This window comes from Micrasema longulum, unplaced genomic scaffold (assembly GCF_059751315.1).
Source record: "Micrasema longulum isolate JH-2025_06_02 unplaced genomic scaffold, ASM5975131v1 h1tg001128l, whole genome shotgun sequence".
Classification (NCBI taxonomy): domain Eukaryota; kingdom Metazoa; phylum Arthropoda; class Insecta; order Trichoptera; family Brachycentridae; genus Micrasema; species Micrasema longulum.
This window is the reverse complement of record NW_028278316.1, coordinates 1-224,031: the sequence shown is the minus strand read 5'-3', so window position 1 is coordinate 224,031 and position 224,031 is coordinate 1. Positions and strand designations below refer to the sequence as shown.

Below are 224,031 nucleotides of genomic sequence, written 5' to 3'. Positions count from 1 at the left end.
CCTTGGTGGGGACCCATTTCCAGTCCCGTACGTCTGTGAGCTCGTCAATCTCGCCCAGCCTGTTTGCGACGAACGTGCTGTACCGCAGTGGGTCGGTTCGCAGCCAACACAGGACCGTGCTCGAGTCCGTCCAGAACACGGTTTGGGTGATGAGAGCTCGACTCTCTTTTTTTATGGTGGCGGCCATCCTTGCCGCTAGTAGCGCTGCCTGGAGTTCTAGTCTAGGCACTGACAGAGGCTTTAGGGGGGCCACCTTGCACTTCGCCATTGCGAAACTTGTGGTATCGGCCCCCACAAAGTATGCCACTGTGCAGCATGCCTGCTCTGACGCGTCGCAGAACACGTGCAGTGTCACGGGTTCTTTCTGCCCTTGCAGCGAGCATCTCGGTATTGTACAGCCGTTCGCTGCCAGCAGGTCGCGCCATTCCAACCACTTTTCGGCGTGGTCCGGTTGCAGCGGTTGGTCCCAACCTGTGTTTGTCCTCCAGATGGCTTGCAGCAATATCTTCGCCCGTATCGTGAGGCACGCAATGAAGCCTACTGGGTCGAAGATACTCATGGCGGCGCTCAACATGCCGCGCTTGGTGGGTCGCTCCGGGATGGCTGCACTTTCGGCTCCGTGCCGAAATATAAATAGGTCGCTCTTGGGATCCCATACGATCCCGAGGACCCGCTCCGTCATTACTTCTTCCCCTATGGTGACTGCTGTATTGGCCCGGTCGTCGGCCTTTACTTCTTCCAGGACATCTGGTTTGTTTGAAGCCCACCCGGTGAGCCGGAACCCGCCATTGCCGAGTACGAGGGTAACATCTCGTACCAGGCTTGCAGCTGTTTCTTCGCTGTCTGTGGCGTCTAGGTAGTCATCCATGTACATATTGTGCTCGATCGCCTCCGCTGCGGCGGGAAATTCTTTCGCGTGTGCTCGGGCGACTGTGTTTCGCACGAATTGCGCGCTGCTGGGTGAGCACTTCGCTCCAAACATCATGGACGCGAAGACAAACGTGTCGGGCTCCTGCCCGTCCTGCGTCCGCCATAGGAACCGCTGCGATTGCTGGTCGGCTTCCCGGATTCTTATCCGCAGGAACATCTCCCGTATGTCGGCCGCGATGGCTACTCGTCCCTCTCTGAAGCGGATCACGTTTCCGAGGAGGGATGAAAGCAGGTCAGGTCCCGTCAGTAGATGGTCGTTCAACGCCGTCCTCTGGAACTGGGCGGCGGCGTCGAACACGACCCTTATCTTGCCAGGCTTGTTGGGGTTTGTCACCGCGAAGTGGGGCAGGTACCATTTGCGCGAATGGTGGGCGTCTACCTCCTCGCGGCTTAGTTTGACGGCGTATCCCTTTTCAATGTAGTCCGCCATCTTGGCGCGATATGCGATCGCCAGTATCGGATCCTTCCGTAGTTTATTTTCCAGGGAGTGCAGCCGCTTCATGGCTGCTTGCCGGTTGCAGGGCAAAGAATCTCCGTCTTTCGCCCACACTAAACCGGTCTCCCATCGTCCGGATGGTAGTTGTGTGGTTGAGCTGCTCATGAGCTCCGCCGCTCGCACATCTGCGGCGCGGCAACGTTCCAGGGTGGTTACACCTAGCGAGTCAACGGCGAAGCTCTTCTTTACCAGTTCCGCTAAGTCCCTTTCACCCTGGCCGTCTGGGGGTAATTCAAAGGCGGGGTGCACAGCCCCGCCGTAGGTGACGGCTCCTAGGGCCGTCTCGATGGTTAGCCGCCCGTCCTCTTGTAGGACTGGCGGGCCTGTAGATACCATTAGGGTGGCGTAATCAAGACCGATTAACATCTTCGGCTTGATGCCTGGCCCGTGTGTCTTGGTGCTCTTTCGGTTGCGGTGCGGCAGATCCATGACCCGCACCGTCTGTGCCTGGACACCAAATTCTCTGTTTCCTTTAACGAGGATTACGGATACACGCTGTGATTGTAGCGTGTCCGTGTTCCCACTGGCACCGATGAGTCTCAACTCCTCGCAGGCCCCGGTGGCGCCCACTGCACGGGCGACATCCTCCTCGAGGAGAGTTACCGATGAACCCTCGTCTAGTAGTGCGTGGATCTCCATTGACCCACGCGGGCCCTTCAAGGTTACTGGCACTACCTTGAAGGTCACTGGGACTTCCGTTCGCCTTGTCAATAAGACTTGCTCGTTCGGCGTACTGTCCACTCTCTCGCGGTGTAGTGACCGATGATGCCGCCCGTGGCACTCGTCGCACTTCGCCGCTTCACAGGTGGTCGTTTTGTGTCCCGGTTCTAGGCATCCGTAGCACACGAACTTGGCACGCACAATTGTCCACCTCTCCTCTACCGTTTTCCGGAGAAACTTCCGGCATTGTCCGAATGCGTGTCCACTCATGTCGCAGAACAGGCATTTTTTGTCCTGAGTGAGAAACACGTGCCTTTCTTGGGTACGCCTTTTCTCCACTCGGGCGGGTTCCGTGCTGATCCCGATGCAACCCGCATTCGGTATTGCACCGGTCAGTCTCGCTAGCCACAGTGCCAGATCCCTGGGGGTAGCTTTTCTCACGGTATCCGCTCGTGACATAATCCACATCATCCTCTCGACTCGTGGCAGCTTCTGAGTCATCTCGGACAGAAGCTTCGGGGAGGAGAGGTGGCTTCCATCGAGGCCCTCTACGGTCGATACGACGTTTCTTATCGCGACCGCGTAGTCCGTCAGGGCCTCCAGGGATGCGTTGTCGGCCAGTTTAGGGAGTTTTCTTATCCGCTCCAGTACTCTGTCCACGACGATCTCCGGGTGTCCAAAGGCGGCCTCTAACATCTTCACAATGTCCGGCACATTTCGGGGATCTACCAGCAAAGACGACACTGTGGCCTTGGCCCGTCCTGTGAGGGCTCGTTGCAGACGGAGAATGTTCTCCGCGTTTGTAAGGGAGCACATCTGTGTCGATTGATCAAATTGCGCCTTAAATATTCGCCATTCTAGCGGGTCGCCGGAGAATTGCGGTAGATCCCTAGCGCCGGTTTGCCTCGCCATGAACGTGTGCCACTCCGGCGGCTGTCTGTATTTTGTCACAGGCTCGCCGGTGGCACCCGGCGGCATGTATTCCGTGGGTAGCCCCTCTTGTACCCACGCGCTCACCGGGTCACGAAACTCGTAGCCCCCCAGTGGTATAGTACGTGCCGCTACGGGCTCGCCTGGCCCGGCGGCGTAGCGTACGTCGGCGTCCTCCCTTCGGCTGTGTGCAGGTGGCGCCTCATTGTCCCGATGCCGCTCATTGTAGCGGCCTTGTAAATGTGCGTTTGTCGCTCCGGCGTAGGCCGGCTCAGCGGCGTAGCGTGTGTTGGCGGGCTCCTTCATCCTGGAGTCCGTCTCTGCGACCGGGTGCCTCCGTGGCACCCCGTCTCTCACCCGGCCGCTGTCGTAGTGGCTCGGCGGAAATGTGTACGCCGCTCCGGTGTCCTCCGGATCAGCGGCGTAGCGTGTGTTGGCGGCCTCCTTCGTCCTGGAGTCCGCCTCTGCGACCGGGTGCCTCCGTGGCACCCCGTCTCTCACCCGGCCGCTGTCGTAGTGGCTCGGCGGAAGTGTGTACGCCGCTCCGGTGTCCTCCGGATCAGCGGCGTAGCGTGCGGTGGCGGCCTCCCTTGCTCTGAAGGCTGCTTCCGTGTCGGCGACAGGGCGCTTCCATGCGGCCCCGTCTCTCACCCGGCCGCTGTCGTAGTGGCTCGGTGGATGGATGTACGCCGCTCCGGTGTCCTCCGGATCAGCGGCGTAGCGTGTGGTGTGGCGTGCGGCGGCGGCCTCCCTTGTGCTGAAGGCTGCTTCCGCGTCGGTGACAGGGCGCTTCCAAGCGGCCCCGTCTCTCGCCCGGCTGCTGTCGTAGTGGCTCGGCTGCTGGATGTACGCCGCTCCGGTATCCTCCGGATCAGCGGCGTAGCGTGCGGCGTGGCGTGCGGCGGCAGCCTCCCTCGTACTGAGGGCTGCGTCGGTCCTAGACGCGTCTGACGTCAGCGGCAGCGGCTTGTGAGCCGGTTCCGACGTCCCGTGCGATGTGAGGTCCCTCTCGATGGTGGGCGTGAGGGGGGTTGCCATGTCTCGTCTGGCGTCCTCTCTCGCGTTGGCGGCCTTCAGCGCGGCGATGATCTCGTTGAGGCTGCTCACCTGCCTCTCGTGATGCGCCTCGCGTTCCTCCATCTGTCGGCGAAATGTCGCCGATGAGATGGACCGCTCCGAGGGTGCGGATCCCTCGTCCGAGTCCTTTTGTTCCTCCAGAAGTCCTTGATGAGGCTCCTCCTGGCAGTCGTGTGAAGGCCCTGGCTGGGGCTCCTCCTGATGTGCTCGTACAGACCCCGGTTGGGGCTCCTGAAGCTCCTCTTCGTGCTCCGTGCCGGCGTCTCGACGCGTTCCCGAACGCGTCGACACAGGCGATCTGTTGACCGGCATGCTGTAGGTGTGTTGTAGACTGGAGACCACTGGCGACGATCCTTAGCTCCGAAGGACCAAATGTAACGTACGCGTTACCACGATGAAAGTTTCGCCGGTTCGTCACCCGCGTCTGCCGCAGTCAAGCTTCCCGGCGTAAGTGGGAAGCCGCCCTCCCAGACAGAGCCAAAGACAAAGTCGGAAGGTAGGAGCACAGCTGCGCCGACCGCAAGTCAACCTCAATAGCCCTGAAAAGGACTTTCCACCCGGTCCAAGTGGTGCAGAGAGGCGAAGGCAGTCAGCAGGCAGAGCGGAGCGAAGAGCGAAGTGCAGGAAGGCGAACAGGACGGAGAACGGAATAAAACACGTGTGAACTGTTCAGAGTTAGGAACTCAACTGATTTAATATCTCCAATTGACCGCCTTATAAAGCGGTGCGCGTCGGGCTCCGTGAGTCGGCCATCCCACCCGCGCCGGCTGCCTCGGAGTGGTGGGGGTAATCTTTCCCCGCCACTCGCTACATGCCGCCGGCCGCAGGTGGCGTAAATACGGGCGCTCAATGCCCGTACGGGCCATTTCGTCGGCAGCCGCGACGCGCGCAACATGACATTTACATAATATATTTTTGTACATTTTATTCATTTTAACCTAGCTATTTTTCCCCGGTAATACTGAGGCCAGGCTCGAAAGTGACCATTTTATCTTTATTGAGAGCCCAGCCATCAGTTCTATACATTTACCGGGGATCCTTTCTAATTAATGTATTATTTTAATTTATTCGATTTTACGCGTCCGGAACAACCGCGTTTCCTCTTAATATTACTCGTATTACCTAAAATATTATGTATTCATTAGTTTTTTGTAATAAAAACGTGCATAAAATAATGCTTTAAAATATAATTAGATAGGTACTGTACAGTACATAAACATTTTTAAAAAAACATTGCTATGTGTGCCTATAGAACGTTTTCAAATAAAATATTCTAGTGTGCCTACTACAGTACTAACACAAACGAAATTTGTATGTTTACTCGATTCACCGACTGCATTCGAACGCACTGTATGTGATATATTAAAATATACTGTGAGTGAATAAAAACAATGTAACAGCACAAAATATTATATCAATAATAAGAACCGCAAAATCCCACCAAGGCTTGACCTTGTTTGTTCTAATCAGTATGCCAGATAATTATATTTTTCATTATGCAGGATGTTCATTAAACCCTGTCACATCCGAAACCACGATGGTCAGTATGAGCAAGAAAACATATTGGCGCATTAAAATAAATTTTTAGAACGAATAAAAATTTTAAAAAATAAATATAAAAAAAGCAAATGGTTGCTTATCTCTGCAGGGGAGAAACGAGAAGGGGGAGGGGGGAGTCTGACACCGCCGATTGCGTGGCCACGCCCCCCTCGCTTCTCCCCTGCAGAAGTAAGCGACCATTTGTTTTTTTTAAATATTTTAGTTAATATTTTTTAAAATATGCTAATATGTCTTCTTGCCCATACTGATCATCGTGGTTTTGGATGTGACGGGGTTTAAAGAACACCTGTATAATAATTTATTTCTAGAGGATAATGAAAACGTGAGTATAATACGAGTACATCCAGAATCCTGGACGAGTGCATTCGATTCGTTGGCTACCGATAAAGAAAATCGGGTGGAGGTAAGTCCGCCTATTTATATAATGATTGGTGCGTTCGCCTACCATTAATTATCTCCTGGGTTCGATTCCTGGCAGGGCGGACGTCAGGGGCGAATATAAGCGATTATGCGCAGCTTACCTTTATATTCAAAATATTTATAATGGTCAACAATATTTTGAGTTTGTCCGAATGTTTGTAGGACTGGATTTAACTTCCTGGGGAGCTGTTAATATTACATATTACAACAGAGATGAATAACATTTTAGAGAAGATAATATAGAAGGTCTTTTATATTCCCTTCTCTGAAATGTTCTTCATCTCTGTTGTAATATGTTAATATAAACAGCTCCCCAGGGAGTTAAATCCATTTCTACAAAAATTTTGACAAACTCCAAAATATTGTTGATAAATCCACCTGATCCATGAAGAAGTATATAATTTGAAAAAATAAGATTTTCCGGCGTTGCCTAGTATGTAGGTGAAATAATTAAATTAGACGAATTTGACCCGCATAAATAAAGTTTTCAGCTCTTTAACTTCACAAACATCAACAGATGAAAGAATTGAAGAAATATAGATTTTTAAATATGGGCAGAACGGTGAATGTTACACAGTGTGTAAAGTGGCCACTTAAATCAGCCAAATCATGTAATAAGCCCTGTAGATGCCTAGACTTCTATATTACCTTCTCTAAAATGTTCTTCATCTCTGTTGTAATATGTAACTACATTTATAGAAGAACAAATAAAATAACTGTTAATTATTTTTAATTACTGCCACCGTTTGTATTTTCTTCAAAAATAATTTTAAATATCTAAAAAACGCGTCTGGCGTCCAGCCCGTTAAACGAAGGAACTAGCCGATTACCTCGGCTTAGTTCTCCATATAACAATGTACGCAATATTATAGATTTTAGATCAAGCTGCGATTATTTTATTTTATTTTATTTGGGAAATCAACAGTTCTACATACATATTTATAGTAAACAAACAGATTTAGGGTATAAACTCAGAACTAATAACAGATTTCCACAAAGTATACAAAGTTAGCAAAGAAAATATATTACATATTAAATAAATACATATAAGTGTATACATATACAAACGTTATTTTCAAGTACTCGTAAATATTTTTCAATAATCAAAGAATTTTTAAATATTTTTTTAAGAACAGTAAGTTACTGTAAATTGGGCGGGATTAGGACAAGAATGCTTGAAGAGAGGATAAGGAAGGGAAGGTAAATGTACATATATTTATTATTATAATGTCTACTAAGTTACATAATGCATTTTTAGTTTAAATTTTAAATCTGACAGAGTGATATTTGTGTAATCTATATCTTTAAATTTTGTATTGTACACTGAAAAAGTCCCACGAAAAAAATCATTTTTAACATACCATGTTTTACTTATTGGTACATGAAACAGATGGTACCGTCTACAAATCCTGACTGGCACATGTATTGATTTGAAACTAAGTAGTTCTGTACAGTCAACTATTCCTGTCATAATTTTGTGAAGCAGTAGTTGGTCCGCACACACTCTGCGGTATTGTAGAGAAGTGATTCCACGGTAGGTGGAGGCAGTGAGAGTTAATACATAAGAAATACCGGTTTTGTATTTTAGGTACTTTATAAATTTGTTTGAAATATTTTCTATTTTTGTTATATATATGGCATACTGGGGATTCCATATCTGAGATGCGTATTCCAAATGGCTTCTGACAAACGTATAATATAATGAAATTAGGGCCTTTGGATTGTCAAAGTGTTTACTCATTCGAAATATGAAACCTAACATGCCCAATGCTTTGGAGGTAATTTTATTGATATGCTATTCAAATAGTAGTTTTCCCAAGATTCCAAGATCTTTAATTAGATCCCAGGATCTTTAATTTCGTGCTATCTCATTAGTACATTATTGTGTAGTTTGTAATCAAAGTTAGGATTTTTCTTTTCCTAGTGAATGTAACACAGACACATTTATTAATATTCAAAAACAGTTTATTTTCATTACAATAATAGTCAGTTAGACGAATAAGATCGTCTTGAATCATGAGGCAATCTTCTCGAGATTCAACTTTAGCGTATATGTTCATATCATCGGCATAAAAAATCATCGGCGGCCTCCGTGGTGTAGTGGTCAAGACGCTTGACTCACAGACAGAAGGTTCCGGGTTCGATTCCCGGTGAGAACACAAAAATTAAATGTGATTTTTCTCAAGCCTGGGTGTTCTGTGATGTAATTCACCGCTGTATTTGGGCCTCCTCGCCTGTTGTGGTGCAAAAAAAAAAAAGAAATTTTGAATAACGAAAGCAAACATCAATGCTGAAATAAACTTGCAGATTTCAAATATTATTAGAAAATTCCTGGTGCACACGACGAATGTTCAAATAAAATGATGCTGTTTTCATTCCTTATTTCCGTAGGCTTCTCTTCATTTAGTTTCACCGCTATCTGCATCAAGGAATAATGAGATTTTGCCGGTTTTTAAAATGGCAGTCAGGTTTACCAGATTCAACTCGAATCGATGAATGCATTCCCTCAACGAAAACACATAGCTACCGACAACCAGAACCAGCAACACTAATGTACTCGTATATCAGAAAAAGGGAAAACCCATCCTACGACCTACGACACACGGCGCGGCGGCGACTTGGCGACTTCACGCGTGCCGATTGCAATATACTTGTAATTAACATTACGTACAATCAGAATACAACGCAGTCAATTCAATAATCTTCAATCAATAAAGATGCGTGTTAATATTCTTTATTCATTTGTAGCAAGATATTAATTGGATTCATAGCGCATATTTTAATATGATGATGATTTAGCGTGCACAGTAACATGAAAAATCACCACGTGTTGTAACGCTTGGACTTAAGAGCGTTGAGCTTAGAAATACAGATAGACATGATTTTTTGGATTCTGAGTCATATTTTATTAAATAACATTTTTAAGATTTTGAAGATTCTGCAGAAAAAAATAATAAAAATGACTTGATTGAAAAAATATTCCTGTTTACGCATTAACGTTGTAGTCTAAAAAACAAAATGGCATATGATTAGATAATGATGTAGGTGGAAGATTTTATTACGGAATATAACTGTCAATAGTCTGAATTTTATTTATATAAATAAGATATAGGTGGACAAGATATAAACAAAAACATCAATCTCTGAAAATTTCATAAATAAACTTAATATCTAAATAGGACTTCCTAAGCGTGGATCGTAAGTATACTAAATAAGTAGAAAATTAAGAAAAACATGTGTTAAAATAAAAAACACACTATTATCTTCCATGTTCAAAAGGTTTTTTTTTCTAAAAACTCAATCACACCAGTACAAAATAGCAAGAAAAACTTGTCCGTAAAATGAATGCGCCTAGATTTAAAACGTGTACCTTTGATAACGCTCGGATTTCAACTGACTCCTGGACAAGGGACGAGAGTGGGGGAATTTAAATGTCTGCCGTTAGATGAACCGGCTACTAGCCTAGAACAAAAGGTTGAACGAGGTTTTTGACGAACTTTCTTATTATCTGCTGTGACCGGTTTTTCTGTCTAAATACTCGTTAGTGACTTTTTCTTTTTTTTTTGTTTACTGCTCCAGGAATCAAACCCAGTTACGTTAGTCCTACGCACTAATCAATATACCACGAGATGGACAGTGGATATTTAATCGAAACATACTAAAATGATTTTCTTTTCGTCTTGTAAAGTCTCAAAAAAATATCGATGTGTAAAACGCGAGTTGCCTCATCCCTAATTATACAATTTCACTATCGTTATATATAAAATTTCCCAGGCTCGATGGGGCTGAAAATAACGACGTACTGTGCGTGCCTAAATACAAGAAATCGAACAGAAATGGTAACATTCATTGCACCATCTAATACCGGCTTAAGTATTATGTCGCTGTGAATCACGGTTCGTGTACATATTATGTGATACGAGTTAACGACTTTCTTAATGGAGTGTCATTTTCCTCGTAATGATAGGTTTTTACTTCGGTATTTGGAAAACATTTCGATTAAAATGTTAATGTTTTGTTATGACGCGAAGTTGACAAAATAACAAATATTCAAACAAAATGATAAACACCAAGGACGGATTCAAATACCTGCGTAAGTTCGCAGTCGGCCAGCGCGAAGTAGAGAATAAGATAGAGTAATAATAATCATTTTGAAAGCAATTAGAAAGTAGTATCAATAAATAAAATATTATTATGTTCATTGTAGTATCACGGCTATAAATAAGAATTTGGTTTGTTTCGATTATTACTGGGATGTCTAACGCGTCAGGTATCTCCACCCGACATGTCTGCTATCTACTGCTCCCCACTTCGAGTGGATTCCGAAACATCCCGAACGGATATCGCGTCGGATAATATGCAACCTGGAGCTCAATCACAGATAACTATCGACATGCTAAAAAACGTGCTAAGTATTTGAGCGATCACCACGAACAATCATGAACACGCTGAAGTTAAAGCGGTCGCGTTGCAAAACGCCATAGATAAGTTCCGTATCCGTAGTCCGTGGTCAAACGTCAAATCAAAAAAGTCAACACGCGTGTAATCTCGTGCCGGTTTGTTATTTCGTTTTCAAGTTACAAACAATTACTATGGCGACTGCTTTTCTTAACATTTGGCTTGCCGACCGCCGGCTAAATGCATCGAGAAAAATTGAAAGAAGGCGTGTGCGAGATTCAACCAATCCTCTTGAACTGACCGAAGTTGAATTTCGTTTTGTAACGCGACCGCGATAACTTCAGCGTGTTCATGATTGTTCGTGGTGATTGCTCAAATACTTAGCACGTTTTTTAGCATGTCGATAGTTATCTGTGATTGAGCTCCTGGACAGAGGACATTACATAATTATTTTACTAAAAAAAAACTAGAAGAAAATATACTAATAACACGCAGTAATTAGAGAGCATAAGAATAATAATAATAACATCATTATCCATAATAATACTACCAAAAGATAATATTAAAAGTAGATACAGTTGCAAATTTAAAACATATTACGATAAAGTAAAAAAATATAAAAGATTCGTGTCAGTCGGTTAAAGAAATGGGTAAAATATTTGCATTTGGTAAAATAACGCACACTCCGAGTTGACACAGACAAGATCCGAAAACCATGCCCGTAAGTGGTGGCCACTGTACCTTCAGCCTAAGCCGAGCCAGCGAGCAGTAGCGTACAGTATAAGTGTAGCCAGTCCAATAAGCATCGCAAGTTAGCCCGAGATTCGTGCCCTGCGGACGTCCCATAGTAGGTTCTCACACATGAATCACATATACACCTAAAAGACACATCCATCCCAAAAAATCGTCGTTGATTTTCAAAAGAATCAACATTCTAACAAAAATAATGGTTTAATATTTAACCAAATCAAAGAATAACGTTACTCTAAACGAGGTCCACGTTCATAATGTGCTTGGTAAAAGGTGCTGGTGGGCTGGAAACTCCCCGCTCCCGCGTCTTTCACCCGATGAACCCTTGGCGGTAGTGCTGTTCATGCTGCTTTGATGCGTGTGGTCAATATTTCGATTTCTGGTATAATACATTTATAGCATTTTATACAAATAAGAACTATAAACCAATAGTACTGAGCGGCCGAAAAACAATAATTTATTTATCACGCAAAACAAGAGAAAAGGCAGCGGGAACAAAAAACTAAAATTACGCCTGACTAAAAAAATATACAAAATTTACCTTTTTCGTAAAAAAAATATACAAAATTCTAAGTACGATTTTGCCTTTGGTCCTCGTGAATGAATCCGTGAAGGCGTATGTACGAGGGGCGTTCAATATATTCTCGGTATGGGTAGGAAGGAAAGACTTAAAATAATATTTTTTTGTTTCTCAATATAGTCACCCTTAATATCTATCTATGCACTTCTTACTTCTAGCAATCAATTTATTTAAACCCTAAAAAAAATAAGATTCCGGTTTGTTATCAAAATGCTCATTAATCACCGCTTTTAACGAGTCATCGTCGTCAGATCGTTTTCTACGAATGTGTTTCTTTAGATTTGGAAACAGAAAAAATCACTCGGTGTCAGGCCTGGACCATACGGCGGGTGATTGATTTCTGCAAAACCGCATTCACGAACTGCAGCCTAAGCAACTTAGCCTCGTTCACCATTGTCGGTGCATTGTCGTGGAGGAGCAGGATCCCTCTGGCCAATTTCCCCGACTTTTCTCTTTGATCACCTCCCTCGATTGATAAGGGATGCTAAAATAGTATCCTTCGGTGATGTTGAAGCCCTTTTCCTTGTTATCTATAAGCAAAATTCCCTGGGAATCACAGAATACTGTAGCCATGACCTTCCCTGCGGATCGTGTCACTTTGAACTTCTTTGGGTGCTATGTACCTTTTCGGTGCCACTGCATGGACTCCTGCTTACTCTCAGAATCATAATGATAAACCCAGGTTTCATACCCAGTAACAATTTTGTCAATAGTTTCTTTAGAATTTTCGCCAGAGAGCAGGGAGAGAGAGAGAGAAGAATGTACTGCAGAACGATGCTCCCTATTTTATTTGCAATACTGTTAGATTCGCATTATATGTTGAATTGGATTCTACAGAAAATGATGACATTGCTTTCTTCGGTCATCACACTATTTCAGGTGGAATGTTTGAGCGCGTGTGTGTCACCGATTATGGACTAAGAACCCTATAGTTGTTATCTTGCATGTTCCGTTTAATTGAAGTTTTCTTTGCACTTCGGTCGGTACGGCAATGTTTCTAATATTCCTGATTGTTGAATATTTCCAGAGCTACGTGGGGAGAATCGAGCTGCTCGGCGGAGAGACGGAGATCCTGCAGCAGATCCTGCGCGGGGGCGTGCTGCGCTATCGCGTCCAGTTCCCGCTCTTCAGTCCGCTGCCGCGCGTCACCGCCATCGTCTTTAACGGGGACCTCCTCTGCCAGGGGCCGCCGGGTAACAATAACATATGTATCTACCGAGTGACTGCAAAGCCGTGTCATTTAACGTCTCGATACGTACGCTCTTGAAGATAGTAAAACAGACGGAAAAAATATAATAACTAATTATTTTTTATAGTGATAACTTTTTTACGCCTAGACATACGAGTATGTTAATAGAGCAGAATCTAGCGACATTATTTTTTGCATCTGGCTACTCGTTTCCGAAATTGACTGTTACGTCAGAATTTAATTCGACTTCAAAATTTACTTATTTCTCTCTTATATTTTCAATAGGCTTTTAAGAAAAAAGAGCCAGCATTAAAACGATAAAAAATTTTAGTAAATCGTAGTTAAAGAAAAATTGCTAGGTGGATTTTTTTTGTCACTTTTAATGCGTAGATAAACGTATCGAGGGGTTCTAGACCCGTCGGTATAAACCGATGTACTTATATCAACACTTGATGGTGGGGGGATCGGTAGTGTATCTTAGCAGCCGGTCGGGAGACTTTTATCTTCAACTATGACGTCATATTAAAGCTTTGTCATTTCAGTGCGTAGATATATGTACCGTGACGTACGCTTCCCCTTGTTTCATATCGATGTACCTATCCAAATCTCGCAGGTGGTCGGTAGTGTCTCTTTGTAATCGCTAGAGAGAATTTATCTTCAACTATACTACTATCTTACCATCATAATCGAGGCCCTGAGGCCGAGTTACGGTGCATGACATGTATTCTCGTCGGGCTCATGCATCCTGAGATGACATGCCCATGATGACAAATATGTTTATTTGTGAATTTTGTATCTAATTGTCGATTCCAAATTATACGCCATTATGTCCATAGTTCGTATGTCGTTTTGGCCATGTCGATAGCTATCGCCGTTTTTTATTACTAACGTGAAATAGGAATTTAGATAGAGCGGGGTACGAATCTCGAATCTTTAGTTTGTGAGTCCATAACACTACCACTAGATCACAACCCGGTTCTTATTTTAGGTGATCAAATATTCTGCTTTTTTAAAAAACTTAATAACTATTTAACAAGATTTGAGAGTTGTGTTAACGGTTAAATTACGGCTTAATCTAAAAATAAATATGGCCAAAGAACATTAGACCACATCATACCTTTAATGTTTAATATGTTGCCAAATGATTTTTAAAAATAAAATGTTATATATGTTGCGTAACGGGCTTCCCAGAGATCTATTTCGTACTGATTTACATATTATTATCTTTCTTTTACACTTTGATTTTATTTGTGTATTTTTCATATTTTATTATTTTTTAGCAATGAAGACTTCCTGAACTTTCATTGGTTTTTCATTTCACTATTAAACTAAGCCAATTCACTATTAAACTAAGCCAAAATTTTTTTTTATGTATCGTATTATCGGCATTATGTTTTTTTTAAGTTTTGTATTTTTTATATTACTTCGCGTGTGACGCCTCAAGTTTTCTTCCCTTTCTTTTCGATGAGTTCTGCTGATTCGACAGTTGACTTACCGTAAACCGTAAACATATCACAACTCACTTATCATTGGTTGAATCGGAAGAACTAGTGATGTCATGCAGAGTTGTTTGTTTTTATTAAAATGTTTTTTTCTTTCATACATTTTTTAGAAACTTCGGCGTATAATTTAATGATCCAATTTTTACCGCGCTTAAGAATACACGGGGTGGGTACTCGTATTAGAAGCCGACTCAGAAATATCCATTGAAGGAGTTACCGAGATATTTGCGAAAAACTTTGAGAAAAGAATTGTGAGATTTCTAATAATAAATTTTGTATACTTCTAGCATAATTTGCTTCACTAACTTTTTAGATATATTTTTTTAAAGGAATAACCCGCTAAGCCTTTATTTAGAGGCTTGTCAGCACGTGGGATAGGGGGGATACGGAAGAAGGTAATGAAAAATACACCGCAACACCAGACCAATTGAGAAAAAATCTTTCTTGGATTTTTTTACTTGTAACTGGCGGGAATCGAACCCGCGACGCCAGTTTCCCAGTTGGCCGTCTTACCAACTGCGCCAACGGAGAATGCTAAGTTTGCGGTATTAAGAAATACAACTGAAATCTTTATTGCAAGATTTAGAGACGGCTTTAAATTACGCTATTATTAAGGTAGGTAGGTTTTTATGCATAGTTTATTTAGGCATCAATAACTCATTTTCCGTTTTCGGTGGATATTTATAACACCCTCACATTTGTATACCCATGCTGAGGCTGAGCTTCCTCTTTGTATTACTATTGTATTATTTTCATTATTGCTTATTTTACACTTTGCACATTGTGCCCGTTTTCCATAGATTTTAAAGTAAAATGCTAATACTTAAGTTTAAGCACCCGATGACCGATGACGAACTGCTTTATGGGACTTGCATAAAATATATTTTGTTTGTTAAATGAAGTTTACATAAATATGCTTTTTTTAAACATACTTCTGAGATTTCTGTGTTAATTTCGGACTCGCCGCGTGTGAATGGCGGACAGTGAGTGAAATAATGAATTAATTGCGCAAATATTATATCTACCTAAATAATTTCAGAAAAACCTAAATCTTCGACTTAATTTGACGATTTAAACAAATATTCCGAATAATAATGCTCATTATCAAATGAGCAACTTTGCGTGTATGGAAAATAAAACCGGTCGACCAATATCAACTTTCGCAAGATTGCTTTTCCCGGTACACGGGTTTTAAATTCGCTAATTTACGAACACATTTTAGTCGTCAATGTAATTAACGTTGTATTTTTTCCGGGTTTTCATATCCAATTATATTTTATTTTAATATTGGAATCTGATGGACTTTATATTTAACATTAGTTTTGTGTAGGTACCACTGGTATAGAAAGTACCTACTGGCACCATCTATCAGGCCCATCTGTCACATACGAACAATGCAAAAGACCCGGTTTTTGGTATGATTATCTGCTTATACGGGGCGAATTGCTATCCCAGTAATTTAATCCCCTTAAGCTAAAACTGTAAGAACGGATACTTAAACGAATGTTTAAATCGATAAAAATTGAGACTTCAATGAGGAAGTTCAGTGTTTTTTTTTTCTAATTATAACCAAGCCAAAAAAATTGTCTATTGTATTATCGGCGCTATGATTTTTTAATGTTTTGTATTTCTGAAACTACTCCGCGTGTGACGTCTCAGGTTCTCTTTCGCTTTTTCTCAGTCAGTTCTGCCTATTGGTCCGTTGACGTACCTACCGCAAACTGGAAATATTTCACAACTGTCTTATCATTGGTTGATTCATATGATTTATGACGTTGTTTAAAGTAGTTCGTTTTCATGATAACATTTTTTACACACATTTTCAAGAAACTTTGCAGTACAATTTAATGCTCTAATTTTTACCGCGCGTAAGAAAACATTTTTTTCCCGTAAGGCTGAACTTCCTCATTGAATAGTTCGAAAGATGTATTGACCTTTTTTTACTTACTACCCTGTGTGGCACGCGCAACGCGGCGAGACAGAAATAACAGGTATTATTATTAGAAAAATAAATTTACCTCTAAATTATTTTTCAAGATAATGTTTTTAAATTCCTTTGAACACATTATTTAATTTTTGATTACAATTCGTTATTTCGGTATTTATTATTTGTTGACAAAATTTAAATGACGGAGATATTTTTAGATTACGTCTAGGAAACCAGTGCTATAAATTGGTTTGTACTTTGCACGTACAACGTTTTAATGACGTCACCCACCGCTACATGATGGCCCCTAGATGGCGGCATTGCTTTCTAGAAGGATCACTTGGTTTTTGTGAGAAAAACACAATATTTATTATTGAATGCGATATAATAATATTTAAATCTGTCTACATTTTGAACACTTTTGTAAAATTTTGACAGAGAAAACGTAGAAATAATTCAATATGTCTGGTTATTTGTTTACGCAAAAGGTAAAATTAAAATGAACTATGTTCGACCTAATCGTTTCTAAAAGATTATTTAGAATTTGAATTTCGCAGAAACGGATAACAAGTATTTATTTAATTATTTATTTCGACGGCTTACGCCTTTAACATAGTATAAAATAATATTTAAAAACAATAATAATAAAACAAAACACCTGAACACAGTATAAAAAATAAAGATACATAAACTAAAATCAGCAGAAAATAAGGAAATAATAAAGAAAAATTAAATGAGAAATTTTTACATAGGTATGCAGCAAATTAACAATAAATAAAGGGTTTAAATAAAAAAGTATTGAAGTAACAGAGGCGATGTATCATGGCATAAACCGAAAACAAGTATAACACTTAGTACATTTTTATAATTTAGAAAAGAATTGATTAACAAGTAATGATTTTAATTGGTATAAAGATAAATGAAATAAATCTAAGTTTCCATGTTTGTTTGCTAACACGTGAAACCGTGGAATAAGTGAGTATTTGGCATAGTTTGAACTGTGCAAATCAACAGCAAAAGAAGTATTTTTTCTCGTCCCACACTGTCTCACACAAAAATGCACACAATTTAAAAGTTCGGGAATGTCAAGAACATTATTAAATAACTTGAAAAGCGGCTCTAAATCTGAAATTTCCCTTCTATCACTAAAACATATTAATTTTAACTGCTTCATTAAACCTTTTTAGTTGAGCTTTTTAATTGGAATGTTTAATTTGAAATTTATAAATCTTACAACTTTGTGTTGGACCTTCTCCACACTGTTTATATGGGTAACATAATGAGGAGACCAAACTGCGGACCCATATTCTAACTGGTTTCTTACTATGTCATGTATAATATTTTTAATGCATCAACAGACTTAAACTCTCTTGTTATTCTGATAACAAATCCTAGGGTTTTTGTGACTCTATTAACCATCTTATTAATACAGGGAACAAAATTTAATTTATCATCAAAGATGACGCCTAGATCATTTATTTTCTTTACAAGAGTTAATGTCGTATTACTGATGCTATATTGAAAAGCCATTGGATTTTTAATTCGAGAAAACCGCATTACATGACACTTATCCACGTTAAGAAAAAGAGAATTTCTTTTGCACCAGGCCTTAAGATTATCCAAATTTCTTTGAATAATCGAACAGTCAAAAGGAGTTTGAATAAGTCTGAAGATCATGAGATCATCAGCGAATTGGAGTATTTTGACATCGTGGAATATATTAACAATATCGTTAATGAATAAAAGAAATAAAATAGGGCCCAAATGAGATCCCTGTGGAACACCGCTCTTGGCAATAAATGAAGAAGGATTAGGACCTTTAATTTTAACACAAAGAACTCGATCAGATAGATAGCTGTCTATCCAGCTTTAAAAAATACCAGCAATCCCCATAGCCTTTAGCTTCTCAAGAAGAATTTGATGGGAAACTCAGTCAAAAGCCGTACTGAAGTCAGTGTAGATGGAATCGATCTGGAATCCACTTGTCTCATGCCTTTGACAATAAAGTTTTTGTAAATTAATAAATTGGATATTGTTGACCTACCTTGAACAAACCCATGTTGGGGAGTTGATATCACTTTAGATAATTCAGGATGGATAACTTCTAACACAAGTGACTCAAAAAGTTTTAGTAATGCAGGTAAAATAGAAATTGAACGATAGTTTAATACATCGCCTCTGTCGCCCTTCTTAAAAATAGGAGTAAGGTAGGATTTGTTCCAAGACTTTGGAAAGCGTCCTGATGATAGCGAACTATCAAACAATTTAGAAAGGGGAACAATTAGAGCATCTACACATTTAACCATGAAAATATTAGGAATATTGTCTGGACCTGGGGACTTCTTACAATCAAGTTTCAGAATTCTTCGTTTGTATTCACTATTAAATTGTTTAATAAAATAAAGTCTACCTGCAATAAGTACGTTAACATTTTAAAATGGCCACCAAAAAACGTCTAAGAACTAAGATTTAATATATGTAAGCTTCTCTTTTAATGAATATTGATTTTTCTTGAATTAATTAAGATATGAATACATGTACTATCGACATTTAGGTACTAAATTACTACGGCGATCATAATTTGAGTGTATTTAATACCTGTTTTGATTTGACTTTTTACGTAAAATGAAACATATTTATTATTTTAATGCATACCCACTTAAAAATTCCTGTCGAATATCGAATCGTCATGACAGCTAGAATGAAAATAGCTTCTCATTATTTACGACTTACGATACATCTATCTGCATAATATTACGGCAACAGAAATCCTAGTCTTTTTTGTCAACAATGTTTTTGGTACATCCAAATCTTTGTAGGGAAATTATGGATTTTTCCGTGACGGGAACGATGAACAAAGATGAAGCTGTTGAGATTATGGAAGTCTAGGCATTTACAGCGCTCGTGATCTATCATTAGCTGGTTTATACCTATACTCAAAACAAAATAAATTATATTTAATATGAAGAAGACATTAGTTTTATAATCATTTTATCATAGAATTAAGAAGAGTCCAGAAGGAGCGTGGAATCATATTTGAATTCATCGAACTGTGTCCAAAATCCCCCCACTATGCCCCACTTTCACCGCGCGCATTCGTAATGTTGCATGACGGGAAAAAATATAATCATAACACAACTGTAATGTAAAAAAAAAAGCAATCTGTTAATTTCTCTAAAATTTTATTGTGCACGCGGAAATATTGATTGACACAACAGAGTAGATAAGTAAAGGGTCATTTAATAAGAGGTATTGAATTAATGAACTTTGAACTTAAAATATAAAACAAATTTTATTTGACATAAAACGGATATTTTTTTATCATGTCAAATAATATTTAATGTTTTAAAGATGATGTCGGTCAAATGTCCACCACGGAGATGTTTAATCTGAGGTCCAATTTTCATTAGTTCTCTCATTAGATGAGCAAAGTAGGGTAAAAAAAATTTACTATCATGGCAACACTAACGAAATGTCCCTTTTGATTTATTCGACAATCTGTGTAAACTCATTTATGAGTAGTTTAGTCGCCTTCTGTTTGATGCTCGTATCTGGTTTCTGGACTATTCTTAATTCTATGAATTTTATAGCAATATAATTTATAAGATATTATGGACAGAAAGAAGAACGATTTTGTCCATACACAAAAAACTACAAATAAACACAAAGATATCGACTTATGATAAAATTACGTACACGAAGTATTCTACGTTTCTTCGGCGTTTCTCGAGACGAGAATGTACGAGCCTCGAGAGGACTGTCATGCTGGGCAGCGTGTTTGGAAGAAGACTGAGGGTTTGATTCCCTATGAGATGGACCGGCCCGATCAGGCTAAGGAGTCTGGCAATTCTTCCCTCGCGGAGGCGGTCCACCTTTCTGGAGATAGAGAGGCGCGGAGAAGTTCGGTGCATGTTTCAACCTTTGGAGAACACGACCCTCGGTCACGAGTCACGAGAAACCTGACTGCAGAAGAATATAAGGAAAACTGGCAGGGGTCTATGTAATGGCTCGAAATGCAGACCTAAGGACGTAAACGGTGTACGTACTTAGGTCACGCGCGCCCCAGCGCGGTGGATGGGCAAAATACTAATAGTAAAATGCTTATTTGTTTGAAAACAAAAGCCATTTGGTGTCGATAATAAGGAAGTACCAAATAATGTTGCAAAATCTATTTACCCTGACCCTGACGGGCCACAGCCCACAGCAGACACACCGCGACCGGTGTGAAAACCAATTATCTCAAAACGGATATAAAACTCTTACAAAGGAATTCTACTTAAACGAATCAAAGATCTTTAATTATAAAAAAGCTTATCGAATTTCGTAGTCTCAGTCCGGGATGGGACGGATCACCTTTAGCACATCTGGCATTGTTTATTGCTATCGTTAATATTATTATTACTATCAATAAATTTCGTTCAAAAAACGACCACCTATTTTTTTATTGGATCTACATGCGTTTTAACTATTGGCCATTTTAACACCACAGCAAAAATCCACCCGGCCCGTTAAATAACACACGGTGGAATCGACCTTAATCGTATTATATTATTTGTTTATTGGTACGTAAACGCACCAACCGGTACACCATGAGGCCGACTTATCTCTTCGTGAATTACTTTGTCGAAATTTTCTAAAAGCTAAAGAAAAAAAATATGATTAAGTATGCGCGCACCCAAACTTAGTAAAGTTGGGCTGAGCAGATTGGCAGAATACATGTGAAATGGGCCATAAAATAATCAAAATACTTATTAAAAATTAGATATAAGTTAATATTAGGACATTTATTTATTATGTTTGTACTATTTTAAGACAAAATAAAAAAAATGTATTTTATTGGGTAAACAGTGTAAGTTAGTTCATAACATCTTAGAACTAATATAAACTTTTAATAACGTTACAATTTTTTTATCAAAATTTCTCAAAAACATATTTTTTCAAATTAATTTGAAATAAGTATTTTGATCTTTTCTATCTTCTTTATTTCTTTGGGTAACTCATTGTACAGCTTCAATCCCTTGTACAATGAGTTTTGAGATTCTGTTTTTCTCCTCATTGGTAATCTTATATTTTTTTATCCCTTGTTTCATATGTATGACATTGTTGGTTAAATTTTACAATTGTTTTTATTTTATTCATCCCTTTAATTATTTTATGCATAAACATTGCTACATTATATTTCATTTGCTGCTTTACTGTGAGCAAGCCAATTTCTTTATGCATTCTTTCTGCATTAAAATAGATTTTTTTTTTGAGTATAATCCTCATCGCCTTATTTTGAAGAATTTGTATATTTTTAATTTCTCCTTCATTACATAAAAAAAGAATAGAAGAACAGTAATTTATGTGTGGATATAATGATAGTTTATATATAGGAACACTACTTTTTACATCAATTTCATTTCGCAATCTTCCCATAAATTAAATTAAAAAAAAAAAAAAAATTGTTACATATTGGGAATGTGTTTTGAAATTTATGATTTTTTACAGTTTTGTATTTCTGAAATAACTCCGCGTGTGACGTCAGAGGTTGTTTTTATTTATTTAACTTTTTGTACATAATGTTATTTGTACATTGGCGGGCTTATTGCCAAATGGCAATTTCTTCCAACCAACCAATAAAATAAAAGTTTTATTTTTATAATTCAAGTTACAGAACATATTCAATAGAAAAAAAAAAGAAAAAAAGTTAAAAATATATAAAAATAGAAATAAATGTATTTGTTTATAAATTACCTTAAATCAAAACTATTACTCAATGGGAAAAAGGAAAAAGCGGAAAGAGGAAAAAGTTCTATGACAGTTCTTCCGATTGTTTCGTTTACGGTGACCAAACCGGATATCCTTCAACGATCTCATATCATTGGATGGTTCATATTAACCAGTGACGTCATTCAAAGTAGTGCGTTTTTAATAAAATATAGATTATTATTTTTTTCGTATATTTTCAAGAAATTTTGCCGTACATTTTAATTTAATGCTCTAATTTTTACCGCGCGCTAAAAAACATTTTTTGTATCCAATTTCCCGTAGGGCTGAAGTTCCACATTGTCGCGTCGCTTAGCTTACAATAATTTTACAGAAATATTTCATTTTAATACATTTAAATGTATACTTTAGTTGATCTTTCAATAAAACAAGCAGTTTTTTCGTCGTCATGAGACGAAATAATTTTTTTATTGAAAAATAACCAAAATGGTAAGTCATAGTACTCGGTATTGTCAGCAAAACAACGAAATCTCTGTTTTGGTCTGGGTTGGTATTCTGAACGCTTTCGTGAGCGCAGATAACGCTTGCTTGGCGCGTATTTAGCACGTAAATACGCGCTAAGCGTTCTCTACGCTCGCGAAAGCGTTCAGAAAACCAACCCAGACCAAAACGGAGATTTCGTTGTTAAGCTGATAATCCCGTGTACATATGACTAATCATTTTGGTTTAATTGTCTAAAACAGTGGTTCTGAACCTTTTTGAAGTCAGGGAGCACTTTTGACGGTAAGGAAAATTCGCGGTTCACCAAAACTGAAGATTAAAAAAACATACAAAGATAACTTTTATTAAAAATAAAACTGATTATTTAATTACAGACAAGTAAAAAATTACATTAATTAAAAAAATACATAAAAACATAAATACTCCAATGAAACCTTTTGCGGTGAAAATGATTTAATGTGACACCTGATATTGCCGGCTTTTACAAATTTCAGCGATATTCGGTCTAGTATTTTATATAGCCACTCTCATACCTTCATACAAATTGCTAAGTCTTTCGCGTTTCTTCGTTTTAATATTGGTTAATGTCGAGAAACCTAGCTCACACAAATATGAAATTGAAAATTGTAATAAAATTTTCAGTGCCCTTGTGGAGAGAGCTAAGTATTCGTCTTGAACAAAAATCCAAAATTCATCCAGAATTAAATCTGAAAGTTTTTTCAAGAGTACCGACGATCTGTTGAATTGTTTTTCTTTTTGATACAAAAAATCACAATTCAAAAAACGGCCATTGTCCAGCGGATATGACGCGATTCTAGTAAAAATGTACTTATTTTAGTTTCACCAAATTGTATTTTGCGTAAAACCTCATATTTTAAAATCATTAGAGGTTTGTATGTCATTTCAGAAACGAATTCGAGCAATTATGTACAAATGTACATATTATATCAATACACGAATGCTAAAAGTTTTACAAAACTTGCAGTCGGTGTAGTTTATTATCTTCCATAAGTCATGCAGAAACAACTAATACCATATAATATTTGTAATTAAATGCACACACATTAATCACTTATAGGTACGCACTTTTCGTATTTCGATTTTGTACCCTTTTATCTTGTTTCCAGACCGCGCGGCCTTCGTGACTTCTATCAACTTGGATCACACGCTGTCCACTGGGAATCGGCGAGTTCCGACACTTCCCACCAACAGTTTCGGGCATTCCGGTGAAGGTTTCGCTCACGGGCTGAACGGGTTCAATCGGCCCGGGAACAGCTACAGTCAGCCGGGAGAAAACTACGCTCACCCCGGAGGCGGCTACTCCCGGCCGGGAGACGTCTACACCCGGCCGACCGGCGGGTACAACCCGCCCAGCTACGTTCACCCCGTCACGGCCCCGCCGGGAAACAGCTATCCGGGATACGAGGTCACCGGAGAAGAGCCGAGAAACCCCTACGATGGAAACAACCCGATCATCGTGAATGTTGACGGCGGTACAGGGTTTTATAATAACGAAACTGTCGCGCTCAAGCCTACCGGAGATGGCCAGAACTTTTTCGTCGTGTATAACAAAAGACCGAACCCGGATGATTTTGCACGACCGGTAAAAATCGATAACAACAAAAATAATGTTCCGGAGAGGACTACTCAACGAACACCAGAGTAAGTTTAGATTATTTGGATGATATAACCAGTTTATTTGACGTAGACGATGGTTCGTTGTCACTTATATTGTTGGTACTTTCTTGTCTTCAGGACGACAAAGTGCGGAGTGCCGAGCCAGGTGTCCAACCCCCTGATTGTGGGGGGTGAAGCGACCTCCAGAGGAGAGTGGCCGTGGCTGGTGGCCATCTTTGTTAAAAAGGTTTCGTCCTTGGAGTTCGTCTGCGCTGGCTCTATCGTTTCCAACAGACATATCGTGACAGGTAATTGTTTTTTTTTTCTTTTTTAAATTGACAAGTGCCAGCTTTGACGTACGGTACGAGGAAAAAACCCAAAAGAGCTTTTCTCTCGTATTATATATTTTATTTTATTCAGAAAACATTTAGTCATACATAATAAGTATTAAAAACAACAATTTTTTAACATAAAAAGACCAATTAAGTTTTTGTAAATTCTGCAAAAGATATAAACATTATATGTGACAAAAAAAAAAAAAAAAAGAATTTTATGTAAGAAAAGAATAATTGTTAACATTTGCGTTTTCCATGGAGGTAATCAATTAAAATAAATAAAAATACCGAATGTACACTCCGAGCCATCCACGCACACACATGAACGCACGTATAAAACATACACAAACATATACATTACATGCGGCACATATACATAGCATAAACCACTCAAAATGGACATTCAGCAACTATCCCAAATAATCGACCCCATTAAAAAAAATTCTGTACAAATGCAACGTGCAGTTAAAAATGTCTACATAAATACTGAGTCCATTATAATTTCTATATTATCGTAATTTTGAAATTACTCTACCGGTGACGTCACAAGTTCTAGTCGGTGAGTTCTGCTGATTGGTGAGTTGGAAACAGGAAATCTATCATAACACTATAGTTGGTTGATTCTAAAGAACCTGTGACGTAGTTTAAAGTAGTTCATTTTTATCATTTTATAATTGATACTGAAACTCAATCATCAACATTAATTACTTTAATCCGCTAGCTTATCTCTGAAACAGGAATAAGAAAAAGTGGTTATTCAATATATGGTTTATACCCTTGTAGCGGCACACTGCGTCCACTCAAAGGGGAACCGTCCCGTCAAGGTCCACGAGATGGTGGTGAAGGCTGGTGTGTTCAACTTGCAGGACTGGACAGACGAGAATGCTCGCACTCTCTCCGTGTCTAAGGTCTTCCTCCATCCAGACTTCAACGGTACTCAGGTTAGTTACACAATATGGTGGTGAAGGTTGAGTGTTCCTCACTTCCTCTTCATCCATACATCTGATCATTCACTCGTGCCAATTATTCCGACTTTTGACATGTCTATCTTAAAGTATTTATTGGATTTTCTTCACTTTCTTTTTATTAATACTATTATTAGTGTGTCAGTACCGGGTGAAGTGAAAATATCAGTCTATTGTGAACTGCTGATTTCTTCTCCCGTAACAGACATTATCGTTATGGAGCATTCGTACTAAACTGTTTTTCATTATCTTCGCAGGTGCTGAATAAAGACATATCCATCCTTGTCCTGAGCAGAGCGCTCACCTACAATCAGTACATCACTGCTGTTTGCCTGTGGGAGGGAGATGTAGACCTCAGTAGGGTTGTAGGACAGAAGGGAGTGGTGAGTAGTTGTAAGCTAGACCTACATAGATACGAGGCCAGCTGCCGAGACGTAGATGCGAGGACTAACAACCGTCTTGTGTTGCAGGTGGTCGGATGGGGAAGGGATGAGAATGGGCTGCGCGCTACTCCGGAGCCGCGCCGAGCTGATGTGACGATAGTCGCTACTGACACATGCCGCGCCTCGCGACCGGAGTTTCAAGTGCTCACAAATGAGAACACGCTCTGCGCTGGTAATGCCCACTCTTTTCCCAATTACGCCTATTCGATATAAGCATTTTTCATTTTTGACAATTTTAGCTCAATCTGGTCACACGAGGACAATAAAATAGACAAGACAATATTATCCTCTCCCATCTCCGGGAACAACACGCATGAGCCACGCATGCGACTATTGTCCTACTGTTTTGACTATGTGCGTTCACTCAAGAACAATAGTTCCGATGCTGGGACAAGACAATATTGCCTTGACCTCTTGTGAATGCTTCTAAAGTTTTCGTTTTTTGTTCTTTATATTTAAGGGATTTTTATGTGCATAAATTATATTTAGACGTTCTTGAAGTAAAGCTAATTTTTCTCCCATTGCTTTACCGTTTAATAAATTTGTGGCAACGCCAACGCTTTGAAATTGTGTGTTTTGGGCAGATAAAAACAAAGATAGTTTGGAATTCTTGAAAAAGAGTTTTGTAAAATTTAATTCAGATGGAAGAATTTGTTCAATCTTGAAACACGTTTCTTTCTGTCCGATTATTCTGATTTTGGGGTCTTACTGGCCAAGTCCCACACAACTGTCAGCAGCCAGCACTCAGGCTCACAGATATATTTTTTTATTTTCAGGGGACAGAGACGGCTCGGGGCCCTGCAACGGGGACTCCGGGGGCGGCATGTTCCTCAGCAAGGGCGGGCGCTGGATGCTCCGCGGGATAGTGTCCAATAGCCTGAGTGACCCTGACTCCACCAACACGTGCAACCTGCACGAGTACATCATCTTCAGTGACGCCGCCAAATACCTCTCGTGGATCCGCTCTGTTATCGCCACCAACTAGATGCCTCCTCTCCTAAGACTAATTCTTCTCTTCTAGATTAAAAAACTTTTCAAAGATGGTTGAAATTTTATTTTAGGTTATTAATAGTTATTAAGAGTAATTTTTAATGTTTATGTAAATAATCATGTGTAATTTTTATTTAAATAAATAAAAAAAACAAAACAATTGTAGATTTCAGGGTTTTAATATTTTGAATACTGCCATGTCTAATTCCATCCGTATTTGTGTATTTGCGTATTTATATGCACTGTATTACCTAATCATTATATCGTTATCATCATTCCCCTTTCCGCACCCATAGGGCACTGCATGTGTAAACCAAATTCAGCATATTTTGATCACCTGTCACATGCAGGTACTTCTACGCTTCAAGTGTCATTCCAGGAACAATAAAATGTTTCAGTTGAAACCATATTTCACGTTCACCCTGCTAGGAATCGTACCCAGGACCTCAAGAGCGGTAGGCGAAAGCGCTAATCACTACACGAGGCGGACTTGATTTCCTTATTCAGAAATTTTACCTAAGAGCAGCTATCGAGTGGAAAGCTTCTGGGCCTATTTCACACACAGAAACCTATTCATTATCAGCCTGGGCGCAACAAAATTATTTTAGATTTATTTATTTTATTGGGTAAACAAACAGTATGTACAACACATATTTACAATTTCTTTGTACATTAGTGTAGGACACCCATGCACACATCAAAATTAAATTATGTTAAATATAACAAATGTAAAAGATAAGAAATGGAAAAGATGTATACAATAATAAAATATCTGCTTCTCTTAATATTTCTATGACTTTTGACTTAAATTTATATAAATTATGAAAAATATTAGCCTCGGTAAATCTATCGTTATATGGCTTGCATATTCTAGGTATTATAGATTGTTTAAAATTGACTCATTGTCTGTTTAAAACAGAGGATTTTGTCTTGTCAGTCTAGATGGCACGCGGAATGGAAGTCTTTTAATTAGATTAGGGGAATCAATTTTGCTGTTTAATTATTTGTAAAAAAATAGCTGGTCTAATATTATTCTTCGATTTTAAAGAGAGATTATTCTATGGTACTGCATACTTTCGGTATAGTTAGAGAACAATGTTTTGAGTATGTCCAAGTACACAGTGAGGAAGTCCAGTGTCCAGTGTGAGAAGTGGCCAGTCAATGATAGATCAAAAGCCCTGTAAATGCCTAGACTTCCATATTTCCTTCTCGAAAATGTTTTCCCTTTGTTGCAACAATTATAGTTAGATAAGTTAAAGGTTACCCGGTAGTCGACCTGTTTAGATAATTTTCATTGGACCCTCTCTAGTCTATTGATACTAACATTCTAGTATATACATATATCCATTCATCTCACACGAAGGCATGTCACGTCTCGTTATAAAAGTCCATTAGAGAATGAAGGCACAAAAGTAATGAAGAACTTAAGCCCAACAGGAAATTGGATACAATAAATGTTTTCAAATAATAATCTTCTTCAAGCTGTGCTGGGGAGCATAACTCTTATGTGATTAGGTACCTGTAACCACGAAGCTTAATTTACAAGTATAGCATGCCTGCTCTGTTGAGACAATGCTTCCTCTGGTACAGAGGTACAGTACCTACATTTAATAGTAGAGTTATAATAGATAATATTTTGCGCCTTGTTGCTTCAAATGTAAAATACTTTCTCAATATATCAGGACATAAAAGATATTAGTAAAATTATTATAATCCATTTGTTTATCAATAATAACCAAGACTGGTATTCCAAACGCTTTTGCGATCGTATTATCTCGTGTATTTACATACAAAATACACAATAAAAAATGTTTTCTCGTGCCGCAAGAGTGGTTTAGAATAGCACACTAGATAACCCCTAAGTCGCTCCCGCTTTGCCAGTGGCATATTATACTGCCATCTGTACTTTTCAATAGTCATGTAGAGGTTGTAGGTAAAGCAGGTCTCTATTTCTGTCGATTTTAGTGTTTCTGTCAGCCGCTGGCCGCTGACGGCGCTACTTAATAATGCCGGAAACAACACATATGTTTCCCAGCCTGTTCAGCGGTCAGCCATCTTTCGAAGGAAAATCATTTGTTTCGTGTGTTCAAAGTAAATTTCACAATTATAATTAATGTCAGAGCCACAGTCTTCGCTTTTATTAAAAAAGCAGTTGGCAGGTAAGTGAATGATCTAAAGAATTATAATTTTACTTCCCAAAACGATCTAGACTGACAACGACGGGAGAACCGCGAGTGACCCGAGAAGAAGGGTCGGTTCTAATTGTCCGCTTTCGTTTCTAGGACCGAAATAACGCGACAAAGAAAACGTGGTTTTTATCCAAACATTAAATTTGCATTTTAGTATTTTTGGAATATGTTGTATAGGCGCGGGTTTTTACTAAAATCAATATTTCAGTGCGTGCCCGCTCGGAATGTTTTCGGATTTCAACATGTCTTACGTGGGTTTATCTCGCGTAATAACGCAATATTTATGGCTGCGGTGGAAACAGTAAAAAATACGCTATTCATCGTCAAATGCGACCGAAAAATATTTTTCGTAAACCTTTGTTTAAAATTGTCGACAAACAAAATGGCATCGATTCGGCCGTCGCGCCGCGGAGTGTTTGTGTACCGACGGAATTTATTCACCGATTTCCGAATTCAATTGTAATAATTAATGTGCTGTATTTGGTTTTTTCCACTTCAGAATTGAATAAGAACCCCGTGGAAGGCTTCTCGGCCGGGCTGGTGGATGATAATGACATATACAGATGGGAGGTTCTCATCATCGGGCCTCCGGACACGCTGTAGTGAGTAGCATCCTTTTATTTTTGTGGATATTATTTATTTTTGGATACATGACTTTCCGTACATTTTCTCAGTGCGACTTCCTAATATTTCATGTTTTCAGAGGGTATTATTTTCAATTACATCTAGTTGTATATTGCTTTGTCTGTTTTCATAAAATCTCCAGTAACCATAAGCTGAAAACATATTTTTTACAGGTGAATTTTGAAACATAATTAATGTGAAAATAAACATAATCGCGATAAAGAATTGTAAATTAACAGTTTTTGCATGTTTTGTCAGTTTAAACCTTTTGATTATTGTTATAATATTTTTATTCTAGCCAAATTAGGCGAATAGTGCAATACCCAACCGGTCATATCAATAAGTACACGATTAGTATAGGTACCTACCTGCATAAAGAAAATATACAAATAAAACGTTAACTAAAGAGGATACCATATTTCAAGATAATAATAGCTCTAAAAGTAATTTTTAATTAGGTATATAACACATAAAACTACACAAAGATTCCACTGTGATCCATTTAAATTGTGATTTTATTTCGTAACAATAATTCTTCATGCCCTGAAAAATGCCGGAATGTTCCACTGAATTAAAAATGAATTGTTTTAATTAAAATTGTAAAAATGCTGCTTTTTGTAGAATGTCCCACCGGCAGACGTGTTCTGGATTGGCGTAGTTAAAATGGGTGACTTTTCCGAAAGCTTAACTTCCTTCCCGGTTCTTGGCAATCGTCCATGGACATGTGAACACGCGGCTTTAGATTATTATAAGGAGACGGCGCGCTTCGGTGACGAAAGAAACATTATTCATCGAGAACTTCTGTTGGAAAATCGTTGTTTACAAATAATATTTCCACTTGAGATTTCTCGCAATCGGGCATGTATAAAAACAACCGAAGGCGCTTACTTTTCAATGGATGTTTTTCCTTAATTCTCTTTTCCAAGAAAGTAAAGTAGTCTTTACAATTCAATATTGTCCTGTCCCAGCATCGGACTTATTGTCTTCATGTAAATGCGCACAGATAGGACAATAGGACATGAGCCACTTGCTCAGTGTGAATGTGTCGTTTCTTTTTATTGTTTAGTTTGTCTTCCGACAATTCCTATTCATCTCGGTATAAAAGAAATAATAATTTTTGCGAACTCGCTCGTAGCACACTCGGCACCTATTCATTTTCAGTGTTCCCTGTGTGAACTACGGACGAATCGTTGTATTATCCTGTCCTGCGCGATTGAGGCTGTTCACGGAACTGGGACAAGACAGTATTTTACTGTCTATTGTCTTGATGTAAACTCAGCTTAAACAAAAAAATATATTTGCATTCTTATGCTCGTTAAGAACCATGCTAGAAAATATAAATCAAGTTGTGGTAAAGTGGGGATGAAATCTCTCCATCTCCGATTTAAAGTCTGCGACAATACGATCACCTACATATATCAATTTTATGAACATAATGACTCCCCGCATTGGGAGTTCTCTACAATTTATTACTAAAATAAATGTACAAGGTTGTTTGTATTCTGCTTGCCTAGCTTATTAGATAGATTTTAAAATCAGAAATCGAATCCGGGGCACTGGAAATTGACTTTGTACACCATCGAGAGTTGTAGGAGGTATTTCGCGTCGGTGCAGAAGTGACACAACCCACTGATGGGTATAAATTGACTTAAACATTAGAAAGGGTCCATGCCATGCGTTTTATAAACTAGAAGTGATTGGACTCACTTTTTACCATTCATTAATAACTGGCACCGCTCACGCCATTACCAGTTTGTTCAGGGCTGAACTTTGAATGTGATTATCTCGGTTTCACATGTTTGTGGGTTTACACCACATCTGCGCTGATCGCCTCATATTGTGTAGTAATAATTATCCCGGTATTTCAGCGAGGGGGGCTTCTTCAAGGCGCACTTGCAGTTCCCCAAGGAGTACCCCCTGAGGCCGCCGAGGATGAAGTTTGTAACCGAGATCTGGCACCCGAACAGTGAGTATCGAACTCTAAACCGACCAAAACTATCTCAATGATAAGTTCCTTATATAGTCAGCCCCTGTTGAAATACGCACGGATCTCTGGGAAGACAGTTTCAGTTTTTCAATATTATTCAACCACAAAACTGACTATGAGATCTGCTTTACGATGTAATTTTTACTGTTATTTATAGTTTTTGTGTTATATTGTCACCACTATCATTTTTTAGGAGTTGATATTTAAAATGTTTCTTTTCATTTTTAATTGTGATGTTACTTGCCTCTTATTTTTTCTCAAATATTGTTTGAAACAGTGTATTGTGTATTCTTTTAGTTTTTGACATTATATAAATTGGGCGATACAATTAACAAGACGCCCGTCTTGTGGCAAAACGATGCATCTCAAAAAAGCTCAGACTGAGATGTGTTATAGCATTTTCAGAACTTTTGTATAACAGTACTGATCAAGTCGCAAATTGGCTAGGAAGCCTCGTAAAAAATAATCTTAAACATGCAAATATATGGCAAAACTATGCATCTATACAGATAAAAAGGTTAATTAATAAAAAAAACTTTATACACCTCCTGCAAAGTAATATATTTGGAAATAGGAGCATTTTACACAGGCCAGGTCGAAATGTAAGTATCGAGCTGTAAATGCAGGCTACGATTTTCATCCAACTAAATAAATAATATAATATTGCTTGCGTCATCGTATCGGGAGGGCTGTAGCTAATGCGTAATGTTTGCCGACAGTCGAGAAGAACGGAGACGTGTGTATCTCCATTCTGCACGAGCCCGGAGATGACAAGTGGGGATACGAGAAGGCGTCGGAGCGTTGGCTGCCCGTCCACACAGTGGAGACCATCCTCATCAGCGTCATCTCCATGCTCGCCGACCCCAACGACGAGAGCCCCGCCAATGTCGACGCGGCCGTGAGTACCTCCCTCTATATGCACCGGGGTGGCCAACTTTTGTTTATTGTACATTATTGTCACTTTGACTCTAACTAGGGTTAATAACCCCGTTCTAAAACATAAAAATAATATTAAAAAGGCGGCTACATAGACATAGATATAGTAAAAAAAACATTAAGAACATAAAAATTTGCTCAACGAACCTCCGATCTTTTGAACGCGCACGGCCTTTGCCACTAACTAACCACAACAGCAGAAACATGACAGGGTGTCACGTGGGTCTAAACTCAAGCGATTGATTGCAGAAAACATTGAACATGGCAGCCTTTGAAATGTTCCCATGTTCAATGTTTAGATAGGCGAGGAGTGTATGTTGAAGAGGATAAAAGTTTAGTACAGTTTTATTTGCAACAAATCACATATTTCACACCAGTCTCGTTATTTAATTGTTGCAAAACGTCCGCTCGCCAGTTGTCAAAGAAGAAAGGAAAGAGCATATTATAGAGAGAAGGTTTTTACTGTGAACATTTTTCATAGTCAAAAGATGGATTACAGCAATTTTACAGCGTAACAGGAAGTGTTAAATTTTTTAATTTTTTTAAAGAAAATATTTGCATTCTTATGATTTATTCAAAAATTTGTATTTTGGGGCCACTCAACGAGTTATAATTCACTATTAGAAAGTGGGAATCAAGTTAGGATAAAGTTGGTAACCTCGGACTCCCGATCTGCGAGTCCGCAACACTAGCCGCGGTACCGCAACCCGATTCAACTCATTACACCGTGTGATAGATCACTCATCAATCAGCGTTTCATTATCTGCATCCAGTGGTGCATAGGTCACTGCATTGGAGCAATTGGACTTTAGAAGTTAAGGTGATTAGTCTTAAGCTTCCGGTTCCAGTTTAGGGACTATGAATTATTGCTTTGTAAGAAAAAATTATTCATGTTGACCCTTCCAAGATTCGAACTTTACCAGTACTATGTTTTTCAACTTGACCGTACATTTAATTTAAAAATCTATTTTGCTACGCATGCGATGTAAGTACATATATAGGTAAATAAAAAACTGTCTCTCCGTAAGCTTAATTTTTGTTCTTCGTCTTCTCGCGATTGACAATCTTAGTCGCTACGATCGATCGGTTGGCCGCCGAAGGTACACCGCCCGGTACCATCTTCCCCACTCATGTCTCTCTTTCTCTCACCCTGTTGCAGAAGGAATGGAGGGAGCGGTATGCGGATTTCAAGAAGAAAGTCGCTCGCTGTGTTCGGAAAAGCCAAGAAGACTGTTTCTAAGGAGTGGTGTGTGTGCGCGGACTATATTGAAATTAACTCGGAGAACAAGTGATACGCATATATAAATATATAAAATGAAAAATAATTAACGAAACGAAGACAGTCTCCGACGCTAGTGTAAATTGTTGAAGTGGAAGTTGTAAATTATTTATTCTCCCGCGCTTGTCTGCCCCCCCCTCCCCGCTGTCCTCCTCTCTCTCTCCCCCTGTTCACCACTGTATCTGCTAGAAATGTATAAAGATTGTGCAAGTGTGGAATTATGAATGGATGCCGCTTTTATTTGATAACTAAAATATAGACCTAGGTTTACAATGTTAAGATAATGTACCGCTCCTTTTATTTGTCTGTCCCCATATTGTTCGTGGCCACATTTGTGATATTAAGTGTATTCTTAGAAAATCGCATTTAAAGAAAATGTTTCATTCTCAGACTCGATCATGTTTTTTAACATCCTATACGGACTGCATTATTTATATAAGTAAATTTTTTGTAAACATTTTTGAATTTTATTATTGGCTTACCTCCTCACCTCGTTTCCCCCCACCGCCGACCGACTAATCAAGCTCGTAATAACAATCCAATTTCATTGCTATAAATATGTAATATAGTGACAAACAATATAAATATAATTGGCAAATTTGCATCTAATACATATTATGATTTTTTTAAATATTGACACACAATAATGTTTATTTCATCAATTATTATTCGTTCCATGGCTAAGAAAAATAGTTCCTATCACTTTTAAGTTCGCCTTCGTCAACTTAAAATCATTAAAGGCACTACGCAGTTCGTATGTATTCACACATCTTCGCAATCGGAATCTGTGGCCAACATGGCGTGGTGCTGCCCCCAGCGCGACGGATCCATCGTGGCCTCGAGGCAGCGCTGGAACACCGCCCGCGTCCTCCGGACCCGGGTGCAGCTGGTCGGGGATCCGGGGATGGCGGACTCCTCCGGATCCTCTCGATTCGGTGCCGGCTGTTCCGCGTGAGCGGTTGTCTCGTCGGGCATTTCGATAAAGTTAAACAGGTGAGAATCTTCGTCCAAACACTTGGACAAATCTTCTTTATCTAAATGCGGCTTCTTAGCGGCGCTGGAATCGCGAAATCCATTAGTACTACTCCTCTTGGAGGTGTTTCTCTTCGCTTGTGTCGTAGAGGCCGTCTGCTGCGTCACGGAATCCGGAGACTCGGTGGCCATCACAAAATCGGCTTCAAACGTGGAATTATTGTCTATGGTAAATATGGCGGGTTTTCCCGTTATCTCAAACTGGAGAGAAATGGGCAAGTTAACAGCCTCGGCGAAGGACAGCACTGCGCGGAATTCCTTCATGGAAAATGTAATATTGGTGTCCACTCCCACCGAGTAATAGTCAAACTCCACCGGCTTCAAGGAAATTTGCGTGCGGATGATTTTGGATAAATCCGTCTGGTCCGCGTAGTTCCTGAGGAGGAAGGTCTGGGGATTCACTTCCACGGTCACCTTGTCCTCGGAAGTTTGGAAGTTACTCACCGCGTCCGACAGCACTCGGTGTTGGGCGGATAGCCTGTAAATAATATTTCACTGCATTACGGTAGTGTCTGCAAGTGAGGATGAATTCTTTATTATTTTAGAAGAAAAGTACATAAGAATCTATACTGTTTGTACCCTAATTTGTACATACTTTTTGTATCAGCAGTCAGATGTTTGCCCATGAAACATTTACAGGGTTAAATTTACGCAAAATATTGAAAACTAGGTATGTTGTTTGCGAAAGACAGTAAGTATTAATACAGACAAATAAATATCAAATGGTGATTATGCCAACTCAGTGTCCTTAGCAAGAAATCCAATATATCGATGAGATGGGTAAATTTATTAGAAGAATGGGAAGTTTTGACAATAAGTCCCGATATATCTTGCAGTTTGTCACCGGTAATTCATGAAATAGTCTTTACTTTTAATAACAAAGTGCGTACAGTAACGTAACAAGAGCGATCATTTTTAAAGATGTTTGTGATAATAAAAACAACCAAAGTAGACCTGTAAATCAAATATTGGAAAGAGGAAACAAACTACAAAGGAAATAAAATTGAGAAAGCGAGGTAGGTTTTTCGAGGAGAAAAAATTAAATCATGATGCACATTTTTGAGGAGGGAATATGAAAGTCTGAGCATTTATTTACAGGGCTTATAATCTGGTATTGCCGGTTTAAGTTATCACTGCAACCATTCTTCCCGAGTTTAAAGTCCATATTTCTTAAATTCTTCATTAGACGTCCTATTCCCCTCTCAAAATCTACATCTCTGTCAACTCTGTCATTCAAATGAGGAACTTCAGCCCTACGGGAAATTGTACACTAAAAATAATTTCTTATGCTCGGTAAAAATTAGAGCGTTAAATAGTAAGGCTGTTTCTTGAAAATGTAAAATGTAAGGGAAAAAATAAAATATTTTAATAAAAACAGACTACTTTGAACGACGTCACTAGTTCATATGAATTAACCAATGATAGTAGAGTTGTGAAAGATTTCCGGTTTAAACGAAGAGAAGAGTAATTTCAGAAATACAAAACTTTAAAAAAATCATAGCGCTATTAACAATACGATGCATCAAAATTTTGGCTTAGTTTAATAGTCTATTTAATTTTATTAAACTCCCCAGGGAGCTCCAGAGATTAAATTTAGTACACTGGTTTACAGTTATTTAGATGAAATATTGTCGAATACACAATTATTTTGTGATGGGAAATGACATACAACCCCCGTATGCCAAAAAATAAACGTACATATACATATAGCATTACGATGTAACAACTATACGACACTTGAATGCAGCCATTCTTGTGGTTTTCTTCAAAAATCTATTTTTTTTGATAATTCTAAATATGACACACGTCAGCATTGCTTTAAAGGGTGAAAAGAAAGACAAAAAGGAAATAAAGAAAATATGGAGAATATGCAATATGGTATTTTAGTTTATAGAATGTCAGGAGTGTGGAAATTCTGCTTTTTTGTGTTATAACTTTGCGAACTACTTATCTGTACTTCAGGCAGACGGATGCAAATCCAAACGTCAAATGTTCGACACAAGCCTAAAGAATCTATTTTCTCTAAGTGATTTCTAATAATTTATAACATTAATTTGTATATTCAATATCTAATACATTGGTTTATTCATTATAAGACTTACATTTCTTCAAAATCAATAGACGTGATCATAAACTGGATACGAAAATCGAAATGTTATTTTCTGGATTTGAATCCTTCTGCCTTTGAGGTACATATATATTATGTGGGTAGGTAATGTAAAGAAGACTGACCTGTTAGGTAACATGTCCTTGGAGTATTCCGCCCCCATCTGACGACAGTCCAGGATGGAGAGGAAATGCGTCCTGATGATGGCGTGCTTACAGCGTAACGTAAACACCAACTTGCAGTTGGAAGGGTCCAACTTTATTTCACATACCTCTACCTGCACAATACAATCCTAATAATAGTATATGGGTACACATTCTGTTAAAGGTATGCTAAGAATACTTAAAATAAATCAACGTAAGATATATACATAATTAGGACACATTATTTTTAATGTTAAGTTTGATATTTGATATAAGGCTTTCCAATTAATGAATAAAAAATATAAATATTTACACAAATTAGTTTCTCATAGGTAACTTTATGTTTATTTATTTGAAGCATTTTTTACGTGCCTTTAACAGATTATGTGTACAAAAAATAATCATATTTATACTGCAGTATTTTTTAGAAGATAAGATAGACACACATCAGTGCATCAGCAAAGACTGCCTGCCTATAACGAATAGTAATAATAAAGTTAAACGTTAGTTTTGAATATTATGTGAGTTAGAATCTTCCAGAAAGAAAGAAAAAAAAATCACTGATTATAAATTTGTTTAAACCACTTTAACGTATAACTCAAAAGTTAAAGTGGTGATACAAATGTATAAACAAATATGTAGTTCAAAATGTCATATACCACAAAGTGAAAAATGTTTTTGATGTTAAAAAAAATAATATGCAAAATCCATTAAATGATTTTTCTTTTTCGAGAGTATTTTTATTTCTCATTAAGATTACACAACTTTGTTTCAAAAAATAAATTTAAATATTTGTTCATAATAAAATTGCATATTTTTCCTTTTGTTATCAATAAAAAATAAGTAAAAAATCCATCTTCAAAAGGTACATTGTTTATATTATCTCCTTTTTTTTTAAATGCCGCTTAATGGATATTGCAGACGCAATGACGATATAATAACATTTACAAGATCAACGGTGAAGAATACCCAGGGCCCAAAATGGATTTTCAAAAACGAAAATGTGAATATTTATATAAAAATTTGCAGTATCTTTGTTGGTAACATCTAAATGAACATGTTAAGAAAATATATTCACATTTTCGCACGGAAAATTAGATTTATTTTATCAATTTAAGGTAACTCAGTTAATTTCCCATAGGTAAGTATTTAAAAAGTTTCAATCATAATTAAACGATTCCATTATGGATTTTGTGGCCAAATCTAAGAAAAAAACTAACTACGTACACAAAAAAAACTTAAATTAGAGGAATTGACCGGAGAATATGAGGGCTTTTTGCCTGTATCTTTTATTGTTTTCTTTCTTTAGTTGCATAAAATAATTTCTACTAATAAGAAAGAAAAGATGTTTAGTAATTAATTCTTGATGAAATTTAAACATTCTGTTCTACGAGAGATGTTTTTAGCACTTGCGCTTGTGCTTAAGCACGCACGCTAATTATTTTTAATGTACCGACGTCCTCTTCTGTACCCTACTTTTTGCAGAACAAAACGTGTTGTGCGTCGAACAGTTGGTTGTGAAGTCAGCTCTTTGCCTGTTTCACAAAACTAAAACTAGTGAACGAAGAACCAGATACACGAGATGTGCTCTAGCTGAAAATTATGTAACCCCAGCTGCAAGAACGAAGACGATATAGTCTTATCGCACTGAGAGTGTTTAGTCAGTTAAATAGTTCTTTGAAAACCACAAACAGCTTAAACACGTTTAAAGTCAATATAACCAAGCGGATTGCTGCACAGGACTACAAAAAAAGTTACATACTCCAGGCTATGCAGTGAATCCAACATAAAGATGTTTCTAATTTCTCCCTGATGTTTGTACACCTTTATTATTACTATATTCCATTGCAAACTAGCAAATTCACAATTTGTTAGCCTTCAAACACACTGTTGTCTAGTTGGGTGACAAATTGTGAATTGCAAATGTAAAAGAAATCTGTGCATATGTGAATTGTTAACTGTTTTTTTTATTAATTCTTTAAGGTTCTCTTGTCTTTAAGATATATAAATATGTATATCTGTAAAAATCAATCAATAAATAAAATAAATTCCATCTTGGCACACTTTCATCTTCAGGTAAGTCTTTCTCAGACTCCCCAGTTATCTGCATCCACCAACATTTACGTGGTAATCATCTTTTTGACTATATTAGATATTTTTTCAATAAATATGAAGCTCTTGAGAATACGGAAGCCTAGGCATTTACAGAGCTTATGATCCGTCATCAGATGGGTTTAGTAATCACTTTACACACTGCAACTTTCAAAACTCTGCCTATAGGTATTAGATATTCTGCCTATATAGGCACATATTCATGTATGACATTTATCAATTTTCAATGCAAGGTTTTAAATATTACATTTGCGTGCGTGTTGCCCATTATTAAAAAGAAAGTAGAAAAAAAACTAGCGACAAATGTTGTCGTAAAGGGGTAAGTGTTTTTATCTTACGCTGTCCGTTCACTTGGCATGCCTGACAAATTAAAAATAATGTTTGACCTGCTTGTCCATATGAGTGGGAGACTTGAACACTCCGAGAGCGGACTTCATGCTGATCTTGCAAAGCGCCGGCTCCGTGCTGCGGTGGTCGGGGCTGTAGAACGTGAAGAAAGCACGCGAGAACGTCACGCTGCAGTACACCGATTCCGAGCTGTTGATGCTCTTCAGCACCAAACCCTGCGGAGTTGGCTCCACGTACAGCTCATCCCCGATGCGGGCCATGGAGTGGATGGCCCTACCCAGGACTAAAAATGAGACATTAATTTCAAAGCATTGAAATAAAGTAAATACAATGTACATTCACTCGGTTCTGATGCTGCAAAACATAATTTTTTTATACCATAACGATAAAGTCTTTATAAAAAATCAACAACCGTAAACATTAAAAATGAGCAAGAAAAAAAAATCAAACGAATAAAACAGATACAATAAACTAGGGAGATTGATTTTAACATTAATAAACACATATCTCTTTCTGGAGGGTGGTAGAATAAGTACTCTAACCCTTCCCTTACTCTGCTGAAAAAATCGACACATTCCTGTGCTGTGTAGTCAATTCAAACGCAAAAATGAATTATATGAATTCAGAAGTAAAAAATAATTAAAATACAATCACAAAAAACATTTGCTAAAGCTCACAACGTGAGCGAGGTGTTCACCCTTAAGGAAGCCCTGTAGCAGAAGAGACTTTGTGAGAAATTAAGTAATAAGAGAACAGACGTAGCAAATTCCGCTGACAACTGTCATCAAGCGGAGGTGATACAGTTGGCTGGGCCATGTGCTGCGGATGCCTCCTGAGAGCCTTAACCACGCTTGCCTGATTATAGGGCATCAGGTTCTCGACGTCCTGGACGTGCACTGCTGACTGTTAGTCAGCAGTTTATGTCAGAACTACGGGATGAGAACCTGACTTGGGAGGACGCAAAGGAGTCGGCAGCCGATAGAGATGCATGAAAGCTTTGTGGATACCATATGGTCCGACTAGGGAGCGGACGTGGAATGATGATGTAGCAGTGGTGCAGGCTACTTTTCTACTGGCCTGCGTGACACGTGAAATTGTCTCTCTCGCTTGCGAATATATTTATAGCACCGAGAGTGAGACGAAAAGAGGGTTTGAGACTATTATAATACGGTGCTTATGTGCTTCATCACCGCGACAATGCGACATATAGGTAATTTTTTTATTATGTTGGTGATTTATCTCCGATATCTGATATCGTCACGCTTTTTCTGTGCCCAATAAGTATAAATTTTAACATAGAACGCTCATTTTATTTATAGAAAGTTATTAGGTGCAATGTGTATTAGCTACACATCTCAGAGAAGGGAGAGTTAAGCATAATGTAAGTACATTTTGAGTTTTTAGAAGAAAACTAACTTGTAATTGTATTAATTGAATATTTGCATAGCATTCTTTTTATAAATAGTTTCATCTGAAATCACTTGTAAGTTATTATTTTTATATTCTTACTGGGAAAAAATAATAATAAAAAAATAATCACAGCAGTGTTAATATAGAGTAGAAACCGTACAAACTTTTGACATTTAATCCTGGTATAATACACTTCATTTTTCAAGTAAGTTGATACTTCACTTCCATTATTTTATTTGTGAAATTGTGCTAAAACTTAAAATTATTTCAAATCTCTCTCCACCAGTAGTGTTTGCAATTTTAAAGTTTTTGACATTTTCATTTGACATTTGAAAATGTCTATGGCTTTCAAACTCATAGAAAAATAGCAACACTAATCTATATTTTTTTTTAGACCTTTTCAAAATGGGCTAAAATATAAATCTGGAAATAGATGTAAATGCAGAAATATAAATGAAATACTAATTTGAATCATATTTAATGTATTATGGTAGGCATGTTTATAAATGTACCGCTAAATATTTAAGACATAAAAAAACAACCATTAGCAAGATGAATTTTCCCTAGAAAAAAAAATGAATTTCACAAAACATAGGTGATAATCAGAATTATTTATAAAGTAAGTTAGTATTTTGTTTCAGGGTTTAAAAAAATTGAGGACGTAATTCTATTGGCCAAAAGACAAATTGATTGTTGCAATATTATTAACCGCATTCTCGTCCATTCGTTATGAAACTCGGTTCCATTTAGACGTGGCGATCCTACCCAATTATAATTAACTTCGATCTCGGTGTGTTTGTTGCCAAACAAGTCTTGAGTGTTAGAGGGTCACTTAAACCAGCCGATAACAGGTAACAACACATACAAATGTTTAGAATCCCATTTTCCCTTCACGGGTATTTTTAAATTTTGAAGAGTTCGATCTCATATTTTTGTACTGAAACATTTGAAGGCAATATTAGAGACAAATTGTAAAGTAAATTTGTCGGATGATATTATCATATTGTTTTTTTGGTAAAATGCCTCAAATTTTTTTTTTTTTCGTCTATGCTAAAATCAGTAATTTTTTGCAGAGTATAAGCAAAATTTGGAATTATATTAGTCTATGGTGTGTTGTGCTTCTCGATTCTCAATGTTTCGATGTTGACGTTCTTTGTTGATATTTACATGGAATTTCACAAAATATGGGGACGTTAATACCCGGTTTAGATACTTTAACCATACGGGAACCCATTTTTAAAGATGTTAAATACTATTTATCCGGGGAGGTTCCCGAAAAGGTAATTTGACAATGTTCCTAACATGACAGGTTATAATCGAATGTTTTATTTATTCTCGAAGAAATTCAACTTCTCCATGACGTATCTAATAAATTTCCGCAATTATTTCAGATAGCCGAGTTGCTGAGAGCCGGGGGGGGCGAACAAACCAAGTACTTTTCGGATTTCGTGTCTCACTTGATCTGCGGGGCCAACTTCCCCGACACCGACCTGACGGACGCTAACGATCTGTACGAGATCCCCGCGGCCACCTTCCACTGGGTCATCGCTTGCGTCCGGCTCCAGCGCCTCGTCAGCACCAAACCATACAATCCCTCCCGGCAGCAGCTCTTCTCGGGAGTGGTGGCGTGCGTAGCGCGCGTCAGTCCGCGCGACGCGCGCAGCCTGTGCGCGCTGCTCGCGTACCACGGCGGGCGCGCGCGCCTCGCGCTGGACGCGCGCTGCACGCACCTCGTGAGCGGCGCCGCGGCCGGCTCCCGCTACGCGGCCGGACTGGCGGCCGAGCGTCTCAGGCTCGTGACCCCCGACTGGGTGACAGAGAGCGTCAAGGCCAAGATCCAGTGCGCGCACGACGCCTACCACCCGCGCTTGCTCAAGGCCGCGCCGGCGCCGTGCGTCGAAAGCCGCATCGGCTCCATCACGGGCTTCGACTTCGAGGAGGGCATCGCCAAATCCGAGGTGCCGACGCAAAGTATGGCCGACAACAAGGACTTGGAGAGCACTCAGGCCTTGCTGGACAAGCTGAGGATGCGCTACAGCCACCCGGCGCCCCCCGCCCCCCCGCCCGCCCCCCCGGTGCCGACTCCGCCACCCCGAGGCGCCACCAAGCCCCCGCAGTACGCCCAGCCCCCCGTCGGGGCGCAGCCGCTTACGGCAGCGCAGATCCAGAATCAGCGTATCCTGCAACAGCACCAGCTCCGAATGCAGATTCAGATGCAGAACAAAGCGCACGCCGCTAATGCGCCTCCGCAGACTCTCGGGTTGAGCGCTAACATCAATCAGATGATGAACCACGGACATACTTTGCAGCAGAAACCCGCACAGGGACCCCAACAGAACCTTATCCTAAACCAAAAGCAGATTCACGGAGGTCTGATTAACCAGCAGCAGCAAGGCACTCAGGGAGGTCAGAATCAAGGACTGACTCAACAGAGTAATACCCCCACCAGTCAGGGGACAACCATTCAGCAACCCGTACACGGTATCGCGCAGCTTCAGGGACAAGCTCACACCGCCGGGCAGAGAATTCTCGCAGGACAGCAATCACCTTTGTTAAGTCAGCAGAGTGTTCCCACTTCGCTGCAGCAGTCTCTGAGCGGAACGATCAGTCAACAACACCAAGGCGTCAATGTCCGAACCGGCTCTCCCAATGTTACCCTCCAGCAGCAGTTGCACCAGCCGGGTGGTATGACCATGCAAAACTGGCGGCAGCAATTAGTCCAGAACTCGTCGCAGAATCCCAGTTCGCAGATGGTGCGCGGGGGTATGTTACAACAGAGAACTCAACTCCCCCAAAGTCAGATGCTTCTCCAGCAACAGATGCTACAAAATCAAAATCTTATAAATAGTCATCAACAACAAACTGGACAGCATAATGCGAGTACTCAGCAAAATCTCATTCAGCAATCTGGCTCTGTTCAGAAGCAGCTTCACCAGGGAGGGCAGCAGCAAGTGCCCACGAGTCAACAGCCGATTATAATTAACCAGCAGCAAATCAACTTCAGCGGGCATCCGCAGATTCTAGTACAAGGAGGTCAGCACATGGCCCTTCAAAGTGGACAAATAGCTTCGCAGAGGAATCATCCTCAACCGGGCCAGCAGGTCGTCTCTCAGGAGGGCCAGCAGATCATATCTCAAGGCCAGGGCATGGTTCAGTCGCAAGGACTTCCTCCGGGCGCTCAGCAGATCATGCAGAGCGGGCAACAAATGATTCAGGGCCAAACTCGACATATCATTACTCATCAAGGTGGTAAACAAATAATTACTCAGGGTGGGCAGCAGATGATTTCTCAAGGGGGTACACAGCTCATGTCTCAAGCTGGCCAGCAAATACTGTCCCAGAGCCCTATGTCCCAAGCGACCCAAATTATTTCTCAGGGAGGCCAACAGATTCTCTCTCAGGCCAATCAACAAGTACTATCTCAAGGTGGACAGCAGCTGCTAACCCAAAGTGGGCAGCAAGTTATTTCTCAGGGCGGGCCTCAAGGGGTTCAACAAATACTGTCACAGAGTGGACAACAGCTCCTCACTCAAGGCGGGCAGCAGATTGTAGCCCAAAGTTCGCAGCACATATTGCCATCCCAAGGAACGCAGCAGATAATATCTCAAGGTCAAGGGCAGCAACAGATCTTGTCTCAGGGCGGACAGCAGATCTTATCGCAGGGAGGACAGCAAATCTTGTCTCAGACCAGCAAACCATTACTATCCCAGAGTGGGCAACAGATTCTGTCGCAGAGTGGACAACAACAGATATTGTCTCAAGGCGGACAGCAACAGATACTATCCCAAAGTGGACAGCAACAGATACTATCCCAAAGCGGACAGCAACAGTTACTATCCCAAGGAGGACAGCAACAGATACTATCCCAAGGAGGACAGCAACAGATACTATCCCAAGGAGGACAGCAACAGATATTATCCCAAGGAGGACAGCAACAGATACTATCACAAGGACAGCAGCAGTTGCTATCACAGGGAGGACAGCAGCAGATACTGTCACAAGGAGGACAGCAACAAATATTAACTCAAGGAGGTCAGCAGCAGATACTCTCTCAAGGAGGACAGCAACAAATATTGACCCAAGGAGGGCAGCGGCAGATACTGTCTCAAGGAGGACAGCAGCAGCTACTCTCGCAGGGAGAACAGCAACAGATATTGTCACAAGGAGGACAGCAACAGATATTATCTCAAGAAGGGCAGCAACAAATATTGACACAAGGTCAGCAGCAGATACTGTCTCAAGGAGGACAGCAGCAGATACTGTCTCAAGGAGGACAGCAACAGTTATTGTCGCAAGGGGGGCAGCAACAAATCTTGTCCCAAGAACGACAACAGTTATTATCTCAAGGGGGCCCACAACAGATACTGTCCCAGGGAGGACAGCAACAGTTGTTATCTCAAGGAGGACAGCAGATCTTGTCGCAAAGTGGACAACGGATTCTATCTCAAAGTGGACAGCAGATTTTATCCCAAGGAGGAAAACAGATTCTCTCTCAAGGTGGACAACAGATTTTATCTCAAAGCGGTCAGTCGACCTTGTCACAAGGCGGCCAGCTGATTTTGGCATCCGGCGGGCAACAGATTTTGTCTCAAGGTCAACACATCTTATCACAGGGTAAACAAATATTGTCCCAGGGAGGGAAGCAGATATTATCTCAACAGATCCTGGCCCAGGGCGGACAGCAACTCTTGCCGCAGGGCGGACAGCAAATACTGTCTCAGGGAGGCCAGCAGGTCATGTCCCAAGGCGGGCAGCAGATTCTGACCCAAGGAGGCCAGCAGATAATGTCTCAGGCCGGGCAGCAGATCATAGCGCAGGGCGGCCAGCAGATCATAACTCAAGGCGGACAGCAGATCATAACGCAGGGGGGCCAGCAGATCATAACGCAGGGCGGGAAGCAGATCATCACGCAGGGCGGGCAGCAGATCATATCCCAGGGGGGGCAGCAGGTTCTGGCGCAGGGGAGGCAGCAGATGGTGGACTGGCAGCAGCAGCACCAGTTCCTGCAGCAGAGGCAGCAGCAGCAACTCATAGCGGGACAACCGGCGCCCGGTCCCAGAGTAAGTAGCCATCTCTCATTGCATACAACATCGGTCACAGTAGAGCGCCCACCCCCTTCCTGTAACTGTTCTTATCCACCAGTGTCTAGATTTAACGAAAATTTCACGTTTATTTACAATCAAACAAACTAAAGAAGTAACAAAACAACCTTCACTGTGTGCGCTCTTGTCAATTTGGAATCAATCAAATACACACGGTACATTCACCTTATTTATTTATTATTCATTTTATTTACTGTTGTAGTCAGCATTACTTTACGGCCTTTAGTTAGTGAATAGAAAGTACAAACAGATGTGCAGGTTAAATGAATATAAATAAAAACTATAAAAAATGTTTACATAGTAGGGCCTGCCATCCAACAATATGTGTTCACTAAATTGTAGTATAATAAATCGACGACGGTTTAAACTATATGAATAATAAATATACTATCTCTCTTCAATCCGTGCCTCATGTCTGAGGATGGTGATTACGCCTGACTCCAGGCATGGCTCGTCTGTGGACAGTCTCCCTCCATCTGGAACGGTCTTGTGCTCTTATATAGGCATTCGTCAGTGATAATTCTGATAACTCAGTGACTGTACCGCTCCATCTTGTCGGTTGACGTCCACGCGACCTTGTCCCTTCGACACTTCCCAGGAGAATAGTTTTCTCCAAACTATCAGAATCTCCCCTGGAAATATGTCCAGTTCCTGGAGAATAGATGCATTCGTACGTCTGGCCGTCCACGGAATATACCATATATTATTAAAATAAAAGAAATATGGACGAAACAAGGAGATAGTGGGAAGGAAAGAAGGAAATTGCCAAGGAGTGGTGAAGGATGATTGAAGGAAAGCAGGAGTGGAAAATTGCATTTGATTTAATGATTAAGAGCAAGAAAAGAGACAAGACGTCTATTCTCTGTTATTCTGAATCAAGCCTATTAGTTCTCTTCTGTACATATTAAACGGGGTGTTAAATATATCAATACTATTATACTTACTTAAACATATCCAGTAAAGTTAATTGCACTATTGAATTTAAATTACAAACTCCTTTACTTTTTACTTTCTGAATACGATCTGGATATTTGGCAGTCCGGATGACTGGAGTCAGGATAAACGGTGTTGTACCGCACTACAGAGGGTGCATTTTAAATCATAACGAAAATGTATAATTTTTTATGATTTCTTACAAAATCAGTAAAACGTTACTTATTTTCACTAGTTTAAATAATGCTCGCCTCATTTTCAATGTTAATGATCTCTATCCCACATGCGAGTTCTAACATGCGGTAACCTTTCAGCAGGTGTGGAGCGCCGGGCGGCAGCTGATCCACCTGGACGCGCAGACGCACGCGCAGCTGCAGCAGATGGACCCGCAGCAGCGCGCGCAGTTCGTGGCGCAGCTGCAGAAGCGGCGCCAGCTGCAGGGCCAGCGCGTGCTGCGCGGCGCGGCGCAGCCCGTGCTGCAGTGGCTGCCGGCCGAGGGCGGCGCGGCGCGCCAGCAGTACGCGCAGCTGCAGCGCCAGCAGCACTTCCAGGGCCTGCAGCGGCTGCAGGCGCAGAAGCAGGCTGCGCAGGTATGTCCTCGGTTGCGTGAAATTGAATGAAAGATTCACGTACATTGTTCTGAAATTTAATAGATAATATAAATAATGATTCAATTAAATAAAACACTGAATGAATTAACCGTGCCACGAATTTATATTATGCGGGTATTTGAAAGCCTTAGAGAGCAAAAATTTAACTGAACCGAAGCCGACACGGGACACGGAGATTCTTTTGAGTTTCGATCGTGTCAATGTCGAGCAGTTCTAACTGGAAGCTCTATCATTCCCAATGCCACCCCGATCCCGAGAAAAACTTCCTGGAATAAATTACCGAGCCTAGTTGTCCATTCCGTTTCGGTACTGGGAAGAGCGTACCAGTAAAGACTGCCTGCCTATTGCAAATTATGATAATCTATTGTTTTTCTCTATTTAAAGCAGGCCGTGTTGTCCACACCTAGTATTAAAAAGGCCCATTTTTGTTTGTGACTTCTTCCAGTATTTACTTTCATCTGCTAATTCCTTCTTCTTAATTTGACGCCGGTAAGCTTAAGAGATTGTAATTTAAAGAGTTCGAAAGATGTTTGACCTTTTTTACTGATTAGTCATTTTATTATTCTATGTCCCTACCCACCGGCCGGCAGCTGTGAGCGGGTCTATAAATTAATAAACTGGCGTAAGACAGAAAGTACATTCTAATCTCGAATGCAGTGGATAACTTCAGTGCTATAACAGTAGAATGTACTTTGTCCAGATTTCTATACTTGTAATTTGGAGATGTTTGATTAATCAACAAGATGAACTGTATCGAGTTATTTATTTCTATACTCATAACTGCATCACCTAGTATTGACACAATCGCTTGTTTTAGGGGGCAACAGCAGCCGTAGTGGGTCCAGGCCCCCGAGTGGAGCCCCCGTCCCCCGAGGCCGGGGCGCCGCCCCCTGTGCCCCCGGCCGGAGAGCAGCAAGGTGGTAATTCTGCATTTTTATCAGTGACTATTATTATTTTGTTTTTTTCAAAGTTTACAGTACAAGTACCTTTTACATTACACATATTTTCAAATATATATTATGGTATGTGTGTATATGGCGGTGTCTATAGTAAAGTATTTTAGCTTTTAGCTCGCTTGAATTTAATCATATAATATGGTCTCCTAGTTATAATATTTATATAACGCGGATTGAATCGGTCAAAGTAAATTTTTAAATCGTTAATATTTAGAATTGGATAAAATACTTTCATAATTAACTATTATGATCGTCTAGAGTACTTTCATATCTACAGTTGAAAATTCAGAAGGATTTTGGCTGGTTTGATATTCTTGCACAAATTAATATCTAACTGTATAGATGCCCATGATATTCTTACTCAGATAAACCTAAATGTACCTCACCGTAACCTGCGTACCGATGCTGTCCTGTCCTGTAATGACCCGCTTGGCATCTATTTTAAGATGCTCGTTAGCGAGTGGGGAAGCGAGGATATGGAAAAAAAAAATTGAAATTCAGCACCTAGACCAGTTGCAAAAAAATCTTTCTCACGATCGAATTTGCGATGCCAGTTGCACGGACGTTAGCTGTCGACAAATACTGAAATAAAAACTTAATACGAGCGATTGTGTTTGTTTTGGCAGTCCTGCAGGCGCCGCCGCTGGTGGTGAACGCGCGCACTAAGACAGCGCTGGCCAACATGCTCAGCAGCCGCCTGCACGGGGCGCAGCCCGGCCTGCCCCCCGATGTCCCCGAGCCCTCGGCTGCCGGCACCCTCAGGTATGCACTGCTCTCGATGGAAGATTTTAGCCTGCACATAGAACATAATCTGTAGTTATGAACACATTGGAACAATTGTTTTGTCAGGCTGATGACTGCGGCGCACAACGCCCCCCCGCGCGCCCCCGCAGAGGTCCCCGGTCTGCAGCAGCGTCGCCCCCCACCGCCGCCCCCCGCCTCTCCTCACCAGGTATGTTATCGTTTTAAGTAAAAGTTGGAGAGGCATTATGCAGACCGAGTGAAGTCGTGAACGGTGTTCCACAAGGATCTGTCCTGGGACCGTTACTTGTCATTCCATATAAAAGATTTAGGTCTATTTATGGAATCAGGAATAAGCATTTTTGCTGATGAAATATAACAGAACGACTTACAGGCCTATCCACAATGAGGAACTTCAGCCCTACGGGAAATTGGATACAAAACTGATTCCTTACATGCGGTTAAAAATTAGAGCATTAAAATAATTAAAAATATAAACGGCAAAGTTTCTTGTTAAAATGTTTTAATAAAAACGAACACTATTTCATATGAATCAACCGATGATATGAGAGTTGTGGAAGATTTCCGGTTTACTTGGCGTCTACCTTCGTAGAATCTCCCCTCGCTTTACTATTGTGTGTATGTTCAGTTCCGAGCGGCGAGCGCGGCGGGCGTGGCAAGCAGCCCGCTGGGAGCGGCGCCGCGCGCGCAGTTCTACGGCCACAATCCCAACCTGAAGCTGCCGCCCAACTACTTCCTGCTGGGCTGCATCTTCCACGCCGTGGAGTACGGCGACGGGCTGGCCGCCGGCTGGGAGAAGGCCGTGTGGAGCCACGGCGGCGAGGTGGAGAAGGGCTACTGCGCGCGCGTCACGCACGTGCTGGCCGAGACGCAGCGGCACGGCGTGGTCATGCAGGCGCTGCGCGACGCCAAGCGCTGCGTCACGGCCTTCTGGCTGTCGGACACCATGCTGCGGCGCCAGGTCAGCCCGCCCTGGCAGGCGCTGCACCTGCCGCTCATGTACGCCGCGCACGAGCGCCCCGCCGCGCGCCACCGCGCCTCGCTGTCCGGCTTCTGCGGAGAGGAGCGGCCCCGCCTCAAACTCATGCTGCAGCACGCCGGCGCCAAGGTCATTATTATTATTATTTATTATATTCATTTTAATTCAGCGGCCTAAAACTGATACGCTTCTTGTCTTGTTGTAAAAATTAGTTGTTGGCGTAGCCCAGTTTTTAAGTTATTGAGACCAGCTCTTGTGGCAGCTTATTCCAACCATCAACGACCCTATTGCCCGGGGAATGCTTCTATGCTTTTAGGTTGAATCTGGTTTTCTCCAGTCTGAGACTGTGAACTCGAAGTCGAGCATCTTGTTTTAGTATCTCGATATTTTTATGTTTTTTCATTATGTATTTTTGTATATTTAATTTAGTACGTACTATTATTTGGCATATTATTTATTACTCCTATTTCTTATATTTCTTACTATTGTATTAGTATTGAGTATTGAGTGAGTTTCTAGAAAACATATCTTAATTATCATTTCAATTATGTTTATTAAAACATGTATTAACATTCATTCTTTTTCTGTTGATTTCAATGATACTCTCGTTTTGTTTTTTTTTAATACTACTATATTTTACTATTATTTTGTTTATTTAAATGATACCATTATTTTGTATATTTGACTATGTGTGAATCTTAATTTGTATAATTTATATTTTTAAAATTATTTCTGATTATTTTTTTTGCATTGTATTCTTTGGAATTTTCTTATTTATACTTTTTTTTCTAGATTGTCATTCTATCGCATCACATGTCATTATAATTTAATCTAATTAATTTGACTATGTATTTTTATTGTTATTTATTATGGCTTGACACGGGCTTAGCCTAAAAAGCCTTAATAAGTTCATTCATATTTAAACTAGTGTAATTTTGAATGAATAAATAAATAAAAGGTTTGAACATGGAATCCAAATTTGAGCAGCTGTAGTGAATGTCGTGTATTTTGTATTATGTCTCTGTCAAGTTTATCTGTTCTCGCCGTTCCTGTAGCGCTGTGAGACCGATAGTTTCCAGTCTCCGCACATACGGAAGCTATTTCAGGCTCGGCGACAGCTTTGTGGCTCGTCTTTAAACTCTTTCCAACAAGTTGACATCCCCAACAGAATAGGGATTCCAGAGCTGAAACCTGTACTCGAGAGTTTGTCTGATATAGGATTTGTATATTTGGTGTTACATGTGTGTATATTCCCACTATCCAGAGTCACCTATTTAATGCTCTGCATACCAAATGTCTTGCGGGTGTTTACTAACCTGTTTCCCCTCCAGGTGACGTCGTACATGTCGCGCGACAACACCGTGCTGGTGTGCCGCCGGCCCGAGGGGACCAAGTACGCGCGCGCCCGCGACTGGGGCATCCCCGTGGTGTCTGCGCAGTGGGCCACCGACCTCCTGCTCGGCAACATGAGTGCGCTGTCCCAGGTACGCCGGCATAATATATATCGCTGCGCATTTTGTTTTACACTCCGCAAGGGCTGTATAAAAGATAATACGCAGGAACATTGTAAGGATCTTGTTGATACTACGGTATTCTTAGGCGTAACAATAATTTTGACGTTTTACTAAATTGTGACATGCGGTCGACGCATGTTTAGGAAGAACAAAGTCTTTACGTCAATAAATTACGATGCCGAAAGTTAAAAAATTTGACAATAGAAATATTATTTGAAGTTATAAACTTAATTTGGCAAGAAGATAGTTTAAACATTTACCATAAAAGTGTGAAACAGTTTTGCTGCGATGTAAATGAAAGCTGAAATTCTGTGGTGCCATACAAAAAAGGGATACCATTTAAACAGAATTTTCTAATATTTAGGGGAAAATTCATTGTATGCGTAAAATGCATGCGTATGTATGTATGTTATAAAATTATGCATTCAATTTTTTTTCACGTTTGTAAGGTTAAGTACCTACATAAAATTATTCAAACTGTGGTATTGACTGAAAAAATACAAAATATTCTTAATGAAATCATAGGTAAATATGAATAATCCCCAATTACGATCGTTTTTCCAATATTTCTGCAGCTTTTCATTTCCTCACTTTAGCGTTTTCCTCAGTTGAACACCCTTTTTGCTGCTCCCTAAAACAGGGGTTTTACTGTAGTTGTAGTTTATTGGCGTATAAGTGTATGTATGTAGAAATCACATGAAGAATACACCAAACTAAACTTTGTTTCCCCTTCAGGCTATATTTCCAAAGTGTTTTCCCCGACGCTTGCAGATGCAGCTAACTTCTGTTGTCATCAAACTATTGTCGAGACTACCCGAATCTTTACCGGCTACGAGAAGTTACCTTCATACGTTTGAAATAAGGAACGATAGCTTTCGCCCATGTGATAATATCTCCTCACGAAGTGTCGAGCATCTGTTATTTACTCAGAGTAATAATTCTTTAGAGAAGCCCTTAAGCTCTATTGCATAGAACAAAAGCGTTCCAAATGTTTGATTCGGTATTAGTTTGGTTTTTAGTTTAACAACAAACGTGTAACAGACGGTTTCGGTTTACGCTCGCAATTCTCAACCCAAGTACCTACGGTCCGTTGTATTGCTGTAATCTGTAGCTTACTTCGTGGTCAATAATCATAGAATGGTTTTTCTCCGATGGGCGACTATTAGGTTATTCCTCTAAGGTCATTTCAATGGCCGTTTTCAGCTTGCAATGCCGTAATCTTGAAGCAGAATGCAGTAAAGATGGAATATCCCTTACAGATGTTCACATTAGTGATTGGACAGGATCATGGATCGATTTTCCCTTTTCTAAGAGAACCAATTGCAATTTTTCCAGAGTACCATAGCCTTGTACATGACATCTACAGTTAACAGGCGAGGTTATCTACATAATATAAACTACAGGCGTCCAAACTATGTAGATACATAATAACAACACTCCGCTTTAACCCCGTGTACCCGTTGCAGATCGAGAACGCCAAGTATCAGCAATTCAATGTGGCGAGCCCGTTCCGGATGGACTACACCCTCGTTCCACACCTGATGAGTAAGGAATATTGTTATTATTACGAAGCGCTTGAACTGTCCTTTTTCGGATCTGAAATAGGTCGATGTTCATTCATTAATAACTACTAAAACTAAAAGCAACAAACCCACATACGACCTTCCGCCTGCGCAGTTATGCCCATACTGAAGTAAAATCACTGCGCTCTGTCTAATTTTCTGGAATATGGAACTGCATAAGTCTGTCGATACCTTCGAGGCTCGGTACTGAATTCACAAGTCCATGCGCAAATTGAGATCTTTAGAAGCAAATCAGTGTTATTAAGTAAATTATAAATAAATAATTTATCCGCTAACATCCGCCTTTTGCGAAGGCAAGGTAAGTTTAGATTACTGAAGCTAGAGAATTTATATTGCATGAATTTAAGAAATTTATTTTGTACTTTATCTATCAAGTTTTTGTATCGAGGATTCCAGATACAGGAGGACTTCAGACTAATGAAGTATACAGTACCGTGGCGGTGTTTGAATTTTTTATTTTTGGGTAAACAATTGATTTCAATTAATTTCCGATAATATACGTACTATTTTAACTGTCCGTAAAGCGAACAAAATGACATGCGCAGTGTTGTCAGCTGAAGGACAATATAGGTGTAATGAAATACAGAAATGTTTGATGAACTATACACGTGTGTGGTGTTCCAGATGCGTGGAAGATGCCCATCAACATCACGCAGGAGTCCCACGAGCGCGTGCGGCGCGGCGCTCTGCCCGCGCCCCCCGGGCCGCGACGCGCCGTCAAACGGCCCCGCGCGCCTTCGCCTCCTGCGCCGCCGTCGCCGCCCGCCTCGCCGCGCCCCGCTCACCTGCCGCCCCCCCGAGTGCTCTTCTCCGCCATCAAGGACACCGAGCCCTACGCGCAGATCGTCAGGCGAGTGTCCGCTTACTGTTTCTACAGCAGTGATTGTCAAGTTTTCAATGTCCGGGTTCACACGAGGACAATACAAGAGGCGGGACAATATTGTCTTGTCCGGGTTCTCGCTAGATCATTTCAATATGTATTCATTCCATTAAAAAAATATGTGGTACTTACCCCCATCTATTGACGGCATTATGAGTTAGCTGACTGTTATGTATGCTTCGTGGTGCTTGTTCGAGATGCAAAGCATGCGCAACACTCGGCTACCTGACCGACCTTCATTTGTTTATTTGTTTATATACGTATAGCAAAAACAGCGGAGATAGTAATGGTAGAGTCGGTTGCAGGAAGCTGGGCGGCTGCGTGGTTACGCAGGCGTCGGAGGCCACCCATCTGGTGATGGGGCGCCTGGTGCGCACGTGCAAGCTGCTAGGCGCGCTCGTGACCGTCTCGCACGTGCTCACGCCCGCCTGGCTGCGGCGCAGTCAGCGCCTCGGCCGCTTCGCGCGCGAGGAGCCCTTCGCGCTGCGCGACGCGACCTGGGAGCGGCACCACGGCTGCGCGCTGCCCGCGCTGCTGGCGCTGGGCGATCGCCGGCGCCGCCTGCTGGCCGGGCGCGCCTTCTACGTCACGCCGGGCGTGCGTCCCGCGCGCCGCGCGCTGGCGCAGCTCATCGAGCTGGGCGGCGGCCGCGTGGAGCGAGCGCGCCGCTCGCTGGCCTCCGTGCGCGAGATGCCGCCCGCGAGCTACCTCGTGCTGGCCGCGCCCGAGGACCTGCACCTCGTGTGCTACCTGCTGCCGGCGCGCGTTGTCTGCAGCGCGGAGCTGGTGCTGTCGGCGCTCACCAAGCAGCGCCTCGACGTCGCTGAGCACCTCGTCCAGGTCGAGTGACCCGAGCTCGACGACGCTATCACTCTCGCTTCCGACTGATCAATCTGTATTGCATTTACTATGTTTATCAATTAGGTGTAGTAATTTATTTCCCAATATTTTATTTATATAAAAACTCATCTATGACTTTGCGTCATTTATCAGGGGCCATATGAATTCCATGCGAAAAGAAAGTTAATGATGCGATGAAATCATCGACCCATTTTTGTATCTCTTAAATTGTTAGAACATTTGTACCTGTTGAGGCGTTTTGCATCGATCTGAACCAGCGGTCGTCAGAAGAAAGCAAGGTCTGGGCTAAAATCCGGACACTTTAAAACTTCCTAACCAAGCGGCACCGTGTCCTCAATGTATCGACGAATGGATGTGTGGCTTGATGATTGATTGGAGCAATTCGGCTGGCCGTCTTCCACGACCTGTGAATCGTTCGATCCCGTCGCTTCAATTGAACAGTTGACCACTGTAGCGATTTCTGTTTGGTTGTCGATCAGAGAGAAATTATTGCCCTTAAAATGTTTCTACCAAACTTTTATCGGTTCAGACACCTTATTTTAATTTTTTCCTTTAAATTTGTACAAAATACAGTGTCGGATATGCTCTTTAGTTAGTGCTGTTTTCGCGTACTGGATTTGTAAGTATTAGGTGTCTGTCTGTAAATATCTTCCCACAAAAAAAATATTGGAAAATTCCTCGCTACACCTATTAAGTTCTATTTGTATTTTGCAAACCGAGAATATGCTCTCGGAAGGCGTACTGTCACACAAAATGCAAACAGAACCGTAAACATGTATTTTTTATTTAATATATTGTTCGGTGCATCAAGATACCTCGAGTATAAAACCATGCTATTTTTTTTTATTTGTATGACCATGAGTTTTTGTAACGTCTCGCTTATTTTTGTGAACGCTGACTATACACACGCTTATCCTTGCCGTACACAAGCGGCTCGTTGCATTCCGAGAGAGATAGGCGTTCCGTGACGGTGATCCCCTCTCTGCCCCTACATTAATTACCGCGGAGTAGTTCCGTGACATCTCACGGTGTGGCATTTACGAGTGCCACGCGCGGAGAAGAGGTTAAGAATCGAAAGATTGCGAACCATTCTGAAAATTGTCGGTACTTTTCATAATTAAGCTCTATATTCTACCAATATTACGATTGGATAATTAAAGCGCCTTGAGATTTTCTATTGCTTTGTATATTTTATTTATAACACCAATTACTTTTGTAACGTAACTGTTCCTTGTGGCATCCGATAATTACATTTAATTCATTTCAATATATTTGATATTTTAGTTATTAATAATAGGGAAGGAATTATTATGCCGAGGTATTATACAATTCGCAGTGTATCTCGTTATTTTTTTGTTAATGAAAACGAGATGATCAGTCTAACGCTCCGGGTGTCAGTCCAGAGACTACGAAATATTGCAATAAAAATTATAAAAACATTGAATATGTGTAAATATTTCATGTTGAATTTGCCGGGAATCGATCCCGGGATCTCATGGATGGTGTGTAACGTAGCTAAATTATAATTGTGAATTTTTCTAGTTGATTATAAAATTTGCTTTTAAAAATGCCGTTATTTAAAAAGATAACTCTTAATTCCCACAATTGATCACTATTACTTCATTACAATAAATACGTCAAATATATGTACTCAAACCTTAAAGAGTAATCATATTCCTCCTGCTAATGACTCACCCATACAAACAAAAATCATTTTATGATTATCAACTACGAAGTAAGCTACGGTTTACAGCGATACAACGGGCCATATGTACTCGGGTGAGCGCAAACCGAAACCGTCCGTTACACTTTGTTGCTAAACTAAAAATCAAACCAAAAATTTAGAACGCTTTTTCTCTATTTAAAAGTAAAGGGCTTATTTTTAAGCAGGAGCAAATTATTACTCTAAAATTAAAACCATATCGTCGATTAAAAGGCTAAATGATTTTGCTGGATTTTTTTCGTAGAATCCATTTATACGGACACATTGTAAGTTGATGGTTTGACGTAAACTTTATTCAAATAACAACTGGGATATTTTTGTTGCTGACTGTTTTTTATAGGAACACAATATCTCCTACCATATTACCTCATGTCTCATGTATTTCGCCGTCTTTTTAAAACCGTCTAAATGTGACACGATTTTGATGGCTGTAGCTGGCATAACCGCGAACATGTTAAATGAAAAATGAACATAACTTTTATTTATTTCTAATCGTTTCCGAAGCAATGTAGATAAGAGGTGTTATGTTAGGGCTATGTAGATTTTTATGCATATCTAAAGATTTGTAAAAACAAATCCAATTTTGTGATACAAATCTGTTGATTTTATGAAAGTCACGCATGAGGGTTTTTTATGTGAATGCGACCCAGCTTAAAACTGAGAAAAGTCAATCACTTAGCCATTTTATCGTCGATATATTGCGACACTTCTCTGTGTCACTCGTACTGGCAATATTTCTTTACACATATGTGTATACACGTATTTATTGTAATGAATTGTTTAACTCTTACGAAGAGAGATTTATACGAGGGTTGCTACTTAAGTTTTGAGATAGACAAGTAAAAACAAATATTTATAATCGAAAATGGCTTTATTGTTTTTCAAAATATTCTCCTTGAAGATCAACACACTTTTGCATGCGTTTGAACCATTTTTCGAAGCTCTTTTTCTAGTCTGGTACCTTTGGTAGTTTTGAGGTACCTTCCAAACATGCGATTTAAACGTATCAACCGCTTCTTCAGGCATCGAAAAACGTTGACCTCGCAATTTATTTTTGATAAGCAGGAATAAGAAAAAATCATTGGGTGCCAAATCAGGATTGTTAGGCTGATGACCTATCAATTCGATGTTTTGAATGCTCAAAAATTCACTTGTTTGATGTGTGACAGCTTGCATTGTCGTGGTGGAGAATGATTCGTCTTCCGCAATTGGTTTCCCTTATTTTTCCCAACACTTCTGGCAAACAAACGATGGTGTACCATTCAGAATTGACCGTTCTACGTTGCTCTAATGGAACGGTGGCTTCAAAGTGCTTCGTGTGCGAACAACTTTTGTTGGATTTGGCTCGTCTTGAAAGACCCGGGTTTATATGCATAGATCCATGATTCGTCGCCTGTCACGATCTTGTATCACGAATTTTTTAAACATTTTTAGCGATTGTCAAATTATGCGGTATCCAACGCGAACAAATCTTTTTGATGACCAAATGTTAGTGCAATATTGAATGCATGCGAGTGGAACTAATGCCCGAGCATGTCTCAATCTCACAGTGTGTCACATGACGATCTTGCAATATCAGTTCACGCAAAGTGTGGATTTTTTCTGGCACAACAGCCGATTTTAGACGACCTTCACAAAATTCGTCCTGTAACGAAGTGCAACCACGGTTGAATTCAGAAAAGCAGCTAAACACGGTGCTCGTATGATAAAACGTTCAGAGTACGTTTACCGTTTGAAATGGCAAACTTTACGATGGCACATCTCGAAGCTCGAGTAGCAACCCCCGTCTTTACGAGCGGTGTTCCCGTTATTCTCCCCCTGTATCGTTTTCAGGAAGCGGTAACTGTAAATACAAAACACGCGTTTCCTCAATTTCTAATGCATTTAAAATAGAATATATTTTTGTGTTGCCTGTTGAAGATATTTGTGACTATGAAAAGTGCGTCAAGTGTCCCAGATTCCGTTCTGCGGATAGTCGGTGTTGTGCTATAGAATACTTTAATTATTGTACAGTTAAATTAGAAATTGTATGTATAATATTTTTGACACGTTTTTATTTTGAAATTTTGGTAAAATATACTCGCATTTGTTTTGAACGTTAAGAAATTTTAGCTTCGTTTAATTTATGTTATTTTTCGCTTAAATTTTGTTACCAATGTGAATAGACATTCTGTAAATATTTATTATAATCCTCCCGAGTGCTGTAACGACGTTTCCTTTTCTCGGTTACTTAAATATTATATTGTCCCGTTGTTAGTGTGAAATAGTTTTGTAAATTATAAATTACTATTAATATTTTTGAATAAGTAGATGTGTTTTCTATAAAAATGGCTGTCTATAAAAAGAATACAGATATTTTATACATTTCACGTGTTTTTATTTAATATATATCGTCGTATCCATTGCAAAATGAAATGCAACCCACGAGACATGCATTTATAACTATTTAAAAAAATAAATTATATGTTAAATAAATCACAAAAAGAGTATTTGTATGTAGGTGTACATACATATATTGAATATTTTCTAAAATAACTATTTTTTTTGCCATTTTGCAGTGGAAACAACAATATGATATTTTCAGAACTAAGATTGCGATATAATTAACAAATATAAATAATAAATAAAAAGATAAATTCATTTTGAATAGTATAATATCCAAAGCTTTAGGTACATATTTATATAATATTATTTTTATACATTTTAAACCTAACTTACAAATAAAATTAATAGTAACATTATAAACATCGTTAACTATACAGCGACATGATGGAGGAATATAACCCAACTTTCCGCGGCTCCCGTTGCACCGTAACAAGACTTATCAAATATAGAACGTGTTGTATACATGAGATGTACTACGTTACTCGAGGGATTCGACCAACTCATCGGACTGACTTAATGTGCGCACAAATATGGAGATGGGAATTCGTAGAGAAAGCCAGAAGAAGCATTGAAAATATTTTTATACTTTTTCCAATTGTTCCGTCAAAAACTATTTACCGCACTTAAAAGTACTAAATTTTCTTAAATTAAAACATTTTGTTTTGTTTGTATCTAGAACAGGAAGTATTTATTATCTGTAAGACATGGAACTCCATTTCAACTGTTGATACGCAATGCAATCTGTTTGGGGATTAAATTATTAATACATGCCGACAGAAGTTGAAGAGAGTAGATTTTACATTTAGAAAAGACAAAACAAACTGAAAAATGTTATTTTGAATTTGAAGCATCTGATTTTCACAAAAATTAATAGTGTTAAAAGATACTAAATATTTCGAATCCTTTTACTCAGTTATTAAAAGGTAATATTAGAAAATAATATAGTAATATTTACGGAAAATTGTACGTTAACTCTTCAGCTTGGGTGTTCATGAAATTTAAGATTTATTTACTCACGTATCCCTAAGATTGTCTTCTTTTTTCTGCTTATATTGGTAGCCGGCATGACACAGAAAAGTTTGTTTTTTATTTTGACAGTTTGGGTCTGACTGGTTTGTTTGTTTCGGAGCAAATTCCTGTCTTCTTTTTAAATGATATTTCAGGAAAGTTTAAAATATATTTTGATGAAATCAAACTAATTGATTGAATAAACGTATCGGACTAATTGTAAAACTCGAAAGTCCCAAACTAGCTTTTATTCAGGAGAGAGTAAAAACAGTTTTTACTTCAGTAGCGAAGTTTTTAAAAAATATTTTAAGGAATACATAAGATTATAGAAAATGTCAATATGTATATAATTTTTAACCATTTGCGGACATCCAAGTTTCACATGTTAGGGTGATATGTAAGAAATTACAAAAGTTTCATGAACTTTGTGGATGTATTATCAGTTTGAGAAACCGTGTTTATAAAAAAAATATGTATGTATGTATGTATAAAAGATAAAAATAATTTTAAATTCATTAAAAAATAACATGTTTCAAATAATTTCTTTAGTACATATGAAATACAAAATATTTTTTCGTCTATGTCGGGTAAAAATCTAGCTGAGACCGATAAACTTATACATATTATGTAACAAGTACAAGTAGTTTCACCATTTGACAAATAATGATGTCATTTTTCAATATATTGAGACCTTTCTACTAAAACAGTAAAGGAACATTCTATTGTATGGAACGACAGCTGGGCATCAAATTGAAATTGATAAGAAAAATATTTGTAAATTTTGCATACAAAAACCATTAAAAATAATATACATAACATAAATCATAAACTAAGACTTGATTGACATTTAAAAATAACTAAAATTTTACAGTAAAAAGTCTGTGGGAACATTTTAAATTATTAATGAGATTTTTAGCAGTAATACTAGGAGTACCTATTGTATTAAGAAAATATTTTTTTAATTGCTATTTGTTGTAGTTGTTTTTGAGTTGTTCGATTCAGTTAGTTTCATTTTCCAAAGTTTAATGATGTAACAGAGGATCCAGGTTACTGTTTGTCACAGAGGATTAAAAATTTAATGTGGTCAAACTAAATATCTGTACCTCAGAGGCAGACGGATGCAAATCCAAACATCAAATGTTCAACAATAGCCTAAATAATCTACTTTCCGTTTTCTAACAGTTCAGAACATAAATTTGTATGTTCGGTATTTTAATACATTGGTTTTTTCATTATAAGACTTGCATTTCTTCAAAATCAATGGACATGATTATAAACTGGATACGACAATTGAAGTGTCATCTCTTCAAATTCTGGATTTGCATCCGTCTGCCTCTGAGGCACAGATATATCAACACAAAAGTTTAAAAACGATGAGCTTTGCATACCGTAATTTTGAATTACAATATTTTGATACAAGACAAATTGTAGTTCTCATTCAGATGGAGCGATCTGGAATTATCTTATGCAGAAAACTAACAACAAGAAAAACAAAATATTGTCAATTAACTAAAAAAATAATAACTCGAACACTAAATTTGTATTCATTTGAAATAAATTAGTTGAAACTTTAGAAGAAGTTGATCGCACACAAACAACGAGGAAGTTCAGTGGTTTGTTATTATTTGTCAATAGACTGTCGAACCGAGCCAAGAAATATTTTATTTTCATGTATCGTATTTCATTGCAATGATTTTTTAAGGTTTTGTAATTTTGAAAATCCCCACCGTAATTCCAGCACCCGTGATATCGTGAGTTCAAGCCGGTGAGTGTTTCTGACATTAAAAAGTTAAACCCCGTACGATTCTAAAAACAAATTATTTGCACCCGCTTAACGCTGAAAACATAGCTACCCCAGAAACCGAAAATCTGTAGCCGGCTGCCACAACTGATTGATTATTGTAAACAAGTAGTTTATAATTTTTTTGTACATTTTTGAGAATCTTCGCCGTTCGATTGCTCTAATTTTTACGGCGTGTGAGAAAACATTATTTATATCCAATTTTCCGTAGCGCTGAATTTCCTCATTGCCGTGATGCGGACATGTAACGGAGACGTGTGTCAGCTCCTCGGCATTAAACAGACTTGAGAATGGCCTCGTAGGCCTGGTAGACGAGGGGGGCGACCTCCACGCTGCGAGACTTGAGGCTGAGGGTGGCGTCGGGGTTGCCGGGCTGCAGCTTCAGCTCCAGCAGCACCCAGATGCTGTTGGTCAGCTTGAGCGCCTGGTACAGCATGTCCTGGCCCTCGACGTTGCGCTTGGCGATGGTGAACACGTTGTGCCGCGCCATGCGCGCCGCCACGGCGTCCGCAGAGGCCGTCACCCCGCGCAGGCCGTACTGCAGCTCGTTGGCGGCGGGGATCTCCTTCCACGTGGCCAGGAACACGCGCTTGTCCACCTGGCCGTCCTCCGTGAAGTACACCCAAGGCGGCTGCACGAGGCACGCGAAGTAGAACACGTCCACGTTGTTCTTGATGGCCACCTGCGACAAACGGACCATCAAACACATTTAGTCATTTTACTGTGGGTAGTTTTCCAAATAATAAAATAATAATGAATGACATTACTGTCCCATCTTTCTATATACTCGAGTATGCAACACCTGTACACTGTATTTATGGCAAGTAATAATAATAATCATCGGTATAGTTAAAGACACAATTTAAATTCTGATAAAATACATTCTTTTAAATAAAATTAAAAATGGCATCTCGCACTTGTCCACATCTTTTATGATTTCTTAAAATAATATCATCACTCTAACTTGTAAAACTCGCAAGTCTACAAAACGGCGTTTTCTGTTAGGACTTCAAATAATCTATTCGTGTGTTCTATAAAAAAACCTGCAATTCGCTACTGAAGTAAAAACTGTTCTTGATCTCCCATGAAAAAAAGTAAGTTTGGGAGTTGCAGTTTTACAACGACGATGTGCAGCTTGAGCGATGTAAATTCATTATAAAGTTTACGAAGGAAATAAGTCACCTGGAGATTGTTGAGTGGCTCCATACGCTGTACGGGCCCCGTGACCGCCAGGGGAACGCTGATCTCCTTACTCTGGGATGGTTGCAGCGCTCCCACGTTGAGTCCTCCGACGGGCACTAAGCCGAAACTGAAACACGACATTCTGTTTTAGGGCAGTCTCGAAGAAGCCTGTTTAGGCAAGAGGGTCCGTCAGTCCAGTTTGAAAGCAAGTCATAAAAGATGGACAATGTCGGGTTAGACTTAACAACAGCCGCAACTACCTAAAAGATAATTAAAAGATTAATTATTAGATTTAACGAAAAGTACTGAACAATCGAGGACAAAAATATATAGTTTTCTTCGATATATGTACCTAGTTTCAACCGACTTTTAAAAACAATCATTATGCTGCCGATATTTGGCTCTGACTAAATGAACTTGCTGAACACAGATAGAAGATAATTTGTAACACATCTTTGGACCTTCATCAGCAGCTACCTTCACATCTACAGTAGCTGCGGCTTTTATCTCGGACTCGTACCTGTTCTTGTTGAGTTGTATAGCGAAGGCTGTCATGGGCTGCATGGCTTTGTTGGTGAGCTGCAGCTCCATGCACGGCTGGCCGCCGCGCCGCGAGAAGGAGCCCCACAGCTCCAGGCCCTTGCCCTTGTCCGCCGGCAGCCAGCACACGCGCGGGGCCACGGTGGGCTCCGGGCCCCCGTCCGCAGCGCGCGCTCCGCCCCCGAAGATGTCCGACAGCAGGCCGGAATTGCCGCCCGCGGGTTCCGATATCCCGCCCAACTAGAACGAGAGACTTTCTTTCACCTAACTCGAAACAGACAAAACCGCATTTTTCCCTTGCTATCTGCATTTCAGATTTACTAAAAATTACATTGCCCTCGACAATTTGAAAAAGAGATAGCAAATCAAATTTCTGGGTAACTTTACTATAGCTACGATATTTTTTGTCAGGGTTATTATTTGAGCACTATAAAATTGAAAGAAATATTTTTTCTAATAGCTCTATATTTTACAAATGGGGTGTCATTTCACACACATTTTAAGTAAGATAATCAATCTTATCCTTCAAGTGCCACTCCAAGGCTGGTGTTCCAAACACTCTCGTGGCCGAATTATCTCGTGTATTTACATACAAAATACACAAGAAAAACTGTTTTCTCGTGCCACGAGAGTGGTTCAGGATAGCACCCCAGGGACTACAAAATAGTGCAGTTAAAAAATATTTTGTCAACCATGACGGGAATTGAACCCGAGATCTATCGTATGGTAGGCAAATGAGCTTATAATTATTTGGTCTTATATAATTTTCAGAACCGTGTTTGATTTCTAACTAAATTGAAGGATGGATTACCAGTACATCCAGACCTCCCCCGAGGAGGTCGATGGTGGAGGAGGGTGCGGGCGCTGTGGGGGCGGGGCCGGGAGGAGGGCCTCCGATGTCCATGGACAGCAGGTCTCCGATCAGAGACTCCTGAAACCAGCACAACGCCATTGGCAACATTTTTTCACGAGACGAAAGCAGCTGTTTTGCAAATTCATCGATAACTAAAATATTATTCCATACTATCTGCTAAAATATCCGCTTCTATTACTGAATAAAAAATTCCAAATAATCGCTTTTTTTTTTCAATTCGTTCTGTGTGTATATTCATAGTACTGAATAGATTTTCTATGATAGTGGTTTTATTATTTCAGAAAAAAGATTTTTTTAATTCAATTAATAGTACGTACATTCATTTTTGCATTAGATTAATTTGTTATTCGGACATGCGATTTCACATCTACATTCGTACATTAAAACCCTAAAATTAAGTTTTTTAAGGAACTGACAAAAAAAAATGTAAATGTAGTGAGAAAAATTAATTCAGCAAATTATTTAAAAATAAATAAATTATGCAGCAATGTTTGAACCAATTTTTTATTGCAACCATTTGAATATCATATTCATACGGCGAAAATAAATGTTCGTAAAACACAATAAACTGTTTGCGAAATTGCAATAAAAAAAACACAAAAATGACGGCAATAATTTCAATTATCAATTTAACTGAATGTGAGAGACTAACTTCAGACTCTTGTGTTGTCAGTTTTCAGCGGGGATTTCATTTTTTTCTGACCAATAAGTTGGTATAACAATTAGAGACTAACTTCAGACTTTTGAATCTTGGGTTGTCAAAAACACGAAAATGGCGCCGATAAATGTTCGCAAAATAAATTAAATTGTCTTGAAAATTATTTCTATAAAAAAGTTGGACTCTCGAGCTATCAGTTTTCAGTACGGATTGAAAATATCTCCCATGTAAATTGTGAGAAAATAACGTAAAGCTGGGTTTTTAATGTACTAAAACATTCAAAATTCAATGGGACTACAAAAATTGTGTGAAAATTGCGAGAAAACAAATTGCGGGGACATAATTTCGGGATTTCTATTGTCCCGTATTCTGTATTGTCCCGTACTGAGTATAAATGTTTTAAATTTCAAGGTAATAAAGGCAGGTGTTTCTCACATCACGGAAGAGGTTTACAGTATTAACCTGGTTAGGTATGACCGTAGCGGCTCTCTCCGAGTGGTGCTCGTCCGCGGACCCTTGGCGCGCGGGCAGCGACTTGCGGACTCCGGCCCCGCGACCTGGGGGAAGGACAGACACTATAAACACGGGCGAAGTCTCGATCGAAGGTTCGCACGAGAAGTGAACACAATTTCGGGCTTCCTAAGATGGGGCAGACTTGCAACAACCTGTTTTGCAAAGGTTTCAAAGTATTCTACGTGTTGCCAGAAAGTCTGGGGGAAGCTAGAAACGTCTTCACTTCAATCAAGATACTAATGACCGTTTAATATGTAACACATACTAGTTTGTAAAAACACATAACTTTGATAGCTCCATAAATAAAATAAATAATGGGTTGAGGTTTAGGTCTCGCTCTCGATAATACATGAATATTCCGGAGCGAGAGACAATTTCGCGTGTCACACATGTGACCAGAAAAGTTTTTAGTACTTCTCCTAGAAGCCAGTTAGTAGAGGTCCAACTTTTGTCAGGGACGGTTCATTTGCCCACACTGGGAGCATGGCTAATAGTTTTTTCACTTTTTAGTAATTATATAAAAAATATTATCACTTTTGACTCCAACTATAAATAATTTAATCAATTGCATATGAATATTACATTTTTTTATTTAAAATATAAATTTTTTTTCTTGTGTAATGACTACATCACCATTCCATGTCCGTTCCCTAGTTGGAGCATTTGGTGTACATAAAGATCCTCTAGGCATCTCTGTAGACTGCCAGCTCCTGCGCATCCTCGCAAGTCAGGTTCGCGTCCCGCAGTTCTGACACGAATAGCCGACGAACACTCAGCAGTTGACATCTAGGACGTTGAGAACCTGATGTCTCGTAAAGTAGGCAAGCGTGGTTAGGGCTCTCAGGAGGTATCTGCAGTATACAGCCCAGCCAACGAGTGGCCTCCGCGAGATGACAGTTGTCACCGGAATTGGATGCATCCCTTCTCCTATTTTTTCATTCCTTACAAAGACAAACTACCACACAACCAATATTCTTCAGAGACATCTATTCTCAAAACTCAGTATATTATGTGCCCAGTGAGGTGCCACGATCCGCATCCGTAGAGAAGAACAGGTGTTATGCAGGCGTTATATAGGCGGCATTTGGTTTTCACCAAGTAAATATCAGACAGCCTTCATACTGTTGAATGCGGAGCCTGCTATTCCTAGCCGCACTCAACTAAACTTTACAGGTTTTACTGTCGCTCTCTCTGTGAATTCGAAGGGATCGTATCAGAGAGTTATTATTATCGGCACTCATGACCGCATCGCATACAGACCTTCCACAAAGGCGGTGGGGGGCTTGTGGTACACGGAGGCGAGGGAGCTGATGTGGCAGATGAGTTCGTCCAGCAGAGTGGGCTCCAGCAGGTCCGTCTCTTCACTGATGAGCGGCTTGTCAGCCAGCACCACCTCTTTAGCCGCCGCGGGGTCTGTGGACAGCAGGCGCCAGTAGATGAACCCCCGGTCTCTGAAACAATACAGGTCCAATCATCAACGTTGACCAAAGAATGCAGATTTGCATATTTTCCTGTAGATTTGATTCCGTAAGGAAGTAATGGCACATGGAGTAACTACAGAATAATATAATATAATTAGGATAGGGCATACTGACATTTAGGTGTTATTAAAAGCACTAGCTAATGTTATCACAAAATTGAAAATCATTTTGAAGTGGCTACTTTTCATCACAGAAGGCAATTTCAAATACGAAAGAGAAATACTTTAATCGGAATTCAGCGTTGAACGTGGAGTAAAGTTTCAGTGCTACTTATATATTAAATTTGATCATGTGATGTCTGAAATGACGTAATGAAAACAAGTATTGACATGTTAGTAGATCAAAATTCACCATACCGAGGAAGCTAAAGGTAGTAGAAAAGTTAAGTATACCATCTCAATATGTGCCGATGAAGACGGCGTTTGTAATCGCAGCCCTTGTAGACAGTATTGAGGCACATACCTGAGGTCGGGGTTGTCGGAGTCCTGTGTGGCCAGGCTGAGGACCTGCTGCACCAGCTCCTGGGTGTCGGCCGGTCGCTTGAGGAACAGCTTCACCACGGCTGTCAGAAGCTGGAGTTGCACCTGGAGAAGAAACATCAGACTGATAGAAAAGAAAAGTACTTTGGCTGCTGCGAGTCTTTTTCTAATTTCCGCTGGATCCTTATTGTTCTCTATTAGACCGGAGCCCGGGTAGGTGAACTTGCTCACTATTGCGCAACTTATGACCTCGAATAAAGAAAATACGAATACACAAACAAAAATGTGCAAGAGGAAATTACCTGAGGGTTCTCGTCCTCGAAGCCCTGGAGGAACGAGTCGAGCAGCTCGTCAGCGTTGTCGATGCGCTCGGCGTACTCGCCGATGATCCACACCATGGAGGCGCGCGCCTCCGGCTCGTCCAGCGTGTCCAAGTTCTCACAAAGCGTGCTGATGATGCTCTCGTACTTGTTGGGATACTTGCGGAAGATGTCCTTGATGACCACGATGGCCTCCTGCACCACGAAGTTCACCTTGGTCTGGATGAGGTCCAGCAGGGTGGACACGCAGCGCTCGGCCGATGGCTCCACCTGATCGCGGACAAACACGTTTGTATTGATGTTATTAAATTTATATAAAATGCCATAAACGGAAATGGATTGTTGTTACTGAATTTAAAAGTGAATTAACCCTTTTAGATAATTTATATAGCGCCATTTTTGTTAAAATTAAAAGCATAAAGCGCATTGACATAAGTTTTTACCTAAGACTAGATAGAATGCACAGCTTGATATATCTTTTTATTTTCAAATAATGAAGTCATATTTTGCTATTGCAGGCAATATAATTTAATCACATTATTAGTTTTATAAATTATGGAAAATAGATTATTTAACAGTAAAATTTTCAGGTTTACATACATGTATTTCAAAACATCCCATCCTTTGCTTGTAACACGATGATACAGCACCGTTTGCGAAGGAATTTTTCAACACAACCTTTAAAGAGTTAACAACTTTTGCTACTGTTTGTGTATTTGCAATTTGTTAGTGAGGAAGAATGACAATATGCAACACAAGTCCTCCGTATGATTCGCCAAACTCACAGTGAAAGGAGCGTTGAAAACAGTCAAATTGAAATGAAAATCGTGGTTGATGAAATTGAGCTTAAAAAAATAAAGTCACCATATTTTTTTAGCGAGAGTGAAACTGATAGGAACACCCTCGGTCTTTAAAACGGTTTTCGGGTATGTGAGGGACACATTGACTGAGAATATCATCGAGGGAAAATGCACACAATAATACTTGAGAACAGATGGGAGAATGCTTACCTTGATGGCGCATCTGCCGATGGCCCGAACGGCTTTGCGGACGAAGTCGACGTCCACCTCGGTTGCGTACTCCTTCAGTTCGCCAAGAACTTGCGCGATGTTGCTCTGCGCCGCCAGCCGGATCATAATGTCCAGCTTCTCCAACTTTACGTATATCGGATCGTTGTATTTTACGAAGAAGACCTAAGAAAGAACGAGACACTTCAATATGCCATACAATCCACTACATATTTATTTGTTTACGAACAATATTTTATGACAATGAGGAAGTTCAGTGGTTTTTCGCGATTTTTTTATTTGTTAATAGACTTTCAAAGTAACCCAAAAAAATAAATATATATTTTTAAATCTCCTTTCAAACTTCGAATTTACACCACCCATGATGTCACAAGTTCAGGCCGGTGAGTGTTTCTGACATTTTAAAGATGTGAACCTTGTAAACGTCGAAAAACATGGCTATCCCGGAAACCGAGAATCTGTCGCCGGTTGCAACAACAAAATTAACAATGCTATACTTGATTGGTAACTATATCCATTTTGAATTGGGTTATGGTCCCGTGGCTAGTGTCCCAGACTCACGGATCAAAGGTTCGTGGTTTGAATACCACTCTACCCCAACTTGATTCACATTCATTTGCTAATTACACATGAAATGTGATTGCATCCTGTTTCTTTAAGATCCTAGCAGTATTTCTACACTTTAAAAGGACATAACACGGCATAGTTGAATTCAAATCAGGAGTTGCGTACTGAGCGACGTCTACAAAGAAACTAATGGGTCAAAACGTAAACCTACTCATTTATGAGTAGTTGAGTCGCCTTCTGTTTGATGTGCGTATGCGGTTTCTGAAATATTCTTAATTCTATGTAAAATACGTTTGTTTGAAATATTTTTAAATTTGAGAATAAACAAAGAAGACAGTTTTAAACACTAAGTTTATAATTAATTTATGTACATCTATATTATTTATGTTACAAAACTCACAACGAAAGAACAAAAACATAACATAAGCTTTACATTTGTAGAGCAGTTGATTCAATATTGGTTTGGGCGAATGGGACAATCCATTTTACTTCTACCTAGCTCCACTATCCATTTTTTTATGGCTTTTTTGAACATTTTCTCGTTACTTCTTATTGTTTTAATATATAGTGGAAGTGGGTTATAGATTTTAATTGAATAATACTCAAAATCCCTTTGTCCGAAAGTGGTATTAGTTTGTATTTGTTAAAGTTGTCTTTGTGTTGAGGATCTAGTGATTATATTATTTGTATGTGATGTTATACTGTGACTGTTCCCAGATTAGCATTTTCTACAGATTTAATTATGGTGACTCCATCATATATTGATTTCCCATACATTTTAAAGGTATCACATAGATAATGAATAGATGAGAGTGGGGTGGTAATACCTTCATCTCGTGCTTGAGGATGTCGGGCCTCTTCTGCACGATGAGGTTGATGTTCCTGAGGGCCACGTACTGCACCTCGGGCTCCGCACTGAGCAGCGTCACCAGAGGGGGGGCGAGCTTCTTGGACAGCCCGGCGCAGAAGTCCGTGTCTCCCGCCAGGATCTCCATCAACTTCATCAGAACCTGACGACACCAATAACACGTTAATAGGTGTTGGCATTTTTAGATCAATACGAAATAGTAAACAGGTATTTTCAGGAAAATGAGTTTTTATGTAATAAGGACTAGCACATTGTGAAAAAATCTCAAATTCATATTTTTGATTTGGCGATTTGGCTCTTAAATTAGGCGCAATTACCTTGAAGAGCAGTAATTTCATTAAATGTTGTGATATAACTAGTAAACAGCGCACTAAATTTGGTGAGCGCGCATTTGCGGTCGCAGGCCCTATGGCATGGAATGCTCTCCCAGCAGGGGTGCGAGGCTGTGAAAGTGAAGTGATGTTTCGGAAAAAACTTAAAACCCACTTGTTCTCTAAATCATTTGAATAAATCCGTAGCACGTGACAACAAAATAAATTATTTTAATCAAATTACAAATTTAAAGCTTCAATTAAATTAACTTAACAGTAGAATCACCATGTAAAGCGCCCTTGAGGTATTTTATTACGAAAATGGCGCTATATAAGTTATCCACAATAAATAAATAAATAAAAGACGATAGTTTAGTTTTTTACATTTGAGCTCTGTAACAATACTCAAGTTAACACTCTTTTTGTTAACACACAAATTTTGAAAATTTACTAAAAATCAGTGTTCAGTTTGCTAAAAATATAGAGCTCTTCGTGACAAGTTTGGTGACAACATTATTTCCAGAAATGGTCCGGTTAATAACAGGCCTTCACGATCCAGCGATGGAAGCAAACCAACAACTCTTCAAGCATTGGAAGCCAATATAACTAACATCATTTTGGAAACAACGCCGGATTCGTAAGGAAAAGGTGGCCAAAAATTGGACTTACAGACCGTGCTAGTAACTAACTGCTAACTGCTAGTCCGAAAGACATTATTTGGATATTATTTTCAAAAATTAAATGTGTGTTTTCATTGGATTCAGCACAATTAAAACAAACTGATTTGAACTAATATTCACTTCTTTTATTTAGATTTTAAAGTGGTTTCAATCTTAAATCTTACCACCTGATATTTATTCAAATTACAATAGGATCTAAATATAAATTTTATATTTGAAGCAATAACTTTGCAACAAAGTCATTTTTATTTATTTTATGATACATAATTGGATCACTTTACTATCACCTCTCGCGTCTATCTTCTCGATCTCGGAATGAGTATACCTACTTGGATACAATACTTACATGAAAAACAAAGTACACACCAATTGCCGCTCCATAAAGGCAAATAAGCAGTGTCTACCCTACTAGATTATCATAAAAAAACATAAATAATATCAAAATTCAGAACAATAGATCGTAATTCTGTTACTCCCCGGTACCGACCGGCGCACCGCCATTGGCCAGCGTTGTCGAAGCCACAAACGCCTGCTTTACTTACTTTATTATATGGCAGTTCAGAAACCCGACAATATACTCATTTCTTATTATTATTCTAAATGTTATTAAATATTCGTATATAACTGTAGGAATGAGTAGTTGAGGGTTTGGTTGGAGTTCCTACCCCAGTTAGAGATTGACAAGGAGACACGAGGTTGCTGTTTGATGCGTATTCATTACATGGCGAATATTGTGACTGAATTATGTCGGACGAGTGTTACATCGATGATGGGTTGAAGAGACTGCACTTGAACTACATGCTGGAACTGAGTGACGTCGTCGAGCTGCCGACTAACTGAACGGACTGACTGATGTTGGCTGCGTCCTGTGGTCTCTTTATAAACCATATTCCTTTGTAGTTCATTTCTTCATAGTAGGGACGATGTGAATGTACTGCAGGGCGACGATCCCGTTTTTATGTGCAATATTGCTAGAGTTACAATATAAGTTGTATTGGATTCGATAGAAAATGATGACATTGCATCGTCGGTCATTGGTCTACTTCGGGTGAACTAATTTAACACGTGTGTGTCATCGACTATAGACTATGAAGCCTACATAACCACTTACCGACTTTTCTATGTTTATTGGTTTCGAGACATACCCGCCTCTTAGTCGGGACACCAATTAAACCAACATGCAAAACCCACTATACACCTTCACCATAGTATGTTGTTATATAATATAAGGTTATGAAGATGTTTGATGTTGCGGGAGAAATAGTTGAAAAAAGAGGGAGGGATGAAGGGAGGGGTGTGAGTTTAGTAGGTATGGAACGAAGAGACAGGTACGTATCGAAACCGGCAGACATCGAAAAGTCGACAAGTGGTTATATATAAATATTTAATAACATTTAGTAAAATGTTTGACTAGAAAGTTAATGCTTAAAATATTAATGATTTGTTATTTATTATTATCTACCTTGACGGCCGACAACACCACGGCCGCGTTGGCGTGGGCCAGGCGCGGGGTGATGCGCTCGCAGATGCTCTGCGCCTCGCGGGCGTCGGCGGGCGAGTAGTTGCTGAGCGAGTCCAGGATGAACACCTGCCCCCACTCGGTGCACTCGTTCAGGGCCGTCAGCAGCTTGTTGATGGTCGGAGCGTTCATCTCTGCGACAACATTATTCATTCAATGCGAATGACAGAATAGATAAGATTAACTAATATCAGGGACCGTATTACAATGGGAGGTTAATAGAGTCCCATTAATTGAACTAACCTAGCGTTCTGTTAATATATTACTAAGGATTTAAATCGACCAAAAATATCGCTGGAGTATCAGAAAAACTATCATTATTTAGAATAAAAATAGCAATAATTTAAAACAACGGCTCTTGGTCCATTTTAATGAATTTATCGTAATTAAATATTTTCCCTAAAAAAACAAGTTACGTGGTAATGCAATATCACTGACGATATAGAAAATAGGATTATATGATAGGAGAAAAAATCCCACGTAAGTTTAATCTGTGCGTGGGAGTTGCATCGAAAGAAATAAATTAAAGTGATGTTGAAATTAAATTTTTGTTATGTTTTGAAACATGCAAAACTAAACCGGTCCGTTTTGCCTGTATTGGAAAAAAACTTAACAATTCTTTCACATGAACGCAATATTTTTTGAAGCAACTGGACCTCAGTAAATAGGAAAATATCACATACTACGAATACCGATAAAAAGATACGAAATGGATTTAGAACAATTAGTTGTATTTTCAAAATTAATACGGATATTTTGGAGAAATGTTTTCATACATTACTTAAAAAAAGAAATTAGGAAAAAACATGTCACTGAAAAAATGCGACATGTTTGGCATTGATAATTATGACATCAAGATTAGTGAGGATGTTCTATAAAATTTTGAACAATTATGAATAGGTTCAAAATTAACATGAATCGTGACGTAATAGAGGCGTGGCCAGTGCAACGACCGATTTGCGGGAATTCAAAATTACAAACTTAAAAATATTTTTTATGCTACGAATAAGCACCAAAAAAAATATTTTTTACTCAACAGTATTTCATAGACCCTCATTACTTAAAAAAAGTGTACAAAACTGAAAAAAAAAAACACCGGTTTAAATCATAAAATATGTACAACTAATTCTGTTGCACGTTTCCGGTGATAGATTTAGATTGTGAGTATACTGACCCACCAGGGGGTGCCCACTGACACTGGCCTCGTTGATCTCCGACAGGGCTGCGACGGCATTAGCCACCACCATGGGGTTGGAGTCGCTCAGCAAGTCCTTCAGTTGCTCCAGGAAGCCCTGTAACATTCATCATGTATAACATGCAAATAATACGTAGATTCATTTATATCTTTGGCTGTTTATTTTTTAAACATAACTATTTAAGGGTTAAATAAAAGCTTCATCCTATTAGCACATTCTGATGGCAAGTACGTCATGTATTTATTTAGATAGTTGTACAAATAAAAATTGAACACCTAGTTATACCTTAACTAATAAACAGTATACAGTAAAATCCCTGTTTTGCGTTTTTCAAGGGAGCAGCAAAAAAAAGTGTTAAACTGAGGAAATTAAAAACTGCAGAAAAATTGTAAAAATGGTCATAATTGGGGATTATTTATATTTACCTACGATTTCATTAAAAAAAAAACATGTTAAATTTTTTTTATGTAGGTACTTAACTTTAAATATATGAATTTGCATAAAATGCATTTGTATGATTTTTCCCTAAATATTATGAAATTTTATTTACATGGTATCACTTTTTTTTTAATATGGTACCACAGAAATTCAACAGTCATTTACATCGCTGCAAAACTGTTTCACACTTTTATGATAACTGTTTAAACAATCTTCTTTCCAAATTGTGTTTATAACTTCAAATAATATTTCTATTACCAAATTTTTAACTTTCTGCATCGTAATTTATTGATGTAAAGACTTTATTCATCATGCGTCAACCGCATGTCTTAATTTAGTAAAATGTCAAAACTAGACACTTAAACAAAATGGTCAATTACACTGAACCTACTTTGAATTTAGTTTGAGAACAATTTACACATTTTTTATTTACCTTGATTTTATTCACCATTTTGGGCAAACGCGGCGGCGCGCGGCTTTGCGTCTTTTGACAGATCTAATGAGTTTTGAAAAATTTGCAACGCAAAACCGGGGGTTATGAAAAACGTAAAAAACGTTTATTGGGGGGGATATTTTAATGAGAATGTACGGAAAAAAATGGGACCTAAACATTTCGGCGAAAAAAGCGGGAAAACTTTAAATTGAGGAATGTAAAAACGAGGTTTCACTGTGAATATAAAAATAATTTCAAAAACAAAACATTGTTGTAAAATCCAGACGCTTTGCGATCACACTCTATCTACCTACATGGATGTTTGTTTTCAACGACCATCATCGCTATCCCATCAAACTATGCGATAGACTCAGTCTAATCTCTTTTGGCAATTCATTAAACACCTCGAGTCCTTTGTGATACAGATTGTTTTGAGTTGCCTGGATTTTTGTTTTGGGGAGTCTGAAACCTTCACCTCTGGATTAAGAATACAGTTCTGCGTGTGAAATAGAACCGGAATTCCGGACGAGTGCTTTCGACTCCGTAACTGCTCTCGGGTAAAAGATGAGATGACGAAAAAGAAAATTGGACTAATTTCTGTATTCACATTTGAATTTGTTTTTGGTATTTACCGTATCGAGTATCGTACCTGGTCTTCCACCATACTGGAGGAGATGTCGTACAGCTTGGCCACGCACACGGCGGCCGTCTTCCTCACGTAGGGGTCCTCGTCGCGCAGGCACTTGCGCAGCGGCTCGCACAGGTACTCCGTGATCTTGTCCACGCGGATGCAGCCCATGGTGCGCACCGCCAGCGCGCGGATCAGCGGATTCGGGTCTTCGCAGTCCTGCGCACGCCATAACAAACACACGCTCGGACACGGGCCGTCGCACGCATGACACGCGACACCGGCATCGTGCCACCGTGCGACATTACCACATTACTCGGCTCCACCGCCGATAATTTACAACAATTTTGCATATATTTTATCAATGTAGTAAATAAGATGCGTGTTTTAGCATTGCCAACCTTTTAGAGTGGTCGTGTAAAGTCGTCAAAGCTAAATATACGCAACTTATTTATATGATCCAATTTAAATGTCAAAACTCTATATTATATTGTTTACCAATTATATTATTTAAAGTATTTAATAAAAAGTATCGGTCTGTTTTTCTAATTGTGGCACTTTAAAACAATATAAATATAATTATTCATTGAAAATGATTGAACTGTTACTCAAATTTGAACAGATTTTTTTACAATCATCGTAAATACAACATCATATTAAAACAACTGTTTGAAAAGAGGTACTTTAATTTTTCTAAACATATTAAATGAACACTGAGTTAATTTCAAAAGGAAAATAATCAAAATCTTTCAAGAACAGGTTATCAATAGAATTAATGGTTTATTTTGTAAATCATAAAAAAATTCTGATGATTTAGCTATTTAAACTTCTTTCTTGTGTACTAAACAAAGAGATGTTTGGAAATACATTGTTTAATAAATATAATTTTAATTGAGTTTAAGAAGTTGAGGATAATAAATAGTCAGAAAGAGAAGATTTCTAGTATTAAGTAAGTATATCTAGGTACATTAAGATCGACAACGAACATGGGAGAGTGAGGTTAGTCGGGTTAGGTTAGTTTGGGTCGGCGCGTCGAGCCCCAGAGCGGTCTGGAGTGTCGCCCGATACAGAGGGGCTCCCACTATCGCTGTTGGTGTCAGATCAGTGATCAGTGAGTGTTACCTTCACTAGCTGGGAGGTTGGCAAGTCCTTTGCGCCCATTTTCAATAAAGAGGTAAAAAAGATAAAAAAACACGAATCACAACACAGAAAGTGTGCTCTGCATAAACAGGTGACAACATTAGATGAACAATGGAACAAGGAAGCCGGGTCGAAATGATGGGACTAGCGACAAGCGACAAGTTAATGTTCTACCATTCTTTACAATGTCAATTTAAGAGAGTTAAAAGAGTTACAAAACTTTACAAAGCTCTTTCTTTTGTCTAATTTCAGAATATCAAGCGTTTGTACAACAATTGTTTCATGATGTTTTGTAGAGATTATTATTTTTATTGCGCCTAATGTAATCTTAATGAATTTGCAAAAACTACATATTATTTTGAGAAGTGTGTAAATACTAATTGAGATAGTAAAATATGTTTCATAGCATTACATACTTCAAGAATTGCGACTCGGTCTACTGAGAAATAACTTGGTCAGAGATATGAAAGCCATCCGTCAAAATTTTCATTAATATATTCTAAATTAAATTTAAAAGTTTCTTTGAATACTTTTTTTTTTTTTTAATGAGTTTCAAAATCCAGATTGAGATGCAAATTTATGAGGATGATATTATTGTAAAATGCAAAGAAAAAGTGCGAAAGAAAAATATTGTGTGCTATTAAAAATTAGGACTTATAAAAAATCGAACTCAAGAAAAAACATTTAAGTTAAAATCATTCAAAATATTGTGTGAAAAGAAACATGAAGAAATAATAATTGTCTGATGATTTGATCTATGAATTTAAAGAATCAATATAATTTTGCTGATAAAATGTATGGACATTACAATTTTTATAAAAATTTCCCATAATACAGAAGAATTGAGATATATTTTTTAAGTAAAAAATTACTGAGTTTTTCTACTGACATTTCTTGGTGGAACTGCATTTTAATTATATATAATAAAAATACTTTACAGTTTTATTCCACTTTTATTTATAATTATTTTTTTACCAGTGACCGGGTTTCGTCATGACCGACATAGTCAGACTGGTGTCGGTCACGACGAAACCCGGTCACTGGTAAAAAAAAATAAATTATAAAATAATTATAAATAAAAGTGGAATAAAACTATTTAGTATTTTTATTATTATAAAAAATTACTGTTGAATCGTGTTGAAAAATGTAGATTTTCTTCTGGATTGTCAATACTCAATTTTATTTTGACGATTTTTCAATTTCATCTGATTTCTTTTTTATGGGGCATTTTCAAAATCTTGCTTTTGAACTGCTGGTGAAATAATGATACTTATTTTATAAATAACATGCACAGAGTTTAATTTGAGAAGCAGCTTAGCCTGGATTAGTGACACATTACCAATATTGAAGTGGATTCGAACCAACAACATATGAATAGCATTATTTAACAATTATTGTCAGTTTGTGATGCGAGCGTCAGAGAATCTCGAACAATTAAAACATCTAAAATATCTCTCGCATAGTGTTATGTTCAATATAATTATACTGTCCAAAATTATTTCTAAATAGGTACAACGTTTTTATTGTATGTTTAAAAGCGAGATTTAGAAAAATATCATGAGGTTATCACTGCTAATAGCATCACAAAAAGACAAAGTTATGACATCTTACAAATAGAGAAACATATTATAATGGTAGGAGCTCCTTCCACACTGAGAATTGAGGCTTATTAAAAAAAAAAAAAACATGAGGATAATCAATTGGTAGCTGGTAAATGTCTAAACAAAATATGGAGACATGTGGAATTACGGCACAAATCTGTCTGATATTTAAAGTATAATCATGGATAAGTATGGCAGTGTACATAGAGAAACATAATAAAAAAGTGAGCTTGTCTCGCTATACATATGTCCGATAGATTCTGTTACAGGGAGCTCCAAGAAAAGATTACTGGAAGACTTTCAACAAAATCAATTAAAAAACTGAGACAGTTAACAAGTGAAACAATATGCTAATTATATGAGCCCAGGTGACAGATACGAGTAAAGGTAATTTGAATTTATAACTGACACAGAAGTTTGAGAACAAACTCAGTAAATTCTCATAGCGAATGTGCTTGGAATATTTCAAGAAAGTCTTCCGAAGACATCCAAATAGCCTCTTTTTCACGCTTGCGGTATCTCATCGATCAGGATAACCATTGACAGCCTTCCAATGAAACATAAATGTAGGAGATGTGGGAAGAAGTGAAGAGTGTCCACATGGTCCGTGTGTGCGAACGTCGATAACATAATATCCCCGATACCGGGCCGTTTTGTGATATGACTAACCGGGTGTGTGGAGGGAGCCCTACCGGGCGGCGAGGGGCGGGGGGAGCTCACCTTGACGAAGGTGTTGACGGCCAGGATGGCCATATCGGGCTGCGACTTGGCGTAGTTCATGAGGTACAGGTACACCAGCTTCTTGAGCTCCAGGTTGTCGGTCTGCATGCAGTTCACCACGTCAGGGAACAGCGCCGACACGTCCTTCCCCACAGTCATAGACGCGATCACCTGAAGGAGATATCCAAATTCATTTTTATTGGACCGAAATAACATTACAAATAAAACAAAATATTCAAGGCGTTTAATTGGGACAACATATCAGGCCAGGAACCCTCGAGCGATGGTTCAATATTATGAAGGCATAATACTCTTCAATAGCGAGAGTATTTATCTCTTGATTCACTGATGTGAAAGGTGTCCATTTCCAAAATAACCACATTCAGTTGCCTGACTGCTTTTCCGATCATAACAAGGAGGCGAAACAGTCTACGCCTACTCTGTCGGAGATATCCATCGGGAACATAAAAATTTATACTCTCCAAAATGTGTGAGTTCTCGATATAACCTCTTATCAACATGAACTAATGGGTTAGTGTCAATTCCTTCTAAGTTAAAATCCGTTTGTCTCCAGCATTCCCGAGAAAAATGCAGTGGGATAAAGCCACGGACACCTTTCACATTACTGAAATAAATTCGGAGAGGATAGCTTCTTTTTACTCTAATTACTGGGTATTTTTATTTTACCATTTTTCCACATTCAACTTTGTATTGCTATTTTTTTTCATGGCATGTATGCCTTGAATACATTTTTTGATAATGTACATAAACGTACTAAATAAATAAATTGAAAATAACTACCATACTGATACTGAATAATGTTGATGATGCTGGTCAATTGATAAATGCTTTTGTCATGTCTAGAATCAATTGCACGTTCGCCATACAATTACACGAGCAAACGATGACTTTCGGCTGCAGTTTTCTTTGCAAAAAAGTGACTCAGCAAAACTTCCCGTAAATGCTGTTTTTTTTGCCAATTTTCAAAATTTTCCAAGGTTGAAAAAAATATGATAGCACAAGCAAATCAAACACTGTTGACTGATTTTGAAAGCTTATGAATAGAGCTTTAAAATGACATGTCTGTCGATGATTTGCTACACAAGTGTTGACATCTAGTGTCAAATTCCGGTTTTTAAGCTATAGATCTAATAAATATATATTTTTATTGATAAATATTTATTAGACCTACTTTCTGTAAAGAATCAACTTATCTACACATTCTGGACATCGGGGTATAAAAAAAAGTTCTCTTAGAAGATTTGATAAATAGCAAATTTCGACATCTGGTGACACGGTTAGTCAGCCTCGTGGTGTAATGGTCAGCGCGTTTGCCTACAATGCAAGAGGTCTCGGGTTCGATTCCCGACGTGGTTGGTATAAAATATTTATTTAAAAGGGTGTTTTCACACTACAATATTACATAGTCCCTGGACTGGTACCTGAAATGTAAGATTGATCATCTTACTTTCATGTAACAAAAATGATTAAGATACGCTGCGATTGGTGTACCAATGCAGTGCCCTGTGCACCATTATGTGCGGAAAGGGAATGATGATGGTGAGAATCAATTATTGTAATGGTATCTACTAGAGGTGCCACGAATATTCGGCTACTATTTGGAATTCGGCTGAATACTGGCGCACTATTTGGCCGAATATCAAATTAAGAAAGAAAAAAAAATGAACATATTACTAAAAATGTATCTATTTTAAACACAAATTATTGGGTTTAATAATTTAAATCCATCAGTGGTAAGTTGTGATGAATGAAAACCATTTTTTCAGCAATTGTTGGTAGTGAACGATTGCACATTTCCTCATAAAAAATACTTTGTGAGATCTTGTTGTTACACAGAAAACACACAGCCAGTTTATTATTTTCACTACAAATCTCATAGTATACCCGAATAGGCGATTTTTCATTAAATGGTTGCATGATGTATAATGAACAAATGATTGCTAGTTACCAATATGGACTATTAGTAACACAATGTGATGTAATACTGAAATAAATACGCCCGCCCTGTCACCTCCGCACGCACCGCAATGTGACAGGTCACTTGTGAAATGTGCCCATTTTTTGCAAAGCATTAGAGAGAGCGTAGCCGAATACCGAGTATTCGGCCGGATCACTATTTGCGGCATCTCTGGTATCAATGAATAAAATAAAATGTTCAACTGTTCGCCCTCTTTTAAAATATGCCTCCGTGGTCTGGTCTCCATTCTATGTGAATCGCATAAATCACATTGAATCAGTCCAACATTGCTTGCTTCGAAAAGTAACGTGAATGCTTGGACTAGATAGAGGTAATTATCCTTATGCTGATATAGAGTCAATGTTCAATATTTCTAGTCTACAAAAACATCGAACTTATATTCATTCCATATATACGTTTGGCATACTAAATGGTAAAATCGATGTTCCATCATTACTGGGACAAGTAAAATTCCATATTCCGACTTGTAGGTTGAGAAGCAATGAAGTACTGTTCATCGATCAGCATAGAACAAACTATGGCCGATGACCCGTCTTTGTCGTATTGTTAACTCGAGACAAGATCTGGACTTTTTTGGTTTAAGTTTACAGCGATTTAAACGAGCACTAAATAAATAGTCCAGATCTTGTCTGGATGTCCCTTATGTTTGTCAATGCTTCTTTACTTTTTTTTTAAAAATGTTTTTGACTATTCTTTTGTTTTAATATTAAAACCCTATAAATTGTATAAATGGACAATGTCCATTAATAAATAAATAAGCATCATTCCACTAGGCCGGGAATTACACTGACTACGCGTATCACAAAGGGTGGAATACAAACTGTGTTGGCTTCTGTATAAGTCACTGCACAATGCTGATTCCGAATATCTAAAAAGAACTATGAACTCCAGGTGAACTAGCTGACAGACGTCTTGCGTTTAGATCAGCTACATCTACTGCGATAGGAAAAGTCATTATACCTCGCCAATGGTCGGCTATCCGCATTTCCTCAATCAACCCATTCGTCGAAGCCTCTGTTGCGTCACCGCTCACAGCCCGCGTCGCACCCCAGCATACTGATTACATTGAAATAAGTTGCGAGAGGATTACCTTCTTAACAGCTTCCTTCTTCTTCTCTTTTTTGTCATTGTTCAGTTCCGATTTCAGCTCGAAAATCTCACCCTTTTTGGTGGTTGTGAAGTATTTAGAGTCCGTCATTTTGATGCTACGTCAAAAGTCGGGCGAGGTTATTAACGGCTAGTGAAAATCTGCAAACAAAATTATAGGTGTCAAACACTACTCCGCCATGACACATCACCTAATCGATCTGCCAATTCAAAGAAATTTGCTAATTTTCAGTGAAAGCGCGAGGAGCAGTATATGAAATGAACAAAAATTAAGTCGACTGAGAAAGTTTTGAAATGATTTCATTTACAAATGAGATAATTGCACTACTTTACCTAATTAAAAGCCGACAATTTCTTATCAACACCGCCTACTAAATATGAGATGAATATTTTTTTCGTATTTGACATTTCGTGGTTGTTGAATATGTATCCAACAATTTTCTGTCAAAATTGACAATTTTTAAAGTTCGAGATATAAGTACTATACTTTTTTTTTAAAGTTACAACACTAAAAATCTAATAATATTGCCAGATAAATCATTTTTGAGCTCGATTTTCCAAAATGAAACTAATATCCACAATAGGGAAACATCACTTTTTAAAAACATTTTTAAAGTAATAAAGGTCTAAAAAGACTGTCCAGTAAAAAAAATAGTAACACGCTCCCAATACGTCATGATTCATGTTTATTTGTTCGTGGCCATGAAATTTTTTTCTAGAAAATATCACGAATCTTGACAACCAATGCCAAACACGTTGCATTTTTATATGAACGTATTTTTATTGAATTTCTTTTTTACATTTATGTATGAAACCATTTTTCCACAATATCCAAAATAAAATGAATTATTATAATTAAATTTTATGGATATTTTTATCGGTGTTCTTAGTGTTGGATATTTCACTGTAATATTATGATCTAATTATTTTTTTCATGAACACAATAAATTGCCTACTGTTAAAAACTGCCCCAAGCACATTTTTACTTTTTACTGCGTTCATTTATAATAATCTTTGATTAAAACAATAAAGGGGTTTGTGTTTGTAGTTCTAAAGCCTTTCCAAAAATTTTTTTTGAATTTTTAATTCTGCAGTCAAATGCAAGAATTATTTCGCAAAATTATCGAAAAATATTATTAAAAATCTGGCAATACTAAAAAATTCCAAAGTTGAGATTTTCACTTTTCCATAGAAAAAAATAGCTTTTCATTTTACGTAAAGGTCAGCGAAGGACCGCGGCTACAGTTTTCTGAATTTATTTGCCGATCGACGTTGAAACAGATTCGCGGCTCGATAATGTTCTCCCGTTGTGTGAAGCCCGTTGCCGTTTCGGCGCTGAAAAGCAATGCCAAGAAATTCTCCACCACCGGCCAGGTATGTCCCGCAGCCCTCCCTAGAAAATCCGCCGAATGGTACTTTGGTCTTTGATGATGTGGATCGAATGTGCTCGTTTTGTTGCAGAACAACCGCAAGGTGACGGTTTTGGGAGCCGGGGGCGGTATCGGCCAGCCCCTGTCCCTTCTTCTGAAGCTCAACCCGTGTGTGACCCACCTGAATCTCTTCGATATTGTGCCGTTTACCCCCGGAGTAGCCGCAGACATTTCTCACATCGATACTCCCGCCTGCGTCCAGGGATTCACAGGACCCGAACAGCTCGTGGACTCCTTGAAAGGTTAGTTGCCAGTTTTAATTGATTTCCATACCAATTTCCCTTTATCAATTGCTGTAATTACAGTTAATCTCAGCAAACAAGATAATTGTACGCCTATGTCATATCCAAGTTTATCTAGTATAGTATGTTCGTGCAACTGATTATGTAACACATGCCAATTCTAGATATTTCTGAACTGCCGATTAAATGATTAGCGAATAATAATTAATAACATGCAATGATTTATCAATCAGATCATGTAATCATTCCAAGTCTTGAGTTAGTGTTAGTATTTCAATTAACTTTTTTTTTACTTTTATATTAAAATGATAAAGATTTGGCGCTGTGCCAAGGAGATCTGTCTTGTGATCTGTTAGATATTTAAATGTAATTTTTTGCGAAAGTTTTTAATGATGTATCTACTGAAATAATTAGGTATATGTGGTATGTCCATAGAACGCATGGAACCATCGCTTCCCCGAAATTTAGCCAAATAATGTTTATATTATTACTATGTTTAATAAATTAATTATCAGTCATAATACTTGGTGCTTAGATGATTCTAGTCCTATTTTAAATTCTCAACTCACTCTTTGATGCGCCTGAATTACTGAGCTCAATAAATTTAAATATCCCAACTAGAAACCTCAGACGAAACTTACTTTCATACTGATGACCATAGAAATAACTATGGTTTTCATTCCCCTATGGCCAGAATTTTGAGGTCTGCCAACAAACATACCAGTCTTGATTTCTTTGATAACTAGTTGTCTTCTTTCAAAAGATCACTGAATCAAATTCAATTATAAACACCTCTCTCCCGCTTCCACTCCCACTGAGTCTACCATATACCATTTTGTCTTTCTACTTTCCTTTATAATAATTTTCTATGCATATAAATATGTCCTTGAAAATTCCCATTGGGCGTATATATAAATAAATAAAATAAATTAAATAAAAATGACTATTAATGAATAATGAAATAGTAATTTTATTAATAATCGCGATAAATCGCGGAGGAATTTGACTATTTTTACTAAAGTACTCCCCACACACGTCCATTCCTCAGCGCTGTCATGCGCTCACTGACCGGTGCGTACTCGCTGATGGCTGATCTCGTATCGAACACAAGGAAAGAACGAAGGAACCAAGTAGAAATTTCGCTTTTAGCACTGCACTAAATGCGCAATCTGCGCGCATGTGCAAACTAAGATTCTTACCTAGTAAGGTTCTGCAAGTAATCTGCGAGAACAATTCATTTTTCTTTGTACATTTTTCATTTGTTTTTGATGCGGTAAAAAAATTATAATATACTGTTGTTTTTTGTGTACAAATAATGACCAATTCTTTTTTGTCAAAAAGTAATCTTTTTTTAAGAAGATAATATCTATTTGGTTTCACTGCATTTGAATATAAGATAATATAACACTGCAAACGACTTTGCAGTTATTTATAGTAGATAGTAAGCGAAGTTGGTTGATCTGTTATTACGATTTATTTTCTTTTTTGCTCTAATTTTATTTATTTAGAATACAAACAGATGTACAGGTTAAATGACTATAAATAGAAACTAAAACAAATGTATATATGTAGTAGGGCCTGCTATCCATTAAAATGTATTAACTTAATTATACTATAATAAAACGACGACAGTTTAAACTATGGAAAGAATAAATATGCTAAATATGGACAAAACTAGAAGATAGTGGGAAGGAAAAGAAGAAAATTGATGAGGAGTGGTGAAGGATGAATGAAGGAAAGTAGGAGTGAAAAATTGCATTTGATTTGATGACGAGAAATAAAGAGCAAAAAAGACAAATCGTCTATTCTCTGTTATTCTGAATCAAGCTTGTTAGTTATCTTCTGTACCTATTATATGGAGTATACCTATTACCTATTAAAATTCTTGTTAAATGTTTCACATATACGAGGGATGGTAGAATAGTTCCGATGATTAGTTGTAAACTTAGGAATATAGAAAATATCAGAAAGTCTAGTTGGTCTGGTATTACTAGTACGAGGCATGTTAGGAAAGTAAGTGCATTAGATTTCTATATTTTTTTAGAAGATATTGTTGATTTGCTTGTTGACTATTTTTCCACATAATCGCCATCCTGTTCAATGCATGCGGAGAGCTGTGGCACAGGCTTCTTTATATTACTAGATAGGAGCTGTTGTAAGAGTTTATGTGATTGCAGGGGCCGAGGTGGTGATCATCCCGGCCGGAGTGCCGCGTAAGCCGGGCATGACGCGCGATGACCTTTTCAATACCAACGCGTCCATCGTGCGCGACCTCGCCAAGGCTTGCGCGCAGGCGTGCCCCAAAGCCCTCATCGGCATCATCTGCAACCCCGTCAACTCCACCGTGCCCATCGCCGCTGAAGTTCTTAAAAAGGTACTTTTTTATATAAAAATAATGCATGGGGTTTTTTAATAAGTAAATACATTAGGTTTTTTTTTATTGATTTAGTATGTATTTTGAAATATTCTATTCGATTGAATTATAACAAAATCATTATTAAATCAATTTTGAAGTAAGTATGTATTTGTTTTAACAAATAATAATGTAAAAGTACATATTTTAAAAGTTGTATTATTTTTTTAAAAATTCAAAAACTTTCACAAAATTATAAACTTTATGCAAAAAAGGAACAAATCTAAGGAACGACCCATGCCTGTGAACTTTCCTCGACTTGCTCGTAAATTTATGTTGAGTCAACAAGCAGACAACATATATCGTCAAGGACATATTTCAAACACGGCTTTTTTATTTTTCTTTAAATTATTACAAGTATTTGTCAGTCGGGGAAATCAGCTGCTTACGATTGTGCGGTTCCAGGCGAGCGTGTACGACCCCAAGAGGCTGTTCGGCGTGTCTACTCTGGACGTGGTGCGGTCGCGGGCCTTCCTGGGGGCCGCGCTGGGCGTGGACCCGCGCGAGGTGGCCATCCCCGTCATCGGGGGCCACTCGGGGGTGACCATCATCCCGCTGCTCAGCCAGTGCCATCCCAAGGCCTGCTTCGACGCGGCCAAGGTGGACGCGCTCACCAAGAGGATTCAGGATGCCGGCACTGAGGTAACCACCTTGTATACACTATTATCGTAGTATATTTTAATACTTAATTTATTTTAACTAGTGTAACTTGAACTGATAATGTTTATGTGCAACTGCGTCAACCTACGCCATGCACTCACCTTTTCCATGGCTCCACGTGTTAGCAAACAAACATGTAAACAAATTAGATTTTTTTAAATTTAAACTTATTGAAATTAAAATCGATACTATTTAAGCGTTTATTTTCCAAACCGTAATTATTAACTAGGCGTAGTACTGCCTCTGGCGTCAAATATCTTAATGTAAAGGATTACATTACAATATAAGAATATGTTTATGTGTGCCTTATTTCAAGATTCAAAATAAAATAAAGAAATACATCGAAGCGGTAATTACTCCTATTTTGAAATGGAAGAATCTCTCAATCTGTCTTCACTGGAGAAACGTGGGACGGAGATGGACCTTACATGCCTTTTCAAAATTCTTAATGCTATAAGTGATGTCCCAGATATCTGTTGGAATCAATTTCTTTTCATGTTCCCAACCATGTCACCAGAACTCAAAATCTGCTATTTATCAAATCTTCTGAGAGAAGCTTTTTTTTTTATTCCCCAATGTCCAGAAGTCAATGCTTTACAAAAAGTAGGTCTAACAAATTGTATCTAATAAAAATATATATATTATAGTCCTTAAAATATAGCTTGATTAGAATGACATTTGTCAGAAAAAGTGACAACATAACTTTGTAGTAACGTCTAAGGAGTTATTTGTATTGACACACGAAAAACCATTAGTATCTGGCGTGTTAATTGATGTTTTTAATACAATGCTTGACACATAAATCAACATAAATATATAAAATCAGCTTTGAGCATATTAAAAAATAAATAATTTAAAACTTGTAATTATATTGAAAAGTGTACAAGAAAGAGCTTGGTTAGAAGTTTGATTATAAAAAATAATATAATAATTTATATCTACCTTTGAAACCTTTTTGTAAATATATAAGTTAAGAAATGTCATAAATTATATTTTTTAAAGTGTTAAATTTCGAAACCTTATTCTGAAAAAAAAACCATTTATTGTTGACATACATGTCATTTTTAAGCTCTATTCATAAGCTGCCAAAATCAGTCAACAGTGTTTGGCAATCATATTTTTTTCAATCATAGAAAATTAAATTTTAAAAATTGGCAAAAAAATCAGCATTTGCGGGAAGTTTTGCTGAGTCACTTTTTGCAAAGAAAATTGCAGCCGAAAGTCATTGTTTGCTCGTGTGATTGTATGGCAAACTTGCTCTTGCGAAATCACAGTGTTTCAAGTGGTTGTAACGCTTTTGATATCAAAGACAAAGAGCTGTTTCGACAGCCGGAAAAGTTTGAGCATGAAGACCAGAAGGGAGTTGTGTATTATGAGCTTCTAAAACTGGGTGAAATCATTACTGGAGAGCTGTACCGGCAACAACTGATTCGTTTAAAGAGACCATTGAAGAACAAACAGCCAGAATGGGAGACCAGACACGAGACATTGATTTTCCAACATGACAATGCTCGGCCACATGTTGCTCAACCCGTTAAAAGCTATTTGGAAAATAGCGGATGGGAAGTTCTGCCTCACTACTATGGACTATTCCAGACTCGGCGCCTTCTGACTTCCGTTTGTTTCGGTTGATGCAGAATGCACTTTCCGGACCACGCATTGCTTTAGTCCGAGGCATCAAAAATTGGCTGAATTTGTTCTTTATTTGAAAGATGATCGGTTTTTTTGGATGGCACTCACAAATTGCCAGAAAGATAAGAACATGTTGTAATGACAGTTTGAATAACAGAATTGTATAAGGTTTTCTTTAATTAATGCTCAAATTTTCATTATTACAGCAGGTAATATTTAAATGTAGGTTAGAAAAGTGTACTTACAGCGTTTAAATAATGCTGTTTATATACACAAGTGTTTTGTATTTTGTTTTTATAAATATGTTTATTTATTTTTGCACCACAACAGGCCAGGAGGCCCAATTACAGTGGTGAATTTCATCACAGAACACCCAGGCTTGAGAAAAATCACATTTTAATTTTTGTGTTCTCGCCGGGAATCGAACCCGGAACCTTTCGTGTGTGAGTCAAGTGTCTTGACCACTACACCACGGAGGCCGCCGGATGTTTTTTTAATACTTTTTCAAAAGCTTTTGAAAAAAAAAAGGTTTTTGGATTCAGTTTGTCACAATATAAGGAAATTGCCAGTAAAAATATGAATTATTACACGAAACGAAAATTTCAGCAGAAATAGTAATCCCAATATATGTTTTTAAATGATGGATCGAGTACAGAATAAGCGATCGTAAATGAAGAAGCTGACTTGTGGACACATAGATCTACAGTCAATAAAATAAACACTACGCAATTGCTTTTCAATATTGAGTGTATTAATTATTCCCCCCAGGTGGTGAAGGCCAAGGCCGGTGCGGGGTCCGCCACCCTCTCCATGGCCCACGCCGGAGCGCAGTTCTGCTTCAGCCTCATCCGCGCCCTCAACGGAGAGGCCAACGTGGTCGAGTGCGCCTACGTCCAGTCGGACGTGACGGAGTCCAAGTACTTCGCGACCCCCCTCCTGCTCGGCAAGGGCGGCATCGAGAGGAACCTCGGGCTCGGCTCCCTGAACGACTACGAGAAGGGACTGCTCAAGGAGGCGCTCCCCGAACTCAAGAAGAACATTCAGAAGGGAGAGGACTTTGTCGCCAAGAATCCTTAGATCGACGTCTCGCGATCGCGAGCGGACTGCCGGATATATACTTGACTGGAATACGCAACATCATCACAGCTGTCGCCAGTTAGGAACACGATAAATCTAATTTAATTACAATAATTAAATCAATTTTATTGGCCTCCAACTAGAATGTATTGTGAATATTTTGTAAGCACTTTATAGAGTAATTTTTAATACGTGTATATTTTACGTGCGTAGGTATTTTATAAAATAATAATATTGCCAGTAACACAGGATGTCGGAGGCGGGCGAATATGTTCCAATTATTTATATGTTCTTTACGTTTATTCTGTTAATTGTTTAATTATTTTTTAGATCAACCGTTGATGTTAAATTATTAAATTTATATAAAAAATGGATTAGTCCTCCCGTGTCTCCCCCTCCCAGCTTTCTGTGCGAGGGAAACTTTGTACAAATGTTCATTTCTATTATTAGTATCCACGCGGTACTGATTACTGTTACCTACTGAATTAATAAAACTAAACAAATAATTTATTTCTTTTATTTTTACACCCAAAAGCTCGCATAATTGTCGTATAAAGCAGCTTTTCATAGAGCAAACTTCACTGTAAATTATATATAAGAAGGGATAAACCTATAGATGGGTATTGAAAAAAAAATTGATATATTTATTATGTATAGGGTCCCAACAGTGAACCGGGATGATTTCAAAATTGTATTATTTTTTTAAGAATCAGTTTTTTATTAATTTAATGTAAATTGCAAGAATAGCCATTTGGCATTTAATACAAAACTATTTTCATACATCTCGTAAAACTAGACTATGGGTCAAAAAATTACAGTAGAGTAAAGTTGTCATTATCATCATCATCATTCCCTTTCCCCACCTAATGGTGCATAGGGCACTGCATTAGTACACCAACCGCAGCGTATCTTGATCATTTTTTGTTACATTAAGGTAAGATTATCAGTCTTACACTTCAGGCACCAGTCCAGGGACTATGAAATATTCAGGTGTGAAAATACCCTTTTAAATAAATATTTCATATCAACCATGCCGGGAATCGAGCCCGCTACCCCTCGCATGGTAGGCAAACGCGCTGACCGTTACACCACGAGGCCGTGAAGTTGTAGCTAACCAAAAATATTTAATGGTTTCCTTCTATGCAAAATAACGATAGGGCCCCTCTATAGCTAGCGCATTATTACTCTGAGAAATGCCTAGACCTCCATATTCCCTTATCAAAAATGTTTTCCCTCTATTGCAACAAATTAAGATCTATATTAAATCAATTTATAGTTTATGTTTATTGAATACAATGCAGAAATAAAACAGCTGTAAGTTAAAATATTAAATATTTATTATCTCTACTTTATGCTAGTGAGAGATTGAAACATGTCTATATCGAGTGATCTGCAACAAGTGGAACAGATTACACGCTCGTAAGTATGGAATGAACAGGCGGTGGGAGGGATTTGCTTGTTTTAAAAAAAATGCTTTAGATAGTCTCATATTGTGTTGTGATCTCTTTGTATTATTTTTTACTTAAAACTTTAGTCATTTTACAAATGTAAACGCATCTAGACAGTTGCGAAAATTTGTTTCTTTAATTGTGAACTCTAGGACCTTCTATCTAGAATCTAGATTCAATATTGCACATCCGATAAAATATGTAGTCATTACTCAAAAAACATAATTTCCAGGAGAGCCGAAAAACAAAATGAAAACGTTATATTTTAGATTTTATTTCACCCTTTAAATCGATGTCAATATGTCATATATTTAGATTTGTCTTTAAAAAATGGTACAATTTTTTTTTAAGAGAATCTCGATTGTCAAAAATAATAATTGTTATATAATGGGACTGTTTGAGAACGCGACTCTCAAATAAGTGATGGCGTAGTCGAGTGGGTAAATCATAGAGCTAGAATTTTGTCAATTTTTGAGCATATTAATGAAGGTTTTTTCAATAAAAATGACTTGTGTAGGTATACCTAACTAAAAATCAGACTTATTTTAGTTATGACCGTTTTATCGGACGTGCGATATGATAAAATGAAGTAAAACAGGTGTCGTTAGTTCAATGTAGTGAAATGTTCACGGATGTATCGGAGTTAAAAAGCGTTGAGTATCTCCCCGGTGACCTTCGCGGCCGCTTCCTTGATCTGATCCACCATTGCTCTGTTGATGATGTTGGCGCAGTCCTTGTTCTCCACGATGCTGATGTGGTTCCCTTCCAGGAAGTGCACCTTGATGGGCTGCTCCGCGTACTGGTGCAGGCCGTAGTTCTCGTCGATGACCATCCCCGGCGGGCAGTCCTTGGGCCGCAGCAGCACGGCCGTGGAGCTCCGCAGCTTCCGGAAGCCGGAGCCGGTGTACCGGATCACGGAGCGGATGCGCCCGTAGATGACGCTGGCCAGCGCCCGCTGGTACTGCTTGGAGTGCGGGATGTGCTCGGGGACGAGGTGCAGGAAGGCCTCGAGCTTCTCCTCCCAGGAGTTGGCGGCCGCCAGCTGCGGGGAGATGTCCAGCTGCTGCTTGGGGGCGATGAGCTCCAGGATGTGCTTGAGGAGAGCGTCTTGCAGCCCACTCTGCTCCGTGGTGTTGAAGTTCACCTTCATGAGGGTGTACAGGTATTCCGGCGCTCCGTCGATGGCGAACACTGTTCCCGTGTGGCCTAAAACAACATTGTCGTGTCAAATTAGGCGCAGTTTTCAATGCCGACTTCTAGGCATTTTTTGTGGGTTTTATAATATAATTCTATTATAACAATATGCTCTGAATCATGAAAAGATGTGGTGTAAAGTTCTGGATACACTTTTTCATAATTTCATAATGATCTATAAAAATTACTCTTCACATAATCGATAATTCTCAGTGAACCATTTAAAATATATTATCGGCTGACAGTAAAATTTGCTAAGTTATATCTTTTTTAGCGATCTCTTGCAAAACCGTAGTGTGTGAAATTACATAATTCTACACCGTTGTTTCTGATGGCTGAAAGAACTTAGTAATTTTTTCACTAAGTGATAGTTAAAAAATATAAAACTTTGTGACATACAGTCACTCAACTATAAATCTGTACTTAATGAGTTTCACGTGTCAACCGACGATATAATATTCTAAAACACGTTCTACCTAAGGGTAATTTTTACAATATGCTCACTCGATCACAATCGTCTACACAACGGTCTAATCAGACCATACTAGTAAATGACACAAACTCTGTCCAATATTTACGCATTAGCAATGTATCGCTTTATAAGGGATAATTTTAAATAGCATTTGTGTAAGTTATACTGGGAGATTAAGATATTATTAGCTGAATTATTTAGGACTGTTACCTTCAGTTTCCAGGACTTGCGCTATTTCTAGAGCCACAGCGACACCGAAGGAATAACCCAGAATAGTGAACGGAGTTTTGGGCGCGAGACGAGATCTGATGGACTGGAAAAAGCATTTAAATTAGTTGGATGCGAAGGTATCTGCTCGGTTTAAACTCGTTAAAATAAATGGTAAATTGAAATTAATTACCAGTAAAAGTCTTTGTGCGATTTCTTCGATGGTCTCTTCCGGTTTATCATATCCGAGTTGCAGAACTGTCACTTTGCACTTTATCCTCTTGCACAGAGATTCCAGAACGGAAGCCATTCCTTCAATACCCGGCACCATGAATATCGTCGGCTCTGTATCGCAAATCTCATCGTGGCTCTAAAATAAAAAAATAACATTAATATTTGTATAATCTAACAGCTGTTAATGTTTGTTTATCGATGGTGTCTGATGAAGAAGTCTTCTCATTGATTGAATGTGACTAAACAATTATATTAAATATAAATTTGTCTCCTCTGGCATGTCTAGCAAAATACGAAAGAGACAAAACATCCTTACTGGATTATGCAATCAGCCTTTACTGATCTTTCCTTTATCTAGCACATATTTTTTCTTCCTTTAAAGCAACCTTCAGCGCTTTTTAAAACGGCCATGAGGATCTCCTCCGTGACATAATAGAGAGAATGGCTGAGGGGACCAATCACAGAGGGCGCCCATGATGGAAGTATCTAGAACAAGTGTGGAGGACAGAAAATAGAGCGCAGTGGAGGATGAGATGCGGGACTTTGCTGCAAACCAATCCCCGGGATTGAGACTGCAAAGAATAAAATGGTTGTCAGTGACAACCACTTTATGGATGGATGGATTCTTAGAAAGTTCGCTCCGGGAGAATGGATGAGGACGGCTCAAGATTGGGAGTTGTGGAGAAGATAGAGGGGAGACTTACAATATGTCACGCAGTGGCTAAACATGGTCTGGATATGATGGGATGATGATTTCTGGTGAATATAGTTACTTGCCTCTTTTCCATCACTTGTCATGGTGGCCATTTGTACAATGGATTCTGATGCGTTAAGTTCATTCCCAATATTTCTCAAGAGTACCCTAAAGCCGGCCATACTGTCGGACGTCTTGTTTGTGGCCGATGTACTGGCTTCTGCCTCCCTTTGGGCTGCTAATTCTGTAAGTCTGGAAGGTTGGGTTAGTTAAGATTAGGCTATGTCAAATTAGGTAAGGTTCGTCTGATTTTTAAAATTGATTATTCTATTGATTACTGAAACCGGCTTCCAATCAAAGCAAAAATGTATCGTGAGTGGTTTTAATGCTTCAAGAAAGGTGATTTTTACGTCAAAGACAGTCATAGTTGTAGGAGAGATAAGATTTTCGAAGATGCAGAATTGGAGGCATGAAGACTCGTGTTAAAGTCAAGAAGAATTGGCACGATCATTAGGAGTGACTCAACAAGTAATTTCGAAACGCCTCGAAACCATGGAAAAGATTCGGAAGCAAAAAAATTGGGTGTCATACGCGTTTAAACTAAGAGACGTTAAACGGCATTTGTTTGCTTGTGAAAAGTTGCTTGAAAGGCAAAGACGGAAGGGATTTCTGCATTGCACTGTGACGGGACGAAAAAGGGTCCATTACAATAACCCTAAGCGCAGAAAATCATTAGGATTTTCCGGCCACTGCTCTAAGGTCAATGAAAGATGGGAAAAAGTAGTGGCCAGCGATGGATAATACTTTGAATCATAAATGTATAACCAGTTTTCTACAATAAAGCCTTAAATATCAGAAGAAAAAACGGCTGAACCAAAGTTATACACCTAATATATTAATTATGAACAGTAATCAGATATTATTTTACATAAATGTGTTTTTGTTTTTTATGCGGCCCATCATTGTTACAATATTGAATAGAAACTAGTTACTTATCATATAATATTTGTTTGAGTTATTATTATACCTGGCAAATGTCAGAGTTCTAATGTCTTGCGCCGTCAGGAAGATTTCGAAGTCTCTTTCCAAACTTTGTTTGATTTCTACTGCCATCATGGAATCCATTCCCAGCTCCGCTAGTGTCACCTGCTGTGATACTGTCTTGAGATCCTTCAAACCTGGAACATATTAGATTTATTCATTTAAACCCAGGAGGTATGGAGAAGAGTGATGTGTAGGAATAATCGATTTAACGAGTTGTGCACCTCCCAGTTGTTGTGTGAGTTTTTGTGGTTGCATAAGATGGCTGGGCATATCGTGATTCAGGATGTTTCAATAATTTATTACATGATGGCAAAACGAGCTTGGGTTTCAGATGTCAGAACTCATTTATTAGATGTTACGGTGATAGATCTTTAATACTTGGACATGATTATTGTTAACAGATTCTCTGACAGCTCTGAGCAGTTTAAAACTGATATTCTTAAGTCTATTTTAACTAAAGTTATTGGCATATTTTAACTTTTCAAAAATAAATCTAGCCCAATTTCAAGCTATTAAGACATCGCATTGACACCAGCTCTTAGTAGCTTATTCCGACCATCAACAACCCCTATTGCTCAGGAAATTATTCAGTGGGATTAACTTGACACAAAATAAGATAAATTTTATTTTAAAATTACTGTTATTATGTGTTGTTCACCCAGTCAGTTTTTAAACTTAATGTGCACCAATCACTCAGGAAGTCTCCATCCAAAATACAGTGTATCAACAAGTTTTTCCTGGGGTTCATTGATATCGTAAAAGCTTTTTTTATAGAATCGAATTGATTTATTTACCCATAATTCCGGCTACTGTGGTGGCCATGTTGCCCTCCCCGGAGCCGCCGAGCTTCTTCTCTGCCACGACCATAGAGGACACCACGGGGGCCGGTTGCTTGAGGAACTGGTCCAGGGTCCGCAGACAGGAGCTGATGCGCTGCTGGAGCGTGCCGCCGATCTCCATCTCGCAATGCTCCTCCTGCATCTCTGCCACTAACCCGACCTGGGACAAACGAGTATCGGATCATTCACATATTGATACTGGCTTCACCCGAGGTTTATCAATCTAAAAATTGATGGCTTTTGTGGTAAAGACTTTGAGACTAGATTCAATGAGGAATTTCAGTAGTTTCTTTAATTTATTTTTTATTTGTTAAAAAATTATCAAACTAAGCAAAAAAAAACACTTTTTATCTATCGTTTATCATTGCTATGATTTTTTAAGCTTTTGTAATTTTAAAAACCCCCACCAAAACTTCAAAATTACACCGTCGACGAGTGTTTCTGATATTTAAAAGTTGAACCAAAACATGGCTACCTTGGAAACCAGAAATCTGTGGCCGGTTGTCACATCAACAAAACAATGCTATAATTTATCGGTTGTATACAAGTGGAAACTTAAACCTGTGACGTCGCAAAGTAGTTCATTTTTATTAAAACCATTGTTGTGTTAATGTTTTCATTATTTTTTGAGAAACTGCCGTACAATTAAATGCTCTTATTTTTACCAGGTGTAAGAAAACATTTTTATGTCCAATTTCCTGTAGCACTGAACTTCCTAATTGTGGCGGAATTCAAAGAAATAATTTTGTTTATTAATTTATAATAGTATTGGTAATTGCAATCTGCCTTTTGTTTACTGCTGATTTACAATATAAAATATTTTATTTACAAAGGTAATTTAATAGTCCTGTTCTGAGGAGGACTGTAGTGTTCAAATTTATTTATTTTTGTATTATTAGTATTATGTTGTTAAAAACTGACATTGTTTTTCCATCACATACTAGAATTTAATTTAATACATAGGTTTTGGTGTGTAAAAAACTTTAATTGAGATGTACTTAAACAAAGAGTGTAACAGAATTTTGGCGATTTTAACAATGCGCTAGATCCAAGGGACGCTAATACCCGGTCACTTACTGAAAAGAGATGAGAATATACATGTTTGTAAATAAATACTAGCATATTATTCTCCCCTCCCTCATAAGGAAGTGCCCGGTTCTTTGTGCTAACTGAACCTTAGGTAGGTCCGGCCATGAGCTAGATGAGGGAGGTTTAAAAAGACAATAAGACAAGATATTTATATTATTCTCGATTAATTGTAACGACCGGGGAAGTTACCTCTCCGACAACTCCCCACTGTACGGCCAGAGCCGGTAATCCGACTCGGCGACGCTCCTCACAGATCCTCTCCATGATTGAGTTGGCCATCCCGTAGTTGGACTGCCCGGCGTTGCCTCGTCCACAAGACACACTCGAGAATATCACAAACTCCCTGCAATGTGAAATCAGTAATCAAGTATATATTATTTATAGAATTAATGCTGTTGTCACAGATTGGTTTGGGGTCACTACTGGAATTCGTCAAGGTTGCGACCTTGCATCGTTCCTTTTTCAAGTCAAGTCAATTCCACTAGATCGAGGAATACCCACCACCTTCTCCAATAATGTTCTTTTGTTGTTTTGAATTAGGAATTATTATCCTTAAATCTTTTTATGGTCTTCAGAGGTCCGGGATGCGGCCCTATTTATTTCATAATTAAGGTGTGACTAAAAATAAGAGAGAAAATAGGGAACTAAATATTACTCACGTCAACTGCGGGCAGTGTTTCCTAGATTCAACATCCAAGTACTGTGTGGCTCTGGCCTTGGGCCCAAAGGAGGTGGCGAAGGACTCCGCAGTCTGGTTCTCCAGGAGGGCGTCCTTCAGCACCACGGCCAAGTTGAATATTCCTCGAACCGGTCCGAGTTTCGCGGCGTATTTCAGGAGAGAGGCGCATCCCGCTTGTGTGGTTATGTCGTCCTTTGACACTAATATTTCCACTCCATACTGCTTCCAAATCCTACGAACAGAGGGATAATTTGACGACATTACCTGATAGTAAAAAACATGACAAATTCTTACAAATATTTCAGTTATTGCATTGAAAACTCACGTTGATCACGACAAACATCAATCATTTCCTTAACATATTTTTATAATATGGGCTGAAACCTGTTTTAAATACCATGTATTCACAAGTGTATAATTTCTGAGTAGGTATTTCAAAATATTTTTTACATTCTCGGGTAAAATATAAATATATTATTTTTTAGCTTCCAGCCCATTTTCATTTAGAAGTAAATACATAACTGAATAGGAAAATCTCACTTACTACGAATGCCGATAAAAACGTGTGAAATAGATTTAGAAAAATTAAGTGTGTTTTCAAAATCAATATGGGTACTGTGGAGAAACGTTATCATTTTTTAAATTAATATGTTTATTTATTTTACAGAAGCCAACAGTCAACAATGATATAATAACATAAAAAAGATATGGTTTATAGACAGACCAGCGAAGTTTCTAAATAAAAATCATACATATTAAATTGTGGTACAACAAAAGGGTGGGTTTGGGTGTATTTGTATGAGAGTAATGGTAGAGGTGTGTTTGTGTGGGAGTAAGTGTTCAGGTGTGTGTAAGCGTGAGCATCATTAAATACCAAGTGGGAGCGTATCGCAGCCAGAAAGAATGAGTCTTAATTTAATAACATATCAGTACAAAAATACGACATGTTTAGCCTTGAGAATGAGGAACTTCAGCCCTACGGGAAATTCGAGAAAAAAAAAGTTTTCTTACAATTTAATTGTATGAGAAAGTTTCTTGAAAATGTATAAAAAAATATTTTAATAAAATCTACTTTGATCGACGTCACTAGTTCATACGAATCAATCGATGAAAACAGTGAAAAATGCACTGTTTGTAATTTTGGTCAGAAGACGCCTGTGCTTAGTACAAGCTTGTAATTAAACTAGACCATGTATGAAGCTTTAATCCTTGTTGCTTTTAAATCTCTTCAATGGAAGCTTTCTTCTTGGGATGAGTAGGTGTGTGCGTTACCCAATTCTAGACGACTGGTAACCAGTGGTGACCCCTCTCCTGGAGTTGAGGACCAGTTTCCTGGCTCCCTGCAGCACCAGCCAATCCGCCAGCTCCAGGCCGAACCCTCCCAAACCTCCAGCGATCACGTATGAGAATTGCTCGAAGCAGATGTATCTGCAATCATTTTAATCTAAAATTACAGATAGCAATCAATATTCGGTCTTCAAACCTCTACTCTCAAAAGACTGTGGTAAATGATCACTTTGCACGCTCAGACATTGAAAAAAAAAAACTTGGAGGTATACAGTTATATAATTCCTTTTCCATAATTTATAAAAATAAACATATAATTTAGCCCCTTTAAAAAATAAACATATAAATTCGCCGTTCATAATTCCCGCGTGCGTCCCCCATCACCGTCAACAACCGACTGAATTTGTTTCACACAACACCGGCTATAGAACAGCGTCTCTGTCTTTCTTGTTATGTGTTCTATCTTCGTGCTCTCTCTACAGATGTATTGCTTTATTTGCAAAACATCATTCTTCGGGTAGCAAGGTTAAATATTTTTGTGTTCAAATCCAGCAAATTCGCTTTCCAAATCCGGTGTGAAAATGTCCATTTGAAGATTACGATAAGTACAACTATATATCAAGTCTAGTATCGTATGTCGACTAGTATGACACCACAGCCACACAAGGGTTAACTACTATGCATGATTCAAAATGGCCTATGGGCCACTCATTTTTACAATGCTGTCAAATTATGAGATACCTATTGATCTTATATTTCTGGTAATCACAGTTTGTCATGTTGATACGTCAAACGGGAAAAAAATATTGTAATAAAAAGTACAAAAATAAAGGTTGTTAACTTAGTAGTTTGCATTTGCGCTATTTGTTTATAAATATATATAAAACCACTTAAATTCTAAATTATATGTCTACCGGTTTCAAAGTCAGTAACTACATCATCATCGGGACTTTATACTATCAAGAACAAAAGAATGTAAGAGAGAAATGAGAATAATTTGAATCATAGTGGGAATGATTTTAGAAGAGGACTCGAAATTAAATTAAAACTATTATTTATTATGGAAAGCTTTTGTTAAAATAACTTTACTTATTTGAAGACAACTTGTATTTATTTGTAAAATTTCTTTGCCCGTTTCTTGATTAAAATTATGGTTTTTGATATCAAATGATTTGTAGATTTCAAAAAGAGACATCTCACATATTCTTTGATTTTAATTTTAAATTGAAGTTTTACAAATATAAAAATATGTAGTTTACCTGGGCTGAGCTTGAATGTACATGGGCGCCGGAATGCACACTTTCTCTGGTTCCTCGTCTCGGATCTTCAGCAGCACCTTGCCGATGTGTTTCCCGGCCGCCATGTACCTGAAGGCCTTCTCCACCTCGTCCAGGCCGAAGGTCACGCTGCAGAGGGGCTTGATGCAGCCGCTGATGATGCCATCCCAGATCAGATTGTGCAGGATCTGGAAGGTCGTTCGAGAAGAAAAACGGTTAGAATATCTGGCTAACTACTTAGTTATAATGTAAGTTACAAGTTTGTAAACTCTCCAAGCCAAGCAAAGAATATATTCCATTTTTTTTTATTTCTTAAGCTATCATTAATGTTCATTTCTACCATTGACTATACCATTCCTCCGCATCTATTTTACAGATTAAAGATATAAAAATATAGTCATGACAAATTTCAAATAAAATTATATCATTACTTACTTTATTTAAATAATTGAAACATCATCAAGAAATTTCCAACTTAAAACCTTTGCCTTAGGAAAAATCAAACTTCGTGCGCATATTGCAGATAATTGAATTCAGATTTGTAATGTTTGTATCTTCAGTTTTACTCACTTTTCTCTCGTCGTCCACTTGCATGAACATGAAGTCCATCATGATGCCGTGGAAGGAGCACTCTCGCAAGAGGAAGTGCATTCCCAGGGAAGTGTTGTTCACGATGTCAAACTTCCCGATCTCCAGGAAGCGTCCTCGGAAGCCGAGACAGCGCACTGACGCCTGCAAAAGAAACATTTAACATTTTCAAATTAGATAAGGGAAAATAATTAAAATAGGGAAATATAAATATGACAATAAATTATTGAAATGTATTAAGATGATTCTAAACAAAAATATGAAATAATTGTTCATCTTTATAATTTTTTACTGAAAAATGCCATTTTTACATTTATTTTCAATGGAAATTTTACAAAACTTGATTTGCGGAAACTTTCAATTCATGTATATTGTAACAAATCATATTGATTGTAACAAATACCATAAAAATGTGATTTCAGTCCTTTTCACAAAATGGTGTACAGAATAAAAAATAAAATAAATATTTTTAAAGCCCATGGGCGAGTGAAATTCTAGCAGCTTAAAATGATATCAATAAATTTATAAAAGTAAACGTAAACATACAGCATAGTAGTAAATTTGTCAAGTGTTCATGCCAAAAAGTAAGCAATAAAAAAACTAAACAAATAAAGCACTGTTTCAACATTATGGTTGACAAAATAAATTGACAGGGCTTATGACCTGTCATCAGCTGGTTTAAGTGGCCACTTTACACACTGTGTAACATTCACCATTTTACCCATGTTTAAACATCCACATTTCCTCAACTGTTCCATCTGTTGACTTTTGTGAAGTAAAAGAGTTGAAACCTTTATCATGCGGGTGAGATTCATCTGGCTGAACCAAATCACCTACTAGGCAACGCCTGAAAACAATTTTTCAATTTTTATACTTCTTCTTTTACCAGGTAGTTAATTCAACAACGTTTGAGTATGTCCAAATGCTTGCAGACTGGCTGGATTTCCTCCCTAGGGAGCCATTCATATTCAAATTCAAAGCCCTGTAAATACCTAGACTTCCATATTCCCTTCTCAATATTGTTTTCCCTCTCTGTCGCAATAAAATTAAATATGAATGACTCCCTAGGGAGGAGATCCAGCCAGTCATACATTTGGACATACTCAAACATTGTTGGACAATACATTATATTCAGCAAGACACGAGAGCAACATCCTGTCGTACATTAACATCCTTCCTACGAAGGTGACATGAAGAACAAAGGGACGTGGCCTATAAAGATACCACAGGGCGTGGTAACGCCTAGTCACCCCAGTCAGCCCGAACAGTCAGCTCAACGCAATCACTCAGTCCCTGCAGCCAGTTCAACTCCTAATCCCCATAATACTCGCGCGACACAATTCAATTAATTATTTATTCGCTATGAAGTAATAAATACGCGTTAAACAGCATCCTCGTGTCTTCTGCCAATCTCTAACTGGGGTAGGTGCTCCAACCCTCAGCAACCTAATTCCTTTAGGTGGCCGGAGAAGTGACGTCCAAAGGAAAAATGTAGGTGCCTCATATTGAGGGATATTCGAATCACCCCCATGTATGTTTCGCGATATTGCATAGTTTTCTAGTTATGATTTTTTAAATTGGTTTTTGAAAATTTTAGGAATTTTCCGTCTCATTTTTGAAGGCTGATTTCAGCAAATAATAGCCTATTAATTTATACTTTTTTGTATTATTATGAAAGCTGAGAGTCTAAAGCAGTTTTTAAAGTTATTCAAGATTGAAGAAATTGCCTTTTTAGATTTTTAATTTCAAGTTTAAAATTCAAGTTTGACTTGCTCGAAGGTAAATTCTCAATTTTAGGACAAAAATTTTGTAGGTTCCATTAATGTCACGAAGCTAATTATTTTATGCATAAAAGCACAATTCAAATAAAATAAATAAAATATAAAATAAGAATAAGAAAAAGTAAAACTAAACCATGAAGTTTCATTGATAAGTTTATTTATAATTTTATCATAATCTTTATACATGGGGGAGATTTGAATGAATACCTCTCAACAAGAGGCACCTACATTTTTCCTTTAGACGTCACTTCTCCGGTCAACTGTATGTATGTTTTATTGATATTTTGTTATTAGTTTATTATGGAAAAAACAGTTTATACCTGCTTCACTTACCTGCAGTTTATCTTCTGCCAGAGAATTGAGTACAATATCTACTCCTTTTCCGTTTGTGAGCCTCATCACAAGCTCCTCGAATGAAGTGTCACGAGAGTTGCCAATATTTTCCTCTGCAAGGAAAGTAATAGTTTATTTAGTATTTGATAAGACGCCTACCATGAATTTAACCTGACCTTATCTAACCCAACGTCGGCTATTGTCTCCAATATGAAAACAACCTCAATATTATTATCATATATGAATACTTTGAGATGAATAAGTCACTCCGATACCAAAATAATATAAAAAATCCCAAATCCCATACAAATCATAGTCAAAATAGCTTTGTCTTCAAAGATCTAAAAAATTATAATAATCTCTCCAATGAACTAAAAACTATTAAAAATAATAAATAAATCCTTTTTTAATTACTATAAAAAAAATACCATATTATCTTTTACAGAATACTTTATTTTTTCTTTCTTATGTTATACAAAATTATTATAACTGTCCATTATTTATTACAGGAGCAAAAATTCTTTAACATTCTCTTGTATACCCACGAACAGGCCATGCCTTTGTGGGATTTTTTGTTTACTATTTTTCTATTAATATGTACTTCATTGATATGTAATTATGCTTTATTTTTTAATACTCTGTTTTATTATCATGTTTATTGTAAAAAAAACAAAAAAATCTTTGAAAAAAAAAAATTCAATGTAAATCTAAAGAAATTTTTTGAACACGTGTAAAAACTGCATTAAATGTTAATTAGTATGAATGTATTATTATTTTATGTTTTTTTCTCTATATATTCTGTTTTTTTTTCCTCATATACTCGTAAATTCAAAATTATATAAACTTTTATAAATAAACAACTACAACAGTGTAAGTCACTCTCCAAGCACAAGAGTTAGTCTCTTTTTTTGGAGAGTTACAGTAATAACATTTACTAGATGTATAAAAGTAGGTCTGTATAGAATTTTAAAAAAACATGTACCTTTTATGAAATTTATTAATAAAAAATAAAACCATCATTAATCATTTATTTGTTTTTATGATTGTTTAATTTTTCTCTTGTTTTAATTAATGTAATTTAAAGATTTCAAATTATTTTACAATTTCTAAATTTTCTTTCGATGTTTATTTAATTGATTTATTAGAAGCAAAATTAGAAATCTCTACCGAAAACGGAAAATAAGTTATTGATGCCAAAATAAAGTATGCATAACAACCTACCCACCTAAATAATAGCGTAATTCAAAACCGTCTCTAAATCTTGCCAAAAACAGATTTCAATTATTACTACTTGATACCGCAAACTTAGCATTCTCCATTGAGTTAGTGAAGCATAATTTCAAATCTCACATTTCTGTTTTCAAAGTTTTTTGAAAATATCTCAGTAACTCCTTCAATAGAGATTTCTAAGTTTGCTATTAAGAATTCCCTCAAATACATTCATATTTATTACCAGCGAATCTATAATATATAACACTAGAGCATTTTAAAGTGAATATGGGAAGTCCTCTGGTTAGGTTTGTCTCCTAACTAACATTTATATTTTCAAGAGAGATGTGAAAATTAGTTTGAAATCCTGAAAAGAAAATCAGTCTTACACTTTTTCAGGGCACCGCACCGTATTACAATTGAAAGGTAACAGAATCTTCAATTTTCTATTAATTAATTATTTATTTTATTAATGTTAGTAACATGACCACTTACCGACATTTTATGTCTACCGTTTTCGAGACGTACCCATCTCTTCGTCAGGACACTTACTACACCAGCATGCAAATACGAAAATACACCTTCATCTATACCATCACCGTAGTACGCATAGTATCGAAATAATGGAGAGTTCAAGGGGATGGAAACAACATCATGTCCGAACATACACTAAAATTAGGTTGATAATATTTAGTGATATACTGCAAAATGTGTGGTGGTGAGGGTTAGGAAGGGAAGGGGCTAGGAGGTTGAAAGTTGCACGATTGGTTAATTTCAAAATAAAAAAGTGGTCTATATTTAAAAGATATTTGATTATTTATCAGGGGAATATTATTATTCAAAGCTTTTTTAATGTGAAACATCTCCATGTTATTAAAATGAATTCTTAGTTTTTTAGTATTTGAATGTAAAATTTTAACTCTTGTATCCTTTTTAAAACGACACGCATTGCATTTTTCTTAAAATATTGAGACAAATTTTATAGCGCCGTTTTTTAAGTAATCACTTCAAGGGCGCTATGCATTATACTTAATTAAAAAAATAAAATAAGGTCTATCTACAAGCTAACTCTTAATTATTATTTACTTACAGACAAATTGTACAAATCATGTAATACGCATGATTTGTAAAATTATATCATGTTTGGACTTCTAAAAATTACATCTAAAAAGTAGCACTTTTCAAGTCAGTCACCCCTGAGTTGTCTTATATATCATTTTTATCTTTACAATTTAGCCTAGTGCAACTGTTTGACTACAACGTTATTGCTTTGAACATAAATAATAATTGATTTATTCATACATATATATATATTAATGCGACAAAATGGCACAAACAACACTCTAACAAAATTAGCTTGTTCTAGGAATAGGCTCAACATATGAGGCTTTGGCAAGCCAGAAAGACTAATACGCCTAAAGTTGCAATCGGTTCCTTCTGTTCTAAAGAACCATGCAGCAAAATACTCTTAGATATGTGTATCAAATATGTTTTCAAAAAATAAAATAAAACCTGTACTAAGGTTTAAGAAGAATAAACCACGTGAGTTACGGTGAACGAAATGATCAGAAAACATCACTCTGTAATTGTGCAATTTTCCAAAACATCATAACTTTTGAACCAAATAAAATAATTTCAGCCTATGAAGACCTTTCAATGTAAAATAATTATTGTTTTGAAAATGAAAGAATTTATTAAAATAGCGCATATGGGACTACTGATGCTTTTTGCATTAAAATAAAGAGGACTATAGATTTTTATTTTAACTTAAAAATGAATTTACATGACGAAAGTGAACGGTGTTTTATTCGCGTATAAAATAGCTTATTGCGATATCTTCTGCATTTTTACTTTTCACTCTATGGTACAGAAATATGTCTTGAAACATGTTCGATCAAAGGTAGCCAACAACCAAGGTACTTCATAATTTCACGCACACTCATTTTCGTACAGAAATTTCAATTTTATGTTACGGTAACTCTGTTAACTTCCCATTGTAATCGGGGCCCGGGTGACTTTGAAACCAAAATTTCAAGTCCACTCTGCCAGGAATCGAACCTAAGACCTCAAACATGGTCAGTGAACGCTTCTAAAATGTGACAATGGTAATTTTTAGGCAGTAATGTTACCAGGAATTTGTGGGAACATCTTCCTGATGAAGGCTCGCTTCTCGGGAGTCCCGACGGTGGTGAAGATTTTACAGTTGTAGTGCAGACACACGTTGATGGCTGCCTGGCCGACTCCACCGGATCCCGCGTGGATCAAAATGGACGATCCCGGCTTCATGCTCCCTTTCAAGAACTGAAAAAGCATTAAGTACAAGTCAAACATAAATAGGTTTTTGGTTTTGACTCGATAGCTGATCTCAGTAAAAATTACGCAAAATTAAATCCATTGGAGATAAATTCGCCTAGTAGCAAGCGGCGCGTTTGTCTAAGACGCTTTAAGACCCAGGTTCTACTGCTGGCGATAAAATAATTCAACATATTTTTCTACTCTTCCATCTAATGGTATAGTAGGTACTAGTAACACAATTAATGGAATCTTACCAGAGAGTAGTAGACAGTTCCGTATGCGATAGGAACTGTGGCACTTTCTATCAGGGACCACTCTTCTGGGATGGGCCACATCAGCAGGGGATCCACTATCACCAGGTTGGACATTCCACCCTGGGCTACCATTCCCATCACTCGAGCGCCGCTGGTAAACAAACAAACATTCATATATTCATTTAAAACTACCAAAGTTATCCTTTAGTGTTTTAACAATAAGCTAAATTTGAACAGCGTCAGTCATATTCGAGGAAAAGTGTACATCTTAGAGTAGCACACCGGAACATTTTGATATCCAAAAATGATTTTTGAACAAGAAAATCCTAGCCATGGAACGTATTTATCCTGTAAAAAAAGGTGCGGATGTGTAAATATGGTTTATTTTTATGAGAAACTTATTCTGGAAAAGAGAGCCAAATTGATACGAATATTCTTCCTTTCCTTGCAACGAAAATGTGCCAGTGCCGAAAGTTTCAATAAAAGTTTTTAGATTTTCCGCCCAAAAATACCCAGTATTTTTGGATCTACTGACGTTTTCTAGATTAATATGCCGCGTGTTCGTCTAACCTGCAAATGTTTCAAGAAGGATGAACAACTCACAGCATAATAACTCAGTAAACGCAATCTAAATTTTAATTACTTCATTGTTGAAGAACATTCTGGAAATATTTAAAAAAGGCAAGTTGAGGGTATCTAATCCGGATGTCAGATATCCAAACTCTTACCTCACCTGACCTTAACCTGCAGGTTATTTGAATGTATGAATATGTATATTGAATTATTACCTCTCTGTTCTGCCGGAGTATTCCAATCCTTGAACACATTCCTGGGCCAGACGACCTTGTGCCACCGTCTCCACAGAGATCCTGCCGGTTGCTGTCATCACATCGCGGAAGTTTAAAGCGGAGTTATATATCTGTACAAAACATAAAATATTGCTTAAAATTCTACATCGCCTTGCTATATTTTCTTTTAACCGAGTCTGTCACATCAACTAATCGTATTATACACACTAAGCATGATTTTAATTGATTTAAGTGATATTTCTCTAAACACGAAATAAATCATTGTGGAATACCCCAAGGCTACGAATTGGGCCCCATATATTTTACATTAATTTGAATTTTCTTTACAAGTTACTTACATACACCTGACTAATAATCAACATTAAAGATTTTATTCTGATTAATACTCTTATTATTGAACCATCCTTTTAGAAATAATGATACGAATTTGCACAATTTTACTTACATGCACTACTTTCTTGTTGCATCCTGTAGCAAGAGGCCCTTCAATCCACTTAAGACTTGAGAGGTCTCCTCGAGTAGTGACGTTTACGAAGGCGTGCTCTGAGGCAGTGGTCGCTAACTCATCTAGTAATAAATGGCGGTAAGAACCCCATTGTCCCTGTTAAAAAAAAAGTATTTAAAATCGATAATTTATAACTCTCTAAATTATTTTGATGGTTTTCTTTGTGTGTCTTCTTTTAATCTCCTTAAAATCCTGAGTGTACATTTATAACGTGGCGTCTAAAACCTTCATTACTTTTTAGCTTTTAAATTTTTGAATTCACCATAAGCTATTTTTAAAAGCTTTCTGTTTCGAGATTAAAGTATTACTGTCAGTTATTCTGGAGTAGAATACATAAACCTAACTTATTTACTGATTTTTCGCTCTACTAGCAAAATATTGTGTATTTATAAAAATTTCAATCAATCAGTTAGAAATATTTTATTAGTGCTATTTTTTTAATGGTCTAATGTTGACTGATTTCTGTTACTTCAACTAAAAAATGATTAAATGTTTATAAATATATTTTTATTTTATTCAGAAAACATAGTCATATAATAAGTATTAAAAAAAAAAATTGACATAAAAAAACCAATTAAGTTTTCATAAATTATGCAAAAGAGTAAACATTGAATATGACAAAAAAAAATTAAATAAATAGGAAATTCAAATGAGAACTGTGAGAATAATTGTTAACATTTGCGTTTTCCATGGAGGTTATCGTTGGTAATAAATAAAAATACCGAATGTACACTCCGAGCCATTTACGCACACACACACATGAACGCACATATAAAACATACACAAACATATACATTACATGCGGCACATATACATAGCATAAACCACTCAAGATGCATATTCAGCAACTATCCCAAATAATCGACCCCGAGATATATTATAAAATAGTTCTAATTGACTAAGGAATAATAAAACTTACATTTTTCAATACATTCACAGCCAGATCTTTGTCTAGTTGTTCTTCATACAGTGCCACATCAGGATTAAACTCTGGAGCATTGCTATCGATGATGTCGATGCATCCGACAATCTCACCCCCGGGCTCCCTTCTCAGACAGTTAACCAAACCGAGAATACCATTTAGCGGTTCCTTTTGCGCTACAAGAACCAATTTATCCGCTTCCTTCAATGTTCTCTTTACACTGTCTAACCAAGTGAACTTTTCGTCATTGGCTGATATTTTAATGAATTTAGCGGGTTTCGAGCTGGCGCGTTTTCGCAATAAAACAATCATCTCTTGTCCAGTTTTAGCTGCTCCGATGACGTCTAAACCATTTGTGAGAGGATCTACGTCTACTGTGAGTTTCTCGCGAGACATGATGAATCCTTTTTCTTTAAGGCAGTTGAGGGCTTGTTGAAGTACCTGCGACATAATGTCAAGACAAAACCATTATATTTTTTATTTATACATAATTTTTAATAAAATAAAAGTAAAAATACCCTTTGATTGATTTGGATCACCGAATGTCTTACATTGAAATTTATTCATGAGATTTAAAAAGTATTAACCACAGAAACAATTATTTCCTAACCGAATTACTCGAATTAAAAAAAATATATAAATTTGTTTTTTTCCATACATATATTTACACAGAATTTTAATGACAAAAATACATCTTAAAATTCAGCTATACATAAATTGGAAAAAATGCCCACAGAGACGTCAGCGCCTGAGCGTGGACCAGTCCTTTTTTTTAATATTATTAATAAGTTTATAGCATATAAATATGGTATGACATGACCATGAAAAGAGAATAAAAGAAAAAAAAAAGAAAATTAACATATGCTGATATTACGAAAACAAGATATTACGAATAAACAGGATATATTACGAATTCCACTAATGGTTAAAAATATTAAAAACCTAAAAAATCAGTATGTAAAAAAATGTAATACCTTTTTAAAAATATTTTTTGTGACAACCCTGAGTTATCCGCAAATGTTTTTTCTTGTATACGCTAAGCAAAATGTCTAAAGCTTTAAATTTACATTGAAGTGGCATAGACAGATAGTCCTTTTTCTGTATTACGTGTTTTGAACGGTAATGTTGATACGGCATGTTGCGACAAAGTTCGCTACCCCCCCTCCACTCTCTCCTTGGTATACGATGATTTTCAGAACATGATTTGAACTTGGCGTTGTACGAAGCGTCATTTCTATTTAATTATATTTCAGTGAGTAAAACGCCTTTTTTTATCTTAAGGAATTCTACCTTATTTTTTATACATAAATTTAAGACCACAAAATTTATTTCTTTATAACTTACTTCTTCTCTTTCCAAAAGTCCCGATCCTATAAAGATGATAGCATTTGTTTCCAATGCCAGTTTTTTAGAATCCACTGTTATTCCTGGTCCAAAGTCAAGTGTTTTGTCATCAGAGAGGACTAATACTTCAGCCTGGATCAGAGGAGTATCTTCCAGTGCAGAATGAACAAAGGGAGCCATTGGAGCGCTTCCTGCGGGAGTTGCATAATCCAACAGTTCCATAACCTTAACTTTAGAACCCTGGACGTTCTCAAGAGCTAGTTGGATATTAGACCTGATGATGTCACTAAGCTGCAATAAATTTAAAGGCAAAGATTATTACACATACTCGTATATCCGGCTCCATCGTTAACTGATGCGCATAGTTTAAATTTAATTTGAGCAATTGAGAAATTGGAGGAAAATAATCAATGAAGTGATTGATAATTTAATTGATCAAAATATTATATTTGTTATGTATAAACCAAATACGTTATGTTAGCTGCTTGCTTACCTTCATGTCAAACTTGGGGAAGAAAGGCACAAACTCATGCTTTTCCAGGACTGGAATTCCAAGAGGATTTCTCCTTGTAATAGCGGTTGCATTAAGACCCCTGACTTCAACTCCCCCTGATCTGAATTGAGAAAAAAGTACCATACAAAATTATTTTTCGTTCGACAAGACTATATTGGGAACAAGATTAAAAATCGTGGTTGGTATAAAATATTTTGTGTATCATTTTAAGTTAATCTATTTTCTTTTTCAGTGATTCCTCTAAAAATTCTGAAAATTTTTTCGCTACAATATTTAAGTCCATTATTTGTCGTCACCAACCTTTGCATTTTTGCAGAAAATAGACTCGCGAAAATTGAACGGACGAACTTAGATTGCACATCCAAAAAGAACCAATATGCATCAAAATAGTGTGAATTTTGCGTAAATAAATTTAGTCTTTCACTGAATATTTCTCCAAAATATTTTTTTCGCATTTCGACTATTCAATGTCTCATTTCGTAATTCCTAGTCAAAGAGCTTGTCCAGAAGGGGCGAACTTGCCGTGAAACGTTTCGCGCGAATTCATTCACGCATTAGCGAGATACTAGGCGCCAATACATCGCGTCCACAAGCATCGCGCGAATTTAAAATACGCGCGTAAATCGCGTGCACTTCGCCAGACTCTCGACTCGCGCGCAATACGCGCGAACGAAGCGCGAATACGAGATACTAGAGACGCCTTGTTGCGTCCAGTTGACGCGCGAACTCCAGAGCGAGTGCGCATATCAAGTGCGCTTTCTTCAACTCCATTACAAGTGCGCTTCGTTCAACACGCAACGGTCGCGTATTACGCACGAGAGAATCGCAGCAAATTCGCCCTTTCTGAACAAGCTCTTAACATCGTAGTTATAAATGATCGCCTTTCCTTCGCGTGTCAAATAGAGATATATATTATATTATGTATATTACAATACGCAAATGATGCATCAGTTGACAGCATGATATAAAAATACATGTTTAAATATTTAACTTGTTTAAATTTTAAGAGCTTCTGGAAACATTTCAGGTGAATTTTACCTAATGATGTCACTGTTCTTGTACACAGTTACTGGGATGGTCCTGACTTCGCTGTCGGGTACTGCTGACAAGATGGCGTAGTGTTTGGTGGAGTCGATGGAAAGCCTCTCAATCCTTGTTGGGACAAACAGTCCCCTGCTGTCGAAGGTGAGGATCTTCATTTGTAACAGTGTGTCCATAAAGGTGACCCAGTTGTTGACCCAGTTGAGGTGGCCTCGGTTACCATCTATACTGGCGCTGTAGATCCCACGGAACAGACCGCTGAAAGAGAAAAGCGAGTTTAGTAATATTTTGATTGTCAGAGCCATTAATACTGCTTTTCCAGTCTTTTCATCCATCAAAGTTAATATTAGCACGTCAAATACATTTTTTTGGAACCATAACATATTACTGGCTACACACATAGACATATACAAACCAAATAAAACTGGTACAGTTATCCTTTATTTCTATCCGAGTTAGAAAAAATCACAAAAAATTTAAAAAAAGAAAGATGAATTTAAAAACAATACAAATATTGAAAAATAAACTTTAAAATATGAACCAAATGAAAGCAAAGGCCAGGTTGATACAAAAAATCATCCTAACTTTGTGATATTTTTCCTACAAAGCCCCCATCATTATATTTCAATAATATGTTACATGAATGTAAGGTGGTCTGCCTTACGCTTCAGGTGCCAGTCTATAATAATGAAATATTGTTAAAACAACTTATAAAATAAATGATTCCCGTTCATCCTGCCAAGCAAGTTTATGCTCTGGCAAAAAGTACCTGATCAGCAACATGCGAAGGAACTGATAAAAGGTTACTCGAAAAGGTTTGCCTTCGACCTAATAAAGCTCAGCCTCATCAAGTGAGGGTTATCACTAGAGCCCGCCTAGGGCACTGCAGATTAAACAAACACCTTGCTGAAATGAACCTTTCCCAAACTTCTAGATGTAGGTTCTGCAATGCAGGTGAGGAAACACCAATACACATTCTATGTGAGTGTGATGCTTTACATCATAAAAGGAGCCTCATCCTCGGGGGACCGCTGATTAAACCTGAGGATGTTAAAGAACTCGCCCTCCTCATTGGGCATTTTAGCCTTTTTACCGTCAATATGATGTAAATATAGTATGGTTTTCTTACGAGTAATTGTAGCCACGAAGCCTCAACTCCTTGTAGACGTCCCTATTGTTCATCTCGCGGACGTATTCTCCAACTTCCTCCGCAGGATCTGGGATGGGGTGGTAATCCTGAGACACGTCTTTCTTTGCGGTAATTCTACCAACCACTATAGCTGTTCCACCTTCAACAATCTAGAACAAAATATTTCAGTGGTATCAAGGATATTTTCTTTGGAATCCCAAATGCCTTTAATCCCAGTTATGGAGTTTGAGTGCATTATATTACTGTGTCCATTTCCATAAATAACCGCTAATTATTATTATATTTAAAAAAATATATGTTTACACAGTAGTCTGAAAATTAAAGTCCTGCTGAGTTGCATACATACAACTCGTCAGCAGGTTCTTATAAATTGCTTCGATTATTCATACTTAACCTACATTAATAATATTTTTACTTGAAAAATATTACATATAATGCTATATTTTATTATACTATTAAAAATTATCATTAATACAAAAAACTTTTTTCGATTATCCACAGTTTGAACATACGTCTCACTTCTGTATTTAACTCAATATTTTAAATATTGTTTAGTAACATGTTAAATATTTTAGGTATACTGAACTGCAGTGTCTTTTTACCATATTTAAAACAATATCAGTTTATTGCAATATGGTCGTGAGGAAGAAAGACAATAAACGATATGAGCCCTCCATATAATTTTCTAAACACACAGTGAAAGGGCCATGAAAGCAGTAGAGTAGTAGGGTTCTTAGTCCATAATCGATGACATAAACGTGCTAAAACGTTTCACCGGAAATAGTGTGATGACCGAAGAAAGCAATTTTATCATTTTCTAAAGAATCCAATACAGCAACTCTAACAGTATTTGTACTTGAAATCAGGGGGCATCGTTTTGCAGTACATTTACATCGTCTCTACCGTGAAGAAATGAACTACAAAAGAATGTAGTCTATAAAGAGACGACAGGACGCAACGCCAGCCAGTCGGCCCAATTCCAGTTCAGTCAGTCAGTCCAGCTCGACGACGTCACGCAGTTCCAGCATGTAGTTCAAGTGCAGTCTCTTCAACCCATCGTCGCCGCTACGCTCGCGTTGCACAACCGAGTACTGTGTCTTATTCGCCATTTAATAAATAACCATCAAACAGCAACTTTGTGTCTTCTCTGTCAATCTCTAACTGGGGTAGGAACTCCAACCGACTCTCAACAACCTAAATCGTAGGATTAGGAGAGTTAAATTAATTTAAAATCGTGGTTTATGAAATGGATTTATTTGCACAAACCTCGAAGTTACCGCTGCCTTTCTGTATCATGATGATAAACTCGAGGTTGCCCTCCTTGGGGATGTTGGTGGCCCTCTGGAAGCGGACGTTCTCGAACACCACGGACACCTCCGTGTACATCTCCCCCATCATCATGCCCAGCGTCTCCCACACCAGCACCAGGTACGCGGTGGCGGGGTACAGGTTCCGGCCTGGAAGGGCGAGAGAGATCAACCGTCGAAGAAAGAGGTTAAAGTTGAGTTCATTATTCCTAGATTTAGTTTTTTGCTGAATCCAGACTGAATTCCCAGGGAATCACGGTAAATTTATTAAGGTGATTCTAAACAAAAATATGAAACTAATTATTCATAGATGGCGCTTTTATAATTTATTTTTGAAAAATGCCATTATTACGTTTATTTTCAATGGAAATTTTACAAAACTTGGTTTGCGGTAACTATACACCATATTCATTGTAACAAATACCTTAACAATATAATTTGGGTCCTTTTCACAAAATGGTGTACAAAACGAAAAATAAGATAAGTTATTTAATATACATATAGTAAGTCTGATAAAAAATAAAGAAATCACCCAATAAATCGTTTTAACTCTTCAACGCTCAAATTTTCGAATTCTAAGTAAAACATATTTTTATGTCTGTTTTTTTATGCAAATACTGGGAAAATTAAGAAAAAAAAGTTTTTTTTTTCAGTTTTAATTTCATATATTAGTTTATGTGGACAACATGCTACATCGGGCATTAAAATGTTAAAAAAATACAAGAATATAAGGAAAAAAAGAAATGACGATTCTCATGAACATCTTTTTATATGGGTATAATAACGAAAGTTGCAGAGACAATTAAAACATTAAATCTTTAAAAAAAATATTAAAAAATCACCCCTTGAACTTTGGCTACATTACGCTTTTGACAAAATACGTGCAACTGACTTTTTGTTTCAAATTTTATCGTAAATTTTTACCCCGGTGGCAATTTTTGAAAATAAATTGTCTTAATATAATTACAAAGTCTCACCATCTATAACGTGACCGGCCATATATTCCATATCTTCATCAGCTATTGTGGTCCTAACAGTTCTTTCTCCAGACTTGATCTTCTCTTGTGTTCTGTAGGAAGTGACGTACCTAAAAATATCAACACGAATGAATGTGCAGTCATTTAGACCAAAAGCGATGTTTTGGTGCAGAGTTTAGGAATTTTGAAGCTTGAAGGAACGATGACTCGATTAAAATAATGATTCTAAATTTGTGATATCAGGCGACCGGTTTATCAACTCGGTTTTTGCACATTTTAGCAAAAATTAAAGGAAATATTATTTTCTACTAATTTTTTCCTTCATGTTTTAATGTATGCTTATTAATTCCGAAATGGTACGCTTAGTAGAGCGGAATATTCAAATTCCAGAAAAGCAGCATTTATACCATACTTTTTTATCACTCTTTTTTATACTCGTACAGTTCCATTTCTCGACCTTTTGAATCTTTGACCGGATTATTTCGCAGCAGCAAAAAATCATACAATATCTACTGCTTTATAATAGAGGGAGAGATCCGATGGTGTTCTAATCAAATTAATGCTATTTGATCCTAAATGGCAACAGATAACCCAAGATAGAAAATATTTGAAGAGTTTAGGAGAGGCCCACGTCCAGCAGTGTAACGAATGTAGCTTGCAATGAAAGCACCTACCCCTTTCCCGAAACTGATAAAAAGACTTGTGTCTTTCTTCAGTCTCGCATATTCACTATCAATGTTTTAAAACTAATTGTGCGAAAACGTAATATTTCTTTACAATCAAACCGCAAAAATAACAAAACAGGAAAACTTGAAAAGTACAATAACCTTATTCTAATTTCCCAGCATGACAGTGAAGGAATACAGTATTAGTTCCAAATTGAGACCGTGGCCATACGCTCCAGATCCCGTTTCGGAAAGGAAGAATAACGTAGTAATACAAACAAAACAAACAACGACACAAAACCCAAATTCATATGGGAAATATTCCAAGAATTTACCCAAAACAACAAGCACTCAAACAACAGAAGAAAAACTATTCACATTCCAAAGCACGTAAGTCCGTCAAATTATTAAGACGCTACTGGCAAAGTAAAAAAACTAACACAGATTTTAACATGATTCCTATCGAACTCAGACGAAAATGCCCTTCGTCATAACGATGACCCCTCACAAACCCCTAATTGTTCTAATATTTACAGTGGGAACAATCCTTTGCAAAGACCATAATCGTCCTAAACAACCTCTCGAAACGGATGCTAGAGCATAGTCAGGGCGCGGTTCTCTCGAGTTAGTCTGCCATTTAGGATTGTAATTTAGCGCTTGGAAAAGGGACAAGAACATCACAGACGAACAAGAAAATGTGGCCAGCAGTAAGTAAGTAAGATATAGCTTGCCGTTTAAGGTCAAGCATTACGAGTGTTAGGATCACGAGCGTTGTGGTCTCCAGGGTACGTATTCTGATGGGAAGTTAAAATTAATATTTAATTTTATCTGCGAAGTAAATTTAAGTTTTCTCTGTGAAAAAAAGGATATGTTTAGTTTTTTTTTCTTCTAAATATGCTTAATTACCGGTTACCGACTAAGATACTTTGAATTTTCATACAAATATACACACTTTCATACATAAACATCTCTCTCCCGCTTCCACTCCCACAACGTCTACTATATACTATTGTGTCTTTCTACTTTTCTTTAAAATAATTTTCTATGCATAAATATGTCCTTAAAAATGCCCATTGGGCGTATATATAAATAACCAAATAAATAAAAATCGATATTAGTTTATACCGTCTCAGTATATACCGATGAAGATAACCGTTCATAATCGCGGCCCTGGGCCCCGATTACAATGGGAAGTTAACATTTATCTTTAATTTGTTCGACAAAGTAAAATTTAGTTTTCTGAATGAAAACCAGAATATGCATAAGTTTTTTTCTTCTAAACATGTTTAATTATAGGTTACTGATAATGATACTTAAAATATTTATGCAAATACATTCATTTTCGTACACACATATAGATTTTTCCGTATAGACAGTCGAAGATAATTCTGCTAACTTTCCATTGTAAGCGGAGCCCTGGGCCACAATTACAAACGCTATCTTCATCGGTACATACCGAGACGGTATACTTAACTTCTGTACTGTCTCTATCTAATAATATTAGAAAAAAGTTACCAATCTTCGCTGTGTTCCCATTCTACCAGATGTGACAACATCGGGGTACCATTGGACACGGGCAGATCTACCTTGGGGTAAAGGTTGGCCAGTTGGAGGTTGAGGCCGACTTCGTACAATCTGCAAGAGAAAACAAACATTTCTATTAAAGAGATGCAGTAGGTTAGAGAGTACGCGTGTGTTGGGTATTTTAGACGATGCACAAACACGGTACACTCCATAAAAAAAATAAATGAAAATTACGCACTGCAAAATCAATGAAAATAAATAATATTTAAGTAAACAACAGAAGAAGAAAAACATAAATGATGGTACACATTGACATATGACATAATAACAATGTCCAAAGTAATATTGTTCAACATAGAAATAGCCCTTTCAACAGACATAACTATTGGCAGGTTTGTCCTGTATATTGGAAAGTAAAACAGTCCATTTTGACGCTGTTTAATGTAATTATCCGGAACTTAAAAGCTAATGCTCCGCATAATTCCAAGGTTGTCGATAATACCGTGCACCAATCGAAAGAAATGCGTAGTTAAATACACAGCCGTTCTGGTCTTCAAACTGCTGTAACCGAGCATATCCTGAAAAAACTCAGTGGGATAAAGCCATGGATAATATCCGCACTCCCTCATGTAGAAAACCCGAAGAAATTTCTTCTGAACCCTCTCCGCCATGAGAAAGTACTCCAACTCACACTGTCCCCAAATCATCGAGCCACTCTCGAGTCTACTTCGCACCAACGAGTTATGAAGAATTCTTCGTACTCGTGTATTACCAAAAACCCTGGCAGTACGCAGGACGAATCCTAACATCTTCAACGAACTACTACAAACTGTTTTGATCTGATCATGAAATGTCAGGGAACTCACAAACCCAGATCTTAGACCTTTGAAGTCCGCATAAGATTATGATCATTCATTCTGTAGTGGAAAAAAAGCGTTTTATGAGCCTGGGCCCAATAAACTGGTAGCTCAATCACAAATAGCTATCGACTTGCTAATAAGTGACGTGATAATAATTTCTCACCATGGTTGTTTATCGTATTCGCAATCACAATGGAACATCCGTGAATACCTAATATTAAATATCAAAATATTTTCGTTCCGCGACGTATCCTATATGTATAATCACAACCTTTAATTTCACCGGTGTAAATATGGAAAATATTCCAAAACTGCTATTTTTATTTATTTATTTATAATTTATCACGGTATTTATTGCATTTAGCCGGCGGTTGGTAAGCCAAATGTCAAGAAAAACAGTCGTCATAGTAATTGTCATTTAATTTTCACTTTTTTGTATTAGATACTCCTTACTATTTTGCAAATGCAATATGTAGTATTACTTTTTTTAGTAAAATCCGATTTTTTAAAAGAACGATTAAATACTCGTTGGGCATGAGTTAAGTGTCATAATTATTGAGGGCTCAGGGCAAGTCTATGTGTATGAATATGTATGTCAACGAGGGTACAGGATATAAAGCGTGAATTTCAAAATAGGAAGTTTTGAGACAGAACGTTTTTTAATTTTCAAACCTCTCGGACATTAAAATAAACTAATAAATATAAAGGAACCTGCTTAATGGAAACAGTCGTTTGGTTTATATAATCTCAAATGGTTTTCAATCAAACCAACGCTTTATTTTCATTTAGTTGCCCACCACGCTTTATGAAAGTAGAGCCTTTACGTCAAATTTTATAAAGCGAATGAAGTTCACGCGAACTGCCGTCAGATTCCATTATGAGTTTAAAACATAAAAATTTACATCGATCCTGCACCCTTGATATATTTTTTTATGGGCTTTGTAATAATAATAATCATCACGATTTATTAACAAAAAAATTACAATTGCTTTATCTACTACATATATACTTGGGTAATAGATTATTCTGGATTATGTCTAGTCTGCCTAACTAGGTGCAACCTGTTTTAAGGCAGACAGTTTTATGCAAAAATAAACAATAACGTGACTCATCATCATTACCTTTCCGCACCTAATCTTAATCTTCTGTATCTCGATTATTTTTGTTACTTGAAGGTAAGACGATCATTCTCACGCTTTAGGTACCAGTCCAGGGACTATGAAATATTAAATTTTATAATAATATTTAATTCGGTAAGTGGTTATATTCTAATATTTACGAACATAATAGTCCTTAAAATATAGCTTGATTAGAATGACAGCTGTCAAACTAATTTCATTAGTGATGGAAAATGACTGATCACTGATCAAATCGATTTAATCAGTTATTTCATGCAATCGTGGAACTCTGTTTCCGAAAATTGATATAAAACACGCAAAAACAAGCCTATTATAGTGTGTTTAACACAATTATTCACAAAAAATGAGACATTTATACTTTTTCAATGAACAACATCAAATGAATGATTATTTTATTAGATCAATTTAAATTGATCAATTTGTCCCATCTCTAACGTTTTTGCAAAATGATGTAACCTTGTAAGAACGTCGTTAATAATTAGGTTTATTTTAGTTTTCTTTCAGTTTCAAAGCTGATTTTATATATTAATGTTGATTTATGTTTCAAGCATTGTATTAAAAAAATAAATGACACGCCAGATACAAATGATTTTTCGTGTGTCAATATAAATAACTTCTTTGACGTTACTACAAAGTTATGTCGTCACTTTTTCTGACAACTGCCATTCTAATCATGTTACATTTTAAGGACTACAGTTAAAAAGTTTGACCACAAAGTTAATGTTTTAAACATAAATAATATGATTATCTGTGTTTAAGTGTTACATAATTACAAAAATAATAATTTTTTTACAATAAAAATTTCTTCTCTTTCTGTGTCCCAGTAGTTACGCGACCGTATACCTTGTCTGCCTATTTCGCGCCCTTAAGGTATACAATTAAAGAGACTCAAATAAATTAGGAAAAGATCTGAAAGCTCCGATAAATCAACACTTCAAAAAGATGCTTGCCATTTTAAAATGAGAGGAGTGAGCCTGAAAATTTGCCTTGAAAATAAAAAGTTTGTGAATGTTTATTTTGAAAATCGATCGTCAATTTTAGGAATTCCTTAAAAAGCAGATGGAAAAAATCTGAAAAATCCTGAAAAACTGAAAGAAGAAGTAATAATTTTAACTCTCCTTTCCCGGTGATGTGTTCATTACATCCAATAACTTTAATATGCCTGTAAATGTAATAAATTCTGGGTAAAGAATGTATACATTTACGCATCTGTTAAAATATTATTTGATTGATTAATTCATACTTATTAGGAACAGGAAAAGCATTTTATCAGAAATAATACAATAAAAATAGATACATCACTAATACAATAAAAAGTTTGCAGCGTATGATATAAAAAATAACCGAATATACAATTGTCTCACACACTTTTTACGTCTCACTCTTGATGCTACAGATATATTTTGGAGCGAGAAATACAATTTACGCGCCACACAGGCGAACAGCAATGTTCCCAGTACGCCAATTTGTACTTTAGTAGCTCTCCGAATTTCGCGAGGGGTGGTTCTTTCGTTCGCGTTACGAACACGAGCTGATGGTTTTTTGTATGTTTTGAGCAATTACTTAAAAAAAAAGTTACTTTAGACTTTAACTATAAATAATTGAAGCGACCTATGAATACTTCATTTTTTCGTTTGAATATTTCTCATTTTTTGCGCGTGTTCTGACTACACAGCACCGTAACGCGCGTATTTTTTTGGCACAGTGGGGAAAGGTTAAACTAGACTTCGTCAGCTATACGGATTTATAAAAAGCGAAAGCGTTTCAATATATAATTATGTGGTGCCGATACTTATGTAAATGGAAGCGAAGTGTGGAATTAAAATATGGATAAAAGTTAGAACGCCTGGAACACCTCTCCCGCTCGTAAAGTTCAGTTATAAAAGTTGCAGAAATAGAAACAGAAACGGATGTCAATAAACGCGTGGAACTTTCGCAGTTGCGGAAGCAGAAGCAGAAGTCTGTTGCGTCACTATTAATTGTCACCGTACCTATTTTGTTTTGCACGAGTTTTGCCTCTAAATTTATATGAAAAATACCGGATGTGGTGAAACTGTGGCTTGAGCGAGATGGACTATGCTTTATGCATTAGAAGAAGACTGAGAGTGATATGGAATTCTATCCTCTCTGCCTACTCCCACTGGAAAGCAGTGTGATGGTTTTTCAGTCGGTCTTATAATATATCATATTTTTTTATGTAAATATTTACCGTCAACATAAGGTTTGTCCGATTTCCAAAACAAATAACAATTATTTTTTTTTATACAAATTTAAAAATGAGCACAAGTAAAACAAATGGGAAAGGTTTATACGTCATTCGAAAAAAAAATCTGCTCTATAAGATATTGTGTATGCTTTTACGTTATATGTATTATTTTATTTGATTACATGCCTGCAACTCGGAATGTTAAGTAGACGAAGGTGAGCATTTTCAACACATATTTCTGATCGCGTTCAATTGAGGGAAAAAAGGAGAATACATTATTGACTAATTTGTTATATGTTTTTTTAGTGTATCTTCTTGTTCTTTCATTAAACAAAACGGGTACAACTTATGTTAATAGCTAATACTACAATTATTGCACATGCTAATATAATATATTTTGCCGCTAGAATACGCCTTAAAACAACTGATTTTAAAAGTAAAATCTAAATTTATTAGGATGATAAGGCAAAATTAAGGGATTTATTTGTAAAATTATTTTAAGGTGTTAGTTAGTAAATCAGAAGTACCCATCGAAGGTCTGTTTACGTCACTATCCGCCATTTGGAATACAAATGGTGTGCTGAAAGGGTGAGCTCGGTTTAATAAATGAAGACAAGTGAATTTAATGCTTTCCCAAACTTCGGGGCGATATTGTATCGTAATGTGCAACCCTTTGTCGCCCGTTATTCTATTAAATTGCAACCCTTTTTAGGTTCTCAAACGTAGATAGGTAACGATGCAAAATGTCCGATCGAATTACAATTAAATATTCAATTGGGTTCTTGAGCTATTGAGACTGAGAAAGGGGTAATTATAGTTGCGACGAGGCATAAAAAACGCACCTACATTTAAACTTTTTACAATAATTAATTTATTATAGAAATAAAAGACGAGTGATGCTTTGTTCAAAAAAGTTGGAATACTCAGCGAACGGTTTTATCGCTTTTATATTATCTGCGAGCACGCGGTATCTTTGGGATCGGCATCTTGACTTGAAGCTATTTTAAAGGGTTAAAACTTTGGATGCTTTTCGTACTTTCGAGGCGGATATAAAAAACGTATCTTAATGGGGAAGATGAAATAAATTATTGTTCAATATTTCAAATTGCTCAGTTATGTCTTTCACCAGTAGCTCAATAACATATAACTATCGACGTGCTTAAAAAATGCTAAGCATTTGAGCGATCACAATGAACAATAATGAACATGCTTGAGTTATCGCAGTCATAAGTTAACGCGTGTGTAATCTCTAAGTCAACGCTCGTGTCGTTTGTTTTTTGTTTTCCTCGTAAATTAATACAGTTCACTGGCGAAAAATCGGCGTTTACTATAACAAATAATACAATATGTTGCATTTGCAAATTAGTAAGGAGTATCTAATACAAAAAAGAGAAAATTTAATTACAATATCTATGGCGACTGCTTTTCTTGACATTTGGCTTGCCAAACGCCGCGCCGGCGAAATGCAATAAATAGCATGATAATTAATTAATAAATAAATACAAATGGCAGTTTTGCAATACTTACCATATTTACACCGGTGAAATTCAAATATGTGATTGCGCAGCAGGATTATACGTCGCGAAACGTAAATATTTGGATATTTAATATTAGGTGTTCACGGACGTACCATTGCGATCGCGAATACGGTAAACAACCATGGTGAGAAATTGTTGTCACGTCACTTATTAGCACGTCGATAGTTATTTGTGATTGAGCTACAGGCGGATATAATAAACGTATCAGAATGGGAAAGTCGAAATAAATTATTGTTCGTATTCCAAAATGCTCAGTTTTGTCTTTCACCCACAAAACGCTTTTTTTTGCTGAAGAATGAATGACCACAATCTTATGCGGACTTCGAAGGTTCAAGATCTGGGCATCACTTTTGTGAGTTCCCTGACGTTTCATAATCAGATCAAAATAATTTCTAGTTCGTTGAAGATGTTAGGATTCGTCCTGCGTACTGCCAGGTTTTTTGGTAATACACGAGTACTGAGAATTCTTTATAACTCGTTGGTGCGAAGTAGACTCGAGAGTGGCTCGATGATTTGGGGACCAGGTGAGTTGAAGTACTCTCTTATGGTGAAGAGGGTTCAGAAGTAAGTTCTTCAGTTTTTCTACATAAGTGAGTGCGGATATTATCCACGGCTTTATCCCATTGAGTTTCTTCAGCATATGCTCGGTTACAGCAGTTTTACCAGAATGAATGTGTATTTAACTACGCATTTCTTTCGATTGTTGCGCGGAATTATTGACAACTCTAAAATTATGCGGAGCATTAGCTTTTTAGTTCCGGATATTTACTCCAAACAGTGTCAAAATAGACTGTTTCACATTCCAATATACAGGCCAAACCTGCCAAAAGTTATTTTTTATTTTATTTTTTTTATTTATTTAATTTTACAATACGCTCAAGGGGCATTTACAAAATATATACAGGTAAGTACAAACATAGTGAGTAAAAATTTTAAAGATAAACGACCTTTTTTTTGTATACATGTAGAAACAATAAAAAGCATACTGCCATGCAAAATAAAAAGTGAAACTTTACATAGTAAAAAAGAAAAAAATAATAATTGGATAAAAGAAAAGTAATTGAATAAAAAAGCAAATTGTAAATAACTTGTAAAGAATTCAAACAAAAAAAATTAAATACAGTTACATATACTTATAAGTATAAAAAAATGATATCAACAAATTATTGTTAAAAACATATAATATAAATTAGTTAACAGTAAGTATATATAAGATAATAACATAATATCTGGTTATGGTAAGTTATGCCTGTTGGAAGGGCTATCTCTATGTCAAACAATATTACTTTGGTCATTTTTCACGTCTCTGAGGGAGTTTTTCGTTACAAGATTCTCTTACTTTTAAAACATAATATTATTTTCAAGATATTATGTATACCTACGTGATATGGTATGTATACATTATTTTGGAACTGGCAGAGGAGGGATGAAAGCAGAGTGCACGCGGTTGAAATGCGATCTCTCAGACGAATGTGTGGGAAATCAATGATGACAGGGCTACGAATGATGAAATCAGACGAGGGGTAAATCTGAGTCAAAAATAATTGATAGGATAAAGAAAGGGTATCTGAGATGGTATGGTCATGTAGAAAGAATAGACGACGAAATAATGGTAAAACAGGTATATAGGTGAGACGAAGACGACCGAGGAAGACGTGGCATGATCAGATAAACCAAAATCTTAAGTCTGGTCATGTCAAAAGCAGACATAACCGAAGGGCATTTATAAAAAGATGTATGAATGTGGAAGAAGCTAGGAATATATGCCAGAATGTGTGGCGGTCCATTCTCTCTGCCTATCCCTACAGAGATATGGCGTGATGGTAGTAGTAGTAGTAGTACCTAATTTTACCAACTTTGTATTATTGTTATTTTTATACGTATAAATTAAGATAATAAAATTGAAATTGAAAAAAAAAAGAAAATTGAAAATCTTCACTATTTTTTTTTGTTTAATTTTTCAATATTTAATCATTTTTAGTGGTCAATAAATAAATTATTATTTAAATTTAAATCTGTTACAACAGAGAGTGAAAACATTTTTGAAAAGGGAATATGGAAGTCTAGGTATTTACAGGGCTTATCACCTGTCATTGGCTGGTTTAAGTGACCACTTTACACATTGCTAGTGATTACTTGATCGTCGGCGGCGTATAGTTTTTAGCTGCTGAAATTCCGGTGAGTTTTTGATCTAATATTGAGTATTGGATGAGATTTGAGAATAATTTAACTTGTTTTTCTCCTGATTGGAGGTCGTTGAAAGTTTGTTCCGAAAGTTTAAATTGTAATTAAACATTTGACTGGCCCTACGACAATCAATCACGGCCCAGTTCGCCCGTTTAGCAGAATAAAAGATGTCCATTACCGTAATGGCTCGAAGTTTGGATAAATGATGGGTTGTTGACAATTTCCAAAACGTGTTCTCCGATACTTCGGCCATTTTTTAAAATTAAAACGGGAAAGTCGCGAGCGAGAGTAAGATTTACATTACACTGGTTGACTTGTTAGTTGACCAATGAATTGTACCAGAATCGAAAGAGCTGCCTCCGTGGTGTGATGGTTAAAACGCTTAATATACTCACGAAGGGTTCAGGGTTCGCTACACAATAAATGAAATTCACCACTGTAAATGGGCCTCCTGAGGGCCAATTCAAACGCTATCTTCATCGGTACATACCGAGACGGTATACTTTACTTCTGTACTATCTCTTTCTACCTCGGTACGTCTACCGACTTATCTCTGACGTCTTACTAACTCCGTGTTTCTTACTTAATTAAATTTGAAATAGTTCTCATTCATATTTGAAATAGGTTTCAGCGATTAAAAATGGCCTCTTCAAAGTGATTATAAACTCAACTAAATCCTAATTAATGTATTTTTAATATGACCTTTAACGATTGCCATGACGATGTGCTTAACTTTGGGGTGGAAAAAATATAAAAGCATTTTTTTTTTAAAAGTGACAATGTTTCTACGGCTAGATGCTGATATATGTTAATAGGACAGCGTCTAGTCACATTATCTCTGCATTTCTAGCCGTTTGGATTCGAAACTGACAGTTGTCAGAATTTAATTCAACTTCGAAATTGACGCATTTCTCTTTCGTATTTTAGACATGTTTAAATTCTTTTGGCGTTTGGGTTGGTAAAAAAAATTAAAGCCAATATTAAGAAAGATCTATTACCTGAAATAAAGCCAGCCAAAACACGTAGAAAATCAGTTAAAAAAAATATCAAAGTCTTACACAACTAAATCTCGTGTATTGAAATAATAATTATCGTGAATATTATTCCCTAATTTCAAAAATTTATATTGGTTGCTAATGAAATGTAATCGAAAATGACAAACTCACAATGTAATCTTCAGGTTTAGTTGAAAGGTGTAATTTTTAAAAACAAAGATTGTTTGCGCGATTTGACGTGAATCACGAAAAATCCTCTCCTGAAAATGTACATTTTAAGCGAATGTCCGGTTTTTAAAAAACGGTCCTCAATTGGAACTGTTTTAAAATTTATCCGTTTATTTTAATTTTGATTTTGCGCTTTGATGTGTTCTTAGAGCAGACAGTTTAAAAAAAAACACATAATTAAACCGATATTTGGTGTATTTATGAAACTTGCCGACGACGCAGTATCTCGTCTTTCTGGGAGCATAATATATTATTGGAATTTGATATTTTTCTGAACATGTATTATTGATGTTAAATGTTCACTTTAAATTAATCAACTATTCACATAACAATTAAAAATGCTTTATTAATCACGTATGTTTCTACCCATTGGCATTGGTTTAAAATAAAATAAGAAAATTCGTACATTTGTCAGCCTATGGTTTAACCAATGGTTTAACTTTAATTCACCATCGGAAGATGGATTAAAGTTAAATCATAAATAAAAAATAAACAATAAAATCAAACGAGAGTGCAATTTTAAGATTGGTGTAATTGATAAGATTAAGAAAGGGTTGCTGATATGTTTTGATCATAGGTAGAACAAATGAATGACCAAAAAATGGTAAGACAGATATATATGGCTTTAAAAAACAGTAACGTAGGACGTGGATGATCAAGAATGACGTGGCATGATCAGATAAATCGAAATCTCTAGTCTGGTCACATCAAAAGCAGATACAACCAAAGGCCATGTTTGACAAGATGTATGACTGGGACAGAAACTTGGAGTGTATGTCAGGATAGACGTGTGTGGTGGTTCATCCTCTCAGCAATGAGTTTATTATTTACTGGAGGAATCACGTTTGGTAACTACTGAGCTCGATGTTACAACCAGAATTATGATTATTTGTATCATTAGTTTTAAACTCAAATGTTCATATAAACGATAGCAACCTCATTTTTTCATTTTAACTGGGTCTATGGAGTAGTCTATTATTGGTGTAAGCCAAAGAGATAGAATAAAAAATGATGAAATTAGGCGTAGCACCAGAGTGGTGGATATCGTGGATCGTGTAGTGAAGTTAAAGTGGCAATGGGCAGGGCATGTCGCAAGGCAGGATGCCACAAGATGGACTCCTAGAGTTTTGAAGTGGAGACCTTGGGAGAATAAGAAAGACGTCGGAAGAAGATAGGATGATGACATTACCGCTGTGGAACGAAAAAAATGGCTGCAAAAAACAAACGACAGAAGGATGGATGGGTATGGAAGAGGCCTACATCTAGAAATGGAGAGATGAAGGCTGAAGAAGAAGATAATGATGAATAAAATAATGATGATTATGATGATAATAATAATGTAACAAGGCGAGATTTAGAAAGAGCACTTACTTTCCGATGGAAGTCAAGAGGAACTCTGTATTATCAAGATGCCCTCTCTTGGTCAGCGCCACGTTGGTGCATTCCTTCTTCAGGGATCTGCGTAGAATGGCTTGGAGGAGGCCGTGGGGGGCGATCTCTATGGTGATGGCGTTACCGGGGATCAGGCGAGATGTTTCTTCAAACAGCACTGGACTCTACATGACGACATAATACATGTTATCAAATCGGTACTATTAAAATAGAATTAGTCATAATGTACAAAAGCTCGATCATTCTCTTTCCTGCGAAATCATTATACATACGCAAATAGCCTCTATAACGATAATTCCGTAACGGAATTTATCTGTTATCAGTCAATTATTTCCTACACTTACTTCAGGGAGAAAATACGGTAGTACATTTATGTGAAATACCGCGCATCATCTTAAAGATGAAAACTAATTAGCGCCTATACAGTATAAATACATAAAGGTATTAGAAGCAAACTAAGAGATTTCCATTGAAGGAGTTACTGAGATATTTGCGAACAACTTTGAAAAAAGAATTATGTAATTATGCTTCACCAACTCAATGGAGAATGCTAAGTTTGCGGTGTCAAGTAGTATTTTATTTAAATCGGGTTGTGGTCCTGTGGCTAGTGTCTCGGACTCACGGACCGAAGGTCCGTGGTTCGAATCCCACTCTACCCCAACTCGATTCTATTTTCTAATAGTGAGTTATTTACAACTCGTTGAAAATGGCCCTCAAAATGAAATATTTGGGTAAATCATAAGAACGCAAATATTTCTTTTTAAAAAAAAAAAAAATATCTGAAATCTGTTTTTGCAAGATTTAGAGACTGTTTTGAATTACGCTATTAGTTAGATACATTATACAACACCAAAAAGAGACTGGTGAAGGCCTTGGTTTTCTCAATGTTCATGTACGGTGTGGATTGTTGGACACTGAGGGAATCCAAAAATAAAAAAATCGAAGCTTTTGAGATGTGGTGTTGGCGGCGAGTGCTGTGGATTCCGTGGACGACCAGACGTACGAATGCATCTATTCTTCAGGAACTGGACATAGGAGAAAGACTGATATCCATGTGCGAGAAAAGAGTCTTGCAGTTCTTTGGGCATATTTCCAGGGGAGATTCAGATAGTTCGGAGAAAACTATTCTCCTGGGAAGTGTCGAAGGGACAAAGACGCGTGGATATCAATCGACAAGATGGAGCGGTACAGTCACCGAGTTATCAGAATCATCACTGATGAATGCCTATATAAGAGCACAAGACCATTCCAGATGGAGACTGGAGAGGGAGACTGTCCACAGACGAGCCATGCCTGGAGTCAGGCGTAATCACCATCCTCAGACATGAGGCATGGATTGAAGATTAGTTAGATAGGTAGGTTTTTATGCATAGTATATTTTGACATCATTCAGCAGATTTCTATGTTTTAATTTAATACCCTCATCTCGTATATCTACAAAAGGTGAATGTCAAAAGAATTGAAAAGGAAATTCGTATATTGTCTCGATAAACTCGAAGTAACATTGTTTGATTCACTTTCATGGTCTTAGATAGAGTTTTAAATAAAACTTTATTTTAACGAGTGCTTCATTTTCAAAATTAATGAACAAACCAGTAAGTTGTTTGTGTGGTATTCTGCTGAAGAGAATTTGGCTGCCTCCTCTCCCCATAGGTGCTGTGGAACGGACGAAGATACCCAGCGACTGGTCCTGGGTTTGGCCTTGGGAATAACTTGGCGCAGATACTTCAGCAAAGTAGGGCCTAAAACAAAAATGCTCTTTGTTAGAGTCTGTCGCGAATCACATCCACATTCGTTGACGGTTATGGTGTTATTAGGCCGGAGAGAACAAGGATTGTACCCACAGCAACACAATTGCAACATTCACATTAGGACCCAGCAAGCAAGTAATAAATTTAACGCAACCAACTAGTAAATGTGCAATAAACAAAAAACATATTAAATGTGGCGCAACCATAAACGCTATTTGAAAATCTAGTAAATCTAAACAGACTTAATAAATTATTGTTACAATGTATCTATATTCTGTATATCTTTCTCTTTCATCCCCCGACAGCGAAAATACTGTCCCGTAGCTCAATTACAAATAACTATCGACGTGCTTAAAAACATGCTAACCATTTGAGCGATCACAATGAACAATAATGAACATGCTTATGCTTAAGTTATCGCGATCATAAGTGAACGCGTGTGTAATCTCTAAGTCAACGTTCGTTTCTGTTTGTTTTTTGCTTTCCTCGTAAATAAATGCAGTTCATTGGCGAAAAATCGGCGTCTGTTATAGACAATAATACAATATATTGCATTTTGCAAAACAGTAAGGAGTATCTAATACAAACAAGTGAAAATTAAATTACAATTACTATGGCGACTGCTTTTCTTGACATTTGGCTTGCCGACCGCCAGGTAAATGCAAAAATGACATGATAAATAAAGAAATTAAAATATCAGTTTTGAAATATTTTTCATGTTTACACCGGTGAAATTCGGCACTCACCCTCCTTTCAATATCTTTCTCGGCCTTTCCGTCCCTAGTAAATATACTTCCCAGGTACACAAATTCTTCTACCTGATTCAGAATATCTCCGTTTACACTGATCTCACATTTAGTTATATTTTCATCCCTTTCAAAAACCATCACTTTTGATTTATCAACATTCATAAGCAAACCGCTTTTCTTGTATACATCGTAGACTTTTGTAACCAAGAATTGTAGGTTTTCTTTGCTGCTAGCAAGAAGCACGGCATCATCCGCATACAGAAGACAGTTAACATTTAATTTTTTTAATAAGAATATTACAATAATATTTGCCTACTGAAATATCCATCAAAGTTTGTTTTTTTATATTTTCTGTATACGAGAGGTAAACTACCGCATCTCCCAACTTTTCATGAGAGACAAATTAATGATTTTTCATACTTCAAACATTTTGTATTTTTCAATGAGATGCTTTGTTTTCAAGAGGCAAGTGTTTTCTAAAATATATTGATACACATTACACATTATTAAAATATATTTATACACATTTAAAAAATCTTAGGGAGTAATCTATGTTTCCTTACTATTCTTAACCATAGGAAGAAAATAAGGATTTTGATATGGTAATATGTATTTTTTTTTTTCATTATTTTTGGAGTTACCGAGGTTTACTTCAATCATGCAGTTATTTATTCAATTATCTGACAAGAAAATAAATACAAAATATATTGTTAAAAAAACATATTACGTTTTTTTTAAATTTATTTGTGGATACTCACTGGCCACTCACTGGCCAATTGGCACTTCCATAATTTTAAGTGTATTATTTTTTATGCCAGTTTGGGTCCTTTCGCATAAATTACACTGAAGAAGTTCAGTGTTACGGAAAATTGGATATAAAAATGTTTTGACTCACGCACGGAAGGTTCCGGGTTCGATTCCCGGTGAGAACACAAAAATAAAATGTGATTTTTCTCAAGCCTGGGTGCTCTGTGATGTAATTCACCACTTTAATTAGGCCTCCTGGCCTGTTGTAGTTCAAAAAAAAATATATAAATGTAAAATGTTATGCTTCATTGTGTTTTATTACATTTATAATAATACTAGCTGACCCGACAGACGTTGTCCTGCCCGAACGTTAGCTTGCCTTGGAAAAATACTTTTTATTGATAAGTAGGTACCTAGGTACTTGTTTGAATTCCAAAACATAAAATAAATATTTTTTCAAATATGGCATTTTTTTTGTAAACGTCGAGCTCCGGTCTTCTCACCAACAAATCGGTGTACTTTTGTAAGAATACAATTTTGAAAAATGTATTGTATTCAATATTATTTTAGTATTACCAAAAATCCAATAAAAATAAATAAATGGATGGAAATTATAAGGAATTTCAGGAAAAAAAACTGATTGAGATCAACAAAAAACAAATGCTGTTAGTAAACATTCAAAACTAAACTTTTTTATACACTAAAAAACAACATCTTTCCATTTTTTTGCAAATGCATTCTTCTTGATTGCAATCCTGGTAGATCGATGTATAAAACCGTTACTTATTTTTTACATATAATATTGAAGATTTTAATACCTGCAAACACGCAGAGCGCAAAGACCTATATTTCTCCGAAAACCGCACGTAAATCGGTTAAGCCGTTTAGGAGGAGTTCGGTGACATGACACGTACAGAGGAATTATATATATATGATAATATATTTAAAAGAAATATGAAAATGACATATAAATTTTCTACATTATTTATTTAAGTTGTTTCTATTCACTCATATCAAACACACACTTACCCTGTCCATAAACCCACCCTGACACCCATATACACTCACAAACATATTATGTGAATATTCACATACCTACCAAAACCACACGCACGCATCCTCGCACACAAAAACTAACAGAACTGGATTTTTAAAATTGCATTTATGTGGAAAACTGATTTGGCTTTATTTTATGTTTTTTTTTTTTAATATTGGATATATTCTTTTGTATTGTTGTTTTTCTGAATAAATAAAAAAAAAATACAAAAACCTCTTGTACCCTTGTTACCCCGACACACTTTTTAAATAGGATCTTCCAACAAACATAATTAAATTCTGAATTCGTTGCGACTGAGAAAGAAAACATTCTTGATAAGGGAAAATGGAGGCCTAGGTATTTACAGTACTTATGACCTGTCATTATCTGGTTTATGTGGCCACTTTTAACACTGCGTTACATTCACCATTCTACCTACGTTTAAACAACTACATTTTTTCACATATTTTCAATTTTAGGTTCTATTTTTATTTTGTGATACAGAAGCAGATGAATTTAGTTTTTTTAAAAATATTTAAGGTGAGTAAATTATTATCTATCCAATCTTTTACACATCGGATACCTTTTTAATACATTTAACTGTATTATAATACAGGTCGTGAAAGCGACGAAATCGTTGACCGGCCATATCAAAATTGTGGATTTAAGTATCAGTAGTCTTTTATTAAATTTCTATAATTAACTAGCGGACCCGTCAGACGTTGTCCTCCCCGAACGTTGGCTTGCCCGCTATTAGGTTGAAAAAAGACTTTTCGTTGATAAGTACGTACCTAAATACTTGTTTGTGATTAAATTCCAAAACTAAAACTTGTCAATATTCAAATATTTTATTTAAGTAGGTACCCCCAGGTACTTGTTAATGGTTGAATTCCAAAACATAAAATAAGTATTTTTTCAAATATGGCATTCTTTTTGCAAACGTCAAACTCCGGTCTTCTCACCAACAGAGGGGTGTACTTACGTAGGTATCGAATTTGATATTATTTTAGTATTACCAAAAATCTAGGAAAAAGAAATAAATGGGTAGAAATTATAAGGAATTTAAGGAAAGAATCTGATTGAAATCCGCAAAAAACAAATGATGTTTGTAAACATTAAAAAAAAATCTTTTTTTATGAACAAAAAACAACAGCTTTAAATTTTAATTAGAAACGCATTATCCTCGAATGCAACCCTGGTAGATCAATGAATAAAATATTTATGCTCCTTACTTCTTTTTTACATATTAGATTGAAGATTTTAACATCTACGGACACGCATAGCGCAAAGATCTATATTTCTCTGAAAACCGCACGTAAATCGGTTAAGCCGTTTAGGAGGAGTTCAGTGACATCACACGTACAGAGGAGTTATATATATAAAGATTATTACAACGAACTTCCGCCGTAAATGTTTGATAACAAACTGAAATGTTTTTTATTAACATATGCTAATTAACGTTCGAGCGCATTTACCCAGTTAGTTAATTCAAAAGTTTCACATTAGTTACTACCTTTCAGTTCGCAAGTCACCCAGGCCTTCGTTCAAGTCGCAAGTACTCTACTCGTCACCAGATTGTCACCAGTCCCAGTCACCAATCACCAGTCACCGCGTCCCACTTACACGTAATAAAACACCTAATTTGGTTCCTGTTCAGCCATCCCCGTGTCACCCTCTCTCATTACTCAAACTCCATCCCTTATTTCGGGGGCTCCGAACCGCGGCCCGCGGACATAACCGGTCCGAATCCGGACGCGATACAAAATATGATTTAATTTTTTTTTTCACTTCCTACATTTAAACAAACAAACTTTACAAAAACATATTTTATCATGTTTAAGGAAAAAAAAAATGAGATTTGAAAATTACTGCTACTACTAGGGGTAGGCAGAGAGAACGGACCGCCACACACGTCTATCCTGGCACACATTCCTAGCTTCTTCCACATTCATACATCTTGTCATACATGCCCTTCGGTTCTGTCTGCTTTTGACATGACCAGACTTAAGATTCTGGTTTATCTGATCATGCCACGTCTTCCTTGGTCGTTCTCGTCTCACGTTGCCGTTCATTTTCGCCATATATACTTGTTTTACCATTCGTTTGTCGTCCATTCGTTCCACGTGACCAAACCATCTCAGAGACCCTTTATTAATCTTATCAATTAAACTTGGCTCAGATTTACACTCTCGCCCGATTTCATCATTTGTAACCCTGTCGTACATTGATTTCCCATACATTCGTCTAAGAGATCGCATTTCAATCGTGTTCACTCAGCTTTCATCCTTCTTCTGCTAGTTCCATGTTTCACTTCCATACATAATTGTTGGGACTAAAACTTTCACAAATAAAAACAAGAAACAAACCATCACGCCGTTTTTGTAAATTGTAAATGTTGTCACATGAAAATTATACATAACATAAAATAACTAATCATACAAAACTTATAATATTACTAGAAATGTAAATGTAATACATATTATTCAAAATATATCTACTTTTGAATATAATGTCACACAGTTGCACATTATAATATATACCTAATACAAATATAGTTGACCATACAGTGTACATTTATAATGTGCCTACATACAGAACTGCACATAACCTGCATAATATAGGCTGCAGATTCAAGGCGCAACATCAAAACTTGAATTATTTTTGAAAATTTCACTTTTAAAGGAAGTTAAAGATATGCTATTAATATCAATACAATTTAATTTCTGATTACACATATTGCAGGTTCTATTTACAAATGAATTTGGAAAAGATTGGAACATTTAGACATTTTAAAGAGATTGGTTTCTGGTCTGCGTTGAGCTAGGGTTTCCTAGGACAGCGGTGCCCGTATTTTAACGGCCGTAGTGAACAGTGATGCTGTTGACAGCCATCGTAACGGTGACTAGAAAGTGGTTTCCTATAAAAATGGTGTTGATAACACCGTTAAAGAATAAAACCACTCTCTATTCACCACTACGACGGCTGCCTACCGCATCACCGTTCACTACGGCCGTTAAGATACGGGCGCCGCTGTCCTAGGAAACCCTAGCTTTACTGGGACTCTAAAATTAATAAGTGATAAAATTTTAGAAACTTTTCTTGCATACATCGTAGACTTTTGTTACCAAGGATTGCGGGTCCTCTTTCATCATCCGCATACAGAAGACAGTTAACAGTTATACCACAAATTTTTGCCCCCATTCTTAAATCGTTCAGTTCTTGCATACAATATAATATAACTCAAATATAAATATAACCCAAAATATACAAAAAAAGGTGTGGAAGTAGTTAGAAAAGTTAAAAGTTAGAAAATATATTCACAAGTTAGATATTCAATTCAAATTTGTTGTAGATGCATATTTTTTGGTCACATGTATTGTACAATGTAAAATACACATACCCACCAAAAAATTAGAAACTCCTGCGTTGTTTTACTGTAAAGTGCTATCGATTAGTCCTTCCCCTCACCCTGTTCTTACCAAATAATGGATTAACCTAGCAGTGATCCTTTAGAGTTATTTAATTATGTTTTAAGTCCTTCACCGCATTTTTAGGTAATTAGATTACCTCATCCTTCGTGAAGCAAGTGTTTTCTGTCAATTTTGTAAACGAATTATTTTATGAACTTAAAACATATCCGACTGAAGATCATTAATTCAATTTCCATTAGCTAAAGTTTGGCGACTTAGTTAAATGTAAATGTCAAGTTTTGTGGAATGTCTTAATCTAGATTTCGCGAGATTCGAGAACGATTCAAGGATCATTTCATTATCTTATTGAGAAGATTTTTGATATTTAAGACGAATCTTTTAAAAAGTTAAATGAGTTCTTTTAAAATACATTAATTCTGACTGAAATTTTATTATAATGTCCTAAATTTATTCAAATTTTAATGTATAAGAACGCTTAATTAATGAATAATTAATAATTTAGTACCCCGACAATCTACAAAATACGCACGAGTTTGTATGATTTGAAGCAGTTTGACCACTGGAAAATATTTTATCTTGAAAGTTTCTCTGAATTCGATTACACGCTAGAAATTTTAATTTCTTTGCAAAGTTTAGGAAATTAAATATAAATCAATTGGCGGTCTCCGTAGTGTAATGGTCAAGACGCTTGACTCACACACGTAAAGTTCCGGGTTCGATTCCCGGTGAAAATACAAAAATTAAATGTGATTTTTCTCATGCCTGGGTATTCTGTGATGTAATTTGCCACTGTAATTAGGCCTCCTGGCGTGTTGTGGTGCAAACAAAAAAAAATCATATCGAAGAAGAATATAGCAGAAAAAAATGTATCGCATCATCTGTCTGCCAAAAACAACAAATAGTATAACTTCTAGTCTTATTTAGTATTTTTTGTATCTCTTCCATTGACAAAATGGTAAACTAACGCTAATGTTATGTAAAGTAAATAACTTACCAGCTTCTGCAATGTATCTCGAGTGGTAGGCGATATTGGAGCATGGAACTTCCTTGGCGAATACTCCCCTGGCCTGCAGCTGGGCCACAAATCCCTTCATCGAGTCCGCGGGGCCAGAGACGGTGCAAGAGTCTGGACCATTATGGCAAGCTACTTCAATATCTGGCGGGCATAAATCTTTCACCTGGAAACATGTATTGTAAACTAAAAATGCCAAATACAATAAATCTTAAATAGAGGAGAACTTTGTTTACGTTATATCTTTGATCTTCGCAAATTCGACCACATAACCGAATATCGCACGCAACTACACTGGCTCAGTATCAGGCAAAGAAGAAACATTCACATTCTATCACTTCTTCACAATATTTTAAATAATCCCACTTCCCCTGTTTATCTGAGAGAGCTTTTCCAACCTCTATCACAACACGGACTATATCCTCGTACAAGTAACGAGAGAACTCTTCTAATACCCTTTCATCGCTCCAATTTTCCAATTTTTCACAGTCGTAGCTGCTCGATTGTGGGATAATCTACCCACTAATATTAGAGACGCCACTACTTTATTTACATTTAAGTCAATATTAAAATGTCACTATCCAAATATGTAAGTAGTTCCTTTTTCCTTCTTCTTTCCTTCCTATCCCATCTCCCTTCTTCGTAGTAGTGTTAATTTTTTTATATATTTTTTTAAAGTTATTTTTGTTTTTAATTTTTTATAAAATCATAAGATTCAACATGTCCATGTACCTGTAATTTTCTCAAACTGAACGGTTTGGGTAGGTAGGAAGAAATTGCCTAAAGGCAATATGCCCGCCCTTATATGTATATAGATTGTATTTATTTATTTACAATAAATTCATTTAAACATTTATTGAGCTACAAGTCTCAAACTCCCTAGAACCTAAGTCCTGTGTTGAGTTGGACGAATATATGTATAAAACTTTAACAGTAAATATTACCATATATACTGCATACTCGTAGGAAAAAAATTTCATAAAAAAATACATGGCAAATCAAATATAAAAAGAAACATGAAATAAAAAAATATATGAAAGAATTAAAAATAAAATTACAATAAAACCGAACTCAAATATTTGAAAAATCATCAAAGAGTTTCTCAATCAAATACCCCTCCTCTAAGGAAGATCCAGTCCTATATATTTCTATAAATTATATTACATTTAGTCACTTTACATACATCCAGTATGTGTATATAAAGTGTTCAATAAATAAATAAACTTTCGTAGAGCAGAGCGAAAATCAAATTTACATGAGCTTTCTGTTCGAAATGGCAAAAATATGGCTGTATTAAGTCATATTCTTTTCGTTGTCGAACTGACCTGCTGATATCCAAGTCCTATAGCTGCCATGGATCCTTTGATCAAGGTTGTTTCAATGCTAGCCAGACCTCTGGAGTAGGCCGAGAGGATCATTTGCTCTGCGGTGAAGCAACCATCGGCGTAAGCGCATCCCAACTCTCCTACACTGTGGCCTATAGGTGAGAAAAATCAATGATAAGAGCACACGCGAGGAATGAACATAAAATACTGTTGCACAACTGAGATGGCTTACCAATAATGTGATCAGGTTCAATGCCAATAGCTTTGAGAATATCACACAATCCAATTTGAACAGCAGCAATACCCACGAAGGAATGTAGGATATTGTCAAACATTTTCGGGTCAGGGTCTGTGATAATTTTAACAATGTCAATTCCTTTTGGCTTCAGTGCTTTGTGGCACCTGTGGAACAGAAAAAAAATCAGATAACGTATTCGAAAGAATTCAAGGCGTAATTAGTGTACCGAGAGATGTTTTTTAAAAATATATGTAGATTAATAAACGTAGTACTTCGTATAATTGGTACACATATTATTTAAATTTTTATGTATTTCATTACTTTATATTTGTTTTTTATTATATATTATACTATATTATTTATGCTCAAGTAACATGTATTCTTAGTACATATATATTCTTTATATCTGTATAATAACGATTATTAATTTCTTACATTTGATTAGCTAGGCATTTATAATTAAGTAGTTTTAGTTTTTGTTGTTGTAATATTAGTATAGAACTACCTTTACTTTCAAAGATAAAAAATCTCCATCTTAGAACAGGCTAAGCCACGTTAGATGGAGACTATCCTGAACTTAGTTTTTCTGTTTAGTTTTTCTACTTGGTTTTTTGTATTTTTTATTTTCTCTCTATCTATCCTCGCCTCTGTTGTCTACACCATGATTTGGCCTGACACACGTTTTGTATATCCGAATTATGTTTCCAATAATCATGTGTTCATTGTACTATACGACACTTCTTAGGCATCCAGATGTTTACTAACTGAGATGGATGTGTTCTCATCATCACTATGGCAGCATCATCTGCATGGCATGTGATGTTAATGACCTTATCTCCCTTAGTAGATACTCTACTTTCTTTTACTCTTAAAAGCGTTTTTTTTAAATATATTAATTCTGCTTGTGTAAAAAAAGGTTTTTGGCGTATATATTGTTGTGCTATATTTAGTTATAAAGGTGCTAAACTTGCTTTGTTTCTTTGTTGTTCTCAATATGTGTTATTTTCTAAATGTTAATATTATTTATGTCCCAAATTGAGTTGTTGTAACTCCTGGGAATGTAATTTAACGTATTATACTTGTAGAATACTTTGTGTTGTATGATTTATAAATAAATATTTTAAAAATATATATAAAAAAACAGGGAATGCTCCGTTTTCATTTTCTATTCAATAGTTTTATATAGATTCCCTGTCATTAAATATTTATACTTATATTATGCAAAAAAAATATAAAATAAAATAAATAAATTAATAAAACAAATTTAAAAAAAAAAAACAGAAAAAAATATTTTGTTTGAAGCCTACGTCAAATCTAAAATATGTTGTATGCTACAAGCTACAACTATGGGAAACAGGAAACCAAAATGACATAAGTAAACTACAACGGCAGCAAAATAAAATATAGGAGCTAGTATATGACCACCATCTATCTAACACCAACTAAAGAACTCTTTAAAATAACTAAATAATCAAATGTTAATGAACTTTTCAACTAGAATCTTTAAAATTTATTCATAAGTTAGCCACTGATATTATTGTAGACAAAGAACTAATACTTGAAAAAAATTGTAATAAACATGGACATAAATACAAGAATATCAGAACAATATCACATGCAACATTTTAAAACAAGATAAGGACAATCGAGACTAATAAATCAGGGACTGAAATTATACAATAAACTACCAGACAAAACAAAACAAGACTCTGACAAACTTTTCAAAAGGCGTAAAAAATATTATTATCAACAACAGAATATGCATATACCCACTAAGTCTAAAGACTTTTCGGTGGTACACATTTTTTTATTTATTTTTATGACCGGTTTATATTACATTTATTTGATTTATATTTTACAAATTTTATTTATAAACGGGCATTGTAAAGTATCTAGAAGATATGTATTCAGTCTTTTTTTTATTTGAAAATATTTCATGTTAATTATAGTTTGTGGGAGATCATTGAACAATCTTGGAACAACGCAATTTAATGTTCGCTCTCCGAAGTAATTTGTAATTCGAGGACAAACAGGGACAGGGCCTTATAAAGGATTCTTTGTGAATGGAGTTGTTACCGTAATACCTTTAGGATTCTTTACATTACCTATCAACGGCCGCTGCGAAAATAGGAATCTTCATGAGCTGTGTTCCCATACCAGACCACTGGGAGCCCATTCCGCTGAAGACGAACCAGATCGGTCTCTTGACTCCAGGGAAGTATTGCGCTTCTCTGGATACTCGCAGGACATCAGAATGACATCCTATTGAAAAAACATCAATAACCTAAATGAATTAATTATTGGATTAAGTTTGTACTCACACTCCCTTAGAACAGGGACCACTCACTTACTCATCCCTTACTCACCCTATAGTCCTTAAAATATAGCTTGATTAGGATGACAGCTGTCAAACTAATTTTATTAGTGATGGAAATTACTGATCACTGATCAAATCGATTTTAACAGTTATTTCATGCAATCATGAAACTCCGTTTCCGAAAATTGATATAAAAAACAAAAAAACACGCGTATTTTAGTGTATTTAACATAATTGTTCACCAAAAAAATGAGACATTTATACTTTTTTCACGAACAACATCAAACGAATATTTTTTTTATTCGATCAACTTACATTGATCAATTTGTCCTATCTCTAACGTTTTTGCAAAATGATGTAACCTTGTAAGAACGTCGTTAATAATTAGGTTTATTTTAGTTTTTTTTTAGTTTTAAAGCTGATTTTACATATTAATGTTGATTTATGTTTTAAGCATTGTAATAAAATATAAATTATCACGCCAGACCCAAATGATTTTTCGTGTGTCAATATAAATAACTCCTTTGACGTTACTACAAAGTTATGTCGTCACTTTTTCTGACAACTGTCTTTCTAATCATGTTACATTTTAAGGACTATAGTTAGAAAGTCAAAGTAAATTTATATTCGTGTATATAATTAAATTTATGGCAAGAAGGATACTGTCAAACGTGACAATTTTGCCCAGTTTTAACAAACTTTTACAATATCATATTTTTTTGTATGGGACTACTCCTATCCACTTTGTTGATTAGTGATACTAATTATTCTGAGCATTTTTTTTATTTATGCAATTTTAGAAGACAAAACATGCGGGGCAAAATTATCTCCACTTGTTGACAATTTTGCCCACTTGGTAATTAACTGTTGTTTTTGGTTTTATCATCCTTATCATATGGTTTATTATTACTTTTTAGGCGAAACAACCTTTTTATGTTTAAACAATAGCATCATTGAGGCATCACCATTATAAAATCAATGAAAAAAACCGGTGGGCAAAATTGTCAACTATTTCCTCAATTTTTCTATACAATGTGGATTTGTGGGCCAGGGTTGGCACATAATTGGATTTTTTTTGTGTTTGTTCAAATAAATATACAACAATACGTTCTATAGCGTCTTTATTATGTATACAATGAAATATATAAAACTTACTTGCCTCCTTTCAACACAAACTCCGCAACAACAAAAGTTTAGACAATATTTGTAGATATACACAAACAGATCTTCAAGTTTAACTTCAAATTTCAAGTGATCAACTGAAGCTGGCAGTAAACTAAATATTTAGTTTTATATAGTTGGATAATTTATATAGCGCCATTTTTGTGAAAATCACCTCAAGGGCGCTGTACAATTAATAAATATCCCATTACGACTTGCAGCTACAGAGCGCATAGACAGTTAGAAATTTAGCACCCATTTACACATTTTAAAAATTTACAAATAAATTCAGTGTATTAAAAAATAATAAAAATATGAATAATAAAAAGGAGTAAGATTACAACACGTCTTGCAGCTACTAAGCGCATAGACGGTTGGAATTCTAGACCCCATTTACAAGATTTAGGTATTTTAAAGTTGATATATGAAAGCTAGATAACCAATCATCGTGCAGCTACAAAGCGCATGGACGAGAGGAATTCCAGCAAAGTTAAAATAATATCAATACATTTATAAAAAATAGACTATAGTAGTAAATTGGTCAAGTGTTCATCAAAGAACTAAACAATGACATGTAGTTTATTTATTCTTTAGGAATATGCAGTTTGAAGTAAGTGACTCTTAAAATTGTTTGTTGGAATCTTTTAACATTACTTGTGGAAATTTTTTAAAAAGGGACCACATAGTAGAGTTTTGCCATGGAACTATCAAAATACACTTACCAAATGTAATTTTAATGATACCAGTAAACTTTTCTTACTTTAAAACTTGATTTTGTTGAGGATTTTGGCGGTGGGCAAAATTGTCATGGCTGGGCCAAATTGTCATGTTTGACGGTAATAACTACGCTAGTTGAAATTTGTTTGTAGAACTTACTTAGAAGTGTGAATCCTCGGAAAACGTGTCCCGAGATATCATACTCGTGTATTCCATGAAGCAAAGTAATTTGCTCCACATCAACACTCCTGGACTCCAAGTCGTCCAGGATTTTGTTCACCGCAGGTTCAGTTCTTCCCGACACGCAAACTAGACGTGGTAAGCTGTCGTCCGGCTGACCTTGGTTAACCTGGAAAAATAACAAATAAAAAGTTTTTGCTTTACAATATTGTAAATTCAACAATGTTTTGAGTATGTCCAAATGCTTGCAGACTGGCTTGATTTTCTCCCTAGGGAGATGTTCATATTTCAGTTTGTTGCAGAGACGGAAAACATTTTTGGGAATGGAATATGTCCATATTCCCTTCTCAAAGATGTTTTCCCCCTCTGTTGCAACAAATATAAATATGAACAACCCCCTAGATAAAAATTCAAGCCAGTCTGCAAGCATTTGGACTTACTCAAAACATTGTTGAATTAACTACCTGGTAAATTGTTTTCAGGCGTTGCCTAGTAGGTGAATTGGTTCAGCCGGATGAATCTCACGCACATGATAAAGGTTTCAGCTTTTTTACTTCACAAAAGTCAACAGATGGAAGAGTTGAGTAAATATGGATGTTCAAACATAGGCAGAATGGGGAATGTTACACAGTGTGTAAAGTGGCCACTTAAACCAGCCAATGACAGGTCATAAGCCCTGTAAATGCCTAGACTCCCATATTCTCTCCTTAAAAATGTTTTACCTCTCTGTTGTAACAAATTTAAAGATTGTAAATGCTTACCAGTATTATAATGAGGCAGTATTTTTTAAGATACTTTTAAAAATTTTGAAGAATGATAATAATTCTGGTTCATCTATATAATGACGCACAGTGACAATAACTTGTCTATGGATTTATTATTATTCAACTTTATCTAATGACATAAAGTCCTAGTGGTCAGATTTAGTAGTCATTAGTCAGAAACCAAATTTGATCCATGTAAAGAAATTCGCTACATCTTAAATAGTCATCTATAGTTAAAATATTTTTGAATGTCAAGACTTTAGTGGAGTAAATGTAAATTGAGGATTTTAAAATTTGAAAAAATTGGTTTGAAAAAGCTCGCAAATCATCATTCAACTTAATACAAATAACGCCAGCTAAGTTCGAAGAATCGAAGGTACATTCAACAAGAGTTATTCGAAACTTCAGAACAAAATTCAATCCCTAGACGAGAAGTTTACTGTTGTTTATTCGGTGCTTTACACAAACCTTTTCCTTTCCAAACTTCTTGAGCAGTACGTGGGCATTAGCTCCCCCGAAGCCGAAGCTGTTGACTCCAGTCATGCCCTTGTTCCAGGCGGTCTTCTCGCAGACTACTTTCATGCGGCCCTCATACAGACCGACCACTCCCTCGCGAGGACTCTCGTAGTGCAAGTTCGGTGGCAAGTATCCGGTGTCATAGGCGATGCACATCTAAACAAAACAATGAAAAATAATCAATAAGTAAATTAAAAATAAATAAAACAGTCACCTTGATTCAAGAATTTCTACCTACATTATTTTTGTTTGTATTGTATCATCTGTATTTACTCTGGTCTGTACCCTGGCAAATTATCTAACTTAATTAGATATTAATTTTATATTTGTATCAATAAATATGTATATTCTACTCCCACCATTAATAAAGCAAACCCAAACAATGGAGGCGGATTTATGAATGACAATTTTTCTAAATAATTATCTAATTCCCTACCACCATACATTACACCTGCATTCTACACAACTAATAACTTAGGAACATTGTTAAAAAATCACTATGACAAAGTCCATAAATATAATAAATCTGTCATATTCCAATTCAATTGTAATGATTGCGATTCGATCTACGCTGGCAAAACTAAAATAAACTTTAATATAAGAGTAAAAGAAAACTTAAGGTGCCGAAATAATAATCATTTTTCTGAATTCGCAAACCATCTGATAGAAAATAATCATAATTTCAATTATGGCACTGGATTGAATGTTCTTCATGTTGAAAATAAAATATTAAAATAAGACAACTTAGAAATCTTAGAAATTAAAAAAGCGATTCATTATTAGAAAAAAAAACAACTGAATAAAACTATATTTCTTTTAGTCCACTCCCGTCTAGTTTCGAACGTTTTCTTCTCACATAACCATCCTTTAAATAAAAAAAGACTTGACTTATTTGTTAATTGGCAGCATACTAATAACATAAAATATAAAAGAATTTATTTGTTAAGTAAACCTTGAGATAGAAGCTTGTGTAGCTTTGAAACCGGTCGGTTGAAAAAAAATATAAAATTGTTGTTAAAAACAAAGTTGTTTGATTTATTTTATTGTAACTTAATTGAATTATGAAAATCGCAACATCTCGCTAGAATTTAATTTTCTTTTCACCAACTTTTTTATTCTTGTTTTTTATCACGTTTCTACAAATGCTTGATCAAATCATAGAAACCAGATAAATTAATTACCTTTGCAATTGAACACAATCCAGAGGCAGGTTCACTGTGACCCAAGTTAGACTTGACGGCTCCAATCAGGAGAGGTCCTGTTCTGCCCGTACAGAAGATTTCATCTAAAGCCATCAGCTCTTCGGGATCTCCCACTCTTGTACCTGAAAAATAATTAATATTTTCAAGATGCACAACGGTGCTAAAACAAAAAACCTTTGAAAACTATCATTGTAACCTATCTACTATCTACCTGTCCCGTGTGCTTCAATAAACTCCAAATCAATAGGATTCACTCCACATTCTTGATAGAATTCTCTAAGTAGCATTTTCTGTACATTCCCGGCAGGGTATGTGATGCCCTGTTCCTTGTAGCCATCACAGTTAGTCTTGGCGTGCAGCACCTGGGCGTACACGCGCTTTGCGTCTTTGGCTTTCTGAAGATAAATAACGACAATGGCCTCGGCGCGAGCGTAGCCGTTGGCGTTCTTGTCGAAACTGCGAGAACGGCCCTCGGGAGATAGCACTCCCAATCTGAAAATTAATATTAGGCAGTGAAAATCTGGGTTATCCATGGTTTTCTTTTTTTAAAATTTTATTTGTTTTATTTTTAAAAATTTACTTATTCATTCAAAATAACAAAATTAAATATTTATGAACTTATTAAGGCTTTTTAGGCTATGCCCGTGTCAAGCCACAATAAATAACAAAAAAAATACATAGTAAAATTAATTAGATCAAATTATAATGACATAGAATCACAATAATCAAATTCCAAAGAATACAATGCAAAAAAGATAATCAGAAATAATTTTTAAAATATAAATTATACATATTAAGAATCACACATAATCAAATATACAAAATAGTGGTATCATTAAAATCAACAAAATAATAGTAAAATATAGTAGTATTAAAAAAAAAATAACACAAAATAAGAGCATAATTTAAATCATCAGAAAAAGAATATATATATATATATATAAAAGCATAATTGAAATGATAATTGAGTTATGTTTTCTAGAAATTCACTCAGTTATAGTAAGAAATATAAGGAATAGGAGCAATAAATCATATGCCAAATAAAAGTACGTACTAAATTAAATTATACAAAAATACATAATAAGAAAAACATAAAAATTATAAATATATATAAAAAGCAAATAAAAGTAAAAGAGTATGGAAGGAAAGCAGATTTATAAATTTTTGCTAATTTCGTACTTTAAAAAAATTGACAACATCGTCCCTAACGATGCTTTACTATATCGACGGCAATAAAAACAACGAATACCCATGAAAGAGTATGTTTTTCAAATTCAGTTTAAAAAAATTAAAAGTATCAAAATACAAATACACCTGAAAAAAACATATTAAAATTCTTCATAAAGTGACGAAAAATTAAGTGGAATATCAAGATTGCTTAAAAGCGTTGCATCAAAGCTTGTTGAACTAATGCAATTCAAACCAACAAAAATGTACATGTTGGTAGAAACTAAAGAGTTGACGATGCTATTAATGAGTTACGCTCTACCTGGAAAACTGCAGGGACACGTAAGGATGAAGGCAGAGATTGGAGCCGCCGACGATGGCGGAGTCGCAGTGGCCGTCCCTGATGCATCTGTAGGCGTGTTCCAGGGCATACAACGAGCTGGAGCAGGCGCTGTCCACGGTGTAGGATGGACCGGTGGTCCCCAGCCAGTAAGAGATGCGGTTGGCCAACATAGCGCGGGAGCATCTGTACACGAATTCTTAAAATTAATCTTCTTTTCCCTCATCCGCAACCAATGCTAAACCAATTGCAGTGTATTACCAAAACCTTTAGTTAATTTGTTGAATCCAGTGTCATGGAATATCCTATCACTAAACTTTTTAAAATTAATAATTGATTTGATAACAATAATTACGCTAGGTAGTATTGACACGCAGTTGACTCGCACCCGTGAGACTCACCCAGAAACCAATGGGGCATTGGCCCCTATTATCTGACCTACTATCGTCTTAAAAACAGTGCAAAAGGGGAATCATACATATCCTATGTGTCAAATCTAAATTTTCAAAATCATGCAAATTTCTGATTACCTAGCGCGGATGTCAAATTACTGACAAACAGGGAAATAGAAAATGACCCCAATTACTTACTAATAAATAGTAGCACCCTTAGATGTCAGCAGGTAAACCATTCACTTAGTTAAATGCTTAATTCAAACACTTAGTTAATTCAGTAACTGTTGCGCTCTACTGCCGGTTGTGTATCTTCTTTATATTTATATATATATATATATATATTTATAATTCCTCTGTACGTGTGATGTCACTGAACTCCCTCTAAACGACTTAACTGATTTACGTGCAGTTTTCAGAGAAAGGTGGATCTTTGCGCTGTGCGTGTTCGTAGATATTAAAATCCTCAATCTAATGTGTAAAAAAGAAGTAAAGACCATAAATGTTTTATTCATCGATCTACCAGGGTTGCATTCGAGGAGAATGCATTGACAAAAAACTGGAAAGATTTTGTTTTTTAGTTTGTAAAAAATGATTGTTTTTGAATGTTTACAAACAACATTTGTTTTTTGTGGATCTCAATCAGATTTTTCCCTTAAATTCCTTATAATTTCTATCCATTTATTTCTTTTTACTGGATTTTTGGTTAAATTAAAATAATATTAAATTCAATACATTTAAAAAAATCATATTCCCACATACGTACACCCCTTTGTTGGTGAGAAGACCGGAGTTTGACGTTTGCAAAAAGAATGCCATATTTGAAAAAATATTTATTTTATGTTTTGAAATTCAACCATAAACAAGTACCTACTTAAATTTAATATTAGAATATTAACAATTTTTAGTTTTGGAATTCAATCACAAACAAGTACCTAGGTACCTACTTATCAATAAAAAGTATTTTTCCAAGGCAAGCTAACGTTCGGGCAGGACAACGTCTGTCGGGTCAGCTAGTATTATTATAAATGTAATAAAACACAATGAAGCATAACATTTTACATTTACATTTTTTTTTGCACTACAACAGGCCAGGAGGCCTAATTACAGTGGTGAATTACATCACAGAGCACCCAGGCTTGAGAAAAATCACATTTAATTTTTGTGTTCTCACCGGGAATCGAACCCGGAACCTTCCGTGCGTGAGTCAAGCGTCTTGACCACTACAACGGGCCGCCATAACGTTGTTTTTATTCTGTCATCTCCAACTGGGGTAGGAGCTCCCTGCATTAACCAGCATAAAATCTTACGCGCCCATTTTATGCCTACTTATTGTGGACAATACAGGCGCTGTCTTCAGGTATCAGTGCCGATTTATGAAATCTGTAAACGTGAAAATTAAGAATCGGAACTGCCATCCTCCCGACAGTACTCAAGGATTTTACTATAAAAAAAGAAGTGAAGGAGATTTCTAGATTTTCCATCTTTTATTATTTCCTGATGATACTATATTATTATTAATTCACTAAATAACTTAATCAACGAACACCGCCGCCACATTTCTGATCATATTTGTACTTAAAGCCTTGGCTTCTTGATGACATTTTGATGACCAGTTGCTCTTCCAGCTCCACTCCAAAGACCATGCATTTCTCATAAATTCTGACCGATCTTGGGGGGAACTTCAATCTCTAGCATAGTAAACTAATGCATCACTAAACTACGAGGCTGACTAGATGTTAAAAACGGTGTAAATGTAATCAAACTTATTTTTTCATTGCAATATTACAAAATATCTGGACTGGCATTTCAAGCGCTAGACTAATTTATTATTAAGCTGAAAATTTTCTGATCGTTTTTAAATAAAGTCAGCATTTTTGATTAGTTTGCAAACGTTTCAAAACACCTCACAGTACCCATATTTTTTATATTCAAATGGATAACTGCAAATTGTTCCAAAATATTCACAAAAGCCTTTTAGTAAACTGTGGAAGATCATAAAGAGTGACTAACTACAAATAAATGTTAATGTTCTTTTTTGCATACAAAATTAATCAACTTCTGGGCCGCGATTATAAAGGCTATCTTCATCGGTACATACCGAGACGGTACACTTAACTTCTGTACTATCGCTATCTACATCGGTATGTTCTACCGATTTGTCATCTCGACGTCATATGATCGAATCCAACCAATGAATGACCCAAATTTAGTCCACGTTACTTACTTAATTAAAATTAAAAATAGTTATGAAATATATTTTAAATAAGCTTTTGTGGTAAAAAGTGGCCACTTTAAAGCGATTATAAACTCCAATAAATCAAAATTTAATAAAAAGCTTGTTTGAACATAATTTTTGATAATTACCAAGAAGGTATGCTTAATTTTCGTCTGTATTTATCTACCGAGCGATTACAAAAATGGCTCTTGTTGAAGATAGTAAAACTGAAAAACAAAAATAATACCTAAAAAATTTTTATTGTGGCAACATTTTTACGCGTACATGCTCTTACATGTTAACAGGGCAGAATCTAGCTACATTGTTTGTGCATCTAGCTCTTCGTTTTTAAAACTGACAGTTATGTCAGAATTTAGTTCGACTTCAAAATTGACTTTTTTTTATCTTGTATTTGAAATAGGCTTTTAAGAAAAAAACTGGCCACCTCAAACGATAAAAAAGTTAAATAAATTGTAATTTAAGCAAAAACTGCTAGACGAAACCAACTTTTTGTCACTGTTAATGAGTAGATACGTGTCTGTGAGGTACTATACCCGTCGGTACAGACCGATGTACTTAGATACACCAAAACTTGAAGGTAGGAGGTCGGTAGTGTATCTGCGTAATCGCTCGGGAGAATTTATTTTCAACTATGACGTCATAATAAAGCTTTGTCACTTAATTGCGTAGATATGTGTACCGTGGCGTAAGCTTTCCCTTTTACATATCGATGTACCTATCCAAAACTTGATGGTAGGGGGGGGGGTCGGTAGCGTATCTTCGTAATCACTCGGGAGAATTTATCTTCAACTATACTGTCACGGTGAAGGTATGACGTCCTTAGCTTTTTATTGTAATCCCGGCTCTGGATAGTATATTCGACAAGCAATAAAAGACAAAGTCTAAAAAATTTAGTCTTAGAGATGCTGATATTAAATAGTTGAAAGAATCGTTATTTATTCTTCTACATCCTCTTCTAAGTGGAACTGTGGACATCGCCAGATGCCTCCAGGAGACCCTATCGTTAGCCGGCAGTTCAGCTTCTTCCCACGTAAATCACGTGTCTTTTAGTTCCGCAGAATAAAGCCAAAATATCGTCAAAAAAAATACTTAAAATCTATGAATTATTACGTGGTTATGATACGAGTAGTTGTTTTAGGTTTTATAGTTTCTAATTCGTGTATTTTAATTCAAGTGTCAAACCGGAGGCCCATGTTTTGATCCCAACAGTCCCTGACGTCACTTCCTTCCCCGGCGGCGAGTCAAGAAAGACCAGTACTTCTTGTAATATCGTAATGAGCAACACAAATAAACGCTTCTTCAAAATCAATCTAAGATAACGTGCCGGGATCGATTTAAATAACGCGGAGTGCTAATAAGACGATCGTCGCTATCCTGGAACAAGTTAAGGAAGGAAAACGTAAGTCCTTATTCCTTATAAATTATTCCTGAATTGACACATTTATTATAACGTATATCGAAAACCAAACGGACGTTCGGCAATTTTCTTAGTACACGTTTCGAGAAAAAATAGTCCACCAAGAAGTCGAAGGAATAACGAATAATTATGGAAGACGATTAAGATGTGTATTATTAATTGATTCGGCGGTAACTTTGTGATGTGACATTTGAAATATTAAAAGTCACGTGGAAATATGATGGTTAGTACTGTGACTGTACATCCGAAATTAGTTGTGTAAATTGTAATCAACTCATCATCAGAGAGAATTTTTCCACACTTCCTCTTTTTAAAATAAATGTTACAGAAATTCCATTCATTACTTCAGTCAAAAACCAAGGTATTATCATTCATAAGCATTTAAGGTGGCACGATCAGGTTAACGAAGTTAGTCGTAAACTTTATAGCAGTTTGCACTCACTTAAAAGATTACAGAATTTCTTGCCAATTAATGTTAAGCAAACATTAGTCCAGAGCTTACTTCTCCCACTCCTTGACTACGCGGATGTATATTATCCAGATGCTAACTCTGAATTGCTCGATAAGTTAAAACTATATATTTGTATTCGTTATATCTTTAATCTTCGCTAATTTGACCACATAACCGAGTATCGCACGCAACTACACTGGCTCAGTATCAGGCATAGAAGATACATTCACATTCTATCACTTCTTGACAATATTTTAAATAATCCCACTTCGCCTGTTTATCTGAGAGAGCTCATCCAACCTCTTTCAAAACACGGACTATCTCTTCGTTCTAGTAACGAGAGAACCCTTTTTAATACCCTGTCATCGCTCTAATTTTCTTGCCTCCTCTTTCACAGTAGTAGCCACGAAATAATCTACCCACTAATGTTAGAGACGCCCCTTCTTTATTTACATTTAAGTCAAGATTGAAATGTCACTATCTAAATATTGAGATTGTTCCTTTATCCTTCTTCTTTCCTTCCCATCCCCTCTCCTCTCTTCATAGTATAGTGTTAATTTATTTTTTTCTATATATTTATTTTTGTTAATCTTTGCTTTTATTTTTTGTATAAAATTGTAAGATTCAATATGTCCATGTATTTATAATTTTCTCAAACTGAACGGTTTGGGTAGGTAGGAAGAAATTGCCTTAAGGTAATATGCCCGCCCTTATATGTATATATATATATTGTATATGTATATGAAGTGTCAAATAAAATAATAAATAAAATAATGTGGAAAAATACATCATCATCATTCCCATTCCGCACATAATGGTGCATAGGAAACTGCATTGGTACACCAATCGCAGCGTATCTTGATAATTTGTTTGTTACATGAAGGTATGATCAGTCTTGCGTTTTAGGGACTAGTCCAGGTACTATGAAATATTCTGGTGTGAAAACACCCTTTTAAATAAATATTTCATATCAACCATGTCGGGAATCGAACCCGAGACCTCTTGTATGGTAGGCAAACACGCGGACCATTACACCACGAAGCCAACTAGGAAAAATACAGGGATTTTGATTATTTTCTACATACAATAATATTTAAAATAACTGCAAATTTTTGTTTCGTATAATTGATTATTTTTTAAATGGAAACTACTCTTTATAAGTTTAGTCAACAGAACACTTGATTAGTAATCTGAAAAACGTGTTATTCTATGGCCGGCAATTTTTTGGGTTGCTGACAAATTGAACAATAAAAAATTTAAGTCATTAGTGTTAAACAATAGGGTCTTTACATGTTTTTTTTTATTATTTATTTGATTTTAATAAAACAAAAAATTACGATGGTGACGGTGTTAATATTTTTTTCGCGCGACGTCGGATAAATTTTCTACGAAGTTTTAAAATATGCATATTTTAATTTATCCGTAAACGAGACGTTTCGCCTCCGGTGGGACAAACGGCACATATGACGTTTTGATGTTAAACTTGTGCGCAAGGTTTATTAGAAGCGCAGTGCCGACTCATAACGCGTGACGTCAAAATGACGTAATGCCAACTGCGAGCAGTTTCGTATGTGCTCATATTTAAACCCGAAAAAAATAAACGAAAACAGTTATGTCACTAGAATCGTAAAAATCCGCTGCAAATAATATTATACTTTTAATGTGATTCCCAACTTGTGAAAGCTTTGAAATTTGTAAAAGGAAAAAACGTGAAAGATTTAAAAGTTGCGAAAAAAGCTGTTTGCTAAAATGGCAAATTGAAAAGAAAAGTATATTTTATCGACAAACACCGCGACTTTTGTATGTTTAGGAGACATTTGATTAATAAGATTGAAGGAATTGATAAAAAAAATAAAAACAAAAAGTTAAGTAAACAAAAGTAAACAGAAAATGCTACGTAGAATCCGCTTATTGTGATCACCACAGTGATCCCATAGGACCTGTATTTTATAACCGGTTATAATTTTAAGAAAATGGTTAAAAAAAACATTAATACAAACCCTTTTTTTCACAAAATACATTTTTAAAAAAATATTTAAAAAATGTTAAATTTATTTCAGGCGGATTATGGGAGTTAATATTAACTCCAAAATGTAGTTGTCTTCATTGGAAAGTTTTAAAAAGACTTTATTAACCATAATGTTTACAATGTCATACATACAAAAATAATAACAAAGGTATGTACAGTTAAATGGTGGACTAATTGCCACTAGCAATTTCTTACAGTCTAACCAAAACTAAATTAAAAATACACTAATAAAAATAGATTAAAAATAATAAAATGAATCGGGTTGTGGTCCCGTGGCTAGTGTTGTGGACTCACGGGCCAGAGGTCCGAGGTTCAAATCTCACTCTACCCCAATTTTATTTCTATTTTCTAATCGTGAGTTATTTACAACTCGTTGAAAATGGCCACTAAAGTTGAAATATTTGAGTTAATCATGAGAACGCAAATACTTTTTTTAATCAAAAAATTTCTTTTATTTTTCTTTAACAAGTGTTTTTTTTCTACCCGCCATGCGCCACAACTGAGTAATAGTTTAACAAAACTGAAAAAAAGGCTTTCTTACTTGGAATAATGACGAATTAAAATGTTTTACACTATTTATGTCAATCATATCATCTTATGTACGTCAGTTATATGTAGGAATGTGTATTTGAATTTACAAATGCTATATTTTATTTCTTTCATCATATATTTTATCTATGTACCATACTTGGAAAAGCCCTCTGGGCCACTAAAGTTGAAATATTTCCGTTAATTATAAGAACGCTAATATTTAATCATAGAATTAAGAATAGTCCAGAAACCGCATACGAGCATCAAACAGAAGGCGACTAAACTACTCTTAAAAGAGTACTTTTACGTTTTGACCCATTAGTTTCTTTGTAGACATCGCTTGGTAAGCAAATTCTGATTTGAATTCAACTATGCCGTGTTGTGTCCTTTTTAAGTGTATAAATACTGCTAGGATCTCTAAACAAAACAGAATGGGATCACATTTCATGTGTAATTTTCAAATGAATGTGTAAGTAGTAAATACATTACTTAAAAATTGAATTATTTTTCCATCTGTCAGATTGTCGAAGGAACCAAAATGGACATTTCGTTAGTGTTGCCAGGGTAGTATTTTTTTTTTACCCTACTTTGCCCATCTAACGAGAGAACTAATGAAAATTAGACCTCGAATTAAACAACTCTGTGGTAGACATTTGACCTACATTATCTTTAAAACATCTATTATTATTTAACGCGATATAAAAATATCCGTTTTATGTCAAATAAAATTTGTTTTATATTTTAAGTTCAAAGTTCATTAATTCAATTACTCGTATTAAATGACCCTTTACTTATCTACTCTGTTGTGTCAATCAATGTTTCCAAATGCACAATAAAATTTTAGAGAAATTAACAGATTGGGTTTTTTTTACCTTACATTTGCGTTATGATTATATTTTTTCCAATCGTGTAACATTACGCGGCGACATCACGAATGCACGCGGCGAAAGTGGGGCAGAGTTAGGAAATTTTCAGGCATAGTCTTTTTATTTGCATATGATTCTACGTTCCTTCTGGACTATTCTTGATTCTATGATTTTTAGATACAACTGGCCCCCAATCGATCATTTTCACAACTTGTAACTTAAAAGGGTAAATAATGAAACCATTGTTATATTTTTAATCCTAAAATAAATGAGTCGAAAACAGAAATACTGGCATTTATTTGCATTAGCAATTAAAATACATTACGACCTGAAATTCTATAATGCCGCTATAATTCTCTACCTTTTTAGCCTAAGCAAACATTATTCCGGGTCATGTGTCATGTTGGTTTACGTCCACTTCCCGCCATTAAGTTTTCAATTATTTAAGGGAATATTTTAAAAAGGAAAATGCTAAGAGAGAAGTATTCGGTAGTATCAAATTCACGAAATTCCCCTCGTTAGCATAATTAATCCAATATTTTTGGCGTTCGTTTAATTTTTAAAACTCTACAGGAAAACTGACTGGGTGGAAATTATACGTAGACGTAATTTGTGCGTTTCTTGAAAATTAATTGAAAAAATAATTTCGCGAAATGAGAAACATTAAAAAGTGTGTCTTTAAGATTTGGGGAAAAACAAAAATGGTTATTATTATTTCTTTAAGTGATTTTATTTATTTAACTTTTTTACATAATGTTATTTGTACATTGGCAGGCTTATTGCCAAATGAATTTTTTTTCCAACCAACCAGTTTTATTTTTATAATTCTATCTATAACTATCATTAATACTTTTTTCTATTAACCATAATTATAGCAAACGCCTCACAGTAAAAAAACGTCTCGTAGTAAAAAAACAGTAAAACTGCATGGCAAAAAACCCAGTAATATACGCAAAAAACAAAATACGTAGTAGGGAACATTGTTAAAGACGTAGTAAAAAATATATGCATGTAAAACAAAGTAATATAAAAAAAACATAGTAAAAAGTAATGAGGATTTCCAAAAATTAAATCAATTAAAAAGGAAAAAAAGAAGTATAACTATAATCATCATTATTCCCTTGCTGCACCTAATGGCGCATAGGGCACTGCATTGATATCCCAATCGCATCGTATCTTGATCATTTTTGTTACATGAAGGTAAGGTGATCAGTCTTACGCTTCAGGTACCTGTCTATGAAATATTTTAGTGTAGAAACACCCTTTTAATCAATATTTCATATCAACCATCTCGGAAATCGAACCCGAGACCTCTTGCATGGTAAGCGAATGCGCTGACCATTACACCACGAGGCCGAAATATAATTACAATTCATCATCATCATCATTCTCTTTCCGCACCTTATTATGGTGCATAGGGCACTGCATTGGTAAACCAATCGCAGCCTATCTTGATCATTTTTGTTGCATGCAGGTAAGATGATCAGTGGCGTAAGTATAGCCTGTGAGCTCGCCAATACATGACAGATGACAGTAAACATAACCATAGAAAAACATAACAGTTGAACTTAGAAATACAACGTAAATGCAGCAATGCTTGAAATACATGTCAATAATATTCTATTAACAAATAATGTTATTTGGTCGTACGGAATTTTAAAGCACACATTAGTTTAATTACTATTAGCATTTTATCGGTTGGGAGGTGGAAAAGCCAAAAAAAGTACTAAAAAGAACTATTAGCTAATTTACATTTTACCACGGATCGATTACGATTTTTCATAGGTTATAAATGTTTTGATCGACAAAATAAGAACGACGCTTTGCTTAATTAAATTAAAGACGTTGCGAAAACAAAAGTGCTCGCTAGGTATTAGTTTGAGCACACAGAGTGCGTAATTTATTTAACATAATAGATTCGCGAGCGATTTTTTGCAAGTTTTCTATTCACGGTATAAAGGTTAAATACACAAACTAAAACGCTAACAACAGTGGTTATCGTAAACTATGAAATAACAATTAATTTCAATGTTTTGCGAGTCCAATAAGTATATCCCGTTTAAAATTCGTGCGCTAATGACACGCTTTACTGCGATTGGTGACTATAATGCCAAGCATGTTGGCCAACATTACAGTAGTGAATTGGAAAAAATAAAAAGTACCTACCTTATTCTTTTCATCAGTAGACTACCAGTCTTTAATTAAATGTGATTTCATATTTAAACGAATGACAACATTTTTTTGTTGATTGTTACAAAAAATTATTGAAGATTGTTGTATTCATTACAAGAAATTTGTAAAATAAAAATCATATTTTTGAAATTCGTTTTTAGGTGTGATCGGGTGTGGTTGGTCACATTGTTTTCCAAATGTCAGTTTGACCACCACAACACTAGTTAACATTTACAATAGACAAGAAGTTACTAATTTAATGACCATAAATTGTGCAGAGTACGTTTCAAAGATAATCGTTGAATTATAAACTATTTAATTATTTCATTCAAAAGGTTTGATATGAGAACTATTAAAACAGGTTTGGTTGCTGGAGCGCTGTATTTTTAAAAATTTGTTGTGTATCTGAAAAAAGCTAAAATAATTATGTTTTTGTTGATAATGTCAGCAGACGATTCAAAAAGTGACTTTGTGACGTTACGACATTTTTTATGAGAAATTCATGGCGTAGCCGAAATACTGCAATAAAACGAGGATGTTTTTGTTGAGTGACGTGAGCAGGCGCAACCCAGGGGCGACTTTGTGACGTACGAAATTATTTAAAAAGAAATTCATGGCGTAGCCGAAATATTGTAATAAAAACGAGGATGTTTTTGTTAAGTGACTTTAGCAGGTGCTACCCAGGGGCGAGTTTGTGACGTACGAATTTATTTAATAAGAAATTCATGGCGAAGCCGAGATACAAATTTGCGTGGTGTTTCGAAATTTAACAGTGTTTGTAGCTGCCTAGTTACAATTTTTTTTGTATATATGTAATTTTCCTATTTTAAAATGTTAAAAAAATTGAAATTTTATTTTTAATCGCAACTCGTTTTTTACATTTTTGTTTGTAATACTCAATAATATATATTTTTAAAGTATTCAATGTTATTTTTGCATTTTAATTAATATTGTCAATAATAAAGCATATGAAAGCATGATTTATTCTACTGTACAGTACTGTTTTTATTACAATAAATAAAAATGCGTATTTCTCGATATATTTTTTCCGTAACAGACAATCTATTAAAATAATACTCATCAAATTTCAATTGTCTGTTGCTTTGATTCCAATCTTCTTTTTTTTCGATTGTTAAAACTCTAGGAAATTCAAAGACAATAATTTTTTTACTGTCATGTATTGGCGAGCTCACACGCTATACTTACCCCGAAACAATAACACAGATTTGATAAATTTCACGTTTATTTGTCGTTTGTGACAAATCGCTCGAGTAGTAATTTATCAATGGTTTTCGAGAATATAATTATTTCTAAATTAAGTTGTTGAAAAGTTGGTTAAGGAAACATTGTTGCTTCGTGTTCAGAACTTGGATGCAAATTATAAGGTTATCAAAGATGAATACAGAAGTTCATCAGACGTTTTCAGTCTTGCGTAGCTTCATTGTTAAAACATAATGAAAATTTGTTTGCCAGGTGAACTAAATGGTACAAATCTAACGAACTGTAATAATCCAAGTTTCGAGGTACGAGATTTGACGCTCTTCAATTAAGGTATTAAAATTTCGCTTAAATTTACGGAAAATCTCTCAAATTACTCAATATTATATTGAATAAGCGAAACCACTCGACGTTGCCCTACCCGAACGTTGGCTTTCCTGCTATTTGCTGGTTCAGAAAACGTTTTTTTGATTTTCTAATTTTCGTTAAACTATATACTATGTGACATTTGACATTGAGTTTGACATTTCAATATGTTCGTTTCGTCATTATCGTACGTAGAGTTGATTGTTTGTCACGGATCGCAGCGCCATCTACCGGGTCAAGTTGTGAATCTTAACCATCCAGTAGCTCAATCACAAATAACTCTCGACGTGCTTAAAAACATGCTAAGCATTTGAGCGATCACAATGAACAATAATGAATATGCTTAAGTTATCGCAGTCACAAGTCAACGCGTGTGTAATCTCTACGTTCAACGCTCGTGTCGGTTTGTTTTTTGCTTTCCTCGTAGATAAATACAGTTCACTGGCAAAAAATCGGCGTTTACTATAAAAAATAATACAATATATTGCATTTGCAAAATAGTAAGGAGTATCTAATACAAAAAAGTGAAAATTAAATTACAATTACTACAGCGACTGCTTTTTTTGACATTTGGCTTGCCAATCGCCGGCTAAATGCAATAAATATCATGATAAATAATAAATAAATAAATAAATATAGCAGTTTTGGAATATTTTCCATATTTACACCGGTGAAATTCAAGTATGTGATTACGCAGCGGGATTATACGTCGCGAAACGTTATTTTGACTTTTAATATTAGGTGTTCACGGATGTTGCATTGTGATCGCAAATACGATAAACAACCATGGTGAGAAATTGTTATCACGTCGTTTATTAGCACGTCAATAGTTATTTGTGATTGAGCTACAGAGCCCCTCTTTTGATTACGAAGGGTTTCAACATGCCACCATAGAATTAAGAATACGAATACGCTTGCCACATTAAGAGTTTTCGTTTGTCTGATCCTGTCATCCCGTTGAATAGTCCAACTCGTTAGATCACACTCGTAACGGTGTGATCACAGCGGATAACGAGAGGATGAAAGGCGAGTTCTGGCGCCTCAAAACCTAAACCAACCTGGCTGGGTGTTTTCCATAAAAGTGCATTAAGATTTTAAATTTGATACGTACCCAGTGATGCCGAATCCATTGACCTGCATCTTCTCGTAAAACCAAGTCTTTTCTGATTCGGAGAAGCAAGCTCCGATGAACACTCCAGTTTTGGAATTCCTCAACTGCCTTGGATTGACACCTGGAACAAACGTAAAAAAATGTAAAGTAGATGCGAAGGTTTTCACGGTCGCTGTTATCAATATGTTTTTTTTTTGTGATACCGAGTGTGCGCTCGGTTTACCCTGAAGATGGCTCCTGCAATGGTAGTCGAATCGTCGGAACAAACCTAGCACTCACGGTATTACCCAAAAAGAAACATATTGAAAACTGTAAAGGTTATACGTTATTCGAAACAATATTTTCTGCTCTACACAATATTGTATTTGTTTAACGTTACATATATCATTGAATTTGATTATAAGCCTTCCAAATGGAATGTCAAGTAGACGAAAGTAAGCATCGACACCTCCTTCCGTTCGCGTTCAATCGAGGTAAAGAGGCTGTGAAAATTGCTCGCGATTTTTGCGCAGTGCACGGTGAAGATGCTATGAATTATTGACTAATTTGTTATAAAATACTAAAGGAGAAAACATTATTGACTAATTTGTTGTGTCCTCATATTCTCTATATTCGTAAAGAAACGGAGACAACTTATGTTAATACCAACAAATTAGTCAATAATTGATAGTGTCTTTATCTTCATTGAACGCAAACAGAAGGAGGTATCAAAAATGCCCACTTTCGTCTACTTGATATTCTATTTTGAAGGCTTGTTATAAAATAAAATAGTATATATAAAGTAAAATCAAAAACAATTTATTGTAAAGCAGAAAATTTTCTTTCAAATGACGTATAACACTCAATACCATATTATTATTTATTCGAAAAAACTATAATCTTTGATTTATCCTAAGTGAATGGTCATTGTGGTGAGCGTTTTGCGGCTAGACGCGGGCGCGGTCACTATGGACATTTCTCTTGTCACCTTATGTTTAAGTTCACCGCGCCCGCACTGCACCGCGAAATGCTCGCCACTATGTCCCTACACTTAGGCTTCACTATGTTGTTCATTAAAAGGGGGTCCATTGATTAACATTGCAAGTTCTAGCACAAATCCCTGTGGAACACCTCCATTGTCCTTTTCTTGAAACAAAAAGCAACATGCGCAAAAACAATTGTCGTTTTGAAGCCATTTTTTTTTTCAGCGCCACGTTGTAATGATGACGTATGGCTCTATTTAATGCACGTCACGATTCAGGTGCCAGTGAAAATGAAAATTTGTGAAAACACCTTTTGCGTGAAGAGTAAAACTCTTGAAATCGCCCTGATCGAAGCGAAGCAAGGGCGAAGTCTTGGGTTCAGCAAACAAATATTATACATATTTTTTTGTGTTGTGTTTAAAAATAATCTATTTCATTTCGCGTGTATGATTTTTTTCTAACTTACCAGCGTCAATAACAGCCTCATAAGTCTTTTCCAGGAGCATTCGACACATGGGGTCCAGGGTATGGGCTTGCTTGAAATGGACTCCAAAGAAGGAAGCGTCGAACCTGTTGACGTGAACGATCTTCCCCGTCCTCTGGGGAATCTCGGGGTGGGCGAGCTTCCATCTTCTATCGTCGTCAGAAATTAGATCGACCTGTCGAAAAAAGAACAATTTATGACTTAGGATAGACTGATTTTCGATCGCTTTTCTCACACAATACATTTAATAGATTGCAAACAACTCTTCGCTAACGTTCAATTTACATCTACAACAATTTAATTAAAACAAAAAAAAAACTGTCTTCACTTGGGTAAACCGTGACGAGGAAACTTTGAAATGTAATTTTGTTTTTTAACAAATGAGAACTCAGATATAAAATTTTATATAAAGACAGAAAATTTAAGAAATATCGAAACAATGTTACCTACTATTTTAAAACACCGTTTATATTATATTATGTGAGTTTGTCCAAATGTTTGTAGACAAAATACTGGATTTACCCCTTCGGGAGTCATTAAGATTAACAAATTACAACCGGGATAATACCTTAAAGAAGGGAATATGGAAGACAGGAATAAGTATGACAGGTCATAAGCCCTGTAAATGCCTAGACTTCGATATTTCTTCCTTTAAGGTATTCTCCGTCCCTGTTATAATTTGTTGAAAAAATGTATTATACATATATATATATAGGTGGATAATTTATATAGCGCTATTTTTGTGAAAATCACCTCAAGAGCGCTGTACAATTAATAAATATCCCAGTACGTCTTGCAGCTACAGAGCGCATGGACGGTTGGGATTCTAGTTCCTCGTTTTCAATTAAGATCAATAAAAAAATATAACAGATAGGAGCTAGATTACATGACGTCTTTCAGCTACAGAGCGCATAGACAGTTAGAAATTTAGCCCCCATTTACACATTTTAAAAATTGACAAAGAAATTTATTGTATTAAAGATATTTAAAAGAAAAATAATATGAAATAAAAAGGAGTAGGATTACAACACGTCTTGCAGCTACTAAACGTATAGACGATTGGAATTTTAGACCCCATTTACAAAATTCAGTTTTTTTTTAGTTGATATATGAAAGCTAGATAACCAATCATCGTGCAGCTACAAAGCGCATTAATAAATATTAAAAAATAAATACATTTCTGCTTGATGCAACGCGAGCTGAACCGCCGGGAAAAGCTAGTATTATATATTATATCTCCATATAGGGGTAATTTTAATATCGGTTTTGATAATACAGCCAATGTCCCCCAATTATCCAATTTAATGAATGAGTACTGTGTACAAAGTACGAGCATATTGTACAAGGCTCCGTACGTTCTGAATTTGCTTAGTGTTATGCATTTATAATACAATGAAATTTGAGATTGGATGATCAAACGATCAATCAGAATAGAGCAAACTGCGGTTAGATTAAATAATATTGATACAGCATCACGCGCTGGAGGCGAGGGGCTCATTCTGACATGACTATAAATAGTGGTACCACCCTTACGATGCGTAGGTATCGGGAGCATGTAGTGAGTTTTTCGACGAGGGAAGCATTCACTTGGTACTACTACTAACACAGAAATTCAAATTAAGTGTTTTGAAATAAACTAAAAAGCAATTTCGTGCCATAATTTCAGCATAAATTAATTTTATTTCATAGTTTAATATTATTATGCTATCATGTCAACCGATTTAAGTGCTAAATTTGTTGTAAGACCGTCACTATACATGGAAAAAAACCTGGATGTGTTTATTAGAATTGGCTCCACAGATACTAAAGGTTTCGATTTGCGCATGCGCGAACTTGTGAAATTCTGATCTGAGAGACCACTGTAAAGAAACTCAAACACTTAAGCTAGGGTTTCCTAGGACAGCGGTGCCCGTATTTTAACGGCCGTAGTGAACAGTGATGCGGTGGATAACCGTCGTAACGGTGACTAGAGTGTGGTTTCCTAGGAAAACGGTGTTATCAACACCATTTAACACCGTTTCCCTAGGAAACCACTCTCTAGTCGACGTTACGACGGCTGTCTACCGCATCACCGTTCACTACGGCCGTTAAAATACGGGCACCGCTGTCCTAGGAAACCCTAGCTTTACGCAGTTCCGTATTCCAGAATCAGAAAGAGAGCGCAGTGTAATTTATACCAGTCTGCGCATAACTGCGCAGTTGGAAGGTTGTGTGTGGGGTTGTCGCAATTTTTTTGGAAGTTATTAGGGATGAACATCAAACCCATCTCAGATCACTCCGATTAAAAAAACAAACATATAAAATAAAATTATTGTAGCTATTTAAAAGAATGAATACTGATTGTTAACCTAGCCGGACCAAAGGGAGGATTCGAATCCCCCATATACCGATTGGGTCAATTTCACTTTATGTACATAAGCATTCGGCAAAATAACAAAACTGAATAAAATACACGAATGAGTAAAATATGTGTAAGCGAAAACATGAATAAATTATTGCACGGTCATAAACACTTCCAATGTTTTATTCTCCTGATGCCACATACAAGTAGGCGCTGGGGTCGTTTGATCCCCCCGTTCGGATCATATGTAATTTTAAGATGCTTAGCAAGGGAAAGCTTAAGAGACAAAATTTTTAGGGAAGCATTAGTTTTATCCAATATATGGACAAACCGCGCATGATTGGTAAATGTACGAAGGAAGGATATTGTTTCTAGTATTACTCCCAGACGCCAATTAGTTTAGTTAGTAGCTCTTTGATTTTTATCAAGGGTGGTTCTTTAGCCCGCGCTGCGAGCAATACTTAGTGGTTCTTTCATGTTTTTAGCAAATAGATAAAAAATATCATCACTTTAGATTTCAACTATAAATAATTTAAGCAATCGCGTATGTATATTACATTTTTCCGATATAAAATCTCTTTTTGAATGTGTAATAAATATTTGCATTCATTATTTTTTGATAGTTTTGCTTGGCAGTGCACTATATTTGTGCATTTACTAAGAAATCTACTTAGAAGAAAATTACTAAGAAAGTGGGGCTCAAACTGTCAGTAGGGTCGCAGTTAGTCACATCTTGCTGGAGGGTGTGATTCTATAAAATGCTGCGAACCCCCAGTTGCATTCCACCGGCAGCACTACTGACTTGTCCTACTCGTTAGCGTCCACGTTGCGAACCCTGGGCGATTGGATCACACTCATAACGGTGTGATCACAGCAAATAACGAGAGGGTGAATGGCGAGTTTCTGGCGCGTCCAAACCAGAACTATCCAGCCAAGGAAAGGTAACCCCGACAGAAAAATTCACCAGAGAAGGTAACGGGAAACCTCTCTGGTCATCTTTTCCCAGGAATCACCATGGCGAGTACATGCAATAAGCAGTTGTCCTAGCCTCGGAGTAGCGCAGGACCGAGATGCTTTCGCTGTAGTGATCGCCAAAGTCGGGGGGACCTGACAAGGAACCGCAAGAAGAAGACTAAGAAAACACCTTTGATCATCATCATCCGTATCTTTTTTATTTTTTTTATATATTTGGACCCCTGTATTTAGTAGCCTTACGTGTCATGTACAAGGCTAAGGTACTCGGAAAAAATCGTTTTTGTTTGTCTTGGAAATGGGATGTTCGATCACTGATTTTGGTTTATTAACTTTATGAGTCCAATCACCATTGTTGAAAAGTTCAAGAACAATGGCGCGTGACAACTATTTTTAACTACAGTGTGGATATCTGTTAAGGATATTCCATATTTCCTGCATTTTATTGAAATAACAGATGTTCAATACTCTGTGTAGAAATATCATGATGATGACGGAAGTTTGCTGCATCAGCCAGCGTTGGGAAAAACATTTTAGTGATTTTACCTGTAGAAGAAGCGCGGTAATGATCCTCCCAACGCTGCTGCATCATCTGTGTCAGTACGAGGACAATGAAATATTTCTGTGTAAAACCAACATATCATGTCAACTTTGCCATGAATCGAACCCGGAACCTATTGCTAGGTAGGCAAGCTCCTTAATTACTAGACCACGAAGCTGACTATCTAGATCACTAGATCAATGTTTATTAATTAACTTGTTAATGCGAATTTCCTAATCATTATACAGCGCACATCGACTAACTTTTACACAATATAATAATTAAGATCAAGGTTTGATCGAATCCAAAGCTATGAAGATGCCTCTCTATAACAGGCCTGGGTAAACTTTTCAAATAAAGGGCCGCATTAGGAATTAAAAATAAACGGTGAGCCGCGAGTAAAATACTATTATTTATCATCATCATCCATTCCCTTTCCACGCCTAATGGTGCATAGGGCACTGCATTGGTACACCAATCGCAGTGTAACTTGATCATTGTTTGTTACATGACGAGATAATCAGTATTATGCTTCAGGTACCAGTCCAGGGACTATGAAATATTTTAATGTAAAAACAGCCCTTTTAAATAAATATTTCATGTCAACCATGTCGGCAATCGAACCCGAGACCTCTTGCATGGTAGGCAAACGCGCTAATCCACGATTCCTCTTATCTAATTCTTAGAAATCAAAAAAGCTATTCACTCTAAGAAAAATAAGAAAAAAAACGAATTTACAATGTTTTATTTTAGTTCACTCCTCCAGTTTTAAAGATCGTATCCACCTTACTTCACACTTCCCATCTTTACAAGAACAGACAAAAATATTTTACTTATTAGCTCCATATGTTTCAATGAAATTTTTAGTAATCACTGTTAAAATAAAATAGGATATCTTTAATCAGTTAATTATACCTCGATAAAGAAGCTTGTGCAGCTTCGGAAGAAAAAATAAAAAATAAGTGGTATAAAATAAAGTTGCTTTAAATAAAAACCGGGTTGTGGTCCCGTAACTAGTGTCTCGGACTCACGGACCAAAGGTCCGTGGTTCGAATCCCACTCTACCCCAACTTGATTCCAATAGTGAGTTATTCACAACTCGTTGAAAATGACCCTCAAAATTAAATATTTGGGTAAATCATAAGAACGTAAATATTTCTTTCAAAAAAAATAAAATATTTAATTGTAATGAAAAAACACAAAGTAAGCGTTTCAAATATAAATTTTACAAACATATATATCTCCCCGTATTAGTTTCCGAGCCGGTGTAGTCTGAGGATTGGAGAATCAACAATTATAATATTGAATACTAGCTGAACCCGCCCATGCTTTGCTGTGGTTTTGTCTGATATTAATTATTATGGGAGTAAATAAAAATAGTCGAGTAACTATTCATTTACCGAGAAAACACATTGCTTAATTTGAAATCTTTATTTGCGTTGCTGGGACTATGCTGGAGAATATGAGGATATAAAATTGTAACTTTTGCTAGAATTCATAAAATGGCCGCACTATGTAGAACTGTCATTCAGCGCTTGTTAACTATGATCAATTGAACGTAGTTATGCAGAAAGCAGCCAGCCGCAGAAAAGTGAAACTGAAATAATATCACCTTTGTGAAAAGAGTAAATAAACAAATCTCCACAACAGTTGGAATGTTTTTGACTTTAATAAATGATAAACAAGGAATATATTAGTTTTTTTTACATTACAAACAAGAGTTAAATTATGTATTTGACCAGTTTTAATGATTTTTAAATTCGTTAAGATTTTTTAGAGCTGTGGGTGTTTTCTGCAAATTCAGAAATATCGTTTTTGTGATTGATACCATTTTCAGAAGGTGATAAAAACAGCTTTTTGTATGAAAGCGGTCTGGCCGTTTTTAGCAGAACATAGAATTGACCTTACTGCACCCGATACATCAATGTCTAATTTTTTCAAAATTGTGGACTGGCTGCTTTCTGCATAACTACGTTCAATTATGAGTCAACTTAAAACGCATAGAATGTTCCGTTCCCGTTGGAACTTTTGAACAAAAAGTATTTAGAAAGACTCTTCTGCTAAAGGGATATGTTCTGTAAAAATATTGAGTCAATCCATCGATTAATTTCCGAAATTTGCAGCTACAAACATACAGAACTTATTTTTTATAAATATAAGATATATTGAATTGATATATGTATTTTTTATGTTAGGAAATAATGTCTTTTTTTTAGGAATACGTTTGCACCGCGGGCTATACAAAAATGCAAAGCGGGCCACAGTTTGCCCCGGCCTGCTTACAACACTCTAATGAAACTTACACTTGGTTGTTTACTAAAAATGCTATTTTGGGTGGCTCACGAGCTCCCGAGCTCACGAAAGAGTAAGCCTGCCCCACCGCTAAAATAATAATATCAACTAATTGACCAACAATTGTAATCAGTAGAAGACGACCGAAGACGCTTCCGAAGGTCGTCGGAGCGCGGGGAAGGAGGTCGAGGTCGCGGAGGTCCAGGTCGAGGAGGAGAAGGCGGTCCCGAAAAACCCGCCGGCGTAGGAGAGTTATGTTTCCCGACGATAACATTTAAAAATTTCAATGCACCCATTTTATTAAGTGCTAAGTGTTTGCACTGTTGAAATTGTCATTTTTCGGGGTCTAAAGCTAGGGTTTCCTAAGACAGCGGTGCCCGTATCTTAACGGCCGTAGTGAACGGTGATGTAGTGGACAGCCGTCGTAGTGGTGACTAGAGAGTGGTTTTATTTTTTAACGGTGTTATCAACACCATTTTTATATGAAACCACTCTCTAGTCACCGTTACGACGGCTGTCAACCGCATCAATGTTCACTACGGCCGTTAAAATACGGGCACTGCTGTCCTAGGAAACCCTAGCTTAAGTAATACGTAAAGTAGTGATTTCATCTTAAATTTGGATGTGTTTTATTAACTTTGTAGATTTGCCAGTCAAATTTTTGTGTTCCGTTTACGTTCCGCGGCGAACAAAAAAAATGTCTTCCGCTTCATACAAGTAGAGTAAGATACCAAATACTAGGCATTTGTTTTGTTTTTTCTCTCAACAAAATCCGTGACTTTAAAAATGCAAAACAGTGACTTTATTACCTACTCAATATTGTTATATTGATGTTTTTTATACATATTTCTTGATTCTTCTTGACGACGGCGAAAGAACAACTATAAATATTTACGATGGAAATGCTGGTGGACGTAGAAGACTAGAAATGTTGAGCAAGACATGGTTTACTGAATCAGAAAAATACTTGAAGTAAACATGTCAAAAGTAGAAATAATCGACGTGCGTTATTGAGAAAATGTATGAATGCAGAGGAAGTGAGGTATCCTTACGGTGAAATGGCGTGATCTTCTAGAACTTTTATTTGTATTGGGGAATTGAATATGTTTTCGCAACTTTTTCGTGAAAACTGAAGCTTTATTTTCAAAATCGGGCTGTAATCTTGTGGCTAGGGTCTCGAACTCACGGATCAAAGATCCGTGGTTTGAATCCCACTCTACTCCAACTTGATTCCCATTTTATAAAAGCGAATCATTTAAAACTCGTTGAAAATGAAAAATTTATGTAAATCATAAAAACGTTTGTCTTTAAAAAAAACCAGTAAGAAATATGTCAAAGAAAGTTTTGGCAACAATGTTTTGAGTATGGCCAAATGTTTGCAGACAGGCTGGTTCGTTTCTCGGTGAGAACACAAAATGTAATGTGATTTTTCTCAAGCCTGGGTGTTTAAGGTTGTAATTCACCACTGTTTTTGGGCCTTCTGGCCTGTTGGGGTACAATAAAAAATGTTTTACGTCGTTTTTACCAGAATCTTCAGCGTGGTAGGATAAACTAACAATCAGACTATTGTGGCGCCTCCGTCATAAACAATCCTCAAGGACCTACCGAGGAGCGAAACCACGCAAGCGAACGCAGCTCGTTAAGTTACCAGCCTGCGGTTCGATACCCAGCCGGAAGTAGAGGGCGACAAGAACAAAGACTATAAAAGGCGCGAAGTTCAAGGCCCGTCCTTCTCTCCTTGTCCGAAACTCAACTGCAGTACTTCCTCACATAAAATTAGTCTCCTATAAAACTCGTGTTAGATATAAATTCGAAGTAAGTTAGATTTTATTGAACGTGTAATAAAATATCTTTGTATTACACGCCAGTTTTCTTATAAAATAAATAGTGTTATCCATGTAAGTAAGCCGTTCTTATTTCTTGGTGATAATATATATGTGAATCCTTTTCCCCGCCACCTTCTGAAACCTCACGCACATGCCTGTGCGTATAAAAGTTACACACAGCGTGTACAGAGAGACCCCGACAGGTAAGCCAAAGGCCGCACACCACCCACACTATGAAGCGGTCAATCTCCATTCGATTGACTTATTTAGAATTAGCTTTTACCCGCGGCTTCGCTTAGGGAGAAATTATTCAGGTCATGAATTAGTCTTGTGGTTTATTAAAAAGAATTTTCCCGATTGAATGATATACTTTATCGGAATTTAAAGTAGCTTGGTCTTCCAACTATTGTTATGAAAGAAACACGATGATCTGTTTGTCTATGGAGAAGAAGCATCGTTATTCTGTTCACAAATCGAAAATCCTACTACAAAACCAAAACGAAAAACAAACCATACTCACCATGGATAAAGCAAGTCAATTAAAGAAATTGCAATAATTAATTTCAAATTGATTATTTTTCCACCTTACCGCCTAATCATTTTCAAATGTTGTTCATTGATGATACGAGTATATATATTTCTTTAATTGTAAATTTATTCAACTCGGGATTAAAATTAAGAATCCTATTTTACTTCCTACCTCTCCTGCTATCCCTGTGCGAAAAATTATGTCAATCAGTCGCTCCGTTAAGACTTTATTTATTTATTTATTAACGGACATTGTCAATGTATACAATTCATAGGGTTTAAATATTACAATAAAAGAATAGTTTAAAACATAAAAAAAGAAAAGAAGCATTGACAAACATAAGGGACATTAAGACAAGATCTGGACTATTTATTCAGTGCTCGTTTAAATCGTTGTAAACTTAAACCAAAAAATTCCAGATCTCGTCTTGAGTTAACAATACGACAGAGACGCGTCATTGGAGAATTAAGGCCATAGTTGGTTCTATGCTGATCGATGAACAGTACTTCATTGTTTCTTAACCCACGAGTCGGAATATTGAATTTTAGTTGTCCCAGTAATGATGGAACATCGATTATACCATTTATACTTTAAAGAAGCACAAACAATCGGACAAACATAAAACTAAGAACAGTCCAAAAGGAGCGTAGATTCATATTTGAATACATCGGACTATGTCCAAAAAAGCCCCACTTTGCCCCATTTTCGCCACGCGCATGCATGTTGCCAGATCGCAAAAAATATAATCATGACACAAAAAAATTAAGATATATTAAAAAAAAAATGTTGATTTCTCTAAAATTTTATTGTACCCGCGGAAACATTGATTGACACAACAGGGTAGACAAGTAAAGGGCTTTTAAATAAGAGTTAATTAATTAATGAACTTTGAACTTAAAAAATAAAACATATTTCATTTTACATAAAACTGATATTTTTACGTCATGTTAAATAATATTTGATGTTGTCGGTCAAATGTCCACCACGGCGTTGTTTAATCCGAGAGGTCTGATTGCCATTAGTTCTCTTATTAGATGAGCAAAGTCGCGTAAAAAATTTGACTACCCTGGCAACACTAACAAAATGTCAATTTTGTTTTCTTTGACAATCTGACAGGTGGAAATATAATTATTTTTTTAAGTAATGAGTTTGCTAATTTAATCGACATTTACTTCGTAACACTTCATTATAAATTATGATGAAAACAAAACTTTTTTTTAGTGTTTTCCTAGTGGAGTTTTATATCACCCGTCGATAGGAAGAGTGCTCTCCCAAAACTGTAGTAGTGTTCTTGCAAAATAATAAAAGTTATGTAACACTAATAACAAAGTTTTATTTTCACAATAAATTTATAATGCATTTGCTACTTACACATAAAATGTGATCCCATCCTGTTTCTTTAAGATCCCAGCAGTATTTCTACACTTTAAAACGACACAACACGGCGTAGTTAAATTCAAATCGGGACTTGCGTACTGAGCGACGTCTACAAGGAAACTGATGGGTCAAAACGTAAAACTACTCCTGTAAGAATAGTTTAGTCGTCTTCTATTTGATGCGCGTATGCGGCTTCTGGACTATTCTTAATTCTATGCGAACAAACAAACAAACACACTTTTGCATTCATAATTTAAGTAAAAATTACTCATTTTTAAAATATGAATTTATACATTTTCCGGTTAGATAAGTGTAACCGTTCTTAAGGTTTGAATTTTCGGCGTTTCGTAGATGGAGTATCTGTATCTGATCAAGTTTTCACAATCGTTCAGGGGTGGGGTGGGAGGGTTTTCTTCCTCCTTCCCTTCTGCTTGGGGCTAATTATTATCCACAAGTCGCTCGTCGGGAAGTTTCCGCGACACTAATTACAGCCCCCGATTCCTATCGACCTCCGATCGGGATTAAGACAAACTGTTAACAATACTATCGTTAGTTGTAGCTTTTCATAATGATTAACTGTGACATCTTGCGGGTTGTAAACTACATCATCATCATAAGCTCGATAGCCCAGGGCGGGCCTTGGCTTTTTTAAAATATATAAATGAGTTACTTATTATTATTAATATTCAAAGCATTAACTTTGTGGCCCAACATTTTAATATTATGTTAATAAAATTTGTATAAAACCACTCACTTAAAGTTTTACACATAAATTATAAAGGACTGAAAGTAAATAATACAGAGATTTTTTACATAAAGAAGGCTTTGAAAAATAATGTCCCATTAATTTATAATCAAGTAACTTTCCAATATAGTCCATTATTCGATATTTCATTGTAATGGTCACCCTACCCCCCCCTCCCTTTTTCCTCCTTTTCCGATTGTTAATCCTTTTGAAATATTAGCTTCATAAGTCATTAACCCTCGGTGGTGGCGTAGTGAAGCATGTGTCTAACCTGCATGTCGATTTTATATTTTTGCAAATCTACTATGGTGAAGGTATGTAGTGGTATTTGCATGTTGGTGTAGTGTTGTTGTCCTAACGAAGAGACGGGTTACGTCTCGAAACCGGTAGACAGAGAAGTCGGTGAGTTACTTATTATTTGCCTTGTTTATTATAAACAAGGCTTATATTAAGGCTGTAGTCTGTTAAAACGAACGCAAAATTAGGAAATCATACGATTTTGCCTCTTTTAAACGAATGTTTTTTTTAATCACGCAATTATAAAAAAAAAAAACACTAGGCAGATAAACACATAGAATTAGGAATAGTCCAGAAGGGCCGTAGAATCATATTTGAATACATCGGACTGTGTCTAATAATTCCCCCACTTAGACACACTTTCACCGCGCGCATACTTAAAGTCACCGAGTAATATTGCCAGATCGCGAAGAATATAACCATAACACAAATGCTAGGTAAAAAAAAAAAATTGGTTAATTTAAAAAAAAAAATATTGTGCACTCGGAAACATTGATTGACACAACAGAATAGATAAGTAAAGGGTCATTTAATAAGAGTAATTGAATTAATGAACTTTGAACTTAAAATATAAAACAAATTTTATTTGACATAAAACGGATATTTTTATATCATGTTAAATAATATTTTATGTTTTAAAGATAATGTTGGCCAAGTGTCCACCACGACGTTGTTTAATCCGACGTTCAATTTTCATTATTTCTCTAATTATATGAGCAAAGTAGGGTAAAAAAATTTACTACCATGGCAACACTTACGAAATTTCCATTTTGTTTCTTCGACAATCTGACAGATGGAAAAATAATTCGATGTAATGCATTTGTGACAAACACATTCATTTGATAATAACACATGAAATGTGATTGCATCCTGTTTCTTTAAGATCCTAGCAGTATTTCTACACTTTAAAAGGACACAACACGGTATGGTTAAATTCGAATCAGGGGTTGCGTACTGAGCGACGTCTACAAATAAATTAATGGGTCAAAACGTACATCTAGTCATTTATGAGTAGTTGAGTCGCCTTCTGTTTGATGCGCGTATGCGGTTTCTGGACTATTCTTAATTCTATGGATAAACATAATATTTTTAAAAGGTGTTAAAAAATATACTTAAAAGTTTTATGTAACTAAAATATAATTACTTTTAGACCGGCAGATTACGCCATTTCAAATTTAGACTAAACTTAGGTAAATGGGATCTCAATAAAGACTAATACCCGTATGCAGAGACAAACCTTAAGGTGAGGAAAGTACATTCTATTGAAAATTAGAATGTACTTTCCTCACTTTAAGTTTTGTCTCTGCATACGGGTATAAGTATTGAACCAAAATTTCTTGTAATAATTTAAAGATAATAAGTTGAACATGAAAGTGGCAGAAGCCAAATTTTAATTTTTGATTTTGAAAAGAAATACAAGCATTTTAAAGCACATACATTTTCGTGAAATTTTCTTTTATTTCTACGTAAAATTATGCCTTCGGTAATACTTATAAAAATATATATATTAAGATTCTTTAGTTGAAACCTTTTTTTAAGAATTGTATTCTCTTTTTTTAAACAAGACGATAATTCTGGTTGTAATATCTAATTTTTAACAACATCTTATTTATGTTTTTATGCCCTTCAGACCTGCCCATATCGTTTTCAGTAAGGGCGGTATGAAGGTCATAAACGCGCATTTTGGGCTTTCCTGGTCTTCGGCGTCCTTGTGGCACAGAGAGAGTTTGACGTTTCATACGGTTTTTGTCGTTCATTCTAATAACATGGCCACCCCATCGCTCCGAAGATTTTGTATAGCTCCCTATTGTAGTGAAGATGCCAATAGTTGTTTTCTATCACAGGGCCATAGACAACTCTAAGGATTCTTCCTCCAAAATCTGCAATGGTTCCCTCAATATTTTTTGTCATAACCCAGGTTTCACAGGCACATGTCAGGATTGGTTTAAATTATATCACTAATTGAAATCAATTGAAGTTTATCTTGTATTCAAAAATTAACATTTGAAGCACTAGAATTGTGATTTTCCATGTTAAATTGTGTAACTAAATAAATAAAATTTAAATAATCATTGATTTTGCTGTCCTGGATTTTCATACAAATTTGTATGGAGGGAACCGAGTGAATAATTATTTAATGTCGAACGTATGCTTTGTCTTTAAAAATTTAGTCTGTATTATCTTACCTTATCGAAAAGGTTATCTCTGAGCTCTAACATGTTGTCCGAGTCGGGGAAAAAACCTGCAGCTCCTGAGATGCAGACTTCTTCCCCGGGAGGAGGGTGAGACAGGCGGTATCCTGAGGGACACTCTTCCTGGCTGCTCTGGCCATCTCCTTGAGGTTTGGGAGCCATCTGAAATGAGAAAATTGTTTATATAGGAGCAGGGCCGCGATCGTAAACGTTATCTTCATCGGTACATATCGAGACGGTATAAAGTAATATCGATTAAGTACAAAAATGTGTTTTCATCGGTACCCTGTAATTAAACATGTTTTAAAAAAATGTAAATTTAGGTGTAATGTATAAAATTGTATTCTACTTTTCATTATCATTTCATGAGATGGAAGAGTAGAAAAAGATGTTGAAAGGAGATTGAATGCGGGTAACAAAATAAACGGCGCACTTAACACAGTAATTGCTAATAAAATATGTCAGTCGAAGCTAAACTGGCAGTGCATAACGAAGTTTTAGTCCCAACACTTATGTATGGAAGTGAAACATGGAACTGGCAGAGGAAGGATGAAAGCCGAGTGAACGCGGTTGAAATGCAATCTCTTCGACTGTGGGAAATCAATGTATGACAGGGTTACGAATGATGAAATTAGGCGAGAGGGTAAATTTGAGTCAGGTATAATAGATAAGATTAAGAAAGGGTCTCTGAGATGGTTTGGTCATGTAGAACGAATGGACGACGAAAGAATGGTAAGACAAGTATATATGGCAAAAGTGAACGGTAACGTGAGACGAGGGCGACCGAGGAAGACGTGGCATGATCAGATAAACCAAAATCTTAAGTCTGGTCATGTCAAAAGCAAGCAGAACCGAAGGGCATGCATGACAAGATGTATGAATGTGGAAGAAACTAGGAATATATGCCAGGATAGACGTGTGTGGCGGTCCATTCTCTCGTAGTAGTAGTAGTTTTTGGCTTCATCTTCATATTAATCTTCTCAAAGAGGTTCTTTTCAACTCTTTTCAGATATATGTCAAATAAACGAGTAATTGAAGTGTGTTTTGTAGGACACTTTTGATTGTTTACGCGAGCTTGATTAAATAACTCCACCCGTTGTCAATATTATGCTAATCCCGTTTTACATTTTTGACGCACTTTAGTAGCGATAATTCAAAGATTACCATTTGAAATGTTAAGTTAGGTGACGACCCCTCGCGGTGAATTAATCAACACTACAATGCGAAAATATGCTAATGATGATAAATGTTATGAGACTTTTCCTTAGTTCAAGGCAAGTGTTTCGTGAACCCTTCGACCGACTGACGCCGAGGCGTGGAAACATTTGGTCTTTACCCAGAAGTCCCACAACTCATTAGGCTATGGTCTGATAAAAAGGATGAAGATCATGCGATTTTGAAATTTTTTAATTTTCGATTCGAAGGCATTAAAATTTTGTTGAAAATAACTGAAGAAATTAAATATTTAAAAGCAGAATTATATTTTAAAAAAAAAATAAAACAGCAATTACATTAAAGACGGTTTGAAATTAAATATTTTAACACTTCCAATTTTTTAAAAGATTATTGAATTAAATTGTCTTAAAATTTGCGTAATTAAATTGGTCGTATTTTTTCCAGAAACGAAAATTTCTTATTTCGTGTAAATCACTGTTTAATTTGATTTATCTTCAATTTATTTATTGTATTTGTTGGATTTGATCGTGCCATGTCTTTCTCGGTCTTCCTTGTTTTCTGCATCCATCAACATTCGCATCGTAGATCCTTTTAGCTGTTCTTTCGCTATTCATTCGCTCTACATGTCCAAACCAACGCCGCGCCCCTTTCTTGATTTAGCCAATAATGCTTGTCTCAGCCTTATATAGTGCACGGATCTCGACATTTGTGCACCTATCATACATCGTTTTACCGCACATTCACCTTTAAGATCGCATTTCGACAGCATTCAACATACTTTCATCCCTGTTTTTCCAATTCCGTACTTCGCTCCCATACATTAAGGTCGGCACCAGAACTCCACTGTGAACTGCTAGTTTCAGCTCCTGCGACAAACGTTTGTGTGCCAAGGTAGATTTTAGTGCACCGTTCACCCTGTTCTCGGCACTCACCTTTCTTTCAACATCTTTCTCAGTCTTTCCATCCTTAGCAAAAATTCTTCCCAGATACACAAATTCTTCTACCCGATTCAGAATACTCGTATCTTCGTTCACACTGATCTCACATTTAGTTAAACTTTCATCCTTGGAATTAAATTTATATTGTTTTATTTCATAAGTCTTTACGTTACAAAGGTCTCCATAATTTAATTTACTAATATATTTCCATACTCCTTATTTTTATTAAACTTTCAAATGCGCAGCATTTGGTGTTCCAATACGGTGCTCTATGCACCACCGGAGGCGTGTAAGGGTATGATAACGAGATGTTATTTGCATTTCTTTCTTAACCGAAACATTGTTGAATCTAAATGTTTCGAGTTCGCCTATTAACATCGTTATTTCAATTACAATTAAAAGTAATGAATGGATTTGTTTATTCTCACTAGAAATTAGTGTCACTACACGCGATTGTTTGATAGAAAAGGAATTAATTACATTGTGATGCTACATAGTTCGAACGACGGTAATTAATCAAAACAATGATCAAATGAAATCAGCAAATAAAGGTAGTGATTAAATAATTACTGACCCACAAAGCGGAAATTGTATTTGGAAAATGCTTGTTTTTAGTGGTATGAAAATGCTAGCGACAGACCGAAGTTTATTTTTCAGTCAGCAATAATAAATAAACCAACGCGTCAATCTAGGACAACTCGGCAAACCTGCCAAAATCGTGCAAAATGCGGTCATCGATAGACTTCATACTCTGGACAAGTACTAAGACACGGTGATTCATTCCATGTGAAGTTTAGTCCCTACAAGGCGGCTCTTCTCTTGTATTTTATGGGTGGGAGAGACGACTACTTAATAGTTCTAGATAATGATGTTTTCTTTATACTAATTTATTTGTAAATTTGTATAAACCACTTTAAATTTTGAATTATACGTCGACCGGTTTCGAGGTTACTTCCTCATTATTAGGACTAGAACTGACTTAGAATTACTCGAGTTGCTATTTATATTATAAACTATTGAAGAAACCATGAAAGAAGAATGAAAGAAGGAGAAGGATTAATTTTCTAAAAAATTAATAAATCTAGTCAAATATTGAATAATGTTTGAGTATGTCCAAATGCTTGCAGCCTGGCTGAGAAGGAACACATTACTGAGAAGGAAATATGGACGCCTAGGCATTTAAAGAGCTTATGACCTGTTATTGGCTGGTTTAAGTGGCCACTTTACACACTGTGTAACATTAACCATTCTGTCCATGTTTAAACATCCACATTTCCTCAACTTTTCCATCTGTTTGTTTTTGTGAAGTAAAGGAGCTAAAAACCTTTATTATGTGGGTGAGATTCATCCGGCTGAACCAAATCACCTACTAGGCAACGCCTGAAAACAATTTTCCAATTTTTATACTTCTTTTTTAACCAGATATTTAATTCAACAATGTTTGAGTATGTCCAAATGCTTGCAAACTGACTGGATTTCCTCCCTAGGAAGTTGATCACATAATAAAGGCTTCAGCTTCTTTACTTCACAAAAGTCAACAAATGGAAGAGTTGAGGAAATGTGGATGTTTAAACATGGGCAGAATGGTGAATATAACACAGTGTGTAAAAGGGCCACTTAAACCAGCCAATGACAGATCATAAGCCCTGTAAATGCCTAGACGTCCATATCCCCTTCTCAGTAATGTTTTCCCTCTCTGTTGAAATAAATTTGAATATTGAATAGTTTACTTGAAATCCATTATTGTAAATCAAGACTCGGGCAAAGACACTCATTTTTTATAGGTCCAAAACTGTACAATGCATTTCATAAGGACAATATAATAGAAGTAATTTTTTTTTATTTTTATTTTGTTGAAATTATAGATAAAAAAGCAGATTTAAATACCTTAATTTTTTAATGAATAAAATATACTTTTATTATAATTTTCTCATTTTTAGCGACAAAAAAATTGTGTTCTAAAAATATTATCGTATACTTCCAGTAGCCTTAATTTTTATTTGAAATAAAATGTATACCCATACACGGCCATGAATTTTTTGGTATTTGTGACTTTTGTATACCTATTGTTAAATGCAAAGAAACAATTATATTTTTTTAAAAAATAATATAAGGAGAGAAAAAGCGGATAATATCAATCATAAGGGAAATATCTTAAAAAGAGAACTCGAATTATTTTTAGTGGGAGTTTTTGATTATTGGCTTTACTCATGTAAAATATTTCTAGAATGTCTAAACGGAGATCATTTTTATAAATATGTAAAATTTCTACACCCGTTTCTCGATTAAAAATATGATTTGAGGATATTTATTTATTTGTTAATAACATTATACATATATTTTTTAGGGACAGAGACACAGATTATAGCGACATATTCAAGAACGACCCAGTCCTGTGAACTTGCCCTAACTCGCTAGAAAATCCGCATTGAGTCGGGTCATTAGATGATTTCTGAATTTTGAGAAGTTATTATTGTTGAGACATCTTTATGTTCTTTGATTCAAAGTTTAAAAAAAAAAAATAACGACAATAATGATAATCTGATTGGGATCCATCAAAAACGAATCTTGATTGTTAATATTAAAATAAAAACCTTTTCTATCTACTAAAAATAATTATCCTTCTATTTTTAGTGGCATATTATGCATGGTCGTTGAATGCAGATTCATGCATCTTCTAATGCAAACACCCCGAACCACGCGAGTAAAAACTTCTCAACTTGACTACTCGCGCAAAATAACATGGTAAAGTTTGACAAAATCACTCGCGTTGAGTCGACTCCGTACTTTTCCCATTTAAAGTTTTATTTATGCACATATTTGTCAGCCCACCTCATGGTTTAGTTGTTGGCTGGTTTGCCCACCATGCATGAGATCCTGAGTTGAATTCTCGCAAACTCGACATGAAATATTGATTTAAATGTGATTTTTCAGTGCAATAATACGAGAAATTCCAACAAGGAAAGACATTATTATTTGGAACAATTTCTGATATTTCTCTACATGAAGGAGTATGATAGTGATTTGTCACGTCATTTGTTTGTTTGCTCCTCACTGCATCCCTCTTAGGCAACCAATAGTTTGCAATGTAAAAAGGATGTGTTCACACTGACCCATTCTTTCAAACTAATAACTCAGCCATAAGAGTTTACATACATTTTTATGTTCTTGAGGGTTATCTCCGACAGCGTCAGCACAGACTGTTTTACCTACTGGCTTCTAAAACCAACCTGCCTCTGCCTAACTGCTCTGCCGATTGGAAGAGCAATCAGGCAGCTGAACATCGGAGAACACTTTGGAGATCGACATCTTTCACATCAGCGAAACTATGTTAGAGTCCATTAAGATATTTCTGTGATAAAATGGCATAAAGGCCATTGGAATGAAGTAATGCTTGGGGATTACTGCTGGTCTACTCGTATGTGTACGGGTGTTCCGGAAAACCCTTACAAGAGACAATCTAAAAGACAAGGATATGATATGAAGGGGCAAATACTCTAGTTATTTGAGAGTATTATACCTTTATAACGAACTGTTGATCGAACCTGGCTTGATAATATGCTGTCCCAATATAACGACTTAAATATTTTTTTTTTCCTAATGTTATTAAGATAAAATCAATAAATTTGAATTAGAATAAAATCGAAGTGGTTAACACAATATTAAACTTGGTAAAGACAACCAGACAGCGTAGTTGCCAAAAAGAAAAGCAAGCTTAAATACATTTTCGAAATTAAACAAGACCTAGTATGCTTTAGAAGACAAGACTCTGAATCTTGTTTGTTTGATAGTGACAACATACAAAATAGTAACCATGTCTGTGACACAGAAAAGTATCCAGAAACTGAAATGCATGCAATGATCCGTGTAAAGACAGATGGTGTATATCTTCGAGTCTCTGTTACCAGTGTTTGAGTTTGAAAGTGTCCATCAAAAGACAAAAATCACCCAAAATATGTCATCGGAAAGGTGGTTTCGTACGGGTGTGAGGTGTAAAAACAAACGGCATCTGGTGAGATGGTGGATATCTTTGATAAAAGAGTGGTCCCGTGAATGATGGAAAAACCTGGAGAATTTGGTAAAACAATGAACTATTCGACAGCTCTCTGCTCTCTGTACACATCAGACTAAATAGGCTGAGATGGGCTAGATATGGTCAGAGAATGCCATCATCACGGGTACAAAAAAAGAGTCTTAGATGGCAACCGGGAGGCAGAAGAAAGGTCGGTGGACTGAGGCTGCGATGGAAGGCGACATAAAAAAATATGCATTCCAAATACAGGAAGTCTCTTACTGGAAGGTTGTAGCAAATAATAAAAGGAGTTCAAAGCAAAAGTTAATGGAAGTGAAGGCTCGATATACGCTATAGTGCCATTGAAAAAGAAATTAAGAAATTAGGGGCCAAACCAGAATCGTGGATATCATAGATTACACTAAAAGCAAAATTAAAACGGGAGAGGGCGAGACAATTAATGAATGTGGACGCCCGGAATAATAAAATGGATACCATGGGAAAAAAATAGGTATTGGATGGCCATAAAAAAAAGGACCGACGTCTTGCCTCGATAGCTGGTAGAGCGTGGATGAAAAAAGCGAGGGACATAAAGGAGTGAAAACCTTTATATCCAGCAGTGGCGAGAACAAGGCTGACGAAGAATACTATTTCAGTGTCTCTAGACTGACTCCTAAAGCGTAACACAGATCATTTCACTCGTATCAGATTATCGCGTTTTGCTACAACGAGGAAGTTCAGTGGTTTTTATTTTTTTTAAATTTTTTAATAGACTATTAAGCTCAGGAAATAAAAAAAATGTATGGTCTTATCAGCGTAATGATTTATTAAAGTTTTGGATTTCTGAAGTTACTCCGTGTGTGACGAAGCAAGTTCTCTTCCGCTTCCTCTCGGTCAGTTCTACCGATTGGTCCGTTGACACATTTCCAAAACTTCTAGATATAGGTTTTGCAGTGCAGATGAGGAAACACCTATTTATATTCTATGTGAATGTGATGCTATACATCATAAAAGAAGCTTCATCCTCGGAGGACCACCGGTTAAACCTGAGGATGTTAAAGATCTCGTCCCCTACCTAATAGCCCGATACTTTACGGATCTAGGCTTGGAGGGGGAGATTTGGCAAAATGTAAACTCTCGCCTTCCACACAGTAGCCAGGCTCTTTATAGACCTGGGCTTAGAGGGGAAGAACTATTCACGGGGATCTGTCACAATAGATCTTCACAGGTCGCAGTGACGTCAGAAGCTTTCGTAGCACTGACCCGTACCTCTAAGAATAAGAATAAAAATAATGGTCCGTTGACGTACCGTAAATGTACCGTTGTCAACAAACGAATTATATATTCGAGTTTTAAATCCCACTGTACTATAATTCGAATTACGTTTTTCCTATGCAAGTTATTCACGACTTTTAACCATTTTCTAAAATGTTTAGAAAATTGAAATATTTAGGTAAATAATAACTAAAATATTAGGATTTTTTGCTTTTAAAAACAAATTGAATTTAAATATTATTTTTATTTAAGCTACGAATTTTGGAAAAAGGAATACAATTTTTATTTCTTTAATATAATATTCGTAATTTAATTCATCTAAATGACTCGATTAATTGTCGATTGTGCTGATTATACCCAAACAAATATTCAATTTATTATAATAAAAATCTTGAATCATTAATAATGTTTAAAATACGATTTTTAAAAGATAAAATTACATGCGTTATGATGTCGCAGTGACGTCAGAAGCTTGCGTAGCACTGACCCCCTACCTCTAAGAATAAGAATAAAAATAATGGTCCGTTGACGTACCGTAAATCAGAAATCTTTCACAACTCAAAAACAACTTGATTCATATGAACTAGTGAGGTCGTTCAAAGTAGCTCATTATTTTTTCATACATTTTGAATAAATTTTTTTAGTACAATTTAATACTCTTTTTATATCCAATTTCATATAGTGCTGAATTTCTTCATTCGCTCCTTTTATTATCCAAAATATTATTTTCCATATATCGTTCGGTATATACATTTTAACGCATTCTGTTGGGTGTTAATTGCCAAATTAAACCCAGGAATAAATGAATACATAACCCGTGTTTTAAAATTAACATACAAGTTATTGTTATCGGCACTGGGTTTAAACATGCGTGCACTTAGTTACATTGTGTTCTCGAATGTTCCATGGGGTCATACTCGGGTCAACATTGAATTTCGAGCACTGGGGAAATTATGAGGATAAACAATACGTTAAAGTTAAATAACGTCACTTTTTACAACAAAGTTAATGTTTCAACACTAAAAATGTTTCGTCGTGTTATTTTTTCAACCCGTTTTTATTCTTATGAGAAAAAAATTGAGAAAACATTTATTTAAGAGCCCACTGCCTCAGGATAAACATTTTTTTCATAAAAACGAAAAAATTTCGTTCTCATAGCTTATCTAAATATTTCAATTTAAAAATAACTCATTATCAGTTAATGGGGATCAAGCTGGGGTAGAGCGGGGTCCGAACCTCGGAACTCTGATATGTAAGCCTGCAACACTCGCCACGGGATCATTATCCGATTCAAGGAGGACTGTACAGTGCTCAGAATTTTATATATATATATCTTTCCATTAAAACAATCAGTAACGAGAAAATGTTTAAAAAGGCTATAAAAAATGGATAGTGGAGCTAGGTAGAAGTAAAATGCATTGTCTCATTCGCCCAAACCAATATTGAATCAACTGCTCCACAAGTGTATAGCTTATGTGAGGTTTTTGTTATTTTCATTGTGCGTTTTGTAATATAAATAATAAAAATGTACAAATATACCTAGTTTTTAAAACAGTCTGAATATTTTGATAATTATCTCTGTTTATTAAGTAAGTCTTCTTTGTTTATTCTCAAATGTAAAAACATTTCAAAAAAGTATATTGTTAAGTGTCCTCGGCACAGGTAACCCCAGTGAGGTCAAATTATTTTTATTATTGTTTATAATTTGTAAGAGTAAAATAAGAATAAATAAAAAAAAAGTATATTTGGATGATTAATGAAGTGCAATTTTTGTGAAAATCATCTCAATCACGCTGTACAATAAATGAATATCCCAGCAAGTCTTGCTGCTACAGAGCGCATGATCGGTTGGGATTCCAGTTTCTCGTCTCCAATTATGATATATAGGAGCTAGATTACAGCACGTCTTGCAGCTACATAGCGCATGGACAGTAAGAAATCTAGCCCCTATTTACATTTTTTTTATTTAACAACGAACACATCACATGCCAATCGAATGTTTAAAAAAAAATCTATGTTAATCAGCAAGATTTTTATTTTATTTTTGAAAGATTTTTCGTCACATTAAAACATAATTTTTATGGAAGCATATTTAGCGATTTGGCTGTATAAATAATCTTTGCACTTTAAACTCCGCTTAACTAAAACTTGATAACTATTTTTGAAGCAACGAAGGCCCTTATACATATTTTAAAAATTTTAATGCTTTTAAGATCATCTATTGATGTCACATTTTTAAATTTTACATTTTTTTATAGGTCCATTTATGAGTCCATAGAGGTTAATTGCTTAGCAGTCACAAGTTCTAGAAATGAAAGAAGAAATGTCGAGGTTTAGAATGCTGAATGTTGCATACTGTGTTTTCATTAAATTGTATCCCAATTCAACACAGGGATTTTGGTCTTATAGAGTTAGGGATACATTTTTTTGTAATACATATGTATTTGTATGAATAAATCAATAAAAAAAAACTAGAGTAACCAGATATGTAAAAACATGTTTTTTTTATTTCATAGTATCCGTGGAGATGAATTTTACTAAAAGTAAGTTTTTTATGATTTTATTATGTTTAATACGTATGTAATGCAAAATGTTTCCATCGGCATAGGACACCCCATTTATCTAATTATCTTCTCTTGTCCTAATCCCGCCCAATTTACAATAACTACCTGTTCTTAAAAAAAGTATAAAAAAAGTCTTTGATTATTGAAAAATATTTACGAGTACATGAAAATAACATTTTTATATGTATAAACTTATCTGTATTTATTTAATTTGTAATATATTTTCTTTACTAACTTTGTATACTTTGTGGAAATCTGTTATTAGTTCTGAGTTTATACACTATATCTGTTTGTTTACTATAAATATGTATGCAGAACTGTTGATTTCCCAAATAAAATAAAATATTTGATATAAAAAAAAAGTACAAAAATTTTAAGATGACAATTAAATAAAATGTCCGAATTAGTTCATTAAATAGTTGCCCTTAAAGGTAACATTTTAAAATAATTATTTTGAAAAATGAAACTTTAATTTTGCAAGTTCTTTACTTTAAATCGCTTCAAAAACAATAAAATTAACATATTACAATAGAGATGAAGAACATTTAAGAGAAGGTAATATAGAAGTCCTGACAAATTCAGGGCTTATGACCTGTCAATGGCTGGTTTAAGTGGCCACAATTCATCATTTTGCCCATATTTGAACATCTATTTTCCTTCAATTCTTTCATCTGTTGATGTTTGTGAAGTTAAAGAGCTGAAACCTTTATTTATGCGGGTGAAATAGGTGGTGAAATAATTCAATTAGATGAATCTCACACGCAGCAAGGTTTCAGCTCTTTAACCTCACAAACGTCAACAGATGAAAGAAACGAAGGAATATAGATGTTTAAATATGGGCAGAATGGTGAATGTTACACAGTGTGTAAAGTGGCCACTTAAACCAGCCATTGACAGGTCATAAGCCCTGTAGATGCCTCGACTTCTATATTACCTTCTCTCAAATGTTCTTCATCTCTGTTGTAATACGTTAATATAAACAGCTCCCCAGGAAGTCAAATCCAGTCCTTGTCTTCAAAAATTTGGACAAACTCCAAATATTGTCAATGAAATTGACATTAAGGCCACAAATTTTGGGATTTTCCATGTTTAATAATGTGAAAGTTAATCGGTTTTTTATTATTTTTTATTAGTTAATAGACTATTAAACTAAGCCAATTTTTTTAAGCCAAGTTTTGAAGCTTCTCGGCACGTGGGTTCTCTTTCGCTTATTCTCGGTCAGTTCTGCCGATTGGTCCGTTGACGGTAAGTGAACCGGATATCTTTAACAGCTTTCTTATCATTGGTTAATTCGTATGAACTAGTAACGTCGTTCAAAGTACTTCGTCTTTATTCAAATATATTTTATTATTTTCTTCGTACATTTTTAAAAAACTTTGTGTTAAAATTTAATACTTTAACATTTACCGCGCGTAAGAAAACCTTTTTTGTTTTTTTTTTTTCAATTCCAGATAATGTTCCCGATTTTCCGTAGGGCTAAAATTCCCCATTCACAAGGTATTTTGTAAGTCTAAAATCTCTGAAATAATTTTAGTATTCCGGTCTATTTCAGAACAACACTTTTTCTTTGTCAAGGTTTGAAAATAAACTAACACCAAATACTTTTAATCTTATGAAATAACAAAATGCTTATAATTTAACTACGTAATTTCATGGTTTTATTTAAGGTATCTCCTTGTGTCCAGGTGGATAAAAAATACAGCTCTGTATGTGAAATAGAACTGATAGAAGGTACTGTCAGATAACAATCCTAAATATAACTGGAAAACTTAATTGTTTCTGGACTGTCACCGTAGGCGTAAGACCGAAACCTTACCTTCATGTAAAAGATGATCGAACTACGATGTATTTTTTTAACCTATGCAGTGCCTTATGTACCACTAGATTCAGGAAGGGATGATAGTGATGAGGATTTAGTACGTTTAAAAACAATTAGTTTAAATTTATTTTTAAGCCTTAACAGACGAATAGTCATGTTCTGAAACCGGTCGTTTTATATTTTTTTATTGTGATTTTACACAAACCAAACACGCAGTAAATTATTCACTTTTAATATATGTATATTGCGATACTTTAAACGACATTTATAATCTCATATAAATTTTCGCCCTCTGTATAAAGTCTATGGGAAAACAATTAAAATGAGGTTAAGAACATTATTTCTTAGAATGAAACTTTAGTAAGTAAGCAAAGTAAAACTTGGGACTTGAGCTTTGAAAGTCTCACACGAAACAAGAACTTTTTTAAGCGCAGAAATAAGTTCTATTAAACTTTGAAAGATTTTTTCTCTCGGAAAATGGTCGCGTATCTAAAAACGGAAATTAAAATTTATGCTTAATTTAAGTTATTTAATTCATTTTGTTTGAATCTCACATCAACTCAATTACGGTGGGCGAATTAGTTTTATTGTTTATGTTTGATTTTTGATAAATCAACAGAATTAAGGAAAATTTTAGGGAAGGAAGTTTGTAAGTGAATTTTGAAAATCAGAATATTGTTTTGAATAATACATGTGGACAAAAATGTATATTTTCAACTCTAATGAAAAACTGTTTCTTTGGAAATATTGTCGACAAACGAATTATATATTCGAGTTTTAAATCCCACTGTACGAATTACGTTTTTCCTATGCAAGTTATTCACGACTTTTAACCATTTTCTAAAATGGTTAGAAAATTGAAATATGTACGATAGATGCACAAATGTTGAGATCCGTACATTATGTAAGGCTGAGACAAGCATTATCGACAAAATCAAGAAAAGAGCTCTGCGCTGGTTTGGACATGTGGAACGAATGGACAGCGAGAGAACGGCTAAGAATATTTACAATGCGAATGTTGATGGATGCAGAAATAGAGGAAGACCGAGAAAGACATGGCATGACCAAATCCAACAAATACTTAAAGATGGACATGTCAAAAGTCGGAATAATCGGCGCGCGTGCATGAGAAGATGTATGGATGTAGAGGAAGCGAGATCTGTATGCAAAGATAGAGTGTTGTGGCGTTCTATCCTCTCTGCCTACCCTTACGGGGAAACGGCGTGATGGTTTGTTTGTTTGTTTTAGGTAAATAATAACTTAAATACAAGATTTTTTTTATTTTTAAAAACAAATTGAATTTAAATATAATTTTTATTTAAGCTACGAATTTTGGAAAAAGGAATACAATTTTTATTTCTTTAATATAATTTTATAATATTCTTAATTTACTTCATCTAAATGAGTCGATTGATTGTCGATTGTGCTGATTATACCCAAACAAATATTCAATTTATTATAATAAAAATCTTGAATCATTAATAATGTTTAAAATACGATTTTTAAAGGATAAAATTACATGCGTTATGATGTTACACTTCTTATTATATTTGTATATTTTGAGTTATTAATAGTGTAAACGAAGTAATTATTAACATATTGCAACAGAGATGAAGAACATTTAAGAGAAGGTTATTTAGAAGTATAGGCATCTACAGGGCTTATGGCCTGTCAATGGCTGGTTTAAGTGGCCACTTTACACACTATGTAACATTCACCATTCTGCCTATATTTGAACATCTATATTCCTTCAATTCTTTCACCTGTTGATGTTTGTGAAGTTAAAGAGCAGAAACCTTTATTTATGCGGGTGAGATTCATCTAATTGAATTATTTCACCTACATACTAGGCAACGCCTGAAAATGTTATTTTTTCAATTTCTATACTTCTTCATGGACCAGGTAATTTATCAACAATATTTTGAGTGAATTATCTTAAATGTTCTTCATCTCTGTTGTAATATGTTAATATAAACAGCTCCCCAGGGAGTTGAATCCAGTCCTTGTCTACAAAAATTTGGACAAACTCAAAATATTGTTGAAGTAATTATTATTTCATTTAAATTATTTATTGACAATTCTTGATGGAATTCCATTGTAATGATGTAATAACTTATATTTCCAAATAAGTTATTAATTTAAAAAATACTTGGTACACTTCCACTTATTTATTTTGAACAATTAGCGCTTTCACCCTCTAATGGGCATCTTCAGACTGGTGAATATTATACAGTGTAAGGGTAATTTATATAAAACTAAATATTATCTTAAGTGTAGGTACATTTAAAAATAAGTTGAAAAAGATACAATACGCAATATTGCAATGGAACAGAGTGAGACAAATTATTGAAACATGCGTTGGCGGCGGTGTACTTTAAGAAAATATTAAATTATATGAAATATATTTATTGTTTTATTACAATGTACAGGGTCTAACTAAGGGGGCTAATAAGGGTGAGTTTTTAAATTCTATCCGCTGATTTATTAAAATTCTATCGCTATTATTTTTTATCCTATTTATTTCTAAAATTTCTAATCTATCTAACTTTTGACCTTTATGTCCTACATGTGAAATTTTTATGTTTTTTGTTTTATCAAATATTAATTTAAACAAATAATCAATAGTTTTGATGCAAAGTATCTGAATAATTAAACTCTTAGCCTAATTTTTTATTTTTTTTATAAACCATCGGCGTTTTAAGCCATACAGGCATTTTAAAGACGTACATTTTTTGCAACGGAAAGGGAAAAAAAAATTGAGAAGGGAATATGAAGGTCTAGGCACAGGGTTAATGGCCTTTCATTGGCTGGTTTGAGTAGCCATTTTACAAACGTTGCATCATTCGCTATTCTACTGTTTACATATCCACATTCCTAACTTTTCCATTCGTTGACTTTCGTGAAGTGAAAGAGCCGAAACCTACTTGGTGATAGTTTTTTATACTTCTTTTACTAGCTGGTTTAATCAATAACGCTTTTGTATATCCGAATGCTTGTCGTGACTTTCTATCAAATTTATTCCCTTCTTAAAAACGTTAACCTTTTCTGTTGCAATATTTAGCCTGTCTAATAAAATTTGGACATACTCTGAACATTGTTGATCTTTAAGATGGTTTAAAGGGCGTTATAATATTGAATTTATCTGCTTAGGCAAAAGCGTTTGATGATAGATAAAAAAAAACCGTTGCAAATGTAACTAATTAGTTTTATCGTTACGATGTGTTGAAATAATCATTGATTATAAAGTTTTACTACTACTACTACTACAACTAACATCACGCCATTTCCCCGTAGGGGTAGGCAGAGAGAATGGACCGCCACACACGTCTATCCTGGCATACAATCCTAGCCTCTTCCACATTCATAAATCTTGTCATACATGCCCTTCGGTTCTGTCTGCTTTTGACATGACCAGACTTAAGATTTTGGTTTATCTTTACTCAGAAACATAAATTAATTTGATACCGACAAACAATGTTTTTTAATTTATGCTTTTTTAAGTAAGCTCAAAGGGATCTTTAGAATCGATTTAAAGATGAATAAGTCACCCATATATGTAATACTAAAACTGACCAAAAACGTAATTTTAAAAATGGATTTTTATTATATTTTGGCATTTTATATTTATATTTTCTCGTATAACTCACCGTACAATTTTAAGCCCATAAAAAATTACAATATTTTGAGATTGGCCAAATTTTTGTAGACAAAAGACTGGATTTCACCCCCTAGGGAGTCATAAGATTAACAAATTGCAACATCTCCAGTCGTCCAATCTTTTGTCTACAAACATTCGGACAATCTCAAAATATTGTAATAAAATTAACTGGTCCAAGGAGAAGTTAAGTAATTTGAAAATTGTTTTCAGGCGTTGCCTAGTATGTGAAATAATTCAATCAAATGAATCTCTTCACAAAAATAAAGGTTTCAGCTCATTAATTTCACTAAAATCAACAGATGGAAGAATTGAAGAAATAGGGATGTTCAAACATTGGCAAAGTGGTGAATGTAACAGTGCGTAAAGTGGCCACTTAAACCAGCCATTGACAGGTCATAAGCCGTGTAAATGCCTAGACTTCTATATTCCCTTCTCTAAAATGTTCTCCTCCATCTCTGTTGTAATTTATCAACCTTGTAGAATTAGTTAAAATGATAATTACAGCGCATACAAAAAAATTTAATGCTTAAATTATTACTTAAAAATAGCAATTATACGGTCATTTAAAAAAAATCTAAATTATTGTTCAAAATACATAAATAACTTTATGACTGGCTGAAAATGTATTTTTCATAAAAATAACTAGATGTTATAACAATAAAATTCGCACATAAATTTATTATACTTTTGGTTTTAATTTTACCATTGACCGGGTTTCACATCGGCGCAAAACTATGTACGTATTTTTATTATTATAATTAAAATGCAGTTCCACCAAAAAATGACAGTATAAAAACTCAATCAATAACTAGATACGTTTTCTAGTAATAAGTATTTTGTTTAAATAACTAAAATAAATGTTAAAAGGTTTGATATATTTACCTTGTACGAAATAATAAACTGTTATAGAGCCGAGTGAAAAAAGAATTTTGATGACAAAAAGTAATTCGTCCAGGCTATTTCACTAACTGACCACTCGATTGTACTGAAGCCTTTTATAAACATTCCCGTGAATTTTAATCGACTGCGGTTAAGTTATTCAACAGATAACTGACGTCGATTCAATTACCTTTTCATATATATAAAAGTCCCGGAACTAAAACGTCCGTACAATGTATCGGGGAATTCTGTGTTAAAAATGGTCTAATTGAATGGGGAAGTTGCACTAAGACTGCGCTCGGTAACCTTTTTAGCTCGGCATGTCGAAATAATTCAGAAAAAACCTGGCTAAATCACATCTTGGAATATTTAACTTTTTGAACCTCGTGGTGTAATAGTCAGCGAATTTTTATGATTTTCAGCCCATTCGAGCCGAGTCGTCTTCATCTTGTCTGTTAAGAGAAGCTTATTTACAGAGTTCCGCACCTAGAAACCCTTCTCTATCAATCTTTTGGATACGGTTATTCTTGAACACATTATCTGGCTGGTAGATTGTACTTTCTCGTGTATTTCTTCAGAAATTATCGATCGACTATCTAACATGAACTTGACTATTTTACGATCTTCTCTCGGGGACGTAAAGTTAGATTAACGGTCAAAATTTTAATGCGAGTTTTTTTATGATCATCACTGTATAATATTGCGGTTTTTTAAAGGGTTCGGTTACTCTTTCAATGAATCCCAGTAGTTAAAATGACACGAGTAATGTAATCTATATGATGTTTAAAATTTATGTAGTTGTGTGTCAAAATGAATATGTCAAAATGGAATCTCAAAAAATGACCAAATTAATTTAGTATACTAGTATAAAAAAAAGTTTTTTTCTTCAATCTTTGAAGATTTGAAAATGTAATGATTACAATAAATTAAAAATGTAATTAATGATTTCAATATCATTAAATGAGAAGCCTTTGCCCTCGGTCTCGGACGATGGTTTGTGAGCATATATTTGCCTGTCATTCCTAAACGTGACCATCAAACCGGCTCCTGGAGGACTGAGTCTCCCTTTCAGTTCTCACTGGAGTAATTCTTATTCAGCGCGTCCACGTCGCGGGGGTTCGCACCTTTCACTTCAGTAGAGAGAGTGTTTAGGTGTCTGAGTTGTGAGGACCCGGTAGCGCGATCCTCGTCCAGGGCTACGGGTGAAGACCTGAATGACTGTGATGTGCATCAGTACGGCGGAACATGTGGAAGGTAAAAATATTCTCTCAGACCACTCAGACATACTTCGGGCTATATGCTATGTGCTATGAGAAGCGGTATCGGGCAGGACGTCATATCGAGGATGGCAGCGAAGGAACAATAGTCAACGGTGGCATCCTGAGAGCCCCATTCAGACAGAGGGGTTACTATCTCAGCGTCAGGTGGCAACCGGCCGTAAAACAGAAACCAAACAAGAAAATCTCCTGGTCCCCGAGTAAATAGGACAGGAGAAAGAAGAAGTTAATGAAAAATGTATTTCAATTGGAATAAAATGTGTGTACCTTCGAAGCAAGATCACCTGGGATGGGAGAACAAAAAGAAAAGTCGACTGCCGCATACACCGAGCGAGGCTTGCGTCAAATAATATAAACTTAAAACTCCCCAAGCAACTTGCCAAGACATATATATGGAGCATATTGATGTACGGCTGTGAGACATGGCACTTCACTGAAAGAGATAAAAAAAGACTAGAGGCCATCGGCATGTGGTTCTTCTTCTTCGCGTGTCATATCGGGTCCCCTTGACGTTGATGATTGGAAGAAAGCTTCCCTATCCCGAACAGTGCGAAACAGCTTTTCCACAGCTCTAATCCTGGTCCATGCTCGGATGTTTCGAAGCCAGGAAAGCTGTTTTCTTCCAACCCCTCTACGTCCCTCGATCTTCTCCCTTGTGATAAGCTAAAGTATGGCATATTTATCACCTCTCAACACACGGCCAAAATATGAAATCTTACGGAGCTTAATAGTGGTGGTCAACTATCAGTATTGGCTCTACGTAATACTTCATTGTTGGTCGTCATGTCAGTCCAAGATATTCTTTACATTCTACGGGGAATCCACATTTCAAATACTTCAAGGCGGTTTATAATATTAACTTTAAGAGTCCACGCCTCTACATCGTACAGTAAGACATACCATATACAGGCGTCCCAAACTTATGGGACATGAAGGGGAAGTACCTTAAATATCGTAGATAGTGTATTTTGCTGAAAGAAGACTTTATGTTACTTTTAAAAGTTAGTAATTCTGCATTCATAGATTTTCTAAAAATTACTTGCTTCGTCTGGGAATCAAACCGACTTAAATGTAAAAAAAAAATCACCCTACTTTTATGATGCCGATCGAAAGAATAGCTAAAAAATAATAACTTTGTTTAAGTAACATAGTATTTTAAAAGAAAGGAACAACGTAAAATGATTGAGTCAAATTTCAAGAAAGTTATTTATTGCCGACGACGAAGTTCGAAAAGTAGCGATATTATCATTCCAAAGATAGCATTGATTATTCGTAAATAAGTACCCACTTCAGAAATTTTGTTCTTAGTAAATAAGTACCCACTTCATAATTTTTTTTAATTGTTTTTGTTTTTTGTCATGAAAATAGGGTGATTTTTTTTTGACATTTAAGTCGGTTCGATTCCCAGACGAAGCAAGTAATTTTTAGAAAATATATGAATGCAGAATTACTAACTTTTAAAAGTAACATAAAGTCTTCTTTCAGCAAAATACACTATCTACGATATTTAAGGTACTTCCCCTTCATGTCCCATGAGTTTGGGACGCCCTGTATAACATTTAACTATCGTTGTCTCAGCTTAAGGTTTTTATCAACGTCACAAAGAAGATTTTTCATTTTGTTAAATCCTTTTTGGGCTGCTTCTATTCTGCATTGTATCTCAATGTCAGGGTATAGATTTTCAGTGATGATACTGCTCAAGTACCTGAACTGTTTTACTCTCTCGATATTGACACTTTTAAGTTGGAGATTAACATTTAAATGACTCTCTCATCTAAAAACAATAAGTAAAGTTTTGTTTCCAATAATATTTAAACCAAAACGTTCACCGACGGAGTTGATCTTATCAAGCAGTTCTTGAAGGTCTGGTTTATTTTTTTTATATTTTTTTTATGGGAGTTGCTTTATTATTTACCTTGCTTATAATATACAAGGTTTACATGTAAAAAGGTGGATTTTTCTGCAATTAAATTTCTTTAAATTTATCTTAACTGTTAGGATCAGGAGGGATATACTTATGTGGACCAATCGGGAACTTCTCAGCATTTGGGTCTTGTTTATTGTCTGCAATTAGAACGGTGTCATCCGCATAACTTATATTAATGAGATGTGGTGCTAAGGAAAAATATTAGGAATTTCTTGGAAAGACCACATTACTAATGACGAGGTTCTTAGCAGAATTGTAAAAAGGAGGCACCTTATCAATACTATCTCAGAGAGGCGAGCCTAATAGATCGGTCGCATTATATGCCATGAGGGTTTCCTGCATGACATAATAGAGGGAATGGCTGAGGGGACAAATCACAAAGGGCGCCCCCGATGGTAGTATTTGGAGCCAGTGTACGAGAATTTAAGCTGCGCCTTATATACTGAGTTGAAGAGGACTGCAGAGAATAGAGACCAACGGAGGACGAGATGCAGGACTTTGCTGCAAACCAATCCCCAAGATTGAATGTGCAAAGATGAAAATTATCTAAGTTAAATAAACAAATTTTCATTTTTTATCGTTAAATCCGTTAAGCACCGGCCGAATACACTTACCCTGTACTCGACCCATTTTTGTGAAATTTCATGCTTTGGTGTCATAATTATGAAAATACTCGGTAAAATCAATTGTAGCTTCTCACATTTATTTTAAACAATTGATGATAGTTTTGCCGACATTGACTTTTATGGAGAGCCACATTGCAATATTCGCACATGTACCTACAGCGTCTCACTCCTCTTTTTGTGCTTTGTATTCCGGAGCCGTGTAAACACGTGATTATAATAACCACGCATTCTGTCCCGGTCCCGTGTTTTCACGTTGTTTACCAGCAGCAAAAAATTACTAATAAAAGTCACTAGATGTCAATAAAGTGCACTTTTTTGAACAGCTGGTGAATCACGTGAACACACGGGACCGGGACCCAACGCATGGTAATATAATCACGTGATGCTAAAAATTTATTGTATTGATTTGATAGTAGTTTTGATCACTATAAATGCCTCCGTTGGTGTAAGCTAGTGACAATGGAAAATATTGTAATGTAATTTCATTAGTATTGCAATTGAATATGTATGACTGGAAGTGCCAACGAAAACTTTTTATACTTTGGTGGCTTTAAGTCACGCGACGTCATTATTAACCGATCATCGATTAATCACTCACACCCTGACTCCCCCCTCTAATATTCTAATTCTGTAATTGGGAGTCAGTGCTGTATAGGCTCAGGAGCCTGCGTCAGGACGTACCGGCAATCTAGGTAGATCTATTGTAATGGGTCCTCGCAAATCAGTTCTCACCCTCCAAGGCCAGCTCTTTTAAGACCTAACGTGACCCAAGTGAACCAAAGGAGGTGTCGAAAATGCCCACTTTCGTCTACTTGACATTCGAAGGCTTGTAATAAAATAAAATAATACATATAACGAAAAGGAAAAACAAAGTAAAATTGGTTTTAAAAATCTTTTTCTTAAATTCTAAGTTTAGTGTGTAAAAAAAAAATTATAAAAAAATGGGGAACCAAACAATTTAAAACAGTCTCAAAAAAAGTGTTTGTTTATTATTTTTTATATATTTCGTTTTTAAAAAAGACTTGATTTACTTGTATTGAATTTTTTTAAACTTTATTTTGTTGATATTTAAAAAAAATATTTTATGTAAACATTATTATATTGTGTTACTAAAATGTTTAAAGAGAGAAATCCCTGCAAAAAAACTGCTTTTGCAGTTTGGCGGGAATTAAAAAATTGTTTAGAAGAATGCTTATGTGAAAAAAAAATAATCACGAAACACGACGAATGACGTATACCACCCTTTAGTAATTTGTTTTACTTTTTGTTCTCAATTTTAATTTGAAAAAAACGGACAAAACTTATGTTGATACTTAGCACTTTTTATGTTCCATTGAGGTATAAATTGAGTAAACATAAGCGTTCAAAATATGTTACCCCAACCTGCGGCCAATTAGCATTGGTTTGATAGAACGGACTTAGGAGCGGATGTGGAAAAGAAGAAGAAGATATATTGATCAAATATTATGTACCTGATAATACTTTAAGAATAATTTATTAGTCACTTATAGAATCAATTATAAGATACGCTTTAACTTCACGGGCTTTTTCCAGTAATACAAACATAAACCCTTTTCAGAACTTACAAAATTCAATTGTAAAATTGTTAATTTAAAAAAAATTGTACTGTCAGCGACACAATATTCCAATATTTTTATAAAATAAATCTATAATTATTTTATCCGGTAGGGCTTTGTTATGGTCCAAGCTGGTTTCTCAGCATGCGTCTCTAGCTGAATATAGAAATAAATTGGAGCAAGTATATAATACTCGGTTCACTAGTGTAGACGGACTAGCTTTCCCTAAATTCAATAATAAATACGGAAAAAGAACACTATTGTACAATATACCAAAAATGTAAAATATGCTCTCATCAAATATAAAAAAACATTTAAGTTTGTAAGTGAAAATTCTTCATGGAAGTTCATTGTAATTTATTATATAAATAAAACACGAGTGATGCTTTAATCCACAAATTTGGAATATCCAGTGACCGGTTTCATCGCTTTCGCGACATCTTCGAGACTGGTATCTTTACCAAAGAGTTAAATGTGTTTATACAAAACAGAGGTAAGGATTTTGAGGAGGACTTTGAATTATTTATCCAAATTAATAAAGATACCAGTCTCGAAGATGTCGCGAAAGCGATGAAACCGGTCACTGGATATTCCAAATTTGTGGATTAAAGCATCACTCGTGTTTTATTTATATAATAAAATTTTAAAAAACAAAAAATCTTATCTGTCTCAAAAGAAAGACGTCTGCGGAAAATCTTGCTTCTAGAACGTGCTTTTTTACGTTGAAATTTTTTGGTGTTTTTGTTTTTCATTTCTATTTAGACAAATTTTTATTTTTCTACGTGTAACATATTTTCGATGTAGATGAGCATACATTTTTCTCTTTTTTTCCCATAGTAATAGGAGTTTTTAAATGTTCTGGAATTTAAGAGACAAGATTATGTATACGAGTATATATTAGAATTTAAATATAAGCACCTGCTGACGAACTGCATATTATGCAGTTCAGTAAGACTTGATAGTTTTAATTTTTGTATGTTTTTGATAAATAATAAAAAAATAATATTATATTGATTATTATTTTATATTGATTATTATTTTATATTGATTATTATGTTGTATTGATTATTATTTTATATTGATTATTATTTTATATTGATTATTATTTTATATTGATTATTATTTTATATTGATTATTATTTTATATTGATTATTATTTTATATTGATTATTATTTTATATTGATTATTATTTTATATTGATTATTATTATATATTGATTATTATTTTATATTGATTATTATTTTATATTGATTATTATTATATATTGATTATTATTTGATATTGATTATTATTTTATATTGATTATTATTATATATTGATTATTATTTGATATTGATTATTATTATATATTGATTATTATTTGATATTGATTATTATTTTATATTGATTATTATTTCATATTGATAATTATTTTATATTGATTATTGTTTATGTCATCTATTTTAATTTTTTTATGTCATCTATTTTAATTTTTGAAAATAATTTTTTTGCGAAAAATAGGTATGCTTTTAGTTCTTAATAATGTTTATATTTATTTATTTATTTACACTCTTTATCAAAATACAATTCCATGTTCACTTTGCCCAGCTAACAAGGGTACATACCCCGTTCCAAGCTAGGCAATTACATTTTAATATATTATAATTTTTAACAAATTAATATAGAGCACAGACAAACAAAATATAAACTTATTCGTATAGGTACACATTTTGATACATATACATACATACATACACATATTTACACACATATATATATATATACACATATATACACATATACATACACACACACGTACATACATCCATGCGCATACACATACATACATTCATAAAAAAATAGACAATTTGTTCTTGCGAAACCTTAAGGTTGTCATCTGTAAATATATTACTTTTTAAATTTATATAATTTCTCTAACGTTTCTCTTTATGTAAAGGAAAAATAAGAAACCTGCTGACAAGCCGGTTTCGCGGTTTCGTGGATTTTATTATTTTTCCTTTTAAATTTTCTGTTTATGTTTTACCAGGAGGTTAAAGGATTAATAAAAATAGACATATTAAAAAAAAGGCATACTTAATAGGTATTTTTATATTAAATATTGTTGTTTTTTTAATACTTATTATATTATTTGACTGTATGTTTTCTGGATAAAATAAAATTTAAATAAATAAAAAAAATATAACGCGTTGCTTTAAAAACATATAAATCCATGATCCCGTATTTTATTTATAACACGTCTTTGTAAAAAAAACTGCCGTATCAACGTCCTTGAATTTTTAATGACGCTTATTAGTGAAATGAATTTTATTATTTAGATATTCCTTTTTATTTCGGGGAAAATTTGCGGTTTTTCTTACCTGTACACCTGGAATAAAGGTTACGTCGGAGAATAAAGGTGCCACGGCGAAAAATCTTGTATTTAAATCTAGCAAAACGCCCTCGTAAAGGGCACATTAAATTTGGACCATTAAGTACGTGACAATAGGAAAAATTTACTCTTGAATATATTTTCTACAGGTCATTAGTAAAATTTCGTGAATATCGTTTTGAAAATGATAAAAAATGTATTTTTCGTCCTAAAAATCAAAGTTCAGAGTTTTACTAACGACATCCATCCGTGGTGTAATGGCTAATAGGCTTGACTCACGCACATAAGGCTCCTGTTTCGATTCCCGGTAAGAATGCAAACTAAATAACCTCTGGTTCAATTGACTGTCCTGAACTACTTAGCAAACTTTCTATCAATGTTCCTTCCAAAGTTTTAAGAAATAACCCTCTTCTTCACATACCTCTTGTTTCATCTAATTATAGGCAAAATTCATATTTATGGCGAACTTTAAATAATTTTCATGTAATAAATAAATCATTTAACATAGATTTATTTGCAAATTATCTTAGTGTCGTACGGCGTTTGCTTTCGAAATAACTCGTAGTATTTTTTCTTTTTTTTAAATTTACATTTAATTACTATTTACATTTAATTACTAATTACGCTTGACTCACACACGGAAGGTTCCGGGTTCGATTCCCGGTGAGAACACAAAAATTAAAATGTGATTTTTCTCAAGCCTAGGTGCTCTGTGATGTAATTCACCACTGTGATTAGGCCTCCTGGCCTGTTGAAGTGCAAAAAAAAAAATGTTAAAAATGTAGAATATAACTATTCATTTTATGTTCGAGAATCTTTTTTAACTTACTGTGATGCTACTTGTGAAAACCTGTAATTGGCTTATTTGTTATTTGTTTTGTTATATAAATATGAGATAATTATAGCTGTTGGTTATCCAAATAAATGAAATAAATAAAATAAATAAAATAAATAAAATAAATAAAATAAATAAAATAAATAAAATAAATAAAATAAATAAAATAAATAAAATAAATAAAATAAATAAAATAAATAAAATAAATAAAATAAATGAAATAAATGAAATAAATGAAATAAATGAAATAAATGAAATAAATGAAATAAATGAAATAAATGAAATAAATGAAATAAATGAAATAAATGAAATAAATGAAATAAATGAAATAAATGAAATAAATGAAATAAATGAAATAAATGAAATAAATGAAATAAATGAAATAAATGAAATAAATGAAATAAATGAAATAAATGAAATAAATGAAATAAATGAAATAAATGAAATAAATGAAATAAATGAAATAAATGAAATAAATGAAATAAATGAAATAAATGAAATAAATGAAATAAATGAAATAAATGAAATAAATGAAATAAATGAAATAAATGAAATAAATGAAATAAATGAAATAAATGAAATAAATGAAATAAATGAAATAAATGAAATAAATGAAATAAATGAAATAAATGAAATAAATGAAATAAATGAAATAAATGAAATAAATGAAATAAATGAAATAAATGAAATAAATGAAATAAATGAAATAAATGAAATAAATGAAATAAATGAAATAAATGAAATAAATGAAATAAATGAAATAAATGAAATAAATGAAATAAATGAAATAAATAAAATAAATAAAAAATAAAATAATAAAATAATAATATTTTCTCAAGCCTGAGTGTTTTTTGCTGTGATTCACCACTATAATGCTAACCAAACGCTGGGCTTCATTTTGAGAATTTTCTAACCATTTAAAAAACCAAAAGCATTGAAGACTTTATACCACACTTTTGTACGCAGTAAATTGGAGTTTACATCCGTTGTGCGGAGCCCACAATACATAACGAACATTAAAGGATTGAAAATGTTCAACGAAATTTTTTAAAGTACCTACATTATAAAAACAATAAAACTCTTTGCACTTATAGCCAATCTGCTAAGCAAAATGGTTTTTTTACCCTTAAAAATAGACGCAGTATATCTGAATTACGCTATTTATTTAAATTATTAAATAATAAAGTAGACTTTTTTACTACTTTCCAAAATTAATCTTAATGTCCCCTTTCACGTGACAAGAAATAAATATTTATTCCATCTACCAGTCTGTAGCACTAACTATGCACAACACTCTTTCCTCTGCTCTTGCTCAAACTATAATGCTTTTTTTTCATTTATTGATATATTTGACATGCCCCTTAATTTATTTAAAAATAAATTAAGACTTATTGTTTCTGCCTACGATACGCTCCCATTTGCTATTTAATGATGCGCACGCTTATACACACCTGAACACTTACTCCCACACAAATACACGCAAACAAAACCTTTTATTGTACCACAATTTAATAGGTATGATTTTTATTTAGAAACTTCGCTGTTCTGTCTTTAAGCTGTATCTTTTTTTATGTTATTATATCATTGTTTTGTTTCTGTAAAATAAATAAATCATCATCGTTTCATGTCCGCTCCCTAATTAGAGGATATAGTGTCCACAAATATCCTCCAGGCATTTGTGTCGGCTGCCAGCTCCTGTGTGTCCTCCCAAAAGGTTTGCATCCTGTAGTTCTGACATGAACCGCCGACGAATAGTCAGCAGTGGACGTCGAGAACCCGATGCCTTGTAAAGTAGGCGAGCAAGGTTAAGGCTCTCAGAAGACAACCGCAGTATATGGCCAAGCAAATCGTATCATCTCCGCTTGATGATAGTTGTCACCGGAGTGCGCTTGCTTCTTCCGTTCTCTTAGTACTTCGTTCCGCTCAAAATCAAACCCCGCACACCTAAGATTGAATTGATGAAAAATGGCAAAATAATGTCATTTCATAGAAAAAAACCACCAATTTCCTTTGAATACCTAATAGAAAACTCCAAAATTGATGTAGTTAAGTCCATCAGAGATTTAGGAGTTGTTTTGAACTATAAACTGATATACAAAAAGCAAATAGATAACATTGTAAATAAATTACTGAAATTACTTGGCTTCATCAACAGAATATCCTCTGATTTTACTAATGTCCGTACAATCAAAACTCTTTTTGGCTCAACTGTTCGCCCTCTTCTAGAATATGCCTCCGTGGTCTGGTCTCCATTCTATGTGAATCGCATAAAGCACATTGAATCAGTCCAACATCGCTTGCTTTGAAAAGTAGCGTGGATGCTTAGACTAGAGAGAGGTAATTATACTTATGCTGATGTAGAGTTAATGTTAAATATTTCTAGTCTATAAAAACGTAGAACTAATATTGATTCCATATTTTTGTTCGGCACACTAAATGGTATAATCGATGTTCCATCATTACTGGGACAAGTAAAATTCAATATTCTGACTCGTAGGTTGAGAAACAATGAAGTACTAATCATCGATCAGCATAGAACAAACTATGGCCTTAATTATCTAATGACCCGTCTTTGTCGTATTTTTAACATTTTTTTCACAAATGTTTTTAACCATTCTATTATTGTAATTTAAATTGTACAAAACCCCTATAAATTGTATAAATGGACAATGTCCATTAAAAAAATAATAAATGTTCATTATTGTTCATTGTGATCGTTCAAATGCTTAGCATGTTTTTAAGCACGTCGATAGTTATTTGCGATTGAGCTACTGATTATAAACAATAATCCAATTCCTATAAATATGGAGAAAAAGGGATATTCTTTCAATGTAAGATTTGATTCCCGCAATGTTTGAGACACAAAAAACTGCCTCCTGAAAAGTAAGGCATTTTGACTTATGTGATTGTTCCCCCCGCCCATAGATTTGTTAATTGCATTTTACGTCATGTAATGTTTGATGAAATTCATTCTCAAATACCAGTATGAAGAATCCTTTTGTGACCTAACCTGACATAACCATTTCTGTAATTATGCACTCATTTGAGGCGTAATAAAATTTAAAACTTCCAGCGTGAAAACACCAGCCACATCCGGCGCGGCGCTCATTTCCGGAACACCATTCACCCGCTCCAAATCGGAAGCAAAAAATGTACAAGATGGCGGCGACTGTCATGGCGTCACTTCCGACGTTTTCCCGCCTGTTTCACCGCAAACTTCGTCAACATATTCACACAGAGCGGCCTGCGAACAAACACGTATATATGAAATAATATATCGTCGGTTTGAAGGCAAAACTCACCATGTGACATTTGGATAGTTTTGAGATAATACGGTTTGAACTTTTTTTTTACAATTAAAATTTCAGTTTCTTATCTTTCCTTTTTTTGCATTATTTGTATTAAAAATTAAAGATTGCAATGAAACAAATCTGATTTTGTAAAATATAAAAGTTATTACATAAAAATATAAAAAAATTGTATATACTCGTACATTAAATTTAAAGTTTTCCATAAATATACCTGCCTGAAGTACTGAGCTCAGCAAAATTTAATATCCCAACTAGTAACCCCAGACAAAACTTACTATTTCATACCGATAACCATAGAACTAACTATGGATTTCATTCCCCTATGCCCAGAATTCTCAGGTCTGCCAACAAACATACCAGTCTAGATTGCTTTGATAACAAGTTGTCTTCTTTCAATCGATCACTGAATCTAATTTAATTATAAACACCTCTCTCCCGCTTCCACTCCCACCAAGTCTACTATATACCATTGTGTCTTTCTACTTTCCTTTGTAATAATTTTTAATGCACAAATATGTCCTTAAAAATGCCCATTGGGCTTTTATATAAATAAATACAACTCTACAATCTGGGCTCCTCATTATTCTAGGCACCAATATTGTATTTAAAAGGTCCAAAATGAGTTTTTACGATTTATAAATTTTAAATTAGGTGTTGGTATTGAATTCTTAAATTATAATTTGTTACTGTTTATTTTGAAATTATTAACACTAAGTGATATGAGAGTTATAACTGATTTATTAAATTTATATAAAATAATCCATTCTATGTTTGACACCCCTGCACTTTTATCACTAATTAGTTTTAATGTACCGAAAAGGACAACTCGGCAAACCTACCAATACTGTGGCAACAATACTTCGACATCATATGGTAAAAATGCAGTCATCAATAGACTTCACTCTCTAGGCAATAAGTACCAGGACATTGGTGACTCATTTCACATGAAATTTAGTACATATAGAACGGCTCTTCTTCTTTATTTCATTGGTAATAGTTCTAGGTAACTATTTGTTACTATTGTTAAAAATTTGTTTTTAACTTCTTTATCGGTGTTTTTTTTTTCTTTTCTTGAATTAATTAAAGTAAAAAATATTTTTCTTTATCTTTTTTTTTACATCATTATATATTTTTATACTATTTACCTAAATATTAGTTTTCAATAATAATACATATATATATATTTTAAATGTTATTCAAAATTGTTTTCTTAGTTTTTTTTAAACTGGTTAAAAGTATTTCAAATACCAAAATTCAAATACAAAAATCTTTTTTTATCGATAATTCTATAACTGGTAATATTTTATTCATTTATATAGTTTATATTTCTTAGAGTTTCTTAATTAATAATATTGTTTTAAATGCTCTGTATTACTTATAATTATGCTTACATTTATGCATATTTAATTGTATTTGCAACTAATATGTAAAAGGCACTAAGTGCCGTTTATTTTAATAAAATAAAAAAAATAAAAAAAAATAATTTGCGAATTCAGAAAAATTATTATTATTTAAGCATCTTAAGTGTTCTTTTACTATAATATTAAAGTTTCTTTTAGTTTTTCCAATGTAGATTGAATCGCAATCATTACAATTTAATTGGTATATTCCAGATTTTTTATATTTATGGACTTTGTCTTTGTAATTTTTAAACAATGTTCCTATATTATTAGTTGTGTAGAAAGCCGGTTTAATGTTTGATGGTAGGGAATTTGATAATCGTTTTGAAAAAATGTCATTTATAAAAAGAATCCGCCTCCATTGTTTACGTGGGTTTGCTTTATTTACTGTGGGAGTCGAATATAAATATTTGTTAATAAGTTTGCGTTTTTGTTTTTGATTGAATATTTTATCAATTAAGTTCTCATTATATCCTTTATTATCAGCAATCTGTTTTATTATATAAAGTTCTTTTTTAAAATTAGTATCATCTAGTGGAACGTTAATTAACCTGCGTATCATTGAATGGAATGCGGAATGTTCATAGGTTTGGATGATTTGAAGAATTATGAATAATTGTGTCTGTATATGTTGGTTTACGGTATATATCGTAAGTCAAGAAAGTTTTTTTTTTTTTTTTCTATTTCTCAAGTAAATTTTATTTCTTTACGTAATGAATTTTGGAAATTAAGAAATATCTCAAGTTCTCGATCCAACCCTGTAAATAAACAAAAAACATCGTCCACAAAACTTGCTTCAAATATAAATTTTATATAAGATATGATTAATTGAACGAATTCATTCGATTTTATTATTTTTTAATAATTCATTTCATTACAAGGTATTCGTTTAGTAAATTCACTCGATTATTTCATCTCTAATTCCGATAGCAAAGGCAAGCATTCAAGAAGCAAAAGGTGATCTCACTCCTGACTCGAGATGATACACTTGCCACGTTTGCCTAGATCACACCATGATTATACCTATTGCACATTTTGTTTGTTTATTTATTATATACACGGCCTAAGGCAATAACAACAGTTACACGAAGAAACATAAATAAAAGAAACTGAATAAAAAGAACATTAAATTGTGTAGCAAAGACAAACAAGGGCAATATAATAATGGTATACAATATATTCATAAAAACAAAAGACATAAGACTTCGAGCTAAACCATGCCAGTCCAACTTCATCCCACACTGTTTTAGTCGCGAAAAGATCTACGAAAAGCAGAAAGATCTATCCCCAAGAATTCCAAGTCGTGTGTTGAATTGACTAATCTATACATTCTGGACATTGGGGCATAAAAACAAAAGTTGCTCTTTTCTAAGAGATTTATAATCTTCTGATTTCATAAATATCAGATTCTTACTTCTGATGACATTTATTTATTTATTTTTACATAAATGGCATAAATTGCCTTTAACATATATTGAACATAAATATGAAGAAAAAAAAACATATTTAAACACATTACAAAAAATTATAAAACTGAATAACTTTAACCATAGTAACAAGTAGGTAAATACACATAAGCAACCAAAAATATTAACGAAATAAATACATAAATATGAAAAAACTAAAAAAGGAAAAACATTTTTGAATATATAGAAAAGTTTAAGTTTAAATAATAATATTGCCAGAGAAAAAAAGAATCAGACTCGTTTTATAACTATCAAGTACAGAACCAAATATATCAGCCTTGTCCTCATACTAATTGTTAAATCTATGGAGCCTAGGGATAGGCGAGTGCATATGATAGTTGGTCCTAGAACTTGCAGAACAAAAAGGAGATCTGTGGCGGGTATATCGACCAGGTACACGGAAACACACCAACTCCAGCAAATCAGGACAGTCAATTAATGAATTGATCACTTTGTAAAGTAATATTAGTCAGTTAGAAAGTCTTAAAAGATTTGCTGAAGATAACAATTGATTATAATTAAATAAATACATGGTTGGAAATGTGAAAATAAATTGATTTCAACAAAGATGGGACATCACTTACAGCATTAAGTACTTTGAAAATGCATATATGGTCCATTTTAGTTCTACGTTTTTCCAATGAAGACAGATTAAGGGATTGCTCTATTTTAAAATAGGAATAATCGCTCCTTAGTAATCCGAGCAACCATGCCACATTTCTTAGAAAACGGTGATGGACAGACTCGATATGGTCAATATGAGTCCTGTGGAATGGGAGAAGCGTATTCTAGATGGGGTCGAACTAGTGAGCAATAAAGAGTTTTGATGGACATTGTAATAGATTCTAAGAATGTCCAGGGTAAGTTAATTCATTGTTATATATTTCGTTAATGCCAATCTATGGAGGCTCTCATGAGCCTGTTGACTGGCTAATAAAATACGATACATATAAAAAAAAGTATTTTTGGTATAGTTTCATAGTCTATAAAACAATTCAAACAACCACTAAACTTTCTAGTTATCTTTTATAGTTCTTGACGTATGTTTCTTTTACTAAAGTTAAAACTACTTTGAATGTGATAAAAAGTAAATTTAAAATTCTATGAATAAAATTATTGTGTTAGCGTCTCTGGCCCCGTGAGGCGGTTCGGTGTTACGTAGTGCATTAGCTAAGGAGTGTTGGTAAATTACTATGTGTTTTGAAGGAAAACTTGGCGAATTTTCATTTAAGTATCTACCACTGTCATTATTTGGTCCTAAGAACACAAATAACTTAGAAATTCAAATTTAAATTTGTTGCAACGGAGAAGGAAAAAGTTTTTAAGAAGGGAATTTGGAAGTCTAGGCATTTACAGGGCCTGTGACCTGTCATTGGTTCATTCAAGTGGCCACTTCACACACTGTGTAACACTCACCATTCTGCCTATGTTTGAACATCCACCTTCCCTTCTCAAAAATGTTTTCCTTCTCCGTTGCAACCAATTTCAATACGAATAACTCCCTAGGGAGGAACTTTAACCAGTCTGCAAGCATTTGGACATACACAAAACATTATTGAGTTAACTACCTGGTATGAGAAGAAGTATAAAAATTGGAAATTGTTTTCAGGCGTTGCCTAGTAGGTGAATTGGTTCAGCCGGATGAATCTCACCCACGTGATAAAGATTTCAGCTCTTTTACTTCACAAAAGTTGGAAGAGCTGAGGGAAGGTGGATGTTCAAACCTAGGCAGTATAGTGAATCAACAATATTTTGAGTTTGTCCAAATTTTTGTAGACAAGGACTGGATTCAACTCCCTAGGGAGCTGTTTATATTAGCATATTACAACAGAGATGAAGAACATTTAAGAGAAGGTAATATAGAAGTCCAGGCATCTACATTTAAGTGGCCACTTTACATACTGTGTAACATTCACCATTCTGCCTATATTTGAACATCTATATTCCTTCAATTCTTTCATCTGTTGATGTTTGTGAAGTTAAAGAGCTGAAACCTTTATTTATGCGGGTGAGATTCATCTTATTGAATTATTTCACCTACATACTAGGCAACGCCTGAAAATATTATTTTTTCAATTTCTATACTTCTTCATGGACCAGGTAATTTATTGACAGGTCATAAGCCCTGTAGATGCCTGGACTTCTATATTACCTTCTCTTAAATGTTCTTCATCTCTGTTGTAATATGTTAGTATGGTGAATGTTACACAATGTATGAAATGGCCATTTAAACCAACCGATGACAGGTCATAAGCCTTGTAAATGCCTAGACTTCTATATTCCCTTCTCAAAGGTGTTTTTTTTCTCTGTTGCAACGAATTTAAATATGAATTACTCCCTAGGGAGGAAATTCAGCCAGTCTGCAACCATTTAGACATACTCAAAACATTGTCGAAATTTATTTATTTATTTACGGTTCCATGAACCTTTTTCATAATTACAATAAAACCAGTGAAAAAAATACAACATAAAATAGCAAAACAAACAAACAAACCATCACGCCGTTTCCCCTTAAGGGTAGGCAGAGAGAATAGAACGCCACAACACTCTATCTTTGCATACAGATCTCGCTTCCTCTACATTCATACATCTTCTTATGCACGCGCGCCAATTATTCCGACTTTTGACATGTCCATCTTTAAGCATTTGTTGGATTTGGTCATGCCATGTCTTTCTCGGTCTTCCTCCATTTCTGCATCCATCAACATTCGCATTGTAAATATTCTTAGCCGTTCTCTCGCTGTCCATTCGTTCTACATGTCCAAACCAGCGCTGGGCTCCTTTCTTGATTTTGTCGATAATGCTTGTCTCAGCTTTACATAATGTACGGATCTCAACATTTGTGCATCTATCGTACATAGTTTTACCACACATTCGCCTGAGAGATCGCATTTCGACAGCATTCAAGCATATTATAAAAATAACAATGACATTTAAAAAAATACAACAGTAAACAGTATTTATTTTTAAAAAAAGAAATATTACATTTGTAACAAATTGAAATATTGAGCTTTATAATAAAAAGGTTAATTTAAGCACAGAGGAGTTTTAAAAAAAGGAATAGAATAAAAATAAATGAGCAAAAGTGTTTAAAAGGAAAAGTTAAAAAGTTAACATTATGGTTTATTTATAAATATTAATACTAAACAATGATAAATTTAAAAAATAATAAAAACAAAAGAGTGAAGAATTAAAGCAAAGGTAAAGAACTAATCATTCCTTGAATTTTCATTTTTTTATTTATTTTCAAACACAGGACTTGATCATCTGAGGCGTGCTTTAAAATAAATCGAAATCATCACTGTATTGATTTGCAAGTTGCTGCATGCGAATTATTAGTGAATTGAGTAAATAATTAGTACTATAATGATGACTGTAAAACAAACAATTTAGTCTTCTTGGTCCATGTGGAATACGAAAGTTTATTAAAGCTAACAGTTCTGGGCAATTTATTTTATAATTTAATAATTTTTAAATATACAAGAGGTAATTTACTGTCCTCCTGCTTGACAGTAACGGTATATTTAAATTAGTCAGGGATTTTTTAAATATTTGTTTGATTCCAGTAAAATGGCTACATAGTGCAGAGCCAATTCTACCATATAAACATAAACATAAATATAAACATAAAACAAAATTTTATATTTGCAGCACTTATGGTGGTCTTAGCATATACCGCCATCGCTCGAACAACGGTGAATGAATCCACCCTGCAGCGGCTTAGAGAAGTGCGTTATTAGAGTTTTTCAGGCGTTCCCATAGGCTCCAGGCTCTTTAAGTAGGGCAGCGAAGGTGTTTACCCGTCCAGCTGTAAATATTTCGGAGGCACTACAATACCTAGGCAGTCCGAATTGCCTGTATGAATTATTATACGTGACCCCTAATTTATCCATGCTGCTTGCGTATAGTTGTTCCATAGTCCCGCTGTATACATGGACGTCAAATACGAAGTAAAGATGATTTTCTTCAAATCGTTACTGCTCTGAAAGAAGCGTCTCGCTAGCATAGAGGCCCTGACATTGATGGCTCTTTTCTGTCTCTCTATGTCCTGATCATCTTTACAATCATCAGTCAGTATGTGCCCTAGATACTTGACTTTTGTAGTTACCGATAAACTGTTGTTGTCCAGGAATACAGGTGTATAATTTATTTCTGACACAGGTAGACCTAATTTAAATTGAATGTATCTTAAAAACTTTCTTTGTACTCGTTCAAGATCATATGAGTCACAGTAATAAGCGGGACGAAGGAATAATGACTATTCATTTAGATTACCTACTATTCAGACTTTAGGCTCTCCTAAAGTAAAACGCTCTATTGGAGCAGCACTTGAGTACAGAATTGAGTAAATGTTGTTCTAATGGTGGGGCTGTATTTCAACAGGACTCAGCTCCTTGTCACGTATCGAAGTTTATGCTTAAGTATTTCAATAATAAAAAGATAACTCTTATCGACTGGCCTGGAAATTCACCTAACTTTCACCCCATAGAAAATTGGTGGGCGATTTGTATATCTAGGATACAAAAATTCGACTGCTTCGCCAAGACAAAGATGATTAAAGTCTAACAAATTACAACAGGGATGGAGAAAACCTTAACTAATGGAATATGGAAGTCTAGGCATTTACAGGGCTTATCACCTGTCATTGGCTGGTAAATGTCTGATCCATATTCCCTTATTTAAGGTTTTCTCCATCCCTGTTGTAATTTGTTAATCTTAATGACTACCGAGGGGGTGAAATCCAGTATTTTGTCTTCGAACATTTGGACAAACTCAAATATTGTAATGATAAAAGTCGTTATTCAGATGCGGTTTTGAGATAAGTTTAATTGAATCCATGCCAAAACGTGTTCAGGCTGTTATAAAAGCAAAAAGAAAACAAACATCTTATTTAATAAAAAAATATTAAATATTTTATGATTGTACGTCACCTGTAACTCAAAATATTAATAAAAAGCGTATTTTATGATTACAAGGTATTTTATTTGATTAATTCGCACAATTCTGTGTATATTTGTCTCAGGGTTCTCAGGGATATTTTGTCATATTTAGAAATCTTGATGGACTATATATTTAATTAAAAATTATCCATTCTTTTTCTTGTGCGTTAAGGTTTTTTTTTAACATTACAAGGTTTGTGGTAATATTCATAGAAGTGGCCGTGATATTAATAAATTAAATGTAATTTGCATCGCCTCGCCTCGCCTCGCCTCGCCTCGCCTCGCCGGTTACATCACGGCAACAGACGGGTTAACAACAGATGTGTAACTCAGCTTTGCTCATATACGAGTAAAATGTGAAAACTTTCTTATTAAAATATAAAAAAATAGAATTATAGGAATACAAATTAAAATAACCCTGCAAAGAGAACGGCTCATTGTTTTGCTGTAAACTGTAGTTAACTTCGCGATTGATAATCTTATATAAATTTTTTTGTGACTGTGGGCGGCTCTTTAAGCGGTATAGTTATTTCTCTGAGCCTGATACCGAGTTCGGGTGAGTTTAGTATGCAAGTCTTTTTATTTTTTTATTTATTTTTAATTTAGAAGATACATACATGAACAAAACATATTTTTAAAAAAATAATGAAACCCACTAAACAGCGAAACCGGCTTGTCAGCAGGTTTCTTTTTTTCCTTTACAAAGAAAAAAGTTATAGAAGTTATTTAAATTTAAAAAGTAATGTAAACATTATTAAAAACTTTATATACAAACATTTTAATAGTAGAATTTTAACATAAAATTAATTGATGATAATAATAAAAATATTTGGCTGATTTATATAGCGCCATTTTTGTAAAAATCACTTCAAGGGCGCTTTACAATTGTATATCTAAACTTACATTCTAACTAAACTTAAGTGATATATTATATTTCCAAGTTTAAAATTGAGGTCATGATAGTCTAAAGAAATGAGATTTTAGTTGGGATCTGTTCTGACTGGGACTGTCGATGATTCGTAAGTTTGAAGGCAATTGGTTCCAGGCAGAGGGGCCGGCGGCGGCAAAAGCACGATCTCCAAATCTAGTTTTTGGGGAGCGCCGGATTTCGACAAGTTATCCTCTTCCTAAATCAAATCCTGAAACAATTGTATCAGTAAGTGGGAAAGAGAGGATATGGAAGGAAGTTATGAAAAATACATCACAAGACTCAGATCAATCGATAAAAATACATCTTTATTTTTTTCGAACCCGCGACGCCTGTTTCACAGTAAGCCGTCGAACCAACTGCGCCACGGCGCCAGTCAATTAAGTATAGTTCTTGTTTTTTCGTTTTTAACGTTTTTAAAAAAATAATAGTTGGGTGTAAAATTACATCAACAAATAAATAAAAAAATATTTTATATGAATTGATTAAAATTTTCGTTTGAAAAATTTCGTCAGAATAATTTTATTACATGCGTAAGGAGTTTTCGTTTGAAATGGTATAATTCTGAAAATACGTTTCCAAATTGGATTATTTTCCCATATTTTTTTACACTTGCGTTAAACCATTCCCCCTTTGAACCAAACCCTTGTGTTCCTCTAGCCCTCCCTTCGTTTCCCGTTCTCTGGACAACTGTTGATGCCTTTTTAATTTTAAATTTGGTAGAAATACAAACGTTTTGTATAATTGTGTACCTAGTATTCTGGAAGCTTTGGTTTGAATTTTTAAAATTATTTTTAACCACCATAAGGCTTTTACAACTAAACAGTATAAAATAAAGGTGCATGAATATAAAAACAAACCATTATTAACATCGAAATTTTTTTAATCAAACATTTATATTTTATTTTATTTATTTTATTTTATTAACATAAACGGCAAATCTGCCTTTTACAATAATTGATAATATTAACATATTTGGCTTAATATATATATTTTTTTAAAAACATGAATTTTAAAAACAAGATTAAAAAAAAAAAAAAAAATTAAACCAAAAATTATACAAGATTTATATTTTTAAAAAATAACCTAAAAATTATACAGCATATTCAGTAGAAAGTTTAAGTAATAGAACACTACAGTAAAACAACAAGAAAATCATAAGTACTGTTTCACACAGCTAGGCAAAGTGAACAAAAAACTGGATATGAAATGCATGAATAAATAAATAAATTACAAAATATAATTACAATTCACCATCTTTGAAAAAGTTCAAAAGGATTGTTCTATAGGAACAATACCCTACACTAAATATATCAGATACGTGGGAATAACTATTGCCGAGTTCATGAAGTCTATTTAATACGGCATTACAAGTATACACTGTCCGTGAATTGTTGCTACAAAACGGTGGCACCTGTCTAGTCATTCTTCCAGGCACCCTGAAGTTGATGAGAGATAACAGTTCAGGGCAATCCCATATTGAATTTACAATTTTAAATAAATTCAAAAGGTCTATAATTTTTCTTCTATCGTTAAGTTTTAACAAATTTAATGTTTTTAGTAAAAAATCGTAATTTAAAAATTCATGACTGATTCTAAGTTTAAAATTTTTATACCGTAAGTATTTTTTTTACTCTTTCAAGAGAATTTTTGGTGACAGTTGTAGTAAGGAGTCCATATTGTAGAGTTATACTCTAACTGGCTTCTCACTAACTTCAAAGTGCCTATGTTTTTGAATTCCTTAGTCACAAGTAACATGAAGCCTAACATTTTTAGAGATTTACTAGTAATATTGTTTATGTGCCTAATAAAGGATAATTTTTGATCAAAAACGATACCCAGGTCGTTATATGTATATATATGTGGAAAAATACCTCATTAATATTATTGACTACCAGGGCTGGTATTCCAAACGCTCTCGTGGCCGTATTATCTCGTGTATTTACATACTGCTTTTTCGTGCTACGAGAGTGGTTCAGAATAGCACCCCTGGCCTTTTTCCTTTTTTAAGAACACCGTCGTATTGTTTAACTAGACTAACATGCTATTCACAATTTGTCACCCAACTGGGTGAAAAATTGTATTATGAATTGCAAATGTAAAAAAAGTCATCTAAGTTTATGTAAATTGTTAACAATTTATTTTCTCTTCACTATATATAAATATATATGCATGTAAATCTTAATAATAAAAAAAGAAATTAAAAAATAAATCAAGAAATACAGTAAAAAGAAATAAAAGAAAGGGTTTTTTTTTAAAATACAGTACAGTTGAAAAATATGAAGAAATCAGGTATGCTGTATGCTGGTTGCTTTTGGGGTTTTTTCATCAAACTAGGAGTTCCTCAAGGATCTCATCTAAGACACTTGTTGTTTTTGATATTCACTAATGATATTCTGAATTTCGAAAGATTTTCCAAGATTCTGTATGTGCGCATACTCATTTGAATAAAGCAGATTTTTGTTATTATTCATGTCACACTTATTCAATTTGTGCGGGGGGATTATGACCCGACCCCCTAAAACTACCCCACAATGAGTGCTCCACTGTCTACCTTTCTGATTATATCTTCTCCGATATAGATTATCTTTCCTTCACAAGTTATATAATAATTCCTCTCCTTACAACGTTTTGCGTGCGTAATGATTTACGTCCCTAGAAGTTTAACGGTGCGTCACAGATTACGTAACTGTTCAATGTTTCGGAACGAGAAGACCGCTCGCTCCACAATCGGCAAACCTTTATTTAAAACTCAATATCGTGAAATAATGACGAATTGACTGTGAAAGCGTTATAATAATTCGAATCAGAACAGGTAGAGGAAAAAATAAAAATAAAAAAAAACATTTCACTTACATAACTGAACCTGGAGGCCAATTACAGTGGCCCTTGAGGTGATTTTCACAAAAATGGCGCTATATAAATTATCCAACTATATATTTATACATACAATCGTAATAATCCACACGGCACGATAAAATAACATTAGGTGGAATAATTTTTATTGAGCAATATTTTGAGTCTACTAAAATGTTTCTAGACAAGATTGGCTTTTACTCCCAAGGAAAATATCAAGATTGATATTTATTACAACAGAGAGGGAAAACATCTAGAGAATATGGAAGTTAAGGTTTTTTAGAAAACAGAACTGCTTTCAAGAATTAAATTAAGAATTAAACTAAATACAAGAATTAAATCATATTTGTACCTTAATGGATAAACCACAGGAGTTACATCGAACGAAATGTTCAGGAAAATTGATCTTTGATTATGCGATTTCCAATGAAATAATTTCAATCTATGAAGAATTTTCAATGTAAACTTAACTATATTATTTTGATGTGCATATCGAAATAGCATAACTCGGACTACTGATGTTTTTGCAATTAAACAATGTGGACTTCAGATTTCTATTTCAACTTAAAAAAGCATTTTTATGATAAATGCAAACTTCGGTGATTTATTCGCGAATAAAGTAGCTTGTTGCGATAATTTCTGCATTTAAAATGTCAAAACTGCAAAAAGTGGACACCCGTGTTTTTCCTTCCGAAGCACAGATCATTTTTTGTGAAATACAATTATTTGTTTTTATGTAAAAAGCTTCCATTTATTTCACACTGTTTTGAGTAAGTCCAAATGTTTGCAGACAGGCTGGATTTCCTTCCTAGAAAGTTATTCAGATCTAAATTTGTTGCAACAGAGGGAAAACATTTTGGGATGAGAATTTTAAACTCTAGGCATTTACAGTGCTTATGACCTGTCGTTTTCTGATTCAAGTGGCCATTTTACACACGATGTAACATCCACCATTCTGCCCATGTTTAAACATCTACATTTCCTCAACTCTTCCATCTGTTGACTTTTGTAGAGTAAAATAGCTTAAACCTTTATCATGTGGGTGAGATTCATTCGGCCGAACCAATTCACCTACGAGGCAACGCACGAAAAGAATTTCCCAAAAAATGGTGAATGTTACACAGTGTGTAAATTGGCCACTGAAACCAGTCAACGATAGGTCATAATCCCTGTAAATGGCTCGACTTCCATATTCCCATCTCAAAAATGTTTCCCCTGTTTGGCAACAAATTTAGAACTTAATAACTCTCTAGGTAGGAAATCCAGCCTGTCTGCAAACATTTGGACATACTCAAAACATTGTTGAATTAATTAACTGGTAAAAGAAGTGTAACATTCGTTATATTATTATGTACACAGCCACAAATTAATCTTGTTTCGGTAATCTGAAATTCCTGAAAATCATGAACATAAGAGGGTCTGAAAAATATTTTTAAAAAAAACATGATGTGAGGTTTAGCGAGAAAAAAACGATAACAGATTAAATAAAGTATTATTTGTTGTACAATACACAAAATAAAAAAAATACGGTTTTTAAAGTTTTCGAGAAAAACTCGCGAGAGATGGACTATGAATTCACAAAATTTGTACATTTGTTTACGGGAGAACCTACCATGTTTCAAAATAAATTTTGAGAAAAAAAAAAAGTACTTTTCTTTTAAAGTAAACTTTTTTTTTTTCGAATGAAAATAAACACTTTAAACTCACAATAAAACCTTGACTGTAGCGCGTCAATGAATGCAACAAATTATTACAAATAAATGTTTTATGTGCTTTAGGATGCAATCGTTAGTAAACGCATGAATTAGTCAGACCAATTAAGCATCCATTTGTCAAGCTAATTATCCTGGAATACTTCCATGACGTCATCGTTCGAAAATTCTAAAGTAAATTTATAGCGTATAGCTTGTATGAAGCGAAACATAGAGCGCCGTGGCACAGTTGGTGATGGCTACTGTGAAACTGGCGTCGCGTGTTCGATACCCGCCAGTTGCAAAAAAAATAATTCAAGTAAGATTTTTTTCTCAGTTCGTTTGCGTGTTGTGGTGTATTTATTTTGTTTAATTTATTGGGGATATCAACAGTAATACATGTAAAAAATATAGCAAATCAAATATACAGAGTGTTCCGGACACGCGATGAACGTTAAAATGGACAAATGAAAGTGATGTAAATGATATATGTAAATGTGTGAATTAATGAACGTAGCTAGGAACCCGGTATTTGTGTGACTGAGCGCTAGGCTCCCAATAAAGATAAATGATTCGCTTTCGAGCCTGGCCTCAGTAATACCGGGGGAATATAGCCAGGGATTAATCTTTATGTATGTATTTCATGTTTTTAAGGCCCTGAAAAGGGCCTATATTGTATTGCCTTTATTGTGTATTGTATTGTCATGTTGCGCGCGTCGCGGCTGCCGACGAAATGGCCCGTACGGGCATTGAGCGCCCGTATTTACGCCACCTGCGGCCAGCGGCATGTAGCGAGTGGCGGGGGAGAACTACCCCCACCACTCCGAGGCAGCCGGCGCGGGTGGGATGGCCGACTCACGGAGCCCGACGCGCACCGCTTTATAAGGCGATTATTTTGTAGGAATAAATCAGTTGAGTTCCAAACTCTGAACCTTGCACACGTGTTTTATTCCGTTCTCCGCCCTGTTCGCCTTCCTGCACTTCGCTCTTCGCTCCGCTCTGCCTGCTGACTGCCTTCGCCTCTCTGCACCACTTGGACCGGGTGGAAAGTCCTTTTCAGGGCTATTGAGGTTGACTTGCGGTCGGCGCAGCTGTGCTCCTACCTTCCGACTTTGTCTTTGACTCTGTCTGGGAGGGCGGCTTCCCACTTACGCCGGGAAGCTTGACTGCGGCAGACGCGGGTGACGAACCGGCGAAATTTATCGTGGTAACGCGTACGTTACACAGAGAGTGAAACCAATGACAGATATCCACAGAAATACATGAAATACTCGTACAATACATGTTAGTATGTTTGTGTGAGTGTAAGTGTGTGAGAGAGTGAGTGAGTGGGTGTTTAGTGGAATAAGGGTGGATATGTGAATAAATATTATTGCGCAAGTGTCAAAAATATATCAAGAATAAGATTTAAAATAAGATTTTATTTTAGAAACTACTAGGTGTAAGAGAAAAACGTGAGTTTTAAAACGCGCATTTTAAATGTTAATTTGTTACAATCAAACGGACCTATAAAGGGAAAGTTCAAATTATACTCATAAGCTAAACTTATAAGTGGAAAGTTCTGGGCATAGTTCGTACGAATTGCTAGCACATCAAATAGAGGCTCGAGGTGTGACGGGTGCGGTAGCCAGGGACATTTAATGATAACTCCGACATAAGAGCCGGGCTATCGAGGCGTCCACCGAGTATGTCATGAAAGACTCTCATGTCTAATAGTAAACGGCGATCTTCCAAACTAAGAAAGTGGTACTTTTTACAGGAAGACGTATAATTTAAATTGGTAAACCTGCATCTCCAGTTAAGATGCCGAAAAAATGTCCATTAAATTTTCTAGAACCTTTCTTTATGTGTGACATATTGTGGAGACCAAACAGAAGAAGCATATTCGAGCAAACTGCGACCCAAAGTAGACCATTTTAATACACGCGATATTGAAATAATTTCCTTCCGTATCCTATCTTTACAACCTGCTGACAAGCCTCGTAAAGTTCAGACTTGGCGGGTTATTCCTTTGTTTTAAAAGTATTCATAAAAATATACCAACAATAGGTTCTTCATATCGCTTAAACATAAATCTTATTGTATGAATGGCGGGAATTCGATCTAACTTAGTTATTTCAAGTAAAGTCTTCCTGTTTCTCATATTATATAAACGGTAATAACTGGCGGTATCACTCGAAACTCGTAATATATCACTCACGAAACAAACGGCTTTCTAGTGGAACCGATTTTAACCGGAATAGAACCGGAAGGGAAGCTCTTCAAACCGGAAACGGTACAGGCATAACCGAATCACGGTTTGATTTCCATTTATATTGGTTTTTAACGACGGGGATAGAAAAATTTCGAAAGACTTCTGGCGGTTTACCAAAGCGCCGAATTCAAACGAAAAAAAGTGTTTGCGATATTTCGTATGATCGTTCGTATTTGATGATGTTCGGATTTCGTATTCGCGAAATGGAATACAGGACACTTGCAACGAGCAAAGTAGATCGTTTTAAATTTCAATGGTTACAGTCTATTCAAATCTTTAACTAACCATTGCTTATAAACATTTGTTTGATAGAACGTTTTGAAATGAAATATTTTTGTGTGCCTACTTGTTGGTAAATTTGTGTTCAAACGAAATTTACTTAAACAATGTTTGAGTGTGTCCAAATGCTTGCAGACTAGCTGGATTTCCTCATTCATATTTAAATTGATTTCAACAGAAAGGGGAAAACATTTTTGAGGAGGGAGTATGGAAGTCTATGCATTTACAAGGCTTATGACCTGTCATTGGCTAGTGGCCACTTTACACACTGTGTATCACTCACCATTCTAGCCATGTCTGAACATCCACATTTCCTCAACTCTTCCATCTGTTGACTTTTTTGAAGTAAAAGAGCTGAAACCTTTTTATCACGTGGGTGAGATTCATCCGGCTGAACCAATTCACCTACTAGGCAACGCCTAAAAACAGTTTTTCCAATTTTTATACTTCTTCTTTTACCGGGTAGTTAATTCAACCATGCTTTAAGTATGTCAAAATGCTTGCAGAATGGCTTGATTTTCTCCTTTTCTCTTCATATTTAAATTTGTTGCAACTGAGAGGGAAAACATTTTAAAGATGGGAATATGGGAGCTAAGTTTTATACAGGGCTTACGACCTGTCATTGGCTGGTTGAATTGGTCACTTAACACACTGTGTAACATTCACCGTTTCGCATATGTTTGAACATCCACATTTTCCCAACTCTTCCATCTGTTGACTTTTATGAAATTAAAAAGCTGAACCCTTTATCATAAGTGTGAGTTCCATTCGGCTGAACGTATTCACCTCCTAGGTAACGCCTGAAAACATTTTTTAAATTATTATACTTCTTTTACTACCATAAGTTTAGTTAACAATGTTTAAGGTGTGTCCAAATCTTTGTAGACATGCTAGGTTTCCTCCCTAGGAAGTAACTTAGATCTAAAATAGTCGTAAAAGAGAGGGAAACCATTTTTGAGGAGCCAATGACAGATCATAAGACCAGTATATACCTAGATTTCCATTTTCTCTTTTTAAAAATAGTTTACCTATCTGTTGCAACAAATTTAGATCGAAATAGCTTCCTAGGTAGGAAATCCAGCCTGTCCGCAAACATTGGGACCTTTTTCACTATTATTATTTGAATGGTCAGCGATCTTCGTCTTCGGCTCGGTACAAATTCTTTTCGTACGAAAGATCGCTATCTCGGGCGCCGACCCCCGTGTTGAGAATATCGCCTTACCCGCTATTTCCTCGTGCGAGGGTGTTGTATGGCAGTTCTTCCTTTCTGAGGAGTCACATCTCCTTTGTAAATATAATACGATAACACCAATAATATATCGAGAAGACTGTACATCACTTATACATTCTACGTGATAGAGAATAATCTCATTCTGCCGAAAGCAATTTCTTTTACACTCTCCGAATAAACAAGCCTTGTAAAATATATACATGGGATTTTGGATGGGATGTATTAAGTGTCAAATAAATTCGATTCGCTCGCTTTGACTGGCGTATTAAAATCATATTTTTGGCAAATTCGGATTGTTAACCGTTTGAAGAAAAGCGATATTCTGTTTATATTTGTAAGCGTATTAGTCAAAAAGTATGATTCTGTTATTATTATTATTATGGACAACTTATACAGCGCTATTTTCGTAATATAATACCGCAAGGCAGTGGCGAATGGTGATTTTATTTACAAGTAAGCTATAAAAAATATAATATATATTTGTACCTACATGGGAGGTACATAATATAATGTGAGTAATATAGACTATAAATTCAAATTTTTCTGTGGTTCTGTGTGATACAACAACTCTCATCCATGAAATCAAGTTAAACAAAGTACCTTCGTGATATATTATATTATAAAGATATATTATCCATTACTTTAATATATAATTCATTATAAAATAAATAAAAAATACCACTATGAATTCAGTCGATATTAAGTATTCAATTGAAATGTCAACTGGCCACATTGTTCTAGTAATTATTAGTGCTAAAAACAGCCACGTAGAGTGCTACATATGTCAAAAGTACCATCTCAAAGAAAAATAGACCTTAAGAAACAATGTTTGAAATACTATTTTCCAAATCAAGAATCTTCAAATAATTTTTGAAATCTGCAAGTTGAATCTAGGAGAAAAAACCCGCACTGGGGTTAGTACATTCAAAATATAGTATACTTATTTGTAGGAAAAAATAAGCTGGAATAATCGCCTAGTTTCTTGGCTCACCGCAGGCGCTAAGCGCGCTTTATTAAAATTTATATTTATATTAGGATAAAAATACAAACGGTGGAAATTATTCAAAATAAATAGTAATTATTTATTTGTTTTTCTGTAAATAAAGTAACAATAAAACATTATGATGGTTAGTCAAATATAATGGTAAGCTGCGCATAATCGCTTCTATACACGGTTCGCCCCTGCTATGTATTCCTGTAGCTCAATCGCCAATAACTATCAACGTGTTAATAAGCGATCGTATTCGCCATCACAATGGAACATCTGTGAACACCGAATATTAAATGTCAAAAGGTTTACGTTTTGCGACGCATAAACCTCGCCTTCTTTCTATTTTTACCTCTTGAACGTAAAATCTTAAAATGTAATACAACAAGAGTATTTTAGTGTGACTATAAAAAATAACTTGATAATTTATCATTTTGGGAAAAAGCAGTTGGTGCGATTTCCGAAGAATTGGATAGATGCTCCCATTAAGTTATAAGGCAAGTTGATTAATTTATTACCCACCATAAAAGAGCATCTGACAAAATATTATGACCAAACATCGGAGTTAAGGATCTCTTGATGAGCATCGGAGACGGCCAATTACTTCCAAGTGGTGATTCGGTCGCGTGTCGGCTGTTCCTGTTTACCAGCGCAGGGGTCGGCAAACTGTTGGGTTAAATGGCCAGGAAGCGAGTCAAGTTTTGTGTATATTATTGCTTTTGTTTAAATTGGTACTCTCGATAATTTATGGCAGTTGAGGAAATACCAACAATAGGATTATACTAAAAAAATAATTAAATATGGGTTGGGACAGGTGCCCTGTAAAGCCACATCTATCTTGTAATGGTTTTAACCCCAAGGCTCGTGATAGCAAAAATACTCTACCGTCAGTAGTGTGCCTAGGGTTTACCAGTAACGCAAGCCCATATAAACAGGATGTTCTTTAAACCCTGTCACATCCGAAACCACAATGATCAGTATGGGCAAGAAGACATTTTAGCATATTTTAAAATATATCTAGAACAAAGAAATTTTTTAAAAGTTAAATATTAATAAAAACAAATGGCCGCTTACTTCTGCAGGGGAGAAGTGAGGGGAGCACGGCGCAGTATCAGATTCCCCCTCTCCCTCCTCATTCCACCCCTGTAGAAGTAAGCAACCATTTGTTTTCTTTCTAGATTTTATTTTTTTAAATATTATTCGTTCTAAAAAAATATTTTAATGCGCCAATATGTCTTCTTGCTCATATACTGATCATCGTGGTTTCGGGTGTGACAGGGTTTAATGAACACCCTGTATATATATTTTTAATTCACTTGTAGTGTAATTCACCTGATAGTTTAGTGGTCAACGCGTTTGCCTACCATGCAAGAGGTCTCGGGTTCGATTCCCGACATGGTTTTTTAAAAATATATGTTTTTAATTATTTTTTTAATTTAATTTTATTTTATTTGTTTATCAAAAACATACAAAAATTAACACCTAAATTATCAAGTCCTACTGAACTGCATAAAATGCAGTTTGTCAGCAGGTGCTTATAGTTATGTTTATATATATATACATAATCTTATCTCCCTAATTCCATAAACATAAAAAATATCTTATTACTTGGAACAAAAAGAAAAATATATATTCCCATGTACATCGCAAATAAAATAATAATAAAAAATTGACATCATTAAAAAGAAAAACACAAAAAAAAATTATATAAAAAACCACGTTCTAAAAGATAGACAGCATTTCAGCAGACGTCTTTCTTTTGAGCCAGATAAGTTTTATTGATTTTTTAAATTTAATGTGAGCATTTTATACATTTTTGGGATATTGTACTCTAGTGTTCTTTTTTCGTATTTATTATTGAATTAAGAGAGAGCTAGTCCATCTACACTAGTAAACCGAGTAGTATATACATTCTCCGATTTATTTCCATATTCAGATATAGACGCATGCTGAAATACCAGCTTGGACCATAATACATACTTTTTATCAGACACAGCCTTTAATTACGGGGTAGATTAAAAATTGACAGCTTGCCCACCACCATACTGCAAACCGCATCTAAAGAAACAAGTCTCCTTAGCGGTGCCCACATAGACTAAAACAAACGAGAATTGGATTGAGAAAAGAGAAAAGTGAATTTTCACTGACTGGGATTAAATTGGTTGGACATGATCAATTCGCCGAAATGATTACAAAACTTTTTAAAAGCCTCAAAATTCTTTTTAGAAGCCACCAGATCTGTATATCCGACCGGACCAATAACAAGGCCACGAATAGTAGCGAGAAGCTCCATTCGGTAATCATAGAGAAGGGGAAAGGGACAAGACCACAGGATGTGCTCAGAAGGTTGGTTAGGATATCCGCAGCAGCGCGAAGGGGAGTCAACAATATTGAAAACAAATAATTTTTGATTAAATTTACCATGACCTGATAAAAACTGCGTAGTCCGGTGATCGGAGATAACCCAAGAAGATTTTGGGCCTTGACGGATTAAAAATTGACAGCGGGCAGTTGGCTCTCGGCCCATTGTTTGGTCAGCCCTGTACGCGAGGGTCACTTGATGTTAGTTAAATTATACTGCGTTGTTAACCACGCTATATGGTTTATGTTTTATTACCCATAATTATACGGACATTTGAAAGAGACAATTTTCTCTCCAGGAAAAATATCAATGACTTGTATCATCCGCTAAATAACAATGCAAAACACAGAATAAAGGAATATTATAAGTTACTATTAGTATTTAAAGCATTAACTTTGTGGTTAAGCATTTTCATAAATGTTATTAAATATCTTTACAAAACCACTTACCGACTTTTCTATGTCTACCGGTTTCGAGACGTTCCCGTCTCTTCGTCAGGACACCAATTAAACTAACATGCGAACCAACATGCAAAACCTTTGTCTGTTAAAAACCAATTACGCGTCCAAAACGGCCGAAAATTGACAGATTTATTATAAATATAATTGCCAATCTAGGAAAAACATAGGCTCCAATATTTACGTAGGTATTTTAATTCGAAATTCAAATTTTAAGTGTATTTTTGTGAATATACGGAACATTTGAATTTCTAAATGACAAAATTTAAAATTATAATTTTAAAATGCAGTTATATATTATTTTTCGAGCTTTATCAATTGATAAAATCCTTTGAAAACTCCGAGGCATGTTTTAAAACCCGTTAAAATACTTTTTCCAGTATTTTATGGCGACAGTATTAATTCCATTCGCCTATTTATATTTTTCGATTTTTTTTTTTGAAATCTCATCTACTAAAACAAGTTAGCTGCCGGCTCCGCCAATAAGGAAATTCACTGGCTTTTAAATATATTTTTATCTGTTAAAACACTATTGAACTAAGCCAAATAAAAATAAAAATTGTATCGTATTATCAGCGCCATGATTTTTTTAAGTCTTGTATTTCTGAAACTACTCCGCGTGTGCGTCTCAAGTTCTCTTCCGCTTCTTCTCGGTCAGTTCTGCTGATTAACACGCGATCTAGTGTATTTTTTTTTTTTTTTTTTATTTTTTTTTTTATTTTTTT

At 35.8% G+C, this 224,031-nt stretch overlaps 8 protein-coding genes and 1 non-coding gene across 15 annotated transcripts; 5 read left to right on the top strand and 4 right to left on the bottom strand.

Moving 5' to 3' along the window:
• Positions 1-31: 31 nt before the first annotated feature.
• LOC148276918 (uncharacterized) lies at positions 32-4,405 on the bottom strand (the record flags this gene model as incomplete). Its single annotated transcript, XM_088233596.1, has 2 exons — positions 3,937-4,405; positions 32-3,336 (listed from the first exon to the last, which is right to left on the bottom strand). Coding segments are annotated over exons 1-2 (3,774 nt in total), but the record flags the coding sequence as incomplete, so codon positions are not given.
• A 6,781-nt stretch (positions 4,406-11,186) lies between these two features.
• LOC148276917 (serine protease gd-like) lies at positions 11,187-27,144 on the top strand. The gene is made up of 8 exons (XM_088233600.1): positions 11,187-11,192; positions 12,829-12,994; positions 23,757-24,291; positions 24,385-24,554; positions 25,365-25,522; positions 25,804-25,929; positions 26,017-26,161; positions 26,766-27,144. The coding sequence occupies exons 1-8, from the start codon at positions 11,187-11,189 to the stop codon at positions 26,972-26,974; spliced, it is 1,515 nt and encodes a 504-aa protein (XP_088089726.1). The 3' UTR covers positions 26,975-27,144.
• A 1,804-nt stretch (positions 27,145-28,948) lies between these two features.
• Positions 28,949-34,451, top strand: Ube2g1 (ubiquitin-conjugating enzyme E2G 1). The gene is made up of 5 exons (XM_088233588.1): positions 28,949-29,138; positions 29,668-29,770; positions 31,661-31,758; positions 32,499-32,677; positions 33,875-34,451. Exons 1-5 carry the CDS (start codon positions 29,093-29,095, stop codon positions 33,953-33,955), a joined length of 507 nt encoding a protein of 168 aa, XP_088089714.1. The 5' UTR covers positions 28,949-29,092; the 3' UTR covers positions 33,956-34,451.
• Positions 34,452-34,536: 85 nt separating this feature from the next.
• Rad9 (cell cycle checkpoint control protein Rad9) lies at positions 34,537-41,489 on the bottom strand. Its single transcript, XM_088233587.1, has 4 exons — positions 41,311-41,489; positions 39,775-40,019; positions 37,259-37,410; positions 34,537-35,504 (listed from the first exon to the last, which is right to left on the bottom strand). Exons 1-4 carry the CDS (start codon positions 41,342-41,344, stop codon positions 34,757-34,759), a joined length of 1,179 nt encoding a protein of 392 aa, XP_088089713.1. The 5' UTR covers positions 41,345-41,489; the 3' UTR covers positions 34,537-34,756.
• A 775-nt stretch (positions 41,490-42,264) lies between these two features.
• On the top strand, positions 42,265-59,414 carry Ptip (PAX transcription activation domain interacting protein). 4 transcript variants are annotated; one of them, XM_088233598.1, is made up of 11 exons: positions 42,265-42,426; positions 42,538-46,206; positions 47,499-47,771; positions 48,610-48,712; positions 49,375-49,510; positions 49,598-49,700; positions 50,139-50,618; positions 51,821-51,973; positions 53,470-53,548; positions 54,211-54,436; positions 54,772-59,414. In XM_088233598.1, exons 1-11 carry the CDS (start codon positions 42,331-42,333, stop codon positions 55,313-55,315), a joined length of 5,862 nt encoding a protein of 1,953 aa, XP_088089724.1. In that variant the 5' UTR covers positions 42,265-42,330; the 3' UTR covers positions 55,316-59,414. The 4 variants fall into 4 exon arrangements, 3 of the variants coding, with proteins under 3 accessions (XP_088089724.1, XP_088089725.1, XP_088089723.1); XM_088233599.1 differs by having other exon boundaries at positions 47,496-47,771; positions 48,610-48,709; XM_088233597.1 differs by having other exon boundaries at positions 47,496-47,771.
• A 2,713-nt stretch (positions 59,415-62,127) lies between these two features.
• AP-1-2beta (adaptor protein complex 1/2, beta subunit) lies at positions 62,128-83,832 on the bottom strand. Of its 4 annotated transcripts, none has more exons than XM_088233591.1 (17): positions 82,860-83,832; positions 82,510-82,667; positions 79,421-79,591; positions 77,082-77,108; positions 75,981-76,178; positions 74,439-74,556; positions 73,208-73,398; positions 70,714-70,896; positions 69,302-69,484; positions 68,274-68,561; positions 67,955-68,076; positions 67,272-67,462; positions 65,934-66,055; positions 64,778-64,897; positions 63,947-64,206; positions 63,427-63,553; positions 62,128-62,926 (listed from the first exon to the last, which is right to left on the bottom strand). In XM_088233591.1, exons 2-17 carry the CDS (start codon positions 82,615-82,617, stop codon positions 62,519-62,521), a joined length of 2,817 nt encoding a protein of 938 aa, XP_088089717.1. In that variant the 5' UTR covers positions 82,618-82,667; positions 82,860-83,832; the 3' UTR covers positions 62,128-62,518. The 4 variants fall into 4 exon arrangements, with proteins under 4 accessions (XP_088089717.1, XP_088089719.1, XP_088089718.1 ...); XM_088233593.1 differs by having other exon boundaries at positions 65,961-66,055; XM_088233592.1 differs by lacking the exon at positions 77,082-77,108.
• On the top strand, positions 80,725-80,797 carry TRNAC-ACA (transfer RNA cysteine (anticodon ACA)). The gene has a single exon. It is a non-coding gene; the product is annotated as a tRNA-Cys (tRNA).
• Positions 83,727-90,483, top strand: Mdh2 (malate dehydrogenase 2). Its single transcript, XM_088233595.1, has 5 exons — positions 83,727-83,900; positions 83,988-84,198; positions 86,376-86,572; positions 87,017-87,253; positions 89,672-90,483. Exons 1-5 carry the CDS (start codon positions 83,823-83,825, stop codon positions 89,978-89,980), a joined length of 1,032 nt encoding a protein of 343 aa, XP_088089721.1. The 5' UTR covers positions 83,727-83,822; the 3' UTR covers positions 89,981-90,483.
• An 819-nt stretch (positions 90,484-91,302) lies between these two features.
• On the bottom strand, positions 91,303-190,634 carry LOC148276910 (fatty acid synthase-like). The gene is made up of 39 exons (XM_088233590.1): positions 190,535-190,634; positions 174,205-174,372; positions 161,081-161,273; positions 159,653-159,773; positions 146,843-147,046; positions 145,565-145,845; positions 145,333-145,475; positions 144,104-144,307; positions 142,851-143,040; positions 140,602-140,758; positions 138,491-138,660; positions 138,259-138,410; positions 136,916-137,099; positions 129,801-129,949; positions 128,187-128,371; positions 117,654-117,773; positions 115,474-115,583; positions 114,456-114,646; positions 113,169-113,338; positions 112,037-112,297; positions 110,978-111,098; positions 110,485-110,775; positions 109,138-109,581; positions 108,159-108,314; positions 107,693-107,823; positions 106,905-107,055; positions 106,485-106,656; positions 103,147-103,259; positions 101,015-101,176; positions 100,427-100,632; positions 99,153-99,308; positions 97,861-98,112; positions 97,391-97,544; positions 96,068-96,272; positions 95,257-95,407; positions 94,313-94,481; positions 93,495-93,671; positions 93,305-93,407; positions 91,303-92,634 (listed from the first exon to the last, which is right to left on the bottom strand). The coding sequence occupies exons 2-39, from the start codon at positions 174,370-174,372 to the stop codon at positions 92,072-92,074; spliced, it is 7,230 nt and encodes a 2,409-aa protein (XP_088089716.1). The 5' UTR covers positions 190,535-190,634; the 3' UTR covers positions 91,303-92,071.
• Between the last annotated feature and the right edge of the window lie 33,397 nt (positions 190,635-224,031).

Bases quoted from the DNA above. Each gene is read 5' to 3' on its own strand.
- LOC148276910 (XM_088233590.1), bottom strand. From the start codon at position 174,372: ATGGCTCCCAAACCTCAAGGAGATGGCCAGAGCAGCCAGGAAGAGTGT. The intron at 137,100-138,258 runs GTCAGTTCGACA...ACATGTTTCCAG, and splicing joins TAGGACTTGGATATCAGCAG to GTGAAAGATTTATGCCCGCC. The intron at 98,113-99,152 runs GTAACGCACACA...CTCTGTTCGTAG, and splicing joins TACCAGTCGTCTAGAATTGG to GATTTGGAAGCAGTATGGAG.
- Mdh2 (XM_088233595.1), top strand. From the start codon at position 83,823: ATGTTCTCCCGTTGTGTGAAGCCCGTTGCCGTTTCGGCGCTGAAAAGC. The intron at 83,901-83,987 runs GTATGTCCCGCA...GTTTTGTTGCAG, and splicing joins AATTCTCCACCACCGGCCAG to AACAACCGCAAGGTGACGGT. The intron at 87,254-89,671 runs GTAACCACCTTG...TATTCCCCCCAG, and splicing joins TTCAGGATGCCGGCACTGAG to GTGGTGAAGGCCAAGGCCGG.
- LOC148276917 (XM_088233600.1), top strand. The intron at 24,292-24,384 runs GTAAGTTTAGAT...TCTTGTCTTCAG, and splicing joins ACTACTCAACGAACACCAGA to GACGACAAAGTGCGGAGTGC. The intron at 25,930-26,016 runs GTGAGTAGTTGT...CTTGTGTTGCAG, and splicing joins TTGTAGGACAGAAGGGAGTG to GTGGTCGGATGGGGAAGGGA.
- Ptip (XM_088233597.1), top strand. From the start codon at position 42,331: ATGGGGACGTTAATACCCGGTTTAGATACTTTAACCATACGGGAACCC. The intron at 48,713-49,374 runs GTAATTCTGCAT...TTGTTTTGGCAG, and splicing joins GGCCGGAGAGCAGCAAGGTG to TCCTGCAGGCGCCGCCGCTG. The intron at 49,701-50,138 runs GTATGTTATCGT...GTGTATGTTCAG, and splicing joins CCCCCGCCTCTCCTCACCAG to TTCCGAGCGGCGAGCGCGGC.
- AP-1-2beta (XM_088233591.1), bottom strand. From the start codon at position 82,617: ATGACGGACTCTAAATACTTCACAACCACCAAAAAGGGTGAGATTTTC. The intron at 77,109-79,420 runs GTGAGCTCCCCC...ATGGGCGCAAAG, and splicing joins CCGTCAACACCTTCGTCAAG to GACTTGCCAACCTCCCAGCT. The intron at 66,056-67,271 runs GTCTGTATGCGA...TCCTTCCCCCAG, and splicing joins CCCCACCGCCTTTGTGGAAG to GTCGCGGGGCCGGAGTCCGC.
- Rad9 (XM_088233587.1), bottom strand. From the start codon at position 41,344: ATGAAGTGTATTATACCAGGATTAAATGTCAAAA. The intron at 37,411-39,774 runs GTCAAACATTAT...TGTATTGTGCAG, and splicing joins CCACTCATATGGACAAGCAG to GTAGAGGTATGTGAAATAAA. The intron at 35,505-37,258 runs GTCAGTCTTCTT...TATTATTTACAG, and splicing joins AAGGACATGTTACCTAACAG to GCTATCCGCCCAACACCGAG.
- Ube2g1 (XM_088233588.1), top strand. From the start codon at position 29,093: ATGTCAGAGCCACAGTCTTCGCTTTTATTAAAAAAGCAGTTGGCAG. The intron at 29,139-29,667 runs GTAAGTGAATGA...TTTCCACTTCAG, and splicing joins ATTAAAAAAGCAGTTGGCAG to AATTGAATAAGAACCCCGTG. The intron at 29,771-31,660 runs GTGAGTAGCATC...CCGGTATTTCAG, and splicing joins GGGCCTCCGGACACGCTGTA to CGAGGGGGGCTTCTTCAAGG.